At 41.8% G+C, this 241,892-nt stretch overlaps 3 protein-coding genes across 6 annotated transcripts; 1 reads left to right on the top strand and 2 right to left on the bottom strand.

Moving 5' to 3' along the window:
• Nucleotides 1–5,802: 5,802 nt before the first annotated feature.
• On the bottom strand, nt 5,803–34,094 carry OAT (ornithine aminotransferase). Its single transcript, XM_067533362.1, has 10 exons — nt 33,992–34,094; nt 26,191–26,417; nt 24,255–24,479; nt 24,049–24,144; nt 18,432–18,559; nt 16,586–16,708; nt 14,399–14,527; nt 12,748–12,861; nt 11,628–11,772; nt 5,803–9,638 (listed from the first exon to the last, which is right to left on the bottom strand). Exons 2-10 carry the CDS (start codon nt 26,387–26,389, stop codon nt 9,478–9,480), a joined length of 1,320 nt encoding a protein of 439 aa, XP_067389463.1. The 5' UTR covers nt 26,390–26,417; nt 33,992–34,094; the 3' UTR covers nt 5,803–9,477.
• A 25,532-nt stretch (nt 34,095–59,626) lies between these two features.
• On the bottom strand, nt 59,627–62,959 carry NKX1-2 (NK1 homeobox 2). Its single transcript, XM_067533449.1, has 2 exons — nt 62,704–62,959; nt 59,627–61,238 (listed from the first exon to the last, which is right to left on the bottom strand). The coding sequence occupies exons 1-2, from the start codon at nt 62,933–62,935 to the stop codon at nt 60,586–60,588; spliced, it is 885 nt and encodes a 294-aa protein (XP_067389550.1). The 5' UTR covers nt 62,936–62,959; the 3' UTR covers nt 59,627–60,585.
• Nucleotides 62,960–69,802: 6,843 nt separating this feature from the next.
• On the top strand, nt 69,803–230,722 carry LHPP (phospholysine phosphohistidine inorganic pyrophosphate phosphatase). 4 transcript variants are annotated; one of them, XM_067533444.1, is made up of 8 exons: nt 69,803–70,047; nt 95,975–96,162; nt 98,909–99,062; nt 106,279–106,342; nt 107,985–108,077; nt 118,220–118,311; nt 198,273–198,418; nt 228,730–230,722. In XM_067533444.1, the coding sequence occupies exons 1-8, from the start codon at nt 69,869–69,871 to the stop codon at nt 228,756–228,758; spliced, it is 945 nt and encodes a 314-aa protein (XP_067389545.1). In that variant the 5' UTR covers nt 69,803–69,868; the 3' UTR covers nt 228,759–230,722. The 4 variants fall into 4 exon arrangements, with proteins under 4 accessions (XP_067389545.1, XP_067389546.1, XP_067389549.1 ...); XM_067533448.1 differs by lacking the exons at nt 198,273–198,418; nt 228,730–230,722 and adding exons at nt 172,165–172,256; nt 174,179–174,319 and having other exon boundaries at nt 69,811–70,047; XM_067533445.1 differs by lacking the exons at nt 198,273–198,418; nt 228,730–230,722 and adding an exon at nt 119,405–119,602 and having other exon boundaries at nt 69,807–70,047.
• Nucleotides 230,723–241,892: the final 11,170 nt, after the last annotated feature.

Consider the following 241,892-nt stretch of genomic DNA (forward strand, 5'->3'; position numbering starts at 1 on the left):
TGAGTTTCAGACTAAAATATTTTGTCAGTGATATTTTTCTAATTCCACAGTCTGTACAGGGATTGTGGGGACAGAGTCATGGATGAAGCCAAAACACTCCTGCTCAAACTCGTGTATCTTGAATTAAAATCAGATGAATTTAGTGCCTAATAAAAAGCAGTTATCATTTGTCTATAGACTCTTAGTACTTTATTAAAGGCTTGATCTTGGGACAGGATGCACATGTAATGGCACATCCCACCCCATACCACAATCCCACCCCAACTCCGCACCCCCATGAAGGGTCATGGGTTTAGACCATGAATTAACATCAATTTGGGTGGTTCTTAAGAAATTTGACATTTTCCATGACTCCCACCTGAGGTTTGTTTCCACCAATCCCTCCCCACATCCCCACAGTTCTAGTCCCAGTCCCACTCCTCGCCCTATGCCATCTCCCTCTCTTTCCCTGGTACGGTGTAGTCTGCAGAGAGCATCTGTACTGACAGCTGTACTCTTTCCCCATCCTTTGCTAGCCCCCGTGCTCCTGCCTCTTCATAACATTGAACTCTCTGCAAACAAGCACAGAATGCAATATGGAGTGCTGACAGACCAAAGCTCATTCTTGAGCTCAAAAATGGTACCACCATAATATCTGTCACCCCCAAACTCTGATAGGGACTGCTATGCAAACACTCTTGACAGTGACTGGCAGAGACTGGGATCCTTAGCAAACTATGTGAATGTAAAAACAAGAGGGACTGGAATCGGGTTGCGGCTTGTAAATTGAATTTGTCCATGCACTAGTTTATCTGTTAGATGCACCACCTATTACCAGCTACGCCTATAATCTTTCAGGACAGACATTCACACTACAGACAATACAATCCCTAACACAGCAGGTACAATTAGACCCTCAATGTTGGTGCTATCAGAAAATGGGCAGGTGAAATTGACACAGACAGGGACATTCAGAGCTAATTTACACAAATGAAGAAAAACTGTAATGCATCTGATTCCAAACTGGGTAGGCAGTGGCTAACCTGCCAACCAAGAAGAGCATCCACTATTGAGAGAAAAAGAGGTAGCCATGCGCTGACAAAATGCCTGATGAACAAAAAGCAAACAAAATACACCCTGCCTATGCAACAGAGGCAATTCCTCTGAGAAATTGAAATTGTTTGGCATACCTTACAAATGGTTATGCATCCCTATGACTCATGCCTACAGAAGTAAGAAAGGAATTATTACTGAAATAATCATCTTGGAAGGAGCCATTAAGTAATCTCACTAATAAAATAGTTTCAGTTCATCTTCATGGCAGGACATGCAAGACAATGCTTTTTAGAACGACCTTTTTGCATTATCTCCTATTGTAGCAAGAAGCACCGATACTCAGGAAGGCCACTATCTGCATCAGTCTAACATCTTTCAGGATGCAGATATCATCCCTGGAAATTGAATGGCTGCACAGGAATGCCTGCAATCTTGTTTTCATTTTTGTGCTTTTGAAGGTTAACTTCAGAGCTCAAACCTTTGCTTTGTTCACAGCCCAGATAGCATGCAAATATCAGTCATTTTCTCACAATGCCTAAAAGTGACTTTAGCCGTGATAGGAAGGAGCAGTTCCCTGCAGATGTGAGTATAAGAGATCAGGAAGCATATCAGCAAGACCTCATTTCTCTGCCTCTCCTCGGATTGTGTGACTTTTAGTGCAAGCTGTTCAGACAATACAAAAATCACTCAGTTACATAGTTCTGGTTCATGCTCAGATTTGACCTCCCTCTGGGACTAAGTCAGCCCTGCTGTCGGAGGACACAACGCCATTGAAGCCAATGGAGAAGCACCTGTTCACACTACTGTTTAATTAGCCATTTATTTTTTTCTGACTATGGCCCTTCGAAGAATGTATGTTTTAATACCATGGCAATGAAAACGGATTTTAATCCTAGTCACGTTGGCACTGTTTACATGATGATTATTTATATTAGAGGCCCTAAATAAGATTTAGTCCCCATGTACCAGGTACTGAACATATCCATAGTAAGAGGACATTCCTGCCCCAAAGAGTATACAATCTAATTATACAAGACAGGCAGGTGGCAGGGAGAAAGAAAGTAGCATTAGCCTCAGTTTACAGATGGGACACTGAGCCAGAGAGAGATTAAACATCTTGCCAAAAGTTAGATAGAAAGCTTGCACCGGAGCTGGGAACTGAGCCCAAATTTCCTGAGTCCTGGTACAGGGTCCTAAACCACAAGCCCAGCCTTCCTCTTGGATGCCCCTGTGTTTAAGGCAGAGCACATGGAGACGAGAGATCGGGGTTCCAATCCTGTCTCTTACACAGACTTTACGTGTAACCTTCAGCAAGTCACTTAATTTCCCTATGCCTCAGTTCCGAAGCTGTAAAATGGAAATAACTAATACTTCCCTACCTCACATGGAAGGCTAAAAATCATTAATATTTGCAAGTGCTTTGGACTCCCTGAGCGGAAGTTGATGTCAAACTGCAACATCCAGTTACCCCTTTTGACCCAAGCCACTAGCCAGTACTTGGGGTTTGGCAGGTTGCTTCTGTTAGGAGGAGAAACTGATGTCAGGTATTTCGTTGAGTCAATCCCATTTGTTTACAGAGAATGTTCATGAAGTCCTGTTGCCATGCACAAAGTAGAATCAACCATTTCTTTGCGCACAGTTCTAAGCCAACTGCCCCAAAAGCTTTCTCCTCCCTCTCTCAGATCAACATTACCAGTGCTTTCTATTACTGTCTACTTGGGTTTTTTGGCTGCATCTCTCTGCCTGCTTCTATTAAGAGAGACGCCCCTCTCCATCAAACAACACCTAACAAAACCTCTTTGCCCACATAGTTCAGTTTCTGACTAGTCTTGCATGAGGCCTGTCCTGTGTTTCAGGACGTGGCTCCTATTGCTCAGCTATGTTACTCCAAAAAAGGAGGTTAACTGATCTTACATTTATCCCAAGTGATGGGCATGATACACCCAGAGGGTTCACTCAACTTCCAGCATAATAATAATAATTCTGAATGGATCCATTTGTAACAATATGGCCACTGATTTTCTGCTTGATGTTTAGCTTTGATCATGACTTTGTGTGTCACGCTGTTGACGCACAACGTGTAAAGTTGAGGGTTTCTGCATCTAGCTAACACTTCACATGAATACACAAATAAATGCAGCATGTTTAGCCCGCTTCCACATGGGATCCCTGTGGAACATATTTTATCCTTTGTTACGTAAGCCTGTGTTCAGTTATAATCGGACTGGGTAGGCTTTCTGACATGTTATCTCTTGACAACATTTGTGCCTGATCAGAGCTCAGGATAAGAGTTGAAGTCGTTATGATTCCCTCAGATACTATACTTCCATCAATGTGGCAAACAATGCCCTTTTGGGGATGCTGCGATATTCACCACATTTAAAAAAAAAATCAAAAGCTTTTGAAATACCAAGCAATTCATCTTTAACGTCTGTGCTGAGCCGCTACTCTCTGATTGCTGCATGGGGATGAGACAAGAGAAAAAGTACGGAAGGAATGCTAGAAAACAGACTCTGCTATCTATAACCTATTGAGCGAAGCAAAGAAATAATATCCCCAACCAATGGAATACAATGTACCAGAGAGTACTATGAGTATTTTCAGTAATAGCACAACGCACGACGGAAGTGTATCGTATTTGTAAAGTGTACAGAATTTTACGCTTTACAATATGAAGCAAACTTTGCGGTATCCTTGGTGAGGCTGGGCATTCCTATAATGCTGCAAGCCTAACTGTTGCTGTTTATACTGACCAACTACGAGATATAATCTTGCTGGTGCATATGTTATGGAAAATGGAGATAATGATACTGCATTACCTGATCCCGCCCAGATTGGATAGGCTATTTTGGTTTTTGTTTCCTCCAGAGATTATTTCTATATCCATAATGCTAACCACAGTTACTATTGTGGGGCTAATTCCTGTTTTCCTTCACACTGAAGCAAACCCAGACTCAGGGCCTACTATGGAAAAATGTGGCAGATGGATGGACTAGATTTCCTAACACGTGTTTCCCATCTTGCATATTTATGTTTCCCACCTCTAGTTGCAGTGATGTATGTTAAAACAACACTAAATTTACATGTATCCTTTTACTCCGAATTATTTCTAGCTACATTTTATTTGCAATTTTCTTTATTTCTTTCATTCAGGATATATTCATTTTGAATAAATGAGTTAATTTTAGAATTAGTCCCTATGATTTGTAGGACACTAGAGAAGAGGTAAAGTTTGAACATAGTTAAACTGCACTATCGGTACTGTGTTGTCTTAAGGGTTTGTGTTCTTGAGGAGTGTTTCTAAGCAGCTTAAACCTTGGGAAATTAATAGGACTCCTTGTATAAGCAAGGTGAATAGGAGTAAGCTGCAGGCTTATTTGCAGTAGTACCACCAATGTGCTGGGCATTTTCCTACCGGCACAGTCCCTGCCCCAAAGAGCCCTCAGTGTGAGCCTTCATTCTATGCACATAAAGACAAGTAAATAGAGGTCATGGAAGAGGAACAACAAGGGGGATTTTCCATACAAATCAACAGAATTCACTACAGGCCAGCTATTATCTGGCCTATGTTATTGTCTGCATGATAGGCTATTAGATGAAAACCCCAGCTGCCTAAACTACGAAATAAAAAGCTTGTATACAAGTATTTGAAAGAAAACAAAAGAGCATTTTCAAGCAGTACCCAACCATGAACAATCCTTCCTAGATCCGAGTCTAGCTCAGACTGTCTAAACTCCCTTTGGAGTAGGGCTTTATAGCCCTCCAGCTCCCACAATGCTTTGCAGTAAAAAATAATAAATGCAATTACTGTCTGGCATCTGGCACAGATGCTGAGACCCCAGGCACATAGTAATGCCTCAGTAGTTTTGTCACGTTTCTGTTAAAACACAAATGACTTATGACTAGGATTCTTTAATTGCAGAACATTGTTGGTACCATTAGCTCCTCCTCTGCATTCCTTGCCTTGGGGTGAGTGTACATTAAGTAAAACAACCCTTTCTACATAGTAAAAAATATTTTGCAGTAGCACACCTGGATTGGACAGTCACACAGATTCACACGCTCAGTAATAAACAGACACAGATTACACCATCCACAAGCTAACTGCCCCTATTTAGGAGTGCCAGTCCCTCTCTTCTGAACAAAATATTTGTCATTTTGCCCTTTTCATCTCACAAAAAGGTCTCCTAGTTCCTGTATTTCCATGTTATTAAAAGGCATAGCCGTATTTTTTTTCAGAGATTTCTCTGGTTATAGAGTTCATACATTGACTGGTATGAAACACATCGTATTTTTTAGTAATAGGGGATGGAACTCCTTTTCACAGCCCATCCATACAAAGCTTCACTACATTGTCCTACACTATGTCACACTGCCTGCATAGCACACAAAGATGCAGTGGTTTGTGTGACTTTTCCCTGTTCGAAAAAAGATCAGAAGCAAGCCCTAAACAGGCACAAGTTCTACTAACTTGTTCCCATGACTTAGTTCTTGTTCATGACTTGTTCCATAACTAAGTTCCCATGATTTAGTTTTCGGCACAAAGCTGAGCTTTTGGCTCCATCTGCTGACTGAGTTGAAAGCGACATGGAACATACAAGCAGTAGCTACTGTAACATGAAGTGGAGAAAGAAAGCAACTGAGGAGGTTTTAAAAATCAAAGCCAGTAACTTTGCTGTTGCAATAAGAGAGTTTGTTCCACCGTTGACACTTCTAACATGTTCAGGATGTTGTGAGATTGTTTACCCAATCATGAGTTAGACACAATGTCATTTAAGTAGCTCATTTATTTAGCTCACAACTTTACATAACTATGCTTGAAAAACAAATCCATATTTTCAGTGCTCAGAAAAGACAGGAATAAATGACAATGTCCTAACCATGGCTCACATAGCTGCCAGCGGGGGTGGGGGCAAAAAAAGACAGAGGAGAATTGTATCACACTTTCCCTCCATTGCTTACATTGCTTGATTCATTGCTTACACTTAAGTGCATTGCTTATTTCTACCTTCTGCTTATTAACCCCGAGCTTTTTAGCACTGTTTTGTATGTTGCATGTACCATCCTAGATTTTAAGATTACACTTGTCCTAATTTTCTGCCCTGTGATGTAAAATCCACTGATTTCCTGTAAAAACAGCTATTCTCCATTGCGGGACAAGTAGGCTTTTAAAGCTCCAGGCACAAACCTTCACTCCTTACACAAGCAAGACTCCAGCTGCAGTCAATGGATGTTTTGAGTGTGCAAGGGATAGAGGTTTGGTTCTTTGGTGCCCACACATCTTCTTCCACATTTGCATGGCACTGAGCATGCAATCAGCACTCACCAAAGAATACATTTCACTTTTAAAACACAGTCATATACCATACCTGGTGCATGGGAACACCACAGATTACTTTGCAAGTCTGCAAGCTGGAAATGTAATGAAGTTGCAGTACTCCAGTAAAAAATGTTCATAATTATATCATACTGTCAAACATTTATACGCAGAAAAAAAAATCAAAATTTGGAATCTTTAAACAGAATTTATAAAATGCTCTACTGTTCCCTTCATACAAACCTAAATTAGTCGATATAATTAATTTTATGATAATGTCCATCAAGCCAGCAGAGGGCAGCATCAATGGGATTCCAGCTGCACACAGTCATCTCTGGCTAATTGGGGGGGGAAAAACACACTCTGGTTAACAGTTTCGCCTTGTTAGGATAGATTCATTGATTTTATGGGGACTTTTTAAAATTTCCAATACCTATAAAGTTAGGATGCGATAAGAAAAACCCAAAATGCCCTTGTGATGTTACTCTGAGAGATTTTACAAGTAATTTTCTTTGCACTTTTTAGAGTATACTTTAAATTACCTGCTTTGTAAAACAGTGGCAATTTGAATGTGGATAAATTAGCCTCAGCTGTAGAGTGGCCTATGGCATACCCTTTAGTATGCTTGAGGAATATGTAAAGGGAGCATATATGCTGAGACATTGAATTTATGGAAGGAAGAGGTAAAGAAACTTGTTAATTAGCTATTACTTTTTTTTTTTTTTTTTTTTTTAAATAAGAACCTTGAAGAAAATTTCTAAACCTAACTAAAATTCCAGGAAATTAAACAGGAGGGGTTTTTTGCATTTGTTTTGTTTTTTAAAAAACAAGAATTATATATGCACCTATGAATTTTAGAAAGGTTGAACCAGTACATGGAAGTTGCTATCATTCAGAACTGGACAGACCACAACCTATGCCTATGAAAGGGGGAACAAGGGAAGAGAGAGAACAATTTTACCCTGGGAAAAATCACACTCCACCCCAACCCCACCTAGTAGGGGGCAGGCTAACTGTATTATGACTTTACCCCTTTAAGCAGTGGGGGAGTAGGGAGAGAAGGAATTTTGATATTTCCTAGTGTCATTCCTGCTGTTGCTACCATCTTGCTGGAGCTGCCTCCCAATTCTTTTATTGATGATGAATGGGAGGTACTCTCTGCATGAGAGACTCTCCAACATTTTGACCAGCCACACCTTTTTAAATAAAGGGAAACAAGTTGGGCTTAGTTTGCTTTCTTGGTTCCCAAAGTTGTATGGATGTCCTGCCAAGTACATTTATAGCAGTAGCCTAGTAACTTAAACATAACACACACTGCCTTTCGTTTAAGGCTCTCAGGCCTGCTATCATTACTAAGTGAATATGATCCATAGAGAAGGCAAACTTCTGTGCAAAGCTCTAGGACCAGACTTGCAATAAAAGGCTTAATTTTCATAAAAAATACCATGACACCAACAAACACACAAGTCACTATAAAAATTAAAAGGCTTATAGGAATCTTAGGTCTGCTTCCATCTAGATTCTCCATGGTGCTACAAGGCTCCATTTTTTTGGCAGACCAAGAGACGTATTATGACTTACTTTTTGAAGGGACTTAGGCAGTCACGGGTTATATGCCGCTTTCTGTTACACCATTAGCCCTGCTTTTATTAACTTGCACCTCTCTAAGTGCTATTGACATCAAGCCACCCCCTTCCTGCATATTCTCCCTTGGCTCCAAACCCCATAATCATCATTATGCATCTCTCTCAAATACACATTCACCTTTTAAGGAAGACTTCACCCTCATTTTTACTCATCCACAGCTGATATTCATCCCATCCCTTTATCCTGAATAATGTACATTGTGATCCAGCATAAGAGTCGCTAGTCCTGATCACTTCCAGAAATAACCACCAACTTAATGTTGCCCTTTATGAACTTTTGACTACAGTTAATCGGAAGTCTTTGCACGGGGCACACTGAGAAAGGAATTTTTAAAAAGTGAGATGCATGTCATTGACTAACCACTGGCTTACCTCAGCTGGAATTGCATTACCTAGCCTAAGAAGGGAGACTGATTAACCGGGACCAAAGAGTAGCCTAGTGAAAGATTAGCAGTGACTATCGCATGCACATTTATTACTATACATGGCAATTTCCAAAAGGCATGAAGGGTTAGAATCACTAGTCCTGAAGGAAAGCAGTAAACTCCATTGTTAAGTTGGCTGTAAACAGATGGAATGTTCATTGATATGAAGAAGCCACTTGGCCATAGCTACTAAGAAAAGCTCTTCTAAGATTCAAGTTAAGCTAATCCTTTTTTAATGCACTAGCAATTTTAATTGAACATAGACATTTCTTAACACAAGCTGTATTTTAATGTTAGTAAACATCCAATTATAGAAGGATAACAGTTTTAGAATGGCAAACCAAGATCTGTACATTGATTGATTTCACAATCTGTAAAACAGAACACTGAGATCACATTCTTGAAAACAATATCTATTGTCATACATTCAAGAGATTTTACATACAGTGTATAAGCTGGTCCTTAATACATTTACCAGTATAACCGCCAGTTTGTCAAACCTTTACGATTAGATGCCTTTTTTTAATTGCAAAAGAGGCATAGAAAAATTATACCATTCTTGATGCTTTCAGGATGGGAGCCAGGATATTTTGACATGACAGAGCAAGAGATTGAGCCCAAATATACAGCACCATGGAGATAAAATGCCAAATACAAAGTTTTGTGCAGTTATATGGAAGGGTAATGTTTATTATTAAAATATGTGTAAGCTACACATTAAACTTTGGCTGAGACCTTTAGCAATTTAACAGATGTCTACACACAGGCTCCTGTCAAGAAGTTTAACTTAAAGCATACAGTACATCATTGGTTGAATATAGTCTCACAATTTCATTTGCAAATAGTCACAAGAGATTGGAAACTTCAGAATCTGATTTAACTTGCTCCAATCCATTATAATTTAAACACCTAAACATAACTAAGTTTTAGAAGTGTAAGTCCTTTAAGACATACAGGAGTAGATGATGTTTGTTTTGAGAGTGGGGTTGTTATAGCACATTTTTCAAATGCATCTGCTAGTTGACCCAAGGTGATGTGTTGAAACACCACATCTTCAGAAAGACAGAATGGTCTTATGAATGATTTCAATGCACTCTCTGATTTCATCCTCCTTGATTACAAGTGGGGGTGCCAGCCTGATGATGTCACCATGCGTGGGTTTGGCGAGAAGTCCATTATCACGAAGCCGCAAACACACTTTCCAGGCATCATAGTCTAAAGCAAAAAAAAATTTAAAAAAATATGCTACGGTAGATTAAGTGTCACCCATGTTAATTTGTAATATGTGGTACCAGAGTGCAGCCTCTTTGCTGTCTGGCAGTAATTAGATTACATATGCCGTGTCATGTTAAATGGAATGGCTACTTCTGAGCTACTCCCCAGGTAAATGTTCGGAATGCACACATGAGATAAGTGGCATATCCATATTTTGTCTCCAGCACAGGTTTTCTGCTATTCTGCTGCTGAAAACTTGACAGAGAAAGCAGATACAATTTATTCTGGACTTTATTAGCTAGATATAAGACAGACAGGGACGGAGCATCGAAAAATGCTGTCCTCCACAAAACCATATCTCTTGCTCTGACAAGATTACTATCCATCTAGACCCTTCCCTCCTTCCTAGTCACTGTAATTTTTAGACGCCCAGATGCTAAATTCTAAATATAAACACAGTGGAGTAGAGCTAGAAGGAAGGCTGAACAGGAGTTACAAATAAGGTGCACATGACACACCTAAATCAGCACATAACATCTTAACACTACCAAGTGCAGCATTTCCCTGTAGCACTTTACCACAGAAAGCTACAGGATCAGATCCAGCAGAACAAATCATTCAGAGTACTCTGTATTCTGCACTGGCTTTTAAGCCACTTTCAGGTGCAATTCAAGGTGTTAGTCCCAGGAAATTGAGAGGGGAAGAGGTGACCCCTGAGAAAATCAATGCCTTGCTGTACTCATTTATGACACATTACCTCTTTATTCAGGATTGACAACCTAGGAGTACAGCAGCAATGCATGCTAATGGTATGCCTTCAACTCTAGAAGCTAGTCCCTCTCATTCTTTGGCAGGACGGACTTTCAGGGCACAGTGCAAAAGGCATCTCTATCCGTTTCATCCAGTTTGGTTTGGGAGGGTACTGTGGCAAGGTGGGCCTGTTTTGCCCCGTGGGTCTGCGCTTCTTATGGCTATGCCAGTGGTGTGGCTGGGTGGGAGTGGGGGGGGGGGTCCCGCCCTCTACCCCGGGCCCCAACCCAGGGACCCTGCAAGGAGTAGCGTCAAACAGCTTAGTCCAAGGGGCTACTACCTTCCCTGGTTCACTCTTCTGTAGCCCCCTTGGCTTGTGGCTCTCCTTCAGGCTCTTTGGGGCCAGCGTCCTCTGGTCTTGGTTGCACAGGCTCCTTCTTACCTCCCGTGGCTGGGTGCTCTCACCGCACCCACACTAGCTCCTCCACTGGCTCCACACCTTGCTCTTGCTCTTGCTCTTGCTCTTGCTCTTGCTCTTGCTCTTGCTCTTGCTCTTGCTCTTGCTCTTGCTCTTGCTCTTGCTCTTGCTCTTGCTCTTGCTCTTGCTCTTGCTCTTGCTCTTGCTCTTGCTCTTGCTCTTGCTCTTGCTCTTGCTCTTGCTGCTGACTCCACACCTTGTAGCAGCTCTACTCAACTCCCTCTCAGCTGCCCCCATCTGCCTGACTGGGAGGCTTTTAACTGCTGGGGCAAGTTCCTTGATTGGCCCCAGCTGGCCTGATTGGCCTAATTGTCCTGGAGTGGCCGCAGCTGGATCACCCAGGGAACAAAGATTTGCTAAGCCTGGGGCTGATATATATGCCTTCCAGCACCCTCCGATAGCCCTCAGGGCTGGCCCCGTCACACAACTTACTGGCAGTAATAAAGATGTGTGAAGTCTGTTGCCAGCAGTGGTTTGCTAGTTTAGTATTTGTCATCTGTGGGAATTTACAGTGGTGGATGTGATAGAAACTAACCAGCTTTTTCTGCTTGAAATTAAACATGCTAAAAAGGAAAAGTATCTCTTGTCAAAATATGCAGTTGTGTGGACACACTTCCACGGGAGAGTAGGATGAGTCAGCCATGATTTGAAACCCAACATGCGGTCATTAACTAATCTTCCATTTCCCAAGCAATCTGCAAGTCAGGTTAAAAACACATCACTCACACTGTGGCTTTGCAACTGGTTGAGAGTTTTCTTACCTTTAGTTTGACGGATAATAATAGCATTTAGTAATCCTTTTCCTCTTACACAGGACACAACGTCTGATGGAGTCTTCATGAGCTCACTTCTTAATAGGTTGCCCATTGCTTCTGCATTTTTTGCTAAGCTTTCTTCTTCAATCACCTGAAAAGAAGTTGGAGCTGAAGATAACTGAAGGGCTTTTTAGTTGTTTCAGTCCTCTCCGCTAACATGGAATACACCATACTGCTAGGTATACTATCAAGTAGAGCACTTAGTGTTGGGATAGAAAAAACATGTCTGCTATCATCATAGCAGAGGCTGACCATCCAAGCGAACTATTGTACATTAGGGGTCCTTAACCCTTCATGCTGACAAGTTATGACTTGCTCTGAATTTTGAATCAAAATTCTGCCTTCTTTTGCTTGTTACTTTCACTTTTTTTAAAAAACTATACACAAGCAGTGGACACTCTTCAAAGACACAATCTTGAATTTGTCTGAATCTATATATTGGACAAAGATTAAAAAGAAAGTTTCATGATTTAGTGGGCAACTTACATTAAATAACTATTAAAACATGGATTCCTTGATATGATATTGTAACAGCATCTGTCTTGAACTGGGACACCACAGACAATTGATTAGATTTTAACATCATTCTACATGATACAGTAAAATGAGACAATTTAGATGCTTTTTATTAAAAATGGCATAGAGAAAGGTTATTTCATTAACTCCAAATAATGCTATTGAGCTATTTGATCTTCCACTAGACAAAGCTGATACGGTAAAGTGTTATCCCCAACTTTCTTATATTAGAATATTTAAAAATTTAAAACAGTAAAATTAATAGAAAATAGAGGATCAATTTCTACCAGTTTCTTCAGAATTTTTTTTGTAAGAGTCAATATATACAACTTGTAATAACCTTCCATTCCTATCTAAACCTAGAATTCAAATGGACAGCACCAACAGAAATGTCATTTATATATTAAACATTTGAAGTCACTATTCTCCATTGTTTATACACATCATCTTTTGCTAAAGTGTATCATTTAAACACAACCAATTTCCTCCTCTAACTATAAAATTTTAATGTTATCCCTAGAATGTCAAAACCTTAGCTAAACCTACGTACCTCAAGTGCTGCCATAGCCACACGGCAGGCTAATGGATTTCCTCCATATGTAGATCCATGTTCACCTGGCTTAATGGTCAGCATAATTTCATCATCACACAGTACTGCTGATACCTAAAAATTGGGAATATACACCAAATCATTTGCATATATGTAATGGATCAAAATAATTTTAAGATTAGATCAGACCTTTCTTCAGTACCTAGAAATTGGTAGTTTTCAGTCTGCATAGTTTGTTACAAACATCAACATTCCTGAACAGATTTCACATCCACAGATCTGTATAGAAGGAGAAGCTAACAGTCACATAGCACAATATAACTAGGCTTGGAAGGATTAGATTTGTATCAGCAAATGTCAGTAAACATTGATTTCACCGTGCACACACAAACTGATGAAACAGCATTTTCAGCAATAATAGAAATATACAGATAGACAAAGAAAGAAACTCATCTTGAGCCCTTAAAACTTTGATTTAGGGATATTTACTTTGTATATTTTGATGTGATGTTGGCAATTTGTGTTTTAATGGTTATGAAGCTTTAACTTTATGAATCAACATCTACTGTAATTAAATTGTTTAATCCCCCATTGTCTGATCCCCCCTAAATTCCTGCAACTGTGAAAATTTAAAAATTGATAAAAATTGAAAAAGCTTAAAAATAAACATTGACATTATCTACTGAAATTATAAAAATATAAAAATTTAATTCTGCAATGCCTAAATATAACCGATTTAACTACACAGGTACTATATAATGTTTTAGTAGATTTGAGAGACATTTTTCACTATTTTGTCTTTTTGGGGGACTTTAATAAATATTCAGTATTCTAATAGGTCAGAAAGAGCTCCAGTCAGCAGTAATGCTTAATTACTGGTTATAGCTTTCCTACTCAGCACGAATTTCATCACGTTAGAGCTGTTTAAGCCAATTCACATGGGCATTCTGGACAACTGAAACAAGATGAAGACTAATGCTCATTCAGAAACAAAACTTTAACATAAGCCATTTTAATGTGTGTGTGAACATTTTCTTCAGCTTCAAAAGTTCATCCAGCTCAGCACAGAAACAGCAGTGCAATAACTCTATGGAAACAGGAGCACAATATGACTGGTACTCTAACAGACAGAGGAATCCTGCCGTTAACAATTGATAGTTACAGTTGTTCCTGTCCGTTAGGATATCATTCAATGAGATGCAAGTGACATACTGCAGTACTTTGAATGTCAGAACAGGAATGCCTTAAATCACCATCATAAGAACTAGGATAGTCCATACCATTTATACTAATTTGGAAGTCAGTCCTCCAAAGAACATCTCAGTGGTCGGCTTGAAAGATGATAGCAAATGGCCCTGCTTCTTCTGGCAGGCATACAATTAGTCCAATTATTAATATATTAATGCTTATTATACTAACAGCTGGATAAGCAACTAACAAATTGTGTATTCCATGCATTTCACCAGTATTTCTATTTTCTAGCAAATTAGGGTATCTGGTTCAGAGTACCTCATAATTCTGTTATTCCGATTTGTACATCACCTTCCCCAAGAATCCTGCACATCACACCAATTTTACATGTAGTTTGTGACAATATAGTCACTCCACCATCAACAGTTTGTTTCAATTGAAACAGTGTGTTGTTACTTACAGGATATAAGCCACCAGAAAGGGCTTTTCCAAGGAGCACCAGGTCAGGTCTTACATTTTCATGGTCAACAGCCAGCATTTTCCCAGTTCTAGCTAAGCCAGTCTGTATTTCATCAGCAATAAAGAGAACCTTTAAAAAAATCAGCAATGAATAACAGTTTACTCAGACATCAAATTCAGATTTAGACATAGTGATCTTTCAGAAAGTTAACATACAAATAACAAAATTATGCCCAGTACCTGAAATACCTGCCAACCAACCTATACCAACAATCCTTTTTCCTCCACAAAACTCCTGAAAACCCATTGTTTCCATGACACACTGACTGTAATGACTGCTGGACACACTATATGGTAATTTTTAGACAAGACTTCTATTCTAGATTTAGCATATTCCACATTGTTATAGCACAGCATATACCAAGAGTTCTATCTAAAATATTTAGACACAATGGGTGATATTTTCAGAAGCCCTCATCATTGGCCTAATCTACGGTCACTGAAGTCAATTCAATGACTGAAGTGGGAGCAGAAGCAGGCTAATGCTGAGCACTTTTGACTACTCTAGGTATTAAGTCTATTGGTCTTGTAATAGGATAGATATAAAATACTACAATCTTAGATCACTTTGTCCTAAGATGCAACTTGTAGTCCCATTACCACATGGAAAATGCCCATTATTTTAGATGTAATTTAAGTACCACAGTAATAAATGAGTTTAACTTTACTAACTACATTTCCAGCATGGATAGGATGCTACTGCTCCTCCAGTTTTAGAAGGAGGCTCACATACAGTACTTGAAACATGAGAATAAGAATGTCACATGCAAAATTTTTAAAAGCAGCTCCAACAATTGAATTAAAAAAAAAAAAAGTAACAAGTGAAAAGAAATAAGTTGCTTAAAAGAGAAAAGTGTCCCAGGCCTATGGAGGGGAAGGGTATTCTATGTAATGTCTTTTTGAAAATAACAATTCTTCCATGAATATGAAGGGAATGTAGGCTCCTTAGGAGGAGGAGAAGGAAGACAACAGCCTAAGGAGAGAGAAGCATTGACTATGTCTGGAGGAGATAATTGTGTATTATGCATGCAAGTCTAGTTGCTGGTACTATGTTTGTCCTCATTTTAAAAAGGAGAGGGACTATGGAGCAGATACTACACTACGAAGAGGATGCACTGTTTGGATTTTAGTACAAAACAGTTGACTGTAGAGAGTATGGAATGTAGAATATGAGACAATCCCTGTCCGGGGGAAGACACCCACAGAGGAATGTGCGATATTAATGTTAATGAGGTGCTTTATAGGGGCCTAACATAGTACTAGCTAAGCATTTATTTTTGACCATTCTCTTAGGAGCTTCTGGAAGAAACTAGAATTTCATGTACATCTTGATCCCAAATGACCTTATCTGGATGCCAGGATCTGCAATGGCAACAGCTGTCTCATGGATTCAATTCACTGATGGGATAAATATACAACTCCACTAATTTGAGAGTGTGCACCCATTTACACCAGTGATTAGCTTAGCCCATTGTGTTTATACAGAATGCTGATCTGGGGTTGGATGCAGTCATGAGTAGCTTGCACCAGTGCAAGTGAACTTTGTCAGCTGAGTTATTTGAAACCCATCCACTGCATGGAGAATTAGGAGGTATGCCTCTGGCACCAAGAGACTGAACACAGCTTTTAGCTAGTTAGCATTATTCCTCAACAGCAGCTATATTTTTCTAGGCACAGAATTAATCACAAAGAGGATAAACTCAAATGCCTTATTTCCATTTCATCTTGACTTCTGTTAACACCATGACACACTAGATTTCACCCATACAGATCATGTTGGCTCCAGCTCACAAATTTGATTCCTATCACTGTTAGTTCCTTATGAAATTTAAGAATTTAATAATTAGATAATACACTACTGAGAAACAGAAAAGAATTAAATATTAACTACTGCTGCTCCAAAATATTGTAGTAGCTCATCATGAAGGAGCTGAAAAAATATGCTGTAGTAGACTCGTCATGTTAACTGGATGAGAAGAAATGATTTAATAATACACTAAGGCCTCAACACTGCATTTGGACTTAAATGCATCAATCGTTTGCAAGGGCCTCACAGGCCAAGATTCTGGTAAATACTCAACTTTGGCAGGATGTATTTTAAAGTATATAGCTAAACTGAATTACTTACATTGTGTTTTGTGCAGAGCTCTCGCACTCCTGTTAGATAACCTTCATCCGGGACAACCACACCTGCTTCACCTTGAATTGGTTCAACCATGAACGCCGCTACGTTTGGATCCTGAAGTACACGCTATGAAGGCCATGTGGATTGGAAGGAAGGAGGAAAAAACCATTTACTGAAATTTAATTTTGGAAATACTAAGATGAATCCCTGTAACAGAAACTAAAACTAACCAAATTTCTACCTCATATAAGCATGTTGGATCATATTAATTGAATGTATTTTAACATTTATTGGCATGAAGGACTAAAGACTAGATTTCAATCTCCAATACATAAGCATACATCACCAAATACCTTGAAAAATTAGTCTGTTTGACTGCATAAAAGATTAGACATCTTAAAAGTTAAATGTATGAACTTTGTTACCCCCTTGTGAGAACTCTTGAGAAAAAAAAGGGATTGCACAACAACAGACCCTGAATCTCCTCACAGGAATGGAACCACTCAAGTGCAGCTTCATCATCCCATAGCAGGAGTTGCATACATGTCAACACATCCAAGCCTTACAAGTTCAAGGAAACGCCAAGATTAAGCATTCATAGAGGGGTATTGCTACAGCTTTCTCAATAAATTTCCCCTATAAGGGTAGAGACAAGGTGAGAACTGGCAAGATTTGTCAGCATTAGGAAAGGTTTTCTTAAGCAGAGACCTAAAAAATTCTCAGTATGAGATGCTGGCACTTTGGCCACCCAAAAAAAGATAGTCAGAGCCCCCTATTAATAACAGAACCAATATATGTTCGTTATCAGACAAAACAGGTATGGGTCTAAGTTACAGACCACAGCTCAAAGCACCCCCAGAACCTGAATAAAGTTGGCTGAAACCAGATAAATAGAGCTTCCACCAAGCAGGCTGCTAGTCTGATCCAATTTTGAATAATTTTATCCATAAAACTAAAAATATGGAAAATCCTTGTTTTTTGTAAGAAGCAAGTGTGTAGTCTCAGCCAAGTTCTTAAGAAACAATCTCTATTGCACCAATTTCCACTTCCTCCCCAAATCATTGGCATCCTTGGCATCCCAGAGGCTACCTAACCTCTCACCCCTATAAGTGTTGTCTCCAGATCATGGCTAAAGTACATGAGAAAGGCAGATGGTAGAGCTTGCATCCCCACTATCTGAGCTCTACTTGTGTTATGGCTAAGTGAAAGCCTTCAGTTTCCAAGGCTACTAATCCAGCCTCCAATTAGCATTAAAATGTACTTATTTATTGGATTAACAATCATAGGATGAGATTATGTCAGTTCTCAAACTAAGCAAGGCCAAACCTGGCCAGTAGCCTGATGGGAAACCTCCCAAGAAAACCCAGGATGTTGCAAGAAGGGGTGCCGACACTTCAGTACACTATGTGAAACACCACCCCAGCATGGTTTTAGGGGCCATTGTGCTATTGGAAGTGACTTACATTCAAATGTTGTCAGGCCTAATCACCTGGCCATTGAAAAGCCATTTCTCAGGAAAGCAGGTCAGGCTATTGGGGCTAACGTACAAGTTTCAATTTTTGTATTTATTCTGCCTATCTAAATTCCTCCTGCACTTACAAATATACATGGTATTCTTCATTCATGTCCTGAGCCCTTTACTATTGTGCAATCTACTGCAGGTGGTATAATTCTCCCTTTGGATTCTAAAATGAAAACTGCAAAAAACTAAACAAGTACAAAGTTATATTCTGTAATCATAAACATTTGTTCCAAGGGTAACCCATGTTCACTTTCTTTGCATCAGTATTTACTACACCTATAAGGAGACACACAGAGTGATATTTTAGAGGAAGATATTTTGAAATACCTCAAGAGCTGGAAGATCATTGTATGGAATTATTTCAAAACCTGGCATAAATGGTCCAAACCCATCATAACTGGTCGGATCTGTAGAACTAGAGACAGCAGACATCGTTCTACCCCAAAAGTTCCCAGCTAGAAGGAAGGGGGAAAATAGATATTAAACTCTTGTAAAGGTATTCACTGCAGCACTTGGCCGACAGAATTACTGTATGTTTTCAACTATGAGATGGTTAAAGTCATGTAAAGTATACTCATCAGCCAACAGTCAGTACTGGTGATGGGACAGCATCCAGACTCCAAGCTAGTTGATGTTATTTTTTCAAATGAGTTATTTAACATCTGAGTCCCTCTGCTAATTTATGAGTTTACAAACACACTACAATTATTTTTCTCCCCACTGCTCTGCGAAAGGCACCAAAAACAAAAACAAACAAAAAACCCATACCACATACATCACTCACCAACACCACAGGAGAAAAGAGACTATTCAGAAGAAAAATTATTATGCTATAAGTGCTGGCAAGTGAACAAAAACCTGTTAGTAATCTGAGCTGTTACAAGCAACTAGCAGATACAATATCCAGAAAGTCTAGTTTTTAAATGGAGGGTACCCTTTAACATGGCAGCCTAGTAATTGACCAGAGTTAAACTAAGAATTGACTATAAACAGAAGTTTCACTGACCAAGTTAAGGGGAATTCAGGACAAATTAATTAGTGAAAAGTAAATCACATTTTTAAAATCAATATTAATAATTAAAGGTATTCATTAACACAGGTAAAGAATTAAGATATGGGACCAACTTCTGCAATCTACAGTCTTGTAGTGCCAGAATAGATAAAGAAAATAAAAATCCATTTTTTTAAAATCAGATTTTTGTATTTAAATATATTTTTCTTTTAAAAAAAATAAACCTGTTTAAATCATGACTTAAACTTACTAGAATCTATCAGTTCCACATATTATATAATATATGCTGCATTAATAAGCACTCAAATGTTAATAAGTTAAAGAGTGCTGTTTTTTAAATTATATACAAATTTGGAGGGAAAACACTGTTTAAATTTTGAAGTTAACTCAAACTTTATAAATGCCACGTATTACATTAAGTATATTATCATCAGTTCTTACAAAGGAGCAAATGCTGTTAGTTACATTTTTCCAGACATACGCATTTTAAATTTTCTGTTATGAAGAACAGCTTTGGCCATAATTACTGTGATTTCAATTCAGCTAGTAGGGCAGACAGAATATTTTCCTCATCTTGACTAGTTCGTTCAAAGTTAAGAAACAAATTGGGACCTGAAAAAGCAGGAAAGCTTGTTTTCAACTTCCAATCAATAAATAAAAATCAGGTGGGAGAGGATGAGATCTATTAATTCTAAGAACTTGAAGGACATGGGGCAAGATTTAGACACTTAAGTGCCTAGCCTCGTGGAATTTTCAAAAAGTACGTAAGCAGGATCCTAACACCCATTAATTTCAAGTGGAGTTAGGCACTTATCCTGTCTAGCCCATGATGACCAGAAACAATCTGTCAATTCACTAGCTACAGATAATGCTTCTGTTGTTTAATAAATCAGTTTTAAATGCAAAATGTTTTTATAAACCTATTTTTTTCTATGTACCCAGCACATTTACATAGTTTTATTTAACTAATAACAACCTATTTCAAAATGCTGGTGTTGTACATTAGCTGAATTCTAATTTCTGTCCCATGCAGTTTGACACAAGTCCTGAGTTGAAAAAAATATTGGTGTCATTCACCATTTTCTAATGCAACTCCTGCTTGTAAAAATTAATAATCTGAATGTATTTTAAGATATATAATTGCTTAAATAAGCGTATACATATAATGTATCCTTCTGATTAGCAAAAGATAGTACCAAATTAATGTGAAGAGTATATTTGCTTGCAAATCAACGTTTTAATAGTTATACCAAACGAGAATGAACCCTTCTTTATGAAAAAAATAAATAAAAAGTACAAATGTAAAACAAAATTAAAATAAATTATTTAAATCAACATTTCCTCCTTGCTGATTTAAATCACAATTAAAAAAAAAAAAAAAAAAATCAGTGACAAAAAATAATCCACTCTGCTTTGTGCCAATTTGCTGATGCAAAGGGGCCATAAAAATCAGTGGATCTGGCCAGCTGAGGACCATGGGAGAAATCCCCAGGTGCAGTAGAGCTCATTAAGCCAGCTCTAGACAGCCTCCCTTCTGGTCCCCAACACAAAGGGCATGGCCAGAACCACCCCAGCATTGCAGCAATACCTGACTGCTACAGTGCCCCTGGGCTGTTACGGCAGCAGTATTACAATGGCAAACTACATATACATGATCTCTAACCCTGGTTACTACAACTCACCCATCTAGGATCAAAGCACCACACAACAAAAGTTTGAATTAGTATAACATGCCACAGTTTGTCTACTTAACATCAGACCATCCTAGTGCTCTGCTCTCTGGTCCCTTATCCAGTACAAAATCCACCTTAAGTACTCTGCCCTGATGTTCAAAACATTCAACAGGACTGGCCCTAGCTACCTGGAGACTGCTTCTACAATCCCTCTACAAAATACACCTCTCACAAAGAAGGGGGATTGTTATCTCTATTTTAGATAAGTGGCAGGTACTGAGATATTATGGCGATGGGGAACCATTTAGGTAGAATACGTCCCTCAAGATGGCAAAGTACTTGTTAAACTACATTATTTAAATAAGTTAAACAATTATGGGGAAAAAACAATTGTTTAAAACTTCCATGCCCTCTGTCATATACATATCTGACTGTCTCTTCAGAGGACAATGCATTACTCAACTCTAGTAAACAACATTTATAAACTTACTTGCATTTAATTAGGCTACAAAAGCATAACTACTGATTAGAGCTGGGCAAATAACAGATTTTTCGGTTCACTGGCAATTCTGAAAAAATAAAAAAAAAAGGTTTGTTTTGGGTCAAATAAAACGTTTCCGTCAACCCGAAATAAAATGTTCTGTTTAGATTTCAAGCATTTTTAAATGTTTGATGGCTTTTTTAAATAAAATTACAGAAAATTCTGAAGAGGAAAGTTGTTTAGAAAATGTCAGAACAAAATGTTTTGATTTTTACTTGATTTTTTTTTTTTAATTTCAACTGAAATAATTTGACAAAATTGATATAACCTTGCAAAATGTTTGTGTCACTGAATCTGCATTTTTCACCAAAAAAGTTGTGCAAAAACGTCATCTCTCTTTACTAATGATTTAATGGTATGGTTTAATCACTATGTGCACCAAGTGCAGGAAATAGTTGACAGCTCCACTTGTAGCATTCAGTTTTAAAAACTAAAACAAGATAAATGTATAAAAACTAGAACAAGATAAATGTATAACAAAATCACATTTTAACATTGTTTTAAAAGAGTGTTCTTAGACCAAAGGGAGCCAAAGGTAAGTAGTTATGGCTATACAGAAATGAGTATCATTTAGCTAGGTATGCACTTTTCTAAATCACAAGTAACTTGTCCCTATTCTGCTTAGAGAATGCATTATGCATTCGATGGTAACATCAGGAAATTCCAGCTCCCAGTATTAACTCAAGGTTCCTCTTATATTCTCTACACGATCAAGACTACAATGCAGCTTTATTGCAGAAATAGCAACTCCTGCACACGTGGTAAGGAAAGCCTTATATAGAAGTGGGATCATCCCAACTGCTGAGTGTACTATGCTGCCATACAGAATTCTGGGTTTAGCAGCCATTTCAGAAACCTCTAATTTGCTGGGAGCTGCATGAAGGTGACAGGCAGGCTTTGGAGAGGGTAAGAGCAGCAAATATGGTTTGCGCTTTAACACATCAGCAGTGGTATCCAGGGGCTGCGAAGTAGCCTCATGGGAGCTGACTGCCTCCCAATGGAAATTGCTCCCAGCTATGCAGCTAATTTTAGAAAAGTGATTTTAAAAGAACTTTTATTTTATTATAGACATCACTGAATATGTATCTTCTATAATATTTAAAGGAGAACTAAAGACTTTCTACCTTCCAGGACCTGAGTTCATAGTTCTTTTGCCCCTGCAACAGATGACATCACAGCACAAGCACCTAATAACAAAAATGGGAACTCTATTCATTGTCTTGTTGATACATGCAGTATCAACCTTTGCCAAGAAAACAGTATCCTGAACTCTGAATGGAAGGCAAGGAAGAATTAATTTTCAACTCCAGCTTCTAAAAAGCACTTCTATTAAGACAACATATTATCTATTTACATGAATCTTTTAAAAATTATTGTTAATCAGTTGGGATCTGAGATAGATTAATCTATTAAAGCTTAATCTACTTCATAGCAAACCACAACTCACCCATGTCAGAGGGTAGCTGGACCTCTGAAGGGGTCAGGGACTCAGCCTACCTCTGACAGGCTCCATAAAGGGGAATGAGGCAATTCAGGTTCACTTGGGACTAATTAACTCACTGAGGCTATGTCTACACTGACCGCGGCAAAGTCACCGCTGTAAGATCGACTTATCTGAATCAACTGAGCAGTCAGTGAAGACCTGCTCAGTCGATCCAGAAGTCAACGTTATTAATCCAACACTGCAAGTGGCGTAGAGCTGCATCGAAGGGAACGCGGTTCCCGTCGGTGCAGTGCAGTGAAGACGGCATACAGAAGTGAAGCACAGCAGTCGACGGGAGTTATGCAAGTTCTTTGCATACTTTGCATAACTCCCATCAACTACCGCCGAATCGCAGAGGTAAGTGTAGACCAAGCCTGAGTAACTGGGAAGCTGCTAATTAGGAGGGAAGCACTTAGACATGATAAAAGGGAAGCTACTTCTAGTGGGGAGAACTAGGAGAACAGAGGTTCCTAGGAAAGGAATAGTTCCCAGAGTGCAGGAAAACTCCTATAGAGAAGGCTTCTGGAGGAAAGCTTGTGAGGAGGGCTCACCAGCAAGGGATAATGCTCCTGGGTAGAAGAGTTTCCACAAGGAAAGGACTATGAATGCTAGATCTCAGAGAAAACTGGTTTCCAGGAAACACTTCACCAGGCAACAGCAGAAGCCCAAGATTAAAAGGAATTATATGCTGTCCTTAAGGTTCAGTTGCTGTGGGGGACCTTGACCCAAGATAAGAGACCTTTCCCCAGCTAGCACCAAGATGCCCCGACTCCAGAAGAGGGTTCCAGGTGATGAAGGCCTTGCTGGTAAGGAACCTGGAACATAACTGGGGTGGACAGACTATGGTTGATTTAGTACCTCCTCCATCCAGCTAGAGATGCTGAAGGAGAGGCCTATTCATGTAATGTTCTGCCTTTGGGTTTGAACAAGCTAGACCTGTGAAGGGTGATATCCAATATACAAACATCAGTAGACTTATTAAAACTCTCATTTGGGGAAACTGAGGCAGAGACATAGCAGCACTGCACTCAGCTGCCAGGGGCATTCAGTGATGAAGGCCTCCATTACAATCCAATTCAGTGAAAAGGAGAAATTGGGATATTAAAGATACTGTGATGTAATCATCATACCCTAGAAGAATATAGTATTTTAGCCTATGCATGGGGTTCTATTATGATGAGGAATCTTCTCTTCTCCCCCAAAGAACAAGTTCTTATGACATTAACTTCACATACCTGCAAAGATAATTTTTGCTTTGTATTTTGGAATTCCCTTCACGGTGTATGCCCATTTACGAGCCAGTTTACAGGCAGTTTCTCCAGCTTCCACACCTAAAACAAAAAGCCACACAGGCAATTTGGCCACTTGCCATTTTTGGTCCTTTATAAGAGTAACTCTCATACATATAGAGGTAAAGCAGAGATGGGAGTAGAGTACTTACCTGTGTTCATTGGAAGAACTTTGCTGTAGTTGAACATGTTGGTGATATACTCTTCATATTCACCAAGTACATCATTGTAGAATGCTCTAGAGGTAAGGGTCAGTTTCTCAGCTTGAGATTTCAGAGCTTCCACAATCTTTGGATGACAGTGACCTTGATTCACAGCACTGTAAGCACTCAAGAAATCAAAATATTTTCTGCCTTCTACATCCCACATATAAATACCTAGAAAAGTTTAGGTTAGATGAGTATATGAGAAAAATGAGGGTAGAGGTAAACAATAACAGTACAAGCTACAGTTACAAAACAAAATGACCTGGCGTCTGGTATATATGGTATTCAGCAATTCGTTAAAACATGTATGCATGGTGTGTCTGCTATAGAAGTTCCTTGACTGGGAGTCAAGCTCTTCACAGGCCACAGAATGAGTGGCAGACTATTGCAGCACATAACCAGTGCTCCAAGCAGCACTCAAGTGCAGAAGCACTTCCATAATGGAGCTGTTACTCCATGAAGATAGACAGGATCACACAAGCACTCATTTCTGCTCATATTCCACATTCCCTCATATTGGAGTCCTGGAAAGATGGAGAGGATTAAGCTTGGAAGAGAAGTTAAATATAAGAATAGTGACAGTCTTAATAATGGGCTCCTGCAATTTTTCCACGGAGAACTGGAGGCTGACAGTTTTCAGGTGAACTATCAAAATGTGTTAAGCATGAGTAAGCAAACTGATCACCACATCATCTTAGGGGAACAACAGTTAAATACAATGGAGAAATTATCCTTCGGAACCTGTGAACCAGAGAAATCAATATAGGAAGACCTTGAAATAAAATTCAAGAGATGGGCAACTTTAAAATAATAACAGTACAGTTGATTTCGCAAATGGGACCAGTATACAGAACCATCATATCCATCTAACATACTTGATCATATTCACTATTAAATTGTGAGACAGTGTGCATCAATAAAATAACTGAAGATAAGAGGTTTCTGCAAGTTCTGTTTCTTAAAGTTGAAGAAAAACATCCATGCAACATCTTCCCAGCAGTTCTTGCTCCTCCATGCACCACAACCTAATTAAAACATCCCCCACTTCAAACACAAAAACAGATTCTGTAGCTTCTACATATATATCTTTGCTGACAAAGAACCACTCCAAATCCTTTTAGGAGTTATGGGAACTGTACAGAACAGCTGAGTGAATCTGACATCACAAGTGCCAAATGACACTTGAACAAGCAATGGTATATATAAGAGGTTATTGATTTTTTTGTTTTGTTTTGTTTTAAATTACAAGTCAGCTGGCAAGATTTGTTCTTTTTCTCTATGGTGTTTAAGTACAGTGACTTTATTTACTGTAGTTGGTTTGTACATTTTCCTTTTTCAGTAGCATATTTTGTTTCAATATTATACACTCAAAGCACTCATGGTAACAGAAAAGACACTCATGTCTGTACAACAGTTAGGATGACTGGTTACTAGCTGGAGCTACTTTAAGATAATACAAATCTATTATATCTGGAAGTCTTAGCCCCTCAGTAATTAGAAACCATGAGTGAAAGCTAGAAAATATACCATTACACATTTTTGTTAGAGAAAGAAATAGAAAAACTGTAGAAAAGACTCTGCAGCTACACACGAAGAATTCCATAGTATGGAATGATTGACCCCATTTTAGGGGACAGCAACAGAGAACACATGTACAATTAGTGCTCAGCAGGCTATGCTGGGTAGATTTACATCCCAGCTTGCCGCAAATTAAGTGTTTGTGTAGACAAGCCCTCACTTTCATTGTCTTTTATTAGCTGTCTTGGTTGCAACCAAATCCCATACCAACGTTCAACAAGTTTTTAAAATCTTGAATATTCCCTAAAAATTTTGAAGCATCATACTTTCTTGTGCAGCATAAAGACAAGTCGAGATACAGTACCTTTTCCTTTTTCTAGAGCAACAGGTAGGGGATGATAGTTGTGTGCACCATATTTAGCTTCACGTTCAAATATGTACTCAGAGGACTGAGTTCCCTGGATGTTTTTTTTAGTTGCAACTGATGTAGAAGCACTTGCTGAAGCATGAACACCACGACGCAGAACAGCAAAGGTTCGTGTGTGAGCTAGTTTGGAAAACATTCTTGACTTCAAGATATATTGTTACGATCTGAAAAGAGAAAGTTGACATTTAGAACTAAAATACTCTACTTCTGGAAGAAATCCTTGCAGGGATTTAAGTGCCTTTTCCACAGGGATTACAGAATTTACAATTCTTTTGTAATTCAACTAAGAAAGCTTACGTTATGTACCAAGAAATGCAGTACCCACATCAAATACCAGATAAAACGGGTTTCTTGCTTTCATTTACTATATTTTAGGAGTCTACAGAAAGTTAACATCTACAATTAAGGCCTTGTCTATGCACAAAAGTGGCAACTCCCCTTTCAATGTATTCTTCAGCAACCTGGATCTAAACTCTGAAGCATGAGACACTGGTTTCTGCATTCCAAAGCAGCCGACTATAAATTCTGCAGCAGCTTCAGAGAAATTATCAATTTTTGCTTTTCAATTAACATGAAAATAAAACAACCAGCACCATTTCAACAGTATTCTTTTCTTGTGTTGTATTAATAAATTATAATTCGTAAAATAATAAAAAGCAATACAATTGTATATAAATTAAGTTTGCCAATCAATAATAAAATGTTATACTTCTATAGATCATCGATGAGGCCAATTTGTATATTTAAAAAACATTAACAAAAGATTAGAAATTAAATAAAACAATCAAGAATCATGTAAAATTTGTGCCCAGTTCTGACCCAAAGTTTAGATGACAGTACTACCACATTTGACAGGAGCAAAACAGTTCTACACAAAGTTTAGGGGAGCCTGAGTTTCAGAAGTGAAATTTGTGCTTCCATGTAAATTGCCCTGTGCTTTTATGAGTTTTACTGTCTGTACATAGAGGATATGGTTTTTTTTAAAATTACATAGTGTAAGAACTCAACTTCATTTAGAGCACAGTTTCTCAACCTGTGGTACGCCAACCCCTGGGGGTACGTGAGACAAAGGCAGAGGGTACCTGGGGAAAAACAGAGTGAAGAGGAGGCAGGCGGCAGCTGCCTGACTTCTGGGGAATCCGGGCAGCATCAGCCCTCTTCCCACCCGGTCCCAGCACCCAGCTGTGAGGCATGTGGCAGCCTCCAGCTTCTGGGGGAGGCGGGCAGCAGCCCCCCACTTCCCACCAGGTCCCAGTTCCCAGCTGGGAGGCAGGCGGCAGCAGCCAGCTTTTGGGGAAGGCACACGGCAGCCACCCGCTTCCCGTCCGGTCCCAGCTGGGAAGTGAGCAGCAGCCGCCTGCTCTTGAAGGAGGCGAGCGGCAGCCCCCCACTTCCTGCCAGGTCCCAGCTCCCAGGTGGGAGCCCGGTGGCAGCCTCCTGCGTCTCATGAGCTGGGCGGCAGCTGGGTGGTAGCCACCCACGCCCCAATTCCAAGCTGAAGGACAGTCTCCAGTGCCCCGGCTTGAAGACGGTCAGCAGCCGCCTGCCCACATCCCTGGGTCCCACCCGGCGTGGAAGCCACCTCTGCCCCAGCTCAGATTAGGTGGCAGCCACTCACCTCCCAGGCTGGCAGCCAAGCGGCAGCCATCTGCAACTTACCCAGGTGGCAGCCCCCCTCTGAAGCTCAAATCCCAATACCCAGAAAACTTGTCAGTTTCACTGCTCTAGCTGAGCAGTGAAAATGACAACTATGACACCCCCAGATTTTACCAGTTACCCTCTTTTTCCTCTCTCTCACCCCTTCCTTCCTTCTCTCAAATCTATGGCAAAAAAATTGGCACAACGCTTTATATTCCCCAGAATTGGCATGCCGCTCAAAGCCTCCTAGCTTTGGCCAACATCACCTCTAGACCAGGTACAAACTTGAGTTGTGAACCATTGGTGTAAAAATGGCAACCCTACCCACACTAGATATGACATCTGTCATATCATGGCCTTATATACTCAGCCCTTCTTCCAACATATGGCTCACATTAGTCTGTAAATCTAAAATCCCGTGGAAAAGGGTTAGGATACCCCAAGAGGTTGGGGTACTTATTAAAATTTTCAGAAGTTAGGGGGTACTTGCTACTTAAAAGGTTGAGAAACACTGATTTAGAGGACATAAAAATCAATGACTAAAGTGAGAAGCAGACACATGAAAAGACTTCACTGTAGAAATACTGATAGTTATTTGAATAATTAACTATTGGATAGCTGCAGCTGGATATGAATGTTTCTTTCATTCTTGTAATTCCCTGGTAAACCCATGACTTCAGATACCATGTCTCCAATTGTGTAATAGAGTGGTGACTCTCAACCTTCTGATTTGTCTTGTGTACCTCAAGTTTCATCTCACTTAACTACTTGCTTACAAAATCAGACAGAAAAACACAAGTGTCTCAGCACACTATTACTGAAAAATTGCTTACTTTCTCATTTTTACCATATAATTATAAAATAAATCAATTGGAATATAAATATTATACTTACATTTCAGTGTATAGTATAAAGAGCAGTATAAACAACAAGTCATTTGCTAGTGCGTTTTATGTAGCCTGTTGTAAAACTAGTAAAATATCTAAATGAGTTGGTGTATCCCTGGAAGACCTCTGCATACCACTGGTTGAGAACCATTGCAATAGAGAAGCCCATCTAAACTCAAGTCATTTCCTAAAAACAATTCCACTTAATGAGATAAGAGTTGTTGGGAACCTGAAGAAGAGATTAGATCTTGAGGACAAAAATGAAATGGCAAAACAAAAAGTTTACTCTGAGAGCAAAAGCCTCCTCTCCTAAAACAGAATTTGTTTAAAAATGCAAGCCATTCCACACATCTTTGACAGCTTTGTGGGGAATGCAATTTTCCATCTTAATAGCAAGATTATTTTTTCCAAAGGTAAGATTAAATAGGTGGAAAGTGTCATTGTGCCAGATATTTAATATGTTTATGCAAAACAGAATGGAACTTTCTAAAAGAACAATTAATCCATGTTAGAACATGAACCTTGTAATGCTAACATCCGACCAAGGACTACATCAGGCCAGAGTTTACTTGTATTTCCAGTTTTACAGATGTTTCCAGAACATGTTCTGTGTTTTCCACACCTTCAGAGTGGACAAATTCTCTGCATTTTCAGAGGAGAACACAACAATTGTATAATCTCAACAGGAGAGCAGCATAGTACTACTTTTTCATTCAAATTCTGTAAAACATCTGACAAAGAATAGAGCTGAATATTCCCAAATTCACTTTATGTAGATTTTTCCACACACCGACTAGGGAAAGACCAGTTAAGAGAAAAAATAGGAAAATGTGAAGTGAGGAAAAAACAAAAAAACAAACAAAAAAAAAAGAGGTACAACAGGGTTCTATTTAGTTCTGATGAGCAACTACAGCCTCCTGTAAATAACAGAAATTAAATACATAGGATCACTTAAAGTGTGTAAACAGTATATAAACCAAAGAAGTTTAAGAATTTACCTACTTAAAAGTTCAGTTATTTCAGATTTCTATTTGCAATGAAGTTTAATAGAGTCTAGTTTTCTAAAGTATTTTTCCATGAACTGAAGACAATTAGCACTTACACTATTGCAATAACTAGACCAAGATGCTTGTAATACTATCTACTATTGCTAGATAGAATAAAAGAACCCACCATTGATTTAGGTCAGTAAAACTGGTATAAGATTCACATTTCATGTTAAAGTTATATGTAACTATAAAACGGCTAATAATTTTTTTAAGAAGTTACACAATGGAGCCCACCTTGTTTAACAGATTTCCATTTGAAGCTTTCAGCTTCTTCATTAGGGCAAACTTTATCAAAATTAATGTCTAAGAACAATTAAAGTTTAAAAAAATAATGTCCACTGTATAATAAACTGGGAAGCAGTTTTCCTTTTACACTTGCTGTTTTTGATATAGTACTACAAATCAGAAACTGCTGGAGTTTGCAGGGAGCCAACAGTTAGGTTGGCCCCTTAATTACGCTGGGGTCAAACTCAAGATGCCAATGAACAAGGACTGAAACACAAAGGTTCAAACTAACTCAGACAAGTGATCCTATTAACAAAGACTGCAACTCAATGTACTCTGCAGCAACCTGGGTCTGAATTCTGAAGCATGGGACCCTGGTTTCTGTGCCATTTCAAAGCAGCAGACTAGAAATTTAGCCACAGCTACAGAGAAATTATTAATTTTTGCTTTTTAATTAACATGAAAATAAATCAGCATACTCTCTTGTATTTTGCTACTGATTTCAGTTTTACTGTCCCAAGATTTTTGATATTTAAAATAACTGCACTGCAATAGACATCACGGGAGACACTGGAGATTTTGGCAGCTGAGTGGGGACAGTTTGGAGATATGTGGAAGATGGTAAAAAATGTAAGGAAATGGATGAGTCTTTGCACTAGGAAAGGGATATATCTGTTTTACAATCTCCTGTTGAACAGGGAAAGAGTTGGCGCTGTGAAGCTTGAACTCGTTTTTCCACTAGGTCAACCAGTTCTCTCGATGCCTGCCACTACATCCAGCAAAGATGAAGAAACTTTTTAATTGTTTGGGGAAAACAGTTAATATGTTAATCATCATTAGATTTCATAGTTAACCTCCACTGGGGAGAGAGAAAAACAATAAATCATCCCCCACCTGTGGATTTCTCCGTGAAATCTAGAGAGATCTCTCAGGCAAGGACAGTGGTTTTTTGTACTGCACAGCAGCAAAAGCACATTGTCAAAGCTAGTCAAGTGACAGATATTAATAGTAATAATGAACACAGGTAGGGGCAGTTCACATTTCTGAGTTGTTTCAGGCTAGCTGCAGACTCAAAACACAAAACTGTTGGTTTACACTCTGGTCCATATTTGAAAGAGTTTTCATAAGGGCTAAAACATAAGCTTATATCCTGCTGTACAATTTTAAAACAAGGGGTGCATTTTGCAACAAATTCCACAGTCATGAACTCTCAAAGCCCTACTTACAAGTAAAGCTACAGTCCTATTTTTATTGTTCAAAGAACCTAGTGTTATATGTTTTGCTCTGTAAAAATAATCAATAGTTTTCTTTTCAAATAAGAGATTATCTGGAATTTCTCAATTCTAGGCATCTTACCAGTCATTGCCACTGTTGTTAAATATTAGCTTTTTGTGTTAACTTTTCAAGATACAAATCACGTAAAGAGATTTTACAGATAGAAAGAGCAAAGACAGTCTGACTGAAATGTAGCTCAATTGCATCAGTCAAAATTACATCTGGTTTAACTACTCAAACGTGACTGGTCCATAACAGCCAGGCCCCTCCACACACCTCCCTAGTAGAGTAGCCAGTGTTACGGAGGGCTCAGCTACCTTTGGAAATTTTCCAGAACAGCTATTGCAATAAGTTTCCAAGACTGGACAAGCCCTTAGTAAAGACAAGTAGGGACTTTAAGCTGTACATGCCCTTTATTAGAAAGATGCCTTTTGGCATTATGAGTCAGAGACAACCAATCTGGGCTCCCTCTTTTACTTTCCTTTAAGAAAGAAAATGTCAATCAGCAACACTAAAATGGATTTGAAAGTTTTCTTTTTAAAAGCAATCCTCCTTAAAAACCCAGACAATGGGGAGGCAACAAGCCCACATCCACATGTGCCCTGCCCTGTAGGAGTATGGTAGTGGTGCCAATTCTGCCACATGCCATGAGGAGTGATGTCAGGGAGCCTTACCAAAGGACTTTTCAAGATGAAAAGCTGTTTTTTTCCAACTGAGATGAAGGGCTGCACATGGAAAAGCAGTTGAGATCTCTGGAAGTGCTCAAGGTTAGGAGGTAAAGAAAAATCTATTGCTGTGATGAGGGGAGAGGGAAAATAAGTTGAAAACAGAAGAAAACATGAACCTGGTAACAGCTCTGGAAGGGAGAAAAATTTTATGCTGAGGTCACATCAAATATAGTTATTGGGCAAAAGCACTTGATGGAGTGAAGGGAGGGCAGTTCCTGGATAAGGGTGGAAGAAGGACTGCAGAAAACATTTAAAGAACTTCATCCAATTACAAAGAATGTTAGTGAGGGAGTGCTGTTACAGTCCTCACATACGAATTGAACTATTGTTTACTGCCCCTTACTAAAGCTTCAAAAATCATCCCAAGTTGTAAGTCTATGTCTTTACATGAGAGTTAATATAATGCAGAGTAATCAGTGAAATCTTTTCAGTCTGTAAAAACTCAGACTACACAGACCAAACTGCTTGGCTACATGGCACAAGCTTTCAGGAGGAACAGCTACAGCTGGTTATGTATTTATTTAAACCTTTTCCAAACAAGATTTACTTCAAAAAATTATATCACACCTGAATCAGGCACAGGAACATATATTATTAAAGAGACGGAATAAGAGGGCAATTTGTGACAGGGCAAATGTCTTATCACTCTCTTTCTGCTAAGAGCTATAAAAGACAAGTTAAAACCCCGACTCTGAAGATGTAAACAACAGGGGAGGTTAATGTTTCACAGTCAAGGGAGAAGGTGACTGATTGTAAAGTCCTGTCTCCCATCTCCTTGGGGACAAGTAGGTGGGTTGTGGTCTCTCTCTCTCAGTGACATTTGCACTCTCCCCTTCATTCAATTTCCACTAGCTCAAAATGTCAAACACCTGGCCATTTGATACATGTAACAGATGCAGACTAGGCGGAATATAAGCTTTCATTTTCTAAGGAAATCAAGTTTATAACCCTGATTGTTAAGAAGAAAGTCTTCCAAATTTAACTGATTCAGTGGTTCTTCTGAGTCAGAAGACAGCATAAGACAATGACTCAGAAGCACAGAATTTTGATTCCCATATTAATCTCACTGGGATATTAATGCTAAAACCCAGTGATGACACTTTAATGTCAATATTAACTATCTGAATTGCTGATCATTTTAGCAGATGGACTAGGGAAGAGTATGAAATTGAAGCTCACAGGACTTGCTGCTGGGAACAACAGGCAGGGGGAAGAACTTAGGCAGCAAAACAGGGAAGCAGGAGAGAAAGGCGGATGGAGATGGAAAGGGAAACAAAAAGGCAGACGGGGTCCTGGGGTAAAGCTTTCAAGCACGTAAGTGTCTGAGGGGCTGGCATCCGACAACTTTCGGCGAGACCTGCTCCATGTGCCGGAATCGCTTCTGGAAATGGGACTGGGGTGCTGGAACAGGTTTTACCCCGGGCCCTAAGGCGGGGCGGGGGAGGGGGCAGAATCCCGGTGAGAGCCGACAAGCCCCGCAGAAGAACAATAGAGCCAATTACCTCGCCCGCCTTGGGACCGGCGCGGCCACCGCAACACAAACGGCCACCGGCTACAACCGCAGTCCTCACACCAAGCCCAGATTCGCCCTTGGCTGTGCGTGGGAAGCGCCTAGCCCCGGGGGAGCTCGTCCGTGCGTGCAGCTCTGCCCCGGCACAGCCACTGCGAGCCGAGCGCCTGGCCCTGCCGGGATCGGGACTCGCTCCAGCCGGCGCAGAGCCAGGCCCCTCGAGCGGGGATCCGGGCCCGTGCGCCTGCGGGGGGGAGGGGAGGGAGGATGCTGTCAGGACGCAACTGTCACCGGCCGCCGAATGCCCGTGGCCCCGCGGTTCAGCCCCCGTCACAGGGGAAGGCAGCGGCGCGGCTTCCCGCGAGCTGGGACACGTCCGCGCCCAGGGCCCCACCGGCCGGAACCCACGGCCAGCCCCGCACTCACCCGGTACCGGCACGATGCTGCGTTTCCGTCCCGAGCCCACGAGAAAGAGGCTGAGGCTTGCCACTCGACAACTGTCACAGCTCTAGCTCCCAGACACGTCACACCGCCGCTAGGGCACGCTCCGCTATCGGCCCGCCCATTGGCTGCCCCTGCCACGCGTAGCCAATCACAGCGCGAACAGACCGCCCTGCCTCCCTCCCGTACCCACTGCCCATTGGCTACCTGCACTCTCCGCCCCCTGCTTCTCGCCCATTTCCCCAAGTAAGTCCTGTGAGGACGTGGGCTATTCACAGCGCCTTGCCCTTATTAGTCCGGGGTAGCTCTCGCTGACCCCCTTCTCTCAGGTCCCCTCCCCGGGCCTTCCTCCCGCCCCCCCAACTCCTCCCCGTCTCCCTGGGCCTTCCTCCCGGCCCTTCCCCCTCCTCCCGTCTCCCTGGGCCTTCCTTCCAGCCCCCCCCCGCCCCCCCTTCTCCCGTCTCCTCGGGCCTAACTCCTGACCCCCCACCTCCGACTCCTCCTCCGACTCCTCCCGTCTCCTCGGGCCTTGTTCCCGTCCCCTGCTCTTCCCTTGGGCTTATTCCCATCCCCTTGCCTTCGCCTCCCCTCGCTCAATTTTTGGCTGTCTGCTTTTCACCATCAGTCCCTCTTCTCCAGAAGACGTGTCACCTTATACAACCTCTCCGCCCTTCCATTAACCTCCACTTCCGTCCCTTACACAAGCACCAGGCTGGCATGCAGTGCTGCTTGGCCCAGAACTGAAACACGTAAACTGCATTGGCAAGCATCTCTCTTACTCTGCTGCCAGGAAACCAACTGCAGGATGCACACAACTGGTGAGAGAGATCCTCAGTTACGTACCCTTGCAGGATTATAGACTCTAGAGATGGTACACAAGATTACTTTTAAATTACTGTTTGTACATGGTCATCACATGGTACATAAAACATACTGTCCCAGGCCCAAGGCTTTTGCAATCTACTTTTAGACGTAATGCAATGATAGCAATTCCACTAGATTATCCAGTCCCCCTTTCAAATGCAGAATTATTTTTTCCATATTATAGACTTTCTAGTCAGTAGGCATGAGTAAGAGTTCGCTAATCAGGTCTTGCATATGATTGAACTTCTGTGTACTTGAGGGAATTTTCAGTGTATTTACAGACCCATCTGCACTACCCTTTTGGTATTTATGACAATGGTCCAAGCGGCTTCATGTAGAAACAAGATCTGGAAAGATTAATCCCTAGAGGCGAAAGTTATGAGAAAATGAAAAAGGCCTGTTAGACTGGAAATCATTGGGCAAACTTAACTGTACACCCCAGCTACAGTCAACCCATGCCAGTGCTTCTTGTGATTGTCATATTTCTACACACTTAAGTCATTTTCTACATATTTTTCTATTAGTGTTCATTATTTTACTACCGACAGAAGTTAGACTTATAATAAGGTAATTGCCAGGATCACTCTTATTTCTGTTTTTTCAAAGAGAGTACATTTGCTTTTCCTAATCTTTTGCTACTTGTTACCTGTGGCTTTTCAAAAATATTTGTCAGTGGTTCAGTATGTTTGCTATCGAATTACCTTTCTATCTATTGTATGAATTGTGATATATTTACATATAGAATGTATTGCTTGTAAACCTTCCTCCACAAGGACTAAGTGATAGATTATTCCCTCTGTTATACATGCTTCCACTGCTAGGTCAGACTAGGAGAAGCTGAGCCAGAGAGACTGCCATATGCTGGTACTACCATTATGGGATGGAACAGAGTTTGTTTTCTAGAGTATGAGGTGCCACCTTCAGGACTTTGTCCAATAGCAGGAAAGATTGGCAGAAAGATGGAGACTGTGAGGCTCTATGCACCACTGTTTTTGCAGCCTCCAGCATAAAGGATATGCTGAGAGAGGGGCCAAAGCACCACTGAACTCTTGCTATTCTTTGTTGTTGTAATAGTATTCAGGGACCATGGACAGCCAAGTGTAAGGTAGAGCAGTCCTCATGCTGCTCTAACTTATGCCCGGGGCTGGGGAGGATCCTGGATACCCTCAGAACATGGAGAAATGCCATAGTGGTAAAAAGCCAATTTTGCCACTATCACCTCTATTCTCCCATATTCCTGTGCCAAGCGTAGCTGAGCTGAACAACTGGGCCCTTCCTGAAGAAAAATATTTTAGTGTTTTAATAAAGAATCTTGACCAATGGGGATGCCTCCTATTTTAGATAATGAAAATAAGTGATGTGCTGCCAACATTTTAATAGGAAGCTCTCAAAGATATCATCGGACAATACATCCCTTCTTTAGTGAGGGATGGATTGTCAGAAGGGGTATGAATTCACTTTGGTTCTAGTGGTGGTCAAGCCTCCTCTATCTAAGAGGAATATATGTAGGGGAGCAAGCCTCCTATGGCTGGTGTTAGGGGGTCAGAAAAGGAGCTGGCTCTCATACCTCTCAACCTGCCAAGGCCCAAATGTGTGACAAAACCCCAAAATGAGTGACACAAATTTATTCAGGCAGGAAGCTGTAACACACACTTTTGGTGTAAATAACTCTTCCTATAACCTTAGTCCCATGATTTGTACTTCTGATATCAATTTTCAATAATAAAGTGAAGTGATACCAGATAAATATGGAAAGTAAGTAACCTTTGGACTGAAATGAGCGACATTCTCATAACAAGGGACAGTTGAGAAGTATTCTCCCCTGTCAAACTCTCAGCAGGGACTAGGCAGGCAGGCACTGGTGAAGAGGGAGGTATAACTAGCCACTGCCCTTCCATGACCCTGGTGCTTCACCATGTTAAATGTCACCTAAAAAGAGCATTTTGTGACTAGAAAAATCTTGAAATTCACTGGTGAATTGTGAGGTAAGATTGATAAATATGCTAATCTTATTCTGAACAGAAAGAGACTGTAAAAACTGCTGTAATTACTTTTATCTTCTCATTGTTATCAGAAAAACAAAGTAAACAGTGATCTTTTATTGGGGCCTCTTATTTTTGCTCATAAACTGTCCTTGAAAAACTGTTGACACTGAAGAGCAATACATTTTTTCCACAGAGAAAATAAGTTATACTATGTTGACAGTATAGATAATTTGCATATCTTCCACAATAGAACCCTGCATTTGAAAACATTTCTGGATCTTGTCATAGCCTCTTATTACATTATTCAAGTCTTGGCTGTCAGGGAACAGCACTGCTTATAAACTTACAGAACAATACCCTCAGAGAAACACTTTCCCAGTGTACAGTCAGCATTCTGTGGAATGAATGGGAGTGTATCATAGGAGACAATGCTCTCAATAAATATACATATATTTGAGTTCAGTTCTGCTAAGACTTCTTTGCCTCTTTATGATCTGATCCTGCAAAACAGAGAATGCCCTCATCTGCCATTAAAGTAAATGGGAGTTAAGGACTCTTAGTGCTGCAGATTGGGCCCTTAGTAGTAAATTGCAGTACATGTTTCACAACCACACATCAGCCAGCGGATTAGCAACAATACTGTGCTAAGTAAAATTCCTACCATCATTCTTGAAGCAGTTATGTTTCAGGGAGCAATGAAGCCAGTTATTTTCTAGTTAAAGCTATGTTCTTAGGTGTTCCACACAAAAAAACCCCAGTGACCTGAAAAAATAAGAATGGTGTCTATCCTGTAGGACAACTGTTTACATTTAACAGCTCAAATTCAGCCCTGGTATGCACTTGCACCAGATCTTGCAATCCTTGCTCAAACTCCCATTCAAATCAGTGCCTGCAAAATTGGACCTGATATTTAGACCTTTGGCATTTTATTGCCTCATTAGATATGTTATCTTATCAACTTACTAGAGTCACACTAAATTGCCTTTATCCTCACTAGAACTGCTTCCAACTCAGACAACTAAGACATTGAATGCTACATTCTACCCAGATTTTGTAGAATGAGACTCTTATTTAACTTAAGCAACATCAGTCTTGCACCAGCCTTTAAATCCTGTGCTTTTGAAGGACATTTCTAATTGCTTTAATTTGAGTCATGTATGCATTTTTCAGAGGAAGAGGAGAAATGTGAAAAGGAATGGAACTGGCACAAAAGAACAATTACCGTGTTCCTCTGTTCCATGAGAAAGGTATAAATTTGAAAAATACTTTTCAAATCAAAAACAATTTTATCATACAGCCTGAATCTTGGATTGACTCAAACTATCCCTATCATGGAATCATACTATCTTGATAATTGACACTATGGGTCTGCCTGCAGTGAAATCCATATCCAAGCAAAACTTCCATGAGGACAGTGGGCATTTGCCAGGCTTAAATAGCTCATAAATAAATGTTTTGAACTCTGAGTCTCTTCGTGCCACAAAATGTAGCAATGTCAGAATGGGAAAAAAGGGAGGTTTGGAGGGGAGGTGTTATTTCTTCACAGTGTCAATAAGAAAACAAGTAATTCTTTTACTCATACAGAAGATTATTTAGTAAATATATTTTAAAAAGTGATATGAACTTTTTTCAGATCTAAAACCAAGGGAGTACAAGCAGGAAATAAATCAGATTTGGAGTCTGGGAGAGATGGCCTCTGGAATTATCCATGTATAGCTATGACCAAAGTTTCATTTGGGATCTATGCAATGTGACTCGTTTCCTTTTCCGATTTTTTTTTTTTTTTTTTTGCGGGGGGAAGGGGATTTATAATCAAAGTACAGAAAATAGCCATTTGCCTTTTCTTCCCTATGTGCAACACATCTTAACTGTGAATGTTTGGGCATGAAGTGTCAGATAAATTACTGTAAATCTTCAAATAGTTACTGTCAATTAAACATCAGTGATTTTCTCTAATTTAAAAAACAGGTGAAGTTTAATTTACACTAACTATTTTAGTTACCTGAAAGGCTCCATATGAAACTTAGCAAGTGCAAATCAAGTTTAAGTTATAAAAATATGAAACATACTGGACATGAGATTTTCACATTTTACAATAATTTCCTCCCCTGAAAAGGAAGAAAATTCTGACCTACTTGGAAAGAGAGAAAAAGTTATTACATTTTGTTTATCCAGAAAATATAATTTGATCTGTAAGTAGACTATAAAGCTACATGAGGGAACAAGTTAGTCATGCAAATTATTAGGCCCAATCCTGTAGGATCTCTGGGTGAATAATGCTCACTGAAGTCATTGGGAGTTAGGCATGTGGAAAGACTGCAGGATTAGGCTGCACTAGTGATAGTTGTGTCGCTCCATAAAGACAGAGCCAGCACAAAGCAATTTCAGTCATGGACGTCGAGAGAATCTCCTTTGGCTGTAGGACTCCACAAGTTCAGTCTACTTTAGAGGGCTGATGTGTTATCCAGAAAAAGAAGCACCATCAAGAATTGTCTCAGCCTCTATCACAAATCCTACTTAAATATAAATTTCATTGGACCAGGTTGGGATATCCAGACTCCCATTTGTTAGTACCCTGCTCCACAAATAGTTCTGTTGACTTCACTGGAACTTGTTCTTGAGTAAGGTACTGCGCAATTGGTTTGATCCAGCTCCCACTGAAGTCAATGGCAAAACTCTCTTTAATTTCACTGGGGCAGCATCAAGCCCAGTGTGAGGGAATCATAATCTTGAATTTCAAATAAATATTATTTAATTTAACTGTTCAAAATTCTTGAAAGATTGGGTAGTTTCAGGCACTCTGATATAAGTCATGAGCGAGGTATAAATATGTAGATTGATAAACCCTCAGGCTTTCTGTTTTATTGAGAGGTTCCACAAATTAAGGGCCTAGTTTTATATTCCTTGTACATTCCAAAATCCTCTTTATGTCATTGGGAGTTTTGGGTGCATAAGGGATACAGAATCAGGCAAATTGCCTTCCATTGACTTTGCACAATTATTCCCATTATTTATTGAAGTAAGGGGTTCTGCTTTCTGACACTTCTCAAGACAAATATATACACACAAGCTTTGCTGCAATATCATAAAGTCACTATGCAAAGGCATCACGTCATAACTCATTGGCTACAAGTTGTAGTTCATGCAGGAGGTTTCTCCTGCTCAAATTGAAATAGAGATTATTAAACGTCCTCCAAGTTACTTTTTGGACAGCACAGTGCAGATCCCCCAGAATCATTGCTGTCTGGTAACATTTGGGATGGATGACATGTTAGACATTCCAGTTGAAGTGACTGACCCTTGGAATAGATATCTTTTAGTGCAAACTACATTACAAGATAAATCCTGAGCTTTAGTTAATATTTACCCCTTCAATTAGTTTGAGCCTGCTTGCTTTTCAAAGATTTTTGGAGATATTGTATCAGTATGTCACTCTAGCATCATTATTAGATAATATAGTGGATGATTGAATTCTGAACGTCAAATTAGATCAAGTCACTGTCTCCTCTTCATTCATATACATCGCTTGAATGTCTGAACTTATGTTAAATGTTTTCCATTCCTGCTTATTGATGCCTGATTCCTGAATTTATCATAAATGAAAAGAGAATAGTCATTATATTCCTATTCCTTAGTGGTTTATTCTTTGACAGACCTATAATTCACCTTTGCAGCATGATTTATGTGAAACATGGAATAATAAGCATTTAAATTGTAGTGTTTAATTTCTTTTATTTATAGATAGTTTTAGGTTATGAGGAAAAGAGGTAAGAGCTCTTCCCTCTAAATCTCTGGTTTGACCCACCCAAAGACATATAGACAAACTAGAGAGAGTTCAAAGAAAAGCAACAAAAACTTTGTATTTACCAAGAAAGATTAAAAGAGCTGAATTTCTATTGTCTGGCTCAGTAACAACTAAGAGAGGATGTAAATTTACCAATAACTAAACGGTGTTAAATCCAAAAATGGAAAGCACTATTGAGGTATAATTAAGAGTAGTGAAATGAAATTAAAAAAGGAACATTTAGGCTGAATATTTGTAAAACTTTCTGATTTAGACAGTTGAATAGACTCACACTGGAAGTGGTAGTAATCTCATTAATTTGAATACTTAAAACTAGACAGTATTTAGCACTAGAAAATCTGAAGAGCATCATTCTTCATTAAAAGGAAACTGGACTGAATGATTTTTTTCCTCTCTCTAATTTCTATGATTCTATATGTAAAGAGGTTTGATTCAGCTATTTTCTAGGGGTGAGTATGTTTGAGCAAAAATAAGACTTTTTATGCTAGCATCTTGTGTATGGAACCATATTCCTTTACTGATATAAATAGATAAATGAGACAGATAGCTAATCTGTCTATATCTGTATCTCTCTACATGTTTTTACAGAAATTGATAAATGATCATCCTCATAACAGTAATATGTTTTCAGGTCTCTTGAATTCCCAAACCTACCACAGACTTTGTGAACATGAAAGATTATGTAGAATTATCTTTCCGCTTACATCAGAAATTATCCTAGAAATTCCTATATTTTCTAAGGACTCTGATAAATAGCACCTGCTGACAAATGAACGGATAATTATATAGATTTATGCCCAGAATCAGTGACAGAGGATGCAGGATGAAATCATTAGAGTTGCAGATTCAGTTCTCCCACTTGTGACCTTTCCCTCTTCTCATAGGAAAGCATTTAGGCCTGGATGCATACCAGGAGTTTGGTGTTGCAACTCTGAGCATCACAATGCCTAACTTCTAGGTGCCTAGAAAATCACAGGAACAACAATGGGAGCTACAACGTCCAAGTTAGGTACCTAGGCTCCCTATATAATGAATGGGGAGAGAGTGATACCTAAGAATACAATCCACAAAAGCCAGCACGCTGGGTGGCTCCCCACCCAAGCTAGCCAGTGGGAGACTGTGGCTATTCCTGGGGCACCTAGAACTGAGTCACCTTGTTACCCCCTGCCTCCACCAAGAGGACATCTTTCTTGTCTACTCCCTAACACCACCAACCTTTCTGTCACTCAAGCACTCTCCTCTGGACTATGCCAGCCCAAGCTTTGCCTTGCAGGTTAACAATAGATGCACCAAATCCCTGAGTCCCTTTTCCTGTGATATCCAGCCCATGACACTGGCTACTCACAGAAATTCCAGATCTGCTGCACACTAAGGTGCAGTGTTCCCCAGTTTGCCAGTTTTACCTTACACCATCACTCCTGTAAACCATGCAGCACTTGTGAGCACTTATAATAAAACAAGTTGGTTTATTTAAGAAATAATAAAGATTTAACTAGAAACAAGAGAAGGTGGTGGAAACAAATGGTTACACTACAAAACATAATCATAAAACTTGAACCTGGGTCGACACTTTTCAATCATCACCTTTCCTATCTAATAGAACAGATTTTTCCCGAAAGTACAGTCTGTTACAAGCTAGCCGGTTTCTCAGATACCAGGATTCAAATGCTCATGAAAGCAATCTTGCTCCACAAGGTGTTTTCTTCAGTGAATGGATACAGAGTGCTTCTCCCTACTCTGTGTTATATTGAAAACAGCCTTTTATTTCTGTTCACAGATAAGGTGAACCCTCGTCTTGTTGTAAAGTTTCTTAAGGTGGTTTTGTCATTGCCTCTGATAATTTCCCATTCAAAGTCCTAGTATTGCGCAGTTGTGCCTTGCACTGCATCACTGTCCAGACAGGGCAGTGTGACAATTCCCCCTTGCCTGAATGGGCCATCACTAAGACACATTATCTCCTGGTGACTAATTTCTACTCCAAGTCCATAAAACATACTTTCTGTATAAATACATTATTCCTTAAATATAACCCATATTTACATCTAACATTGATTATGAATCTTGACAAGTTATGAACTTTCGGTAGTGGTTTCCAACCTGTGGCCTGGGGGCCAAAAGTGGCCCGCAGGGCTTTCAAAGTGGCCTGCCACTCCCCTCCCACTGGCTGCAGAAGGGAGCTGCTGCCTAAGGATGTAGGCAGAGCATATTGCCACAGGGCTGCAAGACCAGTGCAGGCTCCTTGCTGCAGCCAAGGGGATGGCAGTTCAGCGGTTCCTCCTCCTGGCTGTAGCAGGGAGCAAAGCGATCCACCTGGGTCCCTAGGCGCACTGCTGGAGCCAGAAGGAAGAGAGCACTGATCTCCCTTCCCCCTGGCTGCAGGAGGGAGCCACTGCCTAGGAATCCAGATGGAGCACATGGGACTACAGGATGTGTGCAGTTTCCCTGCTGCAGACGGGGGAACAGGAGATCCACGAGGACTCCTTCTGTCTGGCTGCATGAGGAGGGGTGGGGGGCTGCTGGCAGAGACTTGTGGCCCTTCACAACTGTAAAAATAATAACTGTGGCCCTCGAGCCAAAAAGGTTGGGAACCACTGCCTTACAGGATATTTATTCATAAAGAATAACATGCAAGATCTGTGTCTGATAGGGTGAATTTGTCAGGTCTAAGGTGAGAGTTGTTTGCAAAGAATAGGGGATTCTTTGCCAAGAGACCCCTGTGTCACCGAGATATCAAAGAGGGAATGCTAAGCCTTACACTTCTCACAAAGATTGGTACCTTGGACCAGGTTGGAGGTGGCCTATGTCTCTGCTTGTGGTCCATGAACCAAGGGAAGATTAGTGTGTGGCTGCGTATGCTCAAAGACTGTCTAATTCCATACAAAACAGGCTAGGGGAGAAGAAGAGATGCCCCTTCATTATAACCTTTAGCCCGGTGGTTAGCGTATTCACCTGGAAGACCACCAGCTCAAGTCCTCTCTCTGCCTGAGGAGAAGGGATTTGAATAGGGATCTTGCCTCTTAGATACATTCCCTAACAACTGGACTGAGGTAGTCCATTGTAGGGCTCCCTCAGTCTCTCTTATTGAAATTGTTCCACTTTAACAAAGTGATTGAATAATTAAATGTTAATTGGGCTACAGAGAGAGTGTGAGTTTGAGAATCTCTCTATAGTTAAGTGATAAGCATACTCACCTGACAGAATTTGAACAGGGATTGCCACCTATCTCCTCATAAGGCAGAAGAGGCATTTGAATTAGTGGCCTCTTATATCTTCGGTGAGTATCTTAGCCCCAGGGGCTTCAAGTTATAAGGGAGCATCTTCTCCTCTTCCTGTCCCCAGCTATTTTGTGTGGAGTTTGCTCAGCCTCTGAGCACACCACCAGATTGGGCAGAGGACTGCCTATCTATTCCCTGCATCGTGATAAATAAGTATTTGCAGGCCTAGAGTGAGGGAGCAGAGTGCATGCCAGAGGCAGAAACATAGGTGCCTAGGGAACTTTTACTGCAAAAATTTAGGTTCTGTCTGAGTTTAAATGCTTACAGTGTTTTGTAGCAGCTGAGCAGAGGGTTTGTGGATGCAGTGGTGCCTAAAAATGGGATTTAGGCACCTAAATCTGGGGTTAGGTGTCTAAGTACCTTTTGTGGGTCCAGGCTTTAGAGACTAATTCTGCATTCCTTGTACCCTCTAAACTCCCAGTGACTTCACTTAATTAAATCTGATCTTGGTGGTTACTGAGCATAAAAGATGATCTCTTTACCTGTTCTCCAGACTCCTTAAAGCTAATCAAGAGATCTTCTGTAGCTGTCATTAGAGCTCAAATGGAAATAGATAAACCTAATTATGTAATAAGAATAAATTGCTTGACAATTTGATAAGTCTCAGGGCTGAGCACTTGGCAGCTGGAAACACTTTATTTCAGCTGTTGCAATATTGATAGTCCTGGCAAGCTTTGTAAACAACTCTACAAAGACACATTCATGCTGACCTGCGGTATCTTGCTCTTCTAATCCTTGCTATCTCTGCAGATCACTAATCTTGCTAAATTGTGGGAGATGTGAATAGTCATCTACTTGTGGTTGCTGTAGTTCAAGACTGAAAAGCATATATAACTCCTTGCCCAAATCAAACTTTAACTTATCTCCCCTGAGGTAAAAAGCTATTAAGCCACTTGTTGTCTTCCTATAATGAAAAAAACCCCACATTTCCTGAACTACTTCACTCGGAACAGAAAACTTGGTGACAGATTATCCTAGAATCTCGAAGGAAGCCCTGAAAATGGTCAAAGAATTGTTTGATGCCTGTGAATTCAATGATAGTTGTGTAAGCTTAGTACCTCTGAAAATCAGGCCATTAGCATTTAAGCACAATGCTATTTGCTGTTTTATATATAAATTTTATATACATACTTTTCCTTAAAATTCTATGTTTAAAAAAAAAAAAAAAAAAAAAAAAAAAAAAAAAGGACCAAATTGAAATATCAGTAAGTGGAGAGGCTTATTGTCAAAGGAAGGCAAGATATGCAGAAAATAGGGGGTACTTGCTAAGGAAGTAGGCTCAAAGCCAAGTCAGGAGCCTAAATATCTTTGTGGATTTGGGTCCTAGTTACTCCCAAACTATCACATGCCGTACCCATACAGTGGGTAAAAATGGGTATAAAAAATTAACAGTGCCAAATCATGAGAATTTGCAAATCAAGTTTCAAATTAAATATGCCCTTTAATTTAATTAAAGTAAGACATTTAGTTCTTTTTCATTAATCTCTACAGCTAATTTTTTTAAGTTTACTTTATATTTTTTGTTGTCATATGTATAATTGTTCTGGGTTTCAAACTGACTTCCTTCAGGGTAATTCAATGGAAGGAATTAAATGGCAGAAAAGTGCTGTCCGTCCAATACCTTTCACAATCCCTCTATTTGCTTTAGAAAAAAAAAATGTTCAAAAGACTTTGACAAAGTATTGGCCACTAGACTCTAGGACAGGGGTGGGGAACCTTTTTTATGTCAAGGGCCTGATGGTGGCCCTGGCGGCGGGGGAGAATTCGGCGGCGGCGCGGTTTCACGGCGGCGGCGGGGTTCTGTGGGGGGCAAGGGCAGTGCCTGCCGCCGAAGTCCCCCCCGCCGCTGAAAAGAGACAAACGTTCCCCACCCCGGCGCTAGGATGTAATCATAAAACTGATCTTTGCTAACTAGACTGCATTTATACATGACTGATATTTATTTTGTAATGTCAGATGCTTTAAGGTTCATAGACCCCAAATCTGACTATTCCTTTGATTTTTATTCTTTGCAAACTCCATGTATTTTTGTGTTTTTAAATAAATGTTTTAAAACTTCTTTTTCTAATACAATGCCAGCAGAATATCTTTTATTACCAACCCTGCAACAACAAACAGCATGTCAACTGGTGGGACAAAATATTTTTTTTTACATTCAATTTGTACATTGATCTGGCATCTTTGAAGTACTGTGTTTGTCATGGGCTGATTAGTAAAAAGGCATGAATCTTGAATACCACTGTGATCCCTCTGAAATGGTATGATAGTATTAAGCTGTATGAGAGGTTTTCAAACTGGGGAGGCAGGCCCCCCCTGGAGGGGCATGGAATGTATGCGGGGAGGCATGAGAAGCTTTAGGGGGAAAAAAACTTACTATGCACATTTTACCCACAGCAAGGAATAACTAGCAAAGCGGATTCATCCAGACATATCATCAGGTCCCCAGATTGCAATGTGCATTTGACTCTAGATCAGTGGTCCTCAAACTTTTTACCCCGTGCCTCCACTTACCCTTGTCTTTGCCCTCCACCCCCTCCTGGTATATGTTCTTGTGCAGCAGGTGGGGGCAGGGAGCATAAATTACTACAGACACACAAAGAAGAGGGGCATGATCAAATAAGTTTGAGAACCACTGCTCTGTGGCATGCTGTAGCTTTATCATGTTTATCATGTGGCATGATTCATAGTCATCATGTATCATGGACAGTCAACCGTTAAAATGAACCATTCATGGAAGGTTGGCATTCTTGTCTCTTTGATCAGTTGAATGCATTGAGAGCAGAGCCAGCCTTGGAGTTCTTTTGTATTTGAGGAGCTAAAATCTACAAAAATGTAGCTGAAAATTTGCAAAATGCTAACGAGCAAAGGTGGTGCTGCCACAGGCCTCCCGTAAATCCAATCCCTCCTCCATGTGGTGGGATGGTGAAAACGGGGTGACTAGGGGATTGCCTTGTAGGATGAAGTATGGTGGTGAATTCCATTCTCTGAGCCACTAAGGTAGCCATGAAAACCTACAAGGATTTACTCTGAATCACCCTGGCTAATGGGGCTCCTTCTGGGCAGACCAAACTAGTTAGACTGGACAATTGGGCAACTGGTATAAGAGAAGGTAATTCTGAAAGTAAACCTGCAGCCAGCGTGTCTCTGTTTACCTTGTCACTAGAAGTGGTCTTGTTGGCCGAGAGAGTATGCAAGTTGGTTCACAACTGGCTCATCCATTTTAAACAAATTCTCACGCAGCCTTCAAGGTTCCAATAAATCCCACAGTGATGGGAAACAGCAACAGGCTATGGGCCTTGCTAGGAGCCATAGTCATGGTGGGCAGGTCGAGACTTGTGATCTGGGGTGACACGGTAGTACAGCAGCATTTTGATCGACTCAGCTACTCTATTCAGAGAGTGCGTAGCCAACCTCAATCTGAGGAGGGGATTAGGAAAAGGTGCCCCAAAATTGCTCATCCTGAACAGCCCTGACCACAGCTGGAGGGTGTCGGATCATGTAGCTGAAATTCAAACAAGTCTTGAAAAGTTTCCTTTTGTGTCAGTGTTGCGACGTAGAATGTTCATATGCTCGTTGATCGTCCAAACCAAACTGATTGTCCTGTCAGACAGACTGCTCTGATTGCTCAAGAACTTGAAAGAGAATGTGTAGACATTATGATGCTGAGCAAGATGCGATTTGCTGAACAGGGTCATCTGGCTGAGGAGAGTGCAGAGTACACTTTCTTCTGGAAGAGATACTCACAAAATAAGTCATGCAATGCAGGAGTCAACTTTGCAATCAGAAAGAATTTTGGCTGTCATTTGGAGAGCCTACCTATCGGTATAAACGAAAGACTGATGAAGCTCTGATTGGCCCTAAGGGGTGGACATTAGGCTTCACTGATCAGTGCTTATGCACCAACAATGACTAACTCTGATGAGGGTAAGGAGCATGTCACAGTCTTCACTCACACCTAGGACATTTCCTGGCTGCTGTGAAGATTAGCACCACCCAAGTCTGATGCCCCCTTCTGCCGCTTGTTCATGTGCCCTGTTGCCTCTCTCTCTCTCCTCTCTGTGATTCAGGGCTCGCTCTTTCTGGCTTGGTCCTCCAGCCAAGTCACTATGCATCTTCCCCCCTTCCAGGGAATCAGAGCTCTTCCATACAAGCTATCTCAGGCAGTCTTCCCATTCAGTGCCCCAACCGTGCCACTTCCCCAGTGGCTGGTAGGTGAAACCGGGCCTGCCCTGTATTCCGAGTTCCAGTGCAAGGACCCTCTAATCAGCAGCCAAGGTCTGCATGATCTTTAACCTTGCTACCCTTTCCCTGAGCCTTTTCCTACACCTTCTCCCCTAAGTTTTCCTCTTTCTCTCTCTAATGTCTGGAGAGTGGGCTAAAGGTGCTCTTACTTCAGCCCATCATGACCAAGACATGGGTGGTCAGACCTAATGGTTGGAGTGGGAGTCAGGCAGGGTCAATCTACCAGGAGATCACGGTCAGACACCGGAATACAGACATCCATTGAATAGCGAAGTTGAGGCTAAACCGGGGCTGGAAGGCAGAGCCTCGGGTTGATTGCAAGCAAGGTCTGGAGCAGAGACCAGAAGGCAGTCTGGGTTGTTGCTTGGACAGCTCCCCTTCATGGCTTCCTGGTTTAAGTACTGATACTGGTCAGTCCGTGGGCTGTGAGGGGCAATCACTCGGGTCCTGCTCGGTGGTCCTTCTGGCTGAGCCCAGCTTCACAGGATCCTTTCATGGGAGCCTAGCCTAAACCTCCCATGGTAATGTGGAGGTATCAGCAGCACAGAACCCCATAGTGCCAATTTCTAGCCCTGCAGGTTCTAACAAGCCTCTTTCTGCTGCTAGCTTCCTGGCTTTATACTAGCCCCACCTGTTCCTTCTCAGCTGGGCTCCACTATCATCAGGGGTTACTTAGGCCAGCTAAGGGGACTATCTGGTTAATTGGCCCCGTTTTGGTCTCATTAACCCCTTCTAGGCTACTGTGGGGTGAACAGTCCATCACAGAGCAATACTGTTCTGAACTAAATGACCTGAGCTGATTGACTCCCTGTGAAGACAAGTGGATTATTTTAGGTGACTTTAATGCTCATGTTGGTGGTGATGATTCTACATGCAGTGGCAAACTTGGTGTTGGCAAGATGAACAGCAATGGTCTACTTAAGCTAACAATATGCTGAGCACCATCTATTTATTACAAACACTATCTTCTGACTCCCCGAGAAATGCCCTGGATGCACCCTTGCTCACATCACTGGCATATGATCAACTACAGGTTGGTCTGACAGCGTGACCTACAAGATGTGCACGTGACTCGGGTATTATATGAAGCTGATTGTTGAACTGTCCAGCATCTTGTTTGATCAAATCTTTCTCTTTTCAGCCAAAAATATGGAAAAACTAGTTCGTTACACTTGTACTGCACAGCTGAACGATCTGATAGTCACTGAACAATTGTCAACACAGCTAACTACTGTTTTAGAAACTCTTCTAATGATCAGTGATGCCGTATCTGCTGAATGGTATGCCTACATGATACAACCTATAACACTGTTGCAAATTGTGTTGGATATACAAAACATTGTTATGCAGACTGGTTCGATGATAATGATCCTGAAATATCAAATCGCCTTGATGTCAAGCACAAGCACGTGCCGCACTTTTAGCTGATCTGCTCTCTGAGTTGAAAAAGGCCACATCTAGGGCAGCTTACAGCACACTCCACATACTTTGCATTTGGTGGAGTTTGCATTGGTTTGACTATAAAGTGGATGAACTACAAGCCCTTGCTGGTAAACATGACTCCAAAGGTTTCTATCATGCAGTCAAAGCTGTGTATAGCACTACCCAATCCGTCCTGATACCACCAGAAAGTGATGGTAGAATGTAAATATTGGCTCAAGGTACATCCACACAAAGATAAAAGACGTGTGGCATGGGGGTGGCTGGAGAGGTAGACCTTTCTCTCTCACAGGGTCCCAAAACTCGGGCTCCACCCTGAGCCCAAATATCTACACAGTAATTTTTTCAACCCCAGGGACCAAGCCCTGTGACCCTGAGTCAGCTGACCCAGGCCAATCTCAGGTTTTTTATCCTTGTGTAGACATAGCCACAGCGGGCAGTGCAATAACTGTTGTTCTTTTCGAAGTGGTCTATAGCGTCACACCAAGACCCATTAGTAGAAACTATGATTGTCAACGTCATCCTCAAAATTGAGGTAGCTAGCACCATGTGTGTGTGTGTAGATAAAGTATCCTGACAGCCACAATGAAACACATATGAGTAAAGCAACCAGAGGTATACTAAGCCACCCACCAAAAGGCTGAAACACACCAATATCATGCAGTTTGTAAACCAGTTGCAATCATCTACATCTTCCCAGCAAACTTTTACTGAGTGTAATGCCAAAAATGGAATGTGGCAGCTCCCATGTCAGTGAGAAACCATAAAGCTCTATTTAAGATGACTGGAGCTGATATGCGGTCATATTCTGTAGTGGAAAGCAAAGGATTTGTCCAGTTTCTAAAGATGCTACTACCCTACAATCCACTCTTCTCTAGTAAGATTTTCTCACCAAACATTTTACCAGATGTCTGGTCTGCCTGTTAGTTCTAAAGCTGCTGAAAGCCAGATTTTTTTATTTCATTGATGACCAATATATATAGACCCAAAGCAACATTACCCAGTCATTCTTGGGTGACCTGACTTCTTATCAGATTGATGAGTCATTTAATAGATCAGCTGTTATGATTGTAAGGCCTTTGATGATAAACACCTAGGTGTCTTGATTTCCATTGCTTTTCTGAACAGGCTATGAAACGGGCAGATTGCCAAAGAAATCATCCATATAACTTTATTAAATAATGGGGCAAACACTAAAACAGCTTTTAGCAATTGTACTATGTGCTCAGTGAGCTGTTTTGCACATACCTTGTTGCTGTGTATTAATGAGGCTCTGTTGAAGCAGATGGCCACAGGCAAACTGATCAATATGACCTGAAAGTTGCTAAGCTCTTTTAAGCATTCAGCTGCTACATCTTCAAGATTCTTCATCTTACAGAAGGAAGTTAATCTGCTTCAAAAATGTCTAAAACAAAATGTGATAGATGGAATCCAGCCTTTGGTACTATATCCTGCAATGACTGGTCAATCATAAATGGGCTCTGGAGTGTGATTTGCATTGAGGAGCTAGGACCTTCCTAGCCAACTCCTTCAGTGGGAATCTGGCAAACTGAGTGGGTCAAATTCATCCCTGGTGTAGAATCATAGAATTGCAGTCAGTGGAGTTACAGAAGGAATGAATTTGGCTCATTGGTAGCTATCTTTCTGGGATAGTCTTTTGGGAACTTAACAAGTGGAATAAGGACTGGGCAAGCCTGCACCATTAGTTTCATGTGTATCAGCCACTCTGCACAGTATATTCAGCACAGCACATCCTTTGGTATGATCAGAGCTCCTAATGGAAATCTGACCAGAAGTTACTGCTGGGTATCTCCCTATTTAATTATAGCCTGCCCCACCATGAGCAGGATTTTTTTTTACATACAGCATTTGGCAGGGACCAAATGGCAGTGTCTCTTCTGAAGGTGCTGATCTGCCAATTAAGAGGGAAGCCCAAGGAGTAATGCTAAGGCAGTGCCTCTTTGTGGATGTCCTGTCTCATGCTCTTGTCTAAAAGGGTCTTGAGCCATCCAGGTTTTGGGTCATCCATGAGTTCCTCTCCGTTTTTCACATGAGGTCATTGGGAGAATATTCCACAAATAGAAATTCAATTTCCTAACCTCTGCTTGGAAACCCATGTAGAGGTAACATATGGCTTATTACTTAGTATTCCATCAAATAGGGTTTTTTTTAAAAGGCAGATTCATCCCATTGCTAGTAAGGAAATAGGTTTTAGTTTCATGCTTCCAAGGGCTTGCAAACACAGTAGTGTACATCTGTTTCCTTTATGAAAAAATACATTATCACTGTCCTTTGAGTTAATACACTCCTCTTACAATTCTGGAGCCATTTGGGCTGGTTTTTCTATCTTGGTCAGCCATCAGACCATAGTCTAGATTTATGAGATTTTTACAAAATAAAGGTTTAAAACTACAGTTAAACTAATATTTCTAATGCATCCTTAATTATGTTGTTGAGGCCAGCTCTAGCATAATTCTGTAGATTTTTAAAGGGGATGATTGCTTGTATGATCAATAATAACATGTTAAATTATGTTTGTTATGGGGAGGGTAAACAAGTATTATGATTTATGATGGGTTATGAACACTATATGGGGCAGGAAAGAAATCCACCTCGTACAGCACAGTACACTTTAAGCGTAGTGCTTTGGTTGTCTTCTTATGAAGTATCAGATATCAGCCACTGCTGGAGACAAGATTCCAGCTTAGATGGCCCTGTGGATTGATCTGCTGTAGCAAATCCCATGTTGTTATTCTAGAATTAGAATGAAGTGTGTGCAAGCAAGAATGTGTGTGTGTTTGCAGCACCCACTAAGGAGTTACCTGTTGTTCAGGCAGTCTGAACTCTCAGTTGCTCATGCATGAACACTGCTGACATTATTACTAGGAGTCAGGGAAGGACCAATGTGATAGGAATGAGAGAGACTACTAATTTCCTTATATTTATTGGACCGTTTTTCATCTAAAGCTGTTCTAATTTAAGAGAGATTTGGTTTTTGTATTTTACATATGGGAAATGGTTGTGGTTCACATCTAACTTTTATATTTATCTGTGGGTGAAGCCAATTTTTGTATATGCCTGAGATTATTGTAAAACTACACATTCAGAGCCATCATGTCTTGCCTTAGAGATAATGGATACTCAGTGGAACATTTACAGAAGTGTTATAAAGGCCTATATTGAGAATAACATAATCCGAATGATATAATAGTTGAATGATGGAAAAATTGTTAACAATTTAGTTCTTAGCACTGGGTTTGGAATCACAGCTTTGGTAAGTGGTAGGTTATCATATCTAGAACTGACTGACAAAGAGTCATCCTCAGGGGCAGTTGACCCATGGACAAAGAGAAAGTAAAGTGTGTGCGTTGACCACTTTGTACCATTTAGCCAGAACATCACTTAATGGATTGTGATCAATGCTGCATAATCTGCAGTAATGTTGCTCTTCACTGCTACTCATCATTCTTTCAACATTGTGTGGTACAGGAGAACTAATTTAAAGTTGGGGACATGTTTGACATTTATTTTATTTTTTTCTTTTTCTAAAGTAACACTAAAGCTATGACTCCAGAGCTACTGTCTTTGCTATAGAGATAAGTGTTTTCCTGGCTAAGATGGAGGGTGGAAAAAGTCATTTGGTCAGCTTTTCTCTCCCTAATTGGCATATATAGGAATTAAGTATTAAGATTTTCTGGGAAGTTAGAGTAATTTAGCCAAACAGAGAGACAAAATATTTTACAAAAGCGCACAGGAATGCCAGTGCTGAAAACTCAAAAGAGGAAACTAGTGCCCTACTAGTCCCTTTATTTTAATATGAATGTTCTTACACACTTTGTCATAATATTTGCTTATTAAAGTGGAGAACTGATCATACTCAATAGCAAGTGTTGGAAGAATGTGAAGCAAATAAGGTGAAAGACTAAATAATAATCTTGTTTTTGGCCTTGCTTTTAACCCAAATAGACTAGGATGCAAATGAAAAGGAATGTAAGTGAAAGCACAAAGTTAAACTTGCCCCCAAACAGAGTAAAAGTTTTGCGTTTCTGTAATGAAAGGAATTAAGGGAACAAATTCAGGCAAAAGTTGCTAATCAAGCAGCTTGGAGAGAGAAAGGGAGAAAAACGCTGACACTTCAGACTGTGACCCTGACTGAACAGAACCCTGCTTTTGCCTCCCTGTCCCTCCCATGAAGTACAAAGGAGGCGGTGTCAAAGACCCTAGACTTACAACCCCCCAAAACAAAACATGACATATATTGGAGGAGGTGGTAAAGAGGGCGGGAGGGGGAGCCTACAGGTATAATTAACCCTACCAAAAAGAAGGAGGGGGAAGGGGATTTCATTGGCGTACAAAACCATAGTCGGGGAAGAGTGAGTTCTATGGGTGCATAAAATTATAATGGGAGGGAAGGGAACTCTATAAAAAAATAAGCCCAACAGGTGTAAAGGTACAGATATAGTTTTAAGCTTGTCAGTGTAACCCCCAATAAACCCTTTGCACAGTGCCTGCAAATTGGACTCTGGACTGCTGCTTTCTGGTGAACTATGTCTGGGGACTGAGAGGGGAACCCTAACATCTTGGTGCCATCACTTGGATAGACTTTACTGGATAGATAAGTAGCAGCCAGGTAACTCCCCTTCAACGACAGTAAACGCAACTGCATGTTGTGGGTATGCGGGATTCATGGAAGGAGTTGCAGGTTCATGCAAGCCGGGGTAACAGATTTTTTAAATAAATGGATACGGAAGAATCAGGCCCCATACCAGGTACAGGGGTCGACCTGGAATGAGATTGAGAAGGAGGTGGGGGAGGTATTAGGGACCTCGAGGGAAAGGAATTTCAGGAAAAAAGGATGGTGTAACAAGAATTGTGTGCTAAAATAGCATACTGAGTAAAATGGGAAGCTGAGCTCCTCCAGTATATTAAGTCTCTACCAGCAAGGCATAATGTGGGCAGGTATTTTGTAAGCTTTTCAGCATGACTCTAATACACCTTAATGCTAACCACTAGCAGCACTACTATTTTCATCCTGATGGTCTGTTGATCAGACTCAGGCCTAGTCTACACTGACAGGCAAATTTGGCAGCAGCCGACTGGAGTTACACAAGCTACACAGAGTAGCTTGCGTAACTTAGGTCAACTTCCTAGATTCCCTTCTGTGCACCGTCCCCCTACACTGCGCTGATGGGAAATGCGTATCCGTTGACACAGCGCTACGCTTTTTGGGGAGGTGGTTTTCTTAAATCGACTTCCGGATCGATTGAGCAGGTCTTCACTTCTGCTCAGTTGATCTGTATAAATCTATCTGACAGTAAAATTGCTGCCCTCAGTGAAGACATACCCTCAGTCACATATTTTATTATGTTTGAGTTTTGATATGTATAATAAATAACTGAATGACAAAAAAGCCCGACATTAACACAGAATGAAGGTTGCTTAGTGGTATGTTGTCTCCTTGCAGAATGTTGAGTTGAGCAAAACTCAAACGTCTGAAAACTAGGAAATGCACAATTAAATTGTCCGTGCAAACTTAGGTCTTCCTTCTTTCAACAATGGCCAGATACACCCATTACTGTATCTACCAGAGGGCAGAGTTAACCCTCTGAATTGGCGATCTTTACAGTGCATTTCCTGGTTTTCAGAAGTTTGAGTTTTGCTCAACTCAGTGTTCTGCAAGGGGACGACATACAACGCAAGCAAACTTAACTCTAAGTTAATATAGTTTTTGCCATTGAATTTCCTAATTTTTTTAATAGGCAACTATAGTAGAGAGAGAGAGCCTGGAGCATTGAGGCCTGAGGCCTGAACCAGATGCTGTGAACTAAAGTCAGGCCATGTATTAAAGCAGATGCCTGTGGTCTTTCGTTATGAGTTAGCAGGCTGTGCTCTCTGCTAGCGCTGATAACACTGGAACTCCAAGGACAGAAGTACTGAGCAGCTGGAGCAGCTAAGCCGCCTTGACAGCGTCCCCCAACAACACCATTCTTCCATCCTTCTGCAGAAACAATCTGTTCCTGTTAGGAGTTGAGTCATTTAGGCAGTTGTACATATCATGTCCTGCATTTTGCACACTGAGTTGAATCAGCCTATAGTCAGCAATCCCCATGTCATGGTGTAGTCCTTGCTCTCTCTCAGACTTCTGCAGCCTTGTGAGCCAGGAATTGCCCAGAATTTACACTTTGTTAAGCCTCTGTCAGCACATAGATTTTTTTTTTTACCCTCAGTGGTCAAGATACCCATGCTGTCAGTTCCAAACCTTCACACTGTATGTCTTTGGAAACACTATACTAATCTGCCACAAGGTCAGGAAGTAGCCACTTCCTACCCACCCCCAGGAGCTAGTAAAATACAGATTTTTCTCAAACAACCAGTGCAACGCTTGTCTACTACCTGACCTCATTGTCCAACCCCTCCACAGCCACAGCCCCTCCCCCATCATCCCAACCCCACATACAAAATCCTCTGTCTCCAGCTCCACCCCATCTGATATAACAACAATTTTGGTTAGACCAGCTGCTCAGTGTTCTGCAGTGTTCACAGTAAACATCCCCATAAAATAAAAACATGTTCTATTGTAATAGAATTTGTGGTAAGCAACGTGAGTTATTGTACAGGTGTGCAAAGGTTTGAACTAGAAAGGTCAGTGCTGGGGAGTTCACCAGGAGAAGAGGGTTGGCACACTTCCTCAAACTGCCTTTATCCCACCTAAGACCCAGGCCTCCATCATCTGAGCCCCAACATCTCTACCCTCCCCTACCACTCGTTCCTATTTATCTCCCTCCCCATAATCCCCTTCAAACCCACATCTCCCTATTCCCTCATTTCTCCCCCACTAATACTCGTCCTCTCCCAGGAAGTATTCACATCTAATTTTTCTGAAGACTTTGATTACATTCCCCTCAAAATAAAATTGCCACTCATGACACAAATTGTAGCAACCTCCTAGCACTCAGTCCCAAAACTCCTTTTTTTTTAGGTGGGGACTTCGGTTCTGATTCACTTCTCCTTAGTTATGTTAATTGTACGGTGAGTTCACAGCCATCAATCTCAAAGAGGTCTGTGATTCATCCAATCATTTCAGTTTAAGGCAGCAGAAGGAAACCAGGTTTCTTTTGGGGGAGGGTGTGCTGTAATTTGGGAACCTCTTGGTCAAATGATCCCACATTTGATTAATTAATGTCCCCATGAGACACACCAAATGTCAAGGCAATCTGAGTAACTGTTTGGATTTAGAGCACTTTCAAAAATTGAGCTTTAAAGCATAAAAAAAGGTGGGAATGGAAACCCTCTAGCTGCTTCTCTGTCTTGACTCATGAGCACCATAAAAACTTCACATTTTCTTAAGTACCGTTCTCAATTTGGGTCCTCAAAAGATTTAGTGGATGCCATGCACAGCCTGGGATAAAACTTGATAGTGAGACCATTGTGACCTGTATCACATTAACAGTGAGAGCTCTAGCTCTGCCTCAAAACTATTTTTCAAAAGTTATTTCTTTCAGGGCTTATATTTCTGCAACCCCTAGCTCAAATGATCCCAAATTTGGGTCACTAACCCTGCCTTTCACCCTCCTGAGGCACACCAAATTTCAAAGGAATCTGACTAATCACATCAATTATAGAGGACTGAAAGACTGACCTTTAAACAGAATTTCTGCTGCAACCTTTACTATAGTGGTGTTGCCATGCCACTATAATGTTTAGAAGACCATGTTGGGACCACCATATTTGTTTTAATTAGTGCCCTGAGGTCATTTGAACCCAAGCCTCTCTAGATATTAACTGCTATGTTATTAATCCACTCTGCCTCCCAATGTATGAGGTAACTGATTGCTGTTCAACACTATGCACAAAAGACAGTAGCAGCAGCAGCAGTTTTGGAGATATGTCATACATTTGTAATGATCCCAGTTAGGCCCTGTTTACATTAAAGATATAACCTTGCTATAACCAGCTTCCCTGGCATAGTTTATTTCTAGTGTAGCTATTACCTAAAAAATCAAACCATGCAGTGGTGGGGCTTTTTTAAAAATATGTCTGATAGTTTAAAATACATTGTTTAACATTTGTTTTTATAAAAAATGTGTTCTATGTGAAAAGAGATGCAAAATCTATTTTAGTTAGTCCACCCAATGGCTTGACTAATGCACAAAAAGCAGCTAAAACCCGGGTTTAAGAGTGTTTTTCAGATACTAACTCCTCAGGAATCTGCAAGTTATGCAAGCCATGAAGATGATTTGCTAAAAAAACAGGTGTTCACTTTACAGTCGCCTCTTACCAGTCTATTTCCGATGGCATCCTAAGAGGAGGCTAGTCCACTCCACTGTCCTTCTGGTAAGAGAATAAACGCAGTAATTATGGCTGGCCGCTAGAGGGTTCACGGGTTAAAGAACTGAAAATGATGGCTCAGGAACCAAGAAGTTTTAGGATTCTCCCTGGATCTACCTTGAGGGCTCATGGTGGCCAGGTTAGTGTTGCAAGGGATTAGGTTTGGGCCTTGGGGAAAAAGGGTCCGCAAAACAAAAATAATTTAATCTGATTATGATTTAAGAACAATTAAACAAAGAATAATTTTTAAAACCACTTTATTTAGACAAACACACCTATAGATAGGATTTACCAGCTACGTTTTTGGTTGGAAAGCCAATGTGCACTTTAAAGCATCATGACACTGAAGAGATACGCTCTTGAACAACATGTAATAATTTGTGCAAACTGCATGAGACAGATTTTTGTGAACCAATTACATCCTGGCAGTTCAGGGATGGATAAGCCCCCAGCTAAACTTCTTTTTCATTCTGATGCTTGTAATGATGAAGATGAAATGTGATTTTCCTCTCTAACAAATCCTTTAAAACAAAAATTGGATGCATCTTATGGAAAAGAGTGCTCTGCATACTGGAAGCTCTCCACTTAATTATTTTCTACCACAAACACCCCGTTATAAAAAAATAACAATGCACTAATTTTCTCTGATTTATATTTTCTACTTCATTTGGCACTAATGATGTGTTATTAAAAGAATTGCAGAAAAAAGCTCTTTTGATCTAAGGTTTGATCCAAAGCCCTCGAAGTTAGGAGAAATAAAGGCAGAGGGATACCAGATAAATCAGCAATAATTGGATACTTCCTCATGGGTCAGTCAGGTTTCCTACACCCTGCCTGACAATTACAGAACTAACGTTTCAAGTAGCAGTAAGCAGTATTACTTTCGTTATCCCTACTAGCAAACTATCTTCATTAATTTGCCTGCGAAGACACCTAGTTTTCAATTTTTTAACCCAATCCGGCACCCTTGAAGTCGATGGGAGTTTTAACATTAATTTTAAAGGGTACAGCAATTGACCCTTTAGAAGGTTATATTATACACCTGAAACAGGTAACTGTTATCTCCCTAGAGATAAAAGTAGGAATATCTTTAGTTCTCCTCAGCATCATCAGTACATAATTTGTGTCAGGGCTGAGCCCCAGCACTTCTGGGCTTGGCAATTCACAGCCCCACACCTTTGGGCTTGATGCATCAATTATGAATGTAAAAAAATTGCTTGAGCCCAGGTATCTAATTAGTTCAGCCCAGGCAGCTCTTTCATTATAATGTAAGCACTGAGCATCATTCATATTAAGAACAGTAACTAGTGTCAGAGTTTCTGAGCTTTCAGGTTATGAGGTGTGCCCTGCCAAGCCAAATTACAAAGAGAAATGTTTTAAAAGGAAACTTTAGGAGAGAAACTTGGGAGAATTAGTGTCAGGTGAGTGTATGGGGTTATCTTTTCCATCTCCTATGCCTATGCTTGATTACATCTCAGATATGCTAATAAAATCCAATGGTTATTTCCCTCCCTCCCCCCCAAGAAAATTGTATGCATCTTAAACATGCTTTGGTGAAGACTAGAACAAAATCAGTTTCTTACACTTTAAATTACCATGCAACCCTCAGAAATGTACACTGGAACTTTGGGGCATAAGGAGGTAAAAATGTCAAATTATATATGTAAATATAAATATTTGGACTACTTCATGTCTGCACCTGAATGTTCCATCTGTTTGGTTTGCCACAGTAGTTTCTGTGTATATCAGGACTTTTATTTTTACTTATCCAAAGTTATAGAGCAGCACAAGTGTGAAGTATAATCTAAGAAATATATCATTACACGCCACAAGATACATTTGAAACTCAAATATGACTTTACAGAAGCGCGGCTGCTCTGTACACAGATATCCATCAATTTAAAGGGATTAATGGTAGGAGCCCGATCCTCAATCCCACTGGAGGCCATGGCAAAACTCCCATTCGTCTCCATGGGACCAAGATCGGGCCTAAAATACGCGGGGGGGAAGATGCTTTAAAATACCAAACACGTGGGAAGATGGCAAACCTGAGTAGTGCAATGCACATTTTATTCAACTTCTCCAGTTTCCAAACTCCACTTTGCATACGATCAAACAGGTCTTGGGTTCTGTCTTCACGCTACGGATCTGTCTGGCCGAGCGATCAGTCCTATAAATAGCAAATACTGTATAGCTGCTTTATGCACTGGCCACCGCCACACGCCCTGTTTGCTCTGCAGGTCGCTGCGTCCGGGGCGGCATGGCCACTTGCCCAGCCAGTTCCCTCTGCCGGCCGCGGGAGAGGGGAGACGGGGTCAGAGGCGGATGAGGGGCGGGACGGCAGGGACGCTCCCTGTGCTGCGAAATGCCCTCGCCAGGACTGGGTCTGTTTCCCTAGCGCCTTGTGTTGCTCCTTCCTCGGTGCCCCCCCTATGGACAGCAGGGCGGGGAGCGGGCCGGCTCAGGGACATGCCTTGGACTGAGATCTGCCTTTGGGCGGAGGCCGGGCGGGCAGTGAGGGAGGATGGACAAACAAACGGCGAGACACAGACACGTGCTTAGCCCAGCAGGGCCGCGGGCCGGGCCGGGCCGGGCGGGCAGGCGGCGCCCGAAAGGAAGGAATCGGGGCGGGCCGGGCTCTTAGAGGTGCGGGGTGTAGAAGGGGGTCAGGTAGGCGGGGCGGAGGAAAGGGGCCGCGGCCAGGGGAAAGGGAGCAGCCGCCGGGAAGAGGACGCTGGCGGAGGGGTAGGACGGGAAAGTCTGGAAAGGCGGGGCGCTAGGGCCCGGCGGGCTGGGACTGCGGCCGCCGGCTCCGCAGGGCGGCCCGGTGGCGTTGCCGGCGCCCGGCTGCTCCGTCCCGTCCGCCCCGGGGTTCTGCTTCTTCCACTTGGTCCGTCTGTTCTGGAACCAGATTTTGACCTGGGTCTCGGTCAGGCTGAGCGACAGGGCCAGGTTGAGGCGCTCGCACACCGACAGGTAGCGGGTGGCCCGGAACTTGTTCTCCAGGGCCACCAGCTGCTCGTACGTAAAGGCCGTCCTGGCCCGCCGGGGCTTGGCGCAGCTCGGCTCGGCACGGCGCCGTTTGGAGGCAGGCGGAGAGCCGGGATCGTCTCTCTCCTCCGGATCGGGCGAGCCGGGGCACTGGCGCAAGCGCCGCGGAAGGGCTGCCGCCGCCGCCGCAGCGGCTGAGGGCTTGTCGCTGCCTTCCAGGGCCGGCTCCTCCCCCTCGCACGCCGCTGAGCCCTCCGGGGTGGATGCCGCGGCCGCCTCGCTCTCTCCCTTGGAGTTTGCATCTAAGGGAAACAAGGGGGCTGATCAGAGTGACAGAATGAGACCTTCCCCTGCCACAAAGGCGGGCGTCCCTGCGCCTGCCGCTGATCCGACCTGACCAGCCCCGAGCGCGCCAGCGCCGCGCCGCGCTCCCCTCCCGCCAGCTGCTCTCCACATGCATCTGTGTCACCGGGGAGTGGGACAGGCGGCGGGGGCACTGCAGGCTGATGTCAGCTCCCCCGTGTGTTCATTGCACTCGGCTTGGAAAAGACCCCCGCTCTGCCCGCCGACTGAGTGATTTCCGGGGTCTCGTCTCCCCGAGCCGGCTTTAAAACCGGAGAAAGCTTGGGATTGTTCCCTGCCCCCAAAACCTTTTTTTTTTTTTTTTTTTTTTTTTTTAATCAGATTTTTTTTAAATTGCCCTTTAAGAAAAATCTGACGGTCCCGCATGTTGACACCCTGTATGTACGTGCTCCAAGCCGAGCGCATCTCATTTGTGTGCGGCGGTATGGGTTTCTTACCAATTAAAAGAAGTTATTAAAGTCCCTTGTAAAGAGAAATACATCCCCCCTCCCCCTTTTCCATCTTCTCTTCCCCCCACCCGCCCGCGCTAATAGAGTTTCAGATTTGTGAGGGCCGGGTCGATAGATGTCATCTATTAAAGGTAAGTTTTAATCGAACAATATTAGGATCAGGCCGGGGGAAAGAGGTTTGAAGTTGGTACCTGCAAGCTGTGGGAAGGAGATATGCAGGAGTCAGTAATAGGATATCGATCAATGAGGAGCTAACGGCATCCTCTTGTGGGGACGATTTGAACAATTATCCAGCCTGGCTGTCCCCGTGCCAATCAGGGCCAGCCAACAAGCTGGAGCCAAAAACAATTGCATCAAACTTTTGGTTTCCCATCAGACCTGGGGGCGCTGCAGTCTAAGCGGTGACCCGAGCAGGGTCATAGCTCAAAGAAATCTGCACCTAGTGACCGCCCTCCCAAAGCCGTTTTCTACGGGCATCGTCTTAAGAGTGACATCATGTCTCCACGCCAGGAACCGCTAACCGCTGCCCTGCCTCTGGGAAACGTTCTGGGAAAGGGGTTAATAAAGATTTCGGTGTGCATCGCTGACCCAGGCTGCAGAGCCAGGTTCCACTCACGCCCATCAGCAATTAGTGGTGTTCTGTGGGAGTCCGGGGTCTACTCCCGTTCGAATCCGCTTTAGCATCCAAACGAGCCAGTCAACCAGCTTATTTTATCATCAGGTTTTAAACCCAATACAGACTCGTTCTGTTGTTACATGACGTCTGTCTGCACGGCAGCTAACCAAATGGCAGTCAAACTAAAACATGATCCTCGTTGCTTTTAATCCAGTTTGTTTTAGGATGCGCACACAATTTATGTAACGGACCCCTTTCACCTGAGAGACAAGACCCTGTTTCTTATTAATGTGTTTGAAAATAACCATGCAGATCAGGTAAAATTAAATGCATTCCTACCATATGCTTCTAGTTTATTCCTGCTGCTCCTTTGATTGGCCGTATCCTTTTCTACTTCAACTCTGCCAAAACTTTTCTCTTGCTCCCCTGAATGCGAGATGCTTCCCTTGCTCGGTGCAGCCGGATTGCTTTTCCTGGTAAATTTCTGGGGATCCAGGATGTCTAAGATGGAGAAGGAGATTTTATGATGGAGGGGGGCCGCCTTGGCCCCACTGTCCTGACATTCCAGCATTCCCCCCTCAAAGACCCCGAAAGAGTTGTGGTGCCCCAGCGTTTATTGCAAAAGCACAGACAACTAGCCCACTCCAGTGCCCGCAGCCAGAAGAAAGGTGATGCCGATGGTGCCTTCGCGGGGTCGCTTTCAATCCTGCTCGGTGCAGGTTCGATCCCCAGGGATGCCGTCCGTAGGAGGAAGAAGAGTCCTGAAGTGCACGCTTGGCTTTGTAGCTCTCTTTCTAGAGTGAAGCGGCTCCTCTGCTTTGGTCTACGAAAAGGAGGCAGGCTTGGAAAGTGAAAGGGTTAGACGTGGTGGTAGCGGAGGGGGCTGCGCGGCCACCGGCACTTTCTCCGCTTTTCGATCCGCCTGGCTGTCCCAGCCACGTGGAGAGAGCAGCGCAGGTTGTCGTCAGAGGAGCTTTTGAAAGCTGCGCTAGTGTCATTAAGGCAAAAGCCGCCGGTTGGGTCTCACACACGCAGCTTTTGTGTGTGCATGGTGTGAGCGAGACGTGTCTGCCAGAGTAATGTGTCATGGGGAGAAGGGGGGAATTAACCCCTGCAGAGGGTGGCTTACAGTCCCAGAAGAGCACAGATGTTTGATTGGGGGGGGGGTCTACAAATGAATTACAGAGTGTAGTTTTAACCCATTACTTTGGAGATCGTAGTACCAAGAAGCATACCGTGTGCTCTTCCCTTAGAGGCCACCGGCTAATAAATAACAACAGCTTATAACAAAGTGTATACAAAGAGTATCGCTGCCACACCTTCTCAGGTGCAGAAAACCCCCTTGCTTTGACTTAAGAAATGCCTACTCCAGATCGGACCTGATTCGCAGTATGATTTGGGAAGGGGCATAGACATTGCAATGCTTTCAACACCTCGAAGACCCTCGGATGGACCATTTCAGACCCACCACCTTAGCAGGGAAAAATCGCCCCAACCCTACACCCTGATTTGCCGCAGAAAAGGTTCTAATAGTGGTTGTGCTTCTACAGGAGAGGGAGTTGCATTTCACGCTGATTTAAAAACCTACAGAATACGTTGATTCCACAGCGGATTTTAGTTGACAATGCTGCTGTGGAGATGTCAACCAGACATGAAAAGATAACGCAGTATCCTCAAAGAGTGCAAGGAATTCAAAGGACTTCTAAGCAATCAGTTCATTGAATAAGTCTCTTTGCAGTTTGGGAACATATCACACCCCTTATAGGCTGAACAGGTTGCAGCCTGGGACATGTCCTGGCATCTTTTAAAGGCAAATTAGAAGGTTTTTCAAGGACCATCCACCCGGAAATAGCACCGAGAGGCTAATGAGCTCCCTTCCCCACCCCTCCTGCAACCTTCTGACTGCCAACTCCCCTCTATTTTGTTATGGAGCAATAGGTTAGCAATTAATATTGTCTTAGCAGGTATGAAGTAGGAAGAGGAGGAGAAACCACCTCATTATAGCTCCAGGCCTCCTTTCCCCAGCTGGTGTTATAAATGAGCTTTTAAAGCAGCAAATTCCTTTTAGCATTTCACATTCAAAACTCTACTTCTCCGCCCCTTGCCTGCTGCAGTATTCATCCAGGTTCTAAAACACCAACCAACTTCCCCACTGAAACCCTCTATAATGCAAACCATCTGCTAGCTGGGATTTTACCTTCAGCATTCAGCAAAGGAGGGACAACCTGATTTACAGCCTCAAGCTAAAGTAAAATAAGTCAAATATGAAAACAGACTAAAGTAACAGTGATCCAAGTAGCACCTTTTAAAATTCAATAATTTTAATAATTAAAATACCATCCACAAAAGCATATGGCTTACATTGTTATTTATTATTTAAATGTATATTATCTTTATACAGCATGGTCAAATTTTCTTCACCAACTGTGTTTGTATGACTTCTATTCTAGCATTATTCTATTATTACCTAGCAGGGAGTATAATCCACCATTAGATTCTAAAGGCTTGATCCTGCATTCCTTGCGTATCCAAAGTTACCAGTAAAGTCAATGGCAGTTTGCAAAGTATGTATGTTTGGGCCTTATGTTTTAAAATCGTCCGGAAATAATATTGAGCACTTCTATGGCACTTTGTCATCCAAATGTGGTTCAAAGATTAAGAATGAGATCTTGCACTCACTGAATTACTTGAGCGTTGTGGCATCGACATCAGTGGCAAAACTATGGGCCTGATCCAAAACCCACTGAAGTAAAAGGGAGTTTTGACATTAGCCCGAGTGGGTTTTGGATCAGCTCCTATATCACTGCACTGCATGAAGGGCAGGATTGGGTTCTAGTTAATTAATCCTCACAATACCCCATGGAGTAAATATTCCCATTTTATAGATGAAGAAACCGAGGCACAGGTGAGGTGAGTGAATCAGCCAAGCCCACATACCAAGCCAGTGGCAGAAATAAATATTTATGCTAATGTACAAGATGTACAAGAGGCTATAATCATGCTCTCTCTCTCTCTTTCTCTGATGGCTGGATACCACCACAGGACAGGCGTAATTCTCAATGGAAGTGACTTGTATTCTACGGGAGAATACACTCTTTTGTTTATATATAGAACAGGTATAAGGCAGACAAAAGCAGGGCATGCTTCTCTACACTACTTAGCCAACAGTGCCACCACCCTGATTGGCCAGGACCATGACTAGGGATGAGGGGGAGTCCCCATGACCAATTCAAGCAATCACATAGCTGTATATTTTTAAATTTCATACCAACTAAACTGTGTGTAATGTATCTATAGGGTGGATTTTCTTTTCACACTCTGGCATTTGCATTTGACCTCACATACCAGGATGAACAGTAGAAAAAGGAATATTGTTTGGTGGTGAAGGATATGGGGATGGAAATATTAATGTTGTCTGTATTTGGAAATCATCTTGTTAACATGTATTTGCACTGTGGTATGACTGATTCCGCCACTCTTACTCATATCGAGTTGTATCTTACATTGCTAGTTGTCCCATTGAAATGAATTATTTTTAGGGTGTTCAGAGTTTCTGTATGGATAAAATTGTTGTTAAGTCTAATGAAATAAAATACTATTAAGATAATGGAATTAAAGGTGGCAGAATCTGATCCTTATTTTCCATTTTGATATCACAGAACCTATGGTAATTAAATAGGAAGACATGCAGGAATAAAATTACAGAATTATTTTGATTAATTATTATCATAATTTATATTAGGGTAGCACTCATATGCCCTAATTAGGGTGGTCTATTATGCTGAGCACTGCACAAACATAAAAAAAAGAAATCAATCTTTGACCTGAAGGGCTTCCAACCTAAAGGTACAAACAGACAAAGGGTAGGGACAAATGAACCTAGTAAACAAAGTAGCTTTGTTAGCTACATGCATTGTTTTTTGTTTTTTGTTTATTGGGGTACAGGTAGGGAGGAAGGGCGTAGGAAAAAGAAAGAAGAGGAAGAGTAATAGTCACAGCTTATGAACATCATTTTTACAAATGTGATCAACTCAGGAAAATGGATAATAGACCCTTAAATATTTTTATCAATATGTCTGAAATTAGATTCTCTTTAAAACTCAACACACTAGTCCTAATAACTGTGATGTAATGAATTACTTAGAAACAATTATGGTGCCGTTGCAGATGCTGTGATATGGAAATTCTTCTCTGGTCCACTTATGCTTTAACTTAAAGCATGTGCATAGATCTTTGCAGGATTGGGACCTTATTTTGGAAGTGAAAATCCAAACCATCTGATACATGTAAGATTACAAAATGTGGCCTTGTGGATTTATTTTAATATTGTGGCTGTACAATTGTAAAAGGTGAGTTGTGGTGATAGAATTCTTTAACATATAAATTTATGAGCCAGCAGACACCTTCACATATTGTCAGTTTAACACTCACATGCACACACACACACATATTAGTCTTAACTGTTTGCTTGAAGTTGGTTTGTTTCTCAGCTCAGGCATTAAAATTCAGTCTGAGTGCTGTCTTTAAATTGCTTTGATGCTAGGTGGGTTTCAACCCTGACCTGTCCTGATGGCAAGTGATGGCTGTAACAAGCTCTGGATCAATATTCATAGCGGGTGTCCTGGACTGATAACACTATCCAAGACAATGTTCACTATCAGTGTGGACAGCTGAGATATTGCACCATTAGTGATGTTGTTTTAAATAACCTGATTCATTTCTGGGTCTATTTAATGAATTTCACTGTTTAGATATTATCTGTAAGGAGAAGCCAGAGGCTATTCCAGAAGCAGTGATGCAAATCAGTGGTGCCAACGCTACTCTGCTTTTTTTCAAAACAAAGTGGACTATCATTCCAACACAGTTTCTTATATACTATGTGAATTCTGGCAGGCTATTGCCAGTATTAACAATAAAAACTATTTGCATTGTATCAAGGGGGGAAACAATATTATCAGTAAGGCTGGAACACACCTGATAAAATCTTATCCATGATTATAAAATAGTGAAGATTAGTCCAATTCTTTATGTGAGAGGCTAATGCTTTTTCAGTTGTGTATATAAGGTAATAGCTATGTACTGTATGTAAAGGCACAAACTTTGCAGGGTATAACTTAGTCTGTATTTTGGCTGGGTCAAAAATGTCTTGCCAGGCCTTCTGTTCCTCTTTTGATCAATACAGCCTCAATTCAAATAAATATGCTCTCCATGGGCCCATCTTATACTTACACCAAATCTCTACTACACTGCAAAAATTTGCACGGGAATATGCCTATGCTGCAAACGCTGAGCTTAAAAAAAGTCAGTATAACAAATGGGATCTGAGCCAACAACCCATATTTACACCAAGTAGTTCTACTGAATTCAATGCACAGTGCCTCTGAAAATCAGGCCCTATGTGTCTAAGTCAAGCAAAAACTGAGGAAGCCAAAATTAGAGAGCACTTTTGAAAACTGAGGCCATAATATGAAGGTGACCATGGTTTCTAAATGAAAACCAAGATACTTTTGTGGCAACATTTTCAGGGTCATGGAATACTCCCATAAAAGACAAACAAAAGGCACTTTTAAAAAATAACTATGTGCCATTGTTACTACTGGCAGCTTCTGACTCAACAGCAATGTGTATATTTCTTAGAAAGGAGAATTTTTTCCAGTAACTTAGTCAGCCTCAATGAGTTTATCATAAAACACTGAAGAAGTGTTGTTAACATTCACTCTGAGCAAAAGAGCAGATTTCATAGTATCTACACACTTTATAATTTTCTCTTTATTCAAGCATTGTGTATCATGCTGAACACTAATTCACACTGTTTGTTACTACTAAACATTGTTGCAAATTCTGTTCATTATAGAAGTATATCATAAGCAAACTTTTGGAGTTATATAAAAACAACCATATTGATTGATGAAATGCAAAACTGAGACGTTTCATGCGTCCCCAAAAAAGTTCTTGAGACATCATATAAAAAACCAGGACTGTCCTAGTAAAATTTTTATTTGTGATTAGCTGCCTCAATTGTTAAAAACAAACAAACAAAACAACAAAAACAAAAACCAGCAGACCTTTTAAACCAGCTCTGACCAAGGGAACAGAATTTCAAATGGATTAAAATGATGAAAAATGTTAAAAAGTTAATTTAACCTGTTTTCTTTTTTTCCTGAATCTCACCTGCTGAAATTTCATATGTATGTGGTGTATATCTTCAATGGACGATATGTACAGCTAGATGAACCATTGTAAAAAATTAATTAAAAAAAAAAAACGAACACAAAAAACGTGAACTAGTTTAAATGTTCATTTTTAAAAGCTAGATAAATACCTTCTTATCACATCTCGTAAAGCAGTTAGAACTTCAATATTTTAACTGGATGATGGTGGCGCATATCCAACCCAAGTTGGTATCGCTTACAATTTATTACTATTCTATTCTGGTTCTTATTCCACCCTCATCCCTGTAGTATTGGAACTCCTTCCAGTAGTGCATTAAGCAACATGACTAACATCTGTCATATGATTTATTCTTTCTCTTATTCATTTAATGGGCGCTCTCATACACAATCTCATACCAGAAGCCAAGGACTGAATAAGTATGGAGACTGTGACTCAGCTGCTTTCTTTTCCCCAGAGGTGGTCCCTTCAGAAGACAATTAAGGAACAGAGGTTAGGGCAATGTGGAGAAGCTTCCACTGTGGCCTGTGTTGTGGGGAGTAGAGGATGTTAGTTTCCAAGGCTGTCAATCTGGCACTTTCCATGAAAATAATAAAAACAAGATGATATTATAAATAATTTTGAATTGTTTCTGTTCTTGCCCAGCTTTTTTTTTTTTTTCCTTCTTCTTTTTTGGCAGCCTTTAAATTACAGGCAGAAAACATAGCAATGCCTGTAGGTAAGGCTGCACAAGCCTTTCCACTCTGATGAGTCATTTTCAGGTGCCTGTAACTTGCTCAGGCTGATGTTCTGAATGTTTTATCTCAGTCCAGGAGTGATTCTTTCAAATGGAACATTTGAATAAAAACAGCTTCTTTTGAGCTCCATGGCAGTTTTACTATTAACTTAATTGGGCTGGGGATCAAGTCCTGTGTCTGTGAATGATCTGAAGTGTGACCATCAAAGCTATTCACTTGCTACGTGTTTGCAAACACCTTGGCTGAAGGCTTTAGGTACTGCTGTAATATGACTTGTAAAGGGCTGGATGAAGAGAGCTTGATGATGATGTCAGACCTCAGCAATGACAGTAATTACTTATGAAAGAGGCACATGAAGCAGGCTGTGACCTGGAGCCATTTGAATAAGATTCCTTCAATCCAGCCACCACGAGACTCTGTTTCTCCTCCGCTCACTGTCATCACACTGGAGCACCGAGTCCAGGAGGCTGCCTGCCTGCCTGCCCGTCGGTCCTTCCCCCGAACTCAAACGAACACCGAAGAAAAACTACATTTCCCAGACGCCCTTGCGGAAGGAAGAGCGACTCGGGCCTCGGCTGGCGGCTTTAGTTGACCTGATGCGCCAGGTGCAAGTGCAACTTGCCGCAGCGGGCAGGGCGGTGCGCGCGATGGCTGCCTGGGCAGAGCAGCTTGCGGGCGTCAAGGGAGTGGTGCTGGATATCAGCGGGGTTTTGTATGACAGCGGAGGAGAAGGAGGCGGGGTTCCCATCCCTGGGTCCATAGAAGCGGTGGAAAAGTAAGTAAGTGCCGGCGGGCGGGCGGAGCTAGGGAGTTGCACAGCCCCGAGGCCGTGCCTGCTTCTCGGTAGGCGCCGGGGTCAGCCTGGGGCCAAGGCGCCCGGCCAGGCACCCGCCTCTCTCTCCTGCCAGCCGCTCCCGGGGGAAGGGTCCCCACTAGAGCGGGGCTGGAAGCTGCGATCCCGGCGCTTTGCGTGCAGGGGAAGGGAAGCGGAGCCTCAGGCTGCCGTCCTGGGAGAGAGCCCGCGGGGCACGCCTGCCGCCACACGCCAGGCCACGTTGCCTGCCACCTATCCGGGGTGCCGCGCACCGGTGCCCCTCCCCGCCCTGTATCCTGGGTGCCGCGCACGGGTGCCCCTCCCCTCCCTGTATCCTGGGTGGCACACACCGTTCCATCTCCCCCCGCCCTGTCTCCTGGGTACCCCACCCCACCCCACCCCAATTTCGCCTCCCCCTGCTATGGGTCTTGGGTGCCACACACCATTTCACATTTCGTCAGCCCCCCGCCAGGTATTCTGAGTGCTATAAGCCATTCAGCATTTCACCTCCTTCCCCCTGAGCCATCTGTCCTGGGTGCCACACCGTTCCATACACTCCCCACCGTATCCTTGGTGCCGCACACTATTCCACATTGCCTGACATGTATTCTGGGCACCGCACACCATTCCACATTCCCACCACCACCTATCCTGGGTGCCACACAGAATTTAACTTCTCCTCTCCTGGGCTATGTATCCAAACACCCTTCTACATTCCGCTTCCCCCTCATGTCATGTGTCCTGGGTGCCACACACCATTCCACATTTCACCTACCCCACTACCATGTATCCTGGGTGCCACACACCATTTTACATTGTTTCCCACCACTTTGTATGCTGGGTGCTATATACAATTCCTACATACTTTCCCTTCCATTTGCTATGCATCTTTAGTGCTACACAGTGCTCCTGTAGCTCTCCCCCTCCTGCCATTCACCCTTGCATTGCCTCTTCTCCTCCAAACCATGCATCTAGGGTGCCATATAGCCATGCATTCTGTCCTTCCCCACTACAGATAATCAATTCAGATTGTGTGTTCACTCTGAATTTTTCCAAAGGGCCATCAGCTGCAGTTGGGCTGGTGCCTCAAAAATCAGGATTTCAGCTACTTGAGGATTGTGTATTTTTCTGATACAGAGCCATAATTTATAATCCATTCACTGCCTTGTGCAGGCCTTTAAAGAGTGAATTAGCACACACCTGCAATATCTTTGGAAAACCTTTGTATATCTTTTGAAATCTGTGCTGGATCTTCTAATTGTCTGTACTTAATTTCAAAATCTCGAGCTCTCATTAATGAGAAAACCCTTTCTTCTCGTCAATTCTCACAGTGAGTGCACTGAACCACATTTTCCCAACAATCACAGAGAATATCTGGGAAAATCTTGTCTCCGCATAATTAACCTTCAGGCTGTAAGACGACCTTTAAATATTGGTCATTAGGAGGAAGCTTTCCCTGGAGGCAAGTTATTCCTTAACTGTTTTCTGTAGGGTGTCTTGCATCTTCCTCTGAGGCAGAGAAGGTCCTGGCCACAGTTGGATTTGATGGATTATTGGTCTGATCCAGTATGACAATTCCTGTGTTCCTATAATGTCCATTTGTATAATATTCTTCAATCCAAAACGCTTCACAAGTTTGCATGCATGTATACATACATAGGTATCTACTGAAACACAGAGGGAAGGTACCATGCTTGTATAACAGTCAGGAGAAAAGAAAACCTTGGCGAAGTTCACTAGGCCAAACCCCATCCCTTACAAAAGATGCCCAAAGCACGTTCATGACATTGAAGGACAGTAGTAGATAGGATCATAGTTTTTAAAGATCTTAGCTGAAAGTCATTCTTGTGCCCCCCAGCTTCAACATAATAAATTGAATGGTGCTAAATATATCTCTGGTGTAATTACTGAGTGAATCCTGCCACATTTGAGACCTGTCATTTCAGGGATCCTGATTTTCCAGAGGTGATCCTTAGACTTCCAAGCCTTCCCACCCAGTAAGATTGGTCTTTGGCCTCTGCTGAGTTTTATCCTGTCTGATATACGAATCTTTCTAAGGCTCTAATCCAAAGCTCTTTCAAGTGAAAGGGAGTCCTTCCATTGACTTCACTGGGCTCTGGATTGGGCTTTTTTTGCAGCTGCGTAAGCCCTGACTTTGTGGCCAGATGGCTTATCTGCTGAGGGGCAGTCCTCCTCCTGACTGCTGTGTGATCTACATACTGACAGCATGGATATGTTTTTAAAGCAAAACTTTAGCATTCTTTTCCTAAAAGGAGCAATTCAGCTTTTCAGGAGGTGACACCTGTACTTCACCTGTGCTACAGGCACCTGTAGCAAGTAAGGCATTGTGCCTTGATTTTCAGAGGCACTGAGCATCGGCAGTTTACAAGAACTTCGCCATGTAGTACTTCTGAAAATCAGGCCATTGCTTGAAATTTGGTTTGTAACTCCACCTGCTACTTGCATGTTAGATAATCACTGCACTGTGGCTAGAGTGATGGCATGGGAGTCAGGAGACTTGAGTTTTATTCCCTTTGGCCACTGACATGCTTGGTGACTGTGGGCAAGTCAGTTCAGCCCTCTGTGCCCCAGCTTCCTCATCAGTAAAATGGGGATAATTCTGCTTACCTTCTTTGTAAAGTGCTTTGAGATCTATGGATGTAAAGTGGTGTCAAAGAGCTAGATATTATTTAAAATTACTGTTCTGACATCAGGATGTATAGTGTCCAGCAACAGACCATTTTGGTTGATTACGCTACATGTTCCATGGTATTTAAAGGATTAAATGTTTTATTTGGTTCAAGTTAGTGGAATTATATCCAGAAATAAAGTAGGATCAGGGTAACAAAAACAAAAAACTTTCCAGACTTCAAGTTTATAGTCTTACAAGTTGAATAAGATAGGAAAACAAACATAAAACTTTTGGTTTACCTTGACATTTAAAAAAATATTTATTTAACCATGAGAGAGTCTGTTGAGTTTGGAGCTTTGCTTTCTTAGGGCTCCTGGCAAAAAAAAAAAAAAAAAAAAACAAAAAAAAAATTAACCCAACCCCCCAGAAATACAGGCAGTTTAGATTCAGTTTCGATTGATATTTACTTTAGTCACTATGTATATTAAATGTAAAACTGGAGGACAATATAGATGTCTAGTATGTCCAATCACTAATCCATTGAAAAAAATTGCCCACATTGGTAGGGTACTATTCCAAGCTGATGAACATAGTAGTCAAATTAGTTTATATTGTGCTGAAACTTCCCCTCCCAAAAATTCAACCTAAGGCAGAAACCGAGCATGGGAAATTTCAGCCCAAATGGTTAATAAGCATTGTTATAATGGTTCCAGAGGGGTAGCCATGTTAGTCTGTATACAGCAAAGACAACGAGAGTTCTGTGGCACTTTAAAGACTAACAAATTTAATATTTGTAGACATAAGCTTTCGAGAGACTTAGCTCTCTTCTTCAGATGCAGTAATACAGAAAATAGGTAACACAGACAGACCCAACAAAGAAAACAACAGAACCCCACTGGCCATCACCTACAGTCCCTAGCTAAAATCTCTCCAACACATCATTAAAGATCTACAACCTATCCTAGCAGATGATCCATCTCTCGCTCAGGCAGTGGGCGGCAGACCCATCCTGGCTTACAGACAGCCCCCCAACCTGAAGCAAATACTCACCAGCAACCATATACCCTACAAAATATCCTACCCAGGGACCTATCCCTGCAACAAACCCCGTTGTCAGCTCTGCCCACACATCATCTCTAATGACATCATCACTGGTCCTAACCACATCAATCACACCATAAGGGGCTCATTCACCTGCATATCCACTAATGTTATATATGCCATCATGTGCCAGCAATACCCCTCTGCCATGTACATTGGCCAAACTGGACTATCACTACGCACAAGGATAAATGGACACAAATCAGACATAAAACATAATAACATCCATAAACCAGTGGGAGAACACTTTAATTCCCCACGGCATTCTGTCTCTGACCTGAAAGTTGCTGTACTTCTCCAAAAAAACTCGAAAAACAGACTTCAAAGAGAAACTGCTGAATTAGAAATTATCTGCAAACTTGACACATTCAAACTGGGTTTAAACAGAGACTTGGAATGGCTATCTCACTACAGAAGGTAAATTACTTTGCTCACCCATTCTCACCTCCTACTCAATGGTCGTCATTAGGTCTTAAGTACCGGACTCCACCTCCCCCATTGTTTTCAATGCACCTGGATACCTATAAGATACCTCTGTGTTACCTATTTTCTGTATTACTGCAGCTGAAGAAGAGAGCTAAGTCTCTCAAAAGCTTGTCTAAAAATATTAAATTTGTTAAAGTGCCACAGAACTCTCATTGTTATAATGGGAAGGTTTAGACAACCTTAATAATAGAACTCACTACCTCTGTTATAAACCATGCAAATCAATAAAGAAATTGTTGTTAAATTTACTATACTTTCCCTTAATACATACCCATTGTTTAATTAGCGTTTAGGTGCTAGTGCAACTTAAGGCAAACCCAGCAGTGACGTGCAAGGAGTTTTTCTTTTTAATTGAATGTATGGCTTGTGAAAGATGCAGCCCTAAAGACTAATGTTGCCCATTTATATATAGAACAGGTACAGTATGGGCAACATCAGCATTAGTTTCCTCATGCTGTCCTGCACTAGTTTGTGTCAACTTTGTCCTGAAGGCCTCATCACTTGAGTGGTGATGGGGTAGATCTCTCTCCACTACTAGGCAGTCATTGACCCTTGGTTGAAACAGCTGGCAATTGTGCAAATTATGGTGGTGGTTTTGTGATGTGGATATTGGTTCATTAGAGATTGTCAGGCTATTTTACATCAGGTCACTGGAGGGTCATCAACAGACTAGTGTCAGGCACTGTAATCTGTGACTAACCCCTGCAAGGAAATTCACTGTTGAAGTTGTCACACTACAGAATTGATTGAGCACTGAATAGGATGCAGTTTGAATCCCTCTGCACCTGTGGGTTCATCTGAGTTGGTAGGGGGAGTCATAGCTTAGGGAAAGCAGGCCACTGTATTGAATTAGCACATCTCCTGGTTGCCTTGTCCCTGCATCTTTTTTGGCCAGTACTAATTGCTTTCTGGGCCATACTCTTCAGCAGAGCAGGGGTTAATATGAGCAGCTTTTGCTGCCCCAGGTCAGACTTTGTTCCCTTGCTGGGGGAAGAGGGCATATTTTTGTTCTGTTGGTTGAAATGAACGAAGCCCTTCACTTTGAAAGAGGTTTCTAAACATAAGTCACATGCATTACGACACCCAGATACAGCAAAATGAGTTCAAGACAGAGAAGAAAATGCAACTTTCATTTGATTCGCTCACTTAAGTTTGACCATGAGGGCCTAATTCTTGTGCTGAATTATCGATTGGGATTGTATGGAGTGAAAATCACTGCCAGATTTGACTCCTGATGTTATTTTGGGGCTTGATCCATTGACTTCAATGGGCTTTGGTTCAGGCTGTTAGTTGGGGTTTAATATATGCCAAATTAAAGTTTTGTTTAGGTTGATTTTAATTCATATGTTTTAAAAAAAAGTATCAAAACCTGTTTCTCATCCTCGACCAAAGGGTACTAATGGAACCTTTTTGATAAGCATTCTATTTCTTTATGCTTTCACAGAAAACCAAACTCTCTTAGAATGTCAGCCATTGCTGTGCTAATTGGTCTGATATTTCTACCATTAGAATCAAACAATTAATAATATTGACAGTGTACATCGTGACAGCGGCACTGTATAAGACACACAGCTAATGTCATTTTCTCCTCTGAGGCATATACCCTTCAGGGTCCCTTATGCACATGCTTTGCTTCAAGCATGGGAGTAATGCCATTGAGGGGGGAAAATACTGAGTGCAATCGGAGAGGTTATTTTACCTCTGCATTTGGCACTGGTGCAACTGCTGCTGGAACACTGTGTCCAGTTCTTGTGCCCACAATTCAGGAAGGATGTTGATAAATTGGAGAGGGTTCAGAGAAGAGCCACGAGAATGATTAAAAGGATTAGAAAACATGCGGTATAGTGATAGGCTCAAGAAGCTCCATCTGTTTAGTTTAACAAGTGAAGATTAAGGAATGTCTTGAATACAGTCTATCAGTATCTGTATGGGGAACAAATATTTAATAATGGCCTTTTCAGTCGAGAAGAAAAGGGTACAACACAATCCAGTGGCTGGAATTTGAATCCAGACAAATTCATGCTGGAAATAAGGCATGCATTTTTACCACTGAGAGTAATTAACCATTGGAACAGCTGACCAGGGTCGTAGTGGTTCTCCATCATTGACCCTTTTTAAATCAGATTGGATGCTTTTATAAAAGATATGTTCTAAAACAGTGGTTCCCAACCCATGGGCTGGGGGCTTTCAAAGTGGCCCACCACTCCCGTCCCCCTGCATAGGGAGCTGCTGCCTAAGGACCCAGGCGGAGCACATTGCTGCAGGCCTAAAAGACCAGTGCAGGCTCTTTGCTGCAGCCTGGCTGTAGCAGGGAGCATGGCAAAGCGCTCCACCTGGGTCCCTAAATGTTGAGTTCCCTGGCCCTGCTGGAGCCAGTGGAAGGGGAGATCAGCACTCTGTTCCCCCAGCTCCAGCAGAGAGCAAAGTGCTCTGCCTGGGTCCCTAGCAGGGTTGCCAACCATCCGTAAATTTACAATCAATAAAAAAAATGTGCAATTTTACTGCTGTCCGTAAATCCGTAAATACATTAAAGTGTCTGTAAAAATAGAACCTGTCCGCGTCGCGATGCAGGAGGTCTGCCAGAGGAAAGCGCCTCTCAAAGTCTCTCGCTTCCTGTGAGCCCCAGGCAGCCCGCAGGTGGGGAGGAGTGGCAGCTCCGCTCTCCCAACCCCGCTGGTCCCCACCACCCCCACCGATTGGCTGGCACTTTGCCAGGCTGGAACGGGCACAGTGTGGCCTATTGGCAGTGAGGAAGGGTGGGGCCTTGGCGGGAGGGGGGAAGGGAGGTTAGATGGAGTGGTCAGTGCTGGCCCATGTCCAGGGCAGGCTGTGGCACAGTTAAAGGGCCAGCTTCCCTTTTTCCCCAAAAGGCCCAGCGACAAGCCGGGATCACCCCTGCTGGCGCCGGCTCCCCTATGGGAGTGCCCCGAGAGTCCGTGTCTCCCGTCCCAGTGCCCGCCCTGTGCACAGCCCCACCGGCTCCCTCTGTTCCAGCCTGGTGCTGCCTGCCCCCAGGACCCGGGCCCACATGAGCTCTCCCAGACCTGCTCACCCGCTGGCCGACCCCAGCAGCCAGCTGCTTGCCTGGCTCCCTGTGCTGCGACCACTGGCTGCTGCTGCTGCCTCCATCTGCCACTCAGCAGTGGCAGACCATCTTGGGGGTGTGAGGGGTCCATGGTCCTTAGTGCTGGCCTGGGGTGGGGGGAGCTGGGGCAAGTGAGGGGGGAATGAGCTAGAGAGAACGGGAAAGAAGCAGCTACCCAGAGCCCGGCTCCGAGTCCCACTCCCAGTCCCAGCTCAGTGCCCAGCGGGTGCAGGGAAGGACTGGGACCGGAGGGCAAACAGAGCCCCCCGCCACAGTGCAGCGGGGAGGGTAAGCTGATTGAGCCGGGCTCCGGGGTGCTGTCCAATCTGCAGATGTTGGCCTGCCGGGTGCCAGCTAGTGAGAGTCGGCTCAGGTATGCCCTGGCAGGCTGGGCGACTAAGAACAGATTTGGGTCAGGTTGGACATTGGAGTCTCCTGGGATGGCTGCTGCTGCTGCACATGGCGAGCCTGGCTGAGCACCGGCAGGGCGCAGTGACAGTCCTATGGCACCAGGTAAGATGCGCGGCGGGCCCCTGTGCTCCCCAGGGGAATGCTCCATTGCACCTGGAGAGCCCCCGATCCTGCCTGTGGCAGGATCCCTGCCGTTCCTCCCCAGAGCCTTCCCCATTGCTCCCCACTTTCCCCCAGCCTGGCATTCCTGCCTTTCCTCATCCTACTCCTCGCCCATATTTCCCCTGCTCTCCTTCCCATCCTTACAGGAGACTGCAATGTAAAGTGACATTATTGTGACATCATGATATGATTATAAAATTGTGACATTATTATATTGTTTATAGTATTTTTAGTAATGTCAGTAAAGGAAGCCAACTTCAGATCTTCATGTCAATAAAAACTAAAATGCAAGGTTGATAACCCTAGGTGCTGGGGTCCCTGCTGGAGCCAGAGAGAGGGGAGCACTGATCTCCTGTCCCCTTGGCAGTGGCTGCAGAAGAGAGCCACTGCCCAGGGACCCAGATGGAGCACACGGGGCTACAGCACGCTGCCGTTTCCCTGCTGCAGCCAGGGGGACGGGAGAGCAGCACTCCCCTCCCCTGTAGCTGGGTCCATAGGTGCTGGGGTCCCTGCTGGAGCTGGAAGGAGGGAAGATCAGCGCACCCCACCTCCAGCAGAGAACAAAGCACTCTGCCTGGGTTCCTAGGTGCTAGGGTCTCTGCTGGAGCCAGGAGGAGGGGAGCATTGATTTCCTGTCCCCCTGGCTGCAGATGGGAGCCACTGCCTAGGGACCAGGTGGAGCGCATGGGGTTACAGGACCAGTGCGTTTTCACTGCTGCAGCCAGGAGGACGGGAGATCAGTGAGGAGACAGCCACAGCCTCCTCACTGAACTCCTTCCGATTGGCTGCAGTGGGGGAGGAGGGGCTGCTGACGGAGGCTAGTGGCCCTTCAGGGTTGTAAAAATGATATCTGTGGCCCTCGAGCCAAAAAGGGTAGGAACCACTGCACTAGGAAATATTTTGGAGAAGTTCAATGGCCTGTGTTGTACAGAAGGTCAGATTAGATGATAGCAATGGTCCCTTCTGGCTTGGAATCTGTAAGCACAGGATATTGGCCACTGCTGGACTTGCTAGATAAGAGGTCTGGAAGTGCCCAGGTTCCTATTGGGAAATTCTCTGTAGTTTACTGAATAACAGCTGTAGTGGGCTATCACTGGGTTAATAAGAATTTTTAAAAATCAGACTGGTTCTGTTTTATTTTCCTCATTGCCTGTAATGCCTTTATATGAAGAGCAAGGATGGTTTATGGTTGGTGAGACTCAGAAGAGATGGGTTCAATTCCTTGCTCTGCCATAGATTTCCTGTGCATGATTAAATCATTTAATCCTTTGTGCCTCATTTCCATTAGTGAAACAGAAATAATAGTCCTTACTTTGGCTATTTAGTCTGCAAGCTCTTTGGGACAGGCACTGTCTCTTATTGTGTGTTTGTACAGTGCCTAGCACTGGGGCCCTGACCTGACCTGATGCTTCTGGGTGCTACTGCAATAAACATAAACAATAACAATTATATAATTACTGCTGGAAAACAGGTAATTTCTTATCACACTGGGGAAATATTTGATAGTATCTGCACCAAAATCTCCTTTTCCGTTTCCTTGGAGGTTTGGTTTTGTTTCTTTTCGGTTTTTAAACTTAAGTTTTTATTTAGGTTACACATTGTTATTAAACAGTTTTGTAGCTGCATTTACTGAAACCTCCACTATGTAGGCAACATAAACTGTAATTTAACTTGCAGTAATGTCAGGAATATGATGGCTGAAATAGCAGTAAAACTCTGGCCTGGGGAACAATGCAAGATATTAAGAGTTTTCTCTTGATATGTTGGAAATCCCTAAGCCCTTGTTCCTCATTAGAGATCACTACATCTCAGCAGTTAATTTGGCCTGTATACTTATTTGACCTGGGGGGGGGGGCTGTATGGAGTCTTCAAAGCGGGATTGGAGATGCTAACTAACTATAGACCCCTGGATGCCCTGTTCAAATAGTCAAACTCATTTGGGTTGGATTTGGAGTGTTACAAAACTGGAAGATAATGTGTAACATTCACCCTGTGGTATAAGGACTGTAGAAGGCCCCTGGCACAGCAGAGCCATCTACATGCAGAGGAATCTACATCCCCATGTTTGGTATATCAGCTTTGCCATCAGCTGGGGAAAGTGTTCTGATGAGTGGGTCTGTGATTCCGTGGATCCGATGGCTACGACCTCCAGAGTCGGAAGTTCAAGGCCAAGGAGTTGCCCCACACCCCTGCTCAGGAACTGCATAGTGGCTCCTATATAGTTCCAAATACAGTTCTTGTTTGTTCAGATGTGCGTGGGGAATGGGAGGCTGAATTTCACCCTGTATACACTGGGTCATTCTGTCTCCTATCAGGAGCATAATTTATAAAGCTTCTGGCTTTCCGTCTAAGCCAGAATATGGGCTACAAAACGCCTTTAATGCACAGCACTGCCCTGCTCTCTGAGTGGTGCTTAGGAACACCTCTCCATAGAGCTCTAGGGGTCACTATGCCTCAAGCAGGCACAAGGCCTCTCAGCTCCAGATGCATGGCTACTGCATCATGCTGTTTCAGGTTACACTATGCACCCAGGCAGCTTTGCTCTATGGGACAGTGCTTTGCCCTCTTTGGAGGCCTAATACAACTATGGGTGTTAGCCTCACTCAGGGGTATGCAAGGACTGAGGCTGAGGCTCGCTTGTGCTCAGGGTCCAGTAAGCACCCATGGAAATGAAACAATGAGCTCATCAGAACATGCAGCTGCTGAATGCCTCTCCTTTGTCCCCAAATGAGCGTTGCTATTTCTCATTGTCCTTAACAGTAATACTTAGCACATGTGTAGCTCTTTACATCTGCAAAGCAGCTATGAATCCTCATGATTGTAACATCATTATTATATTGATCTTGATCTTTGTGGCTCTCTTGCTAGATCGTTGTTGATTTCATACAATTCCTTGGCAGTTTTGTACCAAGGAGCAGCGCAAAAGTGACAGCCATAGTCATGGAAATCTGGTGCAGCGGGAACACGTGCCAAAAAGTGCCAGAGTAAAACATTGTTCATGGTATTCAATATAATTGCTTAAGAATGATCACTTTGCTTGGTAAAGTTCAGGAGCCTTATTTATCTACTCACTAGACAAGAAATTGTTCCAGCTCACATAATTTAAAACCGTTATTGATTCATTATCTCATTACCAACTGGTTATTAATACTGCGTTTGTATGATAGCATAGGTCAGTATGTAGTTTCATGCAAATGGACTGAAACTAAAAGCTGCTATTTTTTAAGAAATTGGTTTTTTTAATCAAAATTTCTAAAAAGTCATAAGTTCAAATAAATAGAAACCCTGTAAATAATTCAGATTCATACAATACTTGTTTGGTGTGATGTATGTCTAAATAAATCTCAGTAAATATGTATTTTATTTCCTATATGACTCGTAAATATATTTTTGATACATATATACTGCTGAAAGAATGTCTGTGCTCTCATAAAATGCAAGTGCTGACATATTCTCTTCAAATGCCTTGCCGTACCATCTTCCACACACAGTCACAGCACTGAAATTCTCATGTAACCGTACACAGTACACAAGGACAAAACACAATAGCAACATTTTCCTTTGCAGTAGACCTGAGATAGAGGAAGTCATTTTTCCTTCCACTAAAACTATATTCCTAGTTGTGAAGATGTGACTTCTTAGTATTTTTCAACTCTATTGCACCTACCTCTTTTATAGTTTGTGCTACTGGAATATTTTAGGATTTTGTATACTTTGAAAGGAAATTGTCGAATCAGAGGATGAAAGTAAAAACCAAAGTAAGTTTATACTACAGAATAAGCATTAAGTTCTGCTCTCGGTTTCGCTGGTTAAATCTGAAGTAACTCCAACAACTTTGCTGGATTACTCCAGGTTTACACTGGTGTAACTGTGAGCACTGATACTGCCTTCTACCCAAAATACTTCAGTTGACCAAAGAAACCCCCAGAAACAAATCAACCTTTTAAAAAATAAGTAATTAAAACAATGAAAATCTAAAAAATTAAAATTAAAAACTCCAACCCCCAAACTGTTGTTTTGCCCTGAAAAAGGAGAAGTGCCAGAAACTCCATGAAGACACTAGGGACTGTTGCTATTGATTTTTCGTGGAAGGCACTCAGATACGACAGTGATAGGTAGCAATATAAAACCCAAAGATAGGTAGAATGATAAGAGAATGTTGCCTGTTATCTGTATTGCAGAAAAGCTTTTTATTTAGAGATCTTTAATTCAAGTTGAATTGTGATTGTTTGTTTGTTTTGTTAGTCAGTCATGCGAAATGGTATACATTTGTTGGTTTAAAAAAAAAATCCTCTTAGTAGGGATGACTACAACATAGGAAATGTCTCCTTCATGTGTAATAGAAATAACTTGCATAGACCAGGATAGCACGTTTGTAATGAATCCGAAAATACATCAGCGATTGAAATGACTCCATCAGAACCAACCTTAACAGCTCCTTTATTTTATGCCATTATGGTCCTTATTGATTTACACAGCATGAAAATGAGGTTCACTTTTCATGTTGCAAATAGTAAGGAGTTGGTCTGTTACAAGACAGAAGGTGGTTAAACATCCATAAAACATGCCCATCCTGAGATCTGTTGTTGGCATTTACAGCTGTATGCTCATAGCATGCCTATTAGCATATACATATGAAAAGCATGCAAAGGTTGGACATTTACAACATCCTGTTGTTTGGTCAGTATAGTGCATCTGTTAGCACAACTTTTAACAAGGCTCTTTAAAAGAGCAATGGAAAACATAGGCATACGGAGGCTGTGGAACAGCTGGACAGCCATGTTAAAATAAAATGCCTGCAGAGTCTTACAAGTCTAAGATTGTGAGAGAAACAAGCAGAATAGGAATCATAAAACAATTCAGCATGCGGGGGGCCAGTGAGCTTGTACATGTAGATCAGTTGCAAGTTTACAAAGAGCCATCTGAAGGTGCGTGTAGAGCAAGAAATAGAAATACACCGTTTTCGTCCTAAATCTCTTCACGCAATCTGCTGCAGACGTTAAGAGTTTTGACAGCATTCTACATCTGAAATGCTTCCAATAGCCAGGTTTGTTGAGAGAGAGAGAGTTTTAGCCAAAGATGTCTAAGCAAGTTACAAATATTCATTAATGAATTATTCTTTAGCTCTCCATTCGCGCTTTTCATTGGTAGAGCTCAAAGCTCTTTTGCAAAGGGAAGTACACATCACTACTGATGTTTTCCAGATGTAAAAAGTGAAGCGCAGTAAGATGAAGTTACGTGCTCATGGTCACACAAAGGGTCAGTGGCAGAGCCAGGAAATAGAATCCAGGGCACAGAGCCTCAGCTGGTGTAAATTTGTCATAGCTCCATTGCCCTATGTACCATACCATACTTTCATTAATTTAATCAGTACTGTGTTTGATTATTATTTTGAATACCCTCCTTTCCTGAAATGGCTATATCCTGAGCAGGGGGATGTTTGCATCAGTTGAAAGGAGAAAATACTGATGTCTCTCCCTTTTGAATTTAAATGCAATTGATATTTAGCATCTTGAGTTATTTATTATCCAGTGGCATGATTGACTAGTATGCAAAAATCCATAAATGGGTAGAGAATGAGAGAAAAAAAGATTACTAAAATACTTGCCACTTATATTTATATACAATATCACATTATATTTCATAGCATTGAGCAAATGTCAACTAATTAATCCATACAACATTCTACTGATAAGCACTGTTATTTCCCCGTTTACAGATGGGAACCTGAGTCATGGCTCAATTTACAACTAAAAGATTATTTTTTTTCCTAACTTCCAACCTGGCAAACACAATCTGGGATCTGAGACGCTGGGTCCTTTTCTTCCCACATATCATCACCGATATTACAATTTCTGTAGGCCTAATTAGGCCCTCAATTATCCTTGTGCATTGTCTCCAATGAGGCTGCCAGGGTGTAATTGATTGGAAATTAGTAAACCTATCGGTGAAACATAAGAAGGAATAGTCTTGTTCAATCTTTCTTTTTTGTGTTGGCTATGTGGGGTTTATAGGAGTACAAACTAGTTTTTTGGTATGGAAGTCAGCAGATGGGACTCTGCATACATACCGGGAGAGGATCTGCTTAGGTAGATTAATGGCATTTTTTTGTCAGTCACTTTTCAGGGCATAGCCACACCTTAAGCTGCATGCAGAATTATGCAACTTGTGAATATGGCAAAAATATGTAAATTCAACTATAATTCATTGGTTTAGGAGGGCATTCAGGAGAAGGGAAAGAATGGAAAAATGATAAATATTCTGCTTAAACAATAGGGACTGGCCCACTCAAATAGGGGAGGTTGGCATGCATGAAAAAGGAGGATGTAGATTCTTGGGTTAGGCATGTAGTAGTTGATCCAAAGCCTATCAAAGTCAGTGAGTCAGTGTCTTCCCATTGATTTGAATGATATTTGGATCAGGCCCCTCATTTATAGATGAACTTGACAGTGTTTAAATTAGATTTGATAAAGGAAAGGATTTCCGGGAGGGTCTTCTATAAATGCTACAGCAATCTACAACTACTTGTAAAATACACTCCATTTTACACCAATGAGAGTGCAGAGTTTGGGGCTATTACTATCGAGTACTATGGTATGCTTAAAGTAGGAGTGAAAGGAAAACAGATGGGAAAGAATGGACTTTTTCTCTGTGACACAGACCAAATGAATTCTGGGGATAACTGTATTGAAGTCAAAATAGTTATGTGAAAGATGAGCCTATCCCTGTATCTTTACTGGTAGTAATAAAATAGGTGATTACATCACTGCTCTTTTTTAAAGGAATACAGATTGCTGAATGATCTACTTTACCTGCCTATTTGAGAGCATAAAAAAGTACTCACTGAATAAAAAGAGGTAAAGTTCTTTCTTTCTTTCTTTCTTTCTAGAAATACAGTTAATTGTTTATCAACAGATGTTCTTTGTATGTAATGTATAATAATGATTTGACAGTGGAAAGATATATTAGGTTTGATTGGCTTTTATATATGATAATGAGTTGCTTCAAAGACAAACTGTTAACTATTCATCGGTATGGAACAAAGGCCAGTGTAATATGATTATCTGATTATATTACCCATAAAAAGTTGTGATTAAATCAACACCATACAGTGGTTACTGCAAATAAATGTATTGCCAGAATTGTTTACTAATAAATAATTGTTGAAACCCACGTGTTCAGATGTTCTTTTGGAATAAGAACCCCAGAGTTGAGAAGCTTACTAACTAAGGCCTTGTTTTAGGCAGACCTACCTATGTTGCTCAGGGAGATGTAGCTTGAGAAATATTTGAGAAATACCCATGTATTTGAATAATACACAACATATTGCTGTCTCATAATCTAAAAATCAGCAAGCCCTTAGAAGGCTAAGAGAGGAACCCTAAATCATTTCCCTGCAATCAGTTAATATGTGGTAAACCCTGGGACTACTAGTTTTATGCTTTGCATTAACATGATAGAATAATCTGGAGTAACTAGACAAATTGTTTGAATTCACATAATGGCTAAATAGATTTCTTATACGTTTTTTTTTGCTTCATATTTCATTTCTAAGAGAATAAATACCTATAAAATGAATCATAGAAAAGCCTATTATTAATGGCAAAATAATCAGGCAGTTCACCTTTTGTTATCTAGTAAATTGATATGCTACGAAATACATTCTTTTTGGTGGAACAGGATTTATAATACCAGATCAGACCATTTGTTCAGCAAATCTGGTATCCTGCCTGTGACTGGAGCCAGTGCATCAGAGAAAAGCAAGCCTCTTCACCCTCTCCCTCAGAAAACTCCATAGTTCAACTAGCGAATTGTACAATGCTATACAAGGAGGGAGAAGGTTCCTTTCTGACCTCCGTGATAATCATGTTATATCCTGATGCATGAGATTAGCTTCCATTTATGCATTATTGCGAATGCTGAGCCTGATCTTTCAGTCCTCAGGCAATTCTCTCAGTGGTATCAATAGCAGTTTTGTCTGAGAAAGCTCTGTAGGATTTGGGCCTATTATTTTTATAATGGAAAGTTATGCATCCCTTTTAAAATCCAGATATGGAATTGGTTGTGTTCTGGGCATGTTTGTATCTACTTACATACCATTTGCTATAATGCATTATATCTTCTTTGGGAGTTTACTGAATCCATGTATTGTCTAACTATTTCAGTGACAAGCATGCTTTTATTTACCAATACAAAGGGACTCTGTTTTTACAGTAACACCAGACAAAATCATTACTAGTGGAAGGCAGATGTAAAACGAGTCAGCTACCTTATTTCAATTTTTTGCCAAGTTTTAAAGTATTGCACTCTTGTGATTACATACAGACACCTACCCTCCCAACCTTTTGCTTGGTGGTAGGCACTCTTATTCACAGATGCTTGGGCTAGGAATTTTGCCCATTGTGATTTAAGACATCTGCAATGAGTTGCTATAGGCCCTGATCCAACAAAGCATTTACACACATGCTTAAGTTTGAAATCAATAGGACTACTAACATGCTTAAACTTAACCATATACTTAAGTGCTTTGCTGAATCAGGGTCTTAATTACATAGCCCATCCTCTCACTGTCAAGCTGCAGCTTGGGAAAGGCGAAGGTCCTCAGAGGTGTGACCAGACCCTCAGTCTTTGACAGTTGGATCCCAAAGGCCTGATCCAAAGGCCATTGCAGTCAGTGAGACTCTTTCCATTGACTTCAGTGGGCATTGGATTAATCCCTAAACACTCTAGTTACTTGGCTTTGGCCATGTGTTCGTTCGTTCTTTCTGGTTAGTCACTCTGTCTGAGGGCACCAGTGTCTCATTAAGGTTAAGATTTTGTCACTATTTTTAGTAAAAGTCCCGGACAGGTCACGGGCAATAAACAGAAATTCACGGAGGCCCGTGACCTGTCTGTGACTTTTACTAAAAATAGTGACAAAATCTTAACCTTAATGAGACACTGGTGCCCTCAGACAGAGTGGAATCTGTGACCTCCATGGCATAATCTTATCCTTACTCATTATGCCCTGGCCAGGTGATCTTCCTCTGTCCATACAATATGCTCAAACCACCTCAGTCTTGCTGACCAAATCTTCTTGGTCTCTTATGCTATTTTTGCCTCTTCTTTAATCTCCCGGTGAATGAAATCATCCATGTCCTGTCACTGCTCTCAGGTACAGCTGCACTCATTACAAATCACATTCCCTGGTGGCCCAGGTTTCTGCTCCATATAGCAAAGCTGGCCTTACGCATTCTTGTGCATCACATTCAGGGCTCAATTCATCCTTGTGCTCCTAAGTCTGAATCTGGTCTCCTCACCCACTATCTTACTTGCCCAATTTCCTTCCTGCCAACTTTGGCTTCCCTTACTCTTTTGAAGATAATAATTTAGAGGAAATCCGAGGAAGGATCACAAAGAGGATAAAAGAATAGGAGGGAATTGCCTGTGAACAGGAATGAAGGGAGATTAGTAGGTATAGTTTAGAGAAACAATGAGGAAGTACACAAGAAAAGGAGGAAAATATTATTTAAGGTGGCTTAAAGGTGAAATAATAGGAGTAATGTTATGAAACACCATTAAGAGAAGCTGTTCAAAAGCCGATTTTTCAAAACATAGGTCCCAAAATCTGTATTTAGGTGTTTAAATAAAAGTCTGAAGTTTAGAGGTAGATAGGAATTGCCAGACTGGAATCAGACCCAAGATCCAGCTAGTCCAGCATTCTGTCTCTGACAGAATACTAATACTAGATGTTTCAGAGAATGGCGTAAGAACTCTGCAGTAGGCAGATGAGATATTTCTGCCCCTACATAGATCTCTTCCTGCTCTCTAATAGAGATTGCTTTAAGCCCTGAAGCATGAGGTCTAATATCCCTTCCAAAATATTTCTTGTCATTAATTAATTAATTATAGCAACACTGTATCCATATCAATATCCAATTACTTTTTGACTTTTGTCAAGTTCTTGTGACAGAAAGTCACTGAGGCCAATGGTTCCATAGTTTATCACGTGTTCTGTGAAAAAGTGTTTCCATGTATTGATTTTGAATTTCTCACCCTTTAATACAATTTACTGTCCCCTTGTTCTTTTGTTAAAGAGATAGGGAGAAAATGAGTTCCCCATCCACCTTTTCTGCGCCATCCATTATTTTATAAACTTTTTATCGTATCTCCTTTCTAAGGTAAATAATCCCTGTCTTTTCCATCTCTCTTCATATGAGAATTTCCCATGCCCTTGATCAGTGACTTTAATTGGAGCTGTAAATGTTCAGCACCTCTGAAAATGAGGCTGCTTTTATTTAGATCCTTAAAAATGAAGTTAAATGGGAAGATTTCAAAAGCCTCAATGGCAGTCGGGCACCTAACTCCTGTTGAAAGTTAATGGAATTTAGGCACCTAACTGGCATTTGAACCTTTGAAAATCTCCCCCCAAGTGCCTGACTTTAAGCACCCAGGATTGACCATTTGGACTTCCATGTGTACGGTACAATCCTGCACTCTTACTCGGTTTGGATTGAAGGCCACAGGAGACCCTTCTAACCCCTCTATCGTATTACATTCTGCAAGTAGACAGTGTCGAGTGACAATGGTGAAGAAGTGTGGAATGAGTTGCTTCCTTTTAACTCTAAACAAGAAACTTTATTAGACTGATAAAACAGTAATATCCCTAACTCTTCTCTTTCTCTCTTTGCTTCGCTCCAGAGCTTCTGCCTAGAGCCTTGCACAGTCTGCGTCTGTTTGGCTTTCTGATACTTAATATTTGATATTTAAAGAAACTATAAACAGATAGTCACAGAAAAGGCATCTACCTTCTTTGTAACCATCACTTTTTTTAGGCTTATCTTCACTTAGCTGACACTTTGTATCATTCTTCTGTTCACCTAGCTTCTCCAAACATTCCTCTCTCACTTCTATATCATCTGCAGATGCTCACTTGTACAGCTTTTCTACTGCTGCCTTCCTGTTTATAATACGTTATATTTATAAGGAGAGCTTAGCTGTTAACTTTGGTGGAGTCCCACTTCTGCTCCTCGTATTGCTGTCAATCCACTACTGGGTACTTAATTTCCACTTCTGACACTGAAGTGCTCATCTCTTAACCTTTTTTATCTTTCAACAGAAATTTGTTTCTGTGCTCAGGCAAATTGATTATTCAGTGCATGTCTATTTTTCTTCCTTTCTATTGCAATATACTCACGGACCTGCCAGTGAGATTCTACAGCTGGGCCAGGTGTAAGGCCAGCATGGGTGATATTATGCTGCTCACATACCAGTAGGGGGTGCTACATCACTTAGTATTGAGCAATGTCCTAACTGGCTGGGTGTTCTGATTTATCTATTCTCAGCACTCAATAGGCCTCAATCCATATTAGGCTTTCCCCGCCAGTAGCGCAGTTTAATGAGATTCTTGTGTGTATTTGTTTGCTGCAATCGCCTTATTAATTTCATTGCTTTTTCAGATACTGGCTAAAACAACAAAATTCAGTAGGATTTCCTGTCACTTGTGTGGATTAAAGAAGTTTTATATTGTTAGTTCTGTTATTTTAAAACTTTTTTTCACTTTTTTTAAAACCAGGTCTCTCCTACCTTTAACTAATATTATTCGCTTTCATTTTATTGGTTTATAAGACCTTACTATTTTGCTTTGCCTTGCCATCTGAGATGTATATCTTGAAGCCTATTCCCTGTGTACATGTTAAATTTTTCCTTCTCATCTTATAGCAAAATAAGCTTCCAATGAACTTAACAAAGTTATGACAGGAATTAACTTGCCCCAGAATGTTTAAATTCTAACCTCATCCTTACTGTTTTGAGAGTGCTCTCTGTTGGTTGGTATGTAAATAGCTAGCTAACAGATAAGGTGCTGGCAGATGGCACTCAAGAATATATAGCGTAGTTCCTGGGTTTTGTGAAACCAATAAACCTCTTGTATTCACTGCAAATTGGTTTTTTCTCGTCCTCTTACCATTTAAAGTTGCCATTCTTCTGATCAGAGACACATATTCATATACTTGCAATCTTCTGTAAGCCTAGAAGCAGGAGATTTATTGACCTTTGGCATTCATGTCATCACACATGATGCTGTGTGTCAATACTATGTTGCTTTATATATGTGACATCATGTGATAGAACATTAGTGCTATGAAAGTGGAGCAAAATGCTAAAAACAGCCTGGCAGCTGGTTTAACTGTTTTCCACAATTTTCAGCCATCCTTAAAGAGGGAATTATACTTGACTGGAGAGGAGATCTGAACCCTTCCAGAGGAAAATAACCCAGGTGTTACCCGCCCACAGTGGTAGAGTTGATGCAACACATTCATGATGATAAAGTATAGTGTGTGTTGAATAAATGTATTCCATTGTTTGATCACAAGTAGTTGTCTAATATTCATTTTTCCTCTTGTCTCTGAGCCAATCATTAGATCATTGACCTGTGACTGCCACTTTTTATGTCAATCACACACTGGCCATACAAGGGTTGAACACTCCAAAACAGATAGGTGCTTTGCATGATTCTTTTTTTTTTTTTTTTTTTTTAATAATGAATAGCCAGTTCTGGATATCTTTTGTAATCAGTATCTATCCAAGTCCTGTTGAACTTGGTCTTAGTAAAACACTCCACAGCACATGGTTACCTTATCCATGACTGAATTTTCTGGTTGGGTTCTCCTGTCATCCAATTCATCAACACAGGCTGCTGCCAAATGTGGTAAATGTGGTTTTCTGGTGGTATATTTGAAACAGTATCAGTTGTGACAGAGACCAGTGGAGGACGGGATGTCCAAAGTTTAGCCTCATGACATGTCCTTAACTTGTGAACATGTGTCTTTTCTTTATCCTGGCTTGCAGAAAAGTGTGAACTTAGAAGGGAATGACAGCTTTGATTCCAGATCCCTTGGCTTTTTTCCTGCTGGTGTCATAACCTTTATTAGGTCTAAAAGTACGTTTTTGTGTTTTTATATGCCCAAAGTCTAACCAAAAAAAGGTTTGCAGGGGCAGTTGGTTAAATCTGCACAAGGTCAGTCAGGATGTCTAATAATTGTCCTAACACTTTACCTGTTATGGAACAATAATGAGAGTTTTTTTCATTATTTTCGGGTGAGTGAACCTGGCAGATGCTGACAGCCAGCAGATGTGTAAAGTTCGAGGTGATTTGTAAGGGACCAGCTCATCTGACGCACAGTAATTGCATTGTGGGACATTGTCACTCAGAGTCTTGTCCTGTTCTGTCAGAATGAGGTAAAGGTCAGTTCAAAGAATTGGTGTAGTATAAGGGACAGCTCTCAATTGAAATTAAAAAACTGATTTTCATACATCCTGTATTCACGAAACAAACAAAGTCAGGAGTGTGCTCCTGATTTAAGATTTTGAGATTAGTTGGGTGAAACTGCAATGAATTTTTGTAGTTTTAAGCAGATTTAAAAATTCTTTCTATTGTAAGTGTTAAAGGAAAGTATGTCACGCAACCCCCCCCCCCCACCACCACTTGTTGGTCTTTAGTTTTTTACTAACCTATCCATTTTTAGTTTCTTTTGTGACTCAATACTTTATTTTTACCAAGTTGATGACATTAAAATCAACTCTTCCTCCTGTCTATTGTTTTCCATGTAAGTATAAACAATATTTGCAAACTTAGGTATGCAGCCTAGATCTGTGCAAATGCTTTCATTTCCAGATTGCTTTGAAAGGCTCTTGATTAATGTTTTTGCATCAGAAATAGATTATATAAATTTGCTGTCTTTGATGTTCCAAGAGGTAAGAACTCACTTTTTCCCTGTTAAAATTTCACTCTGAACTCGCAAGCCAAGTTTGAGTTCTGTGGGTTCCTTCAGAAAGTTAATTGGAAGCAGAAGTGGGACTAGAGGCCAGATTGGAAAATGTAATGTGATTTGGTTTCTGTGACAAGAGAACCACTCACACTCAAAAATCACAAATGAAAAGCAGGTTTAGAATGTCCATGGATACCTGGCAAGTGAAAAAATCTTCACAAAACTGTTCCTCCTACTATCTCCAGTACTCTCACTGATGTGCTAGCACTAGAGATCCCAGGTAATTTGTCCTATAGCAGATTCTAACAACTTTTGACCATTGATAGCTGAACCAATTTAAGGGCACAACATTTCTCATGTCTCTTTGCCAATTCAGTGACAATGGCTTCAGATATAGTAATATTGACTTGCTTTGCATGGCATCTTGTGTTCAACAAAAGCAAATGTTCAAGCCCTGTTTTGTAACACTTCCAGGGTGAAATCCTGGTCCCGTTGAAGCCAATGGGAGTTTTGATTTCAGAGGACCAGGATTTCACCCCACGTGTGGAATGACTGTACAGTCAAGTTCTTTGACAATTACAAAGTTCATAGCTGTGTAAGGGTAATAGGTAGTGGCACAATAGTCTGTCAGAGAACAATGACTTGTAGGTTCAATACACATGCACTAAGATGAACATTGAAATATCCCTCCTAATATGTTTGAAAACATGCACGGTTAGCTCCTACCATGACTGAACAAGTGCATAATGCCTGGAGTTTGATCAAGGCCAGAGTGCTCAGCACTAGGGACAGGTCAAAAATTTTCCAACAGAACTGTTCTTCAATGGAAAATTGGGGTTTTGACAAAACAAAATCTTTTGTAAGATGTCTGCTTCCTAGGGAAGACATCAGCTTTTCACTGAAAAACCAAATACCCCCAAACTGCAAAATTCTTGATTTTTCAGCTGAAAACCAAACCTTCAATTCAATTTCCATATAGCCTGGCCAGGGAAGCCCAGCCTGTAGAGGAGAATGTGAACATGAGGCACCCAAACAACTCTTATGAGATGCCGTGACAGCATTTCCGAATCCAGGTGTCTGGTGTTTGATTTTTCACCAAACATTTTTGGAGAACTAATTTTTTTCTTAGAAATTTTCCACAGGAAAAAAAAAAACTTTTTTTCTGACCAGCTCTACTCAGTACTTTGGATGCAGAGCTGAGCCCATAGTAAGCAGCTACTTACTTCTGTTGACATAAATGCTAAGATTCATTGGCCCGACCTCAGTTGTTATTTACCATGAAAGACAATAAATATTGATGGGCATCAAAATATGAGGTTGATATAAGTGTTGTTAGACACTTCTGAATTTCTCCACTATGGTTGTGAGTTTCAGAAGTGTAACTGTTTTTCCTTCTAAACAGGAGAAGAGTTAGAAAGTCCAGACAAAAGCTATTATTTACCTGCAGTGAACTGAATAATAATTTTTGCTGCATACATCATACTCTATCAAGATGCAGTCATTTGCATACAATTTGATTGTTTAACATTGTTCTAGAACTCATTTTTATTGACCTTTGAGGAAATAAACAGTAGATTTTGTATTCATTACATGTTTGTTTCAACCACTCATGAGCCATGATTTTTTTCCAAGGACGTGACAATACAATGTATATTTAGATTAAATTGTTTTAACTGTAAAACACTCCCTAAAGTTTTGTTGTGTATATAAAATACATTGTTTTGTTTTTAAACTGCACCTGAAATCATGTTTGGAATAACAGATGTGAAATACTGTCATCTAACTGTCACACCAATTGTTCATTGTTCTGAGAAGGTCACATCATAATTCATTAACAATAATTATTCCCTGGGTACACCCTGCACTTCTTCACTCAATTGCTTCATTAACTTGTGAGTGAATCTCACATTCACTGCTCTAATCAATGAAGATATATTTATAATGTACAAGTGAATGCTATTAGTTACAATATATTAACTGCCTAATTTAAAATAGAAAAGCTATCTTTATGAAGGGCAATTAACCACTAAGTGTAATTGATAATTCACATACCTATGATTAGGAAAGACAAATAATAAGAAAGAAACGAATCACCTGTGTTATTGAAGAAGACATTTCCAGAGAGTCTAAATGCATAGAGGGGGTGCCCTACATTAGGATCAGATTTCTAAGAATTCTTTCTGATTGGAAAATTTTTCACCAAATATATTTGCTCTAACTAGTTTTGCTGTTTACACCATGCTACTATGAACTTCACTGGGGAAAGAATCCACACATTTTGTCGTCTTGAGAGGAGAAGCAGAGCAGGATGATCCCTTTCCTTACCAAAAAACCTATTGTTTCTTCTTACAACATTTTAATATGGATTTATAAAATCAGTCCTAAATTATCAAATGTTGGTGTTTAAGGTTAGGTACCTAATTCCGTATTAACTTCAGTCCTTTAGGCAAAGACTTTTTAAAGCAGCTAGTGATTTGGTGTGCCTCCATTTTTGAGTGCTCAAATTGAGACACTGGGGCCTAATTTTCAGAAAGTGCTGAGTGCTCATCCTTTGAGAATAGCCCAGTTTGTGGCATCTCAAGTTTGGCAATGAAAATTTGAGGTACCCATAATCACTAAGTTGCTTTTGGAAAATCTTGACCTTTTACGTCATGTCACAGGATAGAGTAATGAAATAATTGTCAGTGTGACTGTAATTAAGCCTAATAACAATAACATGTTTTGATATTGCACCTTTCATCTGTAGATCTCAAAGTGATAGACATCATCCCTGTTTTACCTATGGGAAGCTTTTCATATGATCATACAGCAGACCTATGAGAAGTCAGGAACAGAACCTTTGTTTCTTGTTTCTCAGTGCAACACTCTATCCACTAGACCACACTATTTCCCTTTCCTCTAACGAGCTACAAGTGCTCTACAAACATTGATTAAACCAGTCAATATTGCTATGAGATAATCAAGCATGATCATTTATCTCCATTTCTTGGATGGGTATATTGAAGCACAGGGAGGTTAAGATCAACATTTTCAAGTTTGGGTGCCTAAAATTAGGCACCTAAATTCATATAAAAGTACCTAACTAACAGGCCCCTTGTTTTCGGAGTTGGTCAGCGCCCAGGCTCCCAATGAAATCAACAAACAACAGCACAGATGTTTTGTTTGGGGAAGAGATCAAATTGTGAATGCTACCGCACTCATGCATTGCTCTTGCAACATGCAGAACTGGCCTGGCAGTTACCTTGTGATTTTACAAGTGCAATATATTAAATTGTTTTATTATGTAACAAGGTAACTCCCCAGCACTATAATTCAATAGCCATAATACTGTTGATCATTGGAACAGAAGTTCAGTAAGTGGAAAGATGCAAATCTGAGTTAAAATGCTACTACATGAGGATACCATGCTAACCTTTGTAATTATGGCAATGTAACGCCCTCAGTTAATTAGTGCAACTCTGTGGACCAAAGGCTGAAAGCTACAGAACTAAATTTACCTCTTCTGCCACATAGAGGGAAGGTGCATTTGAAAGGGTGATTCATCCCCTTGGGGAGGGCAAGCATTGCTTGCAGTTCTGTTTTATGGCTGGGACTCTGCTAGTGTAGGTTGCCTCTGTAATGAGTTGAATCAATATGATTCTAGGCTAGGGTGCCCTGGCCAGACGCTTCCCACTTCCCAAAGCTGACCACTTTCTGGACTGGGTCAGTAGGCTCTAGGCATCATGTGCTGTTTGTACTCCCTTCTGCATGGGCTGTCCATCACAGAGGGCCCACAGCTTGAGGGTAGCTCAGTTGAAGCTGAAAGTAGACCACAGTTTTAAGTGCTAGATAGTACCCTACATCTACAGGTGCAATAGGAAAATCATGTCCTGTGATCCACGGTCATGCGTGGCCTAGGACAGTATGTTTACAACTGCAATACAGTTGCAAAGTGTTACTGACTAAGTGCAGTAACTGAGGGGGGTAATGTCCATAAAGAGGGGAGCTACTCCACTCTGTCACCTGGTCTTTTAATTTGTTTTATGGTTCTGAGTTTGATTCCGAGCTCCTTGTTGCAGAGGCCTTGTCTTCTGATGTAATCGTAAAGGCTGTTACTCTGGTTGCAAAGGAAATAATAATAATCCTAAATCTTTACCCTGTGCTTAATATTTATTCCTCCCTTTCCTTCCCACCCTAGTTATCTATGGGCACTGAGGTGGTAAATTGTTCACTCTCGACACCTTACCCTGTCTGATTAGCATCTCTGCTCATTTTACACAACAGGATCAAAGCGTCTGGTTTGAAGTTGCGGTTCTGTACCAACGAAACTGAGACCACTCGAGACAAGTTTGTGGAGAAGCTCCAGCACTTGGGGTTCAACATTTTGGTGAATGAAGTCACTGCCCCCGCACCAGCAGCCTGTCGCATTCTGAAGGAGCGAAATCTGAGGCCACACCTTCTCATACGTGACGGTGGGACAACACTTTCAGTAGACTTGAGGCTAATACAGATTAGCAGCTCAGCATGCAGTGGATTGACAGCCAGTTTGGGTCAGGAGAGATGTCACTTTTAATGAGAAAATTGTGAGGAGAAGAACGTCTGGTTGATGTTTTCCTGTCAGGAAAACCTCTTTAATTCCATTTTCTACAGTAATGTAGCTGTACTAAGTGTCAGTGATGGGACCAGATTCAGTTCTCATTTACCATGATGCCACCCAGTAGATATGTAAGCAGATGGAATGACTTCGTCTCAGCAGAAAAACACAGCAACCAAGGCCTTTCCTTTCAGGATCAGTGTTTATAACAAGCAATAAAAATGAGGGAACACAGGCAAATACAATGAACAAAAACCTCACCGTCCTGAGACCCTGGGTTTGGAGCCTAATCTTGCCAGTGGCATTCTCCCCCTTCTCTTCTCCCAAGCAGCCTTTATCTGAGCAAAGGGAAAGGGAGGCTGAGCTGCATGAATCCCTTATTCATCAGGGATCAGGCACTGTGGTGGTGTCCTTGCACACTGTCACAGGTCCATGAAATGGTACATAGATCTGCTGGAAGATGGTGAAATTGCACACAGAATGAATCTCAGCAGCCCCATTGAGCTGGGAACTTTCCGGGGCCCTTACTGTGAAAGCTGAATTCCACCCTTGTAGCATATTATGGGCCAAATCCTTCCCTGGAATAGAAACTTCTCCCATTGAATTCAATGGAAGATGCACCTGTGTGCCTGGGCTATCCAGACCTTGAGTAGAGGTGCCCACAGGTAAGATGGCACTGTGTGCTCATTTACTCTCCCCCGGAGTAGCTATGCAGGCAGTAGAGTGAGGAATGTTGAAGCCTAGCCTCTGACTCCCCAGAATGCTACCAGTGCTGCTGACCATACATAGTGCAGTGCCATAATTTGCTCCTAATATAGGCCAACAGAAGTTTACTACACAGCACCTCCTGAGGCTACTCCTGGGATGGGGCAATAAATGCACCGCCTTGCTCAGGGATGTGTCAGAAGACACAATGATTGTGCAAAACAGCTGCATAATCAGGCACTCTGTCCCTTCTTGGCTGTCCCTCATGAGCTCATGTTGCTCTGAAGCAAAATTTAGGATTTCATAAAAGAGAGATCAGTTTATCAAGACTGCAAAAGTTAGCTCTTTCCAGGGAGAGTGGGGAATAAAATCCCAGAGCCTTGTAAAATTCAAATACAAGAGATTATGGGTTTTGCCCACTCTTCATTATTATTATTATTATTATTTTGTTAGCCATGACAGGAATGAATGAATGATGTGATTTATTAAAATAATATGCTCAATTTCTGTGGGTATCCATATCGATAAACTGACAGTGGTTAAGAGAGAACAGATTATTCTGTGTGTGAAAATCAGTATGGCATCAGATAGGATCTTTTTTGGTTATCAAGAGAGACTGGCCAGAAGCTGGAATCTGTGGAGGGTCTTCTGGAGGGAAATGGAAGGAGCAGAATTTTACTGCACTTCCCAAGCAGCAGGAAAGCAGCATGATTGAGGAAAACTCCTTTATCAAAACACCCATCTCTGGATCCCCTGTCCTGTGTGCTCTAATCATGCCCTCATGCTGCCTTCCCTTAGAAGAAGGACAATCGGTTCCATGTTCTCATGGTCTCTGAAAAGGACAGTCTCAGGACTTGGTATGGGAGATCTAGCTTTGATTTCCAACCTCGTACCCTAGACTGTGGAGAAGAAGGTGTGTGATGGGACGAAGAACATCTCATTACATTCAATAGCAACCTTCTAGCCAATTAAGGAGATTCATAAACAGGTTCCTAGGGAAACTGAACCTCTCTAATCCTTCTCAGCAAGGTATAGGGCTTGATTCAAAGCCTAGTGAAGTCAATGAGTGTATTTTCATTGATGTCATAGGCTTTGGATAGGGTCCAGAATCCTTAAGACATATAGGTAATATTTAAGGAAGGGAAGACATGGAAGGATCCTCTGGGAAATTACAGGATGCAATGGAAACCCCAAGAAAGGGAAAAGGACATCAGCAAAGCTGATAGAGCCATTTATCTGGACATTGGTCCCATTTGGAAGGTGTCATTTTTGGGAATGCAGAGATGGGCTATGTTTTGTTTTGCTATCAATCCGACCTCCTTTCCAAAATGTAACTAAAACACTGATCTTCGGCTCTGGGTCTGAGTCATTCTAAACAACTGGTGTGTGCCTTTCATCTCCGATACAAGCATCCCTTTCTCAAAACCCCCCCAAATGCCTGTATATTGTTACATTTTGGGGATCTCCTGTACTTCAGTTCTAGAAAGAAATACATCATTGGAGCCCAGAAACTGAGACCTTGCAGATGGGAATCCACTGTTGAGGTGCAGGAAGGCCATTTTTTTTGCCTTCAGCCCCTTGATAATATTGCTGTTTTCTCTTTGTTCCCTTATTGTATCATAGTCAAGAAATACAATATGATATTTTGCTATCCTTCTCCCCCTGTGTTTTGGAGCCATTGTGGTTCATTTTGCTCCCCTTCCCATGCTGCATTGTGGAGGGAAGGTGCATGTGGTCCAGAATCCACTGCTAGTGGAAACCAAAAAGGGACTGGCATGTATATATTAACCTGACATTTGTAGTTTTGCCTGTCAGGCAATGAATGGGCGGGGAGAAACAAAACTAGAAGAAAACCAGCAATTCCAGTTGGTTCTTATAAGACGTGGGATTTGTGTTTTGTTTTGTTTTTTCTTCTTTAGAACTGGTCCCCGAATTTGATCAGCTTGATAAAACAAACCCAAACTGCGTGGTAATTGGAGATGCCGCAGACAATTTCTCCTACAAAAACCTTAATGACGCTTTCAGAATTCTGATTGGAATGGAGAATCCTATTCTCCTATCTCTGGGAAGAGGGTGAGTTAAGCACTTTTAGTACACCGAGGGCTGTATATTTTGCTAGCATTCCCAGTCTGTTTGTACATACCTGTCGTCAGATCTCATAAATCGCAATGCACTCTTCTGTTGATACAATGACTGAGATTTTCAAAGCCATCTGGCTGATGTAGCCATGTAGTTCATATGTGTAAGGGACCAGGGCATAGGTGGTTGGCCTAGTGGTCACTGCTGGTGTGGGGTTGCACATCAGGGATGGTAGTCGTTGAGCAGGAGATGGAGGAATCACAAGAGCCAGTTTCACTAAGCAAGAGTGAGGGTTGGAGACCAGAGATTAGAGGTAGCACCAGACTGGAATCAGGAGGCAGGAATCAGGGTAAGAATCAGGCCGGAGCTGGAGACCAGGGGTCAGACATAGGACCAGGCTGGAGCCAGTAGTACCTTGATGCTATGTTAGGCTAATTGCTGTTCAGTGGTCTGTGTGAAATAAGTTGTCCATCACAGACCAAGTTCTACTTTTAAATGATATCTGTGAAACTAGAGACAGCAGCATTCCTAAAAATGGCTTCTATGCTGGCGCTCCACCATGAGCTATGAGAACCATGTAAATAAGCAATTGGTTTCATACAGTAGCTTGAAAGTCCATGGCTATTGGAGGTTGGAGGCAAATAGTAACAATATTTGCTTGATAATATAGACTGATACTTAAATAATGCTCTTGGTGCAAAGGAGGCTCATTGGTATGGCACAGGTTCTACAGCATGGCACGCGTTTGTTACAAGCACAGCTTTCAACTTATACTGAAGGAGCTATTCTCAGCGGTTCAGTTCCAGCAAATCACTGAAACCCTTATTTAAAGTTTAGCATGGGCAGTGGCGTACCGAGGGAGGGGACAAGAGGGAGTCATGCCTCCGAGCGCCAGCCTGGAGGGGTGGGGGGGCACTGACCAGGCCCACCTCGGAGGAGCTGCTCCCTGCTGACATCTCCAGTGGCTGTGCTGACCCGGTCCCTCCACCTCCTGGCCCCTTTGCCCCCACACTGGGTGCAAGGAGGGAGCCGCGGGGGTCCCAGCCACGCAGGGGCCAGGTAGGATCTCTTGCTGCCGCCAGGTGGCCCGAGAGCAGCTGCCTGGCCCCTGTCACTCCCGTTGCCCGCCAGAGGGGCTGGATCGGCACGGCTGCCGGGGATGTCAGCAGGGGGTGGCTCCGAGGAGGAGGGTCCAGCCGGTGCCCCCCCCAGGCCAGCGCATGAGGGCATGGCCCCCTTGGCATGCCACTGCTGCTGCCCCCACAGTGGGAGGAAGTGGGGGAGAAACGGACCCGCAGACCCCTCACCCCCCGGGGTGTAGCTGCCGCTGCCATCAACAAGGTGGGAGGGGGCACAAATACCAGTATTGGTCCCTGGGCGCCAGAGACCCAAGGTACACCACTGACATGGGCTTAAGTGCTTTGCTGTAACAGAGTAAGAAAGATCAACAGGGATTCCACAAAGGGAACTAAAGATCTTAGTGTCTAAGAGAACACTTGGGAGGAATCAAGATGAGTCTTGCCTTTTGCACAGGAAGTGATGTATGGCACCTAAACAATGAACAATAGCGTAGCAATATAAATATAATGAAAACAGTGATTCTTAACCTCTTTACCATTGTGGGCCGCATATACAGCTCTCTATGTGTTATGTGGGCCGCATCCATGCAATATATATATACACACACACATCCATCCTGCCTGCTGTGGTTGCCTGGTCAGGCACATGTCTGTCGACGCCTGCTCCCAGACAGTCAGGGGCAGCAGTGATCCCACACACTGAGCCATGGGGGACCCTAGCTGGGAAGCCGCCCACGGAACAAATTTCCGCTTTGCACCAGCTCTCCCCACGGAGACAGGACTTACAGGGCAGCCTCCAGCTCTGGCACCAAGTCCAGACATGGCCAGCAGGGGACAGGCAGGTGGGCGCTGCCTGCTGCAGGCAGCCCAGAGTGCGCTGCAGCCTGGAGCATGCTCATGTCTCCCAGAGTTGACACACAGCTGTGGCTAGTTGACGGGGGAGTATGTGCTCCCCTCCATTTCTCCAGACACCTCTGGCATGGACACCCAGAGTGAGGAGACAGCGCTCCCCCTGGTGATGGCACTCTGTCATCCCCTTCTCTTCCCTGTGCCCCATTCCCTCTCCCTTCCTTTCCCCAACCCATCCCCATTCCTCTCCACACTGTCCCCTGTCCCTATCACATGCCTCCATTCCCCCATCCCCTTCTCTTCCCCCTGCCCTATCCCATCCCTCTTCCTTCCCCACTGCTTCTTCCCCACCACCTTGCTCTGCCTCCCCTTGGGCACCCACCGTTGTACAGAAACAGGACCCAGCACATGTAGAAGAGGATGATGACGGGTACTAGAACCCAGGAGGCAGCATCTCAGAGCTGCCAGCCTTAGCCAGGTTGAGGGGCTGAGGCGAGCCGGCACAGTGTGGGAAGGACAGAGCCTCCATCCCCCCTGACAGGCTGAACAGAGCAAGCCCTGCTCAGCACTCGCAAAAATCGGGGGTGGGGGGCAATGCCCTCCAAACTACGCCCATGGCTGGTGCAAGTTGATGACCCCGCGCCTCTCCCGACCTGTGGTAATCAGACCTGACTGGACACTATCGGGTTCCCTTTTTGACCAGACTTCTGGCAACCCTAGACTGGGTCCCTGCAGCCCAGGGAAGGAGGAAGCAGCAGGCTGCCAGCTGACTGCTGGCTGACCTCCTCCCCCACCACAGGGGGTTGCTTCGCCTTCCCTGTTGGCAGGGAGCGCTCCAGCAGTTCTCCGTGGTGCTGTCTCCCCCTTAGCCGGCCCTGCCCATGTCGGGAACTGGGAGCTGCAGACTTTGAAATTTTTTTAGCATCCACCTGGGCCGCAGCTGTGTGCTGGTTGGGCCACGGGTTGAGAACCACTGAATTAAAGACTACTACCAAGATAATTCAAAAAATTATTTCCGATCAGCAGTGTGCTTGTGATGGGTATAAAATCAACAGCACGGGCTGGGGGCTACAGGACAGGTTAAGGATGAGAGGTCTCTCTCAACCTTGTCCTTGAGGGACCAATTCTAGGAATGAGAGGTTAAGTTTAGTCTCCATATCCCTTTAATCCTTGGCTTCTCTGCTGAGACAGCCAGAATGTGCAAAATAGTGTCAGCTGCAGTAGTAGTTTTGTGATGTATGGAAAAGGTTTGTCAAATTAGGGATTAAAAATCTTGATGAAGATACCTCATTTTGCCATGTGGGTTGATAGGTTTTTGTTGGCCCAGTAGTAGCATTCAAGTAACAGATGACATTTCCAATACTGTTCTGGTGTTATCAGTGATACCGATTCACAAACAATGATTTTATATATACATCCTTCAGACTGTGGGGCAGTTTCAGGGCCTATGCAATTCTGGGACATGAACAGATGTACATTAATCTGGCAAAAGCAGTATCAATGTGGACATGTATTCTAAACCAAGTGATGGAGATGAAAAGTTTCGAGGTACATTCCTGCCAAGAAAGCAGTGTGTTTACAAGTTAGTTAACTCGAAGGCAAGCTGAAGACTGTACGGCACTGGAGAAAAAAATACTTCTCTAACAGAATGGCTGTAAAATCTGACTCGGTATCCAAAGAGATTAGTAATCTGCAGACCGCAAATTACCAGTGCACACTTTGGTTCTGAGCGGTTTGAGCACCCTGCTACAAATGATGTGATTAATTCCAGTTCTTATACTAATCTCACATGTGTTATGCATCGAAGTTACTCCCAATTTACACCTGCATGTGACAGAAATGACACCCACTGTCTGTGTGCTTAAAATTGAAAGAGAACTAGGTGGCAACGTTCAGTGTAAAGATAATTCAACCAATATAGTAACAGAGGGAGATCCTCAGGCCTATTACAGTTTACACAAGATGAGGATGGAGTCCAGGTCTGCTCCCAGTGAAATCAGTGGGAGTTTTGCTATTGGTTTTAATGGGAGGGAGAACTGGGTCAGAAGAGGAGATAAATATTATATCGTGATTCAATTGTCATGAAAAAGATTGTGAAATTATATTTTGGCTTTCCCACTTTTTAAAAGTTGCTATATTTAATACTGTCAAAACCTGAACACGAACTACATATAATTTTATCTTGAAAATTAAAAAATTCCAGACCCTCTGCAGAGAAGGGAAAAAAAATCCCAACTGTACTTAATGATCCAAGAAGAAAAATCAAATGACCACATTTATAAAAGAATTATCTCACAAGTTATTTTTAAAAACCTTTTCTTGTTTTTTACATTGCACATGGTTTAATTTTTCTTTTTTACGTGACAGGCAAATTGCAAGCCATCATGACTAAGTAAGAGCTGCCAGCATTTATACCAAGACAAAGCAAATAACTGTGTTTAATTTTGCCCTAAGCATGGTCAAGTTACCCCAGTTAGATTATTTAGTACATTTATATTTTCTTATTACAATGGTAATTCACATTAGCACAGGTCTTTAAAGTTTTCTTGATCAGGCTGCAGACAGGTCCCTGTATGATAGGAAAAAATGTACAATGAGCAGTCAGATAAGATTTTATGCTTTATTCTTCTGCCATTTTCGATTATTCAGCACAACCTCTCTTTAAAATGGCCACTTGACCTTTGCTAGAACAGCCATTAACCTTCTATAGTCTAGCGTAAACAGCTTAATTTTCTGACAGTGGCATGACAGAAGAAATTACAAAGCCAATTCCCACTCTCAGCCCAAAACAGATGCTAAATGTAAATCACTCCTTTTTCAGGAGGAGGACATTCTGCTTCAGTGACTCTGACACTCTTGCTTTCTAGAGAATGAACTAAAACTTTAAAATAAATCAGTTGAGTTGCTTCAAGGTGTTTTGTTTTTTTAATTACTCTAATTCCGTAGGTGAATAGTAAGGGCAGTTCATTGATGCTTTTTACATGGCACTTCAGAATGCTGACTCTACTCTTGACATCAGTTGAGTCACTGTCTCTCATACAACTCTCTTTTCAGGCCTTCAAACCCATCTAGCAGGCTAACTAGGCTCAGCAATTTCTATAGCACCCCCATATGTAATATCCATGTGCCTGGTCATATAAAAAAAATAGGCTCCAGATGAAATTTGAGCTCACCAAATTTGAACATAGGATATTTTAAAAAGAATCTTTAATAAAAATTGTTCAGTCTGTTTTTAACCTAAGGCACCACACATAAATAAATACACATGGGATTCAAAGACTTTATCGCTTTCATGTTGCAGATCAAAAATAGGGTGATTTGGTTTTATGTTTTGAAGGACAATGTTATTTGCAATCAGCTGGTTATTTTATGTACAAAAGTGACTACATTGCTGATTCCCAATCTTTTTCTTTATTCTTCTAAGTGAAAAGTTGTAGGGACTTTTCACCCATATTGAAGAATCCACAGAGAAAGTGTGTCCAGTGGTATCAACACAATGGATTTAACTGCTGCTGGGAAGCCATTAAGTACTACTCCAACAGGTCAATAATCCACAAACTAAGAAGATTTTTCCATTTCCATTATGCTCTATTGAGCCTTTAAGATAAGAAGTTGTCACTACAGCTTCTGGGCTGGGCCAAGAATGAACATTTAAAAAAACAACAACCACCCTACGTTGCACAACAGATAAAAATGGCTCCTTCAGGGTCACCGGGATTTATCTTTTTGTTTTAACATTAATAACCTGTGGTTTAAAAACTCAGAAATAACTATGATTAAATCAGCTTTATGAAAAACTTCACCTCCCCAGAAGGACTCCTCCAGCCAGAAGAAAACAGGATGCCAAATTTAGCCTGAAGTATTATGTCCTAAGTGCTGGAACATTCGGCGCTCCACCCTGTCCCAAAACACAGTCAACACGCACAGTGGAAGATTGTGGGGGAGAGGGGTAGCTTTAGTAAAAAGATAACACATAGGCAGGCACCAGGATTTTCAGAGCAACTAGTGATTTTGGGTGCTCAACTTCAGACACCTGATTCAGAGGATGGGTGCTCAGCAGTTTTTGAAAATGGGGTCCCTTTAAAAAACATCTCAAGTTGGGCACTCAGAACAGCTTTGAAGACCTTGGCCATAAATGCCAATCAAAATCTTCTCTCCAGATTGCTTCTCGAGTTCCCCTCTTAGGACTTCTCAGTTCCAACCGTTCGTTCGCTCGAGAAAAATCCACATACATCTCTCTTATGTCCATGGTGGTGTTAATAGACTACACCTGCCACAGTGAATCAGCAAGATTCCCTTCTAGCATCTCCCAGCAATATTCATTTAAACTTTGCAGGAAACACATGGAAAAATGTGTGTGTTTGTACAGTAACTACCATTATGGGGCTCTGAATCTGATTGAGGCCACTGGCTGCTTCCACAATACAAATAATAATAATAACAATAAATTAATGCTTTAACACTTGTTAATAGATACAATACGTGGAGAAAGATTGCATAATGTATGAATGACTAAATTTTTTCATGTATGTGTGTAAGTGGTGTGTCCTGTGCCTTGTACAATATAGTCCCAATACTGCCCCTTGCCAAAGTTAATGGCAAAATTGATTGATTTCATTGGGAAGAGAAGCAGGCCCTATGTCTTAAAAACTTTAGCCAGATAGAACCATAGACTTACGCTGAACCTGACATAAGCAGTTGCAGCTCCATTGAAGTGAATGCTAGTAATCTGGCAGTTAATCTCTTTATGGACAGATGAACTTCTAAGAAAAAAAATGTCAAGAAAAGAGAAGTTCTCTTAAACTGGTTGTGTTATATTGAACCAAGAGCCTCCTCAGCCAGATTACCCCAGAACTAATGTCCCTGTTTTCTTCATGTGACAACAATGGGTTAGTGATTAGCAATTAGGGAGTAGTAATGCAGCTGTCATCTTTTGGGATAAATGCTAATACATAGCAGTGGTAACTAGTTTAAGTAGAAACATGGGCCAAATTCAACCCTGGCATAGGATGGGTGAACTTTGTTGGAGTCAGTGGAAATGTGCTACACGTGGCAGGTCTGAATTTGATCTTGGGATCTGGTGAGGTCTCCCCATTGGCAGTGCACCCACACTGAGTAACGAACAGACAGAGTAGCACAATACAATGTAAAATTAAGGCTCCAGAATTCCTGATTACTTATCTTCTAGTTCCAGCCATACACACATCAGTATAGGCACAGAATTAATGGAATATAGTTTCGTTATGTTCAATTGCCAACATCTTTATCACTTTTATTTCCAGGCGCTATTATAAAGAAACCGATGGTTTGAAACTTGATGTTGGAGTGTATATGAAGGCATTAGAGGTATTTTATAGCTTGCATTATGTTTACCAGCTCTGTGCACCTTGCTCAAAAGAACTGGTATAAATATGTGCTATCTTCTGTAATTCTTTTTGCTCATTTTAGGACAGGAAGTGACTACAAATTAAACTTCTCTGTTGTGCCTGTGAACAAGTGAACTCATTCTGCTTGGCTCTGACCCCATCCTTGTATTATTTGTCCAAAAGTTTCAGCTTGAACTTTAATATTATTGGGCTCATGTATGGGAAGGAGAAACAGTGGAAAAAGGAGTCGGACAGGAAAAATACTATGAGATAATTCAGTGAAAAATGGGGCAGAGAAAATTACTGTTACAGTAGCTAGCTATGCCAACCATGATCTGTGTCCCTTTATGCTAGGCTTTGTGCTATGAATACACATGGTAAGAAACTCCTTTTTCTTAACAGCTTAGCGTCTAAGGCCCTGATTCAGCAAGCTACTTAAGCACATGCCTAACTTTCAGGATATAAGTAATGCCATTGATTATAATTAGACTACTCATGCAAGAAACTAGGCATGTGCTGAAGTCATAGCAAGAATGGGGCCTAATAGATAAGTCAGACTAAAGACGAGAAAAGGGAAGAATTATTATGCCAAGTTTACCGAGGCCAGGTCTACACTACACACTTACTTCAATATAACAACATTGCTCAGGGGTATGAAAAATCCACGCCCCTGAGAGATGTAGTTATACTGCCCTTAACCCACTGTGTAGACTGCTGCTCTTCCACTAACATAGCTGCCATCTCTTGTGGAGATATTAAGCTGACGGGAGAGCTCTCTGCCGTCAGTTTAGAGCATCTTCACCAGAAGTGCTACAGCAGCACAGCTGCATCGGTGTTGCTGTGCCAGTGCAAGTTTGTAGTGTAGACCTGCCCTGAGGCTCAGGTAGGGATTAAAAATAAATTCAGAGTGACTGAGGAGAAAGGAGCAAAATGGGGGGAAGAGGGGAACATTCTAATGGCAAAATAAAGAACGTGTGTGTGTGTGTGTGTGTGTGTGTGTGTGTGTGTGTGTGTGTGTGTGTGTGTGTGCGCGTGTGTGTGTACATATATATATATATACACACACAGACACACACACCATGTGAATGCAGTGAACTCACTTGTGTCAATGTAGCTTTTGGGAAGGGTTGCCTGCCCATAATAAACAGTGCAGGCTTCCTGTTAGCGAGAAATGTCTTATTTATCAAAGTGTTATTACAACATAGGTGTATAACTACTGCTAAATAAGACTTTCAACCTTAAAATGGGCTACATAGTTCACAAAATCACCACATCCTTGAAATTAATACACAAAGCCTGAACACCAGCTCCATTGGCAAAGCATGTAATTTCTGTAATAATTAATTTTTGTGAATCCAGTGTGAGCAAGATTAGAATTTGATGACTCCTTTCAATTTGGAAAACATGCCCAATTCCTTCTAGACAATTCATGATGGCTTTCGCCCCTCACAGAGAATAATCAACATTCCTGTTATCCAAATGGTCTGCTAGTTACTTTCATCTAGTAATTCATATGTTCTTTAAAGGAATCGGTCGTACTCTTTCAAGCAATCTACAGAAGTTGTGGAGTTGAACAAATCATTTTCTAATCTATACGATATTATTTCTGTCCTTTTTCTTAGTATGCTTGTGATATTCAAGCTGAGGTGGTGGGAAAGCCAGCAAAAACATTTTTCCAATCAGCCTTGGCAGAAATGGGAGTTGAGCCAGAGCAGGTAAGATTTCCTGTGCAACATTCATTAGATGTGTTGTGTAGTTATTGTCACATGAATTTAAAAAAAAAAGTATATTTCTGGAGCACCATCTGGCAATCTTTTCTCAATCAAAACTTTCGTTGAAACCAGTGGTAAGATTCATGGAGTATGGACTTCAGGATAGGGCCCACACTGGCAAATGAAAAGTGCTTTTTTCATTGGCCATTCTAAAATGTTACATTATATTTACATGATACTTATATTTACTCCTGTGAAATCTTAAAAAGGATCTGACAAGAAATCTTTAAAACAATAACACAAGGGAAAAAATTTCTGGTCCAACCCACAAATCTAATTAGAAGAAGAATCTGAACTCATCTACTAGTGCAAACGTAATATAAATATACGACCTGCTGAATCTCTTCTCCCCTGCATGTTCTTCTGAATCATCTAATACTATAATGCATGAAATTCACTCCTGAAATATGCAACATAATTTTTCCAAAATTTATCCTCTTCTCCATGTAATCGTTTTTGCGTCATTGCTTCCCTCTTCCTATCACTCTGTATCGTGTCCTGTACCATACACCTTTCTTTTCCCTAATTATCCCTTCAGCCTCGTTTCCCTTTTCAATTGTTCTGTCCTTCCTTCCTTACCACCTTCTTCTGGTTCTCCCCTTTTACCACACCCTGTTTTTCTCTTTTCCACCATCTTGGAGTATTTCAGGAGGAAGGACGGTTACTTAAGGGTCAAAGGAAACAACAATATAAAAAAGAACAAAAGTAAAGTCTCCCGAGAGACTCTCTTCAATTTGTCCACATCTTTCCTAAAATGTGATGCCCAGAATTGGACACACAACTCCAGCTGAGACCTCACCACTGCCTAGTAGAATGGGACAGTTACCTCCTATGTCTTACATACAACACTCCTGTTAATACATCCCATAATGATATTAGCTTTTTTCTCAGCTGCATTGCATTGTTGACTCACATTCCATTTGTGATCCACTATACCTCACAGATCCTTTTCAGCAGTACTACCACCTAACCAGTTAGTCCCCATTTTGTAGTTGTGCATTTGATTTTTCCTTCCTAAGTGAAGTACTTTGCACTTACCTTTTATTGAATTTCATCATGTTGAATTCAAAACAACTCTCCAATTTGTCCAGGTCATTTTGAATTCTAATCCTGTCCTCCAGAGTGCTTGGAATCTCTCCGACCTTGGTGTCATCTGCAAATTTTATAAGCATACTCTCCACACCATTATCTGAGTCATTAATGAAAATATTGAATAGTGCAGGAACCAGACATGATCCTTGCAGGACCCCACTAGATACACCAGTGATAATTAGTGTTTCAGAACAGTCTTTCATCCAGAAGTGAACCCACCTTGTAGTAGTTTCATCGCTACTGCATTTCCTTAATTTGTTTGTGAGAATGTCATGCGGTACTGTGTCAAAAGCCTTACTAAAATCAAGATATAGCACATTTACTATCCACTAGGCCAGTAACCTGGACAAAGAAGTAAGTTAGGTTGGTCTGACATGATTTCTTCTTGACAAATCCATGCTGACTATTCCTTCTAATCCTATAATCCTCTAGGTTCTTACAAATTGATTGTTTAATAATTTGTTCCAGTATCTTTCTAGATATAGAAGTTAGGCTGACTGCTCTATAATTCCTGAGGTCCTCTTTGTTCCCCTTTTTAAAGATAGGTACTGTTTGCCCTCATACAGTTCTCTGAGATATCATCTGTCCTCTGTGAGTTCTCAGAGATAATTGCTAATGTTCTGAGATGGCTTCAGCCAATTCCTTAAAAGTATCCTAAAATGAATTTCATCAGGCCATGCCAACTTGAATATAGTTAACTTATCTAAATATTTTTTAACCTGTGTTTTCCCTGTTTTGGCTTGTGTTTTTTCCCTTTGTTGTTGGACATTAATTGTGTTGAATGTCTGGTCACTATTAGCCTTTTTAGTGAAGACTGAATCAAAATAGGCATTAAACATGTCAGCCTTCTTGATGTCATGGTTAGCTCTCTTTTCCTGCTAAGTAGAGGAGCTACACTTTCCTTCATCTTTTTCATGCTCTTAATGTATTTCAAGAATCAGTTCTTATTGTTTTTCATTGACCCTTGCTACGTATTACTCATTTTGTGCCTTAGCCTTCCTGATTTTGTACTACTCTTTTCCAATTCCCTTCCACCTCCAGATTCACTACCAAATCCTCCCTGTTGGTCAGAATCAAGTAAAAAATGGCTGTCCTCCTGGTTTTGTCCTCCATATTATGGAATAAAAAGTTTTCCCCTATATATTCCAAGAACTTATTGGAAACTTTGAATTTTTCTGTATTACTTTTCCAACAGAGCAGGCTTCCTATTCAGTAGTTAGCTCCTCAGTCATTGGGGTCTGCTCCTCAACTTCCTTTTGCCAGTACAGCGTACCAGTTTGTTGCCAACAATAGACAGCAGACCTGGGTGGGGGGTGAAGCACTGTCTAATGCCCAAGGTCGCCAGTCTCCTCCCCTTAAAAAAGCCAGTTTTTCCTCCTCTGGTGCCGCTGTAGTCATCTGTAGACAGGGAGCATTTTTCATCCCAGATGTTTACACGTACGTCCTGTTGTGTGTGTGTGTGAGAGAGAGAGAGAGAGAGAGAGAGAAATTATATTATAGGCAGAGCTGGTAGTGCCACTGATAGTTAAAGTTGCCTGACACTTTTCACTGCAGAAAAATAGTGTGTGATCATATATATAGACCAGTGGTTCCCAACCTTTTTGGTTCAAGGGCCACAGATATCATTTGTACAACCCTGAAGGGCCACCAGTCTCTGCCAGCAGGCCCCCCCTCTTTCCTCCCCACACGCACTGTAGCCAGACAGAAGGAGTTCAGCAAGGATGCTGCCTCCTTGCTGATCTCCCATCTCCCTGGCTGCAGCAGGGAAACTGCACACGTCCTGTAGCCCTGTGTGGTCCACCTGGGTCCCTAGGCAGTGGCTCCCTTCTGCAGCCAGGGGGACAGGAGATCAGTGATCCCCTCCCTCTGGCTCCAGCAGCGACCCCAGTGCCTGTGGACCGAGGCGGAGCACTTTGCCGTGCTCTCTGCTACAGCCAGGGGATGGGAGTGCTGATCTTCCATCCCCTTGGCTGTAGCAAGGAGCCTGCACCATCTTTTAGCCCCGTGGCAACATGCTCCACCTGGGTCCTTAGACAGCGGCTCCGTTCTGCAGCCAGCTGGAGGGGAACTGTGCGCCACTTTTTGGCCCCCGGGCCACAGGTTGGGAACCAGTGATATAGACTGTACCATAATGCATATGCACAAGGGGGCCAAATCAAAGGTGTGTGGGTAGCATTAATTATGGCATTTCCTAACTTGACTTTGCATCAAGCGCGTGCGCGTGTGTGTGTGTGTGTGTGTGTGTGTGTGTGTGTGTGTACGTACACATACATATATATACACACACATAAAAATACACTGTTCTTACAATACAATTGGTTTCTTAATGATCTATTATGTTATTTTTTTCTTTCTCCTGAATGTGCTATATAGCTAATTAAGGAACATTTTAATTGCTTCTACCATTATAAAATACTCAGTAATAATTTATTCCATTCCTGAAATCCATTTAAAAATCAAATCAGCAGTACCCCACAATCATTAAATAATTTTAGATAAATTGTGGTTTATAAAACATATTACAATTTTCTATTGCCTTATTTTTAATGAAAAAGATTCTTTTTTTATAATGTTTTCTCACTACAGTAATGCTAGGCTGTGGCAAAGCTTAAAATTCTCAGGCTGCTTTAATCAATAAAGATATCACAAGTCATTTCCCTTGATGACTGCTTCTTACTGAGACCCTGACTTTGCCTTCTACTGTTGAGATGTTTTCAACTTGCACTTGGAATAGAAGGAACTCCCTAAAGTCCAATTTTCATTTTAATCTTTCCTCAATGACCTAGAAATAATAGATTGCTGGTATTACTTTAAATAGATTGGAAATTTAAATCTCTTAAGAGGTAGCCAGACCCTTCTTATGATTCAGTAGTATGACAAAGAATAACACATCTTAAAGGTTACTGAAATGCCTAATTCAAATATTTTAAGGCTGATGTACCGTGGATGATTTTGACAGCTTTAAAACCTACATAATGTTAAGGTTCCAGCAGTATTATATAATCACAAAAAGTTCTGTCTGTATCAAATTTTCTTGTTTTAATGGAAGTTATGGCAAGTCAGACCAGAATGCATAAACTACAGGTAGTTAATAAATTCCTGATTCTGTTACTTGCAAACCTGGGAGTCTGTGGGCTTGTTCACACTTACCTGGAAATTCAGCGGCAGTCGACGGGAGTTACGCAAACCACGCAGAGTAGTTTGTATAACTCCTGTCGACTGCTTCTGCGCACTGTTCACGTTGCGCTGAACCGACGGGAACAACTACGCTAGTTTAGGGGGTGGACTTATTCAGTCGACTTCCTGATCGATTGAGCGGGTCTATACTGACCGCTCAATCGATCATGAAAGATCGATCTGGCGGCGGCGAATTTGCCACCGCCAGTGTAAACATAGCCTGTGATGCATAAACCCCAGGGAGGTCACTCCATGAGCAGTAGAAGGTGCCTATTTCTGTGTTTGTACTTTCCATATTCATTTGGGATGGGATTGCTCCCCTGGTGGGTGGGAGAGATTTTTAATGGCACAAATAGGAATTAGGCACTCAACTTCCATTGAATGATTAATTCAAATCTAACTGCCTGTTGGACCTTTGGAAAACTACCCCAGTGTCCCAACGTATTTGTCTCTATTTTATCTGCCTTATTGTACGATGTCTTCCATGTCAGAATTCACATTTGATGCCCTTCGCACGTTTGGTTGCTCAGCAAGTAGGTCCCAAATATACACGTCCTTTTAAAATTAATTGGGATCTCACAGCCTAGAGATGATTATCAGGCCGAGGGGAAAGAGGAGAAAAGTAAATACAAGAAATTTCTCTTACAAAGGATTTTAACATATTAGTTTAAGATTTTGCATACAGACTTCTATTGCTGTATATCCCAGTCACATTTAATATGATTATGGCTATTAAGCCTGTAGAGAAAATCTGCTTATATAAAAATATTTTTTATTCCAGGAGGATACATGGTATTAAAATTCTGTTTAAGTTGGCATAGATATTTTGTTGACATTTTATCCATTTACTTTCTCCATGCACTTCACTTCAGAATACAGCATGTGATTTGGGTTAAGTGTGTAAAAACACAACGCTATTTTTTTTGTTTAGCATAGATATTTTGACTATTTTATTCATCATCTTAATCTTTAATTTCTTTTTCTTTAAAGTGTGTGTATACGTGTGCGCGCGCGTGTGTGAGAGAGAGGGAGAATTTAGTGCCTGATTGGCAATCCTGGAGAATAAACTCCACTATTCACAGAACAGGTACAGCAAGAGAGAGCTTCCACTGCCCTACCAATGTGCCTTAAGCCTTACTAGCATGCACTACTTTTGCAGGTGAGATGATGGTTCAGTCCATTCTGTCTTTGGCCTCTGTGTTCAGACTGCCAACAAGATTTCCAGTTGTGGTGGTGATTTCTATGATATGGTCATATGTCCATGAGGGATTACTTTGTGGTTGCCAGAAGTCATTGAGCAGCCATTTCACGGTAACTATTTTCCCCTCACTACTGATTGGGGTTGGAGTTGAACCAGCATCCTGGAGATAAAAGGCTATTTTTAAAATATACAATATATAATGACCAATCTCCCTGAGCCAGCCAGCTCCCCTTTAAAGTGTAATTTTTAGGGAATATGGATTCTTTCAAGAAATATATCCATAAATCCTCTTTCATTCTTTGCATTTTATAGGCTGTAGAAAAATATATATTACATTAAAAAATTTGGGAGGAGCTGTATCAGGTTAATAATGTCAAGGTTTTCTGACAGCTTTAGTACATTTTGTCTTGTTTGGTAAATTTTTAGTGGATTTGTAAAAAGAAAGAACTTAAAATGTGATCACAAATGGAGATCTTTTAATTCTTGCTTTCAGTGGCTGTGTGGACCTTCAGTTCTCTCTCTCCCTCTCTTTCTCCCTCTTACTCACCATATTACAGTCAGAGGGAGGAAGTTAAACCTAGGTTTGACAGGTAGAGTTTTTTTATTTCCCTTGACAGTGCACCTCTTGACCTCTATCTTCTTGCCAATGATTTTTTAAAATCCTAAATGATTTGGGAATAATTGCTCCTCCTTTTGTGATTATTGCCCTTCACCGATAGTAAATCTATGAAATCCCCAGGGGTTGAAGTACATTTTTGTATGCGTATGCCACAAGCTGGCCTGGATAGGCATCAGTGCTCATGTGCAGCTGCACTTTCTGAGCTGACTGTCTTCTTGCCTGAAAACTTGTCTGTGCAGAATATAACACACTACTGGTGAGCAACCTTCTCAGCCAGCCATAACAAGTGCTCAGATCCCTCAGAAGCCCATCTTCATGGTTTTCTTTTTTCAAAGGAAATCCCCTTTTAGGGTTTTAGAACTGGAGTGAAGACCCATTTCCTTAAGAATTCATGTCCTCTTAGGGTCTGTCTACACTGCAGTTAAAAATCCGTGGCTGGCCTGCACCAGCTGACTCAGGTTCATGGTGCTGGGGCTGTTTGGCTCTAGGACCCTGCTAGGTTGGAGGACCCCATGCTCGGGCTGCAGCCCAAGCCTGAACGTCTACACCGCAATTAAACAGCCCTTTAGCGTGAGCCCCTTAACCTGAGTCAGCTGGCCCAGGCCAGCAGTGGGTGTCTAACTGCAGTGTAGACAAGTCCTTACAGTCCCCAGTGCCAAGGAGACCCCTGCTCTTGTGAAAGGGAGTTCTGCACTGATTCTGAGGATGGCCAGGCCAGCAGTAGGGTCCTTCTATCACGCAGAAGACGAGGAACTCACTCATATTATCCCCCTGTACCCTCCACTGACTCTCCATGGGTTCTGATCCCTTTCTATTTCCCATTCAGGGGCCATGGAGGTATTGCTGCCCTGGAGCACCAATAGTCATGGAGAGCTGCCTGAAGGGAGAGAGAGGAGTTTGATGATGAGGGGGCTAAATTAGAAGCCACTCAAACCGATGTTTGTGGATGAGAGATGACTGGAGGGAAAGCAAGAGGCTCTACTGCTGCTCCTTTTCCCAATGGCCTGTGGTGCTGTGTGTGTGTGAGGGTTACTGGCCCCCATTGTCAGCTGATAGCATTGTGGAGCTCTGGTGCTAGATCAGGAAGAAGGTGGCTATTTGGCTCCCTTGCTATTTATCCAGCTGGCACTCCAGCAGGGAATCCCCCTTTCCATCACACTGAAACCTCAAGGGTGGTGCTGCCTCCTTCCTCATGCCAGTCCCCAGTTCTCCCTGATGTTGAGAAATTGGAGAGGATGCAGGAAATAGCCACAAAAATGTTCTCAGGGCTGCTAGACAGAATGCCCATATAGTCAGAGACTTAAAAAGCTCTGTTTGTTTGGCTTATCAAAAAGAAGATTGAGAGGTGCCTTGATCACAGTGTGCATATACCTTCATGGGCAGAAAATACTGGGTACTAGAGGGCTCATCAGTCTAGTGGGGAAGGGCATAGCAAGAACCAATTGCTGGAAGCTGATGCCAAACCAATTCAAATTAGAAATTAGGCACAAACTTTTAACTGTCACTTGTAGTGAAAGTGGTTAACAATTGGGACAAACTACCAAAGGAAGTGGTGGATCACTGTGAAGACTGGATGCCTTTCTGGAAGACGTGCTTTAGTCAAACATAAGTTATTGGGCACAGTGCAGGAGTAAGTGGGTGAAACTTAATGATCTGGGGTGTACATACAGAAGGTTAGGCTTGTTGATCTGATGGTCCCTTTGGCCTTAAACTCTTTGAGATAATGTAGTAGACACAGAATAGTGCCATGAGTGCTACAAATTGAGCATTTTAATAGTTATCAGGTCTGGTGCCTGAGGGCCAGATCATGTCACCTCTTCTGTCCTTAAACTCTATGAATCTATGAAAATGGTTCATTCACTTCCCAGCATCAAACCCAACTTGCCATGGCAACCAAATTTTTCTGTAACTTCAGCTTGTGAGTCTTCATTTATGCTCTCTATATAAACAGCAGCAGCAATGGGGGCTGGGATAACAGTGTGACTGTATACAGCAGAGGCTCTTAAATTTGACCCTCATTATGGGGTACACTTGATGCCCGTGCTGCTATCTGGCTGCATTGTATATTAAAAAGATGTGTTGCAAGGAAAAGGCTAGTGAAGAAGTTTTAATATTAGCTAGAAGTGGTAACTGGAATGATGCCTCAAATAGAAAGATTCTGTATGTTATTTTCTTAAAGCTGTTGCCAGCCACAAACACACAAACACAAAAACAAATCAGAATTCTCCTTAGAATATGGATACTAGAGAAGCCAACCCGCATTTTTGTTGTGCGTGACTCATTCCCATGACCTCTCTGACAAGGGCCTATTTATCAGCCCAACACAGATGGAAAAATGCTAGGCTGACTTTCTATGCATGCTCAGTGGAGTCCCCTCGATGCTATTCTTGGTAACATGATGCCATCTAATGCAATCCTGGTCCAGTTATAAATATGTCTCTTAACCTACAAAGGCCCATACGTGGGACACAGACCTGTAACGAGGGAGACAAAGTAAAGTGTAGGGCAGAGTGCTTAAAATGTGAGACCAATTTATATAGTATAAAAATAACCTCATTGTAACAAATCTATATTTCTGTTGTGCCAATGTTAGAATAATTGAGATAACAAGTTTATGTGGCAGAGAAGTAAATTTAGGCGAAAAATGAGGACTCTTCCTAACAATGCGAGAGAATTGCGAGGTATAATTATTGTGGAAATCTGGTAGCACTTTAGTTAAGGTTGCAAGTTAAGCAGCTAATGTAGCAAAGTTGCGGCTAAGATAACACGGTCATGTAACTAATTAATACGTTTTCAAACACAACTGACCTGTATACAGTTAGGTGCAGAGTCGTGTGAAAACTGGTAGCTAAAATATGTTATATGACATGTTTTTGAACAAGACATTTTCCCAGTCTACCCTGTAATACACCTGCAGTGTAAACTGCCTTCATTTATCTTGGGTGCAATCCAGAATTCACTGGGTGATGAAAGAATGCTGAATCACAATTTGGAGCTGAACTTTTCTGTGATTGATCAGATTTTTTTTTTCTTTTTGTTTATGGGCGGAAGGGAAGTTTGAGATAAAGCAGTCAGCCATTTTTAAATCCAAGGGAGTGGAGTAAAAGAGCCAGTCACTCTTTTTAAGGCAGGGTGACAGCAAAGGCTTGAACCTTGTCATAGACAGAGGCCTCACTTAGGGCTCTAGTGCCTTGTTTGGTTTGAAACAAATGGATTTTGATTTAACAAAGATATCACCATATGAAAACTATGTTTATTGAGCATGCACAGTACATATTTTCATTAAGCTTATAGTTTTCACTTGGCACACATCCTCTACACAGAGCACAGAGACTTTTCTCAGTTAAATTTTGATTTGTAACCAACATACTCTAGTTTGCGTATATTTCACTTACATAGACAATAACTGATTATGACAGGATTGTTGCTACACACATACTGGAAATGCTATGTATTTTTGCATAACACGACATTGAGCTATTTTAGAATGCATGACTTTCCAAATTTCCATATTTCCCATAGTGCGATTTGAGAATAAACTTTCCCAAGTTGTATTTTTCATTGATCCTGGAAATAGATTTGCAAATATTTTGATCTGCCTTTACAGTATAACTTCTAAGAAAATGTTTACAACTTAATATTATCTTAACGGCCATCACCAAAACATAAAAACATGTTTGGAAGGAATGCAGGACTAACTTTATGAATTTCAGTATTGTTTTTGTATGGTGCCAAATCATTTTTGACTCTTCTGATTTAATTTCAAATTGTGTGGCTGTATACTGCTCAGTGGTATGGCCTGCAGAGGTACAGTATGAATTATATTCAAGGTAGGATGACTTTTAATCAATATGATGGCACTATTATCTTGTTTAATTTGTATGATGGCAGTATTAAACATCAAATCAAGCAGTTTATTATGTCAAGAAAGATGAAGTATTGCAGAAATAAAATTTGCTTGACACCAGTTTTGTCTGTATTTCATTGCTGTGACAGGCCATCATGATTGGAGATGATATTGTGAATGATGTAGGAGGTGCCCAGCAGTGCGGTATGAGAGCTCTACAAGTACGAACAGGGAAGTACAGGTCAGTGCACATTATACACCTTACACTCCACACGGCTTGTCATGGAAAGAAGGAATATATCTGTAGAGTATGAATTGCTGTGTTACGTTTCTCTTCAGGTACAGATTGCTCCAATCTTTTTGTAACACTTTAAATTAAAAGGGAAAGAGGAATTATGGCATTGTGCCCAGTGCAGTTTCAAAATAGTGCTGCAAAGTGAGCGTGCCATACCTCATTTTCCCAGGGGCCTCCACCAGCTCTCCTCTAGTGGCTGCACAATTTTGCCATCAGTCTATGCAACCACTTTTTCAGCACAAATCTCTGCCTATACTATTGTTAGATTCTGGCAGACATTAGAATTTCCATGAGCTAAACACCCTTTGGACAAAATTGTGTGTGCACAAGTGGAAGTTGGGCCTTGGAGATCAGATCCACGTTAATTGATTATTAAAAAAAAAAAATCCTTTCTAGCGCACACATTCTTAATAAAACTTGTTTGTGTGTGAACAAAGGAGTCATCTGCAATACACACAACAGTCCTTTGTTTCTTTGATAAAGTCTGCCTTAGGTCTTATTGCTGTAAGTGAAAATGTTTGATGGGCTGTGTGAATTATTCTACACTTGATTTTGATATTTCACAAATTGCACCATTGCTCTTAAAGATGAGGATGCCCTGTCTGCTTGGCTGAATTCCACCACAACAGGTAATCCAAGTGCAAAATTTAAGGGGCCAGTCCTACTAGTTTCTGAGTTTCTTGTGCAGGATGCCAGAGCTCTCAACTTCCAGTGAGGCCAAGATGACAAAATCAGACCTAATATTAGCTCTTTTGTATTTTTTGGTGAGAAGTTACATTTGAAGCACACAGTAGTTCTGGATATTTCAAGTCTATCCAGATGCTATCTGTTGAAAGCATGCCCACCACAATCACAGGGCACCTCCATATATAGTATTCATATCTTTAGGCATTTATACCACACGCATCACTGAGGTATCTGGGATATGGTGGATTTTCTCTCACTTAGCACCCTGGCTGCCCACTGGTTGATGAGAGCAGGCTTTTGCAAACGGATCAAACTTAATTGTATGGACCCTGAATGCATTTTCTTTTGCTAGGCCCACCTGTGTATCTGGCTATGCTCCCTTTCCTTCGCTAAGTGATCCAAGTATCCAATATCTGTTTCATTTCCAAAATGTAATTTTGCTGAACCTGGAAATGCTGATGCAGCAAAATGAGATATTGCGATAGCATTCTTTCTGCCAGAGATAAGGAAGCGGGATGGACAGATGAATGAAATGGACCTGTATGAAATATGTTTGTTAATTTTCAAGGGAGTATGTTCCTCTGTCTCGATTTGGTTTGGATTAGCAAGGACACAGACTGTTGAAACCTAAATAGCATCTGCTCTCCCAATTCTTGTAACAGTTTGCAGGAAATAGGTAATTATGAGGTATGGTTTATTTTTATACTCACATTTTGAAGCATTAGTAAATAAAATCCCAAAATAATTTTTCTACCCATTTGAATAAATCTCTGTACAAAAAATTTTTTTTTGTATTACTCAGGTTATTGATCTATAATCTATAGAATCTCATTAATTTCCGTAGGGGAGTTTTTCAAAGTGACTTGTTTTTAACAGCTCATCTCTCATTGATATTGATGGAGATCAGCCTGTACCGCTTTGAAAATCTACATCTTAATGTCACACAGTCAGTTAGGGATATGTTTCCTGAAAAGAGAGCTACATTAGGATTGAAACACCAAACACCCTCTCTGAAGTGCTGAGAATTTCAATTTCTCAGCACCCCACAGGAGACCCTGGAATACAGCCTTTTGGATAGCTGAAAATAAAAATGGGAATATTGTTTTTTCACATGTCAGAAAGATATTTGCTTCTTTGAACTATGATTCACATAAATTCCAGCCATCAGAGAGTGGGCAGTTGCTCTGGATAGAAAAAGAATGTTTCCTTCTGTCCTTCTTTAAATTTCACATTAAAGTATGTGTTTGTTTCCTCCAAAATCATACACCATTATATGGGTATGAAAAATAGTGGCATCCCATTCTGAATTGAACACCTGGTGCTATTCCAATTGCTGTGCGTAGCAACCACCAATAAAATCAAACAATATGTCTTGTATACAAATAGATAAAGATACATTGGTTTCTCAATAAACCAATAAACTACTATTTTAATGTACGTGGAAAATAAATAAGAACACAATAGGAATCATGAAGGATTGGAGAAAAACAAATATTGAATGAAAACTGATAGGCAAGAAATTTTAAAAATAAAAGAAGAGCAAAATTATTCTGTGGTTGATTTAAAAACAGATTCCTAATACAGCCTAAAAACTTATGGTATGATGTTATTTCTGGATTCCATAATTGCACACAGATATATATCTTTTGCACGCAGATGTGTGCGACACACAAGTACCTCTAGATGGCGCCATTAGAACATATACTGTACTTCAGTACTTGATGTAACTAACGCTCTTTCCGTGAAAACTAAGACTGATTTTGCAAAATCAGCGTACACCATGAATGCTCTACTAGGATGTCATACTGCAGATTCTGGGTGTCAGCACAGTTGGCTTTCCAGAGATTTTACCCATGAAAGGTTTGCAACTCACCAAACTTGAGTTCATTCAGTGTGTCAGATAACCCCCTTTATGCCTCTGGTCGATGAACAGCTTTCTTCCATTTGAACCAGGAGATTGCTGGCTGCCCACAACAAAATGGAGGCAGAGTCAGGCTAAAAAGCTTGTGTGCCTTGGTATATAGAGCAAATGAGAGGAATTATGGATAGGAACTGTTTCAGTCGTGTTTCCCAACACACTGATGCATAAATGGGAATTAGACTATTCTCACAAGTTACCACATATATGGCAGTTTACTCTAGCATTCTGTAAGTCTGAGTAGTTCTACTGTACCCCCCAAGTCCCATTAGATCTATGGCATGATATGCTTACCCCTGAAGTACAGACATTCTGTCTCAGTTACATTGGCTTCAGGGCACCTCCACTGATTTCAGTAGGGTCACTCTGATTTACACCAAAGTTACTGGAGATCACTCTGCCTTAGGTAACCCAGGCCTGTCTTCAGTAATGTGTGTAGCTCTGTTGAATCCGGAAGGAGTTATGTCATGTGTAAATGAAGGGGAAACTGATCCAATGTTACCACTTTATTGAACTTTATAAACTATTTTTTTACTCTAGAAGAACCCAAGGATGTTAGTTTATTGAAGAAGCTAAGCTAGTTACCCACTGCTTGGTTAAACCCTGATATTGGAACATCTTTTATGTCAAAATACCTACATAAAAGTTTAAATATTGAAAAAATTGAAAGCCCCACATAGCGGCCAGGAAACTGAGTTTCAAACTGAAATGTCATGTTGGTCTTTTTAAAGGGCGAAATTTGTGCTTTGGTGCACAGTTACTATGGTGATGGGTGCCATATCAGAACTTAGATAGAGAAACTGGCTTTGTGGAAGGCATAGGAAAGCAGAAGGTGACTCAAGATCCATTGGGATCTTGGGATAATTGTGGAGGATGAAAGCCATTTGTATGAAGGTCTAACACTTCCAAGTATTTGCATGGGTCTGCTTCCTACCCTATAGCACCACTGCTCTTCTAGGAGCTATTCTCCCAAGAGGGCCTCAACAGAAGCTGTTTTCAGAGTGAGGATGGTTTACCATGTAAGAATGATGACAGGATCTGCATCATCTTACACAAGGGATGATGTCATGGTAAATGGCTCTTTCTTGGTTCTGCCCCTGCTGGATCTTCAAAGTTTAAGCCCCTCAGTCTACCTGTGGTGGTGCTTCCCTGCGATCAGGAAGACTGACCCACTGTTTCCTGCCTCCAGTGAATCTGATCAGCCTCCTCAGTATTAGAATTGACTTTCAAGCTCCAAATGCCAAACTCCTACTCTGTAGTCAAACCAGACACAGAGCAGGTCAGTCTGTAAAATGTAACAAATTCTAGCTGCATTATTTAGCTGTAATTTCTGTTTTCTCAGTTCTGAGGAGGGTGATGATGGGGACGGACCAAGGTATTATCTGGGAGGAATTCTTTTGAGTTGATATCAGTCACCCTGTTTTCTAGGGTGTAGGAGGAAGGTTTGGTTGGTTGAGTGGTTCAGTTTTATACGTGTGCCAAGTGATGCTGTGATGGGCCCATTGTTATCAGCTGTGAATCCCAGATGGAAAGTGGTAGTCAAACATTTGCCCTGACCTGCCACTGTCATCCCTTCTCAAATGATTTAATCCATCTGCCCACTTGTGGAGGAGTAGAGCTCTCTCTCTGCTATGATCTGGAGCATTTCAGGTGGACAATTGCTGCATCTTGCTGCTTTACAGAGTGTACCCACTCCCATGGCATTCTGGGATTTCATACGGACCTTCAGAGATTTCTGCCCATTGAAAATGGGCAAGAGGCTCAAAGACCAGATGGCCTATTTGGCGACAGGTGAAAAGGTTTGGGAAACCATCAGGAAGTATGCATTGTTGCTTGTTAACGATATAGGTGGAGAGCAAAGTTTTCTGTTCTGTTCACTAAGGGCTACCCAGTGTGGAGGTCAGGGCATGACCACAGAATTCCATATGGGGGGGGTGCGGGAACAACGTAGTGGTAGCTGGATTTTCACAGCTTGGAAGTCAGATGGTGTATTTACTGAATCTGGCATTCCTTAAGCAGTTTATATGAGAACATGTGTGAAATTTCCATAGCAGAGTCTTTATAGTGAACATGCGTGTAGTGTAATGAGGAACTCCTCTCCTGTGGAGGAAAATGGATATGTGCTAATTCCACTTGCAGCTAGTTGGCATCAACATCAAACTAATATTTCCAAGATAATAATTGATTCTGCAGCACTGCTTATTATCCTGATTCGTCTTTGTAGTGAGCAAGTTACAGCAGAGCCAGAAATGTACCCAGAGGCATTTTAAACTCTCTCTGCAGAAAGTCAGAAGCAGCATTCAGATGTATCAACATGTCAAATGTGCAAGTATTCTTGGCAGTGCAGAGGAATTACTGAGTCGCATTTTGTTTCAGTGATTGCTTTATAAATAGTGGGCTCTGGTTGAAATAAGCCTAACTACAAGGATTGCTTTGGTTGTGCAGAATATGCACAATCTTTAAGCTTTTATTATGTACTGAAATGTTGTAAAAGATTAACTGTTTGGGAGAGGTTTGGGTCAGAATTGCAGTGTCTTAATTTTGCAGTGCAGTGGATTGAAATGTTCACATAAGGTACATTGAAATGGGATCAGTGGAGGAAGAGACTAATGACTTCTAGTGGAATGATACAATGAGTGGGGTCTTTGTGGACTACATCAAAGTTCCCATTGCCCACCAGCAGCCTGCTGACAGAAGACTGCAGTATCATGTCCAAAATACATTATGGAACTACTCTGTGCAATACACTGGAAACAAAATAAGCCTGATGTATATAATTAATCTTTCACGGCAACTGATTTAACCTTTGCCAGCTAAAGTGCAACACTGTCCATGGAGCTTCCATGTTGCAGTAACCATGTGGTTGCAGTACGCATGTTCCATATTGCAGTAACCAGTGCTATTGCTGTTAACGGAGGTCCTGTAGCATTTACATTATCGAGCAACATTTTCAGAGTTCGTGATTGGGCAGCACAGCTTCATTCCAGGTTGAAACTGGCCATTCCGTTCTCAAGAGCTTAGCCCCAGAGCAAATTTAGCTGTTGTAATAATATTAAACAAAAAATTAGTATAACTGGTTTTATTAGATTACTGTCTCCCCAAATATTTTCCGCTTCTCAATTTCCAAACACGTAGTAGTTCTAGAGGCTTTTTAGTAGTCTCTACTGCCTGAGGATATTAAAAAAATGATTAGATAAAATTTTGTTAATTTGGGGGATGGGAAAATTCAGCTATTTATCTGGGAAATACTTATGATGTTACAAGAGAGATCCCAATCCTTGTGGCCAGACTGGGACTCAGGAGATCTGGTTTCTGTTCCCAGCCCTGCCACGGGCCTGCTGACTTTGGGTAAGTCACATAGCCTCTCTGTGCCTCAGTTTCCACATCTGTAAAATGGGGATAACAATACCAGCCTTCTTGTAAAGCGCTTTGGGGTCTGCAGCTGAAATGAGCTAGGTCAGAACTAGTTATTAAATTATTATTATTAAAAACAAAAAAGATTCAGCCAACCTTCTGGTAACTGGCTTGCCAGGAAAAAAATTGAGAGCAAGTAGTTAGAGTGAAGGTGGATGGAGATATCATTCTTTTAAAGATAATATTATAACCTAATTCAGAACGGTGGGGTGGCTTTTTATAATCAGATGCATAAAAAAATCAACCTAAATAATCAAGTGCATCTAAAAAATTAAAGTGCCCATCCATAAATAAATGTTTAGCTCTCAAAGCCCATTAAACAAAGGCACACTAATAGCAAGTGAAGTCCTGTGACACCCTGTACAACAAACAGTTACATTTTATTACCTTGTAGCAGGGCTGCCTGAAACAGGCCCACTGTTGCTATAACCTCAGTCTTGTTCACTGAGGCTATGTCTTCATTGAGGGCGGCAAATTCGCCGCCGTCAGGTCGACTTCTCTGGATCGACTGAGCAGTCAGTGAAGACCCGCTCAGTTGATCCAGTAATTGACATAATAAGACCACCTCCTCAAGTAGCGCAATGCAGTGAAGACGGCGCGCAGAAGAAAAGCAGAGACGTCGACGGGAGTTACGCAAGTTTTTTGCGTAGCTTGCGTAACTCTAGTCGACTGCCGCCGAATCTCGGAGGTAAGTGAAGACAAACCCAGAGTCACTGTGTCACTGACCACAGCCAATCATTAGTGTGCTCTCATTTTACGGGTTTTGATACAGGACAGTGGAACCCACTTACAGGAAACAAGTCTATAGAGAACCTCCACTTACAGTGAAGCAGAGAGAGAATCCTGAGTCATTTCAGGTCATGCTGATTAGACTTTCAATCCTCAGATAAGGGCTGTTCCAAACCTCATTGAAATCTATGGAAAGACTCCATAGTGATGTGTGTGCAAGGGGAAAAGGTGTATTTTAACCTATCAGCTAACACACGTTAACTACATGTGTTAAAAATTAGTATAGACAAGGCAAACGTAATTTTAACACATGTTGGCTGGTTGAGGTAAATTCTTGACCAGTGTCCTTAACACGTGTTAAAACTACAACTTGCCTTGTCTATGCTAGGATTTTAACACATTAAAACGTTAGTTAACATGTGAAAATACCTTTTTCTTCTAGTGAAGATGAGACCCCTTTTGGATCAGTTCCGTAGTGAACTTTCACTCAGTTTACAGTGAGTTTATATTGATCTAACCTTCTTGAACTGCAGCCATGATCACCTATCGGGATAGATATTTTTTGGTGAGTTCCAAGGGTATTATCCCCTCCTGCTTCCTCCTCAACTTGAGTAGATGAAGAGAAGAAAAGATGCTACTATCGTATGCGGAGGGTGTTGCGGTGGAAGGGGGCAGCTCTTTGACTCCTGAGTTTGCTGCAGCTGCTTTCATTTGAGAATGAAAATAGACTTTTCCAGAGCCCCTTCCTCCCACTAACTTCCAGAGCCCACAGAAACTGCATGTGGTAAAGTGATGGCCTGCCTCTACAACTCCTGGCGTGGGGAAGGGAATTTCTTCCCACATGGGCCTTCTCCAGTTACAGTTAAATATAGTTTATAATGAAGTGCTTTGTTTCAGGGCAGAATACCCACTAAAGTAACTAACAAACACACAACTTGTGGTAGATTTGCACCAGAAGTGAGACATGAGATTATTATTAATTCATTTATCCTGTGGTAGTTTTTTGAGACCCGCATTAGGGTCTCAGACCCAGTTCTGCTAGGTTCTGTACACGTGTTATAAGAAGACAGTCCTATACTAAAGAGATTATAATGTAAGCATATGATGAGACAAGAGACAGAGATTAACAAGTGGGGAATGGAGAGGGAGACAAGGTAGCAATATGATGGTATTGGTATAATAAGCAGCAGTCCCATCACACCCACTCCATAGCCATCGAGCAACTAACTTCTCCTTAGCAGCCCCAATTTAATAAATGGTCAGAGTTCAAGGATTTACACCAGGGAACAATTTTCATATCATGAATGAAAAAGAAGTAAGTGACCTGATCAGTTTCAGCTCTGCTACGTCCCTCCTTCCCCTTCCACAAAGGAGCTGTTTAACATGGACTATAGTGGTTTTAAAGGTTGCCTATAGCTGCCTAGTACTGGGATCCGAGGGAAAAAAATTACTCCAAAGCGTCACTCAGAAAGAACCAATAGGTCAAGGGACATGGGAGGACAGGGGGATAAAACCCAGTGGCTGAATGGAACTAGATTACTTAAAAACCACTTATTCTGAAAAGCATCCCAGCCTCAATTACCATTTTCTCCCTGTTCTGTTTTGTTCCTGTACTGTATCCCACCCAAATGTGCCCCTCTATAGCATAAACGCTTTCAAGCAGGGGCTAGTTGTTTGATTGGTGCTGTTCCTATATTTTATAGTGCTGTTTTTGCAACTACATAAATAATAATAGAGCTCTTTGGTAACTTCAGGTTCCCAAATGTGTGGTCAAACTAGTTTATATTTCTCCCCTCCCCACAAATGCATAATTCATGACAGGAGGGGAATTCTAGTGGTGGCTGAAATGGAAATGCATAATAAGAGGCATTCTGTTCAATGCTCTCCAAAGTTTCTCATGGAGTGTGTTCATGCCACTGCACAATACGCTGTGTAGAAAGAGAGACCCATTGCACCTCCAAAGAATCACCTACTCCAGACAGCACACTGAGCAGCCTCTCTGCCTCATGATGGATGGGTGAAGGTCTAATTGCTACTATAACACAAATTTTTCCTCCTGTGCAAGATTTAGTAATTCAGCCTTACGAGACAATGCAGGAAGTAGGCCTTTTTTGGTGGGGTGGGGGAGTTCGCCTTTTCTCAGTGCTAATATAGTGTTGCAGTAAAAAAAATTCCCCAGCAAAGTAGTTATGGGGGTTAATCGTACATTACACGGTTTCTCAACACTTGTCATTTGCAGTGTGCCAAAAATATTAGCCAGCTCAACATTTGACAGCAGTGATGAATGTCACTACCAATAACTAAATATTTTGTTTCCGTAAAAATGCTAATGAGTGTGTTGAAATGTGCTTCAGAAGTAGCAGGGCTGAGACAGCTGCACAACTGTGGTTTCACTAAGACTCAGGTTCCTCCTCTCTGTGTTTTTCTCCCTATGTTAAATGTCATATCTGGCTTCTTTGGTCTGTATGATAATTGAGCAATGGCTTTCTGCAAATGGCATGGCAGGGAAGGATCTGATTTAGACTTGGATAGTCTGATAAAACTGAAGCATTTATTTTTTTTAAAAAAATGGGCTAAATTCATCACTAGTTTAACTCCATTGAAATAAGCAACTCAGTACCTAAAACTTTAATCTTTCTTCTGGTTTACACTCTTCTTGTATTACGGGAATGCCTAGAACCAGTCATGGACCAGGACTTTAGTGCTAAGCAAACACAAGTAAAGAACAGAAAGATGGTTCTTGCCCCAAACAGCTTACAACCTAAGTAAAGTTCTTGCAGTAAAATTCACGCAGTTTGACCCAAAATAACTGTGATGGCTAATTTCAGTTGCCTAATAACAGCGGACTTCTCTTCCAGTTGATGGGCAGATATCACAGTGGATTTATCTAATGAAGCAAGTCCCCTATCTGGTGACTGGACTTACTGGATTTGTATCATACACATGTATTGCACTTGAGACTCAAATTAGGATCCAAAGTTTTCATAAACATCTCTATTAGGTGACCCTAAAGGGAGCTTCCATCTGACCAGCCAATAGGATCTATGTTACGGTAGAAACCATTTGGCCTGTTTTACAGACTGTTGTAACCCTGTAGGTTGATAGGGAGCCCAGTATTCAAATGTGGGGGCCTGAGTGAGCCCATCCCTGTCCAAATTTGTGATACCCAAATTGGCACTTTGCTTGTCCGAATGTTGAACTGGTTGCCCTAATTTAGAAACCTACATTTGAAAACTCGGCTCACAGTCTTCTGCGCCAAAGTCACTGGTGTAACAGAGAGTAAAAGTTGGTTCTCTGCGTGTAGAAGATATGAGTCAGTTATCATTGCCTGTGTCTTTCATGCTTGCTGTGAATGAGTGGCCGCCTCAGTGCCCTCATGTTGGTGTCTGGGCAGCCCTGCTGAGAGCCCTTTACCTCACTTTCCCTTTGGGAGTATATTAATAGCACTTTTTGTGGTGTTAATTTATTACCAAAAATCCCACTACCATCAATCCGAATCCCTCCAGCAAAGTCCAAATAATGCATTATTCCCAACAGTCCAGCACCCAGTGGGGCTCCAGCGTGACTCACCACGCCCCACCCCAACTCGCATGTACGGTTCTGGGGTCTCTCATCACACCTTGCCCCAGGCCCTCTAGCTGGGGTGCTTCTCTATCTTGTTTCCTTCCCTGGTGTAGTTCCGGTTGCTTGAAGACATCAGTGGGCTTGCCACTCCCTCCATCATTCCCCAGCCTTCTCCGGCTCAGAGAGCCAGCAGGCATCTTCCTGTGCTGCTGTCAGCCTTCAGCTCTCTCTGGCTATGGTTCTCTGGCCTGAGGAAGTTTGCAGGTGATCCCCCATCTGCCTTCAGCTTTCACTTGTCTGCTTGGGTTCCACACTGCTCACTAGAAAACTCTCACTGCTTCCCCCTTCAGGAGCATCCCCTCCCTGAAACTCCCAGCCCAGCTCTACCCTGCTTCTTAGCTCCCACTCTCTCTTTTATAACTCCCAGGGACAACCTTGTCCTCCGCAAACTAAGCAAACTGCAGCAAACTAAGGCATACCTGGACTGGAACAGGAGTGCTGGGCCCAGCTTCATTTAAGGGGCCAGCTACCCTGTTACACTTACAAAGAGCACCCTTTCTAAAGCAGGGTTGAGGATGCTGAAGGCATGATGAGAGGGGAAGGGGGAGTATTTATATTAAAGTTGCCTCTCCAGTCCATGGCTTGAGTAACATTTCATTTCCTTACAAAGACTTTACACCCTTACCTCACAGACAGATCAACAGAAAGTTAAAAGAATATTAACAGTCAAGTGGTGGGTTAAGTATACTGCTGTTACTGTGAAATTACAATCACTTCATACGCCAGCACTTCTTTTGTGTGGCCTGGCAAGAATGACAAATAATTGGGAGAAATGAGGAACAAAAGAGGATTGAGTAAGAGAGTTTGACTGAGGAACAGAATTCTCCACTCTACCCCACCCCCAGTTTAATGTAATGCGTTGGATTGGAACTGATGAAGATGTCTGTGGCTGACATTCTCTGTTGATACCCAGGAGCACGAGTTGCACCATAACAATTACGATGATAGGTCATCATGGTTTCCACCCATTGTCAAGCAACTGCATTTGGTTATATCTCAACCTTGTCATTTGTGATTTGCCAGAAGATTAGCTAATTCAGAATTTATGGACAGTGCTTTTGAATGAGCTCTTTGGGATACGCAGTGGTGGCCATCGTTTACATCCAAGCCGTTTGCTTCCCTAAAAATCACAATTAGTTTGCTGACATAAAACAGAGGATTCTGAGCCCCAGCTGACTAGACATTGTGACACATTACACAAATAGTTACACATTGTAACTTCTTCCTGATTGTCTCATCTTTAGAAATTACCTTTCATTTCACTGACCATGTGTCCTTTTAAAAGGGGGACAAGCTGGGTGAGGTAATATCTTTCATTGAACCAACTTCAGTTGGTGAGAGAGACAAGCATTTGAGCTTACACAAAATTCTTAAACAGTCTAGGTTGTTATGCCTTGAGATGGGTCTAATATTTGAATAGTGTTCCCAGATGGTAGGCATATTGCTGTCCTAAAATTATTTACAGTGTGTACTGCTTATGAGCTTATTTTGGGGCAATCCCTTGAGTGAACACATAACACATATGCCTAAATTACCTTCCAATGACTGTGCATCTAAGTTATCTGAAATTGGACTTTTACACTAAAGAGTTTTATCCTCTCTCAACTAAACTGAATTGGTTCTGTTCATTCCTGAACTAACTCCATTCATTTCAAGAGGATGAATTTGGCCAAGTGTCTTACATGCTCTTTTCACTATGACAATGACTATTTTCATATCACAACCATGCTTATGTTGTTCTTCCCTGGCCAGTTTTCAGTACAACATTAAATATGGATAAATGAAGACTCATCAATATTTGTCTGTTTGGTTCCTCCTTCCCTCCCCCACCCATGCAACAGCATGCATGTAAAACAGCAAGAGAATATGTGACAGGGCTGTACACAAGAAAAATGCAGTCGTAGTTCATGACAGTGCAGTGTTGCAAGTGGGAGTTACTTTAATGTGGAAACAAAGAACCTGGAATAGGGGAAGCAAAATAGTTTGATTAATAATTTGGGCATCTCCATATAGCATTTATATAGTGCCTTTATGTGTTCAAAGCCAAGTGTAGACATTTAGCTGATTTTTCTAATGGAGTAACAAAGTGGTGTTATGTAGTCTACATGAAATTACTATGAGGTGGGTGCACAAATTATTGAAAGACTCTACTCAAAGAATAAGTATCAGTGGTTCACTGGGTTTATCTAGTGCGGTCCTGAAGGGCCAGTGGTGGGTCCAGTATTATTTAATATTTTCATTAATGATTTGGATAATGGAGTGGAGAATATGCTTATAAAATATGCAGATGATACCAAGCTGAGAAGGGTTGCAAACACTTTGGAGGGCAAAATTAAAATTCAAAATGATCTTAACAAATTAGAGAATTGGTCTGAAATCAACAAGAAGAAATTCAGTAAAGACAGGTGCAAAGTGCTACACTTAAGAAGAAAAAATTGAAAGCACAACTACAAATGGGGAATAACTGGCTAGGTAGTAATATTGCTGAAAAGGATCTGGGGGTTACAATGAATTACAAATTGACTGAGTCAACAATGTGATGCAGTTGGAGAAAAACCTAATTTTCTGGGGTGTATTGACAGAAGTGTCATATGTAAAACACAAGAGATCATTGTCCCACTCTACTTAGAATTGGTGAGGTCTCAGCTGGAGTACTGTGTCCAGTTCTGGGCTCCACACTTTAAGAAGGATGTGGATATATTGGAGAGACTCCAGAGAAGAGCAACAAAAATGATAAATGGTTTAGTAACCCTGACCTATGAGAAAAGGTTAAAAAAAACTTGGCATACGTAGACTTGAGAAAAGAAGACTGAGGGGGAAACTGATCTGTTTTCAGATATGTTTAGAGGTGTCATAAAGAGAATGATGATCAATTGTTCTCCACGTTCCCTTGAGGTAGGATAAGAAGTAATGGGCTTACTTTGCACTAAATTCTGGACGAGGCTTCCAAGGATGGTTGTGGAATCCCCATCGTTGCAGGTTTTTAAGAAAGGTTGGACAAACACCTGTCAGGGATGATCTCGGTTTATTTGATCCTGTCTCAGCATAATGAGCCGGACTTGATGACCTCTTGAAGTCCCTTTCAGTCCTAATCATTTCTATCCCCTTTTTATAGATGGGAAAACTGAGGAAAGAGTGACCTTTTCCAATGCCACACAGCTAGTTGGTGACAAAGAGCAGTAGGGTCAATATCAAGTGGGTAAACTTTCAAGATTTTGAGAGCATCAGATCTCTTTAAGCCCCAAACTCAGGCTCCACATTGTACAGTGCACTTCACACATTGCTGCCGACATGGTCCTAAAAGAGGCCTCCCCCTGGAGGCTGCCAATTTCCAGTTTATATCTGGCGCGATGCATTTCCCACGGTGTGAATTTCCAGAGTGCTGCACTCAGCATAATGCCGCCAGCAGAAGATTCTAAAATGCCAGATCAAATTCAAACTGTTATTTTGGATTTACAGTCTCGGTTGATAGATGGTGGGAGCTTGAAGTGTTTCTCTTCACCATGTGAACTGTCTGTGTGCTGCGCTCAGCAAAGCAGCTGCAGCCTTCCTTTAAAAGAAGCTCCTGGGCTGTGGAGCACTGTTACCTGCTACAAAGTGAAGCTTTGTTTGAACTATGACAGACATTTGCAGTTGAATAATATGACCGTTTTGCTCAGCCATTGGCTGCAGGAGACTGAAATCAGGCCTAAAAATAGGAGAATGTTTAAAGTGTCTGACCCTGAAGTGAAAAATTTTCACTCATAACCTAACCTGGCGTCCGCCCAAGATTACATCATCTGGAGGGGAAGTTGGAAAAGCTTTCAGAATGATGCTTTCTGTGAAGGAACTCTAAACAGTTGTGTCAGCTAATAATCATGCAACACATTTGCAATGATCATGAATCAAGAAAGGAAGGGAAAAGGGAATGAAGGAGAGAAGAGACAGAGGAAGGAGATGGAAGAAATGAGTAAGAAAAAGGGTTTTAGGAGCATCCATTATGCTTATTCCAAGAGGATGGATTCAGGCCCACACTGCAGTACCTTTGCATCATTCCAGTTGGGCAAAGGAACCATAAAGCTCAGAATTCCTGTAGCAGGTGAGAATCATCTGCTGGTGTAGTTAATAACTGGTTATGTAGTCCTGCATTCCCTAGCATATAGGTGGGAGTGTTGTGGGATGTCTGTTGTGCTTTGGTGATCTCTGCCCAGCTTGACAGCACCTCAGCTGGTGTTACAAGTCACCACAACTTAAAGCAACCTAGAGCCTGCTCAAAGGTTGCCAGGGATCAGGGGAGCACAAAGATGTCTTCAAGCCACTTGGCTTCTCCTCAACTGTGCCAAACACAGCTCTGGTGTAACTAAGGATCTACTTCTAACAATAAGCTTTGAGTAAACCTTGGAATAAAGAGCTTTCTTACTCTTTGCTTTAGTCATTCTTTGTGAATGTCTTTAACGTAGTGTTCAGAACAGGAGCCAGATAGACAGCCCGGGAGACTGAAAAGCAGGGGGGGATTGATTTTAAATCAAGGTGATTTAAATCAAGTTTCCCACTGATACTTCTTCACATGTTTCTTAAACAATGGTGCAAATCTGATCACTAAAACATGTTAATTTACAACTCAATACAGCATTTTACAGCATCTTTGTGTAATTTTTTAGATAACTTGATTTTTATTAATTTAGGAATAGGAAATAGTACATAATTCTCATTAGGAAATTAGGAAATAGTACATAATTCTCATTAGGAGTGGTAAGAATTAGGAAATAGGAAATTAGGAAATAGTACATAATTAGGAAATAGTACATAATTCTCATTAGGAATGGTAAGAACTAAATCACACACACAAACACAATTGCACTTATATTTTATTAAACTAAATCTTAAATATGATATAAATGTTTCACATTTGCAATTGCAGCGATCTCTGAGTTGCTGGCTGATGGCTGTCCTTAAACTTTTTTTTTTTAATTTTTATTTTCAGAGTTTATTAACTCTAACAGATAAGTCATCACAACACTAAACTTCTACAACTAGCTCTCATCTTCCCCACTCCCACTCTCATTTTTATTCATAGACTGAAACAGAAATACGAGTTTTCCTGCTTTTTCAACTCCCAGTCGATTTCTTAGCTTTGAGTGAATAACACCAAATAATGAAAATATTCTCTCTGTGCCTGCAGAGGATGCTACTGCTGTGAAAAGTTGGCTTAGCAACTGAAGAAACTCTGTTTCAAGGTGCCTGGCTAATGATTTCCACCAATTCAGGGGAGTGACTTTGTTCAAAACATCATCAGTAAACATGTATTGTTTAAATGGTTCTGCTCCAGCCCTGAAATTTATTATGACTGGCATAACTGAGGAGTGATTTTGAGATGCCCATGTCATGGCAGCAGCAGCATCTTCAGAAGTTAGGCATCTACCTTTATATCTGGGGTCAAGAATGTTTGCAAGAAAATGAGGTGGAGTTAGTGCTTGATCCATTCGCTTCTTTATTGCCTGCAGTTTAATTTTCTGGTGAGGTATTTCTTTCTTCAATGTCTCTTGAAGAGCCTTCCAAATTTTGACAGCATCAACAATGCAGCAATAGTTTGTCTGAAGTTTGTGTAAGGCTATGGATATAGGCTTCAGTATACTGAACATATCCTCTACATTCCTCTTTAATCCAATGATAGATACTTTGGATGAGATACTTCCATTTATTTTATCACGGGTCTCTTCACAAAGTTTTACGAGAATAGGCCAGTTCTTAATAAGTTGTTCAAAACAGTGAACCACAGAATTCCATCAAACATCTTGAGGGAGAATTAGTTTGGATCCTCCTGCTCTCTTCAGTGAAGCTGAAGCAAAATGGTTGTTACAGAAATATTTTGCAACTTCAACAACATTTTCTTTTATTCCTGGAGAAGACGTACTTAAGTCTTTGGCTAAAAGATGCATTAAATGGGCACTGCAGCCATGTTATTAAGGAGCATCCTTCCGTTTCTTCTTCTAAGTATCTTCTCATCTTTGCCACATTTACAGCATTGTCTGTGACAAAACTGCGCACGTGACAGCTGACAATGATGTTTCATTCTTGCAACTAGGTCCTGCATCTCCTTCTTGCACTGCTTACCCTTGACACTTTTTCCTTTTTTACCCAAGAAAGGAATTTCTTCAAAATATTCCCAGATAGGGTTTCTCTTACGCCCAGAAGCCATGACAGTTTTTCCTGTGGCAAAAGTGTGGGGGAATATAGGAAGCTGTGTGTATACTGAATAACGTCTTCCCTTTTTCTTTCCAGTCCACTCCACTGTTCCTTTCTACTCTGCCTCCGTCTTTTTTTTCTGTCTTTAAGACAGTGTCTTGACTAACTCCTCTGCCTTGCTTGGCCCAGCTCCACCACCACATAAGCACAGAACAACAACATTCTTATCCAGCCTGTGTCTTTCTTTGCACATGTGACTTTAGTCTGCTGAGAAACTGAAACAGAAACTGAAAGCCCAGAACTTTCAAGAAGCAAGAGCTGGTAGCTAGGCTGGACTAGAACCATTAATTCATTTTTATGAGACTGTAAGTGTAGGTTTAGCATGTTTATGATGAGATTTAATTGTAACTGTTGTTTTTTTTAAACGAGAGAAATTTAGTATTTTATTGATGATTTAAATAAAAAAAATCATTGATTTTTATCTACCCTGCTGAAAAGATATGGCATAGGCAGGGCAAACTTACTGGCCCTGGGCTTATCCTAGTGTGCATCACCCAGGGCAGCACTCTTAGGGGGTGAGAAGCTGGTTCCTTTTCCTTGCCCACTTAGGCCTCGGCTTCTGGGCTGAGAATGCCCCCACACCCCGTCAACTTTTGTAGCCTTTCCGTTAGCAAATGGACTGGGCTTTCCAGCTTGTTTCATCAAGCATCTGTCAGATGCTAATGACCATCACTTGCTACTAACCAGGGCCAGATTGAAACCAGTAACCTGAAGGTGAAAAGTTCTGTGTTTTATTACCAACCTTTGGAACCCTCCAGGCCCTAGTCTGTCAGAGTATAACATGGAAACCTCGACGCTGCTCCTTCTCTGGGGTGGAGACTGACTCTTTATTTACCCTTTCTAATTTTCACTGTTAGAAAGTGAACTCCAGCCTTCTCCATAGTGGCCCCTGGAGAAATAAAAAAGAGCGCCTGTTTGAGGGTAATACACTGGGCTGTATGCTATAGCACTGAGAAAATATTACAGGTGCTCTCTTTCTAGCCCTTATGGATAGAGAGGAAGGATTTCCCTGTGGTGAGGGCATTCCTCTAGGACTTGGGAGGCCTGAGTTCAAGTCCCTGCTTTGTCAAAGACTTCCTCTGTGACCTTGGGCAAGTCACTTAGCCTTTCTAGGCATCAGTTCTACATCTGTAAAAGAAGGATAACAGCACTTCCCTACCTCATAGGGGTGTTGTGAAGATAAATACATAAAAACCTGTGAGCTGCTCAGGTACTGTGGTCATGCAGGCCATAGAAGTACCTAAGATAGCTAGATACTAGATCATCTGGGAACCCCTTCTGTGCTCTGATATTTGAGTCAGGAGAGAAACTCAGCTAGCTCAGACTATCAGAGACTCATTCAAAATCTGAGTTCCAGGAGCATGAATGGATCTTGATTTGCTCATTTAAATCTGACCCAAATGTTTCCTGAACCTAGTTCTCCAGATGTATTTGTCTAGCTTCATTTTTATAGCCGTAGCATACAAAGGAGTTAGTGAGCACTTTCCTCCGAAATCAGTAGGTCAGGCTCACAGACTTCTTCCCATCAGATGCCATTCTTGGAATCCTTTATGGTTTTTTTCCCCTAACAAGAAAGCCTTTACTCTGTCTGTTGTCAGGGAGTGCTGAATAGACCACCCTGCATATTGTGGAGCCTTCGAAGTGGAGGTAGGCCACTTATTTAATTGGGAGTCTCCATTAGCCATTTTTCCTTACACCTTCTAAATTCTCATTACATATTTATACTGTTGTTATAGCAAGAATACCCCAAGCACAGTCCAGAAACCAAATTCTGTCCAGACTCAGAATGTGGCTAAAAAGCTACTTACAAACACAAAATAAGAGCAAATTTTGATCAAGTGCAGGTTTTTATTATTAGTTATTTCACACAAACAAATTCTTGTCACATGCAGGTTAGAACCCATCTGGTAGTGAAACCCAAGTACAACTGAATACTCTTCACTTCGTCAGTCCCCTTATTAGGATTTAACTGGCTGATCATGAGAATGTTCCTGGTGGGTATTGACCCCAGGAGGTGTCTCAGGGATGTCTGACTGGCCTTGGCTGAGCCAATTCATGATGGCAGATGTGCTATTCCATGGAGGGTCAGGAATTGACTCCACATGGTCCATTCTAACTAGTCCACAGAGATGCCAAGAAATCAGGAAAGTGAGGAAAAGTGTTTTTTTAAGGGCAGACTCCTTGAGGGCCAAGACTGAAGTGCAGGAGTGAAAGGGGATTGGCACTCGGGACATTTGAATAGTAGCAGATCAGTGGCTGTTGAATATCGGAGCTGAGTGAAAGTTGTCAATTTCACTTTTCAGGGTATCTGTAAACTTTTCCTCTGGTTTTGCTTCATGCTTCCCACCTCTAGACATTTGCTTTGAGTTTCTGGGATTAAACAAAGTCAAAATCTCAAAGTGAAGCTTAGTCAAAACCTCTATGTTTCATCTGGTTTTGTGTTAAACAAACCATTTGAAACTGCCCTCTTTAATAGAGAGAGAATTTCTTTATTCACAAGTGAATTGTAGGATTTTTTTAAAGCTTTTGTTCCTCAATACCTTTTACTAGGACAATGTAACATGAATAATTGTGTGAAAAGCAGGGATGTAAACCTTAACAGCTGAAATAAATCCAGTGCAATACATTAATGCTTGCCACAGGTCAGCTGCTCAAGTGCAGACCCCTAGTTTCATGGGGCATTAATGGAACTGACATAAACGAATGAAGTTCACATCATAGATGAGTAGGATTTTATTCCTGCAGACATAGCTTTTATTTCCCCTGTTTTAGATGTTCCGGGAGGCATCCTGTTTCCCTGCCATCTTATATTCATATCATTTTAATATAGCCTCTAAATAGAAAGAGTTTACCTTTACCAAACCAGACAAGCATTTGATTAATGCAATCCGTCTCATGGAACTGTTGACATGACTAATATCCCTGTGTTCAACAATCTCCCATGCCTATATTTCATCATAAAATTCTTTATACATATTGCATCCAAAAAAATTACACTAAAAGAATATTAAGTTTGCAAAGTCAAGCACTTACAAGTTGCCCGTATGACATTAATTCATCCCCTTTGTGTGGTATACATTATGAGACAGTCTTTAATTAGATGATCCTATACTAATTTTCCCACAGAATCCCTGTCTCATTCAGTGCACGGAATAGATGGTGCTCACTGAATGGTTAGCTATTCAATATCATTTTTTATCCTCACCGTTCAGTATATGGCTCCAGGCTGTACTTACTACACACCATCCAAACCCTGCCCTGAATACAGAATTATTAATTTCCTTCTGGGCTTTTCTTTGGTGCTCTCATCCCAGTAATATAAATCTAAACAAATATTAATACATTTATTTACACAACATCCCTGTGAGGTGAGGGGCTGTATTATCCTCATACAAATGGGGAACCGAGGCACAGAGATTAAAACCAAAATTGTCAAATGTGCCAAAGAATTTTAGGTAACCACAGTGAGACACCTGGGACCTGATTTTTCAGAGTATGTAGCATTATATAGCATTTTGTATGTTGAAAGCCCAGCTCCCATTGACTTCAGTTGCAGTTGTGAATGCTCAGCACTTTTGCAGATCAGGCCACAGGTATCTCAAGTTGGGCACCCAGAAAATGGGGTATGCACAATTAGGGGAAATGTTTGGTTTAAGTGACTTGCCTAGAATCACAATGAAACTCTGTGGCAAAGGCAAGGATAGCATCCAATTCTCCAGACAGCATTCAACTGCCTCATTCAACGCATACTTTTCAAATTCTGCAACAGATGAGGCAGGGCACCTACAGACAAGAGCCGTCTTTACTACACAAGCCTGATTCATTCCCAGAGCAGGCTATCCTATACACGGAGAGAGGCCGGGGTTGTATGGAAAAAAATAGAATGTGATCATGTAATTAAAGATTGTGTAATAATGCATGTGCTTGCTGAGTGGTTTCCAGGATAATCAGATGGACACAGTGAGATTCTTGCTGGACTTCATGGAGTCTGGTTGTAGAAATCTCCACTTGCAGGTGGAGAGGAGAGGGTTAAGAAGGTCAGCGGCTGTTTGCAAATATTGTTCTGGTTATGATGGAAAAGCTTTATCAAAGGAAAGGTTTGCTACATGACTAAAGGTGGTCAGAGTGAACACAATCTCTTTCGAACATGTATATGTTACATACACTGCAACAGAGATACATGTACCTCTGGGGAGGAGAAAGGTAACTACCTGGGCGCCAGTAGTGGGGCAAGCAGACAAATTTTGACCAAAAATTTTGAAGCCAAATCCTACTTGTACAAAATGGGCACAATTACTTTAGCTGAAAGAAAAACCAGTCTGAATTTAAATGAGCCTAATTAAAGTGGCTTTTCCCATAAACAGAGTTAAGCTGGCAATCACACAGCCTAGGCTAAATGAAGTGATTTGTGCAATTGCAATCTTTTGTATTTGTATGGTGGTTTTCTCTTACAATAGTCTCTATTGGGTATTGATAGGATTTTATGGTATATTAATATCACATATACGTTATGTTATTTTGTGGTCAGAAATATAGGGCTATTGTTAATCCATTATTGTTAAATGGGTGAAGCTTAATGGATTTCAGGGGAGCTATGCTGATATACACCTGCTATTGATGTGGTCCATTGGATGTCTGCAAATAGCTAAACAAGTGTAGGGGAAAAATTCTTTATCCTCCCATCTGGAACACATTGTATCCATCAGGACAAGGAGATGCATTTGTGAAACTGAACGCTCCATTTATCAATGTATGAGCTATTGAAAGACGGTATATATCCTAGATAATTATAACGAAGGTTAGCCTTCTTGGAATGGAAAAGTAGTGACAATTGCAGTTTTCCCAAATCCCCCAGAATTTACTGTTTGTTTATCTAATACTCTGGATGTGTATTCCTGTGACGGAGGATTTATGTAGGTACAGTTTAGCAATCTAAATATGTGAGAGTTTGTCCACAGAATCTCTTGGCTGCTTTGGGTATTTTCCTTGTCACTGCTCACAACAACCGTGGGAACACAGAATGCTACAGAGAGTGCAGTGGAAGTACTCAGATTGTAGTCAGAAAAATAAGACTGAATTTTGAGTAACCCCAAATAATCCCCTTCTGGTTGTTTTTAGTAGGAAGTACCAGTGCTGTTTGAGCAGCTTTAACTGAAAGCCCAGTTGGACTCTGTCATGGGACGGGGCTGGGAGAAGAAAACTCCTCACATCTTCCCTCCAGCAGCCTCCTCTGGTTTCTTTCCCCTGGCGGTGTTTATGTGTGTGTGAAATATGTGCAGAGGGTCCCCTCTGCAGGGATATCGAGGAGATCACTTTATGCCAGCAAATGGATTCCTGAATTAGAGAAAGATTCACTGTGGTTTCCTTATGGCAACCCACATTTATTTGTGGGCTCTTGTATTTACTTGCTGGAAGGAAAATAACTTCAGTATGCAACACAGTCCGTGTTAGTTTTAAAAAAGGGAAGTGGCTGTCATGTACCATCTTTAAAAAAATGAAGTGAGCCAAAATGACAGTGCTTCTGCACTGGGAGTCCTTTTGCCACCATCATTGAATGTTCAAGGAAAATGCCCCCAGATTGTTCAGCCCAGCAGTGGAGCACTTGTATCCCTCATGATTTGTTTTGTTGTTTATTTTTTGTATGTTTTTAACTGCTTGGCATTTCTGAGCTTGTTGTTGACATATTGTGTTTGTCAAGTTCCAACCATCTGTATTCAGAAGACACTCTGCTCCTTAGTATAATTTTTCTACCATGTCCTTTCTGAAATCCTCATCTTGTCCGTTTAAACAGTATATCCTTGATTTCAACTTCTCTTGTCTTTATTGATTGTTAGTGCATTTACATGGATAACAAGATTATACAGTTATAATAATTATGGATTTAAAAAACAAAAACAAAGGTGAAATGCTGGCCCCATTAAAGTCAATGACAAAATTCCCATTGATTTCAGAGGAACCAATCTATTTCAAGTGTTTTGGAAGCAATACAGGCCCCCTTTGCGTCCTCAGTGCTAACCCAGTATTGTTGTATGCAGTATATTTGTAGCCATGTCGGTCCCAGGATATTACAGAGACAAGGTGGGTGAGGTAATATCTTTTATTGGACCAGCTCTGTTGGTCTCTCTCTCTCTCTCACCAGCAGAAGTCAGTTCAATAAAAGATGGTATCTCACCCATCTGGTCTCTGAACCAGTATTGAAGCAGTTTGGAAACAAGTTTATAACCCCTTATTCTTGGCTCTCCCACTGGCCATGCTTGTCACCCAGATGATTGCCTTTAGCTCTTCTGCTTCCATTTAAGTCATATAGCTCTTGGCCACTGAGGTCAGTGGGAGCAGGCCAGGCATTAGGCTCAGAATGTTTTGTGGTTTATTAGTGGATATGAATGCTCCTTACTTTGTGAACTTTGACATGGTTAGACTGAGCAGAAGGAGTGAGTGAATGCCCTTTTGCGAGACAGAGATGGCATTTTACATGCTGTAATTACAACTGGTTGAGGAAACGTTGGGACACAAACATAAAATGCAATTTGCATGAGCCCTTTGGTGCTGCCAGTTCTGTGCTCCACTGCTGAATGATGCTGCATTTTGTGTCAGTTTCGCTCCAAATTCAGCCATGGTGGAAGCAGCTGAGCTCCCATTAAAGGCAGGCAAGGCAGGCAAGAGCTGAATTCAGCTCTCAGTGTTGGGAAATCTAGAGGTCTAACATGTCATTTAAATCACTGAACAAAGTTAGCAAAGTAAAAGAGACTATACAAGCAGTTAATAAGGAAGAGGAAGTGTCTGGTGGTTAGAGCAGGAGATTGGAAGTGATTTCTGTTTTGTACTCCTAGTTCTGCCACAGCGTCGCTGTGTGACCTTGGACAAGACATTTCAATTTCCTCATCTGCATGATGGGAATAATAATAATCACCTACCTTTGTAAAGCAGCTGGAGACACCCTTAGTTGACAAGCTGTGTATGAGTCTAGTCCAACTCCCATTTAAGTCAATGGGAATCTTTCCATGTGAGTGTTGAAACAGGTCCTATAAACATCAAGTATATGTCTGTCTTTGGTTTTTTATGATTATTTTGTTAATTTGCCTTTTAAAATACTGCATATCCCTGTCACGGGAAGTAGAGATTTTGGTAATAAAAGTGTGATCTCTAATTCCTTTGAGGGAAAAAAATTGCTTCAATATTCTCAGCATCTTGTCTCTGGAGAGTGTTTTTCATTTTATGTAAACAAAGGATTTCTCAGAAGTTGCTTTGAGAGTCTTCTTGGAAAGTGTTGGGAAGCACATTGCTGAAGATGTTACATAGTTTGTTGATAGAAGAGAAAGGGGAGGTAGTAACCCTACTTGCTTTTATATCGGAAGAGTCTCGGAGCTTGTGTTCCAGCTATAGCGTGTGTTATTTAGCCCAAAAGTGATCCTTCTGGCACACTGCTCCCACACATTTATGTACTAATATGGTGGTTTTCAGGGGCTTTGTCCCTGCCAGAGCACAGCCTGTTATAAAATAGACAATTAAGAGGAAGCAATGGGTTCTCTATACAAAATATTTTGAAATATACCCACACAGAGTAGCGCAGAGCAGAGTTTCATCCAAGCAGATGCTTCCTGGATTAGAATGAACAACTGGACCTGATGGATACTCAGTTAAACAGCTTTACTGTTCTCGGTTTCTTCAGTTTATAATACCACCAGTTATTATTCCAATTAACATTGCTTCTTGTTTGCTTGACTCTGGGCTTGACTCAACTATAAGCCCCACAAGATAGCTTTTAATGTTTTGCAGAATCAAACAGGGCTTTATATAAATAACTCACAGTCCAGCCTGTGCATTCAAACTGAGATTGCTAACAAGCCTAGATTAATATCTCAGTCCTGGTCCCAGACGTGTGAGTTTGTGTTGCCAAGTTTAGTAGAAATGGGCATGAGACACAGGACCAGAAGCAGATCAGAACATGCCCAATGCTAAGCCTTTAACTTTGGCCTTCTGCTCCAGTCCTTATGTTGTATTCTTCTTGATATCATAGGATGCACAGCGACATGGGTTCATATATTGGAGAGGAGAACTGATCTTGCAGTTTTTATTGTTTCCCATTTGTATTATGCTCATTGTCATAGAATGGAAATATACTGCACCTTTTGTCAGTTAAAGAGACAGTGTCAGGTACTTTCAAAACTCTGACTTCCCCACCAGATCACAATGATTTAAGGTAACTGTGTTCTGAATGGCACTTAAAAAAAAAAAAAGGGGGGGAGGGGGGGAGGATTTATTATTAATACTGTAATCTTTTTATTCTGGTAGGTCCTAGAGGCCTCAACGCGGTCAGACCCCCATTGTGCTAGGGCACTGTACAAACAAATAGTAACTGACAATCCCTGCCCCAAAGAGCTGAGAGTCTAAAAGACAGGGCATAACAAACAGGTGGATGAGAAAAAGAAGTTGAGGCGGAGGGCTAGGGATAGGGTAGCAGAACAAATAGGATGCTTTAGAACTGAGTAGATTTATATGCCCATCTTAGCCTATCAGTACAGTAATCGCAGCACACGACTGCCTAGCTCAGGGGTTCTCCAACCTTTTTTTTCTGGGACCCCCTGTGAAAATATTTCAAGCTATGATGACCTTCGCCCCCATGCCATGCCACCCTTACTTCTGTGCTGCTGCTGGGGGCGGCGCTGCCTTCAGAGCACCCAGCCAGCAGCTGCTATTCTCTGGCCACCCAGCTCTGAAGGGCTCTGGCTGTCAATCCTGCACAGGACTGACAGCTGCAGCCACAGCTTGAACAAGGGGTGACAACTTGCGACCCTTTGAGGAGTCCCGACCCCCAGTTTGAGAACCCCTGGCTTAGCTGTTATCAAATGAAAAAGAGATGTCAGTCATGTCCATTCCTGCCACATTGTTCTGAAAGACCCCTGTGCTGGCTGTGCAATATCAGCTTTTTAACAAAAACTAGGATGCTGGAGAAAAGCAAAAGCACAAGTAATACATTTTGGGCTATTTGAAACTGTCAGAGCTCAGAAGCTGGGGGTCCATCTATTTCTTCTCTCTGATTCTGGTCCCTTCCCTGTTTCTGACCCCAAAATTGTCTTTCTTCCCCTTCCTCACTCTCTTGCCTCTCCCTGCTTCCTGCCAGATTCCCCTTTCCCTCTCTGCACTCAGGGTAGTTGAGACAAACCACACTGCAGGGTTTTCAGCGTCTGGTCACAGGGCCCTGCAAATCTGCCTTCCCTTTCTGCTAAGCTCCAAGCTATTTCCAGACTAATTCAGTTGTAACTCTCAGGCCTCTTGGAAAAAGGCATCAGATTGCACTGGAGGGGAGAGATCAACCTGGCACATGGCACATGTAAAGGCATTTCTGAGCAAAGAAAGCCAAGGGCCAAAGTTTTGATGCAGCAATGGGAGGCCAATGCCCAGCAGTATTTTGAAGGACAGATAGCCAGATTGGGAGGTGAGGAGAAGATAGAGGGATTTTGAAGCAGGAGAGGGGGAGCCTGGTTTTGTGGCTAAGTAGGGACCTGGAATCCAAACCTAAGTTCTTAACAGTTCTAGCTTGCAATCCAGGGCCTAGACATGTTCCCAGCAAGACCCATTTCCACAGCTGGGCAGGCATTATCAGTGATGATGGTGCCCCAGCTAAGGCTTAAACAAAAAATGCCATGCTTGCTTTAGCTCTGTCAGAAACAGACATGTATCACTGCTGGCTGAGTGTAAAAAGAACAGAGTCCTTTGAGAGAGAGTCCAGAAAGAAATCTGATCTTGGAGCTTTCTTCAAGGGCATTGCAAACAATGGAGACATAAAACAACCTATATACAAAAGTATTTGACAGTGTCCTTTTCACTTCTGTCTGACCTTTTCAGTGGTCTGTAATTTGATTACCTGGCAACCTGGGAGATAGAATTGATGTGGCCAGCCAGTCGAAAAGAAAGAGAGAGCAAAAAAATGAAAGCAACATAACATGATGTCTTTCTTAAAAAACATCTTTGCACTGTGTGTTACAACTGTTATGTGTCATCTGGCTGTAACTAGAAGGAGCATGGGTTCCATATTCACTGCAATCTTAACTAATTAGGAAACGACGTAAATCCCATACGATGTCATCTGGAAACAAATGAACTTGGTATCTGTTATTGTCATAGAAAACTCCTGTAGGATTTAATAGGGAATAAATCGATATGTTTCTATGGCAATTACTCTGCAGGGAAGTTGGACAAATCCCTATAGAAAATGTGTAAGAAATATGTCTCTAGGAATCCTATAAAGTACTGTAGAATTTAATCAACCTGGTTTGTTTGTATGGAGATAACTCTACAGAGAACCGATCCAGAGCCCTGTAGAAAATGTATAAGGAATTTGAGAGGTAGCATAGCCTATGGGAGAGGAGTTAGTGTTGCCTAGTGGACAAAATATATAGAATATTTCCTTTTTTCTCTCTTTTCTCCGCATCCCAGGCACACAACGTTTTCCTCCCTCCTTTTCTCTTTCACCTTCCTATTTTTTCTCGGTTTCCTCTCTTTTTTTTCTGTCTAGTTTCCTTTCCTCTTCTTCTTATTCTGAGTACTCTGCTGGGAGTTGAAAAGAGGCAATTAACTCCGATCAGGCTCCTCTGCAGTCCTGTTTACACTCAGCCCCTGCAGCAGTGTAAAACTGAGCAGGACCTAAACACAATGCAGATTCTAGTAAGTTTTGTGCTGCTGCTGACAGCCACTATGAGGGAAACCTACCACACAAGAACATTCTGCGGGCGTAGATTAGGCAGGGTTGTCCCATAGAGTTCAGCCAACACAAGAGAATCTGTTCACTCACCAATCGATGTGTATCCTGGATGTAGCTTCGCCCTGGCTTTGAAATTACAATAAGTGACAGTCACATCAGTCTCAAATGAATTCCTAATGATCAGAGCCATTGCAATGGTTCTGTCTCTAAATAACTGACTTTCTCAGGCATAGTTGTTAGTCTCTTTGGATAGTCTCTGTTATACAGTACATGGTAGCGTATCTGAGCAGCACACTATCTAGCAGTAAAAAACATTCCATATATACAAGTATAAAGCCCTTGGTTTATACTTGGTTTCACTGTGTCCCCTGAATAGTCTGTTATTTTTCTCTCAAGTTTGTGTGGGTCTCTTACACAGCAAGAGGAAAGAGAAAAACTTTAAAAAAAAATAGCACAGAGTAATTATGTAATTTTAGGCCCATATTCAGCAAGGTACATAAGCACATGCCTAACTTTAAGGGCATGGATAGTCCCATTGAATTCATGGACTTTAAGCAAGTAGTCCCATTCATCTCAATGGTGATACTAACTTTAAGTACTTTCAAGTGAGACGTGCTTAAGTACCTTGCTGAATGAGGTCTTACAGCAGGTGTAGTCAATTATTTTTTGTCAAGCTCCAAATTTCTTGGTCGAGGTATAGTCAAGGTCCAGACTCCAGAGAAATAACATAAAAATCAACAAAAAACAACAATAACGATAAATAAATAAAAAGATTTTGGGGTCCATTCAAAACTGTCTGGCAGTCTGGATTTGGCCTGCAGTCCACCCATTGACTGTGCCTGGCCTAAAGGAACAGCATACAAGCTAAATTCTCCTATGTAATGAATGACCCAATATTTACAGATACACGTGAGTTCTACAAATACACAGAGTTCAGTGCAGAAGAACTGGTTGGTTTCAGAGGACTGTGCTGGAGAAGCGTGCTTTATATATTGATGCTTCTGTGTCTGATGTCCAGAGAACTGCTTATTCCACATCCAGTGCCAGGGCGTGCTGTGTTGATGGGAGAAATGGTAGGGATTCAGAGGAAGAAACTCAGTGACAGTATCCAAAATATGGAACTACTGGTGCAAAAGGAGGCTAAAGGTTACCACCTGCCCTATGCCACTGGAGTCTTCAAGGGAGAATCCTAAAAAAAAAGAGTAGAGGTATAGAATAATGTTGTTAATGCTCACTTAAAGTAGCCAGAATTATGAAAGAGAGACCTGTAGTGTTGATGGAGTTGTTTTACAGGTTTCTGCATAATGTACCCTAAGATAACCTAGGATATCACAGAATAACTGAATGGTCTTAGTTCGTGGCATCTCACAATACACTTTAAAACCATGCTCAGTGTGACATATGTCAATTTCCAGCAATATTCCTGGGAGACTTTATTGAATTAAGTTAAAGTATCTTTGGGTCGATAGCATTAATTGAATGATTTATGTATTATTGTGGGCCAGATTTTATATAACCTCTCAAGGGGGAGTTGTGATAGATGTGAGACTTGGAGCTTCAACGGACTATACTGAACAATGTGCCAGACAAGAATGGACTTTTGGAACAAAGAAAGCGTTAAGTGGTTTTTCTGGGGAATATCTAGAGGGAGGTGAATGCAAAGTCCCCACATCTAGTTATGCCAGCTTCTTGAAGGTACATCCCCAGGAGTGAGCCATTGTCTGCTGATCACTTGTTACATGAGGCCAAGATCTAAGGTCCAAGCTGTATAAAGGAAATACTGAACTATTCATAGTTGTGGTGGTTCTGAATCGAAGACAGTTACGAATTTGTAACTATAGGAAAACCCATCTGTGGGTTTGAAGGACTGACACCTTTCAGAGCCCAAGTCTGGAGTTGGGATGACCTCTGGTAAGCTTTTTGGCCTGTGTGTAGATTTTTATTGTTTTTAATGTTTTCTCTGTGATGCTTTCACCTTAAGAATAAATGTCCTTGCTTATAAGGGGTTGTATGGAAACTGTAATTGCTGGCAATTACTCTGCTTATAGCCTTCAGAGAGAAAGCAAAGCACAGATGCTGGCCTGTTTAGGCAGACCAGCTTGCTGGAGATAACCCTAATCAGGAGGGAGAGAGATGTGGATCTCTGCCCAAGAGACAGAATGGCTGAGGACTTAGGAGCCTTAAAGTGGGTGCCCTCAAGGGACCGTGGAGGGGGAATAAGGTATAATTGCCCTGAACTGTGACATGCAGCACTTGAGAGGGTTAATTGTGTCAGCACCTTAGGAGGCAGAAATTTAAATAAGCAGAGAAATTGTTCTTGCACTCATCACAATATACCTCTTAGGAGCAGTAAAAAAGCAAACTGATGGGGAACAGACTCTAGTCATTGCCAAAGGCTTAGTTGCCACAGAATACTCCATCCTTATATAAAAGTTCTAGAGGTGGACTTCAGCCATAAGATCCAGATTCCACCATCGCTCAAGGGAAGGTATGATGATATTGATCCAGGGTTTTGTTTTGGTCCATTTTAAAGATAGGAATTAGAAATGAAATCCAGATCCAAACTGCATGATAGTCCAGTGGTTGGGAAATTATTTCTGACCTGGAGGTTTGGTTGAGACCCAACTCTAAATAAATAAATAAATCCATCATTCCTATTACTTATGACGCTGATATTTGGCATCGATTAGCAATTACCAGTGTTTTGGCTGGCAACGTCACATCCCTCCTAGGTCACTTCTTTTGATACTGTGAATCAGTGTTGATCAACTGTTTTGCTCCTCTTTCTCCTGCAACTTCAGGCTGATTTGTTTCTTTGTGCAAAGAGTAAAGTGTGTTGATAAATATTAAGTTGGGGTAGGTTGTGTTGCGGGAGAGCCCTATTGTGCTAGAGTGCTTTGTGCTGTTACTGACAAAAATCAGCCTTTAGCCAGGCATGTAGGGTGGGAAGTACCTGAGTGACTTAAGAGTATGTCCCATTGACTTCTGATGGGTCCTGTGCTCCAGAGTCACTTAGGTCTTTGAAAATCCCTCCCATATTGTTTAAGCATAGGCTTAATTATGTCTGTATTTTTAATTGTCTATTTTTTTTCTTTTATAACTTTACTTATAAGGTCTGGGACATATATCTGTGATCCAGTGCAGCACTTTCTGCCATTTTATCCATGTGTGTATCCACTAAATTATTCTACATTAATAACTCATTTAGTCACTAGTGGTACAGTACTTCAAAATGTGACCTTCCCTCAATCGCTTGCCTGTCATGGACCCAAATGTCCATTAGGTGGCATCAAAGACAGCATATTTCACTAGGACTGTAGACTTTCTACTAGGAAGTAATGAGTAGTGTTTTTCACTGCTTATTTTCAGTTGTAGCCATGTTGGTCCCAGGATATTAGAGACATTGGGCCAATAAAAGATACCTCACCTACCGTGTCTTTCTAGTGTTTTTCATGAATTCACATTTCACAGGAGCATTACAGAAACAGACTATCAATGTTAAGGGAAAGGAGGACAGACATGCCTCAGGCCTTGGATTACAGTCACCTCTATAAAAAATGAGCCGGGTTAGAGATTGTTGGAGAGTCAGGAGCACATCAGTTCAACAAGGTGGTGTAATTAGAAGCACCAGTTCATAAGAAGTGAATTGAAACTGGTTTTCTTGGTTAAATTTTAAGATGATAAACTATAGAAAAAATAGTTTCCCTTTTCTTTGTGCATGTTAACTAGCTAGAATTGCCACAATGCTTAAAAAAATATGTAACAACATAAGACTCTGTGTTTGGTCCATCCTGGCTCTCACGGTGTGGTTGTGCTTTTTAAAAGAGAGTAACATTAATTTTTTTAGTTCTAGGCCATGGGTGGCACATGCACCCCCCTTCGGGTAGGTTAGCCCCTACCCCGCCCCTTCCGCCCGAGGCCCTGCCCCACTCTGCCCCTCCCCCCACATCAGCCAGCCTCGAATCCTGGCTGCCCGCCGGTGTGTAGAGCAGCCCTGGCCAGCCTACCAGCACCCGGAACAGCCCCAAATCCTGAGGAGTAAAAGAAGCAACACAGTGGGGAGTGTGGGGACCCCCGGGAAGGGGCAGATCAGGGATGGGAAGAGGCGGGGCCACCATGGCCGAAGTGTGTGGCAGCTGCACCAGGGAAGGCTTAGCCTCCCTTGGCCTATTGTACCCCCGCCCATGTCCTAGGTTAAATAATATCTTATTTTAATATAAGGGCCACATTTTCCAAGCTGAGGCTGTATCAGCTCTTTCATTCTGAGCCCCCGTCTTCGGAATTTAGAGTCCAATCCTACGCTGATTGATTTAATTAAGGCAGGATCAGCCCCTTGGTAATTTTTCCAGCAGGAGACATAGTTTAGTGCTGAGGTATGTGACATAGGTGCTAACCCAAAAATCACTCAGTTTGGTTAGTTTTTTGTACACATCTAACTATTTATTAGCATTTCTAAGCTCCAAAGATATAGACTGACGGTATTTACTTTTTTTAAAAAAATTATGTAATAAATTTAAGTTTACTTCTAAATATTTGAGGCAGATACTCCTTTCAATCTCCTGAATTTAGGTGCCATTGGAATCAGTAGAGCAATTCTCCCACATTGAGTGTTTTCAGTGGAGCTGGGTAGACACACAGAGTTTGAAAACTCTATCATTAGATCTGAGTTATTTTTGTCACCTAAATGGAAACATTTCCAAAATTAGACTCAAATTTAGCAAAAGAGCAGTCCAGGGAGCTATTGAGTAATCAGCACTTTTGAAAATCAGGCAGGTGCCTAACTCAGAATGTAGATGACTATTGTTAGGCTCCTATTTTTAAAAATCTTAGCCATATTTATTTTAAATCTAATGACTACATCACAAATGCGTTCCTTTTAGTAACTGAATAACAAGTAGTGGCTCTTGATAGCCCATGTGAGGAGTATTTAAGCTGCATCCTAGGGTTTGGAGTTAATCAGCAAACCAATACATTTGAGCAGGGTTTTTGATTGTTTTAATAATCAAAATGAATGACTGGAATTTTATTCCATGATTTGTCTTCTCCATTTGTGAGTTCAAGGAAAAGCTAGTGTCCCTTGGCTGCAAGTTTAAAAATAAATAAATAAATAAAAAATGCATACATTAGGCCCAACTCCTCATGCATTCAAAGGCCACTTTGACTTCAGTGATGTACAAGGAATGTAAAGTGGGCCCATTATGTGGTGGCAGGGGGAGGCAGTCTCTAGCCAGGGAGAGAACTGGCCATGCTGTATTTAAGCAGATCATGGACCTCCTGTGGTTTCATCAGTCAGCCCAAGCTTCCTTAGATGAAAGTCTCTTAGAAAAGTACAATTGGGGAGGTGGCGGGCAGCTTTATTTGATATGAATGTACAATCTCATGGTACAAAGCATACTTCAGTGTTACATGCTTGATCTACACATGAAAACCTCTTAGAAAAAAAGATGGAATTGGAGAGGAGGGTTGGCGAATTCCATTTGATAGCATATGGAGAAGTTCACTCTCAGATGTTTTAAAACATTACATGCTCAATTTCAGACTGAATATTCATACATTCCTAGCTTTGAAGATCTGCAAGCCTGAGAATTAATCATTCTTGTAATTATTTTATTCCAATTAAATTGGGGGGGAATATCAAATAATCACATTCTTCAATCCTGGAAGGGAAACAAATGGGTTCAAAAACACTGCATGGTTGTTCTGGTTTGTTCTTTCCTAATGTGTGATCTACAGAGATAGGTGCACTTAAAAAGAATTAAAGAGATCTGGAAAATTATTTCAGTAATTTCCATCCAAGACCTACCATGTCAGAGAGAACAGAGCCCAGAAATTCATTGTTGCACTGCACTGAGAACTGACAGGTTCTCTCTATTAATGCTAATGGGTGTTTCACTCTTAAGCTCTCTTGCTAGACCTGGGAGAAGAGACTCTTTGGAGTGTAGCTCACTCCTCTTGTGTCAGAGTTTTTCTGGTGATCCTTCTTCTCCGGTCACCTAGAACTTACTGTTCTTTTCCATATGACCCATTCTGGATTGATGAGATGATTCTTGGTAGCTGTTAACTTCAGATCACAGCTTGGAGTTTAGCCCCCAATTTTTTTTTTTTTAACATGGGTGCCTAAAATGAGGCACCTGCACCTAATTGTCTGATTTTCAGAGAGGCTAAGACCTCATGGCTTTATTGGTAACTTTTGGTGTTCTACACCTTAGAAAATCAAGGCAGTTACTTAGTGACAGAATGTAGATTTAGGCTACCTAACCTTAGGCACCCAAATTTGAAAGTATTGGCCTTATAGATCCACGCTTGTAACTACTATTGATGCTATTGTGAATTATTAATTATATGGAGAACAGAGCTCTTGAGCACTTTGGGCTGAGAGCACTGAAAGCGAGGTGAGAACTCAACATATCATTGGGTAGCTTTTTGATTTTTCCATTAACATGATGTCATTTTATACCCAGGTGAGGTCAAGATGTGAAAAAATAATGAAGTCACTTTCTCAGAAGCCATACACATTTTCTACACAAAGCCTATGTGGTGATGGTTTTCCTGAATTTGTGAAATTTAATTTACACTCACTGTAGCAACTAGAATAAGAGGAAAAACTTTGGACCAAATCCTCAAGCAGGTGTGAGTTGCTCTAACGCCACTGAAGTCAGTGGAACTATGCTGATTTACAACAGCAAGAGATCCGGTCCTTTGTCTTTATAACCTAAATCTTAGTTAAGGTCTGATTATGGAAGTGTCAATGCCAGTAACCTCCTTTAGCACTTGAATGCAGCTGTCTGCACCTACTCAGCAGGTCTCCTAAGGTCCTTTCAAATTTTCTGTTGTTAACAGCACTTCTGACACTCTTTTAAAAATAATCCCAGAAATGCAATTACTTTTTTTTCCCACCCACAGCATTGAAGCGAAGAATGTGCACAAATGAATGAATCATTTACACTTGACAAAGCTCCCATCTAGGTACAGGTCTGTAGCTACTCACTGATAAAGTCCTAAAAGATATTTCACTGCCATACGCTAATCTCCTCATTACACTTGGCAACTGATCTTGAGGTAGAAAATTGCTCTGCATATTCTTTTACAGTAGGCAATTCTTGCAAGCTAAACCACAGTTGATATCTGTTTGAAGGACTTAGATTTAAGGACTTAGGATCAAAAGAAAATGTTATTTTCTTGTCTCTAGAACTGCCCTTTTAGAGATACCATTTGATTTTATACCACGCACCAAATTAATGTCAATGCATAAGACCCTGGAGGTAAGATTTGGGATTTTTCCATTTCGTGGACAAATGGCTCTCACTTAAAAGCCTTTTGAAATTTTATGATGCCTTGCTAACCTAAGGATTTTTATGCAAGAGTCAGTGGATTATGCCTCTGGTACCTTTGATTATTTCTGTGCTGGTTTATAATGTTGTAAGATTATTAAGTGGTGTCCTGTTCGATCAATGGAGAGCAGAACTTTTAGTTGTCTGAGAGACCTGGTTTCAAAGCTAGCCAGGATGGGAAAGAGCCTCCCCCATGCCAAGCTGACAGGTGATGAGCATAGTGGATAGTCACATGTTTTCTCCTATTATTGACTAGCTCTATAGCTGGCTGAAAATGGTTTAAAAAAAACAAACACCTGAATTTTGAACAATCAATTTTTTAATTATTTTAATTTTGGGGGGGGGGGGGGAAGCAAAGGGGAGAGGGAGAATTTCAAGAAAATTTCCCATTAAATGTTTGTTCCTTGTACTTCAATTAGCTCTAGTAGTGGGGGTAAGGAGAATAAAGTGTTTGCCGTACCTCAGAGAGCACAGCCATGCCAGGATCCATGCTCTGAGTAGTTGCAATAGTGCAATAATCTTTGAAGTCATTAAGAAAGCATTTGCAATTATGTGTATGTAACATTAAAGATATGGAGATAACAAAGTGCTGTCAAAGAGATGCAATCAATACTGAGCTTTAGTAGGGCTAAAAAAAACCTCGAACAAATCTTGGTGAGGATAATGCATTTGTTTAAGGGTTTAGATTTGAAAGCAGGATTAAATCTCCTCAGGATTTCAAGACAGCAAACAAAAAGCTTAGTCTCCGGAGAAGATTCACATGGGATGTTCAGATTGCTGTGCTTGAAGTTATCCTGTGCTTTTAGACCTTTGACTGGAGCTCTTGATGTCCTTAGGGACCTTTGAAGCTTTAGGAAGAGTATCGATCTGATACCCACCAAGGGCAGACTGTCTGGGAATGGTGACAGTTCTAACTGCTCCACTTTATTCCTGCCAGCCAGCTTCCAGCTGATGGCAAGCAGTGTTGAGAAAAGTGGTCCTTGAGGAGGAGCAAATTAGCGACGCTCTCAATAAAAACTAGGCTGGGGATTGAGGAGGGAGAAGGAAAAATAGATTTAGGGTTAGCAAATGGAGTCAGGAGATCAAATTCAGCCCATGGTTTAAGCAGATCCAATTTCATTGAGTGTAGTTGTGATTCACCCACTTTCACCAAGGCTGACTTTGACCCTAAATATTAGGATTAAATGGATATTTCAAATGGGCTCATACTGCCCGTAATGTGCTCTTCTGCAGTGGTCAATGAGAGCAATTTCTTTTCCAGAAAATGATGAACATGACATTCACTTTACTAATTCTTGGAATTCACTCTTCTCAATACAAAGAAACCTGAAAACAGGCACTATTTTCCTTTACCTCACTGCAGCTTACAATACGGTGTGGCACATGGATCTACTTGTTAAAATATCAAGAGTCCTCCCACCATGGGGTAGTGATGCCATTGAACTGCTACTCCAAGACAGTAGTTCAGGGTGCACTGGATGAGAAAACAAGTGCTTGGAAAAACAGATGAACAGGTTACCCCAGGGGTCAGTTCTAGCCCCAACCTTGTTCAATTTCTACATCAATGACCTACCACCTACCCCGTCATGGGTTCATCTATGCAGATGACATCTGCTGTGGGTTACAGGCTCTGACTTTCTCTGAGCTGGAGAAGACCCTGACTGACGATACTGCAAAGCTGGTCAACTACCGCAAGACATGACGCCTTCAGCCTATCACCAGCAAGACGGTCTCTAGTATATTCCACCTTCACCATGCCAACGCTAAGAGGGAATTAAACATCATAATGAATGGCCACAGGCTGAAGCATACCCAGTTTACTTAGGCATGACCCTCAATCAAACACTGACATACAAAAGCCACGTAAGCAAGATAGTAGCGAAGGTAAAGACACACAATAACTTTCTCAGTAAACTGGCAGGTACTTCATGGGGAGCAGATGCTCCAACCCTAAGAACCTGAGCCCTTGCTATCTCATACTCAATAACAGAGTACAGTGTACCAGTATGGAATTGGTCAGCACACATCAAACTTGTTGATATGCAACTCAACTCAACAATGCACATCAACACAGGAACTCTCTGACCGACTCATCTTCCATGATTTCCAGTTTTGAGCCACATGGCTCCCCCTTACATCAGGAGGAAGATTGAAGCTGGCAAGCTGCTTGGGAAAGTGCGTGCCAACTCAAGCTTGCCCTTGTTCAATGACCTTTTTAGCCCACCAGCTACATATCTTTCATCATAACACCCACTGTGCTCGAAGCTGCCATGCCAGGACTTGACAGAGCACTCTCTGTGGCAGGAAGACTTGTGTTTAACATTAACCATCAGTCAGTTCCTCGTCAAAGACCTGACTGCTCGTCCACCCAGCTTCGACCTGCCATGTTGTCAGTGGGTCCTTCTTACCCAATTCCAGGCTGGGCAAGGCCTCTGTGCAACCAACCAGCATTGTTGGGGTCTTTGAGACAATCCAAGCTGCATCTGCAGTGCAGATCAAACAATGATACACATTGTCAAGGAGTGCCTGCTAACCAAATTCAGCGGTGGGCTCCAGGAGCTCCATATGGCCACTAAGAACTCTGTTGCTTGGCTCAGTGAATATGCAAACGCTAAATAAATAAATACATCACTTTTCTGCCAAGGGGATGAGGGCAGAGATCGAAAGCTGAATGATAGGTGCAGAGTAGGGAAAAAATGGCAATACATGAATGAAATTATACAGCTGTAGAAAATACCCTAAGGGAATCCGTCATGAAACAATGAGACTGACACCAATATGAAGTTGTCCTTAGTTCCAACAGTTAAAAAATGGAAGGAAGCCCTTGAAATGCAGACAAGGTAGAGATTGAAACTGTCTCTCATTGTGCCACCTTTTAATAGGATGTTTAAAGATTCAGCAGTAATTCAAATGTTGGAAGCTGTTGGACTTCATGCTGATTTGGTTAAGAGGGAGTGGAGAGGAATTCTTTTTGAAATTCTGCAGACCAGCGGACTCATCAGTGCTGTGCTGAAGTCTAGTCAGACTTCAGTTCTTTTGGTGGCAGGATTCATTGCATTTTACTGGTACAGCCTCAATCCCAGACAGACACAGTTGCAGATGAGAGGTAATTTAAAGAATGTGTATTTGCACAGTAGAATAATACACTTCAGGATTTAAACCAGAGGATCCAAATCCTGCTGACTTCGCGCTCTCAGGCAATCCCATTGAAATAAATGAGGCAGCTTGTGTGAGTAAAACAAACAGGGTTTGGCTCTACATGCTCTGAGGAAAGAATAAATGAATTTTTTCCCCCAGTCTACGCAATTTACTGTTTGCAATCATGCAATAAACCCTTATATTTTAGGCCTAGTTTAACGTAGCTTGCATATCTCCCGTCGATGGTACTTACATTGCCGTACCATAGCATCTTCATGGCTCTGTGTCGACAGGAGGTGCCCTCTTTTTGGGGAGGTAGATTACTGGTGTTGACCAGAGAGGCCATCTGGGATAGATTGAGCGGGTCTATACGACCCGCTCAATCGATCCCGCTGCATCAGTCGCCGTGGAGCCCACACTATAGACCTACCCTTAGTTTTCAAAGAGCAACAGCTGTTTGAAAAAGAAAAAAACTCTTTATCACTTGACGTGACTGGAAGCTTAATCCCAAAGCCACTGCAAATCCAATCCAATGAAAGTGTTCAAAGCAGCCTATCCTTTTGGGATACCATCATACAGTAGTTCCATTTTAAGTTCCCTTGTCTGTTTCAACCTTTATTACTGCGTATTCTTATGATAGCAGGCTTACAGCCTGTAGATGTTTTAACAGTGCCAGAAGGGCTCATCTTTATGCCAAGATCCACATTTGGCCTGGAAAAGAGGCTTTCAGGCAGTTAGGCTGTCATCCTGTAATTTCAGAGTACCCAGTGCGGTTCTCTTTGTATTTTATAGGAGTTTATCCATTGCCTTTAATGAAGGGTGGGTCAGACATTAAATGTTTTCTGCTTGCTTGCCTTCTTCAGTGAACATAGCATATCACGTGCCCTAATAGCAATGATGAGATTCTGTAGTGTGATATGAAATCAGGAAAGCCACATGCAGCAGGAATGCTGGCAGCATGATGCTTCTTTCTACCCAAATTCTGGTGTGATCATTTGCATTTCAGAATTTTCAGAGATTAACACGGATGTTTCCTTAATAATAGTGCCAGTGAAATCGATTTAAGGCTATCAACCGACTCTTACGCGAGCTATGCATTTCATGACTGCATGCTCAGAATTCACTGAGCATCAGTAATTGTCAGGACTGCAGGGACACCTAGGAACAAGGCTATGTTGTAATTACATACCAGATAATAGATTGTCTGTGTCATTCAGCTGCTTGCATGTGTTACAAAATCTCAGAAGGTTTGTCATAATGGGAGAGTGGGGATGGAAGTACCTGATTTGCTTAACCTTAAATAAACTTTTTAAAAAGCACATTGTTTTGATTTAAAAAAAAATAGCACCAAAACATTCTCCAGTTCCGTAAATGAACCCACCTGTCATTGCAAAGGATGAGTTTGTATTATATTTTAAATTAGGTTAGTTGCTTTTATGGTGCATGTATCTGGAGAGGCTCAGTATTTTTCAGTGTAAGGAGTATGTTTCTTTTTCTTTAATTTTTTAGTGTATTTATTTATTGTTCCAGTGGATTAAAAAAAATTACCCATGCTCTAAAGCCCCAATTCAGCCACTTGTGCTTCAGTTCATCCTTATTCAGCAAAGCATTGAAGCATGTGCTTAACTTTAACAGGACTTAAATGTGTCCCTCAAGTTAATCACATGCTTAAGTGCTTTGTTGAAGAGGATGATTTGTTGAATCATAAGCCTACGTACTTATACAATATTAAAAGTTCCAAAAATTCACTAAGTCCCAGATCCTCAAAAGTATTTAGGTACCTAACTCTCATTAATTTCAATGGGAGATAGTTGCCTAAATACCTTCGAGAAGCTGGGCCTAAATAACCATAATACAAAACAAATCTTTCTGCCCATGGTTGATTCTCAACAGAATCCATCAATAGCACGAAAACCCAATTCGCAATTAAGAATCCCACTTTAAATAATAATGCACCAAGATTGGACACCACAAAGCTTTCATCCAACTTCTCTAGGAAAAGCTCCAAGAAACAGATGAGCCTTGCAGCAAGAGAATTATTGAACACACCTCACGACCCGTACTGTGCTGCCCCAGAATGCATACTCTGAAAAGAAAGCAGATTTAGCCACAAGGACAGTGTATTTTGAATATCTTCTATTCCTGCTCTCAAAAAAAAAACCAAGAGGGGCCTCTTTATCTAAAAACACAATTGCATGAAAATTAGCTGGGCCGATGCAGTAGCATGTGCGTTATCATCTTCTTAACACTGTTTTACCTCTCCTCATCTGAACATGTAAATCCGATTGCTAAAGGGATTTACTGCACAGAACCCTCAGGAACGAAATCTGGATTTTAAAGGAATGTATAGCTTACATTTTTCTCGGTAAACCATATCACTTTTATTCAGATTGTTTTACTCCTTCTTGCCTCTCTGATAGGGTGTCTGCAAATTTTTCTATTACTGCTTGATGTCAGGTGGTGATATGTATAGGCTCAAACATAGCTGAGGCCTCTCTTTGCCTATCTGAGAGGAAAATTAGTGAGAGAGAGAGAGATGTAGAACACAGTTCCATTATTAAACAGACACCATCTCTTCCTGTTGATGGTTTGCTTGGCTTCGCTTCCTTATGTCCCTGTTTTCTCTCAGTGTGAACTCAATGGCAGGGCTCCAGCGGGGTGGGTATGGAGCACACGCATGCTGGAGAATATTTTCCCCAAGTGGCTGCCTCTGGGAGTGATTCTTTGGGGATGCCACTCCTAGTAATGCTGAGTGTGAGGTAGAAACTCCTAGCAGCACCGTGTACTTTAAAATCTTTGGTGTCTTGTTTTTTAAAATATGGGACAGAGTAGTCAGTACCGTAATCCCTCATTCATCTCCCTCCTTCCATTCCTCCTTTTTAATGAATACCACGCTAGTTTGCCCAACCTGTCCCTATAGCTATAACCCGAGACCCTTTGTCAGCCTCATTTTCCCCCGACACCTTTCCCCTTCAGTTCTTTAGCAGACTTTCTGTAATGTGGCACCTAACTGTGTACACATTTATCTAATAGAAGGTATCACACGTAATACATAAGAGAATCTATGCTGATTGGTGCTGTGCTCCTCTGTTGAAGCAGCCAATTCTCATTGCTTTCCTAACTGATGCTTGATTCTGAGATTTTAAATTTCTATCCATTATCATTCCAAAGTCTAATTCCTGGTCAACATGTAACCTTTTACAGCATGTAGCCATCTATATTGCTCCATTGGATTGAGGCACAATTCTCTTTAACATAGTATAGTCCTCATCTCTCTACCAATCTGCATAGTCCATTATTTATCTGCTCATGACTACTCTGTCTGCATCCTTTTGGCTTCAGGTTCCATCCTCTTCATGACTGACTGGCTGTGCCACTTCTTTATTGTATGAAAATGTGTATGCTTTGTAACACGTTCTCTCCTCCAGGCTCTTGGCAATCTAAGAGAAATATGATTGGGCCCAATACTAATCCCTGCAGCTTTCCATTTGTCACCCTCTTCATCTCTGTGCTGAATCAATTGACTATCTCACTGCTTTCTGACCGTGTAGGCTAGTCAGTTCATTTTAGGACCAAATCCTGTTTGCCCTACTCATTCAAGTGGTTCCTTTAGCTTGTTAAGTCAGGAATTGGCCTTTTATATCCCATTCAGAATTTCATCATCAATGCACTACTCCCCATCCTTATGTACTCTTCTCATTTGGGTAGCCAGAATCCAGCAGCTGAAGCTACTAGGTGAAGAAGGCCCATTTAAAACGGTGTCAAAAATGACCACTTCTCAAGGAAAACACACTAATGAGATTGACTTTACTAAAGACAGCCTCATCCAATGTAACAAGACTGTCTATAATAAGATTATCCTGTGACTAAATAAACCACAGATGAGTTTATGTTGTCATGACACTGTCATACAGGGGCTTAACTAAGATGGGCAGTAACAAGTTGAGAAAAGTGGAGAGTGGGGTTTATCCCTGGCCTCCTTATTCATGTGGTAGTCGGACAAAGAGAGGTGACTGGAGTGTCTTTTCTGAGAAGTCAATGTTAATAAGCTTGTGTAACACATTTAAAGGAAGAGCATATGGTTGTGGTTACAGGCACATCAGGGACAGGAGCATTTGCAAGATCAGACCTGTTGCAACAAGTCTGTGTTGTATGTTACAAGAAGACAATGTGATATCCAGTTGCATCGATATCTAATCAATCCAGTCGTACGTAGTACATAACTTAAATATCAGCCCTTCTGGAGGGGGGGACAAAGGAGTACTGGGACTGTGATTAAGACATGAGCATAGTGCATGACAACTCCAGAACTGAAGAGTCAAGATTCAGTTACTCAAACAGTTTTACAATGAGAAACTTAAACCGTCTCTGACGACAGAGGCTGGGGCATAGGGGAATGGTTTATATGCATGTGGTTTTTCATGACAGAAAATGAGAATAATAAAACAGTTGGGTTTTATGGGTAAACCTGAACATAACAGCAATGTCCTGGGGACTGGTTCAAGCATAGTCCATGCTACTGCTGTACGCACTTCAGTCGCTTTCTATTCCAAGAATGGCTGCAGTGTGCCCAGATTCAAATATTTTTATAACAGGAAGCCTTCAGTTCAGGATGGTTTAAAGTGCCATCTCGTGCTAGTTTAGTGGCTTTCATGACACCTCTGAACATAACCACAAGCTCTTCCTGAATTCATGCTTCTTCCTCACTCACCAAGTGTTTCTTTCAATATTCATTACTACTACCCTAGTTCTCACAATAAAGAGCGGTGCTGGTTTGTACGCAGACCGGAAGGGAGTTGCACTGTCCCTTTGTTGTTTCAGTTGTCTTTCCAGAGGAAGCTGCATTATTGAGTTGCTTCCTCAGACTATGCATTGACAGGTCCTGTGTATTTTTACTGAAATATTTTACAGGTATAAAGTGCATACTGTTTGACTGCACAAGTGTGTAGCTTTTGTAGGAACTGTCTGAGGCCTCCACCGGCAACCCTTGTGCCTTAAAGATGTGCAAACACAGGTACTCTCAGATGGATGGTGGAAATTAATTCCCGAGTTCAGACCCTTCACTGAGATTGCCTTGCTTCCAGCCCCCAGATGGTTAACTCCAGCAAATGTTAGTTTGGCTTTAAAAAGTTTGATAAAACTAGGTCACTTCCTTTTAGTGCTGCAAAGACTGTTAGCACTGGCTAGAATCATGCACCATACAGGCAACAGCTGCACATCCTTCTCACTGCTTTGTTAATGCACTTCAGTCCTGACCTTCGGTACCCCAGTTATTCCAGTTCTATCCTCTTCTGATCAGTGCTTTGCTCTTCTGATCACAGCTATACTTAACTGCTACTTAACTGTCAAATACTAAATGCCTTCTTCCTCTGGCTAGTGGCGAGAATACATGCTATTTGCTCTATATCACAATCTAAATACAGTGCGGGATAATGAGTTTCCTTCCTTATACGGTGTATGGAGGAACCAACTGTTGGGCAGCAAACAGTACTGCTCCTATTTCAATCCTGTGCAAAAATGCATTTTTAATCATTGCATCAATTGATTCAGGAATATTAGCATTCCTCATCTTTTCACTGAGCCACTGTATTATGAGGAAATCAAGGAAGTCAGCCTTCATATATCAAGGTCAGAGGCATATGGCATGAGACTTACAGTCCAAAACAAATTCCAGCTCATTTTTAGGAGTACCAGAAAATCTTATCTGGATATATCATTTAAAATAACATCTTTTCGACTTTGATAGAAAATACTAACTAAAGGCTGGAGGCCTTAGAGAACGCGTTAATATTTTTTTCAACAGTCTGACCATAAACAACTATTAAATCTCCTTCTGATTCCTAATACATAAGCTACCCATTTTTGTTTTAATTAGAACATGATTGTAATCCTTACTTCAGTTAAGGTAATTATACTTACAAATATAATACAATCAAAAGATCAATCAGTCATTAGCTAATTAAGCCCACTGTAATTAACATTTGCAGAAAACTTTTAATTGCATGAATATCTTTTAGACAGGCCTTCACAGATGTTGAGACTATGCTGTCTTTATGCTACTTACTCATTAATCAAGTTACTACTATTGCACCATAAGAGTCACAAGTTCATGATCAGTTAAACTCAGTTGTTAAAGGTTGGTTAATAAAAATGCCTTCAGATGCAGCCTATAAAAATATGATGTGGTATAAAATACAATAGAACGCAGTTAAGTAGCTAACATCTACAGCCATCTCAGAGAGAAGCCTGCAAAATAATAACAATAATCACATTAATAAATGTTTGTTATATCTAGAAGATAGAGCACTTTTTTATGTGAGGAGCTCAAATTATTTTATAAAGACAATAATAATTAATAATACTTAGCCCTTGTGTAGCACTTCTCATTAGTAGATCTCAAAGTGCTTTACAAAGGAAGTCAGTATTTTACAGATGGGAAAACTGAGGTCCAAAAAGTGTCTTGCTCAGTGTCTCCCAGCAGATCAGTGGCAGAGCCAGGATGGGTAGATAAGATTAGCCCTTTTTTCAGACAGGAGAACTGGGTTTCAGATGGGTTGACTTTGATAGAGCAAAGGCAGTGGGTTCTAAGTCCACCTCTCCTTTTGCATGCCTACTTACTGCATGCGTATGTGTGTGAATGAAGGATTAGTTTGCACATCTAGCCAGCTAGAGGAGGTGCTAACCTAGTGATCTCTGTACAGATCCCTGATTTGTGCACCTACGTGCAACAAGTAGGCATGCAAGTGGGGCCTCCACTTGCAAAATACCAGGCCCGGAGAGGGTAAATGACTTTCCCAAAGTCACATCGTAATGTCCCTTTTCCTCTGATGGTCATAAAGCCCTTTTGCCATGTGATTTAATTGATCCACCGCCCCCCTGGGGCTAGGTCAATAGGCTATCTCCATTGTACATGTGGGGATGCTGAAGCCCAGAGGGATTAATGAGGTGTTTTATCTTCTTTATCCCTCCCTCATTCACAACGTTGAACATTTGTTAAGTGTATTGCTTGGACTGAGGTGTTTTCCTGGGTCCTACGTGGGACTGCAGGAGCCTTTTTGAAATTGCACCTACAAGCACAATGGCCTGGCGGCATTTGGCCTGGGGGGATATACATGGTGGTTCCTCAATGGATGATAGAGGTCTGGGACCAGATTTAAACCCATCGGTATCATCAGCCCTGCTCTCCCCTCGCTGGTGCCTCTTCCTCCATTGTGGCCTGTAGGCCTGGGAACTCCTCATCCTCTTATCCTCTCCACAGCTAGAGCTGTCAGTCTTCCCCTGAAATCCCCTTTCTCATTTCCCGCTCCTCCTTGATGTCAAAGCAAAACCCACACTAGGAAAGTACAGGTCTTTGTCCCCCTTCAGTGGTTGGTCCAAATACCAGATGGATGAGTCTGCTACAGCTGCCAGCTAAGAGACTTAGCCCTTTAGTCAAATAGTCAAAGCTCATGAAGGTCTTGGGTTTAAACTGCATCATAAGACCAAGTGGGGTTGATTACACTGTCGCTTGCAACTAGGCAACCCTTGGCCACCCAAGACCATGTGTCATCAGGAAGGTGCTTGTTGGACCCAGCTGACTGAAACCAGACCAGGGAGTGGCCAATGGGAAAAAATACAAGGTGCATAATTTGTTACCGTGGTTACACTTGCAGTCAGGATAACTATGCATACCAAAGTTATCAGAACCTGCTGCAATTACCATGATTGTTGATAGCATGATGTGTGCACTATTGCATACGCAGTTCTGAAAATCCACCCTAAGTTATTTGCCTAATGTTTTCCATCACGTCAGGGGCAGACTGGACATAGTAGTTCTGGTTGTTTTGTTGCAGTAGACTTTCCTTTTTAGCATTACAATGGAAGCCCTAAATGATTTTCCAAAATTGTGTGTCTACAAATAACAATTAATAGTCTTTTATACTCGGTAACTGAATAATAATGCTGTCCCCTCCCTATGAAAAATCCACACGCTTCCCTGAAGGGTCAGAATTATATTCTTTTTTCCATATGTGGACTGCATAATTCACTGTAATATCATTATCTCCGTGCACTCAAAGGTAAGCCACATGGCTCATCTGTAAGTGGAGAAGATAAGAGGCTATACAGCATGAATTTTTCCTAATAAGATTACACTATGATAATAGGCTGCTAGAATAATTTAGCTCTTAATGATTTTGTTCTCTCTTGCTTTCAAATGATCAAGGGCAACGTGCATTATAGTTGCAGAGGCATTTTTTAATTATGCAGTAGTAAGTGTATATTTTATATTGTGCACTTCATTATTCAAAGGGGTAAGACTTGCTCAGTGTGACCATTTTGAAATGAGGTGTGCGTGTGTAGGCGGGTGCATGTGCACACACAAAGGGCATGTCTAGATTGCAATTAGACACCCGCTGGCTCAGACTCGCGGGGCTCTATCATTGCTGTGTAAACTTCCAGGCTTGGGCTATAGCCTGGACTCTGGAACCCTCCCACCTCGCAGGGTCCTAGAGCCCAGGCTCCAGCCGGAACCTGGAATTCTACACTGAAGTTAGGCAGCCCCTTAGACCAAGCCCTGCGAGTCTGAGTCTGCTGGCATGGGCCAGCCGCAGGTGTCTAATTGCCCTGTGGACATACCCATATAGGCCCTTGGAGCTGCAGTGACAACTTGGTTACGGAGGAGGAGGGTTCCTACCACTTCATAGCCACATGGAGATCCCAAGAGCGCAGCCTGTTGACTCAGGTTGCAGTTTGGATCAGGATTTAGTTTTAAAAGATCAATGTAGGTCATAAGAATAGGGCTGAGTGCTTGCACGCACCCTCAGGAGCAGGATATTTCTGGCCTGTGGTGGCGAGGCCTTCTCTACCTCTGGCATTAATTCCCATAGAGGAGCGCTTTGCTTTAACAAGCACGTTCATAAGATGCTGTTCTGGAATTCATTCAAGACTGAACTTTTATGGAGGAACTGGCTTTTTATTGGAATTTACAAGGTTTTATTCTTACAGCTAAATGAGAGGCCAGCGGTCTTAAAAACCCAAATTAGATCCAACCTGAAAACAACTCTGGCTGCCCATGTTCGCATGCTTTTTCAACAAATTAGGAGTCCTCTGCTCAATGCGATTTCAGAGGAGGCTTAGAAGGAGTGTGCAGTTCTGTCTGCCTTCTTGGTCTTTCTTCAGGGTAGTTCCTGGTGTCTTTGAACTGGAAGGAAACTTTATAAAGAAAAAGGATTTAACTCCCCTTTTATGAATGGCCTAAATTATGATTAAGTACATTTCCTGTGGCCAGATTCTGACTCCCTTGTGCATGGTGAGCAGCCCTCTCCTCCACATGTCGTCTCTCTGAAGTGAATAAGTTAAATTCAGGGTGAGTTAAGGGGTCAGAATCTGGCCCTTCACTACTGTTCTTCCACTGTACGTGTTAATTTGCACAAGGTACTGCAAGAATCCTTCACTTCTGGGACAGGAAGCTTGATCCCAGTATGATCCAATGGTAATATTTCACTGTGCACACACACATGCCCACACACTGTATTGTGTTATGTTATATGACTGACTACTGCCTCCTCCCCAGAGGTGGGTGCATTCCAGTAGTGCTGTGTGTGTATATACCGTATTTCCCCATGTATAAGACGCACCTTTTTTTGAAACTGGGTGCGTCTTATACAGTGGTTGTAGATTTTTTTACTTGCATTTATGATGAATAAAACTTGAGTTCAATAAATTTTTTTTCAAATTTCGGGCCCCAAAATTAAGGTGCATCTTATACATGGGAGCGTCTTATACATGGGGAAATACAGTATATATAAATATTCAGTACAGATGAAATAACGTGTGTAGTGAAATGTGTACTGAGTGTGTTTCTCTGTGTGTGTTGGAATGCTAAAATATTCCTTGAATTCAGGGGGAATGTTGGATGCTAGAGGGATGTAGGATTTGTCTCATTAGCAGTAAAATATTGCCTGAGGATTAAAACCTATTTTGAGATTTTGCTGCTTCTGGCAATATCTCAGGAAGTGTTTTACCCTTCAGGCGTTATTGTACTGGTATTGCCCACTGAGGCCTATGTAAATGCCAAGTATGAAGTCTGGGGAGAGGGAGAACCCATCCCTCCCCTCTGCAAACAAAGTGTATGTTTCCAGAGCATGAAATCTAGTTTGTTTTCACACTTGGAGAATTCAAAAGTGGCTCAGCAGATTTTCCCCACAAAATTCAACTTTGGGCTTTATACAAACACAACAATTTCCATCCCAAAGGAGAAACTTCTGAGAAAACAATGAGTGCCTCAGGCTAGGGCTGAGCGGAGGCTGCCTGCATTAGCCTGAACTCCATGGTAACCATTCCAGTGATCACCTCTTTGAGTCTTCTGTGAGCCACTCCCTGGAAAGCAAACCTTTTAATTGAAGCCAGATTACTTGTCATGGGCTTTTTAAATAGAACTGTTGCTAAAATGTCCAACTAGTCAATATCAAAGTTAATTTATGTGTAGACAGAAGAAACATTTTTACATGGTAGCCAAAGGGTGTTGGAAAAGACCAAAATTAATAGGCCTTTCCTTAATCCTGATTAAACTGACAGCTGAAAGATATTGTTCAACATGTTCTCAGCAAACTGTCCATATCTAATTCACTCAGTAAAAAGAGTTCTGTACTCCAGGGTTACCCCTTGAACACCCTTAAATAGTCGAGACTTAGCCCCATGGATTATACACCTGCGTTAAATATTGCTCTTTCATAAAGGATCTGCCATAAGTGGCACCATCCTAGGTATGCCAGTTTTCCTGTCTACAGAATGGGAATAATACTTCCCTGCTTCAGAGACTAAGCATGGTCCAATAGTTAGGGCAGGGGCCTGGGTTCAATTCCCTTCTCTGTGACAGACACCCTGTGACTTGGGTAATTCATTTAACAGATCTGTGCCTCAGTTCCCCCTCTGTAAAATTGGGTGATTAGCACTGCCCTTTCTCACAGTGATACTGTGTGGATAAATGCCTTCAAAACTGTGAGGTACTCAGTTCTATGGTGATGGGGGCCATTTAAGTACAGTAGATAGACACTCTGCAGTGAGAGTAGCTACTTTAATGGGATGGTGCTTATTTTGTCTTATTTAGCACACTTTCTGGTACTTTAAGTACATTTCCAGTTTCTAGGCAGAACGTAGAGTATTGGAATCTCTTTCTGCCCAAGTAGGTCAGTGATCCTAGGAAATGACCACACTTCCAGCTGCATAAGCAGCTAATAAATGTTAGATTTGAAACAGATCAGGCTGCTTTTCATATAATAATAATAATAATAATTAATAAAAAGGGCTACATTTAGAAAGCCATCCTGAATACAGTAGGTTAGCGATGACTGATTTTAAAGCTTATTCAAAGCATTGCAGCTAAACTAAGAGTAATTCTTTAGTTAAGCTTTCAGTTGTCACATGTTCAGGCTTTTGCCTCATAAATTTATAAAGAAATCACTGGAGACTGAATGCAAACTTTTAAATATATGTCTGTATTTAATACTTGTAAATCAAAGAAAACACAAAGCTAGCTCCAGTGTTCTCTATATGATCCCACTTAAGTAAGGCAGGAAAACTGCCGGGGAATAGCTAGAGGGACAAGGTGCGTGAGGTAATATCTTTTATTGGACCAACATTGAGGAACGGGTGTTCTCTCAGATCTGGCAGTGAGGAAGGTCTAGCTGAGGACTGATGTAGAGCACTCTGCCTTAGGTCTGGTCTACACATTACATTTAGGTTAACCTCACTACATTGTTCAGGCCTGTGAAACATTTCATGCCCCGGGCCTAACCTGCACTGTAGACACAGCAAGGTTGATTGAAGAATTCTTCCATCAACCTCGCTATCGCCTCTCAAGGGGTGGATTTGCTATAGCAAAGGAAAAACACCTTCCATCGCTGTAGTAAGTGTCTACGCTACAGACTACAGAATTCTTCTGTCAACCTAGTTGCATCTACAGTGGGGATTGGATCAAACTAAGCTTTAGGTGTAGACCAGGCCTTAGATTCATGACCAACTTCTGCATGAGCAGACTGTCTCTGTCCAGCTGAAAGTTTCAGATTATCCCCTCCGCACAAAAGATGTCTGCAGGGCTTCCTAACATTAATAAGAAAACTAAATTCCAAGTGGCTTTTGGTTGAGAGTAGTCAAGGGCCTGATTCAGAGCCCATTGAAGCCAAAGGAAAGCCTCTCATTGATTTCAATGCACTTTGGTTCAGGCCCCAGTTTTGCTAACGTTTAAGAATCCTGCTTGCCTGCATTACTGCTGGTGGTTTTCACACTTTTTTCTCTTGACATGTACAATCTCTGGACAGATGGCTGCTGTGAAACATCCTAACGTGCCAGTCCCACCTGTTTTATCATGTTCTACACTTAAAGTAATAAAATATAAAGCAATTTCCAGGCAGCAGAAAGGAGGAGGTTGCTCAGCTCTCCTGACATCCCAGCTCAGGTGTTTTATTATCCTCACCAAACACATGTTCCACATTAGAGACCATGCATTCTTAATGCAAACACTGCCAGCATGTCTCCAAACAAAACAAATTGCCCTGAATGAGTCCTGCCTTAAATATTGATAAGGCCCTTGCATTTGGTGAAACTCTTTTTGTTGAGTTTTGTTTGTTTTTGTCTTCAACACCCCGCTTAGCATTGGGTAGGACTAAAATATACTTGCTACTTTCTTCTCTTTTCAGCCTTTGAAGAAGTAAGTAGTACATTTGCATCAACTCAACTAAACAGGGGAACAGCTCTCTGGAAGGGGCCCTGTGTGTTGTGTAGTCTCTGGTTTATGAGCCAAGTTGTTTGTAAGCAATGTATCATTTGCTTTTCAAGCCAGTCTTCAAAGCGTTGTGGGTTTGTTTGTTTGTTTGTCTGTCTGTCTGTCTGTCTGTCTGGAAAAGGTATTATTTTTACATTGCTGGACTTCCTTCCAGGATGATAACTTGGGCATTTTAGTCTTTTCACAGAGCAGCAAGGAGGGGCTGGGTGACTCAGGGGACCAGTGATGGAAAAATCTTAGTAATGATATTTGCTGCTTCTTAGTGTGTCTCATACAAGGATATCAAACAGTTTTACAAGCAGGAGGGTGAAATTCATCTCTCTACAGAAGCCCATGACACTATGAAATCACATTTAAGTCCTCAAAATAGGCTGTAAATGGTGCTTAGCCCTTGTGATATTCCTCTGCCAAGGTACATTTCACCCATTAATGAAGGAACTCTCATGACATCTGCATGAGGTAATATCAACTCTGGATCTCATTCTTCCCTCTTCTCATGCCTACCTGGCTTTCCCCATGCCAGGATTAGATCTGAGCACATGCGTATCGTATGTGTCATGTCAACCAAGACATTTTCACACTCCTGCATTTGTGTTAGCTTACACACACACATAGGCACACCCACTTGCAGGTTAACTCTTACTGGTTTTTATTAGATTGCGGGTTGCTACATGTCCTGCACATCCCTGAATCTCACAATTCACACAACTAGCTGTCTCACATATGTTTTCATCACCCCCATGCTGACTAATGCAAACAGTTAAGACTCAAGGCGATTCATGATAGCATTCACATCAAGCCCCTACTGGCTGCAGCCAGAACTGAGGGTGCGGCATGGCAGAGGGGGTTTGCCCCCAGTGAATGCTCCAGGACTGGGACTGTTTCCTCTTCAGCAATCTTGTCTCTCACAAGAGGTCTGAAGGCTCTCTTCCCTGGAGGATTTCACTACTGCAGTGACGTGTAACATGGCTAGTCCTATAGTTGGCAGAAGTTCATCTAGGGAGGTATACCTCCTGTTATTACAGTGAATTAAGCAATTTGTTGCATTTCTAGAGCATGTGTCCTTTCACCTTCCTGTCACTAACACATCATCTTTCCTTCAGGTAATATAGTAATATCTAGCTCCCATATAGTGTTTTCCATCAGTAGAAAGGAGGTCAGTATCCCCATTTTACAGATGGGGTAGTTGAGGTACAGGGAAGCGAAGTGACTTGCTCAAGGTAACCATGCAGGCTAATGGCAAAGCCAGGACTAGAACTTCAATTTCTTGAGTCTCAAGCCAGTGCCTACCCCCTAGGCTACACTGCCTGCCCACTAACTGCTTCCTTCTTTCAAGTGTCTTGGGTACCCCCAACTCTTGTCTGTAATCCTTTGGATGGCAAAGGTTCATCATAATCCCAGGTATCTGAACAAAGGTATTTAAACAGATGGGCCTTCTCAGGCATGTGACAGACTTTTATTAAATGTCTACTATATGTTGTAAAGATAGTCACTATTTTAATCATTGTCCTTGGGTAAATAGGCTCAGACTTCCTGTTTTTCCTCCGATTTCCTTTATTTCTCGAAATGTTCCTTTGAAGGTAGATCCACACAATAGCTGACTTTTAGCCCATATTTGTATCCTTCGCCCAACTCCATGAAATTGATTGTTGTTGGAAGAAGTCTTTTTGGATGCTAATTAACTTCCTTTCCAAAGTATACTGTCCGTGACTAAAGGGGATTAATTTAGTTTCTGCCTTGCATTTGAGGTTTGAGACATGATTCTCGTAATTCTCTCAACATTAAATCTGCTGTAAATCAAATATGAAATATTAATAGATTAAAGCTTGTTTGCACCAGTTAAGTAGAGTTATCCCTATTCTATAGAGGGGGAAATGGTGGCACATAAAAGTGAAGTATCTTGTTAAAGGTGCAGAGTTCAGACTGTAATTCAGGCTATGTCTATCCTGCAATGTCCTCTTCAAACAGGACTATGTTAAGGTGAATTAGGTACCTTTTAGCTCATGTCAGCATTATCCACATCGGGCAGTTAGAGCTCAACATTTCAGTGCGCTCTGCAGTTCACAGTCCTGTAGGCCTCACTCCACTACGTAGACAAGCCTTCATCAGTGCTGCTACTCCCTGCTCTCAACAATAGACACCATTGCTTTTCAGCTTTAAGTCACTAGTTCAAATCCATGTTTACTCAGGCCCCAATCCTGCAAGCTGCTGAATGTCTGCAGTGTGCTAAACTCAACAGCTGGCAGGGCCAGGCCCTAACTCGGTTGTGACCAAACGCCCTTACTCCGTTGATCATTGAGTTTGGTGGAGTCAGTCCATTTCCTGAGGATGTGTGCCCACAGTCACAGAAACTGCCACTCTATTGGCAGTGTTCAGATAGTAATACTGCCGTTCCCCGTGCTATATGTCTTCCGCAAACAATATTCAAGATACTTTAAATGGAGTTTCTTAATGTTAGCTTTTAGTTGAAGGGTTAATCTATTTCATTTTCAACAATGCTATTTATTGACCACAGTGTTTCCCCACTGAGCATATTCTTTCAAGTGGAATGAAAATGAGCTTACTGGGTTTGTTATGACAGCAGGCCAGAGCATATATCTCCACTTCAGTGGTGCATTGTCACTCACCCTCACCTTGTGCTGCCTTGGTGATGAACAAGATTTTAGGTGTTAATCCAGGGTCAGATCTTGGCACCTCCCTCCATCCCCTTTGTGCTGATCTGATGGTCTAAAGATTCCCCTTGGTATTTGCCCCCTGCTCCTGGCTGCCCCAAGCATGGTGGGTGTTCCAGGAGAAGGGGCTATGGCCAGAACATTCTGCACTCTGGCAATGCAGAACAACTCCTAGTAAGCCCCAACTGCCCCAACTGCCTCTTTAGCACAGGCACACTTGAAGGAAAGAGAGGACTCCTGTGCTCTCCGTCACTAAGAGCTTTGGTTGTGAGGCATTAGCTATCTGGGAGGCTGGCATTCTGATCCTACCTGACTAGGCTGAAGATGTCCCACATCCCTGCTCCTTCTCCATCCTTCAGACTGCAGCTAGTATTACTATTACCGTACAGTCAGCATCTCTTCGTTCAGTCAAACTGCATCCCTGTTGCAAGCCACATATGGAAAACACTCGAGTGCAAATAATTCTTCTACTCAAAAGCAAGAAGAACAGAAAACTCACGTGGCTTCACATTGGAAGATTCCTTTAGGGATGACTTCCTTTTTCTCTAGATGTAAAATGGGCCTTTTTCATAGGGTCACCATCTCTTTCTTACCAGGTGCAGTATAACAAACCTACCCCCTCTTTCACGAGTGCTGAGAGACTTCTGGCTACAGAACCCACGAAGAGAGGAGGATTGGATTTGAAATAGTGAGCATCACTTGCATGGTCTTATATAGTCCAGGGCTGGGCAGAGATGGGAAGGGGGTCAGATTTTCAGAAAGCCTTTGACCAGGCTCTTAACCAAAGTAAGCGGTCATGGGATAAGAGGGAAGGTCCTTTCCTCGATCAGTAACTGGTTAAAAGATAGGAAACAAAGGGTAGCAATAAATGGTCAGTTTTCAGAATAGAGAGAGGTAAATAGTGGCATCCCCCAGGCATCTGTACTGGGACCAGTGCTTTTCAACATATTCATAAATGATCTGGAAAAAGGGGTAAACAGTGAGGTGGCAAAATTTGCAGATGATACAAAACTATTCAAGATAGTTAGGTTCAAAGCAGACTGCTGAGAACTACAAAGGGATCTCACAAAACTGGGTGGTTTGGGCAACAAAATGGCAGATGAAATTCAGTGACAATAAATGCAAAGTCATGCACATTGGAAAACATAATCCCAACTATACATATAAAATGATGGGGTCTAAATTAGCTGTTACCAGTCAAGAAGGAGATCTTGGAGTCATTGTGAAAAGTTCTTTGAAATATCCACTCAATGTGCAGCGGCTGTCAAAAAAGCTAACAAAATGTTGGAAATCATTAGGAAAGGGATAGATGATAAGACAGAAAATATCATATTGCCTCTTTATAAATCCATGGTACGCTTACATTTTGAATACTGCATGCAGGTCTGGTTGCTGCATCTCAAAAAAGGATATATTGGAATTGGAAAAGATACAGAAAAAGGCAACTAAAATGACTAGCGGTATGGAAAAACTTCCATATGAGGAGAGATAAATAAGACTGGAACTTTTCAGCTTGGAAAAGAGACAACTAAGGGGGTATATGATAAAGGTCTATAAAATCATGACTGGTGTGGAGAAAGTAAATAAGGAAGTATCTCTTACTCCTTCTCATAACACAGAACTAGGTGTCATCCAATTAAATTAATAGGCAGCAGGTTTAAAACTAACAAAAGGAAGCATTTCTTCACATGGCGCACAGTCAACCTGTGGAACTCTTTGCCAGAGGATGTTGTGAAGGCCAAGAATACAATGGGTTAAAAAAAGAACAAATAAGTTCAAGGAGGATAAGTCGGTCAATGGCTATTAGCCAGGATAGGCAGGGATTGCTGTTTGCCAGAGGCTGGGAATTGCTGATGGGATGGATCACTTGCTTGATTACCTGTTCTGTTCATTTCCTCTGAAGCATCTGGCGTTGGTCACTGTTGGAAGACAGGATACTGGGCTAGATGGACCATTGGTCTGACCCAGTATGGCCATTCCTATGTTCATCTGTTGCACATAACCGCTGGTCCTTCTACCCCCTCCATCCCTGCCCAATTTCACTGGGGAGGGGAGGGCCACAAAAGCTGTTTGAGCCACCAGACTGAAGCAGCCTTCATGAGCAGTCCCATCCCACTGTACAGCTGGTGGGGAATATTCTTCATCTCCGGTGCAGTACAAGGCACTGAATCAGGAGGTCCTATTTCATGTTAAAATGAGTTTCAATATCCTTCAAGTTCATGCTAAGCAGGTTCTGCTGCATTTGTTTTCTATATTTGGTGCATCATTTGGACAGACAAATGAATACACAAATCAATAGGCAGATCGGTGGGTATTATGCAGCCTGATCAGTGTGAGGTTATTTTTCTCTATCTCTTTGGATTCTTAAGAGCATGTGCCAATTATTTATTCACTGCATCTTCTCAACTTTGATGAAGGATCTTTTTCTACATCTCATAGAACTGGAGACCTGGAATGTTTCTTAGACCAGTGGGTGGGTTCATTGATAGTGAAAGAGACCTAACACTGCTGAGGGTAGAAGGTGAATTATTTGTCAGTCAGGCTAATGAGAAGGCAGCCTTGTCTTTCTTGTATATGCTGTGCATGCTTTTCCCCTTTCTCTTCCTGCAGACTTTGTGCGGCTGATATAAGGACAGAGGATGTTCAGCAGAAAGGACTATTAGAAATGTAGCCCAGATGATGATGGTGAACTGGGCAATTCCTGGATAATTTATTTTAACTGAAAAGATTTGTAATGCTTTAATATTAGCTGAAGTTAAGACACAGTTTTAAACTCTTTACAAGGTAGCCATTGGTTGTGATTAATTTATTAGGCAACAAAAGCAAGAGTCTGTCTGAGCAGACAGCAGATATCCATTATCAGCAAAACTGACCATCTATGGGATAATAATCCTAACACTTTACAGCAATATTCTAAACTATTACTGAGCTATGATAATGACGTCCAAGTAGGACAAAGGTAAATTTTGGTCTAAGATGAGCAACATAGTTAGATAAAAATATTTAGCACTTATTTCATTCATAAATCCCTAAGTGTTTTACAAAGTCAGGTAGTGTCCATTTGACACTGTGTTAAACTGAGTTATAGAATAGCTGATTTGTACACGGTCACAGAGTAAGTCAGTGGTAGAGCCAGGAGTAAAACACTGATCTTCTGACTCTTAAATCTAATACTCTATCCACTAGGCTACCTTGTCTGTGTCAGTATAGCTGTTATATGCCAATCATAGACTGATCATGTCAGGGACAGTTTAATATCAGTTCTGCCTTTCCTTTTCTATACATCTTTAAATTAAACTTTTTGTACCAGAAGAAGATAAGACACACCCCTGTACAAACAAACAAAAAATCTACATTGAATCTGTCAGTAATGAATAAGCTCTCAAGTATATCTCGGAGTCTATGTTTTTATCAGTTTTATTCTTGACAGCAATGTTAAAAAGGTCAAGATCATTTTTGTAATGACTAAGAGTCCTTTTCCTTCCTGTCTTGTTTATGTAGAAAACATAAACATAGGACCAAATTCTGCTCTCAGCTGCAATGGTTAAGTTCTCACAGAAGTCAAAGGGAATTCCTCCCAGGTAGCAGAAATCAGTATTTGGCCCATATACTGTGTATTGTAGACAAATATGCTAAATTCTGTTGTTGCATCATACCACACAGTCCCTGAATTATTATTGCTATTTCCTTTTATTGCAGTGGTTCTTACAGATTCCAAACAAAATTGTTAGGCATTGTACGTGAAACAGTTCTTGCCTGAAGGACTTAAAATCTAAATAGATAAAACAAACAAAGGATGGGAGAAAGGAATCATCTATTGTTCCTAGTTTACAGATGGGGAACGGAAATACAGAGGGTGAAGTCCTGACCCTGTTGAAGTCAATGCTAAAATTCCCAGTGTCTTCGATAGGTCAAGGAGTTCAACCAGAGAGTTTAAGTGACTTGCCCAAAGTCACACAGGAAATCTGAGGGAGAGGCAGCCCTTTGTTTCCCTAGATTTGTCTCTAAATATCTGTCAGAACCTGAGGATCCCACTGTTTCTACCTGCTTTATACCATTTACCCTGAAGACCAAATGTCACAGCAATGTTCTTCTTGTCTTCTGACTGGATAAGTCTCCACTGGAGCTCACCATAACTAGCTCCTCAAGTTGCCAGAGTAGCTTCTGTTCAAAGCTGTGAGATGCTACCTTCCCCACAGGCCTGAATGTGATCCTGCATCAGTAGTCCCAGCTAGAGCCCTGTGCGGTTACAAAAATGTGGACCCACATCTACCAGAATCAGCTTGTATCCAACCCGCAATCTGCACTCCATCTTTTATATGTATCCACACCACACCTGCAGCAGCAGCCCCAAGGCCACCAATCAGTTTTTTGGCACCTGGTATCCTGGCCATTGATCAGCTGTTCTTCAGCCAGCCCCAGGGGGCCCCCCAAACAGCTGACTGGTGCCCAGTCCCTGCCCCTCAGTCTGGAAGGTGGGGAAGCAGTCTCATAGGCTATGAGCTGCAGACAGCTGCTTCACCGCATTTGAGATCCGCAGCTGATCCACGATCTGCAAAAAATGGTCAGCGGATATAAAATGGATATCCGCGGATTTGCAGGGCTCTACTCCCAGCCCATGCTGGACTGTGGAGATATAGCAACTTTTTAAAAAGCAGAATGTTAACCAGATAGAGTGTCCCCTAGTGGTTCCCAGTGCCAATCTCTCTGTCCAGCCAGCCAGTCCTCCACTCCCCTCACTCCACGTGTAGAGTAACACTTAAAAAAAAAAAAAAAAAATGTGTTAGTCCTAACAGGGATTAATAATTTCCACATTCCCTGCAACGTTTAGATGTGTTTTCATTTTGTTCTCTGCATTCCCTGTGTTTTGACTATTAACTTTGAAGGATCACCTCATAGAGTGATTTTGCTATTTAATATATTATGTACATGTTCGAAAAATGATTGGTTAAGTAAGAGTGAAATCTAGGTTGCAACCAGAAAATAAATATTAAAAAGTTAGTAGAAAAGAGGTTCCTGTATGTAGTAAAAGGGAGATAGAAAGGACCCCTGATTGAGTGACTGAAAGATGTTCAAAAGAAACTGTACTAAACAGTACTAAATGGAAGTTGTATCTTCATATTTGATTTTAAGCCTTGATGCTGTAATGTAAGTGAAATATGAGTATATACACATGCATCAAACTGGTTCTCTCAGTTCCTTATCATCATCTTTATAACAATACATACAGGCTCAAAGACACATTAAACTGTTAGAAACATAAAAATGGCACCTTCTTGTGATCTATTCCCTATGGGCAACAGCTTGGGATCTGTCCTGCTTGGTAATGTCAGGTGGGAAAATCAATAGGATTTGTGCTTTGAAATAACGTATACACTTGAAAATCCCTCTAAGCAACTGGATTCTGCACAAGGACTGAGAGGAAATCATGACCTTCTGTGTCTGAGTCCTAAGTACTCATATTACTAACAGACACCAGGCTTTATTCCTGGTAGCACTGCTGAGCCAGGCAAAGCACTGGGAAAGTGAGCTGCATTCTGTCCCGCCTTATGTGCATCATCACCAGAATTGTCAGCTGAGGTCTGGTTGCAGAATCTATGTTACTGGTGATGGTGCACAAACAGACTGATTTTCACAGGCCAGGTTCAGTTTCCATTACTACAAAAACAATCAGCTTCTGACATGTAGCTTGATTCTATCTGACTTGGAAATCTTGGAGAGAAGAAACCTGGAACTCCCATGCAGGTTCCAGAAATTTCCTCCTAGAGATGGTGCTGTCAACAGCACAGGTTTAAAATGCCCCATTATTATAGTGTATTTGTTAGCCCTTCCACTGTGACCGCTGCTCTGACCCGTTTTATTCAAGGCTGGGCGACTCCAAGCTTTCCATCTGTTTCTCATTTACTGAAGAATATTATTACTGTAGGGAACATAAATATCATCAATACTAATTTGCCTTATGGGAAACACAGAATTCAAGCAGTTTTGATTAAAATATTAAGCCACTGAAAATACTGAACTCTGACTCAATCACTGCAAAGTCAGCAACCAGACAGTCAAATTCTCGTAAACTGCTCAGTAGAATTTGGCCAGATCTTCCGCAGGTGTAAATCAGCATAGTACCCTACCCGTGGCTGGTGTAAATTGATACATTATTATTATTTATTTGTATTGCTGTAGCACCTAGAACACCTCGTCATGGACCAGAATGGCATTGTGTTAGGTACCAGGCAAATGTAGACCAAAGATATGGTCTCTTCCCAAAAGATCTTACAGTCATAGCCATTTGCCATCAGCTGGTGTAAATCAACATAGCTACATAGATTTATGAGGATCTGGCCAACTGTTTTAAATTGTAGTGTGTGTCCGGGGGGCGGTTGCTAAATGGAATGTGAACTGATGAAACCCTGTTCAGGCATTTAGAACCTGTATCTGATCTTGAGGTGTGAGATCATGCAAAATTTGCATGCTTAAAAATAATAAAGGAACCACTGTGTCAAGGGTGATAGGCCTAAGGGTTGGAAAAACTCATGGCAAGAGGAAGGCCACAGGTCTTCAGCAGGGTGCCCTATGCAGTAGAAAAGCGTCTTCTGTGGAAGTTTGTAGGTGCAATCTGAGGAGCAGCCAGGAGAGGGAGCACATAATCAAAAAGTTCTTCCCCTGCATTCCACTGCTCCTGGTTCTTGGGACCATCAAACCCCTCCCCTAGTCGCCATTCACCAAATAAATGTTAACCCAGGTGATGGGAAGATAAATAGGCTTGAGACCCTGTCCTCTAGGCCTTTGTTCATATAATCACTTAGGAGTTATGGGCCACCTACTCAACCACCCTAGTGTTGTGGTGAGCTTTCTCTTCCCTGACTGTCACTGTGTTGTGGAAAGGCATCTTTTCTCCCTCAGTTACCATAACATCATGGTGGCCTCCTTCCTTCTCCATCCAAGTGTTGTTGTGTAGTGAGATGACACCAAGTGCTGTTAGCTGTGCGGTTTCATTCCTTCCTTGCTCAGGTATCTGAGGGCCCTCCTTCCTTCTCCCTCAATGCTGCGATGTTGTGGGCCTTCTTGCCCCCATTGCTGTGTTTTTGGTGAGGTCTCCTTCCTTCCCCTCCATCACTGTTGCATGGTGAAGTCTTCTTTAACCCATCCCCATGCCCCCCTCCCCCCACTACTATTCTGTTATGTTCTCCTTCCCCTCCCCATTACTGTTGTGTGTTGTGGTCTTTTTCTTTTCCACAGCACCCCTTTCCTCATCTCCGTGGCTGATCTCTGGAATGGTGATGCCCTTCAGCCCTCACTCCTACTGGACTGACGTTCAGACCCTTCCTCACAGAATATTTATTATTTACATAGAAGAGTTTTCTTACATGTACCTCAGTTTTAATGCAGTTTGTAGGTTGTTATTCAGTTTTGCATATTGTTCTGAATACTGTGCTCTTTAAACAAATACATTCTTACAAAAACATTTGTAAAAGATTATATTACTTACCACTCTTGTAGAAATGCATCAGTGGGTGGCATAATAATATTAATATAACGTACAAGAATCAATTCCCACACTGTTGAAATGCAGCCAGTTCTGGTGCTTTCTGGTAGTCCACAGCAACACTACACAATCATTTAGGATAGAAAGTGAAAAAGAGAACTCTATCCAATTGACTTGCAGAGAGACGGTGATTAAATAAGCAAGCAGGTTATTTTACTACTACTGATTTAATAAATTGTTTGCACAGTACTTTTAATCTGAAAAGTCTCAAAAGCATTTTACAAGGTTTGCATCTAAGGTCACTTCACCTCTCACTGAAATGCAGCTACCTCTGAGGTAGACTGTAGCAGCTTTTGCAATGCTGCATAACAACAGTATACAACTGGGTAGGCCAGTAAGTGAGGCAGAAAACTATTCAAAACTGCAGGGGTTATAAAATTGTCAGGCCTGTAAATTCTAGCTCTGAACCATATGATCAGAGTCATTCCCTCCCTCGGTATTTAAATCCACTCTCTTCCAAGCACCACCTACATCTGTCTGACCCTGAAAGTTGGATTTTTCCCTCTTGCTGAATTATATGTACAATGCACACCTTGTGTGTGAGTAAAAGATCTGTTGAAAAAACATTACCCAACTGAGCAAGTATTTGCTTAGGGTTAGGCACCACCAGGAATATAAGCTCTAAATACTGTAGTGTCTCAGACCACTATATTGTACCATAACTGTATCCTATTTTCTTTATTCTTATTTGGGAAGATGGACATCAAATCCAGTGTGGAGTGGATTTTGTTCTACTTCCCTGAGCTTAAAAAAAAAAGCGAAATAGAGACAAGTCTTTTACTGGAAAGTTATAAAAATATTTCAAAGTCTGCAAAAGCTAAATATCAGTATTTAGTGGTACTGAACTTAGCAGGAAGTGCTGCTCGAGTGACCCCACCAGCATATGTGCAGAAGAGGCAGGTCTGGAAGCAAGTCAGTTTTTAAAAAGAGAAAATACAAGGAAGACATGCATTCTGCCTTTTTGAAAGACAAATACCTAATGTTACATTTTGGGAGTTTGCCTTTTTATTTTTCGGTTAAGCTTGCAAGAAGCATTCAGATGTATGTTGTCTTTCAGAGAATGATCGTGTTACACGCCTTGAGCTTTGCCATAGTAGCAGAGGAAAGGAGAGTACAAAGGTTATGGAAAACAAAACATTAATTTTCTTGACCAGCTGTGTTACAAGCAAAGTGCGGCTTATTTATAACCATGGCATACTGCTCATAAATCAAGCCTGCTCTCCAGCAATGCATTTAATGAGAACTATTAAATGATTTCATGATGTACTCATCATTACCATCTGATAAAAAACAGAACTCCTTCCCAGGACCTGGACTTGCAATTGCAGCTTTTTATATTTGTGGAAGGAGGTGGAGGGGAAACAAATTCCTATATAGTGTCAAGTATGTTCAAAGGTCTGTAAACAGTACACTGTGTATAGAAGAAATGATAGTCCTGCTAGAATCAGGCTTGAATTTTCTCAACTTTCAGTGAGAATGATGCGTCTGTAAAATGAATAGACTAGATACTTGGTTTTATATAATCCCTTTCATATTCAAAATGCCTGATCCTTATCTCACTTTCAGCATTACAAATCAGGAGGGACTCTGCTGAGGTCAGTGTAGTTCCACTGGTATAAGAGAAACTGGAATCAAGCCCAAGGTATAAAAAAGAAGCTAAAAAGTTGAAAGCAGTCCACTCATGAGCTGTGCACATTGTTTATGCTTGAAAAACAGGAAGCATATGCTATTTATATATATGAATTAAAGTTGAAGGGACAGATTCTTATCTCAGCTGCACTGGTGTAAATCCAAAGGAGCTACATTGACTTCATCATCACCTAAATAAAGTCCAGGGATTTCTTTCAGATTTACACTGGCATAACTGAGACTGGAATTTGGCCATGAGTTCACATTAGTTGCCTATCCTGTACACGCAAGCACAAACTACATGAACTAGTGGGACCATGTGGTCAGAAATACAGTCCATTCCCCAATGAAGAACATAACAGTTTGCCAATCTGTATAGCCTATACTGCAGCTCAGCTTTTAATAGTGTAATATGGTTCAGTAATGGAATAGTTTAGAGAGTCCATAGTCATTTGAATCTCTGCCAGCTTTCCAAATAAGAGAAGTCATTGCCAGTTGCTGCACAGAACTCTGCAAGAACCCCTTTGTCAAGGGCATAGTGAAACGCTGAACTGATGGGGCCAGCTAATTTATGTGAGAAGGTTTTATACTAAATCAATGGTATGGTCACTGTTGCCCAGAGGCTTACCTCTATGTAAGTGCTTAATTGCTAATCAGAGACTGAATTTAGCAATTTTCGTTATCTGAGACTTTCCATCTCTGTCAATAAAACAGGAGAGGTTTATGTTTTATAACAGAGATGTTTATTTTACCCATATTTGTGGGAAGCTGTAGACCTCTGTCATTTCTCATTATGCCATTTCAGTGGTATAAACAGTGGCTGTTATTTAGTTCCAGTCCTGCACTTCTGAACGTAGGTGGGGTTTAATTCATTGGTTTGGAAAGTGGACCAGATTCTGATCCTGATTATGCTGAATTTATAGCAGTGTATCATCACTGACTTTAACAGCGTTTCTGCAGGTTTACACCAGGGTAGCGGGTCAGAATTGGCCCTGTGATTCTGCAACCCTCTCCAATTTGAAAGTTCTCTTGCATGTAACTGCTCGAGTGGCCTGCTCCATGTTTTGAATTAGTTCATTATTTTCAATTTCTCAAGTCTGTGTTTTGTCAATGGTAACTCGAGGGCATCAGCAGTTTGAGATTGTCAGTGAGCCACTTGTTTGATTTCGTGTTTCAAGGCCAAGTGTTTTCAGTGAAAGGTTTTTTTTTTTTTTTTTTCTTCATCCAGAAAGTATGGGCGTAATCTATAATCAGTGAGCGTTTCATCCTTGTAACTTGAAAGAAAATTTGATCTTACAAATGATATTGACTGTTTTCAGCAAGGGCTTATTGCATATGGTTTACAAGGAAGTTACTGTAGTTAAATGTTTGATTTATTTCTTCTTGGGTATTTGTTTATTAGGCTCCTATCACCTGGTTTAACTTGTGGTAGAGGGGGTTTGTTTGTTTGCTTCATTATGAACATCATTTATGGGGAAAGGCTTTATGGAAAAGGCATGTTTTACACTTCTGTTTGAACACCTACAAGCTTGTATCCAGCCTGTTTTCTTCCAGGAAGTAGTTCCATGTCAGGATCCCACAACGGAGAATGCTTCTTCCCCAGTGCCTGATAGTGTAAACCTGTGACTCTCCAGCTACATTACCCTCATGGAATTGTGCTGTTTTGAAGGGTTGTGGAGGTCTCTGAAGTAGCCAGATCCCAAACCATTAAAGGCTTGGGGGAATTCTTCTCCAGATGTCAGAGTGAACACTCCTCAAGGTGAATGGGACAGTTTACACTCTCAGAGCTATTGTTGCAGGATATCTGAAGACACAAATGTGTCCATTTACACGATTTGTGTTTTTGAGGTTTTCTTTGTAACTTAAAATGTAAGGGGAAAAATGTTTTAATGAAAGCTTAAATTCTGATGCACAAATTGAGGGCAAGGAAAGTCTACTGCTGCAGGAACTTGAGTTTATGAACAACAGTGTTGAAGGCTGCAGAGAGATCTAGCAGTATCAGCATAGAGGTTTGTTTCCTGTCCAAGATCAAATGTGAAATGTAACAGTAACAGCTAGTGTGTTTTTGTGTCATGGGTTCCTTTGACACCTGCTTGTGCAGGATCTAGGATGTTGGCAGAGCTTGGTAGCTATTGCCTTCTTGATGACGTTGGCAAGAAGAAGGGAGTTGAAAATCTGGGGGGGCACAGGCTAGGTGATTTGGCATTAAATGTAGAGTTCTTCAGGACTGGTTGAGCTACTACATTTTTAGTGGCTCGGTAGCTTGCCTTCTTTTGAGGAAGCATTAATGTTCTCTATCATCATGAGGGTTAGGTTTTGTTTGCAAGACGTCACTAGCCAAAAGGACCAGGAGTTCATCTCCCAGATCTTGGGAGGGACATTTTTCAAAGGTTCCAGGGTTTCTGTCTGGGATATTAGTTCAAATTCCATCGAGCCAGGTGGGATGTGGATAGGTGTTTCTGGTATTGGTGTGGTTACTTCTGTCTCAGCAAAGCCTCCTTTGATTTTGTCTGTGAAGTAGGATAAGAGGTCTTTCCCCAGGCAGGACTTGCTTATGTGTACATGTATCGGTTGATTTCAGGTCAATTGGCCAGTTTACTCCACAAAACAGTTCTACTGCTTTGGTTTGAGTGATGCCATTGTGTGTGAAAATAAGATTTCTTTCATGTCTCTTATGGCTGCAGCCTGTGTATGCAGGTGAGCTGTTCATGTACTGTAGCAGTGTAGCTTATGTGCCATAGGCATTCCATTCCCATGCTTTCATGGTTCAGTCTCCATAGTTTGTCAGAGAATCATGGTGACCTGTTAGAGTGTGTGGGTGAAGAGGTAACCTGGCAACTGCCTCATGAATGGTTTGGATCTGCAGCTGGTTCTAGTGTTTCACCAGTTTATCAGTGCCTGAGTCTGTCAGATGGGTGGTTTTCCTCTCCAAGGTCTTCTGGAAGTTTTCCAAACTTTGGGAGTAAAGTGGTTTGGTTGGTTCAGTGGCAGGGTGAGGAGGTGTTGTTCTGCCTTGGGGAATGATTATTGCTAAAATTACAGCAGCTCCTAGGATCCACAATCAAGGACCAGGGCCCCGTTCTGTGAGATGCTGTACTGACACATAACAAGAATACAGTGCCTGTCCCAGAGAGTTCACAGTCTAGATATATGACCAAATGCAACAGGTGAATGAAACAGACAAATAGAGGCATGGAGGGAAGACAAGGTAAGAGACAGTGAGCACCTATTCCTGCTACCTGCCTGGTTATCAGCAGCTGGCAGCATTCTGTAGGCATCGTGGCAGAAGTGAAAGTGGTGTGTTGTCTTTGCTTCTTCAGTCTAGCCTCAGCTGAAGATAATATGTTTCTTTGCCTTTTTCACTGCTTATTGATTTGTGCTTGAAGCAGGAAATAGAACATGTAGAAAAAAGTCAGAATGAGGGAAGAAAACTGGTTGGACTTGGTTATAAATAAAATGCCCCCAGCTTTTACTGAATGGAGCAGTGCTTGAAAAATGCATACACCAAAAAGAAAAAAAAAAACCCCACCCTAACAGAATATAAAGCATATAATTGCTTGTGGCTATAATCACTCCAAAGTATCATATTCTCCTCAGCCTGCATGGGTTGAAAATGCTCTTCAGTATAACAGCACCTCTGTAGTTAAGGATCTGTCAACATTTCCATTATAACCCCCAATTTTCAGATTAGCAATTTAGCCCAAAAAAAAAAAAAGTTCTCTGGGCAGAAACACAAAGGCGCTCTCAGCTCAGGATGCTAGGCAGCACTTATTCTTAAAGAGTTAAAAATCTGTTACTTTATTTACAAAAAAAATAGCGTAAGAATTTAGAACTCCTGAAAGGAGGTTTCACAGCTCTGGATGCCACAATCCTCACCTTAACCACAGGCAGGAACAAAGCAGTTTTCACTGCAAAAATGAATCAGCTGTGACCTGTAAGACTGCCCTTTAGGAAGGATAAGGTAGAACAGCCTCCATACCAAAGTGATTTTTCTGAGTGAAGGGGACATACGTCTATTAGGCACTTGACTGAGACCACCTACAGCCAGTAGATGGTCACTGCTGTTGCAGGCTGGAGTTGAATTAGTGATCAAGCAGCGAGAGCCTATTCATGCACTTATCATTCTACTGACCCTCATATGCTAGTAGTTTGAAAGAAACACTATTGGTAGGTTTATACACCAATATATTTAAATGTCTGTGGTCCAATGGGAAGAATTCTCTAGATTCTACAAGTCATTATTTAGGGCATGATTTTGTTTTTGATTGGTTACAAGAATCATTTTACGTCCCACTGAAGTTTATAAAGTCTAGGATGGAATACAGTAAATGCTCAGTAGCTCACAGCAACACTATGCCTTATATAGCACAGGAAATGAAACAGATTTCCAACTACAATGGGGAAGGTTAGGTAGGAAGATTGCAACTATGGAATTTGGCCCCACACTTGCAAAAGGTGTTGCAGGATATTTAATGGCCACCTGTGATCAGGATGTTAGTTTCGTATCTCATCTGAAAGGAGTCATCAACCGCTTCATAGTATCCCAACACAGTATTTAATTATTGCTTTTAGGGCTTGTCTTCACTAGCAAATAATAATTTTCAATGGGGTAAAGTTAGTTTGATTGACCCTAGCATTCACCATGATGAGCTGACATGAAGTTACATGACAGCCCCTGTCTACACTGATTGATGCTGACTCTTGTTAGTTACCATGACTCCTCAAGCTCAAACTCTAATGCAGTTTAATTTATTGCTGTAGGCAAGGTTTTAGAGAGGAGAGTGTCATCTACTCCTTCACCAATGTCATATCATCCTCCCTCAAGGTTATCTTCATTGGATACCATTAAACATTTTAAAATGCTAACCTAAAAGAAAGGGAACTGAATCACTGTAAATACATTCTGAGCACTTCAAGGGTCTGATTCTAACACACAAAAGCCAAGAAATTAGGAATTCTGTCTGAAGCTAGTTCTCAACAAATGCAGCCATGCCAAAGTATTGCAGAGATCCCCAAACAGTGGGACTCTTAAGTTACAGACTGTGCTACAATATTTATGCATGAACATGTGAATTAAGATCTTTTCAGTCTTAACTCTATTCTCTTGCATTATCTTACTTCTGTGAGGCTGCCAGACCTTTTCTCTGCACAATGTGTGGTAGTTTTGATAGTGTAGAAAGTTGTAATTTGAAACAATATTTGATGGAGTATAAAATACTATCATGATAACTTAAGCAATAGCCATGGAGATGAAAGAGTAAATTCAGTGGACAGTGATGCAGGCAGAGTTGGTTGAGGGTCTTACAATTAATTCTAACATGGACAGAAAGCATAAGTGCTAAGTCCTAGTTGTGGTAACATCAGTGAAATAGCATATTGGTTCTAATGGTTTTACCATCGCTGATTCAGAGTCAGAGGGAAACAGGGTGAGAATCCAAATCCCACTTGACTCAATAGGAGTTTTTAATTGATTTCACTGAACTTTGGAGCCAGGACTTAGATGGGTACAAATTCAAGGTTGATAGTTCATATGTTCTCAGGCGGTTATCAGTAACTTTATTGTGGTAAATTTTGGGGAATATCTTAGATAAGTTATAGCTAAAATCAAGAAAAGTCACAGGTTTTTCAGAAACCAGTTTGTACATGTAAATTTTTAGTCACATGCCTGGTCTGTTTAAGAAGTGTTTTTTTTTTTCCTGTTTTGGTTTGGTTTTTTGTTTGCTTGTCTCTTGTTTTAAGTTTGAAAGGCCAGTTCATACCACTCAGGGTGTCTGCCATCTGAATCTTTCTTCCATGTGTAATCCCTATTGACTGTGCATGTGTGTGTGTGTCCAAATTTTAGAGATCCCACATGCCCTTTGGGTGATTCTGATTTCCCTTGCTCCCCATCATCCAAACTGATTGTCTTGAACATATGATAACAATATAAATGGTAGGCATCTGCCATGAATCTGGTCCTGTGCCTCTGCATAGAGCTCCTAATGAGCTTCACTCATGCTCGCCTTAGTTCTTGTGCAGTCCTGTGGTGTGGTTCCCTCAACACTCTCAATAAAGTTAGTTCTGCTGTTGACTTTCATGCTTGCTCTTTCACCCAATGGCTCTCATTCACTCACACAGTCCATAAATAATAAACGCTCTGACTTTGATCACAGCCATCACAGAATCAGAAGCCCTGAGGTCACACAGGTTCTTATACCTGGACCATTGTTCACTGGTGTGAAATGAGACACTGCATTTTTTTGTGTGGGGGGAGAGGATTGGTTTTCATTCTGTTGATTGGGGTGTCGAGTGAAAGAAGGCAAGACCCAGTAAGGAATTATTGGTTATGATAACTGGTGGGGATAGAAGAGAGATGGGGATGTTATACTGTAATTTGAGATCTCTTTATATGGGAGCCATAAGGTAGGGAGTGATCTGGATTGGCCTCACCGTGCTGATAAAAAATATGGGGTGGGGGAGCTGGCTCCATCTACTCCAGGCAAGCGCCTTTGTTCTCCTCTCCCTGGAGTGGACAGCACATCATCAGGAGAACTCAGCAGGTAAGATGTTCTTCTCAGATTTTCTATGAAGCCCATTGGTTGCCAAGGTCAGCAGTGTTAATTTGTAAAGATTGGTTTGGGAACTCATGCCAACGACCGCTTATTTGGGTTGTGAAAATACAATTGCCGCTCCTTCCCTCCCCCCCCAAATAATGATGGGTTACTGAGTACATAGAAAGTAGAGCAGGGAGAAGGTGTGGGAGCATGTTTATGTTTATGTTCATGTTCTTTTTCAATGGTGTTTGGTTAGCTAATTAAATGAAGAAAAAAGAAAACATTATCAACACCGAGTGGACAACTGAGCAGCCACTGAGCCCTGCCCATCAATTAAAGGGACCACTTTCAGGCCTGAGAAGCTAGTTCAGTCCCCACACCCATTCACTTTTCAGTGGCCTTTCTGCTGAGTCTGCCAATCAGAGTGTCAGTGATTCTGATGGCTTTAATATTCACTGAGACCCCCAGCTCATTTCATGTACTGCCTGCCATCTAAGCATATAATAATGTCTAGGCCTGAATTATTAGAACTATTGATCTAATGGGTAAAGATTCTGTACCTTGTGCCAATCTGTGAATTATCCAGTTCCTCAAAATGTCTAGTCCTTGAAATTTTGCCTTACAGCATTTGAGCCACAGTGGCTTTTGCAAAACACAGTCCACAGGATGAATAAAGCAATACTGAACCAGAGTTTACCAGTGTAAACATGTAAATAGATTGGAATTTGGGACATATCTGCCCAGTAGTTTTGTGCCTACAACAAACTGCAAGTGCAAATGGTAGCTGTTGAAAACTGAATTCCCTGTTTGTGCCTAGAGGCCATGCTGAACCCCAGCTGGATATCAGGCCTTTAAAGTAGAGATATTTTTAAATGTACGCCGCTGGGATTATAAACTTGTGTTGCCAAATTTCCATTCTCTGTGAGCATCATGATTTGAAAACTGAACTCCATCTTAAATCGTGTTGGGTTTGCATTCTATCTAGGAGCAACTATGGGAAAAGGAGCAGGGAGGGAGGGAGGGAAACTGACAATATAAATGTAGAATCTATACTGCATACAGGTTATCTGCTTGCATCAGTCTAGCATTGATCTTGGTGTTTTCTTAATCGAAACTCTCTTGGTAGTCAAATATAGGAAAAGGCTCATAAACTGGAACCCCAAAGCAGTCTAGCGATTGCAAAACTTTCACATTCTCTTGATGATTTGGAGGGTTATTTTAAGATAGAGATATACTTGGTTTTACCACAGTTTTGTTGTAAAGTAAGGTTTCAGAATTTCTTTAAATAGCAGAGGGTCATGTGGGCAGATGCTGCTGTTGCTGCTAGACATGTGGGTTTGAAAATTTGCACGGTGTGGGTATTAGCCTCTCTACATTTTTGGAAGCTGAATCAATATTTTCTTAGGTTTCATAGCGGGAGTATGCTTAAGAGATCAGCATTTTTCCTTCACACTAAGATTCCTCAGTCTACACTAGATTTCAGTTAAGCATCCTCCATGACTCTGACTTACAAAAATCTTTCAGATTTGATCATACAAAGCAACAGGGCTGATCAGTGAAACACAGTAATTTGTAGGAAATCAGGGCTTGGATTTTGAAAGGATGGGTTCCAGGTGTCATGGAATGGAACTGCAAGCTTCTTTCCTACAGATTTTAATGAGAGATAAGGTCAACGTGGAGGCAGCTGAAGATTTTTAAAAAGCTTGATGATCTTAAAAAGTGGTTGTCAATGGGGAATTATCATCTAATGGAGCTGTTTCTGCTGGGGTCCACAAGGGTTAGTACTAGGCCTGATGCTATTGAACATTTTCATCAATGATCATAGAATCACAGAAATATAGGCCTGGAAGGGACCTCGAGAGGACATCTAGTCCATTGCCTCCCCCACCCCCAGCACTTATGCAGGACCAAGTAAACCTAGGCCATCCCTGGCAGGTATTTGTCTAACCTGTTCTTAAAAACCTCCAGTGACTGGATTCCACAACCTCCGTTGGAAGCCTATCTCAGTGCTTAACTATCCTTCTAGTTAGAAAGTTTTTCCTGATTCTAATGTAAATCTCCCTTGCTACAGATTAAGTTGATTACTTCATGTCCAACCCTTAGTGGACATGGAGAACAATTGATCACCATCCTCTTTATACCATTCCTTCATATTTTGAAAACTATTATCAGATCCCCCTTCCCATCCCATGACACAGAAGCTCCTTGGCAAAAGGCCCCCTGTTCTTTGCAAACTGCTCTCACCAGAGACCTGACAAACTAACTACACCAAACACATGTCTTACAGGATATTTACCCATAGAGAATAATATATAAGGCAATTTGTCAAGACTCATAGTCATTGCAAGACATCTGTATGGATAATGTTTAAGGAATAAGGTATTTATATTGAAAGTATGATTTTTGGACTTGGAATAGAAATTAATCACCAAGAGTAATGTGTCTCAGTGATGACCCATTCAAACAAGAGGGAATTGTCACTCCTCCCCGGTCAGCTGGTGAGATAATGCAAGGTTCTGTTCTCTACCCTTGCCACGTCCCAGAACAGTCAATGGAAAAACATCAAAGACAGTTGCAAATGATTGAAACCACTTGGAGATTAAAAGGAACATTATAGCAGACAGGAGTTGCTCTGGCTATGAATGAAGACAAAAACTGTTTCAATATAATATAGTGTAGGGAAAGGCACTTGGTATCCATTCACTGAGGAAAACCCCTTTTGGAGCAGGTGTACTTCATGAACGTTTGAATCCTCGTTCTTGTGAAACCAGCCAGCTCTGCAACAGACTGAGCATTGGAGGGAAAGCCTACTTTATTATATTGGAAAGGTATAGACCTATCGATAGGTGTAGGCCCAGGTTCGTGTTTTGATTTTGTTTTGTGTTGTAACCAGTGATTTCCATCACTTTCTCTCACTTGTCTGTCAACCATTTCCGCTTTGGGGAAGCAATATTTCAAAATTTGTTCACAGTAAAAGCTGGATCTACAATGTGGCTTGAGCCAAGCTGCCAAACCACAGAAAGTCATTTGTGCATGTACAGCAAGACTGGGGATCTGTTGCAAGCCATGGTCTGATCTATATGTCACAGGCCTGTTGAGTTTCACCCAGTTACCCCTCTATTGGGCCCAATAACTTGTGTTTGACTAAGGAATATCTTTCAGAAAGTCATCAATCAAGTCTTGATTTGAAAACATCAAGAAAGAAGAATCCACTACTTCTCTTAGCATTGTTCAAAATCTGAGTCTTATTTCTAATTGAATTTGCCAGGCCTCGGCTTCCATCCTTTGGGTCTTGTTATGCCTTTCCCTGCTAGATTAAAAACCCCTGGTGTTTCTCCTTGGAAAGGTATTTATAGACTATAATCAAGTCACCTCTCTGTCTTCTTTTTGATAAACTAATCAGATTGAGCTCTTAATCACTCATTGTAAAGCATTTTGTCTGGCCCTCAAATCATGATTGTGGCTCCTTTTTTGCACCTTGACAATTTTCAACATCTGGGAACACCAGGGAATTGTGTGAGGGAGCAGGTAGTGCCTCCCTTGAGGTTTCAATGTGAAGGGAAGGGGGATTTCCTGCAGAAGTGTCAGCTGGAGAAATAGCAACAGAGCCAAATAGCCATCTTCTTCCTGATCTAGCACAGAGCTGGCTAACAGCTCCAGTACAGTGCTGTGAGCTGACAGCGGGGCCCGTTAGCCCAACACATGTGCAGCTACAAAAGTAATATTCAGCATTCTTTTAAAAATCCAACAGAACTTAATGCAATATTCCAGCATCAATCTCATCAATGTTGTATACAGAGGTAAAATCATCTCCCTACTTTTATTCACTACTTCTCTATTTATACATCCAAGGGTTGCATTAGCTCTTTTTGCCACAGTATTGCCCTAAGAGCTCATGTTGAGTTGCTTGTACATTAGGATTTCTAGATCCTTTTCAGAGTCACTGCTTTCCAGGTTAAAGCCTCCCATTCTATAAGTGTGGCCTGCATTTTTGTTCCTAGATTTATAACTTTGCATTTGGCTATGTTAAAATGCATTTTGTCTGAATGGGCCCATCTTACCAAGCAATCCAGATTGCTCTGTTTGACTGCCTTTGTCCTTATCATTATTTACCACTCTGCCAAGCTTTTTGTCATTCACAAATTTTATCAGCAGTGATTTCAAATATAATTCTAGATCATATGAAGGTAGAGGTGCAAGTGATCATGAAATGATAGATTTCATGATTCTAAGGAAAAGAAGGCATGAGAACAGCAGAATAAGAATAATGGACTTCAAAAAAGCAGACTTCAACAAACTCAGAACTGTAAGTAAGATCCCACAGAAAGGAAATCTAAGAAAAAGGTGTTCAGGAGAGCTGGCAGTTTCTCAGAGACAATATTAAAGGCGCTACAGCAAACCATCCCCATGCGAAGGAAAGATAGGAAGAATGGTAAGAGGCGAATATGGCTCCATCAGGAGCTCTTTAATGACCTGAAAATAAAAAAAGAAACCAAAAGAAAAATTGGAAACATGAATTAATTGCAAAGCATGTAGGGACAAAATCAGAAAGGCTAAGGCACAAAATGCGTTACACCTAGCAAGGGACATAAAAGACAACAAGACATAAAAGGTTCTTTATATACAGGAGGAGCAAGAGAAAGACAAAGAAAAGAATAGATCCTCTACTTAGTGGGAAATCTGTTTATTATGCTTATAAACTTTACGGATGACACCAAGCTGGGAGGGGTTGCAAGCACTTTGGGGGACAGGATTAGAATTCAAAATAACCCTGCCAAATTGGAGAATTGGTCTGAATTCAACAAAATGAAATTAATTAAAGACAAGTGCAAGGTAACTTCCCTTAGGAAGATAAAATCAAATGCACAACAACAAAATGGGAATAGCTGGCCAGCTGGTAGTACTGCTGAAAAAGATTTATGAGTTCTTCTTCAAGTATATATCCCTATGGGTGCTCCACCATAAGATGTGCACGCACACGTGGGCTCTAAACTAGAGAATATAAAGCAGTGTCCATGGGCTCACGCCTGTGCAGAGCAGCATCTCGTACTTCCAAATGAAGGCATATTAAGAGGTGTGGCCCTCCGCCACTTTGTTCTTTCACAGCCAAGTGCAGCGTGAGACAGAGCAATTGCATGTCTTCTGTTCTAAGCTTCATGCCTTTCTTAACAGATGTTTTATTCTTATTTTTTTCTTTAGTTTGGCTAGTTATTTTATTTCTCTTTTTCCTTTCAGTTCCAGTTTTGTTTGGAAGGGGGCTTCCCTCTCTTTTTTTCTTTATGATGCCTGGTTCTGGTCCGTTTGCATTCCAGGTTGTGCCAAAAGAACCTGGCATTTAAGCCCTGCAAGACACGCCACACATCTTTTCAGCATAGTGACAGTCATTCAAGCTGCCTCCACTGCCTGGGAGTCACTCATCTACTGTCAAACTGTATGGTTTGCATGGGGTTTAAAGGCAGGTCCAGAAAAGACAGAGAAGCTAGACTTAAGCTCCTTCTAATGGAATTCTCACGTGCCCCAAGGGAATCCGCTTCCCCCCACCACGTGCATTGGCCTCAACGTCGCAGGCCACTCCAGTTGTTTTTGTCGCTCCAAGTAGCACCTTCAGAGGCTAGGACATATAAGAAGAAGGAAGAGAGGTAAGTTACCCCATAAATTCCATTTAGGGAGACCTCACCTCCCTCATGGGTACAGATGAACCTCCATCTGATTCCGGTATTGAGCCAGTGGTACTGCACAAGAAGCTGCATGCACAGAGAGCCATCTACCATAGGACTGACCAGAACCTCTCAGAACTGAGATGTGCACAGGCCTCCTGCTCACAGTCCAGCACCACCACATTCCCTATATGAGAGTTCTGAGGTCAGAGAGATTCCTCTGCAAGCCTCCTCCAGTATGCACTCACCATCTACATGGCACTAATCTATTCTCCAGGCCCTGGTACTGACTCAGACTTCTGGATACCACAGTCCTCCAGCACTCTCCAGGTTTCTTTCGCTGAAGGACTCTTTCATACCCAAGGAATTGGAGTCTCCCCTGCTATGGGCCTCTATGAAACCCCTTGCCCGGTATCACTCAGACACCTACAACTACAAACCTCTTGAATTGAATGCCAGTTGGATCCCCAGACTTCAATACCAGCACCTTTGTCTGATGGCTTCCCCCTTTCAGCCCAAGGGATGATGCTTGTTCGGTTTCTGAGGTCTCGCTACAGGACTCTGTTTCAGCATCATATTATCAAACCCTGCCGAGCCAGTATACTGAAGATCTTCCGGGATCTCACCAGATGCCCTAGATTCAGGGGTTACAAGTAGCTGTGGGGACCCTTCCCCTATCTGTCTCCTCAGTGGACTAACTAGAAACCCTGGGGTCACTTTGCTGAACAATTTATAAGTTTCCAAGTCAGAAAGACCTGACAGTACTGCATCACTCACAGGCACCAACTACCAGCCTTTGGTACCACATGAGCGTCTTCCAGTACCATATGCCCCATTGGCACCAGAAGGCACTCAAGAACAGCTGGACCCACAAACTGAGGGAAGCTCGCCCCCATCAGTAAAGACTTCTTCATTTCGCAATGAGGCAGTAATGTCCCCCATCCTCTTACACTGACAACTTTTGGCCCTTCCAAGACCTCATGAAATGCCTGGAAAATCCCTCCAGATCTCATTAGAAGAGGCCCCAGAATCTCAGGACTACCTGGTGGACATTTTAAATATCACCCCGCTGGGGAAAATTGCCCTGCCAATCCATGAGGATCTGTTATCACCAGCACAGACAGTCTGGCAGACACTTGCCACTATTCAGCCCATCTGTAAATAGATAAAAAGTACTACATTCTGGCAAATGGAATGGAGCATTTATTTTCCCACCTCTCTCCCAATTCCCTTCTAGTGGACATGGCTAATGAAAGAAACCAACAAACCCACTCCAGACTCTCTCCTGGGTAGAAAGAGCTACTCCTTGGTGGCTCTCCAGTTTTGGGTACCAAACTACCAAGCCTTGTCAGCAAAATATGAATTTTACACTTATTCCATGTTCATACATTTTATTGAACATCTGCCACAGGTCCAGAAGGAACAATTTCAGGCCCTCATCTGAAAGGGTCAATTGATAGCAAAAACATCCCTTACAGGCTGCCCTCAAAGTTATAGACACTGCTTCTAGATCTTGAGCCATGGCTGTGGTTATGCAGAGAGCATCCTGGCTCCAGTCTTCCTCTTCCAAGAGAGGTACAGAATATGGTTGAAGACCTTCCCCTTGAAGGCCCCAAGCTCTTCAGTGCTGACATACATTCCTCCCTCCTCACCCTGAAGGACTTGATGGCTACCTTACAGTCTCTAGGAATTCATGTTCCTGAAACAAAGAGATGGCTTAGCAGGTCCTAAATGGCACAGTGCTCCAGACTGTTTCAGTGCCACCCGTAACAGTCTTCTCCCTGACCTTCAGACTTTCAGAGGAGGAGATCATCAAAAAAGACATTAAAAAAAAGTGGATCAGCCCCTGCTGCTACGACACCATCTGCACTCCCTCTAAGAAATACTTTTGATATCTCAGTTGAGGGCCTTGACCAACCTACTTTCCCAGATAATTTGCTGCATGACTCCACAATCCACCCTATCTTTGGAGACTGACTATCCTACTTTCTTCCTGCCTGGAACACCTTACTTCAGACGAATAGATCTTGGAGGCAATCAATGTGGGACATTCCATTCTCTTCCATTCCCCCACCCTCACCGCTTCCCCATCCCTCTTCAGGGACACGTGTCGCAAAGAGCTCTTCAAACAAGAGGTCTGGTCCCTCTTGATCATGGGGGCAATGGAACCAGTTCCCCCCAGAGTTTGTCTGGGAAGAGGGTTCTATTCCAACTATTTCATAGTCCCCAAGAGGGGCAGAGGATGGAGACCAATCCTTGACCTCAGAAACGTGAACACTTGGATCCTTTCGCAGGACTTCACAATGGTGATACTAGCCACTAGCCTAAATCTGGGAGACTGGTTTGTTGCCCTTGACCTTCAGGATGCTTGCTTTTTTTCTTTCTGAGATGGGGGACTCACCTCCAAGGGACCACAGCCCAGGACAAGTGGTCTGCACAAGAGGCCCCACTCCACATCAATATCCTGGCACTAACAGCAGTTTGATATGCCTGTCAACACTTCCTTCACACCATACAGGGGCAGTCCATCAGGGTAATGCTAGATAACAGGGCAGCAATGTATTACTTCTACTGACAGGGCAGAACAAGATCCTAGTCTGTATGCACAGACTTGCTAAAACAGTGGAACTGGTGCATTTCCTATCAGATAGCAATCTCAGCAGTTTATCTTCCAGGCCTCCAGAATACAATGGCAGATTTCCTGAGCAGAAATTTCCTTCAGGACCACAAATAAAAGCTCAGTGATTCTAACTTCCAGAGCATCTGCCAGACCTAGGGTCTCCCAGAAACAGATCTCTTTGCCACTCCAAACAACATAAAATGTCACTATTTCTGCTCCAAAGGATGATACAGCCACAACTCATTGGGAGATACCCTGATAATACTGTGGGTCTGTATTGTGCTGTATGCTTATCCACCTCTACCTCTAATTCTCAAAACCTTACTCAGACTATAACTGGGAGGAGTAAGGCCTCAAAGCGCCATCTTGGCCAAGACAAGTGTGATTCAAATCTTCTTCACCTCTCTGTAGCAACCCCTCCCTGCCAGGAAGGATCTCCTGTGACAGAACTCTGGGACCCTGATCCATCCCAATGCCTTCTCCTTGAACGTGAGAGCACAGTTCCTAGATGCATGGAGCTAACCTGTTCAGATAAAGTCAGTTCTCCTATCTAGCAGGAAACCTAAAATTCACAAAACTTAACTTCAGAAGTGGAATTGCTTCCATTCCTGGAATTCTCTTCACTCTTCTCAAGCATCAGAAGTTTCACTCTCCAAAAATCCTAGACTGCTTGTTGGATTTAAAGACTCGAGATCTGTCAGTGGGCTCTGTCACAGTGCATTTGGCTGTTATCATAGTCTCCCACTCACACATTGAGGGCTTCTCAGTTTTTGCCTACCTTACATGGCCAGATTCCTTAAGGGCTTACACAACTTGTTTCCCCTTATACAGAACATCCTCTCTGCAAATGCTACAAATAATCTGGGAGATGACCTGAAAGTCTTAGTCCTGTCGAGGCAGAAGGCAAGATCCTTTCTGACAACTAGTGTATGTACTCTGGTTTCTTCTCTGGAGTCATGAGGCTTTGGGTAGAACACTGGTGGATGGATTTCTTGTTTAACATAGTGTTCCAAAGAGACCTGAGGGAGGAAATGAGGATGAAGATGCAGTATAACTTTATCTCTGTAGCAGGTACTAAAGGGTGAGTCTGTCATGCGCGCATCTAGCTCTTCCATTCGTCTAGCCAAAGTGGAGGCTATGAGGAATGAAGTCTTGAGGGAGACATGGAGGAGAGAACAGGCAGCCATTGGTTCAAAGAGGGTTTCATCAGGAAATTACGAATCAAGGTGGAGAAGCGCATGGTGATCACTCTGTGGAAGCTGGCAACTCCAAACTGCTAAGGATCGGTCGCAAATCTGTTTGGAGTTGGGAAGTCCACCATTGGGGATATCCACCAGGGAGTCCTGAGATTCTGGGGCCTCTTCTAACAAGATTCAGAGGAATTCTCCAGGCATTTCATGAGTACTTCTCTATGATATTGCAGGCATTTGTGGATCACCATGAGTGTTTCACTGATATAAACGCAGGCTGGTCAGAGAAGGTGCATGACGCACGCATCTTCAGGAACACTGGCCTATACAGAAAACTGCAAGCAAGGATTTTCTTTCCAGACCAGTAGATTCCAGTTGAAATGCCCATAGTGATCCTGAGAGACCCAGCCTACCCCTTACTGCCATGCTCATGAATCCTTATGCAGGCAACCAGGATAGCAGCAAGGAGTTCTTCAATAACAGGCTGAGCAGGCACAGAATGCTAGTTGAATGTGCATTTGGCAGATTAAAAGCATGCTGGTGCTGCCTTTATGACATGTTATACCTAAATGAGGAAAATATTCCCATGGTTATAATCAGCTGCTGTGTGCTCCATAATATTTGTGAAGCTAAGGGTGAAAAGTTTCCCCTTGGGTGGAGCACAGAGGCAGATCTCCTTGCGGCTGAATATGAACAACCAGATGTCAGGGCTATTAGAGGGGTACAATGGGAGGACCATTCAAATCAGGGAGGCCTTGAGGAATTATTTTGACACTTGCTGGTGGATTTGCTGTACCTTGAAGTCTTTAAACTATTATTTGAGGACTTCAGTAACTCAGTCATAGGTTAGGGGTCTATTACAGGAGTTGTGTGGGTGAGGTTGTGTGGCCTGCGTTGTGCAGGAGGTTAGACTATATGATCGTAATGGTCCCTTCTGACCTTAAAGTCTATGAGTTTAAGAGACAATGAACAGCAATAAGGTGTCTTTGTAAACAGCACTGTACCAAGCTATGACTGCTATCCAGCTTGCACTTTGTATCAGTGTGAGGTGCAACCACTGCGTGCAAGAGACAAATAAAGATTGTTTATTTTTCACAGAGTATGTCTTTATTAAATAACAATTATTCAGAACACGCATGAAAAGCTGGGCTGGAGGGGAGACAGCGGTGAGGGGCAGTGTGAGCTATGACAGCTGTGCGTATATCCAGCTATCATTCTGGAAGCTTTCTGAAGGAGTGTAGTGAATGGGGTACTGCAACAGCCTGGGAGTTTGATAGGAATGTGTGGGTGGAGTTTGGGGAGGGCATGGAAAGCAGTTCTGTATCAGCTGCAACAGAGGGCGAGCAATCATGAATTCAATTTGCAGCGTTTTGAGTGACTTTAGAACCTCCGTTTGTTCCTCCATGGCTTTTATCATGTGCTCATGACCTGCTGTCACTCACTCCTGGTTTTCCCTCCTCTCCTGCCTATCAATTTCCTGATTTTTGGACACAGTGTGTCTCCATGCCCTTTTTTCTTTTTTTCCGCCTCAGAGATCTGGAGGAATTCTTGGAACATCTCCTCTTTGCTCCTCCATGGTCATTTTCTTATCAGCCTCAGGCACTCAGCAGGTGTGGAGGGGTTTCCCCTCAAGGGGACATCTATAGAAGCACAATCAACAATGAACAGAAGCATAATTGTGAGTACAATAACAGCATTGATGCATTACTGTAAAATACACCTCTTTCTCACTGTCCCCTGGCAAGTGTACAGTTCAACGAGCAATTAGGGCATGGTGAATTGTGCCCAGGGGGAGGGGGCACTCAAGCTGGGGAAAAGGTTCTGGATGATTGTTTGGGGAATTGATGCAGGTAGATAGGGACAAAATTTCAAATTGTGCCACCATTGCCTCCACAGGCATGGGCCTAGAAGCTGATATCTCACTCCTGAGAGTAAGCAGAGATGTTAGGGTGCATCTCCTCCATGTGAGCAGCTTCAGACCGGGTTCCTGTGTTGCTCACCTGTGTAGTCCTTTGGTCCCTACACAAATGATTGCCGATTGGCGCGGGAAAGTTTCTTACAATGGAAGAAACAAAGCAGCTCTGCCGAGGAATCTCTGGCAGAGGATAGGCGAGTACCTCCAGGAAAGTTTCCTAGAGATCTCTCTGGAGAATTTCTGTGAAATTTCATTTTTCCACCATACTGCATAGCTGAACAGGGGAATGGGAAGCACATTCAAACACAGCTGCTCTTGTGCATTTCTATCCCTATATAGCTGTATAATGCAACAAAGCAAAGGACAGCTGTAATTCATATAACTGAGCAGCATCAGCTCAAAAAAATCACCTACCCAAGCTCCACTTTCCTGCCAGAGCTGGAGTGCTGGGACTGGCTCAAACACTCTGAGGTCAAAAAGAGGTCCTGGCTGCCCATATCAGCAAACGACCTGGTCCCTTCTCATTGTCCTCCAATTCGACCTCCTCATCCATGACTTCTTCATCAGGATTGAGTCTGGTGTCCTCTGTCTCCGGACCCGCAGAGGTATCCACGGGTCTCTTGGTGGTGGAATCGTCATTGAGAATGGCTTCCAGCTCCTTATAGAAGTAAAAGGTCTTTCTCTGAATCAGAGCGACAGTCTGACTCCCTAGCCTTTTGATACCCCTGCCACAGCTCCTTAATTTTCACACAGCACTGCAGCGTGTCCTGTTCATAGCCTTCTCCACCATTAAACGAGAAATTTGACCATATCAAAGTTCCTTTTGCTAGAACAGAGCTGGGAATGCACAGCCTTCTCTCCCCAAATGCCAATCATATCCAGAAACTCCGGAGCGCTCCAAGCAGGAGAGCGTTTGGTGTGTGGAGCCACCATGGTCAGCTGGAAGATGGCTACAGGGCAGCGGAGTTCAAATGGATGGCCAGAGCGGTCAGGATGGAAATTGTGGGACATTTCCTGGAGGCCATTTACCGTGACATAACCAAGCGTGGTGTCTACATTGATGCTTTGTTAATAAAAGTTTGGTGCAAAAAACTCTACGCCTCTCATCAAGATGGTTTTATTTTGTCACAAAAGCAGGGGAGTTGGGTCGGCGGGGGAAGGATTGCAGTGTGTACACCACCACTGTTTTGGCCCAAAAAACTGACTTTGGGTGACAAAAGTCTCTAGTGTAGACCAGGCTTAACAGCTGATGCGCTCTTCTCAGTGTGAGGGTCACTGTTGGCTAGCAGCTTAGTGAGCAGGGGACTTACTTGCCTCCTGGGAAGCGTGAGCACTGTATCATCTGAAGCATATATCAGCCTGAGCCAATGAATGTACAAACTGCAGCAGAGAGTTGGATCCTGATGTCGCTCTATATAATATTTTCCAGAATAGCTGTCCCTATTTCAGCATCTCCATAACTGTGAAGGGGGTGGTATTATCTCAATGAATGCTAATATTGTACTGATATCTGATAGCAGGGAGTCCATTCTTATGAGGCAGAGTAGAATGTGGGGGAAGACTCTTCCCATCCTAGTGCAGAGCTGAGAGCAGGGAATTCCCAGGTTGCTGTAAGGTCACTTCTATCAGTTGGTGAGGCCGGGGCTCAATAGAACTGGGCTTAAGAGAACTCCCAAATATTTTTTTAAAATAATAGAAATTACCTTACAGCAACTTTCCAATTCTTCTGCATTACTCTGTATTCAAGCAGTTCTTCATTCCCTGTGTCCCATCCATGGATTTTTAAGATAGCAGCTTCCTGATTGTTCTTTTTAGTGTATTTCAAATACTTTTAAAATAATGTGCTATGTGATTTGTTATTAATAGCAGCATGGTATATATGAGGCACATATCTCTGTATCAACTAGGCGTCAAGTATTATACCCATCAACACATAGGCAAAATGAGGCCCAGAGACAAAACTTGATGCCCAAAGTCACACAGAAAATCAGTAGCACTGATGGAACCAGAACCCAATAAATCTGATTCCTACTTTCCTGCTCCAACCAACTGAGCACATTCCCCCCATAGCAATTATTTATTTCAGTTCGAGTAACTAAGTGCAGTTCTTCTTCGAGTGCTTGCTCATGTCCATTGCACTATAGGTGTGAGCACGCCTCTGTGTACGGCTACTGGAACTTTTTCCCCTTAGCAGATCCCATAGAGCCGGCTCCGGCGCCCCCTGGAGCCCCGTGCACATGCCGCAGTATATGAGGCGCTGCCGGCCCTATGCCCCCTCAGTTCCTTCTTTCTGCCTGTGATGGTTACTGGAACTGCCTCTGCTTGCACTGCAAGCACATAATTCCCCATGTTTTGAACTTTAAGCAAGGATTTTTTGTGTTAATTAGTTAATTAGCTTAATAACTATTGTTAGTGGTAGTTAGAGACTTGAGATAGTCTAGCTGAGACTTTACCGAGAGTGGGTATGCTCCGGTCTCATGGCTTCACGCCATGTGCTTCCGGGGGGAAGGCTTTCCCACTAAGTGACCCCCACTGCCTGAAGCGCAGAGGGGGGAAGCCTTCGTAAGGAGAAGAACGGATCTGCAAGGCTTTCAGACCAAAATCCGCCTGAAAGCCTTGCTCACGGAGCCCCCGACTGGCTCCGAACCAACCTGCTCCACTGCGGTACCCAGTGTGCCATCGGTGCAGAGGGCACCATCGGCACCGACCCGACTTGGCACCACGAAGAGACGGGATCAGCCCTCGGAGCATGGATACTTCCCTGCACCAGCTAAGCAGGCAGGGTGGAGCACCGATCCGTACTGAGGTCTCCAGCCAGGGAACTTCCCCTGACTCTTGGGAGTGGGGAAGCCCTCAGCACCTACGGGCACCGTCGACTTCGGAGGCTGTCAGGTGGCAAGAGCTTTGTTGGCCTTGCATACGCCACCGCCGCCCATACCTCCACAAGAGAGAAGGGGCTGGCGTTACAGGGGAAGCCCATGTAGGGACCCCCTGAATGGCTCAGGAGATCCCCAGCATGGGTAGGAAGATCTCCTGCAGACCGGTTTCCTAGGGTAGAGCAGGAATGCTCCCCTAGAAGTTATTCCAGGTATCGGTTGCCGGACTGACCTGCATCAAGGCGGAGAGTGAAGTCTCCCACCCTACACTGGTCTCGACCTCCCGGCACCAGGCGAGGTCCATCTCACCATTCCTGCTCTCCGGCAGCGAAGGGTTCGTCCGCAATGACGCAGTGCTGATCCCGGTCACCGGAGACAGTCTCGGGACCGAGGAATTTGCCAGGTGGTGCCAAATCCAGTTGCCGGAGACAGCCTCGGCACCAAGGATTTGCCCCACACCGAGGCTGCGTCAAACTCGGTTGCTGGAGACAGACTCAGCACCGAGGAGTTCACCCCCACACCGAGGCCATGCAGAACCTGGTGCCGGAGTTTGACTCGGCGCCAAGATGCATGCAGAGCGCAAAGTCCTCAATACCGGGATGACGCTCTGGTCAGCCCAGCTCGCAGGAGCGTTGTCCGTACGCCTGCTCCAGCTACGGCACCCACATCGAACCTGGTAGTCAAGGTCGTCAATGTTGAGGGGATGCTTGCGGAGTGAGGAGCACCTGTGGTTCGGGGCACCACTCCCCTCCCCCAGCTCAGTACTGCACAGTGAGAGCCTGTGGGGCAGCGCCACCGTGATCTTTTGACGGTGCCTCGGTGTCCCTTGGGGAGGTAGTCGCTGTGTGAGTCACCACCAACAAAAGGTGCCAGAGCCCCAGGCGCAGGTAGCCCCAGATGGCCTCAAAGACAATGGTCATGGAGGCCTATGGGGTTTCTCGGGGAGGGCAGGACCATGGTCCGTCAACCCCTCGGGGATGCAGTCAGTGCCTCGGGTACAGGAAAAAGAGTCACCATTTGTCCTCATACAACGACTCAGCCCCACGGGCAGGGACTTCTGTGGGGACTGCCTGTCAATGGGAAGAGGTGCTGCGACCCTCCAATTCCCCCCCTCTTCTCCCCACCGGATGAAGCACGCTCCCGGGCCCTGGTTGAATCTAGGGCACACTGGGGACTACTCAAGAGGTGGCCTCCACCTTGGGGCTGGAGGCGAAGGAGCTAAAGGGACATCACACAGTCCCTTTAACATGCTAACGGTGGGCCCCACAGTGGGGGTAGCCTCCCGGTCTACTCCTCCTGGGTGCTCATATTAGTGAGGGCCTCAGGGCAACCCCCTCCTCCGTAGCCGATACTTAAATGAGCCGAGAAAAATATTACGCCCCAGCCAAGGGGTTTGAATACCTGTTCACCACCCCACCCCAGGTCCCTGGTGGTGGTTGCCGCCAACCACAGGGATAGGCAGGGCAGCTGGGCTCTACTCCAGAGAACAAGGGCGATTGTAAGCCAGACTTGTTTGGAGAAAAAATGTATTCAACAGCACTACCCGCAAGTAGAAGGTGAGCCCTTGGGGGACTCAGTGAGCCGCTTTGCTGAGGCTGTGCCCGGCAGCAGGCGCGGAACTTGTATACCATGGCAGAAGAGGGTACCACAGGAGCTAGAGCAGCGCTCCAGGCATCCTCAGTTGCTGCTGATTTGGTGGGCAGAGCTATACCCCCCTCCATCAGCATGCTCAGATGTTAGTGGCAGCAATCCCAGGCTGTCCCAAAAGGTACCAGCAGCCCTTCGGGGGCCCTCCCTTGGACGAGTCAGCCTTGTCTTCAGTTCAGATGGATGCGAAGCTGCGTGGTCTGAAAGACTCCAAGACCATGCTCTGTTCCCTGGGCCGTTACACGCCATAGACCTTTAGGTGTCAGGCAGGTCCCAGGGACAGCAGCAGCAGAGGTGTCAGCCACGGCCATCTTGCAACCTATGGGCAATGGGACACCATTCACTCCTTAAGCCCTCAGTAAGGGTCATCTCGGCGATAGGGCAGTCGGAAAAGGCCCTTTCTGATGGTGCATGCTTCTGGGTGCCACCTCAGCTCACTCAACAGAGCTCAAGCTCCATCTACAGCATAGTTTCTCAACCTGTGGGTACGCGAGACACAGGCAGAGGGTACCCAGGGAAAAACAGAGTGAAGGGGAGGCGGGCAGCAGCTGCCAACTTCTGGGGAAGCTGGGCGGCAGCAGCCCATTTCCCACCCAGTCTTAGCTGGGAGGTGGGCAGCAGCCCAGTGGCAGCCTCCTGCATCTCGCAAGTTGGCCTTGCAGCTGGGTGGCAGCCACCCACGCCCCGGCTCCAAGCCCAGGGACAGCCTCCATCACCCCGGCTTGAAGACGGGCAGCAACCACCTGCCCACGTCCATGGGTCCCAGCCGGTGCAGAAGCCTCCTCTGCCCCAGCTCGGATTGGATGGCAGTCGCCCACCTCCTGGGCTGGCAGCCAGGTGGCAGCCGCCTGCAACTTGCCCAGGTGGAAGCCCCCCTCCCTGGCTCAAAGCCCAGTGCCCAGAAAACTTGTCAATTTCACTGCTCTAGCTGAGCATGAAATCGACAACTATGACAGCCCCAGATTTCACCAGTTACCCTCTTTTCCTGTTTCTCTTTCTCTCTCGCCCTCCTTCCCTGTCTCTCTCTCACCCCTTCCCCCTCTATGGCATAAAATTTGGTGTGGCACTTTATATTCCCCAGCACTGGCATGCCGCTCAAAGCCTCCTAGCTTTGGCCAACATCACCTCTAGCCCAGGTACATACTTGAGTTGTGCATGTTGTGCACCCCTGGTGTAAAGGTGGTAATCCTACCCACACTAGATCTGACATCTGTCATATCACGGCCTTATATACTCAGCCCTTCTTCCAACATATGGCTCACATTAGTCTGTAAATATAAAATCCTGTGGAAAATTGAGTGTTGGGGTACTTATTAAAATTTTCAGAATTTAGGGGGTACGTGCTACTTAAAAGGTTGAGAAACACTGATCTACAGCCTTCCTAGCGGAAGTGCCAGGGCAGGGCATCTGCAGAGCAGCTGCCAGGCTGGCAATACATACCTTCACATCCCACCACGCCTCTGTCCAACGGGTGCGGTAAGATGCGGGCTTCAGCAGAGCTGTGCTTCTGGCAGCTCACCGCTAACTCCAGCCCACTTCTAAGGTACTGCTTGTTAGTCACCTATAGTATAATGGACATGAGCAAGCACTCAAAGAAGAAAACAAGGTTACTTACCAGTTACTGATGTTCTTCGAGATGTGTTGCTCATGTCCATTCCACAACCCACCCCTCGTCCCCGCCGTCAGAGTTGGCGGAAAGAAGGGACTGAGGGGGCGTAGGGCTGGCAGCGCCTCATATACTGCAGCATGTGCACAGGGCTCCAGGGGGCGCTGGAGCTGGCCTTCTGGGATCTGCTAAGGGGAAAAAAGTTCCGGTAGCCGTGCACGGAGGCGTGCACACACCTATAGTGGAATGGACACGAGCAACACATCTCGAAGAACATCAGTCACTGGTAAGTAACCTCGTTTTTTCTATTTAAAATCATATATTATGGTGGAGGTGGTTATTTATTTGAATAACAGTAACATTACATGTTGTCCTTTAATTTTTGTGAGACTTGTTCTCACTTTTCTCCTCATTTCATTCTCCATGAAAGTCTTGGCGTTCAAGGGCTTTATCCTGAGAGGGTCTGAGCACCCTCCACTCCCTGGTGCTGAGTGGCTTAATTCCCAGTGAGTTCCCTGGGGCAATAATAGCGACTCAGCACCTCCTATGTGGTACATTGCACCTTAGGAACCTGAGCCATACGTTTTTATAACTCAGCGTTAACTGTGGGAAGAGAAAACGTAATGAGCTGAGCAAATCCAGTTGAAAGGATCACATACTTAGCTGTTCTGGAACATTAACAATGCAAATGCTGTTTTCATTAGGATTAGTATTGTTTTGACATTGATAGGATCTTTACTGTGAACTGTAACTAGTGTTAATATGTCACTCCTTTCATCAAAACTTCCTGCACCAAGCCAATGCACTGGCAATGTAAATGAACTTGGTCAATACATTTTTTTCTGCTCCTGAGCGCTCTAGTTCTAGAGCCAGATGTCTTGGGTCTATATTATCACTGGCACTAAGACAGAAGGTTTGTGGATATGCATTTCAGTGCCAGAGACAAGTGTTAATAATAATCAGTAAATAATGGGAGGCTTTTAATCCATAGGATTGCAGCCACCCACCATTATTGACAGTGAAATAACAGCTCAGGGCACCATGACCTATCACAAAATCTTTGTGGGAAATCGCTGGGTATTAAATTTGCTCATGTCGACACCATGCAGCATGTGATTTACACACAATGAGAAGTTTTCAGTGGAGGTTCAGAAGTGCCCAGATACTGGGCCAGATCCTCAGCTAGTGTAAATCAGCGTAGCTCCATGAAGCCAGTGGAGCTACACAGATTCACAACAGTTGAGAGTCTGGCCCACTGAATCTAAACACTGAGGACTGTGGAAAAGTCTCACTGTTCAGCCTTCCGAATTGCAGTTCAAACTCCTGATCCTTCATGCTGATTAATTCAGATATATCCTTGGGCCCACATAGAGCCAACATGAGGTTCAATGCAGCCTTAGAGATCGCCCTTTGTGGATCAGCCTGCAGGGACTTAAGTCTCCACTGCTGCCTTTCAGGGAAAAAATGAAATGCCTTAGGTTAGCCCAATAAGATGTTTTAAAAAATAATAAACTTACTTGCCATTGAGTAGCAGTTTAGTTGGATCTTGCTACAGATGAGTATTTTTATTGTTTCTTTGCTTACAGCAATAAGGTGAAGCAATAGTTCGTAATGTTCCCACAGAAATATCTGCTCTTGGCATAAGTGGTTGCTGCAGGAGTAGTCTTCAACATTTCTTGCCAATAGGTGTCACTGTGATCAATAGAAACTGCTGTCAAGAGATTCATGAACGTATTTAAGTACAGTACTGGAGAACAAGGTCACCACAACTGCCTAAATTAGATGCCATTCTAATCTCTGCACAGTAAGATCACTATAGTCGAAAAGCATGCAGGAAGGGTGTGTGACCTTGTGTGTGTACGCGCACGTGCACATACACACACACAAATTCTCACTCCCTTTGTTACTATGAGTTCAGCTCTACAAGATTCAGAGAGAGGAAAATTATAACAAATATATTTTTAAAACCTCTAAAAATGGGCCAGCTTTTCTCCAGATAGAAACCTCACAACTTTAAAGGCTAATACTTCTGGATTTTCCAGGGCTTTAAGCAAATGCAGTGAGTCTCACTGTAAAGCTGGGAGGTGGGTGGGGGTCTTCACATTCCACCAGTATAAACCTCCTATTCTGTGTGAAGCTCCTTAGAGGTTTGGACTGTTAGAAGTAGGCGTAGCAGAGATGGATTAGCAGTTTGCACTCCTGGTTTGTAGTGTCATCAAAGACCTTCAGCAAAAATGTAGATCATACCTATCTCCCCAGAGCCACAAGATAGAAATACAAATATATATACAGTTTAGGGTCATTTAACCCAGGTACCAGTAAAAACAAATGCCAAATTAAAAGTGTCATGGCTGAATTTAACAATAAAATAGCGAATCTAGTGGCTTTGGATATCATCTTGCTGCAGTATACCACACTGAGAGTTTTAGAGGCTATATCATGTATCACAAGGATATATTAGATCATTATAGGACATGCCCTGCCCTTTAACCACATATTGCATAGTTATTAAACTAAAAAAATACACAGCAGTAAACACATGTAGAGTACTTTATAGGAGGCTATCACCAAGCGTGTGTGGAATAGGTCTACCAACAAATATTCATGAACATTGATTGCATCCCCAGAATCTGCATATCTGTGTGAAAATGGGGTAATTGCAGGCCAAGCTGCTAGTTTCACCTGGGTTGAATATATGAATTTCCTGCTAGCCTGTGCAAAACGGGAGTGTCAGATGCACTTTTTCAAGTATTCCCATTGCACCCACCTACTGTGAATTAATTCTTTCCATTCAGCTTGAACCTCCAAATGCGATGTATATTTGAAATATATCAGGTAGTTATAAGCAGGTCCAGATGAAGGTTCTTCTTCTGTACTATTAGTGAAGGTAATAATTTATGGTGGGGAAGCAATAGGCAATTAACTCAAGCCTCTTACATTGCTGAGCGTTAATGTATTGTGCTAAAAGTTAAAATGTTTCATTAAACTTTTTGTTTAATGAGGTAGAAGTCTGTCTCTTCATGATCTAATAAGTCCTTTACACATAAGGACTTTCTTTAAATAACAAAAAGCAAAAAAAAACTAAACAAGCATTTAAAGCGACTCCTTAATCACAGACCAGGAACAAAACAGCTCAGAAGATTGATAAGCCTTCCACAGATTTCTCTTTGCCCGTCTTGCAGATCCCTTTAATGTGTTACTTTTCCACTTTGTAAATAGGTTTAATCACCATAGGAATCTGTGAAATGATTCAGCAAAGTGTCTTGATGGTACTGTTTCACTTTAATTCTAAAGCTATCCTTTGAGGCTTGCTATTAGTAGTGCTCTAGGTAATAAAGTTAGAAATAAAAAGGCCATTGTTAAATATGCTTCATAAATTCATTGCATTCCAAGTGAAGTCAGGTTGTAGCAGCACCTACATTGTCAATCCCTGGCTATGGATAGTGCTGTGGAACTTTGCCTTTCCTAAGGACTACACTTCACTCAAAGTTAATGGAAAGCGAGGAACAAAGTCCCAGCAGAAGTGCTCAGATGAAAGCAGAACTCACAAACTCGAGCGGGTGAAGCAATCTGAAAGCGGATGTTCTCATATTCTCCCGCCCTCCCCTCCCCCCATTTTAAAAGTATAAAACTTTTTAATTGATTTAATATTTTAGAAAAGAAAAGAAATTTAGAAACTTTGGTCAGATTCTGTGAGGTTCTGAGTACAAACCCTTACTGGTGTTATGGGAGAAGATCTGGAGGGTAAGAAATGTCCTACTGAACTGCAGTCACTAGTGCTTTTCGGACCTTTACTAGAAATGCAACATGAGACACACACTGTTTTAGATCTCACTTGGGAAAGGTCAGACAACCAGGAACCGTAATTTACCTGCACTGGAAAAAAAACACATCATCCATCATATTGAACTCAGTGAGAACATTCCAAAGAGAACCAGCCCTCATGTGAGTCATCCTTTTGATTTACAGCTGTTGTGTGCATGTTGTGTGTCAGTTCTAGGAGCTGTAAAGATCCCCTTTGGAAACCCTTTTAGCTTCACAAAGGTAACTGTATCAAGATATGAAAATGAGATGATTGCTGTTATTTGCATAACAGTAATGCCTACAGGCCGCATGCAGGGACCAGGACCCCATGTACCAGGTTTAGTACAAACAAATAGTAAAACAATAGCTTTAAAGAGCAAACGTCTGAATAGTATTCCTATCCTATTACCAATCATCCACAATAAACTACCATTGAAGTATTGATCTGGTGTTACATAGCATAACATATAGGAGCCATTTGGAAGGATTATTATTATTATTTGTTACTATGTTATTTATGGAAGTCCCTAGCGGCCAGCCAAGAACTTGTGCTAGACACTGTACAAACACAGAATAGTAAACACACTCTGCCCTGAAGAGCTTACAGTCTAGATCACTTGGAACTGAATCTAAACATCCTAAATATCTTTGAGATTTCTCACCTCTCTACCCTGAGTATATGTTAGTAATTGTTTCATATTAAGGATTATTTAACATACAATGAGTGTGAAATCCCCATTGACCTCAGTGCAGCCAGGATTTCAGCAAAACTCCCTTTGAATTCATCGTGAATCTGCAAAGACTGAGCATGTGGTGTAGATGACAATAGAAAAGGATGCTAATCACCTCCATATAAGAAGCTCTAACTCCACACTGAGAAGAAGGGCAATTAATTACCTCCTAGGCATCTTTGAGTATTCTAATGGTCTAAGCAGAGTGCTCAGAGCCAGGAATGCCTGTGTTCTAATCCTAGTGCTGACACAAACTCCCCGGGCATATGTGAACTAGGAAAATAGGTTGTGCTTAAAAACATATTAGCTAACATGCTTTCAATAATGTGCTTTTAAACACAAGTGTAGACAGAATTTGACATCTTTGAAAATATGTTAGCTGGTTGTTGTTGACCCTAGACCGTCTAAATTGGGGTCAAGTGGGAGCAGAGCCAGACAGAGAATCAGGGAGACATAGTAACTCCCAGATGGTCCTGTTTCTCTGCAGCACTGGGCAGATCTTGGCTCGTTTCCTTCTAGGTTGGTTAAGAACTTGAGATCTTTGGATGAAGCATGGTACATAAATGCAGTGTTTCAGGCAAAGTGGTCTCACTTTTTGAACAGGTTCATTTCTTTATAGGCATTGATAGGAGAGCACAGTTTGTGTCTGTCTCTGGTGGGGTAGATGATTTTAAGATCTCTGTTATTGATTGCTGAACCTTTTTTCCCCTGTGGGCTGCCTATTGAAGTGCTGAATAGAATAGGCTTGGTTTGTATCTGTCTTACGAGCTTGCTGCCCAAAGAGGCCCTCTGTAGTAGCTCAGAGACTGCGGGCACACAACACAAGGCTAGCTTCATTACCTGCTCAGCTGCCAGCCAGGCCTGTTTGACTCATCACAGACACAAAACAGAAATACAGCTGCTGATTGAGACTGTCAGTTTGAGGCAGAGTCTGAAAAAAAGCCCTATGGGTTGCTACCTTTGGGAATGTATTCAACAGGACGTCCTGATGAACCACACAAAGGCTTTTCCCTACTCTGGATTTTATAACAGCAGATAGGGTAGCCTTACAAGAATTGGCAATAATCCCTGAAACATTAGGACTAGCCACAGAAACAAGGATGTGTGACAAATTTGACTGTTCCAAACAATGGAACTTGAGTTTTATAAGAAAACATGAATAGGCAAATGCAGGCATAACAAATTGTGTGTGTGTTTATTTATAAATATTGCATTGGCATCTTAAGGTCAGCTATGTCAGGGTCCCATTGCACTAGGCACTGTACAACTATATAGAAAATGACAGTGTCTGCCCCAAAGAGCTTACACCCTCTAATCCAAGAGGCTGTATGAATACATCAGGCACCATAGATTTGAAGAAACTGGTCTGTAAAACTGTTTCATGGGAATCTTGACAATCAAAGTTCATGTTTATTTGTAATTCTCTCATTTTTTTCCAAACAAAAAAGTTTTGCCTGCTTGGTGCTATGGAAATGGACCTGGGGCATGGTATGCATTAGCAGCGGACAAGGTACAGCAGATAAGGCATTGTGAATCTGGTTTACAGAGCAGCTCAAAAAATAAACCCTAATTTACAGTATTTACAGTGATACTGGTGCTTTAGAAATGGCAGCAATCCCTGATTTAAATCAGTGAGCTGTAGATCTTCAAGTTACTATGAGCAGTTTCTGAAGTAATGAGCAACTCACTAGTTCAAAGCTAGACTGTGGGCTCATACCAGTTAGTTTGAAAGCACATTACCCTGCATTTTACAAGTTACTTGCATGTTCCTAAGTGGCTAAAAACAGTTGGGCCAGTATGGGTCTGTAAACACTACAATTAAAAACCCGTGATTGGCCGCGCCAGCTGACTCGGACTTGCAGGGCTTGGGCTAAGAGGCTGTTTAACCGTGGTGTAGACAGTCAGGCTTGGGCTGGAGCCCAGGCTGTAGAAGCCTGTGAGGTGAGAGGGTCACAGAGCCTTGGCTGCAGCCTGAGCCCAACCGTCTACACTGTAATTAAACAGCCCCTTAGCCTGAGCTCTGTGAGGCTGAGTCAGCTGGCACTGGCCAGTCGCGGGTGACTAATTGCAGTGTAAACAGACCCTATATTGGCATTTCTGGCTCACCTTTTCAAGTTATTCTTCCCCCAGAGACCCTGTGCAGAGTGGGGTTGGTGCGTTATTGGTGTTATATTCCCTCTCTCCCCCCAAAATACATAAAAAATGTTGGTGACTTCTCATTGCCCCTTGGGCAGAGTTTGTTCCATTGTGTATTTAATATAGAATTCAATGGCAGAACTTTTTTTCTGGAACACATATAATATCACACTTTCACTGTACAGCAGAGTCATCCAGAGTCTACCTTTCAAACTCAGCCAGGGGAACTGGACAATGTGGTTTATGGCTGCCTCCATCTTTAATATGGGGGCGTGACCTTAGAGATGCAGAATGCAATTCCCTCTCTTGATACAAGCAGCCGTGGTTAGCCAGTTTATGGAGTTATATTACGAAGATTTTAACCAAGCCTGCCTAGTTGAATTAATAATGCAGGGAATTAATAATATAGGCAGGTGAGAAAAAAGAAAGAGTATCCCAAGCCTAGTCTGGATTTTCACTGATGGTGTTTCTATGGTTAGGTCTCCAATATCAAGAAAGCATGGAGCATTGCACACTGATACACTTAGGCTGAGATTTCCACCTATGGTGCTTGGGTGCCCAGTTCTTGTTCATTCTAATCCAAGTTCTTGAGGCTTTTTTGCAAACCTCAGCCTTAGTCTCCTTTTAGTAAATATGAGGCCTCAATCCTGCAAACTGATCCACAAGGACAGACTCTTGCATGGAGTCCCAGTAAACAGAATGAGACTCTTCATGGGAACACAGATCACTTTGCAAGAGCAGAGCTTTATTTAGCTATCCAGGGTTCCCAGGACTGTACAATATGAACATACCCCACATGCAATGATAAGTCAGAAAGACAACTAGCAGACCTCCAAACCCACCACAGTTAACATATCCTCCTCCCCTCTAGTCAACAGCCTTACACCTCCAGGAAATCCTGGGGAAATAGATGAGCCTTGCAGCATGCCTAGAAAGTCACCAGCGTAGGCTGGGATGGTGCATTAGGTTCATAGCCAAAGACGTATCACTGAAAATGCGCTGCTACCAGAGCCCTGCTTGTTTAAACATGTGGCTGTTAACCTGGGAATTCGAACAGGTAGGATAGGAAGAGAGGAGTGATTCTAATCTACTATGAATAACCAATTACTAATCATTTTCTCTGGGGCTTATTTTAATTAGAACTAGAATTGGTCAGACACGTTTTGATGGAACCATTTTCTGTTGGAAAGTGCTGTTCTGTCGAAATTGAATTGCTGCAAAAAACTGTTGGATTTTGGAAAAATTTTATTTTGGGGGAAAATGTTTTGAAATTTCAGAACAAAACAGTTCAATTTTTTATTTTGAAGCAAGGTTTCATTTTAAACATTTTAATGTTGTCTGTTATATATATTATAATATACAGTTTTAAAAAGTCAGAATCAAAACAGTATTCTGATTCATGTGAAACTAAAATGTTTTCAGAATTTTCGTTCATGGAGAATTTCTAAATTTTCAGGGTTTCACTCCAATTCTAAATGAAGCCAGATTTGTAAATCTCGAAATCTTTAGCGAAATGGAATTGTCATCCTCTGGCCAGCTCTAAATAGAACCTAAAATTAGAAATCTGCTCATGAAATTTCCTGGACCTTGGGAATAAGTTTCTTTTTTAAAGAGCTGCTTGTGGCCTTTAGAGTTTGTCTTTCCTTTGATGAATGATTTTCCTGTTCATCTAATAGGCAATAACATCACCCCTGTCCCATCACCAATGAACCAAATCACATTTTATTGCAGAGATGTAAGCGTGTGAAAATTATCTCTTGAACAGAACACTGATTACAGTTTGACTATGCAGGGGCTGAGTTTTACTATTAAAAATATAGATAGGAATTGAGAGAGGTCAGACAAAGAACCAGTAGGAAAGAAAAAAAGTCTTCACTGACCTACTATTCCTGTTCACTATGTCAATGAACTTTCTGTGATCTACATTCCTACATGATTGGCTTGTCTTGATTCCAAAAACTGCTTTAATTTTCCAACTCAGAAACAGTTAACTTTTTTAGCTTCTCATCGGAAAAAGGATTTAATGTGATAAAGTGCTGGTTTTTAGCCATGAATATGGCATCACTTCATTTGAGATGGGAAATTGATTACATAGAAGTCTTTCTTTTTTAGTTTTGTTTTCCTGAGAGTCTGACTGTGTTTCTGATAGCCATATCCCTATTTAAAAGCAAGAACATGTGATTCAACAGACATTCTCTAAAGAGAAGTATTATTTTCTCTAAAAGGTTTACCTGGGCAATAGTCTTTAAACACTGCCCGGTATTGTAGCCAGTGACATCTTATTGCTTAGAGGATCACATTATTAGTGTAGAATTTATGGGAGTTAACACCTGGGATTAAATTGGTCCAATATTTTTATAATTAAAGATCCACCAAACAAGATCATAAAACCTAAATAAATAAATCTGTTTCATGCAGCTTAAAAAAAGACCTTTGCTCCCCAACGTTCAGGTCCATAGGCATTTTGTAGTTAAATTTCTATTCAATGCTTTGCAAATGCAAGAGTCAGCATTAATTTCATTCATTTACTGTATTGTGAACACGTCTAATGTATGAGAGGGATACAGTCAAATGTTCTCCTAGCCAAGGCTTTTCAAAAGGTGTCTTAAAGAGTGAGACCCAAATTCCAGTGAGTTTCAATAAGATTGGAGTGCCTAATGCCCTTAGGCATCATTGAAGATCCCAGCCCTGGAAGCTAATCTTTTCAACTGCAGTATGTTAGTGAGTCCATAATCTCATTCAGGGCTAATGCAGCAGCCGTGTGTAAAGTACATGTTTATGTACATGCATATTTATGTCCATGCCCACAAACCCTTTATTGGGGATTTTAAAATGATTTCTTAATTAATTGAATAAGGTCACATGGCAAAGTCACATAGTTCATCAATAATTAATTCAAGCAGGCAACAGACAGTCTCCTGATGCTTGAAAATACCATACTATACTGGAGAGTTTGGCAAACCAGTGGCAGTACTTTCTGAGATTTTTCTCAGCAACGAGCACATGTGACATTTGAGGGGGAGGGAGGAGACTTTTGTTTTTATTGAAAACATCTGTGCTATGCACAAAGAAGGGTAACCCTGCATGCACCCATATTTAAGACATGTAGTTGTTCTGATTACACGGTTCACCCCTACTCAGCATGGGAACCATTTCAATTACACAAACATATATGGCAACTGTTCATACCAAAGGTCACATTTCTGCCATACGCTTCCAGAGTGTAACAGCATGAACTGAATATAAAAACCCAAGTGAATCGGCAGAGGAGACACAAAAAGAATTTAGAGCAAATAGAAAAGCAATGTTCTACTTCAAAATGCAGGGAACCATTCTCCTAAGAGGAAATAGCAAACCCTCAGAGGTCATCAAAGGGATTGAAAGAGTCCATTAAATGATATAATAGCTTTCACATTTTATTGTAGCTAGGCATAGATTTCACCATTCCTATTTGAAATGTAAGTTCAGAAACATTGCTCTAAGTGTCTGGCAATAACCCTCCTGTCAGCAATCATGAAAAAAAAAAAAAAGTAGCTTTCTTTGTAATTTAGATGTTGCCAGGCCCACTCCACAAGTAATACCAAACAAGTGTATACCAATAGAAAAGGTTCCAAATTCCTCCTAATGAACAATGGAATCCTAGCAAAACCTCACAAATATGCCTTTCATTTGCACTTCCAACACACGAGTCCTCTGGTTACTGACATTTCTAGCATTTAATGCAAGCGAGCACATTTTGACTCTCTCATTCAGTCTCATATGTTCTGTACCTTAACGTGGATTACTTTCAGAGCAGCATCCTGTCCATGATGCATAAAATTGAATACATATTGTATAATTCAGTAACCTCAGGTCATTGCTCCATAATTTCTGAGGGCCAAATGGAGACCTGGTGTAAGCAAGTGCAACTCCTTAAAGGCCTGTGCAGTTGGACTCTCTTTCTCTAGGTGCTTCAGTAGAATTAGCCTGATTTACATGAGTTCAGAATAATAATACCTAGTTCTTGTATAGCACTTTTCATCAATGACTCTGTTGGTGAGGGCTGGTTCACACTTACCGCGCGATTCGGCGGCAGTCGACGGGAGTTACGCAAACTACTCTGCACAGATGTCGACTGCTCTGCTTCCCTTCTGCGCGCTGTTCACACTGCGCTGAGCTGTTCCCGTCGGCTCAGCGCTACGCTACTTGAGTGGGTGGACTTATTCAGTCGACTTCCTCATCGATTGAACAGGTCTCACTGACCGCTCAATTGATCAAGAAAGATCGATCTGGCGGCGGCGATTTTGCCACCATCAGTCTGAACATAGCCAGAGTGCTTTATAAAGGAGTATGATTACTCTCAGTTAACAGATGGGGAAACTGAAGCACAGGGAGGTGAAATGACTTGCCCAAAATCACCCAGCAGGTTCATGGCAGAGCCAAGAATAGAACCCACATGTCCTCCTGAGTCCTAGTACAGTGTTCTGACCACTAGACCACACTGTGAATTCAGTCTTCAGTATATTTTAAACTTGATGCATCTTAAAGTTATCATAAAGGAGACTGATGTGAACCCCCAATAACATACCAGTATATTCACTTGTGCAATTTCCAGTTCAACTAGCTTCCTAACTCAACTTTTGGGCAGCACAGACTCTACACATTGTGTGAAAACTAGGCAGCTTCTTATGCAGTCATCACCATTTAAAACTTACCACTTACTAGCAGTTCCCTCCCAGCTCTGGGCTGTTGTAAGTACACAGCAAAACGATGGTACCTGCCGGGCAACTATTCACAGATGTTGACTTTTTAATGGCTACCTGCAACCTTCTTAATGTTGGGTTGCCCCTTTGTCCACTCAGGGCTAAATTTTCAGATGCAAAAAAGAAAAAAATCTGCCTGTGGAGCAAATATGACACCTCCCCTGCTGGGGATATCCCCGTGTGAAGGAGCCCTCAACAGACAAGGAGCCCTACACCACCATCCCCACAGCCTTTGCTGCTGGTGGCACAACAGGGGTGCAGAGGGACTCAGAGAGGACAGGAAGGAAGGAACCATTGATAATTGGCACAGATCAGAGTAGCCCCCAGATCTGTGCAGGTGAGCCCCTACACCCATGCAGAGTGCCATTGACTTCAGAGGGGCTCCGTGAAGGACTAGGGTTCCATCCACATAGTGCTTTTGGTCACACCAGGCCTAACTGAACAGGTTTTGTGAGGTTGTTCCATGCCCAGAGAGCATTGTGGACAAAGGCATGGAGGTGGGACTGAGAAGAGAATACAAAGGGAGCATGATGGAGACTGTCGTTGGCACCGTGAGGGGGTACGTGGTAGGCAATGGGGTCAGGGCAGCCCTACCAAATGTGAACTAGGGTGGTGGTCTCAGCTGAGTGCCTACGGGATGTTTGTCACCATGACACTACCACTGGAACTGGCCCTAACTTGCACCCGGGCTGGCAGTCTCAGCAGAAAGGCCAAAGACTGAACAGACATGGCAACTGTCCCTGCTTTCCCCCCCTGGGCAGTGCCCTGCAAGACTGAGGCACGTTGATGGGGGTGTGTAGAGAAGCTTTCTTTGCTGTTGCCCATGCTCTGGGCCATGTAAAGAGAGGGCATCAGTCTGCAAAGCTCTTAATCTGGCATCTTCACATGTGCTCCATTTCCTGAAATTAAAAATAAATAGTGGGGGAGGGGAACAATTCCTTCTGTCATCTGCTTCCTCAGAATTGTATATTTATAGACGGCTTGGTACAATAACTAAAGAAAACTAAAACGTAAGAGAACTGGGACTACTCAAGGAGCAAGTTACTAACGGCGTGAACGAGGGAGGTAGAATCTGTCCCTAAATATACGTAGCCAGCTGTGTGCTTACTTCATTAATACAATGTTTGTGTTTAAAGACTGTCACATCAGAGTTCTGAAATGCACAGATGGGAAATACATTATCCACGCTTCTCAGTTGCCTAATAGCATTCTGTAGTCTGCTGTCTTCAGGGCAGCTTTTGGGCGACATGCTACAGATCTCTGCTGTAATCTGCCAAACACTATCAGGCAGGTGAAAAACACTGATAGTGTGGTTCTCACAGGTCTAGACATTTACACAATGCAGATAAATTTGTGGCCTACAAATGTGCAGCCACAAAAATTCAGCCAGCTGAGGGCTGAACATTCAGAACGAATTAGCACAGGTGGAGGCAGGGTTTCTAAATAGATCTGACCCAGTGCCCATTTAAGACACTGGAAAGACTCCCATTGACTTCAGTGGGCCTGGGGTCAAGCCCTAAGGGCCAGATTCTGCTCACCCCAACTCATGGAGAGTAGTCCCTTACTTAATTAGTAGTCCCATTGGAATGAATGGAAGGGATGGCTCAACATGAATAAGGGTGGCAGAATATGGCCTTTGGGGTCTGATCCCACACACACTGTAGTCATTGGTACATCTACACTGCAAATAAGCTCCACAGCAGCGAGTCTTGGAGCCTGGGTCAGCTGACTCCGGCTCCCACAGCTTGCACTAAGGGTCTAAAAATAGCAGCACAGAAGTTCCCACTGAGGCTGGAGCCTGAGCTCCGAGACCCTCCACCCTCACTGGGTTTCAAAGCACAGGCTCCAGCCTGAGCCTGATTGTCTACATTGCTATTTTTAGCCCATAGCATGAGACCTGTAGGTCTTTTTGCAGTGTAGACGTACCCATTGGGAGTTTTCCCATTGCCTTAATGGGCATTGGATCAGGCCCCTATTGGCCTGCTGACAAGAGAGATTATTCAGTTTCTTGTTTCCTGCTCTCTGTGTCTGAGTTCCCGCTGCTAGCCAGGGATGTTCTAACTCATTTGCAGGATTGGACATAAATTCATTGAGAAGGTTAAGGTGGGAGCAGTTGTCTAAGAAAATTGATAGGATTTCAAATTAGATTTATTTTGCCTAACAGCTTTCTTTTTTTTTTGCTTGTCCTTATTCTTTATAAAAGACCAACTTCCTCTGTTTTAGAAATGGAAAAGCTCACGCACTGGTGAAGTTTGCAAGAATCAAAGATGCAAGGGACCTGCTGTAACATTTATAACATTTGGAATGTGTAAAGATCTCAAAGTACTTTACAAACATTAATTAACTGGAATTTATCCCAAATGTGATACAGTCACTTTCTCTCTCATTTTGAGCAAGTCGCTTAAACTCTCTGCCAGGGATGTTGTTATGATAGATTAATTAATTAAAGTGTGTAAAGTGCTTTGAAGACAAAAATCCTGGATAGGTGCTTAAGGCATTATTACTATCATTTTACTATGTTTATTTAAGCCTATTGGAAGACTAGGAAGGTTTTTATTATACCTGTTTCATAAGGTGGCAAACTGAGTCACAAAGTGGTGAAGTTACTTTTCAGAAATCAACAGTGATTCAGTAGTAAAGCCAGAAGTGGAGTCTGAGTCCTTACTCCCTGTCTCCTGCTCGAACTACTAGAAACAATCCTTCCTCTACTGCATCACATTGCCCACCTTCTTGCTAATGCCTAGAAAATCATCATGAGTTTTTAAAGTTCCTTAGAAGATTTTCAGAAAAAATCTCCATTGGTATTAGTTTTCTCATTTATCGTGCTTACCCGTACTCTGTTTACTTCCTTTATTCCTAATAAGATCTTTTTGACCCTCCTTGTCAACCACCCCCAAACAATTGCTCTGCTTCCTTGCTGTTTATAGCCTTCCAAGACTTGGAGACTGTTATCACCATCTCCTCTACCTTTTGCTGTGTTTACCTTATTCCTGAATGAAAGCCCTGCGCCTTGAATGCACTCCATTTGAAGGGTATGTTTGTGCGGGAAGCAGTCTGTGAATATATATGGGAAGTGGCCACAGCACTATATTCTCTATAAGGGCATTCTGCATTGTCAGAGAAACCTCTGAAGGATTCCTATTGCTTTCATAGCTGTCAGCTTCCTTTCTCCTCATTCTGCACACTCAATGTAAAAATCAGGCTGCCTCCCATCAGTGATACTGAGTCAGGAGCATGGGAAGATGAAGAGGCTCTCAGATGTGGTAGGAGAAAGGAGAACAGCTGCTAAATTGGGACAGGGGGTAATCCTTTGTCTGGGAGGAACCCTAATATCTAGCATGGCACCAAGTAGTTGCAGTATATTGTACCATCGCTTAACCCTGTTAGCTCTTTTCTTGTTTGCTTCAGATTGCTGTGAAATACCTGCACTTCCCAGGTGCTGGAGGGACTTGGCCTGCCTCCCAAATAACTAAATGGCACTCAAAGATCTTATAATAATATGAGTCTTAAATTTCATGTAGATGGAACCGGAGCAGTATTCTTTCCCCACCAATTTTAGTCTTAGCAATTACATAAACCGTTTTTAATTTCCTTAACGTCCTCTTATACGTTCAGCAAGGAAAAGGACAGACCCAAGGTCTAGCACAGTCTTTAAAACCTGGCATCCCAAACCTGTCTGTTGACCCTCTCCCCTCATCCTGAGAGAAAACAAAGGAGGAGCCACATTGATAGCAGTCTAAGCTCACTGCTGGGCTGCCTGCCGACCAGGACTAAGGCTCTGGGTTTGTTCACAATCAAAAGTGCATATGTCCATATCTCATCAGTCAGCGCTGTGTCCCGGTGAATAGGCAGAGCACTGAAATACAATCCGGCTCTCTCAAGTACTCCTCCTGTTCAGAGAGAAGGATTTCAGTACACCTCAGCAGCCTTCCTGCCCACAGGGCTAAAGCAAAGGCACGTGTGATGTGCATGCATGTGTTTAGACACCAAAACACACCCACTCTGTTCTAATTTTAAGCTTACCAGCATTGACACCATCCTTTTTAAACAAATCTCTCTTGCGTATTATATATGCGGACACCCCCTTGAGTATCACCATGCAGCCAACTAGCTATAAAGCAAACAAATGACCACGGTGCTTCAGTTTAAATTTACTTTTTCAGCATGCCTACATTTAAAAAGTGAACTTATTCATATCAGGAAATACATTCCAGCACGGCAGGAAAACAAAGATCGAGGTAATCAGTTCCTAACATTTGCCCTGGTTTTGATTTACAAGGTAAAATACTTCTCTAGCCCCTCAGTCCGTGTGTTTTCCTGAATTTTGATGGCTTGTTTCCTGAAGAAGCACTCTACCTAGCTCTGTTTTTCTGCTCATTTAAAACCGTGGCTTTGTCACATAACACGGAACAATTAAGAGGCAAACCCTCAGATTTCCTCTAGATGTTAGCAAACAATTTGGCTGTTAATTCAACCTGTTTATGGATTCTTGCATGTAAATTAGATGCAATTAAACACAATTAAGCTATGTGTGCCGTTCTGGGAGAAAAGAGAAGCGAGATGGAGGTTGCTAGAAATCTCTGACACAAATGACTTCTTGCGCAGCCTTGTTTTCTGTTGCTCTTCCAAGTGTGTTTACCAAAAATAGAGGGTGCAATGAGGTAGTTGTCGGTGCCACATGCATAGAGGGTGTCATTATGGTATTCCTTATTGGTAGGTCCTTTTTGTGCAAGCTTTTGTAATCTCTGATTAAAAAATCTTGCGTAAGTGATAATAGAAAAGAAAAGAAAGCATATAATAATTAGAGACAGACCAAGCTTTTTCTTTGTTAGAATTTGTATTATGATATAGCCTAGGGGCTCCACCTGAAACAGAGACCCTATTGTGATTGGCAATGTGCAAATATATAGTAAGAGACAGTCCCTGCCCCAATGAGCTTACAGTCAGACCAGATAAGACAGGAAAAAGATGGCAAACTGAAGCACTATGAGATTCACTGACTTACCCAAGGTCACATAGGTATATTGCAGCAGAGTCTGGAACTGAATACAGTTCTCCTGAGTCCCAGCCTAGTGTTTTGGCCTCCAGGCCATCCTTTCTCTCTTTACTGGGCGTTCTGCACATCAGTCTGAATCTGGAGTTTAATCATTGCTCAGATCTGGATATGCCGTTCCGCAAAGCTTGGAGGTGCTTAGATTTGGAGTTTTGGTCCCAGTCCATTATAGAGATTATGGCAGGCTACAAAGCTCAGAGTCGGATCCAAACCTCTTCGAAGTTGGGTGCTTGGTTCTGTGGGTTTGGTTCCGGTTCATCTCAGATTATAATGTCATGAAAACATACAGTATAGACATCTACTAACTATGCATCAATCATAGTGATTTTTTAGATTTACAGTGCTGAGCTAATTAAATTACACATGTTGGACTAAAAAACGAGTTTCTCTTTTAGCACTCAGTAAAATTATTGCCTCTGTCTAAAGAGACTAGCAAAGGTTAACAGTATCTGTTTACATTGCTTATAAAGAATATCCTGTAAAACTGTGTCTGGTGTAGTTTACAGATTCAGTAAAAGTCCCTGAAGAACACATTGTCAAGAGAAATGGTTTTAGACTTTTTAATCTAATTTTATGCCAGGAGGAGTGTATACTGTTTAATTAGCAAGTAAGTGGGAACTGTGCTGTGACACAAAGAGATTCCCCTGTGTAAACACAAGGAGGTTTTGTGGAATGATGTTTTGCTCTCTCTCACAAGATGCTATATTGCAGAAAAGGTCAACGACGGGGACATATATTGTTACCGATTAGGTTTGCCAAACAACTTCAGCATTGTACACTGGAATGCAAAACCATTTGTCTTGTTCAAATTAACATCTGTACCTTACTTTGGCTTTGCATGCTGTTTTCCTTCACACCCTTATATTTAAGGAACTGTGCAAGAAGCTAATTTTAATCCATCATATCAATCATGTGTTAGTTGGTTACCATCTGCTCTTATTCTCTGAAGCCAAGTTTCTGCTGGTCTAGTTCAGGTTGATCTGAATAAGCTAGCTATTTTCATCCCTGTGGCCATGGCAATCCATGTCAACTGTCCCAGTTTACACTCTCATGTGTTAAGCCTTTTATATTTTATCCACATAGTGCTTCAGCTGTTCTCCGTATATTTGTTAAAGAGTAATACAAACAAAGTACTTAAAAAAAGACATGCCAACTGGCATGTTAGTTTCTCTCATGCAGAGTTGTATGATCGTCTTGTATTCAGTTTCAAGTAACCCACTTGTTCTTATCCAGGGATTTTGTTATCAACTTCTCAAACTGCCTACATGATCTAATAACATTCTAGTTAACATACATTCTAAGACTTGGGATCTTTTCTCGTAAATGATTCTTTATGATTGTTATGTGTTTAGGGGTTGACCCCCCACCAAAACCGGATACCCACCTAGAACCACAGATACAAAGGTACAAATTAGCAGATCCTAAAGTTATAATGGACAAGAATAACTTTGGGGGGTGGATGAAGTAGTTACACTGAAAGTGTCCACTGTCTATGAAGAGCTTATTATTCTGCCCCTACCGGCATGCTCTTAAATGTGTAATATCTCATATTTATATAGAATCCCAAAGCACCTTACACACTAATGTGCAAATAATACATGGATCTCTTCATCCACCACAGCTATGCACCCGTCTCTGGGGTGAAGCACAACAACTTTTTAAAAGGGCACAACAACACTACACAGCAGTTAAGGGCAGGCCATTAAGAATCTTTGTCTGAAGATACTAGCTAGTCAGAATATAATTACCCATGTTGGAATCTAGCCAGAACACTAAGATTAACATCCTTATTCCTATAAAAGTTGCCATGTGATCTTTAATGACCGTGGGTGATCAGGACTTTGGTTGTACGTTTTACCTGAAAGAGGCACCTCTGTTAGCAAGCACCCCTAATACCATGCGAGGCCATTTGCTATCTATTGATTCTGTATGAAGAGTAGTTGAAATCATCAACACTATTTTCTGAGGCACCCTGGTGTTCCCTAGCTATCTCGCTTCCAAGCATTGATCCAGATTGACCCAATTTAGCATGGGAGATGTGAAAGGATCAAAGCACACAGTGCTCTGGCTGCTGACTTTTTCAAATAGTGAAAATGAGAAATGGTCCCTTGGAGAACATAGTGGTTAGTCCTTTGATAGTCATGAGTGATTACCAAGTCAGGATCTGTTTGATCGTATTGTATCCCACCAAATGCAATCATATGTTGTGATGTTCTGATAATTACAAACTGACCTTTTTAAACAACTTATTCATTTGGGGGTGACATTTACCTTCTGTGCAGAGGGCCAGTTCAAGGCCATACACCACTGAGTCCCACCTAAGCCCACAAAATAACATTAAAGTGGCAAATAAGCCTGATGCTGACCATATGCATATAGGGTGAATTTCACTCTTCATGAATACTTGAGAAGTGCCTGACAGGTTAGGCACCTAAATCCCATAGACGCTTTTGTACATTCCATTTGGTGCCTATCGGCTTCTCTTGGTGCCTAAATACTTTTGTAGATCTGGCTCTGTCTACATCACTTTTGAAAATGGAATTTGGGTTCCTAAACCACTTAAACACTTTTGAAAAATGTTGCCCTTATCATTAGTTTTTTAATGCTATTGTTTAAGATTTCATTTGGACAGAAAACTACAATGGCCAATATTGAACTAGGGGAAAAAACATGACTGTACTATTGGGTTTTGAGATCTATAAGGCAGCCTGCAAGCTGAACAAAATGGCCACATGAAGCAGCTTATGTGTTGGTGTCAACAGTAATAGAAATTTCACATTTTACAGTTAGCAGAAGGGGTTGGAGCTGCACTGCCGGCTCCAGGTTCCTTGTTCTGCTTCGATAAGGAGCCATGGTGCAATAATAAAAGTACAAATTACTATTTTATTTATTAAGTCGCCCCTCAGGTAATAAAGGTCACCATACAGGAACTTTAAAAACACAATGAAACAAAACAAGCAAAATCCCAAAATGCAAAACTAGTTGAAATTATATAAGCCCTCTTGAACCTGCTGTTGTTGTTACTCCTTGTTATTATTTATTACTTGTCCTGTATTCAGGGACCCTAGTCATAGACCTGGCCCCTGTTGTGCTCAGTGAAGTATAAACACTGAACAAAAAGACAGCCCCTGACCCAGAGAAATTATTTATTTCTATTACCATAGCACCTCGGAGCCCTAGTCATGAACCAAGACCCCACTGCACTTGGTGCTGTACAAACACAACGAAGCACATAAACACATGCTTAACTTCAAGTATCTGCTTATGTCCCATTGATGTCAATGGGAATGTCTCCTGAATAAGGGTTACGTATCCATCTATCTGTGTTTTATTTTATACAGTGCAATTAACGTATTGCAAAGATCTCTCCTAACCAGAATTTGCATTGTACAGAAAGCTGATAGGCATCCTGAATTCACATCCGGAGTGGATAACCAATAGATAACTTTAGTCCTGTCAGCTATTTGTCTGCAAAACAGAATAGAAATGGGCAGGCTGGGATAGATGGCAGAGGTGCTGCAGATTTGAACAGGAGTACATTAGCTTGCAGTGCTCCTGTGTACGCTGTGCTTGTTCACACCTTGTCCAGCCGTTGCTTTCAGAGTCCATCATAGGCACTGACAGTCACCTGATATTAAATCCTACCTCTTGTTCATTTTTCCACCCCTAAAAGGCTTTTTGCAAGCAAATCAGCACATGTGAAATCAGACTGTGTAGTGGAAGGTCTCCAGCTGTGCAGCTCTCTCCTTCTGGCAGTCTGTTATTCTATGTAATGTGCCCACATGGTATTTGGATAGGTGCACAAAAATATATATTATCTGGCACTAGAGTGTTGAAAGCAAACCCTGCCATCTGAGAGTTATGTCCAATGGCCTGTGATGGGACGTTTGATGGGGTAGGCTCTGAGTTACTACAGAGAATTCTTTCTGGGTGTCTGGTTGGTGAGTCTTGCCCATATGCCATATTTGGGGTTGGGAAGGAATTTCCTCCAGGGCAGATTGGTAGAGGCCCTGGGGGAGTTTCGCCTTCCTCTGTAGCATGGGGCATTGGTCACTTGCTGGTGGATTCTCTGTACCTTGAAGTCTTTAAACTATGATTTGAGGATTTCAATAACTCAGTCATAGGTTAGGGGTCTATTACAGGAGTGGGTGGGTGAGGTTCTGTGGCCTGCATTGTACAGGAGGTCAGACTAGATGATCATAATGGTCTCTTCTGACCTTAAAGTCTATGCATTAGATTGTAAAACAGTCTGACCTTCTCAACCACTTGCTGATTGTGTCAGAAACACAATTGCATCTTGAACACATTGTCTAACAACTTGTACATATTCTTTTGTTTGCTGAATATAATTAGTCAAAACAATGGCTTAGCAGTAATTTAATTCAGATCCTGTTTGCATAGTTTTTCTAAAGAGATCCAATACTTTTGTTAGAGTCTATTTCAACCATTTCCTAGCAAAGAGCACAACATTTTAAAAAAGTACTTAGAACCTTTTAAGTGTAGCTCACCATTAGCCATTTTCTAGCATTGCTAATAGTATGAGACTTACCATAGATAGTTTTAGCTGTTTGAGGCATTGGCAGCTTGGAAATTCTTCTGAATTGGACTGATTTTCAATCTCTTTCGGTGGTACTGTAATGTATTTGAACACCGGGGACATCTGTAAATTGGTTAACCCCAAAGAACAGCACATCTGCAATTAGTATTACAGTATTCAAGCTTTAAGCCTAGCTTGGCTTCTTCACACACACACACAAACACACAGAGCATTACCTTAATCACTCAAAAGTACAGCACCTTACGTTACAGGTAGATCACTGGTGTGTTAGTTCAGATAAGCATTTCATATGTTTTTTTGTAGCTCTAATAATGCAGTTTACTTGAAAATCCCTGTAAAAGTTTTCCTTTTTCTGAATGATTCTTACATACTGATAAAATAAAAAAAAAGAATGTATTTTACTGTGTAAAATTGAAAGGGGTCTTGTTTGTTACACTTTGAATATCTACTCCAGATGCAAGTGAACGTTCTGTACAGTTTGAATTCCAGTTAGGAAAGAGGTATCTACTTGCATCATATGAAGTAAAACAAAGACAGACATATCTTTCCTTGGGCAAAACTCCCATTGAAGTCAGTGGGTGAGTAAGGATAGCAGGACAAAATTGAAGTTTTTATTGAATTTTTTCTGGTTTTATATTTTTTTTGATTTTGCTTGTTTTATTCCATTGTATGTTATAAGCTGCTGTAACGTGTGTGCCATGAATGCTTATTTGGGTGTGGAAAACCTAATAAATAAATTCCAGAGGGGTAGCTGTGTTAGTCTGTTTTTAGCAAACCAGCGAGAGTCCTGTGGCATCTTATTTATTTGGGCATAAGCTTTCGTGGACAGAAACCCACTTCGTTGGATGCATGAAGTGGAAACTTCAGTTTGGTAGGTATACGTATACATGCAAGGATGAGTGAGTTACATCACAGTGAGGAGGGCAAGTGAAGTTTCCACTTCATGCATCCGATGAAGTGGGTTTCTGCCCACGAAAGCTTATGCCCAAATAAATGTGTTAGTCTTGAAGGTGCCACAGGACGCTCGCTGTTTTGTTCTAATAAATAAAGCCACTGTCATCATCATCACTCTTATTATTGCACCGTGACACTAACAAAGCAGAACTAGGAGAGTGAAGCATTGAGTCATGCACTAATCTTCTACATTTTAGATCAGATATTTCCATTACAGTTGACACCAAAGTACAGTGTGCTTCATGTGGTCATTTCCTTTGATTTGTAGGCTGCTTTGTGGATCTCACAAACAAAACTAAATAGCAAAGTAATAGTTTTCCCCTTGTTGCATGTTGGCCTTTGTAACCTTCTGACAAATGAAATCTCAGACAGCATGAGCTACTGAAAGAGGCTATTCCCTGCTCCTTTGTAAAGAATTCATTTACTCAGAAACTCTGAGAACTTCTGAAAAACGAACAGAAAGAAAATGGCCCCAGGGAGCCCTAGTTCAAAAACTGAAAAACAATTTGGGACTTATACTGAGAGTATCCACCAAATTGTGCAAATCATAACTAATAATAATCTCCATGGCTACCATATTATTATTATTTATTATTAGAGTGAGGTCTTGGTGTTATTTTGGGCCAGAGAAGAGAGATGGGGCTTTCATATCCGATTTGAAGAACATCTTGTGGGATTAATTAGGTGCAGAGAGAGAGTATAGCTAATGCAGATGATAGTGGAAGCATCAGGAAAGATCTACCTAACCTCCCAGACACAATAAGGAGAAAGAGAGTGAGGATAGTTTGGAATTTCTCCTCAGAGGAAGAATTGTGTTACCACCTCTTTGTGTCACAGTGTTTTCCCTCCATCCTTGTCTGTTTAGAATGTAAATTCTTCAGGGCATAGACTGTCTTCCACTATCTTTGTACAGTGCCTAGTACAATGCAACCTCATTTTGGTTGGGGCCTATAGGCCTTACAATAGTACAAATAATTCTAGGAACAGTAAAACATATTCAGAAGTAAACTAAGATAAGATTGACTTATTTACCCACCATAATGGAAAGACACCAAAGAAAACTAACAGCTGCACAATGGGAAGCATGGAAGAAGGAACACCAGTTCACACTTTTCAGTGCCGGGAAAAAGCTTGCGGACACTCTTAGACTAGAGCCGTGTGAACACCAGATTTTTTCAGTTTGCTGGCAATTCTGACCAGTCAAAAAAATTAATTGTTTCAGGTCGACCTGAAAACAGTTTTTTCCAAAACATTCAGTTAATCAAAAAGTTTAAAAAAAAAAAATCTTTTGGGTCAAACAGAACATTTCATTTAGTTTCATTTTCATGCTTTTGTTACATTTTTAATTTAAAAAAAAAATAAAACGAAAGGAAATTAGGAAACAAAACATCATTTAAAATAGAAAAATCTAAACCTTTTGTTTCAAAAATGTCTAAACAAACGTGTCTGACTTTTTTTTAGAATTTTTTTTTACGGTTTTTTCCACCGAAACAATTCAGTGAATCCAACACAAAATTGCAAAATGTTTTGGTGTCACTGAACCTGCATTTTTTGTTGAAAAAAGTTTTGGCTGAAAAATTTCGCCCAGCTCTACATTAGATATGACATTTAGATGGACTGCCTAGCCTATCATTTGTGTCTAGAGTCACTGAGAGGCATTCTTGATAATTATCACAATGAAGCAAGCTTATCTTTTATCAGAGAAATGATTAAGTAGATTCTACTGTAGTTCTAATGATAGACAAGTGTCATCCAACAATTATCCCAACCTGATGTGTGCCAGTGGCAGTCTTATTAAGCCTTCATGGGAGTACTTCCCAGACTAACTGATAATTGCACTGGAACAAAAACTAAACATCTGCCCTTCTCTTCATGTATTTGTGAAAAACCCTAATTCATTTTACATGCCTATTTATGGAACATTCACTAGCACTTTTATCAGTGTCACCCTACTCTCTCCTCTGCAGGCCTTGCGATGAGCAACACTCTCATGTGAAGGCAGATGGGTATGTGAACAACCTCGCGGAAGCTGTGGACATTCTTGTGAAACAGTTGCACAAGTGATCGTGCTGCAGAAGATACTCATTTAAAGGCATAAAGAAGTTGGACTTGACATCTGAAGCCTAGCATACAGCTCACATACCAGGCTACTTCTACCTCTGTTTAATTAATTTCCCTCTCTTCACCTAATTTCTGCACATATGCAAATAGCCACAGGCAACCAGTAATGCTAATGGTTTGCCATTAATTGCCTGTTTTTCAAAGCTTCTCATTTCAAGATACTAAAACATTAAACCTAACATGTGCTTATGACTTCTGTGAATCATCTGATTTTCTAGCGCCCATGCATCCCCTTTAGTACCAGGTAGCCATGCAGCAGGAAGAACATTAGCTGACACAGGTCAGTCTTGCACTACTTGGGCCAGACTCTGTCCCTAACTAGAAAGCTCAGGATTGCCCCAGTGTGGGGGAGACCCCAGGCCGCATAGGTCAGGCTCTAGGCTGCCCCTTGTGTAGATGAGTATAGAACTTTGTGTTAGATGTGTGTGTGTGCACCAGTCCCAAGGTGAAATTTTGGGGAACTCCCTCTTCTTGTAATGACATTCCTGGTTTTCTTCTGGCTGGGTGTAGCCATTGGCTAAGAGCAGCATCTTGTTCAATATTTTTCAGACTAGAGAGTGGGTGGCTTTGGAGGTGCTCAGGGCAGCAGTCTGGGCCTGCTATTAGTGGCATTTTCAGAAATGCTCAGCATTGGCCTAACTCCACTCAAATTGGAGTCAAAGCACAAGATCTAAGGGCCACTTAAGTCCTGCTTCACATGAGTGTCCCACATTTGAGCTGTCACAATCTAGTCACATTGTTTTAGTCTTCAACTGCTAAGAATAGCCTCCTATGCTTAGATGTTGTTTTATGGTTGCTGGATGCCTGGCTTAATGATCTGGTGTTCAGTTCCCAGATTTAAAAAGCCATGACTTTGCCCTACATTGCTATTGCTTGGAAATCTTACTAGTAACAGGAAGAGGGTGGTGAAATCATCTGTGAATTAAAAATAGCACACTGCTGCCTAAACTGCTTTATATTGTGCCCTTGTGGTTTTCAGCCATTACTAACCAACTGAAGCCAATTAAATCTTGTGAAGATGCTCAGACCAATCCTACAAGTTGCTGAGCACCCGCAACTCCCATTGAGGGCAATGGGAGCACTCAGATCCTGGTGGAATTAAACCCTGGTACATAGCACCTAAGTGCATGGGGCTGAATTCACTCCTGATTGTAGCGCCATTGACTTCACAGAAGCTACACCAGGGGTGAATTTGGCCAAGAAGTGTCATGGCCTAGGTAAAATGAACTCTCACGTCAAAAACTCTTGTGGTTACAGATGAGAAAAATGCTTCATAAAGCAACAACAGAAAAATGTGCGTGCTATAGAAATAGATCAGACTGTGTCTGTGCGTAGAGTGGGGGGAGGGAGTAAGGAGACATCACTCCCCCATTGCATGGCCTGCCATGTGGAACCAGTGTACCAGGAGAGCATGCTGCACCTCCTGCAGAGTGTAAAAGCAGCTTCTCTCCTCCTGTATGCCAGGAAACTCAGGGCAGGATTCCTCCCTGGCTCAGCCTCTGGTTCAGCCTCTGGTTCAAGTGACTCCCCTTCATTTGGGCTGGTGCATTTGCACGGTCTAGCCCAGGCTTAGTGCAACATTTCTCAGGGTTCTCACAGAGTGCCCAAATACGAGGTTCATGTTCAAATTTCCCCTTTTTATATGTTAGTATGTGTTTGTCAAACCTTTAAGTGCATTTCTGTACCTATTGACAGTTGTCTGGCGCTGCCGTGGTTTAGAGTTCTGGAAAAAAATACAGTTGTTACAAATTGAGGAATAATATGATTGACATGGAGCCTTTTGGTGTCTGTTTTTATTAGTGAATTGACTTACTGAATTAATAAACTCAAGTACTGCGATTCTGACTCTTTTGTTGTTTTTTTCAGCCAACCCAGACGTCCTTTATGTACCTGTGGCAATTTGTTAGGGATTCAGAAACATGTTTCTAATAATAGGATTACAGGAAGAGATAATATGTTGTGCATTACCAACTACCTGCATTAGCAAACTTGAATTTATTAAAGTGCAATGCACACCTTGTTATACAGGTGATTCACTGCTGATGTGAGTGGTAGTCTGAATTGACTGGATGCAGGGGTGTTGTTATTGAGATAGCGTGGAAAAAATGCTTTAAAATGCAACAGAACAAAAATGCCTTTGGCAAAGATGAGGCCGGGAAACTCACTTCAGCAGAAGTCTGGAAGCATCAAAATTCCTGTACACAAATAGCTCAAGGAAAATAAGAAAATGAACAGTTGTCTGTGCTACCTATCAAAAGGGGTGGAAAGGGCTACCAAAAAGGACAAAATCAAAGAGAAAATATAAGAACCTCCTCCTATCACTCCAGCTGCTCCAAGTGAGAACTTTGTTGCTCTCACTCAGAATCATTTATGGGGAGATTTTTCAAAGGCACAAAGCATGTGCTATGGGAGGGAATGGGGCTTGGTGCATACAGCACTGGGCTGGGACTCAGGGGAACGTGTAATGTTACAAAGGCAGGAAACAGTAAGTGAACTTTATGGACGGAGAGGCAGAGACACAGAGAGGTTATGTTATTTACCCAAGGTTACACAGCATCAGTAGCAAAACTGAGCATAGAACTCAGGGATTTTAGTCTAGTTCAGCTGTGCTAACGACTAGACCACACTGTCTCCCTTAAGCCCACATAAATGGGTTTTAACAGTGGATTCTCCTCTCATGTCTCTTTACAGAGTTTTATCTTTAAAGTCTCTCCAAGACCATAGGGGAAAATTTGGGGCTTGAGAGGAGTTATCGAGATTTTGAGACTTGTTTCTTCTACTGAAGGACTTGCAACCATGATTAAGCCCAGTGTTAACTTGATTGGACCCTGAGAAGGGGGCAGGGGAATTTATCTACTAATCCTATACAGACAGACAACTTGGGGTAAAATGAGTGAAAGCAATTAAAGGCAATGAAGAAAATTATGAATTAAAGAACTCAACAGAGAGTTAAAAGACAGCATGCTTAAACTAGTGGTGGCATTTTAAATAGTAAAGCAAGGTTTCAAAACGTTTCATTTCAGCCTAGATCCAGACAGAGAGAGTTTCAAACTCAAGCTTATAATTAGGGGAAAAGAGAAAATGTTGGGGTGAAATGGCTAAAAGGAAAATGCCCTAAGTTACGGACAGATCGTTTGTAGTGTGGGAATTCCTTCCTTGTCAAAATATCCTCTTTTGCTGATAATGTGCAAGGGGTGACAGACCTACTGCAGAGAGATCTCTGCCGACAGGAGAATAGAAGGCCTCCAGAAAGCCCTGGCTACTAAAAGATAATGGTAATTGAGAAGTTAACTTAACCATGATCATGGAATAAACTGTTCTTGTAACCAGAGCACCAAGTCCCTTTAGGGAGCCAGAGAGGAAATTTACTGATGCTAATTAAACAAATGCTATAGGCCTGTAGTATAATGGAGATTCTTCCATAATACTTCTTTAGGGAGTGGGTTCTAGGATTATACAGATACAGAGAGTTGGCTGGGAGGGGAAATTTATTTCCCATTCCCCTCTAGGTAAAGTGGTGCTGACCACATTAAAATGCTAGCTGCCTCTTTTCCCCAAGAATGTACTTGTGAGAGCAGGTTGGGAGAGATCAAAAAGTTGGACGTCAGGAGATTCTTGTCTCCCCGAAATGTACAGCTAGTATCTCCCAACAGCAAGCAACAGTCATAGCATCCAGCACAGATCTATTATAAGCATCCTTGCGATCAGTCCATTAGGAATTCAACTGAAGAGCCTTATCACTCCTTTGCCTGGGGGTCAAATACAGTTTTACCAAGTGTTTACTTAAAAGCTCCACCAAGGGGGTGCAGTATTTTAAAGCAAGACAGAAGTGAACTGCCCCTTTAAAAAAGCCGCAACCAGCCAACTAAACAGACACACTAATCAGTCTGTCAGTCCCCCAGCTGGGAACGAGTGGGTGCAATCAACTGAGAGCCTTCAGCTGCATAAGAAGCTGCACTCAGGCAATGGTGGGCCATTTGTCAGAGCAGGCAAGGGAGTGTTTAGAAGTGCAAGAGATGGGACTGTTCTGCTACCCTATGGCAAATTCCTTATCTGGCACGTCATTTACAGATATGCCTCCCTTTTGGTGGAAGATGAGACTTTGTAGAGCCATCTTTTTTTAATCTGTATGATTTTGTGGCATAATTTCCCAAGGGTAGTGATAGAAACCTCATTGCTTGAGATGTTTAAAACTAGCCTGGACATATCACTAGTAAATCTGTTACTTGGAGTGTTATGCGCTGCCATAAGGTAAAGGACTATCTGGTGTAATAGGCCTCGTCTGGCTCCAATTTCTATACTCTCTTCATATAAACACACAGTGGGAATAACATGAAGCTTTAGCCATGTGCACAGAGTGGAGCAATGTTATTCAAAGTTCTTCTAGGAGCCTTATGAATGGAAGAAAACATTGATAAGATCTAATGCACCAGAAAAGCAACCTCGTGGTCAGTGAGAAGGCTTTAGACAGCAGTGGTGGGAGGTGGCGCAATAAGCACAAGTTGGAGAGTTCAGTCCTCACCTTGAGAGCTAATGGGAGCTCTCCCACTTACTGTGCGGCCTTGGACAAATCACTTCACCTTTCTGTCTGTTTCATCATTTATAAAGAATGGAACAACACTTAACCACCTGCCTCATAGGGTCCTGAGAGGATTAAGGAGTTAGCAGAGCACTTTGAATAGACAAAGCACTATAAAACGGCTAATTGCAATGCTATATTACCCATGTTGCCTAGATTAACTAAACCGGTTTGACTAAACACAATGTAGTGCCAAAATGTGGAGCCATGACCTTTTCTCAACCCTAATCCCAGAGCCTGTCATGAATGTACAGGTCGTCCTTTGCCATATTGGAGAAGGTGCCAAATGACAGAAGAATGAGTGAAAAGGGTTAGAAACTTTGGAGAACCACTGAACTTAGCACTGTGTGTATTGTACAAATACATGTTCAGAGCTAGTGAAATGACACAGCTATATTAGGGCCAGGGGATATGTGGGGTTAGGACTAATATAATCACGTTCAAATCAGTTCAGCTGGACAAGTTAGCAAAAACAATCAAGCATGCGCTTGTTGCGGTCCTAGATTGTTTCGTGCTCATCTTCAAGAGCTCTAACTACCAAAGAACTGTTTTAAATACTTTGAAGTTTTAGCATGTGGCCAACCTGTAACAGAACAGGTCATTCATTTAGGTAACAAAAGCTAATGTGGTATGGGCAATTAACTAACAGTAAATGCAAGCAGGTAGGGGGCTTGGGGTGTCTTTCGAAGGGGGTGTGAGCAGAAGGAAATGGTTCGTTCTCATCCTGCAGTCAAAAGCTGGCCCATGCATTTCAGTTTTCATACTGTCATTTGCACCTTAAGTCACCAGAGCCAGTAGGGGCAGAATTAGTGTAAAATACCAGCTGAGCCTTGGGCTCCACCAGTCCTTCAGCCTTCGCTGTACACTAGTTGATTTTAAGCTGTGTTGTGATGATCTACTGGTGTTAGTGGCTCTGTAGGTTGCAATGTTTGCTGTGGACCTGGAAGTCAAGTTTTAGCAGAGGAGACTGTGAATCTATCTCTATACTCTACTCACAGTGCTCTCTCTGTACACTATCACCAGTCTCGCACTGTGGGGAGGGTGTATCTTTCTGTTGGAGAAATTGCCCTGGGTATAAATGGTGCTAAAGTTTCACTGTAAGATCATTACTTTCACTTTCTCATGACCTTTAGAATGGGGATGGGTTGCTTTTAAAACTGAATGGTAATGCTCCTTCCGTGTTCTAACTGAATATCTCAGTGTTAGCTGTCGGGATTCAGTCCCACTGTATTTACAAGCCTTTCATCAAACTCTCACTCAGGCATTTGGGAGAGCAGTCACTGATTTTCAGGACAGTGGGTTATGTTTCTCCTTAACTGTGGCTTAAAGAAAAAAGGGTTGTGTAACACAAACCACCCCAGCTCATAATAGGCAATGGAGAGCACAGAGCATATTTTAGCTAATTAAAATAGGGGGTATACGGTAGTATGGAGTTAAAGAGATTTTGCAGCTGCATTAATCATTTCCTCTACCTCCTCGGGACGGTGCACTGCTACTTTACAAATAAAGCTTTTCATTTACTTTAGTTTCCTTTGCAGTATTTATTGTTGCACTCCCCTCCAAATCTCTTGGATACTAAACACACACCACACCTTAATTACTGTAGCTCCCTAAACCCTATGAACCCAATCTGTTTGATAAATTTCCCTGCGGGAGATCTACTGGAGATAGCACAGTGTAGGTTGCGGTAAGTATCATGTTAAGGGCACTCCAAGTCAAACGCCCAGCTGCATCTATGCAGCAAATATGTCTGCTGAGAAGTGCTAAACTGAGTTTACTATTTATTGCTGAAATGGAGTCAGTGTCCACTCCCTACGTCTCTTTTAAGCATCATTAACTTAATTTATATCAATCACATACTGACCCAGGGCATTACAATATTCAAGCAAAACTCCATGCCAACTGCCTGTGAATGCCTCATCTGCTAGCACCTGGTCAAAATCAGACTACAAAAGGAGAGACCAAGCAGGTTGCTTGAATTCCTGCTCATTTTAATTCTCTCCACTTGTTTTAGAGCTTCCTGTGACCATTTCTTAAGCGAAATTCACAGGATTGGTTTTCAGAAAAACAGAGCACAGGCAGTTACCACTGACTTCATTTGGCGTACTGGGGGCTCAGCAATTCTGAAACTCAGGACCCCACATGGCAACAGGGCTTTGGTTTCAATACCAAAGAAAACAATTCTTGAAAACCCTGAAAATCGTGATTTCTCTCCCCACCTCCCATCTCAATGTAGTAAGAAAAACCCTTATCAGAAGTCTCTGATCACCTGGGATTATAGGCATCAGAAACAATTTCCTTAACACCAGTAACTAATTTTTTAAATTAAAAAACCTTTGCTTCACATAAACTCTTATAAATCCAGTCCTTCCTGCACTTTCATCTGATTACAATGGAAACTTCATACCCACCCCTAAACAGCTTTAGAGAAAGGCTGTGTCATCTAATCATACAGAACTGGTACTGAACTGCGTCACTCGGCCTCAGAACTTCCTCCTAACTCCACTGTAGGTCAGCTGGTGCCTGCTTTTTCTGGTTGTATGGCCGCAGTTATCAGGGATTAGTCTGTCACACACAAAAAATATCCCCTAGTTTTGATTTAGGGCAGTGGATTGATAGGCAAATATGAAATTCCATTTGCTTTTTACTGTGAGAATGCACTTGTGTCTTAGACTGGGAGTCAGAAGATTTGTGTTCTAATGGGCCTCAGTCTTCCTGCGTGACCTTGGCTAAGTCACTTAAACACTCTGCCTCAGTTTCCCCATTTGTTAAATGGGAATACTAAAAGCTACCTGACCAAGGGTGTGGTGAGTGTTACTTAATCAGTGTTTATAAACCACTTTTAGAGCCTTGGTATAAGTGCAAAGTCTAATTTTTTGCAATAATGTCTGAACCTAGGCAGCTGGTATGCTGTGACCCTTTCTTAGTGCACTTGTCATACTAGGGCTTCTGTTTGGCCGAGATTATTAATTTTTTAGGTTTTTTTTTTTTTTTAGCCAATTTTGAGTTCTATATAAATGGCCAAAAAAATGGGGCATTTCGGGGCTGTCTCTTTGTAAATGCTGTAATACATCATATTATATACATTACTCATTACAGTCGGAAACAGCCTAACGAGTAATCAGTGTGTAATGTTCCCCAGTGCAGTTTCAAACAGCACTATGTTAACGTACACTAACAGGATCTACATGGATCAATTAATCTGCAACACATTAGATATTAAACCCCTTTAGTCCACATTACTGCTCTTTGTAGACAAGTCCTTCAATAGAAGTAATCTTTTCCAGTGTTTATTGGACAAACACCTATTTTTATTTTTATCAGGGGTGTTTTGCTGGTGTTTAAAACCAAAAATCATAAGCCATGAGCATACATCTAACTTTTACCTTGTGCTCCCTGTCTGTTTGCTGTGTCTACCTTTTGTCTGTCACCCTAAAACAAAAATTGTAAGCGCTTTGGGGCAAGGACCATCTTTTCATTATGTGTTTGTGCAGCAACTAACACAATATGGCTCCAATCCCTGATTGGGGTTTCTAGGTGCCTCTGCAATACAAATAACAATTAATGAAGTAGCTCCAGAAAATTTACACAAAAATCACTCGGGGGTTTATTAGAACTAATTTTCATTTATATTACTTAGACTTTTATCTGCATTCAGCCACTGTTCAGATTGCATAACATCTACATAATAAGCAGAGCCCCTTTTTGAATAGAATGTCTTGAAATTTTAACAAGTGAGCTATGGGGGAAAGTACTGACTATTAGAAGTTCCTAGAGCATTTTGCAAATATTAAATTTCACTGCACCTTTACAAGGTAATTAAGTGGTATTACACCCATTTTACATCTAGGTAAACTGAGGGACAGAGCCTGTGAATTTTCTAAGATCACAGAGCAATTCGCTAGCAGAAATGGAACACCCAGTATTTTTGTCTTCCAGCCTAACCTCTAATTCAGACTCCCTTTCTTGGGAGGCTTAGATTTAAAATCAAATAAACTTCCTCTTCTTTGTTTTTTCTTCTTTGGATAATGTTTCCACACAGTCTGCTCCATTGCCCTCATCCAAATGGGGATTCTGGGAATGGAATAAAGATTATACCTTAGTCAATACAGCAATATGAAATACTGAATAGGAATGTTGAAACATAACAATACTTCTTCCTTAAACACAAGGTACCTGTAATGAGCACAGAGCGTTTTTGTCTGTAATTCTTGCTTTCTGTTTGTTAACCAATCACTTCAATCAGATTAAGTAGCATAAGGTTAGGCAGATAAACCTTTGGTCATCTGTCATGAAGCTTTTTAATTGTTTGATCGTTCGAGGAAATGTCACAATCTGTTTCATTTCTAGTTTATGAAGGAATTTAGTTTGCATGCAAGTGAAAGGCTAACAGTCTGGGTCGAACTCTAAGAGCTCTGTGTTAGCTTTTTATGGTGCAGCTTCACAAAACCCAGGCTGGGATGGTTTAGTTGGGGTTGGTCCTGCTTTGAGCAGGGAGTTGGACTAGATGACCTGAGGCACCTTCCAACCCTAATCGTCTATGATTCTATGAAAGCTTGTCTATCTCAACAACAGCAGTTGGGCCACCTTGTCGCTTTAATATCCTGGGCCCAGCACTGCTATAACACTGCATGTAACTCAGCTAAGGCATTTTAGTGTATTCCTCGTCCACCATGATCCCGCATCCACACTCCCAACACCTTCCTTGTGTAGTGGTCCTTATATTAGGAATAATGTTGCTAGATGACTGAGGCCTAGGATAAGCCCACCAATATTATTATCTTCACCTTCAATTCAGCTGTCCAGAGAAGGTTTTGGTACTCGCCCACTGCACTCCCTCACCTTCTCTTTGCATCCTGACCCCATGATGATACAGCCAGTAGACACCACAAGTGCACGGTGAAACCAATGTTATGCTGTGGTTGCATATACCGAATCTTTTTTAAGCTAGCTTGATGGCTACTGATTCCTGTTAACTGGCAACATAAACCCTCATTAAACAGACAGCGATCAAAAGTGTCACTGAAACAGTGAATTATCTAGTGGGCCTAAGTAGTACTCGGCATTTAGATAAAGAAGGGCTAATTGTTTTTGGCATCCAAAAAAATCATGAACCAAATTGTGTATTGTATATTTCGCTTATCCAGTTGCTTTGTGCAGCGATTTCCATTTCTTTTGCTCGCCTCTCTTAAATCATTATATAAATATCATACAACTCCACAGCAAATCAGCAGAAAAAAAAGTCATTGTACTTTAATGCTATCAGGGAAATGAACATGTATTTGGTATATTAAAGTTCAGGGAGGGCACAAGGTAAACATGCCCTTCTAAACCCAAATAAGATAACCCATTATGATTTGTGGGGAGGTTACTAGATTTCCCTTCCATTAAAGCCACAGGAGCCAGTGTTAGCTTTGTTCATTCTTAGTATATTTTTGTCTGTTTCTGTAAAACGGCACAGAAATACTAGTCCTACCATGGTATGTGTGGGCAGCACCATGACTCAAGGTTGAGATCCATTGGCTACTGGGAGGCTCATGCATGGAGGCCATGTAGAAGAGGTCAATGGCTTCCCATCACCATGGCTGCTGCAGGGGTCCCTGGGATGGGCTCTGTGGAAAAGATAGTGTAGGCCCAAGCAGTGATAAATTTCTGGTGGAGTTTCTACAGGGCTGCGAGGGCAACAATCCATCACTCTACCTATCTGCTGCGCCCGCACTGTGGAACTGAACCTGAATAGGTGTGTCCGTGGAGTCCGTAGGAAAGCATGAAACTATCACAGCGGTGGCTGATCTCAACTGCCTTCCACGTAGGAGAGGAAGGACATTCATGTGGCAGGTACTAGCTGTGTACAGATGTGGGGCGATGATTTGGGATCTTGTGTTTTTTAAGGCACCATGGTTATTCCCATAGGGGTTATTTCAAAGGTATTTGTTTGGCAAGGCCCACCTAGCCTAATAACCACAACACACGGCTCTGCGCCGTGTCTTTATAGCAGCAGAGGAAGTTTTCTGTCAACACCAGCCGTCCCCAGGTAATGGAGAAACATAGGAAAGCATAAACAAAACCCTGTGCTAGGCAGCAGGTTATTGAACCAGGAAGCTTTATTTACATAGTAAAAGTAACAAGCAAATTCCTGAGACTGAGCTGCTCTAGTGCAATAAAGTCATTGAGAGAGTACAAATCAGCAGTCTTCTTGACTTTCAGGTGAAAGAACAGTCTTTTGAACAAAGAGTACACCTTCTACAAGTCTAACTTCGTATACAGTTACGTACATTTGCATTTGTGCAATTAACATGGAGAGACTCTTCCTTCAGTTCATAGCTTTCCAAAGGCTTTTTTTTGTCCGTCATCTTCTTTCGATTCTTAAACATCAAAAACAGACTCTGTAAAGCACTGCTACAATCCTAAAATATCCTACATAAATCCATTGTCCTGTTCATCCAGGATCTTTAAACAATGCATTTGAAACACAATGTTATTGGCCAAATAGGCCATGCTATTATGTGAGAAATTACTATCTATTCTACAAATACTTCCTTTATATCTTCTTTTTTCCACATGAAGATGTATTGTAATCTTTCATAGAACAACCTCAATGAGCTATACCTGCAAATACACAGCAAATTCCCTGTGAGTATGTTACCAGTGCTAACAAGGACATTATCCATTAAAATATATTTTTTTAAAGACTCTTATTGAATGCTGAAATTTTATTGCTGTTGATATGTTGTAGTCATTAAATGCCTGCAGTCAATGTTCCAAACGAGTGTGTCTCCATGATGACTGGAGTGTTAACACCTTAGCAAATAAAACCATTTGCCCCATATATAATTTCAGTACCAGACTCTTGCATATGGTAGGCATTTGAAATATGGATTATTCAAAGCATCTGTGTAATATTGGTGAAGTCCTAAAAAAGCTGAAAAATCCCCACTGTAGGGATCCATTGTTTTTAAGCTGGGGTCACTGCATGTGTAAGATCTTGCTGAGTTTCCAGCGTGTTCTGAAGAGCAACACACCTTCTAATTTTACAATCAACAGGATGTCCCTGGCATCTGAGACACACACTATATTATATTTCAGATTTTTTTAAATTATTTTTAATATATATAGAAATCCAGAAATGTTTTACCTCTACAGAAAAAAAAAAAAAAGTAAGGCTTTATTAACCTGAAAAATCAGTACAAAAATCATACAAAATTTATGAAACAGAAACGAAAACCAACCACTCAAAACAAAAAAAACCGTTGTGGCCTAAAATTGTTGCTAATTGTAGGTTGTGTCTATGCTAATGTGCCCATGTAAGGCCACTGCTCATTGTAGAAGCTTCTTTAGTAAGGCAAACAGGTTGCGCTGCAATGTAAACTGTATGCTACTGCTATGTTGAATACAGTTGGGTAAGTGATCCATTTGGTCACCTTCCTACTGTACGAGTTTTAGCATAGCATAGCAGCCCTTTAAAAAAATAAAAGCCCTTATGAATTAAAAGTCTGAGATATGTAAATACCAGAGTGCTTCTTAGCGCTAAAAGAAAACTAAAAAACAAGTCAGTCCAGGTTTTCACAAATCGGCATAGCAAGTATTGAAGAGATATACATTCTCTAGAAGCATTGTGGTGACGGATCAATGCACTGCATCTGTAAACCACTGCATCTGTGAGCTGTCAGGCTTAGGACTATTGACCTCTATGGAGCTTTAGAGGTCAGAAAGAAGGGGCTGCACAGCTGGCTACACAGTAGATAGGGGACCACTTGACAGAGGAGAAGGAATGGGAACAAGCTTGGTGCTGTAGAAGTTGGGGCAGTAACCATTCAGGAGCCAGAACTGACAGGAAAGGATTTGGGAGTGTTTGCACACTGTTCCATCAGTCCAAGTAGCAGTTGATTGGATGTTAATGATGTCTTAGAATTACACGGCCAGGAGAGTTTAGGAAATAGCATTTGAGGGGAAATACCAATCATTTCGCTTGCACAGGAAGACTCAAAATAGTCACTGAAGCCAAATGGTATGATGTGGTTATAACAGACCTTATAACAAAGGTAAAACAGACGACAAAACAGTAACAAAACATTAGTGAAGCCTGTACCACTCTTATTAGTCTTCCACCATAAGCAACCATCCCAAATATCCCTAAATGAATGGAGTAGCATTCTACTCCATCTTTATGAGGAGGGCACTGCCGAAACACATCTTATTCATGTCAGTTCCTTCAGGGGTTTCACTGTATAAAGAGAGTCTGCTGGTGAGAAAACCGATATTTTGTCAGTGTCTTTTTAAAACTGTGCACACAAAAGTGCATGTGTTCCATCTAGTATTGTGCATGTGTCAAGGCGTGAACGTCTGAATGCAAGGCTTAGTGTGTGTCTGATTACCTTTCTGCACACACAACTTGGGCATACAGACTTCCGAATGCACACTTTCAGAATG

Source organism: Emydura macquarii, unplaced genomic scaffold (genome assembly GCF_026122565.2).
Source record: "Emydura macquarii macquarii isolate MOO-44397 ecotype Brisbane River unplaced genomic scaffold, CSIRO-AGI_Emac_v2 contig_3343, whole genome shotgun sequence".
NCBI classification, from domain to species: Eukaryota; Metazoa; Chordata; order Testudines; family Chelidae; genus Emydura; species Emydura macquarii.

Bases quoted from the DNA above. Each gene is read 5' to 3' on its own strand.
- NKX1-2 (XM_067533449.1), bottom strand. From the start codon at position 62,935: ATGCTGGAATGTCAGGACAGTGGGGCCAAGGCGGCCCCCCTCCATCAT. The intron at 61,239-62,703 runs GTAGGAATGCAT...TGTTTCCCTTAG, and splicing joins GAATAAACTAGAAGCATATG to ATGCAAACTCCAAGGGAGAG.
- LHPP (XM_067533444.1), top strand. From the start codon at position 69,869: ATGCGCCAGGTGCAAGTGCAACTTGCCGCAGCGGGCAGGGCGGTGCGC. The intron at 99,063-106,278 runs GTGAGTTAAGCA...TTTTATTTCCAG, and splicing joins CTCCTATCTCTGGGAAGAGG to GCGCTATTATAAAGAAACCG. The intron at 198,419-228,729 runs GTGAGTACAATA...TCTCCTCTGCAG, and splicing joins CAATGAACAGAAGCATAATT to GCCTTGCGATGAGCAACACT.
- OAT (XM_067533362.1), bottom strand. From the start codon at position 26,389: ATGTTTTCCAAACTAGCTCACACACGAACCTTTGCTGTTCTGCGTCGT. The intron at 12,862-14,398 runs GTAAGTAACAAC...CCCAATTTTTAG, and splicing joins TTTCTGGTGGCTTATATCCT to GTATCAGCAGTACTGTGTGA. The intron at 11,773-12,747 runs GTACGTAGGTTT...ACTTCTTTTCAG, and splicing joins TGGCTATGGCAGCACTTGAG to GTGATTGAAGAAGAAAGCTT.